The sequence below is a fragment of the Oenanthe melanoleuca genome, chromosome 28, assembly GCF_029582105.1.
Source record: "Oenanthe melanoleuca isolate GR-GAL-2019-014 chromosome 28, OMel1.0, whole genome shotgun sequence".
Classification (NCBI taxonomy): Eukaryota; Metazoa; Chordata; class Aves; order Passeriformes; family Muscicapidae; genus Oenanthe; species Oenanthe melanoleuca.
This window is the reverse complement of record NC_079361.1, coordinates 4,754,737-4,965,687: the sequence shown is the minus strand read 5'-3', so window position 1 is coordinate 4,965,687 and position 210,951 is coordinate 4,754,737. Positions and strand designations below refer to the sequence as shown.

At 54.2% G+C, this 210,951-nt stretch overlaps 12 protein-coding genes, 1 long non-coding RNA gene and 1 other non-coding gene across 18 annotated transcripts; 7 read left to right on the top strand and 7 right to left on the bottom strand.

Moving 5' to 3' along the window:
* Positions 1-12,421: 12,421 nt before the first annotated feature.
* EBI3 (Epstein-Barr virus induced 3) lies at positions 12,422-15,111 on the bottom strand. The gene is made up of 7 exons (XM_056512830.1): positions 15,011-15,111; positions 14,374-14,500; positions 13,823-14,038; positions 13,600-13,717; positions 13,372-13,532; positions 12,782-12,945; positions 12,422-12,692 (listed from the first exon to the last, which is right to left on the bottom strand). The coding sequence occupies exons 1-7, from the start codon at positions 15,068-15,070 to the stop codon at positions 12,540-12,542; spliced, it is 999 nt and encodes a 332-aa protein (XP_056368805.1). The 5' UTR covers positions 15,071-15,111; the 3' UTR covers positions 12,422-12,539.
* Positions 15,112-15,281: 170 nt separating this feature from the next.
* ANKRD24 (ankyrin repeat domain 24) lies at positions 15,282-22,533 on the bottom strand. Its single transcript, XM_056512829.1, has 19 exons — positions 22,393-22,533; positions 21,245-21,375; positions 20,722-20,810; positions 20,364-20,428; positions 19,967-20,024; positions 19,297-19,367; positions 18,902-19,008; positions 18,644-18,831; positions 18,457-18,485; positions 18,266-18,358; positions 17,980-18,084; positions 17,824-17,868; positions 17,624-17,722; positions 17,476-17,548; positions 17,259-17,380; positions 16,142-17,179; positions 15,766-15,903; positions 15,626-15,691; positions 15,282-15,483 (listed from the first exon to the last, which is right to left on the bottom strand). Exons 1-19 carry the CDS (start codon positions 22,462-22,464, stop codon positions 15,406-15,408), a joined length of 2,667 nt encoding a protein of 888 aa, XP_056368804.1. The 5' UTR covers positions 22,465-22,533; the 3' UTR covers positions 15,282-15,405.
* Positions 22,534-24,709: 2,176 nt separating this feature from the next.
* On the top strand, positions 24,710-31,470 carry SIRT6 (sirtuin 6). The gene is made up of 8 exons (XM_056512820.1): positions 24,710-24,858; positions 25,951-26,078; positions 26,300-26,482; positions 28,582-28,641; positions 29,337-29,432; positions 29,642-29,722; positions 29,804-29,927; positions 30,917-31,470. Exons 1-8 carry the CDS (start codon positions 24,793-24,795, stop codon positions 31,361-31,363), a joined length of 1,185 nt encoding a protein of 394 aa, XP_056368795.1. The 5' UTR covers positions 24,710-24,792; the 3' UTR covers positions 31,364-31,470.
* A 467-nt stretch (positions 31,471-31,937) lies between these two features.
* On the bottom strand, positions 31,938-36,645 carry CREB3L3 (cAMP responsive element binding protein 3 like 3). 2 transcript variants are annotated; one of them, XM_056512818.1, is made up of 10 exons: positions 36,429-36,645; positions 35,473-35,597; positions 34,811-35,066; positions 34,331-34,446; positions 33,976-34,107; positions 33,791-33,897; positions 33,601-33,669; positions 33,440-33,524; positions 33,153-33,249; positions 31,938-32,630 (listed from the first exon to the last, which is right to left on the bottom strand). In XM_056512818.1, the coding sequence occupies exons 1-10, from the start codon at positions 36,442-36,444 to the stop codon at positions 32,293-32,295; spliced, it is 1,341 nt and encodes a 446-aa protein (XP_056368793.1). In that variant the 5' UTR covers positions 36,445-36,645; the 3' UTR covers positions 31,938-32,292. The 2 variants fall into 2 exon arrangements, with proteins under 2 accessions (XP_056368793.1, XP_056368794.1); XM_056512819.1 differs by having other exon boundaries at positions 33,976-34,104; positions 36,429-36,612.
* A 1,533-nt stretch (positions 36,646-38,178) lies between these two features.
* MAP2K2 (mitogen-activated protein kinase kinase 2) lies at positions 38,179-49,173 on the top strand. The gene is made up of 11 exons (XM_056512580.1): positions 38,179-38,325; positions 39,356-39,566; positions 40,820-40,966; positions 41,460-41,537; positions 41,898-41,949; positions 42,036-42,160; positions 44,083-44,296; positions 44,950-45,014; positions 45,668-45,729; positions 46,197-46,242; positions 47,099-49,173. Exons 1-11 carry the CDS (start codon positions 38,240-38,242, stop codon positions 47,207-47,209), a joined length of 1,197 nt encoding a protein of 398 aa, XP_056368555.1. The 5' UTR covers positions 38,179-38,239; the 3' UTR covers positions 47,210-49,173.
* Positions 49,174-51,488: 2,315 nt separating this feature from the next.
* Positions 51,489-69,583, top strand: ZBTB7A (zinc finger and BTB domain containing 7A). The gene is made up of 3 exons (XM_056512577.1): positions 51,489-51,634; positions 64,099-65,306; positions 68,770-69,583. The coding sequence occupies exons 2-3, from the start codon at positions 64,114-64,116 to the stop codon at positions 69,230-69,232; spliced, it is 1,656 nt and encodes a 551-aa protein (XP_056368552.1). The 5' UTR covers positions 51,489-51,634; positions 64,099-64,113; the 3' UTR covers positions 69,233-69,583.
* A 13,875-nt stretch (positions 69,584-83,458) lies between these two features.
* Positions 83,459-98,352, bottom strand: PIAS4 (protein inhibitor of activated STAT 4). The gene is made up of 11 exons (XM_056512578.1): positions 98,191-98,352; positions 94,864-95,284; positions 91,611-91,695; positions 90,464-90,505; positions 90,095-90,185; positions 89,690-89,818; positions 89,013-89,118; positions 86,719-86,792; positions 86,056-86,216; positions 84,351-84,481; positions 83,459-83,767 (listed from the first exon to the last, which is right to left on the bottom strand). The coding sequence occupies exons 1-11, from the start codon at positions 98,215-98,217 to the stop codon at positions 83,562-83,564; spliced, it is 1,473 nt and encodes a 490-aa protein (XP_056368553.1). The 5' UTR covers positions 98,218-98,352; the 3' UTR covers positions 83,459-83,561.
* Positions 98,353-99,610: 1,258 nt separating this feature from the next.
* EEF2 (eukaryotic translation elongation factor 2) lies at positions 99,611-109,403 on the top strand. The gene is made up of 15 exons (XM_056512576.1): positions 99,611-100,163; positions 100,733-100,947; positions 101,611-101,792; positions 101,878-102,089; positions 102,696-102,874; positions 103,124-103,229; positions 103,499-103,612; positions 103,731-103,869; positions 104,480-104,675; positions 104,817-105,075; positions 105,958-106,065; positions 106,758-107,111; positions 107,716-107,898; positions 107,973-108,105; positions 108,758-109,403. Exons 1-15 carry the CDS (start codon positions 100,161-100,163, stop codon positions 108,949-108,951), a joined length of 2,577 nt encoding a protein of 858 aa, XP_056368551.1. The 5' UTR covers positions 99,611-100,160; the 3' UTR covers positions 108,952-109,403.
* Positions 103,284-103,352, top strand: LOC130264643 (small nucleolar RNA SNORD37). The gene has a single exon (XR_008842500.1). It is a non-coding gene; the product is annotated as a small nucleolar RNA SNORD37 (small nucleolar RNA).
* Positions 109,404-109,603: 200 nt separating the features above from the next.
* DAPK3 (death associated protein kinase 3) lies at positions 109,604-114,672 on the top strand. The gene is made up of 9 exons (XM_056512579.1): positions 109,604-109,710; positions 110,591-110,703; positions 111,417-111,777; positions 112,664-112,793; positions 112,913-112,961; positions 113,073-113,099; positions 113,186-113,338; positions 113,696-113,741; positions 113,854-114,672. Exons 2-9 carry the CDS (start codon positions 110,642-110,644, stop codon positions 114,394-114,396), a joined length of 1,371 nt encoding a protein of 456 aa, XP_056368554.1. The 5' UTR covers positions 109,604-109,710; positions 110,591-110,641; the 3' UTR covers positions 114,397-114,672.
* Positions 114,673-116,672: 2,000 nt separating this feature from the next.
* NMRK2 (nicotinamide riboside kinase 2) lies at positions 116,673-122,435 on the bottom strand. Its single transcript, XM_056512585.1, has 8 exons — positions 122,235-122,435; positions 120,470-120,560; positions 119,350-119,398; positions 118,977-119,148; positions 118,083-118,154; positions 117,560-117,666; positions 117,100-117,185; positions 116,673-117,016 (listed from the first exon to the last, which is right to left on the bottom strand). The coding sequence occupies exons 1-7, from the start codon at positions 122,258-122,260 to the stop codon at positions 117,100-117,102; spliced, it is 603 nt and encodes a 200-aa protein (XP_056368560.1). The 5' UTR covers positions 122,261-122,435; the 3' UTR covers positions 116,673-117,016.
* On the top strand, positions 120,567-125,287 carry LOC130264422 (uncharacterized). Of its 2 annotated transcripts, XR_008842463.1 has the most exons (4): positions 120,567-121,835; positions 122,401-122,525; positions 124,009-124,177; positions 124,779-125,287. It is a non-coding gene; the product is annotated as an uncharacterized LOC130264422 (long non-coding RNA). The 2 variants fall into 2 exon arrangements; XR_008842462.1 differs by having other exon boundaries at positions 124,009-125,287.
* Positions 125,288-131,568: 6,281 nt separating this feature from the next.
* ATCAY (ATCAY kinesin light chain interacting caytaxin) lies at positions 131,569-146,410 on the bottom strand. 3 transcript variants are annotated; one of them, XM_056512581.1, is made up of 13 exons: positions 145,951-146,410; positions 144,126-144,246; positions 140,169-140,233; positions 139,637-139,858; positions 139,197-139,382; positions 138,638-138,740; positions 137,509-137,640; positions 136,973-137,059; positions 136,465-136,563; positions 136,207-136,242; positions 135,924-135,959; positions 135,511-135,546; positions 131,569-135,290 (listed from the first exon to the last, which is right to left on the bottom strand). In XM_056512581.1, the coding sequence occupies exons 2-13, from the start codon at positions 144,200-144,202 to the stop codon at positions 135,281-135,283; spliced, it is 1,089 nt and encodes a 362-aa protein (XP_056368556.1). In that variant the 5' UTR covers positions 144,203-144,246; positions 145,951-146,410; the 3' UTR covers positions 131,569-135,280. The 3 variants fall into 3 exon arrangements, with proteins under 3 accessions (XP_056368556.1, XP_056368557.1, XP_056368558.1); XM_056512582.1 differs by lacking the exon at positions 145,951-146,410 and adding an exon at positions 145,763-145,814; XM_056512583.1 differs by lacking the exons at positions 144,126-144,246; positions 145,951-146,410 and adding an exon at positions 141,542-141,614.
* A 20,698-nt stretch (positions 146,411-167,108) lies between these two features.
* On the bottom strand, positions 167,109-185,217 carry NRTN (neurturin). The gene is made up of 3 exons (XM_056512823.1): positions 184,934-185,217; positions 169,876-170,161; positions 167,109-167,533 (listed from the first exon to the last, which is right to left on the bottom strand). Exons 2-3 carry the CDS (start codon positions 170,132-170,134, stop codon positions 167,109-167,111), a joined length of 684 nt encoding a protein of 227 aa, XP_056368798.1. The 5' UTR covers positions 170,135-170,161; positions 184,934-185,217.
* Positions 185,218-210,951: the final 25,734 nt, after the last annotated feature.

Sequence of the window (210,951 nt, the reverse complement as noted above, 5' to 3'; positions counted from 1 at the left end):
TCCCTGGAGATTTCTGCTCACAGCCATTCCATGGAGACAACTGCTGCAGGACCTCTGTTCCCCACCCACCCAAGGCTGGTTTTTCTGCTCCTCTTTGATTCCTGTTACAGGGAAGTGACTCTGCTCATGTTTTCCCCATCACTACAAGAAGAGCCTGGAACAAACCCCAAACTCTCAGCCCTGCCTGGGAAAAAGGAGAGAAATCCCACAAGGACCCCTCCTAATGCTGCAGGAGCAGGACTCAGATCCCATCCCAGCTCTGCTGATTCCCTCAGGATTTTCCTGTCCTGCAGCTCCTCTGGCTCCATCCTGGTCCATCCCAGCCCTCCTGGCTCTCCCCCTGCCCTCTCCCCTCCTGTGCTGGACACTGCTGAGTTCATTTTGGTGTTAACTAGAAAATCCCATTTTCTGCCAGCTGCAGGGAGCAGCTTTGGTGGGATGAGAGGGAAGGGGATAAAAGGGAGGGAAGCACTTGGGGGGAAACTGGGGAGCAGAGAAGCTCCAAACCCCAAAAACCACCCGGGCACCGGGGGCTGCTGTGCCACAGCAGCATCCTGAGAGAGCAAAGTGCAGGGAAACGGGGCTGAGGCTCTGCCCACTTCCTAGAACATTCCTGGAACTGAGCAGTGCCGAGGTGCTGCTCCCCAGCCCCGGCACGTTCCATGTGAGAGCTGAGCTCAGGCTCTGCTCCCAGCCCAGGACACATTCCGAGGATTTGGCTGCTTCCCCACCTTGTGCTGGAGCCGGGCTCAGCTCTGCTCCCTCCGTGCTTTTGGGATTCAACACAGGGACCCTGCTGGGCTTCCAGCAGGCAAAGAGGGGTTTGGGATAAAGGATGGAGGGCAGGGATGGGTGGGATTTGGGGATGGAACTCCCAGAGAAGCTGTGGCTGTCCCTGGATCCCTGGAAGGGTCCAAGACCAGGTTTGGAGCAGGGACAGTGGAAAATGTCCCTTCCCTGATGATCCTTCAGGATCCTTCCAACCCAACCCATTCCATGAGAAATCGGGAATGTGAAAAATATGGGAAATACAAAGCCCAGCCTGGCACAGAGATTGTGAAAGGGTCACTGGGATGCCAGGAGAGGAGCTGGGACACCCAAAGTGCTGCAGGGACCGGAGCAGCTCCAGAATTTCAGGTTCACAGGCGACAGAGCAATCAGAATCCAGTTGGGTTCAGCGACTGGCTTGGAAACCTCCCAGGAATCTCTGGTTTCAGGCAAGCTGGAAATAAAACAAACTATTCTGCTGGTATTCAGCCTCCGTGTTCAGACAAAACTCAGCAGCCAGCGAGCTGAACTCGCTGTTTCTGCAGCAGTTTTTCACAGCCCAAGGACGCTGCGTTTCTGGTCAGAGCTGATCCCGGATTTTGGATTTTATTGTGATGCAAATTGTGCTCAGGGTGGGTCATTCCCCGGGGGAGAGGCTGAGGACACAAACACCGAGATCCCTCTGGGGACAGCGGGAAATGGGGGCAGTGGAGCCCGGGAAAAGTCGCGCCCAGTGCCAGGAACATTCCCTGAGCTCCATCCCCACAGCTCCACCTGCCCCTCAGGAGGAAAAAACCTGAATTCAGCATCCCCTGGTGGAAGGGCCAAGCCACCCCTGCAGCTGCTGCCACTGTCCCTGCCTGTCCCCTGCCAGGACTCCCAATCCATCACTGCTTTAATTAACCAGAGCTGGGTTTAATTTAACCAGAGCTGCCCCATCCAACCTCTGGGCTCCTCCTGACATTCCATGGGTCACTCCAGGGACAGGGACAGGGATGGGGACGTGGCCAGGCAGCCCAAACAGACGTGGAAATGGTGCTCCCAAGAGGCTCGGAGGAGACACGCCTTGAGAAAGTGTCTGAGAAGAAAAAAAATAAAGAAAGAAAGAAATTATTTATTTATCATTTATAAATAATAGATAATAGCATTTCTTTATAATTTATAAATTATAAATAATTGATTCCTGGGATAAATCGGGAGTAATTGGGATAAATAGGGAGAAATGGGGAGAAATCAGGATAAATAGGGATAAATCAGAATAAATTAGGATAAATTGGGATAAATCAGAATAAATCAGAATAAATCAGGATAAATTTGGATTAATCTGGATAAATCAAGATAAATCAGGATAAATCAGAATAAATCAGGATAAATCTGGATAAATCAGAATAAATCAGGATAAACTGTGCACCTTAGCAGAAGGATGATGAAGGGAATTCTTGGCTCACACTTCAGGAGTTTTTTCCACAGTTTGTCACTGGCACCATCAACACCTGGAGGGTGGAAAATGTGTCCAATATCTCCAACAAATCATTGTTGTTCCGTGGTTCTGCTTTGGAGGAGCCCTTAAATCACCTCCAGGAGAGAAGTTTTAATTCAGGTTTTTTATCCAACTTCCCTCACTGAGAGCTCTTTGCAGTGGGTCTGGATCCATCAGGAGGGAGAGCTCACACTGGAGGAAGCTGTTTGGAAAAAAACATAAGAGCTAAAACAGTGCTGGAAATTCTGAAATGCAACCACCACCCACACATGCACAGATGGACACACACTGAGAACCTCCAATGCAGAGGGAAATGGAGATATTTTAGAAATAGCACTGACATTTCAAATGCCAGAATGGTTTGGGTGGGAAGGACCCTAAAGATGATCCCATCCTACCTCCTACCATGGGCAGGGGCAAATTCCACTGGCCCAGGTTGTTCCAAGGCCTCAGTGTCTTCAGCAAAAACAGGGTTTTGTTTGAACCTGGTTAAAAATAAAAAAAAAATTAAAAATTTAAAAATTAAAAAAAAAAAATAAAGAAGAAGAAGAAGAAAAGCAATTAAAAGGAGAGATTTGAAAACCTAAGAGTTACAGGTGGACAAAACTGATGAGACTGAAATCCACCAAAATGGGGAACAGAGAAAGTGCAGTCAGAGAAAAGGAAAAGGAAAAGGATTTTTCCTTTCCAGAAAGAGTTAAATCCATCCATGGGTTCTTGGAATGGGTTCCACCATTCCCTCACAAAATGAGACTCAGCCTCATCCCATGTCCCAGTCGTGTTTTCACCTCTAAACCAACTGAAAGATGAATCAAAAACCTCTCCAAGGTTATTTTCCAAGCTCTCAGCTCAGGGATGTTGAGTTTCTCCTCACTAACAATGGAAAGAAACTCCCCAGAAATTCCTGACTGGCACCACTCCAAATTCAGCCAGATCCCAGCTCAGACACTGAAGGTTGTAACCCCAAAAAATCCCATCTCCAGGAGACTCTAAATTAAACAAATTTCAGGATTCCTCCTGCATGTCCCCCCTGCAAGAGAAACATCTGTTTCCTATGGAGTGGGGAGATATCCTCTGATTTAATCAGGTTGGGGAGATTAGAAGGATAATGGGAGACATTTGCAAATTCTGAGTTTCCTAAAACTTCTCATTTTCCTTTCAAAGCCTGAAGGCAAAGGGCTGAGTGTGAGCTGCAGTAAAAGTGGGCTGAGCAAAGCTCGTGAGGGATCCCAGGAAAGCAGGGATCATTTCCATCTCTCTGCAGAATCCAGGCCCTGCAGAACCATCTGAGCTTTGATCCGAGCTCCTGCACAGGAGGGGAGCTCAGGTGAGCCTTGGGTGAGCTCCTGAGGCACCGGGGGAAGGAACAAAGCTGGGAGACTTGTCCCAGATTCGTGCAACTTCCAGCAGGAAACAACCAAAACTTCCAGCAGGAAACAACAAAAATTCCAGCAAGAAATAACCAAAACTTCCAGCAAGAAATAACCAATACTTCCAGCAAGAAATAACCAATACTTCCAGCAAGAAATAACCAAAACTTCCAGTAGGAAATAACCACAAATTCCAGCAGGAAATAACCAAAACTTCCAGATGGAAATAACCACAAATTCCAGCAGGAAATAACCAAAACTACCAGCAGGAAACAACCAAAACTTCCAGATGGAAATAACCAAAACTTCCAGCAGGAAATAACCAAACATTCCAGCAGGAAATAACCAAACATTCCAGCAGGAAACAACCACAAATTCCAGCAGGAAATAACCAAACTTTCAGCAGGAAATAACCACAAATTCCAGCAGGAAATAACCAAACTTCCAGCAGGAAACAACCACAACTTCCATACAGAAATAACCAAAGCTCCCAGCAGGAATTGAGGCTCCATTTGGAATGATCTGCCCAGACTGGAGCTGGGTGCTGTTAACCCTTTCCCTCCCTTCCCAGAGCCTTCCCCACAGCTGGAGTGGCTCCTGAAGAGTTGTTGGCTCTGCTATTTCTCTGGGGGAACGTTCTGTGTCCTTCCCATCCCTATTTTTCCCTCTTTTCCCAAGTCACTGAGGTAATTCTGCATGAGAAGGAGGAGTCTGGGTGGAAACCTGTGGGATGTGGGATATGGGATCATTCCTGCTGCTGCTGGACCCTGGTGGGATCTCCTGGAGCTGTCATGGGTGGGGAAGGCACTGGATGTGTGCTCTAATTCAGCCTAAATATCCAAACCAGCTTAAACCAGACCCATAAACCTCATTGGGAGAGGGATGGGGAGTTCTGGTGCCTCATGTGAGGGGCTCTGGGTGGGACAAACTCCCCAAAAGGAGCCAAATCCCAAAACATCCATCCCCATCGAGCCTGGGGCAAAGTTCCCTGATGGACCAACATGCTGGCTTCGATTCCAAAAGGAAAATATGGCCCCAAAGCCACCCAGCCCTCCTGCTCCTTTTGGGCCTGACCCAAATCTGCACCTCCCCTCCCCCTGCATTTCCCCCTGACACACCTTTCCTTCCACTGGAACATAACCCCAAATAAGATGTTGGCCTGACATGAAAGGAAAATGTATAAATATTTTTAAAAAGAGAAGAATTCCTGCCTCTCCACCAGTTTGCTCCAACTAATAGGTTTCAGATGTCCCACATACTTCATTCATTCAGCCCCATTCAGTCTCCTAGGAGCCCCCGCTGTATTTATTAAACACAGCAATTGTGGAATGTTCAGCACTTACAGAATCAAACACACCATTTTTTTTCCTTTTTTTTCCCCCCAAAAAAGCATAATTAGAAAAGCTTTGTGAGTGACCCAAAACCTGCTTCCAATGCCAGTGCCCACCCCAGCACCCCGCAGCTGTCCCAAACCTCGTGCTGTGGTTTAACCCTCCCAAAAACGCTTTTTTGGGAGATTTCTGCCCAGCAGGATGATTTCCCTGCCGTGCTGCAGCACTCCTGCTCGCTGTGCTGTTCTGGCCGTGTTCTTTTGGCCACTTGGCTCTCACACCCCGCTTGTCTCGGCAGCTCTTCCCAGGCTGGAGGCGCGAGCGGAGGCTGGAACCCTGCAGGATGCCAGAGCTAATTTCAGCAGCACGGAGCTGGAGAACACGAGCTGCTTCCTAGAGGGACTGGGATGGAAGCAGACAGGAGAGCAGAGCCATTTCTCATTCCAGAGCTGGCAGGGAGAGCTGAGGATGTCTGGGCTGCACAGGCAGGACGTGGGGCTGCTGCCAGCGCCGGTGACCTGCCAGGGCTGGGGGACTGCTCCCAAGGGTTGCTGGAGCCTGGCACTGGCCCAGGCCTTTTTTTGGGGAGAGACACATGAAAAGCAGAGCTGAGAGGGGACGTGAGGCCCTGAGCCTGGGCTGGGACCATCTGGCAGGAGCCAGCGGCAGAGGAATGGCCTTTGCTTGAGGCCACAACCAGTTCATGCAGCTGCTGAGTTCTGTCGGGCTGGAGTGCTCCAACAGGAGGTCATGGCCCCCAGCCAGCCTCCCCTGGGCCAGCAGCTCCATCCCTGGGCCAGCAGCTCCATCCCAGCCTCTCTTGGGCCAGCAGCTCCATCCCTTGGGCCAGCAGCTCCATCCCTGGGCCAGCAGCTCCATCCCAGCCTCTCTTGGGCCAGCAGCTCCATCCCCGCCTCTGCTTGGGCCAGCAGCTCCATCCCTTGGGCCAGAAGCTCCATCCCTGGGCCAGCAGCTCCATCCCAGCCTCTCTTGGGCCAGCAGCTCCATCCCTGGGCCAGCAGCTCCATCCCAGCCTCTCTTGGGCCAGCAGCTCCATCCCTGGGCCAGCAGCTCCATCCCAGCCTCTCTTGGGCCAGCAGCTCCATCCCTGGGCCAGCAGCTCCATCCCTGGGCCAGCAGCTCCATCCCAGCCTCTCTTGGGCCAGCAGCTCCATCCCTGGGCCAGCAGCTCCATCCCTTGGGCCAGAAGCTCCATCCCTGGGCCAGCAGCTCCATCCCAGCCTCTCTTGGGCCAGCAGCTCCATCCCTGGGCCAGCAGCTCCATCCCAGCCTCCTTTGGGCCAGCAGCTCCATCCCTGGGCCAGCAGCTCCATCCCTTGGGCCAGCAGCTCCATCCCTGGGCCAGCAGCTCCATCCCTTGGGCCAGCAGCTCCATCTCTTGGGCCAGCAGCTCCATCCCTGGGCCAGCAGCTCCATCCCAGCCTCCCCTGGGCCAGCAGCTCCATTCCTTGGGCGAGCAGCTCCATCTCTTGGGCCAGCAGCTCCATCCCAGCCTCCCCTGGGCCAGCAGCTCCATCCCTTGGGCCAGCAGCTCCATCCCTTGGGCCAGCAGCTCCATCCCAGGAAGGGAGCCCAGCCCAGCCCAGCCCAGCCCAGCCCAGCCCAGCCCTGCACGTCCATCCTGGGCACACTGAGCTCTTCCCAAAGGTGTGGGGGTTCATTTTTCCCCTTTTCTGGCTGCAGAGCCCCTGCCCCCATGGGAGGCCCCTGGTTCATGGGAACTCTGTCACTGTTTCCACACTCCTGCCCACTTCAAAGAGCCTGCAGTGAGTCCTGTCCCAGACATTCCCAGGGGGGCTGCTGGTTTCCAGGCAGGATCCCTGGTTATTGGTCCCCCTGCAGGAGGTTGTACGGGAAGGGATGAATCCTCGTGGCTGTAAAACACCAAATGTGCTGAGAGCCACTCCAGAGCCTCCCAAAGCCTCATTACAGCACTGGCTAATTAAAGCCCAGCTGTCACAGCTCCTTGCTCTGACCATCTCCAGGGTTCCCAGTTCTCCTTTGCTTTTGCCACCTCGTTGTGAAGGTAAAACCCCTCTGGAAAAGCTGGTTCCTGGAATTTGCAAGTGCTCTGGTCAGGGAATGGGCACATCCCCAACATTTGGACACCACTTCAGGCACAGCCTGGGATTGTTGGGGTGTCCTTGTGGGTCCCTCCCAGCTCAGGACATTCCATGGTTCTGTAATTCCACTATTAATTAGCAATCCAGGTTAATTGTCTGATGGGGTCAGACCCTTCTAGAAGGACCATTTCTGCTTGTAAAGTGTCTCCACAGCCCCAGGAGCCCAGCTGGGACTGGGACACCCCAGTATGGGGATACCTGGACCCCCAGGATCCTGCTCTTCCAGCAGCATCCTCACCCCATCAGATCCCATCCCCTCTCTCCAGGGCTTTGCTGACCTGCAGGAGCTCCCAGGTGAAACCCAAGGCAACTCCTGCAGTTCTGTGGGAGTGCAGCCACCTCACATCCAACCCATCCCAGGCTTCAGGAGAGCCCAGGCTGCCTCAGGGATCTGAGAGTCTGGATTCAAGGATCTGGGACAGGAATCCACGGAGCAGCCCAACCTCCCAGCTGCTCTTTCAGAGTTGCTCCATCTCCATTTGTTCCCGGATATTCCAGTGTCACTCAGCTGTGTGCTCATGGCACAATTCCAGATTTCTGCAGAGATGCCCAGGCCACACACCACAAACCAGTGCCCCAGCCCTGCCATCTGACCATGTATTGGAAAAACCCCTAAGGAAGATTCCTGCCCATTCCTGAAACTGGTGCCTGTGGGACAGCAATTCCTCCCCATTCACCCAGGGTTTCCAGCCTTTTTTGTGAGCTTGGCTGAGCATCTGCTGGTGATTAAGGGTTTTGTCATCTGGAAAGAGCTGACAATTACCTCCAATTATTCCAACTAGGTCAGGTTCTTCAGCACAAGTTTATGTGATGACTCTTGGCTGGAATTTAGGATTTCGAACCCCTCTGGAGAGCAGAATCCACCTCTCCTCTCTCACATTCAGGAAAAAATTCTTTCCATAAATAACAGCTCCTCGTCCCACAGGACCTGACCTGTGTGTCCCTGCCCTCCTGTTGTTCCAGGACAACACCCCAGGAACTGCACAACAGGCAGTTCCATTCCTCCAGAGCTGGAAAAGGCAGTGAAGGGAATTTCAGGATGCTCCAGGAATTTCAAGAAGGGTTTTCTTATCGAACTTTCCACGTTGAAATTCCCAACTTGCTTGGAAATCTCCTTTGGGGCCTCAGGTGCCAGGTGAGAGAGTGGGGACTGAGGTTTAAACTCTGGGTGGCAATTTCCTCATTCCTTTTCCTGGGATCTACTGTCCTGGCCAGGCTCTAATTTCCCACTGGGAACTTATTGTGTGAGCAGTAACCATTTAAAGTCCTTTAAAGGTTCCTGCCAATCCAAACTATTCCAGGGCTCTTTGGACAGTTTTGGACAGAGTGGGGCTGTCTGTCCCTCTTCTCCAGGGAAAGGGTTTTTCCAGGTGTCCCTCAAAAGCTCTGAGCTTCTCCACACTCCCAGTTCCCACCCAAGACTCAACGTGCCTGGAAAGCCTCCTCAGGAATCTCCTGCAGAGCAGGAAAGGTGGAGAGAATTGAGAGCCCAAATGCCATTTGTGGATCTGTCCTTGTCCCCCTGCCCAGCACAGGCACCTCGTGTTTCCCAGCAGGTTTCTGGTTCCCCTGGGGACAGGAGCCCAGCTCAGGGCACACCCCCAGGAATGAGATGCTCCAAATGGGACAAACACAACTGGAAAATGTGCTGCACTGCAAGGCCAGGAGATTCCAACTCCTTCTCCCTAATTACATGTGATTGCTTCTTGGCAAGAGCTCAACCTGCCAGAGCAGTGAGGTTTTACAAACATTCACACAGGCATTAGATCATTGTTTGAAGGAGTTATTGGCAGCCCAAATCTGAAGTAAAAACAGAGTTTAAAGCAGACCATATTGACCAGGGTGAAGCTGGCTGCTTTCATGTCTGCTGCTTGTCTCTGGACACCCAGGACCCCAGGATTCATTTCCTGTCACTCCCATCACCCTGGCATTCCTGGGGCTGGCTGTCACCGTTCTGAGGGGTTCTGATTTTGGGGGGTTCTCTCCTTGTTGGGAACACAGGTTTAGAGAACCAAGAATTCCAGGATGGTTTGGGTTGGAAAGACCTTAAATCCCATCTAATGCTGCCCCTGCCATGGCAGGGACACCTTCCTTAATCCCAAGGTGCTCCAAACTCCAACCAGCCTTGGGCACTTCCAGGGATCCAGGGGTAGCCACAGCTTCTCTGGGAATTCCATCCCAGCCCCTCCTCACCCTCCCAGCCAGGAATTCCTTCCCAATATCCATCCCTGCTTGCCCTGTGGCAGTGGGAAGCCATTCCCTGCTCCTGGCACTCCAGACCCTTGTCCAAAGTCTCTCTCCAATATTAATTTTTTTTCTCTATGTGAGAAACACCTTCCCACATCCAAACACCTTCACACATTGGGAGTGAGGCCTTTTCCCTTTGTATTTCAGCAGAATCTTTGTGCTTTGCCCTCCTGAATTTGTCCTGTGCAGAGGTGAGTCTGTCCTGCACCACGTTCAGGGGGGCCAGGAGCTTCTGGCACTTGGACATGGATAAAAACACTCCAGGCTCTGGCAGCCAACAAGGCTCCCACCCCGGAGCCCTGGAGGCACCCTGGCCTTCCATGTGCTCCTAAATTAGATCTCCTGAGACCAGCAGTGGCTGTTAAAGGGGAGGTGAGGTGGTTAGGGCCCAGCATTATCCCTGAAATGGAATCAGTTTTACTGCACTTGGAGGGGCTGGGAAAGGGAAGGAGGGAAGCAGAGCCCCTTTCCTGGCATGGGGAGGACACTCAGGAGCTCTGTAATTGTGAGATTCCCCAGTGCTGAGGTAGAACAAGCCCCAGACTAAACCCAGGAGCCTTGGGAAGGTGTAAGAAGATGCAGAGGAGGGTTTTAGGGGCAGCTCCCTTCTCCTGAGGCCAAAACCCCGGGCTAGAACGGGTGGAAGTGAGGATTGCCAAGCTCTCCACCCATGAAAGTCAGGGTGTGCAGGCTCCTTTCCTCCCAAACCATGGCTCGAGTTACACAGCCCAGGGAAGTCACAGGAGTGAAAAATCTCCTGTGCTGTCAGAGATTCCCTTCCCAGCCTGAAAAAGGCTCTCGTGACACTGCTCCAGGGTTTCCTTGGCACAGAGGATTTGGGGTTCCCACAGAGCTCCCAGAGACACAAATTAATAAGGAAATAAATTAATCAAAAGTGGTGTCTTTTTGTTACAGAGACAGCTCCATAAATGATGGAGAAACTGTGAGATCTGAGAGCTCAGATTAATCCTGTCCTGCCAAGGCCATTTTTGAATCAGAACCCAAAATCAAAAGGACAAAACAAACACAAGACACAAACAGCACAGGAACCACCCTGGAAAAGCTCTCAGGGATCTGCCATCATGTTTTAGAAAGAATGTGGAATTTTTGCTGCTTTAAACTGATTTTACAGCACAAACTGGTGTTGCAGCAGCAGCTTTAGGAAAATCTGAACCAACAAAAAGCTTAGAGACCTTTTTGAATATTAAGCAGTCCCACTTTCTGGGAGGGTTTAGTGATTTTGGTCACCCTAAAATATGGGAATTTTGCAGGAGAGCTGATGTCCTTCCTAAGGTCAGATGCAATGAGATGAAGCCAGGAAGAAAAAATAATTGGTGCTGGTTTTAAGTGTTAAGCAATTCTGCCTCTCTGAAATAAGCAGTATAATTTATTGTTTTTTCTTGCTCACACAGCAAAATCCACAAACTGCCCAGACAACCAGGAGGGGGGATTTGTCCCCTCGTGTAAATCCATTTTTGCTTTGTAAAGCTGCATTCCCGAGCCAAAGGACAGATCCCAGACCCCCCATTTCACTCCAGACACCCCCGAGGCTGTTTGGGTTACAGGATCACCCCAGGACAGCCCAGGTGTGCTCTCTGGGATGGTGGGATGGACGATCAGAGCTGTGTGTCAGCGTGAGGCCGAAGGCAGCCGCCGCTTTCCCAGGGATTTTCCCTTTGCTGTGTATCTGGAAGGTCACGCAGCTGTGAGGCAGGCGCAGGAGGAGCCGGGAGCCTGCAGGGATCATTGCCTCCATCCCACATGTGCCATGAGGGAAGCTCTCCCCTGGAACGACATCCCATTAACTCCTGCTGCTGGGAGCCCATTCCTGCGGCTGGAAACCCTTTGGAGCCTCCAACCGCCGCTGCTCATCCCGCAGATAACTCCGCTCCCATCCCTGACCTGTGACTCCCATTTATTTTCTCGTTTTATAAGAACCAGGTTCTTGCCTGCTCTCGTTCCTGGCCGGGTGTGAGGCTGCTCCGTCTCGAGATGGAAAACTGGGATCTTGTCCAACAGGCTGTCTGGGAAAAATCCTCGGCTCCACACGCTCCCAATCGTGCCATCAGCTGGAGCGAGGTGGAACTTCACAGGATGGGATGAACCAGCTCTTTTTTCCAAAATGACCTGTGAGCACAGAAAGTGCTTCCAGAGCCCAGGAGAGCTCAGGGAGGAAAATCTGGAGGGCATAAAGCCTGGCAAAGTTTGGGAAAGGCCTCGGTGTTCTGTGGAAAGTGGGAGATCGCTGCCTAGGTCCCCATCAGATCCCAGAGATGGGATTTTGGGAAGGAATTCCTCCCTGGGAGGGTGGGCAGGCCCTGGCACAGGTTGCCCAGAGCAGCTGTGGCTGCCCCTGGATCCCTGGCAGTGTCTAAGGCCAGGCTGGACAGGGCTTGGAGCAGCCTGGGATAGCAGAAGGTGTCCCAGCCATGGCAGGGGTGGCCCAGAACGATCTTTAGGCTCCTTTTGCCACCCATTCCCCTCCATATCCGCCCCCGTTTCCCGCCATCGCCTCAGCCCTCACGGACTGCGCCCCGGGGTCTCCCGGCCCCGCGCGCAGGGGCTGCGGGACGCGCCGGGACCAGGCGGGGGCGCCACCGCCCGCGGGCCGCACTGAGCATGCGCACAGCACCCCCGCCGGAGCGCGGGAAGGCAGCGACGGGCGGTACCACCAGGGGGCACGGGGGGAGGGGGGTCTGTAATGGCCGCGGGGCTCCGGTGTGAGGCCTGGAACCCGCTGAGGCTCCGGTGTGAGGTCTGGAACCCGTCGGGGCTCCGGTCCGCGGCCGTCTCAACGCCGGGAACGCCGCGCAGGGAACAGGCGCCTCCCGTTAATCACGGCATTCCCCCCCCCGCCAGCCCACATGGGACATGGCCGCCCGCCCCTCACGCCCGCCGCTGCCGTGGGCGCTGAGGGCTGGGGTGGGGCGGAGGGCGAAGGGGCAGAAAAGGAACCGACCCCAAGGGCAAAAAAAGGTCAAACGGAGGAAAACGTAATGATTGTTCTAAAACAGCAAAGGGACAGCGGGGAGTGAAGGCACCGACCCCAGGGACAGCTCAGCCATCACAAAGATCCCAAAATTAGAACAGACCTCAAGCCCATTTATTGCCCGTTCCTGAGCACTGGTGGCTCTGTGCTGCTGGGCTGGGACAAGGGACAGGAGCCAGCCTGGCATGGGGACAGGGCCCTGCCTGGCTGTCACAGCCCCAGCCAGGGTGTCCCCGAGGCCGGCAGGCTCCAGGCGCTGAACTCCCCGGAATCCGCCAGGTCCTTGGCGGCCACCTGGATGTGGTGGAGGCTGCCGGGCTGCAGGTCGGTCAGGGTGAGGGATGTCACCTCGTACGGCCCCACCTGGGGGGACAGAGGGGTCAGGGACAGGGAGAGGGAGAGGGACAGGGACAGGCACAGCCGTGTCTCAGTTTCCCCAGGGGTGGCAGTACCGTGGTGGGGACGGAGTTGTTGTCCCAGGAATAGCGGATGCGGTACTGGAGCGGGAAATACTCCGGGAATGGCCAGGATGAGGGAGGGCTCCACTCCACCAGCAGCTTCTGGGGCTCCCCCGGGATGGGGGAGACCTGCAGGGCCTCAGGGGGGTCTGGCTTTACTGGAGACAAGGAAAGAGAGAATTCCAGGATCCTCGAGGATCATCTCATCCCATGATGGACACTTTCCACTATCCCCATCCAGCCTGGCCTTGGATACTGCCCGGGATCCAGGGATAGCCACAGCTTCTCTGGGAATTCCACTGCAGGGCCTCACCACCCTCACAGCCAAGAATTCTTCCCAATACCCCATCTAAATCCTCCTTTAGATGAAAACCAACCCCCTTGTCCCATCACTGCGTGGATAAAGTCACTTTCCTTTGTATTTGAATGTCATGGCTGCAGGATCCAGTATGGGATTGTTGGGGACAGGGCCCTCATAGCTGTGCAGGGACAATCTGAGCCTGCACTGATGATCCCACATGCCAAGCAGGGGGGACCCCCAAAGGATGATCCAGGGGGTCCTGCAGGGACCCCTCAGCACTCACCAATGTTCTCCAGCAGGAAGAGCAGGGTTCTGGTGGCAGCTCCCAGGGCATTCCGGGCTGTCACATTGAGCTCGTAGGGAGTCATGGAAAACACCTGCAGGTCCCCGAAGGAGCAGCTCCAGGGGCCCGTGAGGCTGCACTCAGCTGAGTCTGTGCCGTGCCTGGGGACACAGGGACAGCTGCAAGGGCTGTGTGACACGGGGAGAGGCTCTGGGGTGCCCCACTGACCTGTAGGTAGCCACGAAGTCGGTGTCCAGCAGGGGGTCAGGGCTCAGCCGCCAGGAGCAGTTCACAGCCTGGGGGTAGCTGGTGGCCCAGCACTCGATGGCCGGTGGTGAGGGCGGGTCTGGGACAGGGGACAGGGGACAGAGGACAGGGATCACCCCACTGCCAGCACCCCCAGGGACCCCCGGCCAGCAGCGGGGGCACAGCAGGGCTGGGGGGCACTCACAGCCCAGCCGCAGGCAGATGCTGGCCCAGGTCTCGCCGGTGACAGGGTGGTGGCAGCTGTAGTGGCCCTCGTGGGCCAGGCTGGCGTTGGGCAGGGCCAGCCCCGGGGCCGGGGATGTGCCCAGGATGGTGTCACCCCGGCGCCACTCAGCCACACCCCCCGGGCACGGCAGCAGCACCTCGGTGCCCAGGGGGCCGTGCTGAGGGGTGCAGGGACCTGGGGACACATGGGGACATGGCAGGGACACGGCAGGGACAGGGACACTGCATCAGGAGGGGTCTGGGCCCCCCAGTTCCATTCCCAGTGTCCCCAGACCCCCAGGGTCCCTATTCCTCCATCATCAATGCCTCCTCTGTACCCCCATGTCCCCAGTCCCTCCAGTGTCCCCAGAGACCCCGTCACTGTCCCCTGTCCCCTCACTGTCCCAAATCCCCTCCATCTCCCCTCCCTCCATCTCCGTCCCGAGTGCTCCCAGTCTGCCCAGTCCTGCTGTATCCAGGATCCCCAGATCCCCCCAGCCTCCATCCCAGTCCCCCCCGTTGTCCCCATACCTCTGTCCCCGTTGTCCCCATCCCCAGTGCTCCCAGTGCCGTTGTAGGGGACAGTGCAGGCGGGTGCCACCAAAGCCACCACCCAAAGCCACCTCATGCCGGGAGACTCAGCAGGGCTGCCCGGGCACTGTGGGGACAGGCAGGACAGTCAAACCCCAGCACTGGGGACAGCACAGACACCTCAGATCCCCAGGGGGACAGGGACATCACCCTGGGGCCACCACACACTGCTGTGCCTCAGTTTGCCCCCGACCCTGCCACACGCCCTGCACAGGGATGGATTCCAGAGGGCTCAGGAAAGAGGGGGTGAAAATTCCCGTTGTTCCCACAAGGACCTGCAGCCACCGCCGCATGCCCGCACCTGCAATCAGGGGTTTGTCCCCTCGGTGTGTCCCCACCTCCATCCAGGGCACGACTGGCCCTCACAGAGACCCCCAAAGCCGGGCCTGGGGGCCGAGCTGAGCTCCCTGCTGTCCCCATCCCAGCACCACAGGGACAGCTCCTGTCCTTGTCACCTCCCACCACAGCCCCGGAGGGGACAGGCTCTGCTTGCCCTGGCTTTGGGGCTGCTGTGGGGTCACCCCAGACCTCCAACCCCCCGCAATGCCCGTGGGACCCCAGTGCCCGCAGTGCTCACCGCAGCAGGGCCGGCTGGCACCGCAGTGTCCCCGCCGGATCCCGGCGCTCCCCAGCCCATTTCCTCGCAGGAAGCGCCGTTCCCGGGGGGACGGAGCCGCTTCCCCCGCGATCCGCGCCCCCGGGAAAGGGATTCCAGCCCTTCATGGTCACCCCTCCCCTCGGGGGATGGCGGGGCTGGAGATGGTGGCACCGATCCCCTGCTGTCCCCAGGTCCCCACAGCTCCCCGTGCCCACCCCGGTGCCCCCAGAGAGGAGCCACCCCATTAGTGTGACTATAAATAACTTTATTGCTGCTGTGCTGGGGTGGGCTGCGTGCCCGGACAAGCAAAGGGACACACAGGGTGCTGTGACAGACCTGTCCCCACTCCCTGTGCCACCCGTGCTGGCAGGGGCTCATCTGCCCTGCTCCTGCAGCCGCTGCATCCTCAGGATCTGGCACAGGAGTCTCTGCACGTCCTCGTCCATGTGGCCCTGGGGTGGCACATTGGAGTGGGGACATCAGGGAGGCTCCGTGCGTGTCCCTGGCTCAGCCCCTCGGGTGCCTCCTGTGGGTGGCAGTGGCCCAGGCCCCCCCCCAGTGTCCCCAGCTGCCCCAGCCCTGTCCCCAGCTCACCTGCACGGCATAGAGCAGGTGGCTCCGGTACAGCGTCACCACCTTGCTGTGCCTCGTCTCTGTCTCCTGCGGCACAGGGAGGGGGTTTGGCCACAGGGCTGGGGGCTGGGGGAGCCCCAAACCCCCCAGGTGAGACCAACCTCCAGCTTCTCCTCCAGCGCCCGGACCCGGGCCTGGAGCGCGGCCGTGTTGGGCGGGGATTGTGGGGGCGCCCCCGACTCGGGGAGGGCGTTCAGAGCTTCTTTCAGCCTGAAAACCTCCTTGGAGAGCTCCGTGATCTACACAGGGGGTGCAGGTTACCCAGAGCAGCTGTGGCTGCCCCTGGATCCCTGGAATGTCCGAGGCCAGGCTGGACGGGGTTTGGAGCAGCCTGAGACAGCGGGAGGTGTCCCTGCCACGGCAGGGGTGGAATGGGATGGGATTTAAGGTCCCTTCCAGCCCAAATTCAGTGACTCCACGTGTGTGGCTCCAAAGCCACCATTCCCCAGAAGCCCTCCATGGTTCCCCGTCCCCTACCTTCCTGTCCCTGTCCCTGACCAGCCGTGCCGCGTCCTCGGCGTGGCCGTGCAGCTCCCGCAGCCGCCGCGCCTCGTCCTGCGCCTGCTCCAGCTGCTTCTGCGCCGCGCCCAGCCTGTCCTCGGCCGCCTGCCGCTCGCTCTTCATGAACAGCGCCTGTCTCTGCACGCGGAAAACCTCCTCGCACGTCTTCTCGTGCCGCCGCTCCAGCTCCTGCAGCCGCTGCGCCAGCGCCGCCGCCTCCGCCCGCAGCGCGGCCTCGGCCGCCTCGTGCTGCGCCCTGGGCACGGCGGCCGCCAGCTCCGCCCGCAGCCGGGCTGCCTCGCGGGCCTGCCCGTCGGCCGCGGCCTCCAGCTGCGCCAGGCGCTCCCGCAGCGCCCGCGCCTGCTCCTGCAGCGCGGCCGTGGCGCCGGCGTGCTCGTCCCGCGGCACCCAGCCCTCGGCCCGCGCCCGCTGCGGCCACGCCGGCGCCTCCTGCTCGTGCTGCCGCAGCCGCTCCCGCGCGGCGCCCAGCTCGGCCTCGCTGCGCGCCAGCGCTGCCCGCAGCTCCGCCAGCCGCGCCTCGGCCTCCCGCGGCCTCGCCTCCAGCTCCCGCCGCAGCGCCTGGGCCTCGGCCTCGGCGCGCCCGCAGCGCTCCCGCAGCGCTTCCTTCTCCTCCGCGGGATCTCCCCGCGAGCCCGCGGCCTCCGCCGCCTCCAGCCGGGCCTGCAGCTCCCGCAGCCGCCGCTCCCGCTCCTCCAGCTCGCTCTGCGCCCGTTCCAGAGCCGCCCGCGCCTCCGCCAGCTCCGCGCCCGGCTCCCGCTGGCCGCAGGGCGAGGAGGAGGGGGATGTCTGCACGCCCAGCTCGCCCAGCGCGGCCCTGCACTCGCCCCAGGCCCAGGCGGGCTCCCCGGCAGCGCTGGGCTCCGCGGCCCCCCCGGCGCTGCCCTGCGCCCGCAGCCGCTCCAGCTCCCGCTGCAGGGCCTGGTACTGACTGACGGGCACCACGGCCCCCGGCCCGGCGGAGCTGCTCTCGTCCCGCTCGTAGTTCTCCAGCACCTGCCGAGAGACCGCGAGGCCGCCATGGGCCGGGGGACACGGAACAGAGGGACAGACAAACAGACAGAGTGGGACTTGCCTGGATTTTCTCCCTCAGCTCCTTGTTCTGCACGGTCAGGGACTGCACCTGCCCCTGGAGCGTGGCCAGCAGCTCCTCGGCCGAGGGGCTCAGCGTCTTCTTGGAGAGCAGCATCTCTGCTCCTGCAGGGCACAGGGAGCTGGGGCTGTGCCCGGCTGTGCCCTCACTGCCCAGTGCCACCTCCCCAGGGTGTCACTGAGAGGCTGGCAAGACCTACCTGGGAACTCGAGTGGTTCTCCCTCCTCGTCCTGCAGTGTCTCGATGTCGTAGCTCGTGTTCTCCTTCTCATTCTAGGGGTGCAGGGTGGAGGTGACGCCCCCGTCCCCAGCCCCGGGCACTGCCAGCCGTGCCCTGCCCACACCCACCTCCATGGAGGACAGGCGGCTCCGCAGAGTCTCCACCTCCTTGCCCAGCTTCTCCTTCTCCCCGTCCCGTGCCGCCAGCCGCTCCTCCAGCTCCTTGATCTGCAGGGCAGGACACGGGCACAGGGTCCCCTTGGCTCCTGGCAGAGTCCTGGTGGCATTCCCAGCCCCGGGAGCCCCTCCAAGCGCTTCCCTGGCCTCACCTGCTTCTCCAGGGAGCGCAGGGAGGCCTCATCCAGCTCCGCCCGCTGGCAGGACCCAGGGAGGAAACAGGGAGGGATGAGTGCTGTCCCCGTGTCCCCTGTCCCCTCTGCTCCCTGGGGACACGGTGGCATCTCCCCAGGAGCTGCAGCCGGTACCTCCCGTCTCTGCTTCTCCTGCTGCTCCAGGCCCCGGATCTTCTGCAGGAACTGGGCTCTCTCCTGCCGCAGCCGCACGATCTCCTCGTAGGCGTCCCTGTCCTCCTGCAGGGAGCCATGGAAAGCACTGGGTCCAGTTCCTGGCACAGGAAACCCCCAAAATCCCCCGTGTGCCCGAGGGGGCTCCTTGGCACAGACCCCCAGTGAGGGACCCTCTCATGGAGGAGTGTTTTGGGCCGCTCTGCACCTGCCAGGCCAGGTGAGGACCTGGGCACCCATTTCTCACCTGGCTGGAGGTGCCCAGGGGAGGCAGAGGAGCCTTCCTCTTCCTCGGGGTGCTGCTCTTCTCCCTGACCGACGACTGGCTGGGCGAAGACGTCTGCGGACACCGCAGGGCAGAGGGGCGTCACACCCACGGCGCCCTCCCTCCTCCCTGAGCCTCCAGGGGACCCTGCAGGGATGGGCACAGCCCCTGACCTGCGACGTCTGCTCGGTTGACTCCTCTTCTGTGGGGTAGAGCGGGAGGGGAGAGGAATTGGGGAGATTTAGGGGCTCAGAGCTCCGGTGGGTGCAGGGCACAGCACAGGCAGAGGCAGCCCCAAACACCCAGGAAAAGGGGACACATCCCACCAGCCTGTGTCCCCGGGTGGCCCGGCAGCCTCACCGCTGGCCCAGGAGCGGCGCTGGGCCGCCTCCTGCAGGAGGTGCTGGATGAGAGCGTTGCCCGTGGCCAGCCCGTAGTGAGCGGCGTCGTGGCCGGTGGCGTCCACCACGCCCACGCGGGCCCCGGCGCTGACCAGAACCTCCACGGTGTCCACGCTGCCGCTCTCGCAGGCCAGCATCAGCGCTGTCCTGGGCACGGGAGAGCGCGGGTGAGGGAGGGGACAATCGCTGCTCCCGGTGCCCGGCGCTGCAGCCCCACCTGCCCTGCAGGTCCCGGCAATTGACGGCGGCGCCGCGGTGCAGGAGGTACCGGCACAGCTCCGGGTGGCTCATCTTGGCAGCCAGGATCAGCGGCGTGGAGCCGTCCTGGGCAGGCACGGGCGAGGATGAGCTGGCTCAGATCCCCCCACGGGGCACCCTGCTCCCGATATCACCGCAATTCCCATGTCCCACAGCAACTCCCGTGTCCCACTGCAACTCCCATATCCCACCCCAGTTCCCATGTCCCACCGTAATTCCCATGTCTCATCCCAATTCCCTGTCCCACTCCAATTCCCATGTCTCACCCCAATTCCCGTGTCCCACCCCGAGCCGTGCTGCGTTTCAGGACAGCCCCAGCCTGGCACAGCAGCACCAGCAGCAGGGGCACCTCACCTTGTCCTTGCTGTTCAGGGGAGCCTTGAAGTCACAGAGGATCTCGGAGCAGGAGATGCAGCCGCTGGCAGCTGCGGACAGACAGAGCTGAGCGCCGCCCCCGCGGGGACAGGAGCGGAGCGGGGACGGGAGCGGAGCGGGGACAGGAGCGGAGCGGGGACAGGAGCAGAGGGGGGACGGGAGCGGAGCGGGGACAGGAGCGGAGCGGGGACAGGAGCGGAGCGGGGACAGGAGGGAGCGGGGACGGGAGCGGAGCGGGGACAGGAGCGGAGCGGGGACGGGAGGAGAGCGGGGACAAGAGCGGAACGGGGACAGGAGCGGCGAGGGGACAGGAGCAGAGCGGGGACGGGAGCGGAGCGGGGACAGAAGCGGAGCGGGGACAGGAGGAGAGCGGGGACGGGAGCACCGCGGGGACAGGAGCGGAGCGGGGACAGGAGCAGAGCGGGGACAGGAGGAGAGCGGGGACAGGAGGGAGCGGGGACAGGAGCAGAGCGGGGACGGGAGCAGAGCGGGGACAGGAGGAGAGCGGGGACAGGAGCGGCGAGGGGACAGGAGCGGAGCGGGGACGGGAGCGGAGCGGGGACGGGAGCACAGCGGGGACGGGAGCACAGCGGGGACGGGAGCACCGCGGGGACAGGAGCGGAGCGGGGCCGGCGCTGGCCCCACTCACCCGCCAGGTGCAGCGCGGTCCGGCCGCTGCCATCGGCCACGTCCACGGGGCAGGAGGCCTGGGGGGAGAGCCCGGGTCACGGGAGGAGGGGGACAGAGGGACACACTGCTCGAGGGGCTCTGTGGCACCGTGAGGGACAGGGGACTGACAGACTCCGTGGTGTGGGGAAGGAGGGGGACAGACGGACAAACTCCCTCTGGCTGCACGCTGTGTGAAGGACAAGGGACAGAGCCCCGGTGGCTCCCGGTGGCTCCCGGTGCCAGGCAGCAGCACACAGAGCTGGGAACCACCGTGCCAAGGCACTGGGGAGGGAAGGGGGCTCAAGGGCAGGGAGGACACCGAGCTGGCACAGCACCGCCCTCCCTCCCTCCCTGTGTCCCTCCTCCCTCTCCTGTACCTGCAGCAGTTTGCTGACACACTGAGGGTGGCCGTGCTTGGAGGCCAAGTGCAGGGCAGTGTAACCTGGGAAGGGACAAACAGGTCAGAGCACGGCCAGCAGGGCTGTGCCAGAGGGGACAGCTTGGGGGACAGACAGACAGACGGCACACAGCAGGATCTGCTGGAACGGGGCTGAACGGAAAGGGGACAACCCCAGGAGCTCATCAGGCACTGCTTGAGCTCTTTTAGGAAACTGGGACAATTTACCCCAAGTGTAGCCACCACCTCTGTCCCCTCAGCCTCAACGCCTGGGGATAACCAGTGGCCCTGTGTGGCCCATGGCATTAGGCAGGGACACGTGATGGCCATGCCCTCACCTGAGCTGTCCTTGGTCATGGCATCCACACCGTGGGCCAGCATTGCTTCCAGGCAGTCCACATTGCCCCGTGTGGCGGCCAGGTGGAACCTGCAGCAAGACCAGCGGCTGTGGGACTCCTGTCCCTTGTCCCCAGGGGCTGTGGGACTCGTGTCCCTTGTCCCCAAGGGCTGTGGGACTCCTGTCCCTTGTCCCCAGCTGTGTCTCCAGGGGCTGTGGCACTCTTGTCCCTGTCCCCAGGGCCATGGGACTCGTGTCCCTGTCCCCAGCCGTGTCCCCAGGGGCTGTGGGACTCGTTGTTCCTGTCCCCAGGGGCTGTGGGACTCGTGTCTCCATCCCCAGGGGCTGTGAGACTCGTGTCCCCATCCCCAGGGCCATGGGACTCGTGTCCCCTGTCCCCAGGGGCTGTGGGACTCCTGTCCCTTGTCCCCAGTAGTGTCTCCAGGGGCTGTGGCACTCGTGTCCCCATCCCCAGGGCCATGGGACTCGTGTCCCTGTCCCAGCCGTGTCCCCAGGTGACTCACGCAGATTTGCCCTCCGAGTCCAGCTTGGTGGGCACCAGGCCCTTGCGCAGCAGGAGCGACGTGACCCGCCCGGCATCGTTGTAGTCCACGGCCTGCAGCAGCTTCTCGTCGTTCTTGGTCCAGTCCTGGCTCTGCAAAGGAGCCCAGGGGAGGCTGTGACAGTGTCAGCTGTGGCTGTGCTGTCCCCAGGGCGGGCAGGGCTGGCCTGGGCTGGCTGTGCTTGTCCCCATCCCTGCTGTGCCCCATCCAGCCCTGTCCCTGGGGGTGTCTGTGCCCCTCTCCTGGGAGCTCAACCCAGGCACAAGAGTTCAGCTGGGACTGGGATGAAAATCCCCTCCAGCCCCCCCAGTGTGCAGCTCACAGAGGAGGGGATTTACAGACACTGCCCAGTTTAGCTGTGCCAGGCTGGGATTTAGGAATGAGCCCAACTGCCCCGGGGTTTGCCCCTCCACCCCAAAATCCCAGTACTGAACCCAGCCAGCACCCACGGGAGCCCCAACCCTGCCCATTCTCCCTGCTGATCCCATTCCCAGCCCTGCTTTGCTCCCGGAGGAGGAAGGGATCACACCAGGGCGAGCAGAGCCGGCAGCGAGAGCGGATCTCCGGGGATGCTCCAGCCTCCCGGGATAACGGGGCACAGCGCTGTCCGCCCAAAACAGGACCGCGGCTGGATGGGGATCTGCTCTCCCGGTGCTCCCGCACATCCCTGTGCCGAGGAGCGAGCCGGGGACAGGACCAGGACCAGAACAAGGACTGCAAGTCCTGGGTTCACCCCAGTGACGACAGAGCGGCGCTGGCTGCGGTCGCGGCGGCAGGAAATGGATGTCACCTTTGGGAGCCGCTGGCACCTGTCCCAAAGCCGCCTGTGCCCGCCGGCTGCTCCCCGAGCCCCTCCAGCCCAGTGGGACCAGCGACAGCGAACAAACCAGTCCCGCAGGGTTCCTGGGCAAACTGGGAGGGTGGTGCCCGCTCCCCCCACCCCTTGTCAGGCAAGGACAAAGCAGGATGGGGAGGACACGGGGGAGCCCCGGGATGGAGATGGGGATGGGAATGGGAGGTGCAGGTGGGGCAGGGGGGACACGGCTCAGCCCGCAGGACGCGACCGGAGGGGAACCGGGAGGGGAACCGGGAGGGGAACCGGGACGTACCGCGAAGGAGGCGGCGGCACAAAGGCAGATCTGCTTCATGGTGCTGAGCAGGAGGCGGCGGGAGGACGCCATGCGCCCCTCGCCCCCCGCCCCGGCCAGCACGGGCACCCCCGAGCCCGAAGCGCTCCGGCATCGCCGCCCGGGCGGGGGCCGGGGCTGCGGCACTGGGAGCCGGACCCGCCTCCTCCACCCCCGTCCCTCCCTCCTTCCCTCCCTCCTCAGCATCCCTGCATCCCTGCATCCCGCCACGGAGCGGGGAGCAGCTCCCAGGCAGGGACCGGCACCCAAACTGGTTCCAGTTGAAGTAGAAAGGTTGTGAGGGGGCAGCTGTCCCGCCTCGTGCTCAAAAACACCCCAAAAACAGGGCTGAGCATCCTCCTGGCCCCCGAGGAGGGGGACCTGGGACCCCCCGCCCTGCTCTGGGGCCAAGGGAGGGGTAGATTCCCCCGGCTGCCCCTCACGTTCCCCCCAAACACCCCTCAGGGAGGAACCCCAAACCCCAGAGGGTCCCCAGGCGCTGTCCGGGCAGTCCCGGTGGTCGCGGGACATCCGGAGCCTCTCAGGGACGTGCCCAAAGCAGTGTGGGGAAACTGAGGCACAGAGCACCCCGAGCAGGATGGTCCCCCAGACTCCTTCAACCTGTGTCCCCATGTCCCCAGCTGTGTCCTGCCAGGGCACTGGGGACAGCGCTGTCCCCCTGTGCCCTCTGCGGCCCCGTGCCAGAATGCTGCTGAATAATTGAGGAGCATCGACAGGCTGGTTCCACGGGCTGTGACAGCTGGCAGAGCGGCACTTGTCCCCAGGAAGGGGACAGGGAGGGGACCTGGGACCCGCTTCCCTCTCCTTTGCTGTGCCCCACTCCCAGCGATGGCTCTGGGAGCACTGGGGGTGCACTGGGGGCTCGATCCCACCGGCCAGGGTGGCACTGCCAACTCCATGGGGCTGCTGTCCCCGCTGTGAGTGACCACCCCGTGTCCCTGTGACACTGGGGGCATCCTGAGGGAAATCCCCAGGTCCTCGTGTCCCAGTGAACATCCCAGGGCAGGTCCCCGTGTCCCCGTGTCCCCAGGGATGGCACTCACATCTGCCTTCTTGAACTTGGCCTTCAGGCTCTTCATGGTGGCTCAGCCTCAGCCCCGCGGCACCTGCTCGGGGGATGGCCAGGCTGGGGTCCGTCCGTGGCCGGGCCCGGCCCAGCCCGGCCGCCGCCGCTGCTCCCAGCCCGTGCTGGCGCTCCGCAGCCGGGCACCGGAGCCGGGGATTGAGTTACGGCCGCGGCTGCGGTTACAGCCCGGGAGCCGGGGGGGCCGGGCCGGCTTTGGGGAGGGGTCTGCGGGGGTGCCCGGCGCAGGGGACACGGCCCCGATGGTTGGCACGCACCCCTTGCCCACCCCAAACACCCCCCGACATTGGTGGCACCTCTTGTGCTGAGCTGACAACTCCTTCCCCGCCCTGGCAGCGCCGGGTTCTGCCAGCACCTCCTGTTATTGTCGGCACCCCTGCTCCCCCCTGTCCCTCCTTCCTTCCCTGGCACCCCCCGCTCTCACTGGCACCCCTGTCCTTCATTGGCACCCCTGTCCTTCCGTGACACCTCTGTCCTTCATTGGCACCCCTGTCCTTCCCTGGCACCCCTGTCCTTCATTGGCACCCCTGTCCCTCCCTGGCACCCCTGTCCTTCATTGGCACCCCTGTCCCTCCCTGGCACCCCTGTCCTTCATTGGCACCCCTGTCCTTCCCTGGCACCCCTGTCCCTCCCTGGCACCCCTGTCCTTCCCCGGCACCCCTGTCCTTCCGTGACACCCCCTGCCCATCCCTGCTTCCCCCCGGGCCGGGGGTTCAATGCAGGTGGGGCAGTGTCGGGGCAGTGTCGGGGCAGTGTCGGGACACTGTGAGGGCAGTTTCATGGCAGCACAGTGCCGGGGCAGTGCCGGGCGGTGCCGGGACGCGCTGAGGGCAGGCTCAGGGTGAGGGCAGTGTGTGGGCAGTGTCGGGATAATGTGAGGGCAGGCTCAGGGCAGTGTCACGGCAATGTCGCGATATTGTGAGGGCAGTTTCAGGGCCGTGCTCGGGCGGTTCCGGGCGGTACCGGGACGCGCTGAGGGCAGGCTCAGGGTAAGGGCAGTGTGTGGGCAGTGCCGGGACAGTGTGAGGGCAGGCTCAGGACAAACTCAGGGCAGTGTCCCGGCACTGTCGAGACATGTGTAAGGGCAGGCTCAGGGCTCTGTCGCGATACTGTGAGGGCAGTTTCATGGCAGCACAGTGCCGGGCAGTGCCGGGCGGCGCCGGGACGCGCTGAGGGCAGCCCCGCCTTGCCCGGCTCCAAGATGGCGGCGGCGGCCCGGGGCGTGTCGCGCGCTGCCGGCCCCGCCCGGCTCTTCCGGCCGCGCCGCGGCCGCGCCGATGGCGGTGAATTACGCGGCCGGGCTGTCGCCGTACTCGGACAAGGGCAAGTGCGGCCTCCCCGAGGTGAGCGCGGCCCCGCGGGGTCAATCCTGCCCGCCCGGGTCCATCCCCGCCCGCCCGGGCCTCCCGCGCCCCGCGGGCGCTGCCGGGCCCGGCGCGTTCCCATGGCAACCGCGGCCTCGGGCCTGCGGGACACCCGTGGGGAGGGACCGAGCGCTTTGTGTGTCCCCAGCACGTCCGCGGCTCCCTCCTTGTCCCCCTGCCGTGGGTGTCTGTCCCCAGAGTGCTCCCTCGTCCCGCGCACCCTCAGCTCTCTCCCTGTCTCCCCTCCATGGCCCTTTCCATGTCTCCCTTCCATCACCCAAGGGCTCCCTCCTTCTCCCCCCATGGCTCCGTCCGTGTCCCCCTGAGCCCAGCAATTCTTGGGAAGCTTAAAACAGGGTTTGGGGGACACTCGGGACACTGGGGAACCTGTCCTGAGCCGAGGGGATGGTGAGGGGACAGGGACACACAGGGTCATGTTCTTGTCCCTGTCCCCAGGAGATGGGGCTGGAGAAGCATCTCAGGAATTAAATCCCGTGTCCCCACCTCGGTGGCTGCCATGTTCCTCGCTGTCCCTCGGCCCTGCCCTGTCCCCAGAGCCGGTGGCACTGCTGGTGACAGCTGGGGCTCAGCACACGTGGGGTGGCCCCGGGTCCTCCTGGAGCCCAGCCTGGGCCAGCTGCCTGTCAGAGCAACAAACTCCCTGTCGGTGTTGGGTGTTCCCAGCCCTGTCCCTGCACAAAGATGCTCCAGACAACATGGAGTTTCTCCCATTAAATGTTTCTATCGTCAAGGAATGCAAAATCCATCATGGGTAAGGAGGAATTGTGGGTTACTGGGGCTCTAGAATCATGGAATCACAGAATGGTTTGGGTTGAAGGGACCTGAGGGATCATCCAGTGCCACCCTTGCCATGGCAGGGGCACCTCCCACTGTCCCAGGTGCTCCAAGCCCTGTCCAGCCTGGCCTTGGATGTTCCAGGGATCCAGGGGCAGCCACAGCTGCTCTGGGAAACCCATCCCAGGGCCTGCCCACCCTCACAGGGAGGATTCCTTCCCCATGTAATCCACACCCACATCTCTCCATCCCACGCTGGTTTTTGTCTTTTCCCAGATTTTTGACCCTCCGGAGGAGCTGGAGCGGAAGGTGCAGGAGCTGGCAGAGCTGATCCGGAGCTCCTCCAATGTGGTGTTTCACACAGGGGCAGGGATCAGCACGGCCTCGGGGATCCCTGACTTCAGGTAGGGCTGGGAGGGGGTCACTGAGTCCTTGCTGGAAAGCTCTGACTGACCCCACACCTGCTGTCCATCCTGGATCCAGCTGCAAACATCGTTTTCCCTCTCACACAGAATCCCCACGTGTGCTGTGTTTGCATCAGCCCCCAGGATCCTGCTGATCCCTGAGCTCTGCTCCTGTGGATGAGGCACCTGGAGCCTGAGCTCTCCCTTCCTGCTCTTTCCAGGGGCCCCAATGGTGTCTGGACCATGGAAGAGAAAGGGCTGTCCCCAAAATTCGACACCACCTTTGAGAACGCCAGGCCCTCCAAGACTCACATGGCGCTGCTGGGGCTGCAGAGAGTGGGAATCCTGAAATTCCTGGTCAGCCAGAACGTGGACGGGCTGCACGTGCGGTCAGGATTCCCACGGTACTGTCCCAGCCCCACACAGGGGCTCTGATTCCCAAGGAATCTCTGCCCTGTCTGATACAGGGAGGGGAAGCTGGAAGGGGATGGATAAACCAGCTGGAATTTAGAGGAGAGAGGTTCTGGTTCCAGAAGGTTATGGAATGAAATCAGCCTTGGTTGTTGCTCTCTAGAAATGCTTCCAGCTGCTGTTTGTGCATGGGAAAAACAGAATCATGAAATCCCAGAATGGTTTGGGTTGGGAGGGACTTTTAAGCCCATCTGCCAAGGGCAGGGACACCTTCCACTATCTCAGTTGTTTCAAGCCCCATCCAGCACTTGTCCCCACCCAGGTCCTGCTGGTTGTGGCTCTTGGTGCCACCAGGAGCACCTGGGGGTGAGGAGTTGGATCCAAGCAGGGCCTGTGCTCCTGGGAATGACCTGGAGCTCTGCTTTCTGGTCCTTTCCATCCCCATCCCTGTGCATGGAGGGGCAGGAGGGAGCCTGGGAGCCCTGAGCTGCTCCCAGGCTGTCTCACCCCGGTTACAGCACTGCCGGAGCTCTCAGAGCTTCAGTTTGCTCCAGTTGAATCTTTTGAGGGAGCAGAAAATCTGCCTAAAAGACTCTTAAAGAGCCTTTTTTTCCTTGATAATTTTGCCAAGCTGGGGGGAGTCCTGTGGTTGGAGCTGCTCTGACTTACCTGGGCTCTGCTTCCCTCCAGCGAGGCTGGGATCCCACGAGAAATTCCTGAGGATCCAGGGGATTCCCTCTGCAGGGAGCTGTGACAGGAGCTGAGGGTGGGAGAGCTGCACTCCCTGCGTGGAGGGGACCCGAGTGGCCGTGGCAGAGTTGTCCTCAGAGGAACCTGAGGCTGTCCTGAACCTCGTGACAGCCAGAGCTTTGTCCTTCACAGACTCCAGCCCGTTACAAAACCCATTCCCAGCACTTAAGAGCAGCCAGTGATTGTCTGGGGAGGGAAAAGTGCTCGGAGCTGCTGGGAAAGGGGAGGGGAGAGCAGCTGAGTTCAAGGAAGAAAACAAAATGAAGGGAGTCACTGAGGCTTGAAAGATGCTGAGTGTGACGCTGATACCTCTGGTGTTTTATGCTGAGGGAGGGGAGGCACTGGCACAGGTTTCCCAGAGAAAAATGGGATGGCCCATCCCTGGAAACAAGGATAGAAACAGGATAGGAACCTTGGACAGCGCTCTCAGGCACAGGGTGGGATTGTCGGGGTGTCTGTGCAGGGCCAGGGGTTGAACTCAGTGATGCTTGTGGATCCCTTCCAGCTCAGGATATTCTGTGATCCCTGGGAACAGTCAAGGATGGGGCTTGGAGCAGCCTGGGACAGTGGCACAGGGTTGATCTTCTAAGGTCCTTTCAAACCCAGCCCAGCCCATCTGTGACTCCAGAGTCAGGACGTGGCTGAGGAGCATCTCTGTGTCCTTGGAGAAGGTGCCTCTCACAAACACCTTCAGCCAAAGCTGCTCCAGGCTATTTCCTGTCATCACAAGCCCCAAGTCCTGGGTCCTGCTCCCAGCCCGTGTTTGTCTGTTTAAACTAAACAACCCTGGGAAAAGCAGGAGGGAGTGAGGATAGAATTCCATGGTGCTCCCACAGCCTGGAGCCACTGGCTCCTCTTCCAGTTCAGCCCAGCTCTGCTTCCCAAATGAAGCCTGTGCTTGAGTAAGCTGAACTGGGGCCAAACTGGGGGAAATCAAGTCAGTCCTGTCTCACACAGCCTGGAGGAAGTTCCCAGTCAGCGTGGGGCTCTGAGGAGAGCATGGCCATGTTTCCTCTGGCTTCTGCTCTGAGCCTGAGGGGAATTTTAGGAAAAACAGGTGTCAGAGGGCTGGAACAGCACAGGGACAGACAGAAATGTTGGGTGCTGGAAAAGCAAAGATCTGGATGCTCCCAGGAGCACAGATTTGAGTGGGTCAGGAGCTGCAATCAGTGCTGCAGATGGAAACATTAAAATTAAAAGGCCAGGACCTGCTGTCCCTCCCTCAGTCCCTGTTGGGGGATGAACCCATCCCCTGGCAGAGCTGGAATGCAGGGAAGGTTCCTGGGGAGGAGGCAGGGTTCCCCCAGGGGTCCCCACCCTCACCTATGCCTTTCTCCCACAGGGACAAGCTGGCTGAGCTGCACGGGAACATGTTTGTGGAAGAGTGTGTGAAGTGTGGGAAGTACGTGAGGCCTGGGGGCTGGGCTGGGAGTTCCATCCTGGGATGGGGGCTGGGCTGGGATTGCTATGCCAGGGGAGGGCTGGGATTGCCATCCTGGGGAAGCTGGGCTGGGATTGCCATCCTGGGGAAGCTGGGCTGGGATTGCCATGCCAGGGGAGAGCTGGGATTGCCATGCCAGGAGGAAGCTGGGATTGCCATGCCAGGGGGAAGCTGAGCTGGGATTGCCATCCTGGGGAAGCTGGGCTGGGATTGCCATCCTGGGGAAGCTGGGCTGGGATTGCCATGCCAGGGGAGGGCTGGGATTGCCATCCTGGGGAAGCTGAGCTGGGATTGCCATGCCAGGGGGAAGCTGGGCTGGGATTGCCATCCTGGGGAAGCTGGGCTGGGATTGCCATGCCAGGGGAGGGCTGGGATTGCCATCCTGGGGAAGCTGAGCTGGGATTGCCATGCCAGGGGGAAGCTGGGCTGGGATTGCCATCCTGGGGAAGCTGGGCTGGGATTGCCATGCCAGGAGGAAGCTGGGCTGGGATTGCCATGCCAGGGGGAAGCTGAGCTGGGATTGCCATCCTGGGGAAGCTGGGCTGGGATTGCCATCCTGGGGAAGCTGGGCTGGGATTGCCATGCCAGGGGGAGCTGGGATTGCCGTGCCAGGCTGTGTGGGGCACTCAGCCCTCGCTGTGTCCCTGTCCCCACAGGCAGTACGTGCGTGATGCTGTCGTGGGCAGCATGGGGCTCAAGCCCACAGGACGCCTCTGCAGCGTCACCAAGGCCCGGGGGCTGAGGGCCTGCAGGTAGGGACCCTGCTGGGGTGGGGGATTTGGGGGGGTGACCCAACAGCCCCTCAGATTCAGGAGGAGCAGCCCAAGGTGCAGGAATATCTCTCTGGGTGGGGGCAGGGAGGGTGGGACAGGCTCTGGTTGTTGTCCCCTCTGCCAGGGCAGCTCTGCTGCCTGTTCTGCCTTTCCCAGGGAAGTCCATGGTCCCTGTGTGTGTTTTGCAGAGGGAAGTTACGAGACACTATTCTGGACTGGGAGGATTCCCTGCCTGACCGTGACCTGACACTGGCAGATGAAGCCTGCAGGTACTGCCACCCTGCTCAGAGGGGAACAGTCCCTCCCCACCCATCCATGCCCTGGTGCTGGATTTCTCCTCCTCCCTGCAGGAAAGCCGATCTCTCTGTCACCCTGGGGACCTCTCTGCAGATCAAACCCAGCGGGAACCTCCCACTCATCACCAAGAAGAGAGGAGGGAAGTTGGTCATTGTCAACCTCCAAGCAACCAAACACGTGAGTGAGCGTCCTGCAGCTCTGCACTGCTCCTTCCCCCTCCTGTATCCTGTTCCAGGCCCATCCCAAGGTTGTCCCTGCACGTTGTCCCCTCCCAGGTGGCCTCTCTTAGCAGGCAAACAGGCTGGGAGTCCTGGGTTGGAGGGTTTAAACCTGCAACTCCTGCTAAACACGATGAGATGGCAGGTAAATATTAGAATCATGGAAAGGGCTGGGTTGGAAGGGACCTTAAAGTTCATTCTGTTCCTTCTCTCATGGGCAGGGACACCTTCCATCATCCCAGGCTGCTCCAAACCCTGTCCAGCCTTATGCAAGTCTTAGGAGCAGAGTAAGAGCTCAGCCTGGAGCCTGCTGTGTCCTCTCAGGGTTTACAGCCTGATGGAATGGCCACACACACGGAGGGCAGGCTCAGCTCCTTCTCAGCTCCTGCTCAGATGTTGGTGCCCCAATTGTCCAAAGGCTTTAATACCCAGAACTGGGAGTTCTTGAGATGTCATTGAGCTCCCTCATGCCTGTCCTGCTGTGTCCCTGTCCCCAGCTCTGTGCCTGTGTCCCCACCCACATCCCAGCAGAGCCCCGGGCTCAGCTCAGGTCCCACAGGGAATGAACGACACAGTGGGGACATGGCCCTGTCCCTGGGAGGGGCTGTTTGTTCCCTGAGCTGTGTCCTTGTCTGTCCCTGATCCATGTCCCTGCTGTCCCTGATCCATGTCCCTGTCTGTCCCTGATCCATGTCCCTGCTGTCCCTGATCCATGTCCCTGCTGTCCCCTGATCCATGTCCCTGTCTCTCCCTGATCCATGTCCCTGCTGTCCCCTGATCCGTGTCCCTGTCTCTCCCTGATCCATGTCCCTGTCTCTCCCTGATCCGTGTCCCTGCTGTCCCCTGATCCATGTCCCTGTCTCTCCCTGATCCGTGTCCCTGTCTCTCCCTGATCCATGTCCCTGTCTCTCCCTGATCCGTGTCCCTGCTGTCCCCTGATCTCTCCAGGACCGCCAGGCCGACCTGCGCATCCACGGCTACGTCGATGAGGTGATGACCAAGCTGATGAAGCACCTGGGGCTGGAGGTGCCCGAGTGGACGGGGCCGGTGGTGGTGGAGAGGGCTGAGGTGGCCAAGGCTGAGGTGGCCCAGGCCCAGCAGCTGCAGTGTCCCCTGAAGGAGGAGCCCCAGGCCCAGCAGCTGCAGTGCCCCCTGAAGGAGGAGCCCCAGGCCCAGCAGCTGCAGTGCCCCCTGAAGGAGGAGCCCCAGGCCCAGCAGCTGCAGTGCCCCCTGAAGGAGGAGCCCCAGGCCCAGCACAATGGCTCGGTGCTGCCGGTGCCGTGTGCCGGGCAGGCGCCGCGGCAGCGCCGGGACGGGCTCAGGCTGGAGTGTCCCAGCCCCGACACGGGGCCAACACCGGTGAAGAAGATGAAGGTGGAGCCTCTCCTCACCTGACCTGGACTGTCCCTGTCTCACCTGGGCTGCTTTTCCTACCGACTTTTTTTTATACCCTTAAATATTGTCCCTTTTTTTATGTCAGTATTAAATATACTTGAATTGTGGCTCACGGAGCAGCTGCACCCACAGGCCTGGGGAGGGCCTTGCACAGGGAAATTCCTCCCTGGGAGGGTGGTGAGGCCCTGGAATGGAATTCCCAGAGAAGCTGTGGCTGCTCCTGGATCCCTGGAAGTGCCCAAGGCCAGGTTGGATGGAGCTTGGCACACCCTGGGACAGTGGAAGGTGTCCCTGGCCATGGCAGGGGTGGCACTGGATGGGCTTTAAGGTTCCTTCCAACCCAAACCATTCCATGACTGTAATTCCACTTGGTCATGGAAGAGGACTGGTGCTGGCTGGATCCCAGTTGGACTCAGCTGGGAGCTGCAGGAGGTGTCCTGGCCCCAGCTCCAGGTTGGGCATGGCCATGTGTCCCCCCTTTCCTGAGCCCCCCATGGCAGCTGGGCTTGAGGTCCCCCTGGCCCAGGGCTCCTTGAAACCTTGTGGATCACCCCCTCTTAAAGTACAGCAGATGTATTTTTTCCAAAATATCTTCTATTTAGAGATGAAAATAAAATTCAAACATCAAAAACCAAAACAAATCCAAGAACAAAACCAACCAATTGCACCATCAGCAGCCAGCCAGGCCAGGGCCCCTCTTGCTCCTGAGTGACCCCATGTCCCTTCCACAACTCCCACTGTGCCAGGGGGGCAGGAGCAGTCCCTTCCCTCCCAGTAAGGCCAGTGGGAATCTGTCTCCTCTTCCCAGTTCACAGAATCCAAGCAAAGCCAAGCAGGTCCAGCATCTGGGGGCAGATCCTGGAGGGGTCCCCGAGGGTTTGTCCTGGAGGGATGAGGTGCTGTGACCCCATGGCTCCCCCTGCTCCCTGCTACAGCTCCTCTGCTGGTTCCAGGCCGTGCCCAGGCTCGGCCCAGCCCAGGGCTGCCAGTGCTGGCTGTGGCACGGTGCCATCCCCTGGCACAGCCTGGGTGTGCTCCCCGTGCTCAGGGCTCAGCCCCTCGCTGGCCAGTGCTGCCCGTGTGTTGTTCTGGAGGGAGCCTTTGGGCTGCGTGGGGAATGTGCCCTGCAAAGCCTCGTGCAGGGACTCGGGGGTCTCCTCCTCGGGGGGCTCCGACCGCAGCGGCTCCGGGGGCTTCTCCTCCCCAGCCTGGGGCTGCGTGTGAACCACGCGGGAGGCGGCGGCGTTGTGCAGGGACCTGGAGAAAACTGAGCCCCACGGAGAGTCAGGGCCTGGGCCAGGGCCCCAGGGGTCTGGCACAGCTCTGGCTCAGCTCAGCACAGCCCTGGCACAGCCCTGGCACAGCCCAGCACAGCCCTGGCACAGCTCAGCACAGCCTGGCATCGCACAGCTAAAGCACAGCCCAGCACACCTCAGCACAGCCCTGCAAAGTCCTGGCACAGCCCAGCACAGCCCTGGCACAGCTCAGCACAGCTCAGCACAGTCCTGGCACACCTCAGCACAGCCCTGGCACAGCCCAGCACAGCCCTGCAAAGTCCTGGCACAGCCCAGCACAGCCCTGGCACAGCTCAGCACAGCCCTGCAAAGTCCTGGCACAGCCCAGCACAGCCCTGGCACAGCTCAGCACAGCTCAGCACAGCCCTGCAAAGTCCTGGCACAGCCCAGCACAGCCCTGGCACAGCCCAGCCCAACTCAGCACAGCCCAGCCCAGCACAGCTCAGCACAGCCCAGCCCTGACTCAGCACAGCTCAGCCCAGCTCAGGCCTCACCTCGCACGGGCCTGAAGTCCCCGTTTGCCTCAGCCTTGCTGGGGGCGAAGGGGCTGATGGAAGGGAAGACGATGAGGGTGAAGGAGAGCAGCAGGACCTGGGGACAGAGGGGACATCACTGAGCACAGCAGGGGAGAAGGACCAGGAGCTGGCTCACAGCTGCTGGCAGAACCAGGAATGCACCTATTCCTCCATCCCTCCCTTCTGGTTCATGTCCTACCAGTGCACCTTCATCCCTCCCTCCCAGCCCATGTCCCCAGCTCCCAGGCTCTGCAGGCCCCACGCACCGCCAGGCAGGTCCCTGTCTGTGCTGCCTTGTTGCTCGACTGAACCACCATGGCCTGGAGCTTCTTCAGCTGCTCCAGGAGGGACCTGGGAACAGGGAGAGCCTGTGAGCCCCCAGCCCAACACTCCCACCCCACCTTGTCCCCATCCCTGCAACACCTACGAGTTCTGCTTCTCCAGGTGCAGGACTTTCCTCTGCAGCTCCTGGTTCTGGGCTGTGCACGCCGACATCCTGGGACAGGGAGAGCAGGATGGGGTCAGAGGACAGCTGGGGGGCTGGCAATGAGCAGAGTGCCCAGGGTGCCACCCCAGGGCTGTGTCACCATGCCCAGGTGAGGGGCTGGGCTCTGTACCTGCTCTCCAGCCCATCAATGTATTCCTTCTTCTTCTTGCGGCTCTCCTGAGCCGACTGCTTGTTCCGGATCTTCCTCCTGATCTTCTTCAGCACCCGCTCCTCGTACTAGGGACACACGGGGGGGTCAGGGACTCCAGGGTGGGACCCCCACTCCACACCTTCCCCAGGTGTCCTGGCACCCACCTTGGTGAGGGGCAGCTGCGTGGGCAGGGTCAGCCCCTCCTTGGCCAGCAGCTTCTTCTCGTCCTCCGTCAGCACCAGCTCCTGGAAGTGGCCCTGGCTCGGCCGGAGCAGGGAGCCAGGAGCCTGAGGCTGCTGTGGGAACGTGGAATGGGGACACCTCTGGGTGGGGACACCCCCCACCTGGCCCCAGGGACCCTGCTTGGGACCACAGTGAAGGTTCCTTAGGCCAGGAAGGGACAGGGATCGTAGACAAGGAGCAGGAAGGGAAAGGGAACAAATGTGGGGCTGGGAATGTGGGATGATCAGGGTCCAGGAAGGGGCAGGGAGTGTTGGGGACACAGGGACAGGGACTCACATTGTCAGAGCTGCCTGAGAGCAGCAGGTCCTTGACAGTGAGGGCACAGGATGCAGGCGGGGGGACCACGGGCAGGTCCTGGCTCTCCTCCAGGAAGAACCCAGGGTGCCAAATGTCTGGGTGAGGGCAGAGGGGTCTGTCAGCAGGGCTGTGTCCCCACTGTCCCCAGTGTCCCCACTGCAGGACCCTCCCTGTGCCATGGCCCCAGAACCAGGGTGACTTGCTGCCCAGTCCAGTGCCCCTGACTCTGCCCCCCAAACTGTCCCTCTGATCCTGCCCAACACCAGTCTGCCCAGTTCACCCCAGTTCCCAAGCTCTCCACACTCCCCCTATCTTCTCCCTAGCCCACCAGACCTCCCAGTTCTTTCCAGTTCCCCCCAGCTCCTTTAATTTCCTCACAATCCCCCACCTCCCCCCACTGCTCTCAGCTCCCCAGTGCCCCCAGTGTCCCCAGCCTGGTCCCTTCCCAGCGTGGCTCACCCAGGTCGATGGAGACCTCGGGCTGCAGGACCCCAGACCCTGCTGGGAGGGGCTGGGCCTGGCAGGGGTTGGTGTAGGGGTTCAGGATCTCTTGGGGACCCCCCTCACAGCTCCCAGGGGGGCTGTCGTGCTGGTCAGAGGGGGCATCCTCGGACACCCCGCTGTCACTGGTGGCTGGGGACCAGCTGGACGAGTCTGACACCGAGTCCCTGGAGGCCAGGATGGAGCTCAGGAACTCGTCACTGTCCGGGGCGCGCTGTGGGGACACGGCACTGTCACCGGGAGCAGCCATCCCCCGGGGTGTGACCCCCAGGTGTGACCCCCAGGGTGTGACCCCCAGGTGTGACATGCTAGGTGTGACCCCCAGGGTGTGACCCCCAGGTGTGACATCCCAGCTGTGACCCCCAGGTGTGACCCACAGGTGTGACATCCCAGCTGTGACCCCCAGGTGTGACACCCAGGTGTGACCCCCAGGGTGTGACCCCCAGGGTGTGACCCCCAGGTGTGACACCCCAGGTGTGACCCCCAGGTGTGACCCCCAGGTGTGATCCCCAGGTGTGATCCCCAGGTGTGACCCCCAGGTGTGACCCCCAGGTGTGACACCCCAGCTGTGACATCCCAGCTGTGACCCAGCCGAGGTGGGGTCCGGGCCCGGGGCTCACCCTGTCCTGGGGCCAGGCTCCCGGCGCTGTCCCCAGCTCCAGCCCGCGCAGGATCCCGTCCTGGTGGTCGAAGAGGAGATCCAGCAGGTCCAGGCCCTCGAGGCTGCCCACGCTGGAGGCCATGGCTGTGGGGTGGCAGGGTCATTGCCCAGCCCAGGCCCGTGGTAGCCCCCAGAGCCACCCCCACACGAGCTGCAGGGCCCCGGGGACACCCCGAGTCGTGGGGCAGCTGGGAGGGGGCAGGGCCATGTTGGGATTCACCTGGAAAAGCCCTTCAGGTACGGGATGGGATTGGGGGCTCCAGGCATGGAAGTGCCCCCCACTCCTTCCAGCAGCTGCAATTCCCAAATCCTCCAGTTTTCCACCCAGAGCAGCCCAGCCAGGGGGTTCCCTCGTGCTGGAAGGGCTGGTTAATCATTCTGGGTGGCAAGTGGAGGGGAGGGGACTGCGGCCACTGGCCACGCCAGGGGACTCGGCCTCAGGGAAGGGACTCAGTCCTCACTGCTACCCCAGGCCTGAGACCCCAGACCCAGACAGAGCCACTGGGCCAGCTGACCCAGATGGACCATTAGCCCAACTGGCCAATCAGCCAACTGACACCCCATCTACCTGACCAGCTGACCCACTGACCAACTGGTTGACCAGTTGATAAATAAACTGATCAAGAGACTGCCCAAATGGTCAACCTGTTGGCCAAGTGACCAATGGGTGGACTGCCCAAACAACCAGCCCACTGACCCATGGACTGACCACTCAATTCTCTGCCTGACCAACCAACCAACCAACCAACCAACCAACCTCAATGTCCTCCAAGCCCGCTGGGGACAGTTGTCATTACTTGACACTTGTCAAGGTGGACACGGGGCTTTATTGCCCCCTGTCCTTCACCCTCAGACCCCTCAGTGAACCCTGATGCCCCCATGGGACCGTGCTGAGCGGTGGCAGCCAGGACATACCTGAGTGAGATGCCATGGATTGTCCTCTCAGCTCTCTCTGAGCACAGATGAGCCTGGGTAGACAACAAGCCTGGCCTTCACCCTCCTCCTCTTCCTCCTGCGTTGTGATTCCCTGACCCGAGTGGCAAAGTTTAAACTCCAACTGCACAGAAATAATATCCCAGATTGCAAAATGTCCCAGCCCTGATTGGGGCCGTCGGGGTGCGCTGGCAGGGCCGCCCCGGGGCCGGACCCGTAACTCATTAGCCAAATGTTTTTGTGCTCCTCTGCCAAGCGGGGCAGGAGCGGCCGGGGCTGCCGGGCGAAGTCCAGGTGCTATAATTGTCCGTGAACCTTCACCCACTTTTGGGGACAGTTTCCCTTTTTTCAGACGTCTCGGCCTTAATCACATTCGATTAAGTGTGTGAGGGCAATATCCAGGGACGTTTCCTTGGACTCTACCATTTATGGCTGATCCAAAAAAAGCCTTGGTGGCCTGTGGCTGTGCCTGGAGAGAGACCATTGACAAGGGGTGCAAGGACAGGACACAGGGAATGGTTTCCCACTGCCAGGGGCAGGGACGGATGGGATATAGGGAAGGAATTCCTGGCTGGGAAGGTGAGGAGGGGTTGGCATGGAATTCCCAGAGAAGCTGTGGCTGGATCCCTGGAATGTCCAAGGCCAGGTTGGACGGGGTTTGGAGCAGCCTGGGACAGCAGAAGGTGTCCTTGTCTATGGCAGGTGTGGAACGGGATGTGTTTAAAATCCATCCCAACCCAGACCATGCTGGGATTATCCCACGAGTCCCTCACTGTCTCGGGGTGGTCCCTGTGCCAAACCCTCATCCCCCTGCAGCGAGGGGCATCAGCACAACGCCAGCACCGGCGTCCCCTCGGTGACTCCCAGCGCAGCAGACCCTGGGGATGCTCCGGGCACAGGGAGGGGACACGGCTGACTAAGGCTCCGTGTGCCCCAGGCGTGGCGCGGGGACAAGGCCACGGCTCCTTATCGGCCGCCCCACGGCCTCTGCCCGGGCAGGCGGCGGCTGCTCCCCGCTTTATGGCCGCGCCGGCCGCGGGCAAAGGGCGCCCGCCCGGGGCCGCCACCCGCGGCCGCTCCTGAGGAGCCTCGGGGATCCCGGGGCCCGGGCTCGGCCATGGAATGGGCTGCCCGTTGCTGGGCCACTAATTAGTGATTATTTAATTAACGTTCCGTCCACACAGCCGCTGCACCACGGGGCCCCTCAAGCGGCACCTCCGCCACTGCCGCCACTTCCTTGTCCCTTCAGCGAGATCTCGCGAGACTTCGCCTGCCGCGCGCTCTTAGGCCCCGCCCCCGGCGCCGGCACCGGGCCCCGCCCCCCGGGATTTCTGGCCCCGCCTCACGGAGCTCCCGGTCCCGCCTCATGGAGCCCCCGGTCCCGCCTCACGGAGCTCCCGGTCCCGCCTCACGGAGCTCCTGGTCCCGCCCCACGGACCTCCCGGTCCCGCCTCATGGAGCCCCCGGTCCCGCCCCATGGAGCTCCTGGTCCCGCCCCACGGAGCTCCCGGTCCCGCCTCATGGAGCTCCCGATCCCGCCCCACAGAACCCCCGGTCCCGCCTCACGGAGCCCCCGGTCCCGCCTCATGGAGCTCCCGATCCCGCCCCACGGAGCCCCCGGTCCCGCCCCACAGAACCCCCGGTCCCGCCTCACGGAACCCAAGTTCCGCCTCCATAGGCCCCGCCCTTCGGCTCCCGCCCCGATTGGCCGCGCTGGCCCCGCCCCGGCCCCGCCCCGCGCGCCCCCGCGCCCGGCCGCGCCCCCGGCCCCGCAGGCGCGGCCCGGCCCGGCCATGCCGGCCAAGAGGAAGCCGGTGCTGCCCGCCCTCAACATCGCCCCCAGCGCCGCCGAGGGGCCCAGCCCCGACGGCTCCGCAGAGTGAGTCAGGCCCGGCCGGGACCGCCCCGGCAGCGCGGCTGGGCCTGGGGGGGACGCGGGGCCTTGAGTGGGGGAGACACCGGGCCTGGGCTGAGCGGGGAGGCCGGGACAGAGCGGGCACCGGGCCTGGGGGGTCGGGCACGGCGGGCACGGGGCGTGGGGAGCGATAGGAAAGGCCTGGAGGAGCCGGGACAGGTTTGGGGAGGCCTGGGAAGGTCTGAGGGGGAACCTGGGCCAGGCTCGGGGAGTCCTGAGGGAGCTGGGACAGGCCTGGGGCTGGATGGGCCTAGTCCGGGTGTGTGGGGCAGGGAGGCAGAGCCGGGGAGAAGGGTGAAGGTTGGAAGGGATGGCAGGGGGAGGCTGCTCTGCCCCCCGGTTTGCAGGGGACAGCTGAGGCTTGGGGGGTGCAGGGCCCGGGCCTGGAGCGGGAGGGGAACAGGCCTGGAGACCTCGGTTGGAGCTGGGATGGGGACCCGGGGTCTGGGGGGGACTTGTGGCAGCAGTGGGGGCTCGGCAGATGGGACATGTGGGGATGCTGGGTGGAAGGGATGGGGTGAGACCCTCCCGACACGTCCCCCTGGCTGTGGGTGAGGGGGGACAAAGGGGTGGCAGCAGCTGGGACGGAGCAGCTGCAGCTGGCACGGGTGGCAGCAGGTGCTGGGGGAGCACAGACCCCCCCTTTGTGCTGGGGATTTGGGGTGGGGGGTGTGAGGGAGCTGCCAGACCCCATGGAAAGCCCTTCTCGTGTTACACAGCCAGGGCCAGGCTTGGCTCGCTGGGACAGGGAGCAGCGTCTGCTGCTGCCTCTTTAAGGGCTGTAGGATTTTTCCTATTCCTTGGCTCTCCCAAAACACCTGACTGCTCCAAAGCTCTCCAGAGGGGCTGTATGTGTTGGGCAGGCACTTCTCCAGGTGATCCCATTGTCAGGGGCTTGGGACATGCCAGGAGATGCTTTTCCATCATTTCCTTCCACTTCCCCAAAAACCAAGCCCTCCTTTCCCTGGTGCTGACCATCTCCCATCTCCTCCAGGGCTAACCTGGTGGACCTGCAGAAGAAGCTGGAGGAGCTGGAGCTGGATGAGCAGCAGAAGAAGCGCCTGGAAGCTTTCCTGACCCAGAAAGCCAAAGTGGGGGAGCTGAAGGACGATGACTTTGAGAGGATCTCAGAGCTGGGCGCTGGCAATGGCGGGGTGGTCACCAAAGTGCAGCACAAACCCTCAGGGCTCATTATGGCACGGAAGGTAACGAGGCACTGGGAATGCTGGGCAGCATCTGGAGCTCTCCCTGGCTCTGGGAGGGCTGGGTTTGGTTGGATTTCTCTGCATTTGCACCTTCACCACCTCACCTGGGTCAGGAGCTGGGCTGCTCCCACATGGGTTCTGCATGAAGGAGGGGCTGCACTCCCAGTGACAGACCCCTGGGCTCTAGAAAACTGGAGTTTATTTTTTCCCAGTTCTGATGGACAAAGTGTCTGGAATTGGACCTCCTGAGGATTGTAGGTTGTGGTTGAGGAGGGCTGGAAGTGGCAGTGGGAAGGGTGGGTTTGGCACACACATCCCTCAGCCCCATTTAACACATCCCAAGCAGGGACAGAGGTTCCTCTCACACTTGGCCTCTTTGGGAACATCTGTGCTGCCACCAAGTAGAAAATCAGGAGCTGCCTCTTCTGCTGCTGGGAGAGGCTGTGCTTGGCAGGAGCAGCACAAGCACTGCTCTGCCTCCTCCAGAGTCTCTCCTCCCTCCTGCTGGTGGGATCGTGGTTTGGTTGGAAGGGGCCTCACAGCTCATCCAGTTCCATGGGCAGGGCCACTTTTCCCCAGCCCAGGGTGTTTCCCCCCACTCTGCTCTGACCCCACGTGGAGCCCCAAAAGCCGCTGCTCGTTCTCGTGCAGAACCTTCACAGGGGCTTTTGCTTTTCTGTGGTTTCCTTGATCTTGAAGCACCTTCTTACAACACCTCCAGAGCTTGTGAAAATGTTCCTGCCTGCTGACTCAGAGGGGCTGAGATCAAGCTCCTGACTCGTCTTTCCGCCGTGTGCGGTGCAATCCCGGCGCCGTCCGTGGCTCAGGCAGTGCTGAGCTCTCCCTCTGCCTCCAGCATGGAATCCCACCCTGGATGGGGCTGGAGAGACCTCAAATCCCACCCAGAGCCACCCCTGCCATGGCCAGGGACACCTTCCACTGTCCCAGGGTGCTCCAAGCCCTGTCCAGCCTGGCCTTGGGCACTTCCAGGGGCAGCCGTAGCTGCCAGGGTCTCACCACCCTATCAGGGTTTATTCCCAATATCCCACCCATCCCTGCCCCTTGGCAGTGGGAATCCATTCCCTGTGTGCTGCCACTTCATCCTTAATATTAATCTGCAAATGGGAAAAATTCTGCTCCAAAGCAGCACCCCCCTTGAAGTTCTCCTACCTTCCCAGCACTCAGAGCTGCTCCCCATTGATCCTTTCACTCTCCAGGAGTCACACCTCCCCTGTTTTTCTCTCTTTTGGCAGTTGATCCATTTGGAAATCAAGCCAGCCATCAGGAACCAGATCATCCGGGAGCTGCAGGTGCTGCACGAGTGCAACTCCCCGTACATCGTGGGCTTCTATGGAGCCTTCTACAGCGATGGGGAGATCTCCATCTGCATGGAGCACATGGTGAGGGAGAGCCCTGCCCTGCTCCCTCCCAGCCCCCTCTCCCTGCCCTGGGCCTCTGGCACCTCCTTTCTCCTGGTGGGAGCCACACATTCCTGCTCAGGCCTCGGAATGAGGGAGACAGCAGCTTTTGGGAAGCGGAAGCAGAGGTTTGGGGCTTGGCCAAACGGAAGTGTTGCCAAGCCACTGCTCTGCAGAGCCTGCTGGGAGGCTCAGTGAACATCTTCTGTTGTTGCTGGTGGGGAGTGATGTTACTTCTCCTCCAAATCTGCACCATTTTGGCATTTCCACTGATGGAAGGAAGTAAAGAACCAAACAGCAAGAAGCAGAGCTGGTAAAAAACCAGTTTTCAATGATAAATCTGAGCTCAGATCACCAGGTCTCCCTTTTTTTTGGCTGGAAAAGGAGTGTGCTCAGTGCTGTTCACCCACCACCTGCTGCCCTGTTTTCCTGCTGGGAATTGCTGTGTTGGTCACTCCCATGTTCTTTATTTCAGGATGGGGGCTCTTTGGATCAAGTGCTGAAAGAAGCCAAAAGAATTCCTGAGGAAATCCTGGGCAAAGTCAGCATAGCAGTGAGTGCTGGGGCTGCTCAGGCTTCCAGGGGGGATTTGCTGGGCAGGGATTGGGAACAATGCCTGGGCTGCCCTGGGAAGCTTTTTGTGTTCCCCAGCCCTTGGAGACTGCACTTTCCTGGGCCAAGAGGCCAGAGCAGAGGGGAAACATTCCCAACCCTTTTCCCCACCTCCAACCCCTCTGGATAATGTTGGCTTCACCTCGGGGAGGTTTGGGAGAAGCTTTGTGAGAGCAATCTGTGATGGAACTGGGGATAAACTGCAAACCCTGAGGGACAAGGGCAGCACAGGGCAGCTCCCCTCGAGGTGGGGGCAGAGCTGTGCCCTCACTCTGCTCTCAGCAGCCTTTGCATCCCCCAGGTGCTGAGAGGCCTGGCCTATCTGCGGGAGAAGCACCAAATCATGCACAGAGGTGAGAGCAGGGCCCTGGAAAGCCCAGCCTGCAGTGCCAGGTGTCACCAGAGCCACCTTCACCCTCCCCTTTCTCCTTGTTCCCAGATGTGAAACCCTCCAACATCCTGGTGAATTCCCGAGGGGAGATCAAGCTCTGTGATTTCGGGGTCAGCGGGCAGCTCATTGACTCCATGGCCAACTCCTTTGTGGGAACTCGGTCCTACATGTCTGTAAGTTCCTTCCAGCTGGGGTTTTTGGGTAATTTGGGTTCAGCTCAGCTCTGTTTCCATCCCCATCTGGTTCACAGGGACATATCCCACTGTCCCAGGTGCTCCAAGCCCTGCCCAGCCTGGCATTGGACACTTCCAGGGATCCAGGGGCAGCCACAGCTTCCCTGGGGACCTGTGCCAGGGCCTGCCCACCCTCCCAGGGAAGGATCCTGAGGTCTGAGCTGCTCCTGTATTTTGGGAATGGTTATTCAAGTGCAGTTATAGTTAGACAGGGGCTATTTAAAAATCCTGTCCCCTCTGCTCCCAGGCCCTGGCTCCAAGCTGCCTCAGAGCTGCCAGTGAGGATGACTTGCATGGATTGATTTATTTCTGATTTTTTCTTTTATTTGCCATAAGCTCAAAGGGATTTTCTGCTTCTCTGATTCCCCTTGGGTGTTAACAGGAGTGAGCAGGAAAATACATTTTTATGGATAAGTAGAGTTCTTTAGATTTCAGCACACAGGGAAATAAATCCCTGCTGGGTGTTCCAGACTCCAAACACAAGTAGCTGGGAGTGCTGCTGAGTTGGGAGTGTGGATGAGATGCTCCGAGTGCTTTTTTTCTGCACATCACCCTTCTTTTCCATCCCCTTTGCACATGATGACTGTCCTTTCCCTGGAAAGCTGCCATGGAGAGGCCTTTGGGATGTTACAGAATTCCAGAGTGGTTTGGGTGGGAAGGGAGCTTAAATCCCACCCAGTCCACCCCTGCCATGGCAGGGACACTTCCACTGTCCCAGCTGCTCCAACCCCAATGTCCAACCTGGCCTGGGGCACTGCCAGGATCCAGGGGCAGCCACAGCTGTGCCAGGGCTTCCCACCTTCCCAGCCAGGAATTCCTTCCCAATATCCCATCCATCCCTGCCTCTGGCAGTGGGAAGCCGTTCCCAGTGTCCTGTCCCCATTCCCAGTGCCCTGGGATCCACTATCCCCATTCCCAGTGTCCTGGGTACCTTTATCCCCATTCCCAGTGCTGTTATCCCTACTCCCAGTGCCATTATCCCCATTCCCAGTGCCCTGGGTACTATTATCCTCCATTCCCAGTGCCTTTATCCCCATTCCCAGTGCTCTGAGTACTTTTACCTCCACTCCCATTTTCTTTACCCCACTCCCAGTGCCATTATCCCCCCTCCCATTCCCTTTCCCCCACTCCCATTTCTTTACCCCCACTCCCAGTACCATTACCCCTGCTCCCATTTCCTTTATCCCCACTCCCAGTGCCATTACTCCCCATTCCCAGTGCCCTGGGGTCCTTTACCCCATTCCCATTTCCTTTACCCCATTCCCATTTCCTTTACCCCATTCCCATTTCCTTTACCCCATTCCCAGTGCCATTACCCCATTCCCAGTGCCCTCGGGTCCTTTAGCCCCCTCCCAGTGCCGTTACCCCATTTTCATTTCCTTTACCCTATTCCCATTTCCATTACCCCCCTCCCATTTCTTTTACCCTCCCTCCCATTTCCATTACACCCCCTCCCATTTCCATTACCCCCCTCCCATTTCCATTACCCTCTTTCCCATTTCCATTACCCCCACTCCCATTTCTTTACCTCCCTCCCATTTCTATTACCTCCCTCCCATTTCTTTTACCCCCCTCCCATTTCCATTACCCCCCTCCCGTTTCTTTTACCCTCCCTCCCATTTCCATTACACCCCCTCCTAGTGCCATTACCCCATTCCCAGTGCCATTACCCCACTCCCATTCCCTTTTCCCCCCCATTCCCTTTTCCCCCCCATTCCCTTTTCCCCCCCATTCCCTTTTCCCCCCCATTCCCTTTTCCCCCCCATTCCCTTTTCCCCCCCATTCCCTTTTCCCCCCCATTCCCATTCCCCCCCATTCCCATTCCCATCCCTTTCCCATGCCTGACCCGCCGTTCCCCGCAGCCCGAGCGCCTGCAGGGCACGCACTACTCGGTGCAGTCGGACATCTGGAGCATGGGGCTGTCGCTGGTGGAGCTGTCGATCGGAAGGTACCCAATCCCCCCGCCAGACTCCAAGGAACTGGAAGCAATTTTTGGCCGTCCTGTGGTGGACGGGGCGGAGGGAGAGTCCCCCAGCATCTCGCCGCGGGCCAGGCCCCCAGGACGCCCCGTCAGTGGTAGGGGCTGTGGTGTGCATCAACAGCAACGCTTCCAGGGGGATGAGGGGCTGGGCTGAGGCTGGGAGAGGAGCCTGGGCTGGGGATCTGTAGGGAGAGCCAAGGATGGAGGCACAGCCACCTCCCACCCCGCCACAGGTTTGTGGGGTTGGGCTGGGAGCGTGGCAGAGGCCTCTCAGGATGGGTTTGGGGTCTGTTGGAGACTGAGCCCCTCCTGCTGTGGGCACAGCTGGGATGTGGCTCTCTTGTGGCTCCTTGTCACAGCTCCTCGTGCTCCTCAGGCTTTGCAGGTTCCTCTTTTTGGGAAGAGCTTTGCTGGGAGCTCTCACAGAAGCACCAAACAGCACCAGGATTCCAGGGAGGCTCTGCTGGAGCTGTTTCCTTGGGAGCAGAAGGCTCTGCAAGTGCTGCCAGCCAGCCAGAGTACATGGTCTGGTGCTGTCCAAACACTCCAAACTGGGAAATAAATCTGGACCAGAGCTCTGGCGAAAGAAATCCAAATTTTGGGATTTTGATTTCCTTTTAACCATGACTCAATTCCCCTGGGAGTTGCCTCAGCCTCTCCCAGCAGAGCTCCCCCAAAGTTGTGTTTTTCACTCCAACCTGAGCCCTGAGAAGCCTCTCAGCACCTCTTGTGTCATGTCACCCCCCAGGCCACGGGATGGACACCAGGCCTGCCATGGCCATCTTTGAGCTGCTGGATTACATCGTTAATGAGGTGGGTGTTGATGAGGTGGATGTTTGTTTCCCAGGGCTCTGCTGGGATTCCTGGAGGTTCCACAGGGATTTTCCCTGCTGTTTTCCTTGCTCTGCTGAGTCAGGGTGGGATGATTGGTCAGTCCTGGAATCCAGGATGGTTTGGGTTGGAATGATCTTAAATCCCATCCTGGACACCTCCCCCTGTCCCAGGCTGCTCCAGCTTGGCCTTGGGCACTGCCAGGGATCCAGGGGCAGCCACAGCTGCTCTGGGAATTCCATTCCAGTCCCTCCCCATCCTCACAGAGGGAATTTCTTCCCAAAATCCCATCTAAACCTTCCTTTCTTCCTTCAGCTTGAGGCCATCCCCCTTGTCCTACCCAACTGGCAAGGCCAGCTCTCACAAACAGGTGGAAAGGGCAGGGAAATTCTCATTTTGGGATTGTTCCATCAGCCATAGGCATGGCCAGAGCTGGGATTTGTGAGGCTGGATTTAGGACTGGGATGCTTGGTGATTTGGAATGGCAGGGAAGGGTTTTCCTGGCTGGAGAAGCAGTGAGGATGAGGAGGATGGGAGTGGCTGTAGAGCACAGCTCCCTGACCCTGCAGCTGACACTGATTTTTGGCACAGCAACACAAGAGTGGTGCAGAAACCCCTTTTCCTTCTCTCCACAGCCTCCTCCCAAGCTGCCCAGTGGAGTCTTCACACAAGATTTCCAGGAGTTTGTAAATAAATGGTGAGGAATTCATCTGCTGCCTGACAGCTCTGCAGCTCCACCCTCTGTGTTCTGCCTGATCTCCCTCCCTGATCCCACCTTGTGCTGGCAGCTCCTGCCTTGGGAAGGGTTGGAATAAAAGCAGTTTCTTTGTGGGGCTGCTGAGCAGGATCCCAGCTCCCTAAACCTGAGCCTGGCAAGGGGGATGGGGGAGCAGATCCTGGGGCTGAGTCACCCCGTGGGCACAGGGACACCTCAAGGTGCTGCCAGAGATTGGATATTACAAAAATCCCAATTCCTGCCAAGCTTTAGGGCCTTTTCTCCATTTGCAGGGCACAGTTTGTCCCCACAGGCTGCAAGGGGTGGATCCTGCAGCTCCCCCAGGATCCTGAGGGGCTTTGGGTGAAGCTGGAGCTTCTCCAGCCTGATCCCCACATTCCCACAAGGAATCTCACATTGGCTTCACTCTCTTGTTCTTCTCATTTCAGCTTAATTAAAAACCCAGCAGAACGAGCAGATCTGAAGATGCTGATGGTGAGTGGGGAGAGGATTTTGCTGCTGCACTGGGCTGGCACCAGCTCTGCCAGCTGCTGCCCCATCCCTCCTGCTCCAGAGGCTGGGAATTGCCAGGCTGAGGCACAGGGAGGGGCTGAGCCCCTCTGACCCAGGGGCAGTGCTGGATCTGTGCTGGGATCCTGCCCAGACCCTGCTGGGACAAACCTGGCTCCTCACCTGGGCAGGTGGCTGGATCCCAGCTGTGCTCTCACCCCAGGGATCCAGCTGAGGGGGGATTCTGGGCTTCAGGTGAGACCCCACCTGCAGAGCTGCCTCCAGCTCTGGGACCCCAAAATCAGGAGCTGGAGCTGCTGGAGAGAGCCCAGAGGAATCCAGGGAGCTGCTGCAGGGCTGGAGCCCCTCTGGGGACAGGCTGGGAGAGCTGGGGAGAAGGATCTAGAGAGAGCTCAGAGCCCCTCCAGAGCCTAAAGGGGCTCCAGGAGAGCTGGAGAGGGGCTGGGGACAAGGGATGGAGGGACAGGACACAGGGAATGGCTGCCACTGCCAGGGGGCAGGGCTGGATGGGATTTTGGGATGGAATTCCTCCCTGGCAGGGTGGGCAGGCCCTGGCACAGTGTGCCCAGAGCAGCAGTGGCTGCTCCTGGATCCCTGGCAGTGCCCAAGGCTGGACAGGGCAGGGCTGGATGGGATTTTGGGATGGAATTCCTCCCTGTGATGGAGCAAATGTTCTCCCCAAATCCCCTTCCCCTGCCTCAGCCGTGGCACCAGGACCTTCCCCTCTCTCCAGGCCACATCCCTCAGCACAGGGCTGGCATTTTGGGCTCTGGGCTGATTTTCAGTGCTGTTGCTGACCGTGTTTTCCCTGTGCTTGCAGAGCCACACGTTCATCAAGCGCTCCGAGGTGGAGGAGGTGGATTTCGCGGGCTGGCTGTGCCGGACGCTGCGGCTCAACCAGCCCAGCACTCCCACCCGAGCTGCCGTGTGAGCCCTGCCGGCCCCGCCGCCTCCGGCGCCGCTTCCTCCTCCTCCCAGGGCCGAGCCGCCCTCCCTCCTCCCTCCCAGCGCCAAAGCTCCGGCCCCGCAGCGGCTCCACCCCCGGCTAGAGCCCCCAGGCTTGGGGTGTGGGGGGTTCCAGGTCTCTGCTCCAGCTCTGGAGCTCCTGACACTTGGGAATTGTGGTGCTGCTTATCTTGATTGATTTTTGGTTTTTTTTTTTTCTTTTTCTTTATTATTTTGGGTTTGTTTTGGTTTGGTTTGGAAATGTGTTTTCACTCGGGTTACAAGAGAAGGTGATGGAGGGTGTGAGATGCTTCATCTCCTCCCTGGTTTTCTCTCTGGGATGGAGCATCAGTGGGATCAGGAATGGGAAACCCTGCCTAGGGTGGCCCAGAGCAGTGGCACTGTCCTGCCTGGGGCCAGGGCTGGGCTCTGGGCTGGCCCTGGCCTGGGGGCAGAGCTGAGATCAGAGCTGAGATCGCTGTTTGCCTCGTTTGCTTTTTAAAGGGTTCTTTAAAAGCCTGGCCTTGTCCTGCACTGGGTGTTCAGGGGATGGGGATGGGGATGGCTCCCAATTTTCAGTGTCCAGCTGAGGGGAGAGTGTGAAATTCCCTTCCCTGGAGAGGTGGAGCAGAGCCCAGGATTGGGGTCCCTGTCCTGATCCCATGGGGAGCACAGGGAACCCTCCAGTCCTGTCCTCCATTCTGCATTTCCCCCCCTCCATTCTGCATTTCCCCCACTCCATTCTTCATTTCCCCCACTCCATTCTTCATTTCCCCCACTCCATTCTTCATTTCCCCCTCTCCATTCTTCATTTTCCCCCCTCCATTCTGCATTCCCCCCCTCCATTCTTCATTTCCCCCACTCCATTCTTCATTTTCCCCTCTCCATTCTTCATTTCCCCCTCTCCATTCTTCATTTCCCCCCCTCCATTCTTCATTTCCCCCTCTCCATTCTGCATTTCCCCCTCTCCAGTCTGCATTTCCCCCCCTCCATTCTGCATTTCCCCTCTGGCTGCCCCCAGCCCATCCCAGGGTGGCCTCAGCCATTGTGGAGGTGGCCAAGCTCCAGGATTCCCTGCTGGAGCCCCCTGGCCAGGGCTGAACCCACCCTCATCCCAATCCCACCCTGTCCCTGCTTGTCCCTCCCATCCAGGACCTTCTGCAGCCCCCCAGGCCCCAGCCCCTCCCTTCCCACCACGTGGATTTTGGGGTGAATCATCCCCCCCTCCTCCCCTCTCCCACGTGGGTTTGGCAACCCCTGAGTCCCCCGGGAGGATTTGGGAAGTTTGGTGGGAATATTTTGGTGTTTTCCTTTTTATTTTTTTGGTTTTTTGGCTGTTTTTCACCCAGTCAGGCTGGCAGCTCCCATCCCCCTGCCTGCCCTGGGTCCCACCATGCAGCCCCCCCAAAATTAACAACCAGAACTGGGTAACCCCAAATCCCTCACCCCTTTTCCTTTCCTGTTTTCCAGCACAGGACAAAGGCCTGGGGCCAACACCCCAATTTTTTAGGGGGACACCCCAGATTTGAGGGGTCAGCTCATGCCCAGCCTGGAGCCGTGGGGTGCTCCATGTGATGGATTTTGCCTCTTTTTTTATGAGGGAAATTGGGAAGATTCCTCAAATTTTGGGCTATTTTTCATAAGTTTTGGTGCTGGATTTAGGAGGAGGAAGAGGAGGAAAAAAGGAGGATGCAGCAGTTTGGTGGTGCAATTAATTTGGTTTTTTTTTTTTTGGTTTTTTTTTTTAAACTCGATATTTTCATCATGGGTTTGGGGGAGGGGGGAAGAAAATAATAAATAAACGGCACTTTACATTTCCAGGCGGTTTCTCTCCTCGGTTGTGGTTGTGCCCGGGGTGGGTTTAACCCTTTTGGAGCTGGAATTCCAGCCGGGAACGCTGGGATGTGCTGGACAGCGCTGCCTCCAGTGGAAGCCAGAGACTCCAAATTACCCTGACATCCCAAGGAATCCAAAGACCTAAATCCAGCTGGAAATGTTTGGGGCAGGTGAAAAATATTGAGGAGTGTTCAATATTTGGGGTGAGCAGGAGCTGGGTGAAGCTGAAAAAATCTAAATTGAGCCCAAAATGGGAAAATATTTTGCAGTTTCTGTGCTGTGAACGATGCAGGGAGGGGCTCAGGGGGGTGACACAGAACGGGGCCATCCCCAATTCCAGACTTTTTCTGGGACATTTTTGGGGGTTCCATGGTGCCATCCCCAATTCCAGGCTCCTTCTTTTGGGGGTCCTGTGATGCTATCCCCAATTCCAGGCTTTTTCTGGGACATTTTTTGGGGTCCCATGGTGCCATCCCCAATTCCAGGTTCCTTCTAGCCCATTTTTGGGGGTCCCAGGCCGTGGTCCCTGACTCCAGGCTCCTTTGGGGGATCCTGGTTTGTTTTTTTCCTGCTGTTTTGGGGTCCCCCAGGGTTCTGGGGTGCCCGGGTTGGACTCTCTGCACCCCTGGGAGCTGTGCCAGGTTTTGGTGGTGCCAGCTGGGAACTGGGGGGTCCCAGGATGAGGGTGACCAGGACCCCTGTGCCACAGCAGGATTTTGGGGTGCAGGGAGGAAAGGGGATCCCCAACCCCTGTTTGTTTTTTAGGGTGCAATGGGGGGGATTGGGGGGGGGTTTGGGGTCCTCCCCCCACCCAGCCTCACAGTGAGGAGGATTTTACAGCTGATTTTGGGGGGCTCCCAGTGCAGGGGGGACACTCTGGGGGTTCCTATTTTGGGGGGGCACCCTGGGCGTGCCCCGGGCGTGCCGGGGGAAAGCGAAAGCAGCCGGGAGCTGGGGCAGGGCAGGGACGGGCCCCCCCAGCCCAAACCCCACCCCAAAACCCCAATCCCCTCCCCCAGCCCGCCCTGCCTCAGTTTCCCCACCTGCTCAATGGGGTTAATGACCCAAAACCCCCTAAAACCGCCCCAGAAGGGGGGCGGGGGGCGGGCCAGGAGCTGAGCCGGGGTTATTTAAGGCAAAAAAAGGGGAAAAAGGGAAATCCCAGCGTGGAGCGGAACCCCCCGAGCCTGGGGAGTTTTGATCAAAGCTTTGCTTTCCTCGCTTTCTCTTCCTTTAATTAATTAACCCCCCCACCCCTCAGTGATCATTAATTCCAAACCCACCCCAAAATCTCCCCCCGCAGCCGCTTTCCCGTGCGGGTGGGGCCGGGAAAGGCGCTGGAATTGCGGGGCCGGGGGGTGTCACAGCCCCGCCCGCGTGGGGACACCGCGTTTGTGTCCCCGAGTGTCCCCGTGTCCCCCCCCCGCAGGCCCAGCCCGGGCTCGTCCCGTCCTTGCCAGGCTGGCTGCCAGCCCACCGTGACCTTGGGCTCCGTGTCCCCTTCCCGGGGAGCCCGGGCGGGGGGATGGCGGGGACGGGCCGGGGGGACACTGGGGACACGCGAGGTGGCGCGTGGGGACCCGGGGAGGTGACCTGGAAAGGGAGGGAGGCACCTCTGTGGGGTGACACGAGTGGGTCTGGGGGCGTGGGGAGGTGACACCAGGGTGGGGTGACCCGTGGGGGGACAGGGAGGTGTCCTGTGGGGTTTGGGGACACGTGGGGGTGACACAGAGGAGCCCGGAGAGGTGACACGAGTGGGTTTGGGGGTGCAGGGAGTGAGGGACATCAAGGGGATGACCCAGAGTGCCCGAGGGAGGTGACACGAGGGGTGACACGGGTGGGTTTGAGGAGCACGGAGGTGCCCGTGGTGTGACACGTGTGTGGGGTGACACAAAGGAGCTCAAAGAGGCGGCGGGTGGGGACACGAGTGGGTCTGGGGTCCTGTGCCAGGCAGTGGGAGGTGCCCCATGATGTGACATGAGTGGGTCTGGGGTCTCTGTGACATCCGAGTAAGAGGTGACACCGTGTGACACGCGTGGGTCTGGGGTCTCTGTGTGTGTAATATTCCCGGGGGGGCAGGTGACACCGTGTGACACTCGTGGGTCTGGGGTCTGTGTGTGTGTGACACTCCGGGCAGGGGGAGGTGACACCGTGTGACACGCGTGGCTCCGTCTCGCGCTGTCACGCGGGGGCTGTATGTCGGGGGGGGGGGGGGGCGCGGACCGTCCCACTCCGCGCGGGGCCGGGGGGGGTCCGCGGGGTCCCTCCGCGGGGCTGCCCCGCACGCGGCGCCCCCGAACCCCCCCGTCCCCCCCGCGGCCGCTCCGCGCTGCGCCCCCCCCCGGCCGGAGGCGGCTGCGCCCCGCGGGGGGGGCGGCGGGCGGGGGGGGGCGGCGCGCGGCCCCTTTAAGAGCGGGGCGGCCCCGGCCGGAGCAGGAAGGAGCCGCATACGGGCCTCGGCGAGCAGCTCCCGCGGGGCGGCCAGAGCCTGCTCCGCCCGCCCGCACGGCCCGGCCCGCCCGCCTCGGCACGGCGCGGCCCGCTCCGCTCGCCCGGACCGCTCGGCCCCCGCCCGGTACGGAACTGAGGGGTGGGCGCGGAACGGGGGAGGAGGGGGTCGCGCATGGGGGGGGGGGGCGGTTCAGGCCTGACCCTCCCCCCCCCCTCCTCTCCCCGGGGGTAGTGGGGGGGAGTGGGGGGGTGGGGAGGGGTCGGTTGGGTCCGTTGTGGGGGGGGGTGGGGGCTGCCCCCCCCTCCGCCCCCCCCTCCGTATACGTTGTACTTGGCCGGGCCGTGCTGGGGGGGTCGCGGAGGGGGGGGGGGGGAAGGGTTGGGAGCGGGGAGGAGTGGGGGGGAGCGCGGCGCGGGGGTTGCTGGGAGCTGTAGTCCCCCGGCGGTGCCGCGCCGCAGGTGCCGGTGGGCGCGCGGACTACGCTTCCCATCGCCCCCTGCGCGCTCGGCGAGCGGGAGGCGTGTTGATGGGCAGCGGGCGGGGCCAATCGGGGCGCGCCCTCCGCCCCGCGCGCCCGCCCCGCCCGCCGCCGCCCGGCCCAATGGCGGGCGCCGCGCGGGGTGGCCGGGGACGGGCGCGGCGGGGCCTGCGCGCCCCCCTCAGCCCGGCCCCGCGACCCCCGCCCGCTCCGGGCACCGCCGCCACCCCCGCCCGCCCCTCCGCCACCGCGGGGCCGCCACCGACACCTCACCCCCCCTTCCTCCCCCCAGCGCCCCCCGCCCCCGCCTCCCCCCGGCCTCCATTGCGGCGCCCGCCCGGGGGAAGGGGTGGGGTCGTGGCGCCCGGCCAAGGCTCCCTGTGGGCCCCGCGGGGGGGGCGGCCCGGGCCGGCGGCGGGGGGAGGCCGGTCATGGGTGGGGTCCCCCGGGGCCGCCCCGTGCGGGGGCGTCGGGCCGCGCCGTCCCCGCGCACCCCAAGGTCGTTGCGGGCCGGGGGGCGCGGGCCCGGCCCTGCCCGCCCCGCTGCGGCCCTGCGCGGCCCGGCTTGTTTTTACCCCCCTTTGGCCGTCCCTTATCTCCCCCCGGCCGGCTGCGGGCAGGGGGGGCCGCGGTGATAATCCCCCCGCGGGGCTGGGGCGCTGCTGCCCGGAGGAGCCCGGCGGGATAAGCCTCTCCCCCCCGCGGGACTGCGCAGCAGCGAGCTCGGCCTGAGGGGCAGCATCCCTTGGTCCTGCCAAAAACATTCCCTGCGTGCCCAGGGACCCGGCAGAGCCTGCTCGTCATCATCCCCGGCGCGGGGATCGGGTCAGGTGCCCGAAAGTGCCGTGACACAGCCGGAGGTGCCTGCCCCGCTCCCCTTGAGCGGGACAAAGTCACGGACACACCGCGGGCACTGCCAGGGAAAGGGCTCCTCGTTCCAGGAGTGTGGGAAAAGTTGGTTTGTGAAGCTGTGTCGGGAGAGGTTGAGGTTGGATATCAGGAAAAGGTTCTTTTTGAACTGGAGAAATTCCCCAGGGAATGGTCCTGGCCCCAAGGCTGCCAGAGCTCCAGGAGCACCTGGACAAGGCTGCCACGGTGGGATTATTGGGGTTGGGGAGCCGTGCTGGGTGATCCCTGCGGGTCCCTTCCAGCTGAGGTTATTCCATGATTCCATGGAAAGCCCTGAGACTCGGGCAGCACCAGCAGAAAACGTGTGAATCCCAGCGCTGCTGTGTCGAAAGCAACAGTTCCTGTTGTACAACCCCTCGGACGTGACTGCCCGGCCCTGCCTGGCTCTCGGTGTTCCAGCTCCTGCAGACCCTCGGCTGCAGGGCAGGGCGGCTTTGGGCAGCCAAAGTTTCTTTGGCCTCAAGGACTCTTGGTAAGAGTTCGCTGCCGGTCCCAGCTCGAGAGCAGCCGGGGCTGTTCCTTGTCCTGCCTATCGAAACCATAACTTATATAATAACTATTTTATGGACATGGGGAGAGAAAGGTTCTGCCTGGAAGAATTTACAACCTAATGAGGGTTGAAGTTGTGCTCAGCGTAGCAACGGAGCTAAAAGGTCATCCTGGCGCTTTCCAAAAGTGTTTGGGGTGCTTGCTGGTTGTATTTTTCAAGGAATTGTGTGATTTCTCAAGGGTTCTGCCAGTCCTGGTTGGAAATTGCAGCGTGTGGGCTCTTCTGGAGGCTGAGCAGGAAGAGCCGGGCTGGCTTTAATTCTGATGGTTTTGCTGGAGTTGTTGGATTTCAGCTACTTTAAAAAAAAAATAAAAGAGACCGAGAGAAACTGAGGAGTTTATTAGAGAGGAGCCTTTCTTGTTTAATATTCATTCTGGCCCCTGTTTAGGCTTGTTCTGGTGAAAGAGGGAGTGAAGAGGCACAACCCAAACACGGGTGAGATGGTGGGATTTTTCCACCAAGCCTTAATTGCTTCAGTAACTCCAGTGAGGGTTTTGCAAGGCAGGAGCTCTTAATAAATGTGGTGGTGAATGAAAGTTGTTCTTCACTTTGCTGCTCTGCAACTCTTCCTCTGCCTTTTTTTTTTTTTTTTTTTTTTTTTTAATTATTAATCGTTTTTCACTTGTATTTCATCTCGTGGCCGTGGGTCTGGTGGAGATCTTCAGCTGTGGTTTGTGAGGGGCTTTGCTCTGTGGAGGAGCTGGGTGGAATTAATTTGGCACGGTGAGGGTTCCCTTCGTGTTTGGTGACTTTTGGAAGCAGAATTCAAAATTCCAGTTGTTCTCCCAGCGTGGGAATTTGGATGTGGGCACGGGACGCAAATGAGGGGTGAAATTTATGCTGCCATCGAGGCTCTGTGGTGGTTTGGGTGCTCCTGTCTCCCTTCAAAACCTTATTTTGGGATCCAATGCTGGGCTTTGACTGCAGGATCACGTCCCACCTAAAAACTCTGAAATCCCAGGTCTGCGTTTGAGACTGAGTCTAAATGCTTGAGAACTGTGGTTTAATCTCGATTCAAACTGACACTCGAGGGTTTTCTCCCCGTCTGGGGATGCTGAGTTTTTTGGAAGATGAGCTTGTGTGGCGAACAATTAGAACCCGGCTCGTTATCTCCCCTAGCCCAGGCAATAAACAGTTGCTTTAACTCCGCTCTCAACCAGCCTTAACCTCAAATTCGAGCAGACCGGTGCCAGTCTGTAATTAAAAATCTTTTTGACGAGCAGAACTCAGGGAAGGGGAGGAAGATAGGCAGTGTCTGGGCTAAGAGAAGCGTTTATCCCCAACCCAAACTGGTTTTTTGATCCAAACTGGTGCCGGTACCTGTGCCTGCAGCACAGAGGAGCTCTGGCAGGACATCAGCGGGAGTAAACGAGGTCAGGCAGGGCTGGGATCCTGTGCCGGTGGCCGGGGCCGATTGTTCCTCGCCCAGCCCCCTGCCCGTATCGCCTTCCCCGCGCTCAGTTTCAGTTTCCCGTGGCTCCGGTGGCAGAGCCGGGACGCGGCTTCCCCGCCTGGAATCGCTGGGGCTCCTTCCCCCCCGAGCCCCCGAGCGATTCGGGAGATTTGGGATCGTCCCGCAGCAGCTGCAGGTGGAAGGGAACTATAGAGCTCGGCTTAATGCGACAAGGTGCGAGAAACTGGAAACGGGTGCGAGCTGCCCCGGGGCTGCAGGTGGGAGCCAAGGGCACGTTGGTGGGATGAGCCGCAGATCCCCGGCAGTCAGCGGCTGCTCCCAGCCCGGCAGGAATCCACGGCCGGAGCGTCGGCAGCGAGGGCTGGCCCGGCCCCTGGAGCGCTGCTGGCCCTCCCTCCCTGCGGGCCGTGCCCTCCCTGCCAGCCTCGGCATCCTTGTGCCCCTTCTCCCTGCCCCGTGCCCACCTGGAGCTGTGACCGTGTCCTCCTGGGCATCCTTGTGCCCCTTCTCCCTGCCCTGTGCCCACCTGGAGCTGTGACCGTGTCCTCCTGGGCATCCTTGTGCCCCTTCTCCCTGCCCTGTGCCCACCTGGAGCCGTGACCATGCCCACCCTTGGCATCCTGCTGCTCTCTTTCCCAGCCCTGTGCCCACCTGGAGCTGTGACTGTGTCCACCCTTGGCATCCTGCTGCTCTCTTTCCCAGCCCTGTGCCCACCTGGAGCTGTGACCATGCCCACCCTTGGCATCCTGCTGCTCTCTTTCCCAGCCCTGTGCCCTTCAGCTGTGACCCTCTCCTCACCCTGTCCCCATTGCCTGGCGTTTCTCACAACAGAAGATGCTCCCAGCATTAAAACCTCTGAGTTTTAACTCCTTCCTCCCCACCCTTCACTCCTGCACCCATTTCCTTCCTGGTTTGTGCACCTCCTTATTTCCCACTGGGACACCAGCAAGTAAATGTCTTTTTTTTTTTTTTTTTGGTGTTTGCTGGAGCTGGACTTGTAGCTACAGGTTGGTGCTGTGCAGTTGCTCCTGCCCCAACAGGCAGAGCCCAGTGTTCCCTCCCTCCTTTGCATCCCAGTGCTCCCAGCAGGGCACAGGGGAAGGAGCTGGGTGGCAGCAGAGCCTTGCCAGGGCTGGAGCCCCCCTGGCTCCGGGGATTCGCTTTTGCTCGTCATCACCAGAGCTGGGAATGGCAGGAGGAGCTGTCTGTTAATCCACAAACTGGAATTACATAAGGGGCTACCCTGCCCTGCTCTCTCACCAAACTCCACTTCATTTATTTCCCTTTTTTTTTTAAATTTCGTTTTTTATTTTTCCTTCTTTTTTTTTCCCTCCCCTTTCCCCGTGTGGAAAAGAGCAGCAGGTCTGTGAGGTGTCATTTGAGGCCATTAAATTAATGCCAGAGCCTGGGGCAGGGAATGTCAGGAGTGGCAGGGGGGACATGGGGGTGCAGAGGGAATCCTGTGACAGGACTTTGGGGTTCCTGGAGCACAGGAATGGGGGGATTTGGGGTTTGAGCAGCTCTTGGGGCTGTTTGGAGTCAGGAGAGATGTGATGGGAGCAGGAATGTGGGATGAAGGAAAAGGTAAATGCTGTCTGGGACCCGTGGGAATGGGGGATTTGGGATCTGAGCAGTTTCTGTGGGTCTCAGTTCAGGAGGCCACGGGAGCTGTGACAGGAGAGGGAGTGTGGGGTGAAGGGGCAGAGGGGATGGGTTTTCTCAAGGAAACACTGGAGTGGTTTGGGGGATTTTGGCTGGGGTGGGGACAGGCTTTGGTGTCTGAAGGGGAGGGGGTGTCCCAGCATGACCTGCTGGGGGTTAAACCTTCCAGTCCTCAGTTGCTCCCTTGGCTGAGAGGCCCCACGTTGCCTTTTTGGAATAGCAGCTGCTTATTCCTGCCTGGATCCCAGTGCTCCAGGTTGGGAAAAACCCTCCAGGGAGCGAGCTGCTCCTGCAGCACTCACAGCCTCGTCCTTCTGCAGTTTCTCCTTTTCCCCTGTAACTCCTGAGACTTTTTAAAGTATTTTGGAGAACTGTGGCTGGCTCAGGCATGGCCTGGTGTTGTCCAGAATCTCCCAAAATGAGGGAGCTTTCCCCAGGAGCCACGTGGAGGGCCAGGACTGAGCAGTGTGGGCACATTTGGGCTCAGAAAAGGGTTTGAGCAGCAGCACAGGGAGTTCCCATGGGCTGTCCTGGGTGCTGGGCTGAGCTCAGACTCAGCCTGAGGACTGAGGGAAGCTGGAGCAGAGCTGGGTTTGGAGCAGGGACTGAGGGTCTCAGAGCAGCTCTCAGCAGTTTGAGGTTTGTTTTGTCTCAGTGCAGGGAAATTCCTGGGAGCTGTTGGGGACAATCCCAGCACAGAGTTTGTGCCATTGACTCCTGTGGTGAGGCAGAGTGGCAGTGCTGGGGATGGAGGGGGTTCTCACCCCAGAATAACCCCTCACACCCAGAGCTGGGGTGGGAGACTCCCAGGCTCACACCAAGGCACATTCCTGCCAGATTAAATCCGGCCTCTGATGACAAAGGAGAAAATTGGCAAGGAGGGCTGGGTGGAGGAACCAGTTCAGGCTCACCTTGCAACATGAGAGTTTGGTGCTGTCAGGGCTGAGGGTGGCAGCTCAGGGAGGCTCCAGTGCCTCAGCTGCAGATTTGGGACTCTCCAGAGCAGCCCCAGTGACAACTGTCCATGTCCTGCCTTTGGCCACAGCTGGAAACTGGAGTTTCCCTGCTAGGAAATCCCATCCCAGTTCCATCCCAGGGAGCTGTGGGATGGACACTGGGTCATCCCTCAGCCTGGGCAGTGAGTCCCAGTGTCTGTGGGAACACTGTGGGGTTTTCTGGGAGATGCAGAATCCTTCCCAGGCCTTGGGGATGAGTTGGAGTGAGCTCTTCTGTTCCTTGGTGTCACTTGTCCTCCCACTGGGACAATTCCACAGCTGGAATCTCCAGCCTGGTCTGGGCCAGCACGTGGAAACCACTGGAATTCAGGCAGTTTGGGAAAAGCAAGGGGAACAAGCCCCTTTTTCCTGGTGGCTCCACAGCAGCATTCCCAACAATTCCTGTTGGGGATGAGGAATCCCAGACCCCCAGCCCGAGCTGGGTGTTCCCCCCATGGCTCCTCTTTAGTGGATCTTTATTCCATTAAAGTTCCTGGAGTGCTCATGGAGGGTCTGAGGGATGTTCAGATCCCCCCATCCACATTTCAGTGGGAGTTGCTTTTCCTGCCAGAGTTCCCTTGGCAGCAGCTGCAGGATGTGGGATTCTCCTTTCCTGCCTGAGCCTCTGTGCTGTCAAATCCTGGTGTGTCCTGAGGGATCCTGCAGGGCTTCAGGTGCTTCACTAATGGCTCATGGGGAGCTTGGGATCTTCACAAGGGCCTGGAGTGCCAGGGCAAGGGGGAATGGCTTCAAGATGAGGGTGAGATGGGATTTGGGAAGGAATTCCTCTTTGAGAGAGGCTGGGATGGAATTCCCAGAGCAGCTGAGGCTGCCCCTGGATCCCTGGGAGTGTCCAGGGCCAGGCTGGAGCCGCTGGGACAGTGGGAAACGTCCCTGCCCATGGGATGGAAGGTGACAAACTTCAATATCCCTCCCAGCCCACAGCAGCCTGAGATTCTGGGGTGTCAGGGGTGTGGGTCTGTGCCCCAGACCTGCAGGGCTTGGGGCAGATTTCCTTCCCTGGGAGGTGTGCAGGGGCTGTAGGAGGGGGGTGGCTGTGCTGGAGCTCCCTGTGCTGCCCAGGCACATCTTCCCAGAGCAGGGAGAGGGAAAAAAACCTCCCTGGCAGGTGGGGCATGGCCAGCAGAGCCAGGGGGAGCTGCTGGAGCTGCCAGAACATCTCAGGTGTTGTTGCACTTCACCTTGGGTTTGAGACTTTGACTCATCACAGAGTGGGACCTTTCAGCTCAGCCAGTGCCATGGGCAGGGACACCTCCCACTGTTCAAGGCTGCTCCAACCCCATCCAACCTGACCTTGGGTAATTCCACAGCTTCTCTGGGAATTCCATTCTCTCCACCCTCACAGGGAAGAATTCCTTCCCAATATCCCATCTAAACCTCTCAGTTTGAATCCAAAGTCCCTCCCATCTCTCTTGGAGCCCCTTTGGGCTCCAGAGTCCTTGCAGCAGCATTCCAGCATCCTGGACCTGCAGGAGATGGGATGCTCTGACCTTTGGCAGGACCAGAACATCCCTGGAGCAGGGTTTGCTCAGGGGTGGGACCTGGAGCCTCTCTGGGAACCAGCTGAGCCCTCCCTGTGTGCTTCAGTCTCATTCCTCATTCCTCACATCCCAAATCCAGAGCTGTGGTCGCTGCTCCCTGTTGAGGGCTGGGCTGGGGCTGGAGGGGCTGCTGGAGAACAGAGCCAGATTGTCCAGAGCAGCCCACAGATATTTCAGGGAGCTGCTGCTGCTCCTGTCTCTTCCCTTCAAGAGCTGCATGATCTTGGTCATGTTACCCAGATGGGATCAGTCAGGACAGAAGAAAGCTGGAATTCACTCTCTGCCATTGATGGCTTCTCAAGACCAAAGATTTCTTCCCACTGCATCATTGAAAGTGCAGTTTTATTTAAAATAAAAGCATGCTGAGGGTGTTGGGTTTTTTTTGTTTTTTTTTGTTTTTTTAAATCTTGATTTCTCCTTCTGTTGATCTGCAGTCTTCCCCTCAGGAGCACCCAGCAGTTCTTCAGTCCAAATAACTGGGGCAGTTTGGCCCAAAGCACTGGCAGCTCATTCCCTGTGGGGAGCAGTTGGGTTTCCATGGCTCTGTGGGGTGGCTGCAGCTGTGACTTCCCTCCCTGCTGCTGCCAGGTGTGTGTCCCCAGTTTTGGGTGGATCTGGGCAGAGGGGGAGGGATGGGGACCTGCTGGGGCCTGTCCCGTGCTGGTGTCAGCCCAGGCCCTGCTCCTGCTCCCCACGGCCCCAGAGCTGCCCTTCCCCAAAGCTGCTGCTGTGCAGGGGTGTCCCCCTGGAGAAGGATGGGGGGCTGGCATTGAGGATATTTGGGTCTCTCCCTAAATATGAAGAGGTGAGGACTTGTGGGGTTTGAAGTTTTTTTCTCCAGCTGGGATCATGTTTGGGCCTTGGGCAGCCACCACTGGGTGTATAAAAAATTTATACAATTTTTTTTTATAAAAAATTATTATTTTAATAATTCTTCCCTGGTGCTGCTGCTGAGGCTGCCCTGGCTCAGTCATGTGAGTTTGCTCCAAGAAATCCCAGAGAAACTTGGGATCCTTGGACACCTTGAGCAAGAGGCTGAGTATCCCAAATTCTGGAGTGGTTGGGATGGACTTTAAATATTCCTGCCATGGTTGGAGACATCCTCCAGTGTCCCAGGCTGCTCCAGCCTGGCCTTGGACACTTCCAGGGATCCAGGGGCAGCCTCAGCTGCTCTGGGAATTCCTTCCCAATATCCCACTCACCTGTCGGTTTGAATCCATTCCCTCTCACCCTGTCACTCCATCCTGCAGACCCCACATGTTCTGTGCATGCAGAATCCCCTGGTCCCTTCTGTCCATGGCCAGCCTGATGCTGCTTCTCCCTCCCTGCAGGTGCTGCCCAAGTTCTCACCTGTGCTGCAGAGGGTGGCACCTCTGCCTCTGGAGGGAGTTTTGGGATCTTTTCTGGGTTAGAGCACCCAGGGAACATTGGCTGTTCCCATGCCCCAGGTGTGACTGAGCTTTTCCACCTGGTAATTCCTGAGCCCTCCCCCAACTGCTCAGTTCCTCTGAATTTTAAGGCAAAGAAGCAAAGGGAAAAGGAAAAAAAACAAAACAAAAAAAAACCCCAACAAACCAACCCACTGAGGTTCTGTGGAAAACTGGTAATTAAAGAGGTGTTTGTCAGCACTTTTGGTCGTGATCCCATCTTGATGTGGTCGTCTCATTTGAATGTAAATGTCAAATTCCAGAGCTCCTGGAGGAGAGGGATTGGGTGACATCCTGCTGAGGGAAGCACAAGCTCAGGGGTTTCAGTGAGCTCTGGGTGCTGGGGGGGTCTGGGAGGAGGAGAGAGGTAAGAAATTGAATTTAAAACAAATAAATAAATAAAATGGCACAGCTGGTGATCCTGGAGGGCTTTTCCAGCCTCAGGAATTCCATTTCAGCACTGAGGAGCTCAGGACTCAGCTGGATGTGGAACACCAGCTCAGGGAGGTGCAGAGCTTCCCTCACTCCCATTCACCACCCAAAAATAACCTTTTTTTTTTTTTTTTTTTTTTTTTTTCTCCCTGCCTGGGCTCCCTGTGTGTCCCAGGCTGACTTGTGGAGCTGTGTTGGGGTTTTGGGAGCACTGAGAGCAGGGTTGGGCTGCACAGGGCTCTCAGTGATGTTCCTAAATCACCAGAGGGCTCTGCTGCTGCTCCAGCCCCTCTGTCCTTCACCTCAGTGCTTCCCCCTCAGGTGTCTGTGAGAGCCATTCCCAAACTTCTCCCCCACAGCCACTTTTGGGGTGAAATGTGGCACCTCTGAGCCTGAGGCTGGGGCAGGGAGAGCTGGGCAGGCAGGGGGATGGAGCTGCTGGGAAATCCAGGTCAGGAGTCACAGCTCCCCCTTGGTGGCCCATTCAGGGGCTGTGCTTGTGCCAACAACTTCTGTCACTTGTCACCTGGCTTCAGGACATTCCCAAGTGGATTTTGCCTGTTCCTTGAGCCCTGTTACCATGAGCAGGAAGTGGAGTTGGGGTGCTTGGAACTTCTTTTGAGTCACCCAAAACCCTAAACCCGTCCTTGGGAACTCTCCATTTCCCATTGGTGTTTCCTAAGCTGGAAAGGGAATGGGGGTGATGCTTTAAGGACTCAATCTCTGGCTGTGGCTGGACCCTGAACCATTCCTGGGGGAGCCCCTTTGCCCCCCTGCCATCCCTGGTGGCCCTGGGACACAAAGGCCGTGTTGTGTGCGGGGTGGCCGACTTGGAGCAGGCTCCAGGCTGGTCCTTGGCAGCCTCCTGGCCCTGCAGCCATTCCCACGTGCTGGGATGATTATCCCACCCTGCCTGGGACCCCCAGGATCCCTGCCCAGAGCTCCCAAATGCTGCTCACAGCTCAGATTCGCTGCTCTGGGGAGAAGAAGGTTTGAGAGCATCTCTTGTAGAGAGGGAGGAGAGGGGGAAGCTCCAGTGCTGGTTTTGGGGTGGGCAGGGATGTGGGATCCTGTGTGTGGTCAGGAGGTTTTGGGGAGCTCCCAGTGGGAATGGGACAAGTGAGGCAGCAAAGCCTCCCTGGAATCCCAAATCAGGGGATCCCTGGAATCCCAAATCAGGGGATCCCTGGAATCCCAAATCAGGGGATCCCTGGAGTCCCAGCTCAGGGATCCCTGGAATCCCAGCTCAGGGGATCCCTGGAATCCCAGCTCAGGGGATCCCTGGAGTCCCAGCTCAGGGGTCCCTGGAATCCCAGCTCAGGGGATCCCTGGAGTCCCAGCTCAGGGATCCCTGGAATCCCAAATCAGGGGGTCCCTGGAGTCCCAGCTCAGGGGGTCCCTGGAATCCCAGCTCAGGGTCCCTCGAGTCCCAGCTCAGGGTCCCTGGAATCCCAAATCAGGGGATCCCTGGAATCCCAGCTCAGGGTCCCTGGAATCCCAGCTCAGGGGTCCCTGGGGGTGCTGCCATGGGCTGACCTTGCCCAAGGTCACACCTGAAACCAGGGCTGAGTGCAGAGTGGTGCCACCAAACAGCCCTGAGGTAAAAACCCCTGAACTTGGGGCTTCAAGGTCAAAGCCTGGAGCTCAGCAGGCAGCTCTGGAGTCAGTGCCAGGTGTGTCAGGAATCCACCTGGCTTTGGTGTGTGGTGCCTGCCCTGCACCTCCAGCTCCCCTGGATCCTCCCTGCTGCTCACCCCATCCCATTCCTGCTGGGAGCTGCTGTCCTCCTGCTCTTGATTATCCAGGGATTTGCTCCAGATCATTTTTCCACAGCCTCAGACCTGCCTTCCCCTGCCTGTTCTCTGTATGAAACAGGAAGGTGCCAAAGTTAAACTTATTTTCTGGGCTTAACAAAACTTTTCAAAAAGAAGTAAATATGGAAAACTACTGAGGAGGCCAGGGGTGGGTGGGGGAAGCTGGAGTTGTGCAACCTGGGCTCCTGCTCCGTGCTGGGACCCAGGGCTGGGAGTTGTTTCCTGGATAATTATTCCTGTCCTGGATCCATCCTGACTCATCCATCCATCCCCCCACGTCCCTCCGTGCCTCAGTTTCCCCATCTGGAAATCAGGACCTTGGATACTCCAGCCTCATGCCAGGGTGGTTTGTGCACTGATTTGTGTGTGGATTTCTTGGCTCCTGCTGATCCCAGTACTTGGGGTGACAGGAATTATTTGATTTTCCAGTAAAGCTTCAAGGAGTGTGGATTTGCTGCTTGAGATGGACAGGAGGGAAATTTATTCCTAATTTTTGGGATCAGAAGACTGGGATGGTGGGAGGATTAGGGGCTGTTCAGGCTCACAGTGGTACCTCAGAAACCAGGCCTTTCCCACCTGGGGCTGCTGGTTCCTTCTGGGTTTTTCCAGCCTTTGGAGTCAAGTGGATCTGTCAGGAGTGACTTTATTTATTTATCTTGTCCCAAACCACCCCTTAGTGTTGGGAAGAGCTGCTGCTGCTGGAGCCTGTCCAAGATCCAGGCCTGGTGCTGGCACTTGGTGATCCTGGTGTCCTTTCCTCTGGGCTTCCAGGGCTCAGCTCTGCTCTGCCCAACACCTGCAGCAGCAGCTGGGGCTCCCCTCTCTCTCCCTGCCCTTCCCAAGGACATCCCTGCCTGATCCCCCAGGTGTTCTGGCTGATGGGGATGGTGTTCATTCCCTGCCTGATCCCCCAGGTGCTCTGGCTGATGGGGATGGTGTTCATTCCCTGCCTGATCCCCCAGGTGTTCTGGCTGATGGGGATGGTGTTCATCACTGTGCTGCTCCCAGTGAGCTGGGGCCCTTCCCAGTAGGATTGGGAATGGCACTGGGATGCACTGGGGGGCTCAGGCTGCCCCAGCCCCGCCTGGGCACGGCTGTGCCCGCTCCAGGTGCTGCCTGGCTGGGTGCTGCCAGCTCCCTGCCAAGCCTTGCTGCTCTGGCCCAGATCCGTGCTCATTCAGCTGTTCTCACCTGAGAGCACCTGGGCTCTGCTCCTCCTCCTGCTCCTCGCCAGGTAAGGACGGGAGAGGCGCAGGGGCCGCGCCGGGTGCGTCCCTCAGGAATCTGGGGATTCTCCTGATGTCTCCCAGCTGTGACTCACGGCCTCCCCCTCGCTCCCCACAGCCTTTAGCCTGGAAGATGGCGGGTGGCGTGGACGGCCCCATAGGGATCCCGTTCCCGGATCACAGCAGCGACATCCTCAGCAGCCTGAACGAGCAGAGGAACAACGGGCTGCTGTGCGACGTGGTCATCCTGGTGGAAGGCCAGGAGTTCCCCACCCACCGCTCCGTCCTGGCGGCGTGCAGCCAGTACTTCAAGAAGCTCTTCACCTCAGGGTTAGTGGTGGACCAGCAGAACGTGTACGAGATTGACTTTGTGAGTGCGGACGCGCTGTCGGCGCTGCTGGAGTTCGCCTACACCGCCACCCTCACCGTCAGCACTTCCAACGTCAACGACATCCTCAACGCCGCCACGCTGCTGGAGATCCCGGCCGTCAGGGATGTCTGCACGGATCTCCTGGAGAGGAAGATTCTGGCCAAAAATGACCAGATGGATACAGTAGATCAAATTGATCAGAGGAACCATCTCAGAGCTAAAGAGTACCTGGAGTTCTTCCAGAGCAACCCCGTGAACGGCCACCAAGGCAGCTTTCCGTGGACCAACCCAGAGTTGAGAGACCTTCAGAGACTGAACTTCCGAGGCCAGGAGGAGGAGGAGGAGTCCAACTGCAACGGCCTGGACTTCTACTCGCAAGCCACCCCAACAGAAAGACCAAAGGCAAGTGACTGTGACCCCGACAGCAACCCGGCCATGTGGCTGGAGCGCGAGGACGAGGAGCCGGCCAGCGCCGGGATGTTCTCCCCCTCCCAGAACGGACATTACAGCAGCCGCGGCTTGGCCACCCCGGGAGAGGAGGAGGGGGGCACCCCCAGGGGCCCCCTGGAGCCGCAGGAAGCCGGGGACTCGCCCAGCTTCATCCCCACGGGCACGGAGACGGAGGATGACGGCAGGGAGGTGGATGACCTGGCCGCCAGCGCCCTGCTGCAGCAGATGATCAACTCGGTGGGGCGGCAGCAGCTCGGCGACGACGACCGCAAGGACGAGGACGGGGTCATGGATTATTACTTGAAATATTTCGGCAGTTCCAGCGAGGGCGACGTGTACCCGTCCTGGTCCCAGAAGGTGGAGAAGAAGATCAGGGCGAAAGCATTCCAGAAGTGCCCCATCTGCGAGAAGGTGATCCAGGGCGCCGGGAAGCTGCCGCGCCACATCCGCACCCACACTGGGGAGAAGCCCTACGAGTGCAACATCTGCAACGTGCGGTTCACCAGGTACGGGCTGCAGGGAGCCTGGGGCTGCAGAGGAACCCAGGGGCTGTGCACAGACCCAGGGGATGCAGAGAAACCTGGGGCTGCAGAGGAACATGGGGCTGCAGAGGAACCTGGGGATGCAGAGAAACCTGGGGCCTGTGCACAAACCCAGGGGTTGCAGAGAAACCTGGGGATGCAGAGAAACCTGGGGCCTGTGCACAAACCCAGGGGATGCAGAGAAATCTAGGAGCTGCACACAAACCCAGTGGCTGCAGTGGAACCTGGGAGCTGTGCACAAACCGGGGGGCTGCACACAAACTGGGGAGCTGCACAGAAAGCCAGGGCTGTGCACAAACCCAGGGCTGTGCACAAATTGGGGGGCTGCACACAAACCTGGCTTCCCCTCACCCCAGGAGCCAGCACAAGTCTGGTCCTGGGTGATTTTATCTCTCTGCTCCACTCATTTCCATCCTAACAGGCGAGTTGGGGCTGGAGGCCAGAGTTTTCCAGGGAGATGAGTTTGGGGTGTGACACCTGAGCTGTCTCAAGGGGCCTGGCTCCATGGCCAGTGCCACCATCCCTCTGTCCTGCCTTGCTGAGCTCTGCTGGGAACCTCTGGAGGTTTCTGTGGAGGGGAGGCAGAGCTGCAGCTCCTGGTGTGCCCCTGGCACCAAAGCAGGATTTGGGGATGGCTGCAGGCACAGCTGAGGTGCTGCAGCTTGGCTTGGCAGGAGCCTGGAGCCCACTCGTGTCCTTGGCAGCCCTGTGCAGCTCCCGGGGGCGTTTGCCCTGCTCTGATCGGGGCTGCTCCCTGTGCCACGGCAGCACCAAAGAAAGGAGACATTGTTTGGGTTGTTCTGGTTCACTGCAGTGCACAGCAGTGCACTCCTCTGCCCGGGCTGGGCTGGGTGGGGGTCCCAGCCTGGAGCCCCCCGACCCTGCTGAGGGCACTGTGGGGCTGGGGCTGCTCCTCTCCCTTTCCCTGGTCCCTTTCCCTTCTCCTTCTCTTTCCCTGCCTGTTTCTCTGCCTGCTCCCTGCTGAGCCTGGGGCCTGCTTCCTTCCCTGCTCCCTTGTCTTTCCCTATCCCTTCTTGCTCCTTTTCCCTGTTCCCTTCTCTCTTCCCTTTCCCTCCCCTTTCTTTTCCCTTCCCCTTCCCTTCCCTTTCCCTTCCCTTCTCTTTCCCTTTCCCTTCCCTGCCTGCTTTTTCCCCTTTCCCTTCCCATTCCTTTCCCAGCTGTTCTCTCTGTGCCCATTCCCAGCCCGGTTCAGCCCTTCCAGGCCCCTCCTGCTTTGGGGTTTCCATCCCCTGGGGCTGCTCCGGGTGGGATCCTGGGCTGGGGTCGTGTCCTGCCCCTTCCCCCTGCCCCTGCCCCTGCCCCAGCCCGTGTCCTGCCCCTGCCCCGGCCGCGCCCAGCCCACGTTGGGGAGCTGAGGAATGCAGATAATGGCAGGGGCAGGGTGCCAGCGCTCCCTGCCCGCTCCCCCGGCCCTGCCACGCGGCACCTCCCTGCTCGGGGCCGGGGGATCCCACAGAGATCCCGGAGAGATTCCACAGTGATCCCACAGAGATCCTGGAGTGACCCCACAGTGATCTCAGAGATCCCACAGTGATGCCAACAGTGATCCTAGAGTGATCCCACAGTGATCCCACAGCAATCCTGGAGTGATCCCAGAGTGATCCCACAGAGATCCCAACAGCGATCCTAGATTGATCCAGAGGTGATCCCACAGAGGTCCTGGAGTGATCCCACAGAGATCCCAGAGTGATCCCACAGCGATCCCAGCAGCGATCCTACACTGGGAGGGGGAGTAGGTGGGGGCAGTGCCAGCTCAGCCTTTTTCCATCCTGCTCCCATTCCCTGGGATGAGGATCTGCTCCCATTCCCTGGGATTAGGATCTGCTCCCATTCCATGGGATTAGGATTTGCTCCCTCTTGTCTCCCAGGATCCCCTGGCACCTGTAAAAAAGCTGCTTTTCTAACCCACCACATTCCAACCAAAATATTCCTGCTGAAGCCTGGGCAGGGTCAGGGAGCTGTTCCTTGGCATCCTGTTCCAGCCATGCCCTGAGCTCCTTTTCCCCCCGATTTTAGGATTCCTTCGCTCCCATTCCCCGCTCCCCGGGGCTCTGGGGGGATCCGGGCTCCGGGAGGGGTTGGGCTGCTCCAGTCGGGTGTGACCCAGCCCGGCCCCGCTCAGGGATTTTTGCTCCGCGGCGCTTCCTGGTTCCTCTGCGGTCGCAGGGGGAGGAGCAGCAGCAGCTGCGATAAGAGCAGCGAGAGTGGGGGGTGATAAAAGGACACGGTTTAATGGCACAAGCTTCGTTTTCGTGTCCCCCGCAGCTGGGCGTGACCTTGGGGCTCCCTCCCTTCCCTGGAGCTGCAGGATTTTGGGGGTCCTGTGTGCAGAGGGAGGCGGTTCAGGGCTGGGGAGGGCAGGAGGGGCTCCCAGTGCCCGGCCACGTGCTCGGGGCTGGCGTTTGCCCGCAGGAAGGAGCCATGGCTGCGGCTCACATGGCCCTGCTGGCCCCAGAGGAGCCCCGTGTGACCCCATAGCTGTGACCAGCCCTGGGCTGGGCTGGGTGGGACCCCATAACCCCATATGAGTAATGTGTGATCCCATAACCCTGCTCAGACCCCATTTTGGGCAGTGTGTGACCCTATATGTGACAGAGTATGCATCACTGGGTGATGTCCAGCTCCACACCAGGCACTGCCCAGCCCTATTCCAGCTGATACTCAGCCCTGCCCTGATACCCAACCCCAATGCCCATCCCCACACCCCCCATACCACCCCCATTCCCGCACCCCCTTACCCCTTCCTACCCCATTCCCATTCCCTACTCCCCATTCATTCCCCATTCATTCCCATTCCCATCCCCACTCCCTCTTCCCTATTCCCCATCCCCATCCCCACTCCCTATTCCCTATTCCCCATTCATTCCCTATTCCCCATTCCCATCCTCCATTCGCCATTCCCATTCCCCATTCATTCCCCATCCCCATTCCCATTCCCCGTTAATTCCCCATTCATTCCCTGTTAATTCCCCATCCATTCCCCATTCATTCCCCATCCCCATTCCCATTCCCCGTTAATTCCCCATCCATTCCCCGTTAATTCCCCATCCATTCCCCGTTAATTCCCCATTCCCATTCCCTGTTCATTCCCGTTCATTCCCCATCCCCATTCCCCATCCCCGTTAATTCCCCATCCATTCCCCGTTCATTCCCCATCCCCATTCCCATTCCCATTCCCCGTCCATTCCCCATCCCCATTCCCCATCCATTCCCCGTTAATTCCCCATCCCCATTCCCATTCCCCGTTAATTCCCCATCCATCCCCGTTCATTCATTTAATTCCCCATCCATTCCCCGTTAATTCCCCATCCCCATTCCCATTCCCTGTTCATTCCCCGTCCATTCCCCGTTCATCCCCCGCCCATTCCCCATCCCCGCACGCTGACACCCGCTGTGCTCCGTGCAGGCAGGACAAGCTCAAGGTGCACATGAGGAAGCACACGGGGGAGAAGCCCTACCTGTGCCAGCAGTGCGGCGCCGCCTTCGCCCACAACTACGACTTGAAGAACCACATGCGGGTGCACACGGGGCTGCGGCCGTACCAGTGCGACAGCTGCTGCAAGACTTTCGTCCGCTCCGACCACCTGCACAGGCACCTTAAAAAGGATGGATGCAACGGGATCCCGTCGCGGAGGGGCCGCAAGCCGCGGGTCAGGGAGGCGGGGGCGATGCCGCCCACGCCCACGGGCAGCGCCGAGGACGGGGCGGGGCTGGCGGCGGAGAGCCACGAGTGCGAGGACACGGCGCAGGGCGGCGAGCAGGAGCAGCAGCAGCAGCAGCAGCACTTTGAGGAGAATTCCAATAACGAAGCGCCGGGATTGAATGTAGCAGGAGGGTCGGATGAGGGTAACGCGCAAGGACTCTCCTAAACCAAAAAAAAAAAAAAAATTATATATATATATAAAAGATACAAACCAACCCCAACCAACGAAACAGCCACCTGAGAGAAAAAACAACAGTCACAAAATCTAGTTAGTACTTTTCCTCCGATTTTTCTCTTTAAAAGATGTTTCTCTCCCTTTTTTTTAAGGAAAAATGAAACAAAAAACAAACAAACAAAAAAAAAAAAGAGAGATATTATATTAACGTTTTCCAATCTTCCCATCGTAAGCGGGGCTCTCCCCCGAGGATCCCTCATAGCCAAGGACCTTTTTTTGGAAAGGCAAGGACGCTAGGGAAGCACGAGGTGGGGATGGAAAGTGGCTCTGTCACATGGAAAAGAGCTTCCATGTAAATCCAAAGCTTTATTTTGTGTCCAAACACGTGTTTAAAAAAAAGAGAAAAGAAAAAAAAACTTATTTCAGAGAGAGATCTATTTAAGAAAAAAAAAAAAAAGGAAAAAATAGCAAAAAAAAAAAAAAGGAGTGGTAGGAGTTGGAAGGGCTGTGGCAGGGCAGGGTTTGGGGTTTGGGGGCTCCTTGCCAGGAGAGGGGGGTCAGGATTTGGGGTCTGTGCCCCCCCAGCCCCTGCGAGGCTCCGTGGGCAGCGAGGGCTCCGCGGGGGGAGCGGCCGGGAGAAATTGCTGGAAATTGCTGGAAATTGCCTAAAAAACAAAATAACAAAAAATCATGTGAGAGAAGGGCAGCAGGTTCGGCAGGGTTTGTGTCGGGCACTCGGGCTGGGACAGGACAGGGGTGGGGACAGCAGGGATGGCTCAGCCATGCCACGGATCCAGAGCTGGTTGGCCATCCCTGTGTCCATCTGTCCATCCCTGTGTCCATCTGTCCATCCCTGTCCATCCTTGTGTCCATCCCTGTGTCCCTCTGTCCATCCCTGTGTCCATCCCTGTCCATCCCTGTGTCCATCTGTCCATCCCTGTCCATCCCTGTGTCCATCCCTGTCCATCCCTGTGTCCCTCTGTCCATCCCTGTGTCCATCTCTGTGTCCATCCTTATGTCCCTCCCCATCTTCAGCTGTCCATCCCCATGTCCCCATGTCCATTCCTGTGTCTGTGTGTCCATCCCCATGTCCATCCCTGTCCCTCCTAATGTCCGTGTGTCCATCCCTGTGTCCATCTGTCCATCCCTGTCCCTCCCCATGTCTGTCTCTGTGTCCATGTGTCCATCTCTGTCCCTCTGTCCGTCCCCATGTCCATCTGTCCATCCCTGTCCCTTCCAATGTCCCCATGTCCATCCCTGTGTCCGTGTGTCCATCTCTGTCCCTCTGTCCCTCCCCATGTCCCTGTGTCCATCCCCATGTCCGTCTGTCCCTCCCCATGTCCCTGTGTCTGTGTGTCCATCTTTGTCCCTGTGTCCATCCCCATGTCCGTCTGTCCCTCCCCATGTCCCTGTGTCCATCCCTGTGTCCATCCCCATGTCCGTCTGTCCCAGTGTCCCCATGTCCCTGTGTCCATCCCCATGTCCCTGTCTCCCTCCCCATGTCCGTGTGTCCATCCCTGTCCGTCTGTCCCTCCCCATGTCCGTCCCTGTCCGTCTGTCCCTCCCCGTGTCCGTCCCTGTCCGTCTGTCCCTCCCCGTGTCCGTCCCACCCCGCAGTGCCCAGGAAGTGCCTGAGTCAGCCCAGCCCCCGCTGCCGGCAGAATTTGGGGCTGGGGGGTCCCAAATCTCCCCCCAGGGAATTTTTTTTTTCCCTCCCCCAGGGAATTTTTTCTCCCCTTCCCCAGGGAATTTTTCCCCCCAGCGCTGACCCGAAAACGCCTCCAAATTCCTTTGGCAAAAAAGGTTTTTGGGGTGTCCCCCAAAAGGAGCAGGAGGCCTTTGGGGAGGGGGGGAGCAGCCTGGTTCCCCCCAGCCCCTTCCCAAAAAATGAAATTTATATAGAGAAATAAATAAATCTATATTAGAGATGCTCTATGGCTGGAGAGGCGGGTCCCGACCCTCGGGGGGAAAAGGCACCTTTGAGTTGGTCACCTGTTTTCTAAATGCACATTTTTAAATGCTAAAAAAAAGAAAAAGAAAAAAAAAAAAAGTAAAAAAAAGAGAGATTTTAAGCCCTTTTATTTTCAAAGCACTTTTTAGATTTTCTTCCTTTTATTTTAATTTTTTTCGTTGTTGATTTTTTTTTTTTGGGTTTTTTTCCTTTTTTTTTTTTTTTTGCTGTTTTTACTTTCAAAAAAAAAAAAAAAGCAAAGAGCAGGTTTTGGCCGAATGTATTTTGGAGAGGGAGTGAGAGGGGAGTGTGTGCTGGGGGTGGGGTGAGTGGTGGGGCTGGGGGAAGAGATGGATGTTTATTTAATGCAGAAAAACAAAAAAAAGCAATAAAAAAATTCCAAAAAAAAGCTTAAAAAATAATAAAAAAAAAAAAAAAAAGAAAACAAAGAAGTCTTAGCACTTTGCGATGGAACGGGTACTTTGAGCTCACTTTATCTTAATTTAAAAAAAAAAAAGCAAAATTCAAGATGTTTACAAGTCAAAAAAAAAAAAAAAAACTTTAAAAAAAATGACTTCTACGGAGAAAAAAAAAATATTATTAAAAAAAAAAAAAGCCTAAATTTATTTTTGTAAGAAAAAAAAAATGTGTATATATATATATATATTTAACAAAAAAAAAAAAACCTAGAAAAAAATACAAATATAGGCAGAATCCAAGTGAGATTGGAGGATGGGAGGAAGATGCTAATTAGGTTCTGTGACATCCCTGACCCTCGGGAATTTTAACTAGAAAAAAATAAAAATAAAAATCCATGGAAGCTTGAATTTTAGGCAGGAATCCTGGGGGTTGTGGCTCCCCACAGCCTTGAGGTTGTTTGGGGTTTTTTGGGGTTTTTTTTGTAGAAATAATTTTATTTTTTCGCTGTTTTTTAGCCAGTGCCAGCGCAGAGGTGTCGGGTTTGGAGCTTTGTGGATTTGGGGTCTGGGCAGGGAATCCCCCCAGGAAGGGGCTGGAGGGATCCAGGATTGGGATTGGGATTGTTCCCCAAGGATTTGCAGCTTTCCTGGGCTGGGAATTTGGGATTTGGGCAGAGAAATTGGGATTTGTGTTCCTCCAGTTCTGCCTGGGCAGGGAAACTGGGATCTGAGCTGGGAAATTGGGATTTGGGCAGAGAAATTGGGATCTGGGCTGGAAATTTGGGATTTGGGCAGGGAAATAGGAATTTGTGCAGGGAAATTGGGTTTTGGGCCAGGAAACTGGGATTTGGTTTAGGAATTTGGGATTTGGGCTGGAAATTTGGGATTTGTGTTCCTCCAGTTCTGTCCTAGGCAGGGAAATTGGAATTTGTGGAGGGAAATTTAGATCTGGGCTGGGAATTTGTGTTCAGGGCTGGAAATTTGGGATTTGGCTTAGGAATTTGGGATTTGGGCTGGAAATTTGGGATTTGTGCAGGGAATTTGGGATTTGTGTCCCTCCTGTTCACCCTTGGGGCAGGAAAATCAGGATCCCAAATCTCTCCCTGAGCAGGAAATTTGGGATCTGGGCAAATCCCACAGGGAAGGGGCTGATCCCCACTGGGGTTTTTTGGGAATGTGCAAGAAAATTCTCTTTTTTTTTTTTTTATAATTTGGAAATGGAGATTTGAGGAGGTTTTGTTGTGCTCCAGGTTCTGCTGGCTCCTCTTGTCCTGGATTTTCCCCCTGGGATTTTTCCACCCTGGCTCCTGCTTTTCCTTTCCCAATCCTAAAAGATTTTGGGATTTTTGGGGAATCTGGGGAAGCAGCACTAGGAGGGGGTGAATCAGTGGGAGAGAATGGGGAAAAAAGGGGGAAAAATGTGAGGGAAGGAAAAAAAATCAGGGAAAAAATGGGAGAATGATAAAAAAAAAGGGGGGGAAAAGGAAATTGGAGGGGAGAAATAAAAGGGGAAAAATAAGGGAAAGTAAGGGGGGGGAGAAGGAAAAAGGAGAAATGAAAGGAGGAAAAAAAAGGGGTGGAAAAATGAGAAAAAAAAGAATAAATTGGGGGGGATAAAGGGAGAAAAGGAAGGAAAAAAAGGAAAATACAAAGGAAAAAGAGCACAAAGGAGGAGAGAGGAGCAGACTCAGGATTCCCCCAGAGATGTCCCCGTGTCCCCCCCACTGGCAACACTTTAGCACAAGGTGAAGTTTGCACTAAAAACAAATCAAGAGAAAGCAAAAAAAATTAAAAAAAAAAAAAAAAAAAAAAGCTCCAACCCCCCCCCCAAAATTTCCCCAAAATCCCCCCCAGGATTGTCCCTGTCCCGTTGCCTTAACCCCCACCCCAAATTCCCCTCCTGTAGCTCAGCATTGAGATTTTTATTTTTGTCTTTATTCTGATTAATTTTAATTTAATTTGAGGGTTTTTTTTTTTTTCTTTTTTGAATCCAGGTAGGGATGAAAGTGTTGCCAAAGAAAGTGCTGAGTTACGGTGGGAAGAGAGAGGAAGAATAATCAAATTATTGTTATTAATAATAAGAAGAAATTATTAAATAATAACATTTGGATTGAAGCCAAGCAGGGGAAATAGGGAGGAAAAAAAGGATTTTTTTTTTATTTAAAAGAGGAAAAAAAATTTGTGTGTCCCTCCCTCCTTATTCCCATCCCAGCTCCCCCTGAGGGGCTCATCCTGAGTTTGGGGGGGGTTTAATCCAAATTTTGGGGTTTTAATCCAAATTTGGGGGAGTTTGATCCAAATTTGGGGGGTTTAATCCAAATTTGGGGGAGTTTAATCCAAATTTGGGAAGGTTAATCTGAATTTTGGGGGGTAATCTGAATTTGGGGGGGGGTTAATCCAAATTTGGGGGGTTTCATCTGAATTTGGGGGGTTAATCCAAATTTTGGGGGTTTAATCTGAATTTGGGAGGGTTAATCCAAATTTTGGGGTTTAATCTGAATTTGGGGGGCTTAAATCCGAATTTGGGGTGCAGAGCTCAGGTTTGGGGGGCTCAGGCCAGGTTTAAGGGGATTAATCCTGGCTTTGGGGTCTGGGGGCTTCACCCCCTGCTGGGCTGGGTGGGGATAAATTTGGGGATAAATTTGGGATTTTTTTCCCCCCCCAAAATGAGCAGGGGGGGTTTAATTTCTCATTTTCCCACAGGAAAGGGCTGATTCCCCCTCCCCACCCCAAAATTCTCCTTCCCCCCCTTTAGTGCCCCCAACCCCCCCCACCCACAAATTAACAATTCAATAATTAAAACTAAACCAAGACAAAACCCCCACCTTGGGAATTTCTCTCTCTAAATTTTCTAATTTTTTTTTTTTTTTTTAATCCACGACAATAAAAAAAAATTGATTTCAATCAAGAGAAACAATAAAAAAAATAAAGAGCAAAACAGGATGGAAATTTTGGAGTGGGGAGGGGACAAAATGCTGCATTAAATTGTGTTTTATGTAATAAAATGATCTATATCTCTATATATATATATATATATATACACAGCAAGAGCTGAAATGTCCCCAGGGACGGGGGGGACACCGAGCTCGGCCCGGGGACCCCAAAGGATGCTCGAGGTGGGGCCACTTTATTATAAATATTAATTTTATTTTCATTTTTTTTCCCTTTTTTTGGTTTTTTTCCTGCGTCTTTCTATATAATCTATTAAAGAGATTCTTTATCTTCAAGCACTCGCAAAGGTTGCAGCGGTTTTTATGTGTTTTTTCCAATTTTTTTTTGTTTTTTTTTTTGTGGTGAGGATTTTGGTGGGTGGGAGGGGGAGGAAAAGGAGAGAGGTAAGGAAGAGAGAGAGAGAGAAAGAGAGAGAGAGAAAAAAATGACTATAAAGAAATATATTAAAAAATAAATAAAGCACAGAAAAGACATTCCATAGATTGTAACTTTGATAGTTCTTTATAAAGTGGGGGGAGATGAGGAAAAAAAAAATAAATAAAAACGATGACAAAAAACGACAAAAAAAAATTAAAATAATAAAAATTGCACTTTGGGGGGGGGCTTTAAAATAAAAAAAAAACAAAAACAAAAAAAAAAAAAAAAAAAAAAAGAGAGAAATAAACTATATATTAAAAATACACCCGGAGCCCGCTGGATTTCTTGGGGGAGGGCTCGTTTTGGGGGTGTCCCCTGAATTTTTTGGGGGGGGAATTGTGGGGTTTTAATGATTTTGGGATTTTTTTTTATGGTTTTGGGGTTGGGAAGCCCCAGGCAGGGGAAGCAGGGCAGGTTCCCTGGGGTTTTGGGGGGGTTTCCTCATTTTTGGGGTGTCCGGGGCTGCAGGGGGGATTTTCAGGGGGTTCCCCCCTGTTTGGGGGTTTCCAGATTTGGGGGGAAAATTCGGGGAGGGTTTTTCCTATTTTGTGGGTGTTCAGGACTGTAGGGGTTTTTTTTGGGTTTTTTTTTGGGGGGATCCAGAACTTCAAAGAGGATTTTTGGGGGATGCTCCCTGTATTTTAGGGTTCTCCAGAACTGCTCAAGGGGATTTTTGGGGATATTCCTCCAATTTTGGGGTGCCCAGGACTGAACAAAGGGATTTTTGGGGGAGATTTCTTCTATTTTAGGATTCTCTAGGACTGCCTAAAGGGAATTTTTGGAGGGTTCCCTCTACTTTGGGAGTCCAGAACTGCAAAGAGGATTTTTTTGGGGGGGTTCTCTCTATTTTAGGGTCCTCCATGACGGCTCAAAGGGATTTTTGGGGATATTCCTCCAATTTTGGGGTGCTCAGGACTGAACAAAGGGATTTTTGGGGATGTTCTCTCTATTTTAGGGTTTGCCAGAATGGCTTTAAGGGATTTTTGGGGATATTCCTCCAATTTTGGGGTGCTCAGGACTGAACAAAGGGATTTTTGGGGATGTTCTCTCTATTTTAGGGTCCTCCAGAGCGGCTCAAAGGGATTTTTGGGGATACTCCTCCAATTTTAGAGTGCCCAGGACGGCTCAAAGGGATTTTTGGGGGTTTGTCTCTATTTTAGGGTTCTCCACAACGGCTCAAAGGGATTTTTGGGGGGTTCCTTCTATTTTAGGGTTTGTCAGAACGGCTCAAAGGGATTTTTGGGGGGTTCCTTCTATTTTAGGGTTTGCCAGAACGGCTCAAAGGGATTTTTTGGGGGCTTCTCTCTATTTTAGGGTTTGCCAGAACGGCTCAAAGGGATTTTTTGGGGGGTTCCTTCTATTTTAGGGTTTGCCAGAACGGCTCAAAGGGATTTTTGGGGGGTTCCTTCTATTTTAGGGTCCTCCAGAGCAGCTCAAAGGGATTTTTTGGGGGGTTCTCTCTATTTTAGGGTTTGCCAGAACGGCTCAAAAGGATTTTTTGGGGGAGTTCTCCCCATTTTGGGGTGCCCAGGGCTCTGTGGCCGTGCCTCAGTTTCCCGAAATGGAACAAAGCCCCTCCCCCGTTACAGAATAAGAGCAAAGGGGGGGTCCCACCCCCCCCCAGTGCCCCCCCAGTGCCCCCCCAGTGCCCCCGGCCCCATTAAGCCGCCGGGGGGTGGATTAGGGGGTGTCCCCTAATCGCGTTTGGGGACAGATGGTCTCGGTTTAAAAACCCTCCAGGCACAGATTTGGGGTGTCCCCCCTCCCCAAACCCCCCCAAACCCAGAGCGACCACCACAAACACAGCAATACACGGGTAACCCCAAACCTCCAAAAATCCCTAAAAAATCCCTAAAAATCCCCCAAAAATCCCCGAAGATCGGGCGGGGGGGGCTGAGCCCGGCCCCCCAAAGGGCACGGCCGTGGCCGGGGATTAATTAGTGTCATAATCTGCCTTGTGCGGGCCGCGCGCGGGGCTTTGCGGGTTTAGGCCGGGATTTAGGGCCGGCTCGTCTTTCTTAGCGAGACGCCCTAATGCCACTTAACACCTGGAGCCGCGATTTTCATTAGGGGCGTCAGGGACAATTAGTAAGGGAATAATTAGGGCAGCGCTGCAGGGTTTAAGCCCCATATGTGCCTGAGTGTGAGGGAAGGGGGGGGTCGGTGATAATTGGGGCCGTGCCTCAGTTTCCCCCAGTGGGGAGTCCCTGGTTGGGGTGAAGGTGAAGGGTGGGGGGGTCACCAGTGTCCCCTCCCAGTGTGGCCAGTGCTGTTTGTGGGGGGACACTGGGGGGAGTGACAGCACGGGGGAGGATGGGGGGACATGGGGAATGAGGGCTCTGGATGGGGGACAGGGGGGGACATGGAGACCCCGAAAATGAGGACACTGGTGCCAGGGGACACGGGATGGGGACATGGGGACATGGGATGGGGACATAGAGACCCCAGAAATGAGGACACTGGATGGGGGACACAGGAAGGACATGGAGACCCCAAAAATGAGGAAACTGGTGCCAGGGGACACAGGATGGGGACATGGGGACATGGAGACCCCAGAAATGAGGACACAGGATTGGGAGACCTTGGGGGGACATGGAGACCCCAGGAATGAGGGCACTGGTGCCAGGGGACACAGGGCGGACCCCTGAGCAGGTGACACATGCAGAGCTGTCCCCACGGTCCCGGGGGGTCACAGGAAGGGTCCCCGGGGCAGGGCGGGCACAGAGCCCCGGGGCAGCGGGAGCCGCCCCCAGCCCCAGCGGGGGGGACACGGGGGGACCCTGGGCAGGGCCAGGGGGGGCGCGGGGGGGCGCGGGGGGCAGCAGGGGCAGCAGCAGCCCAGCCCGTACAGAGCGTACGGTGGGAGAAAGCCGACGTTCACCCTGCGAGGGGAAACAGAGCAGGGCGTCAGCGCGGGGCACAGAAACAGCCCTGCCTGGGGACACAAACCCTGCCTGGGGACATAAATCCTGCTTGGGGGCACAGAAAGAGCCCTGCCTGGGGACACAAACCCCTTATTGGGGACACAAATCCTGCTTGGGGACACAGAAAGAGCCCTGCCTGGGGACACAAACCCTGCTTGGGGACACAGAACCCTGCTTGGTGACACAAACCCCTTATTGGGGACACAGACCTTGCTTGGGGACACAGAACCCTTATTGGGGGCACAGAACCCTTATTGGGGACACAAACCCTTATTGGGGACACAGAACCCTCCTTGGTGACCCAAACCCCTGCTTGGGGGCACAGAAAGAACCCTGCTTGGGGGCACAAATCCCTTACTGGGGACACAAACCCTCCTTGGTGACCCAAACCCCTCCTTGGTGACCCAAACGCCTTCTTGGTGACACCAACCCCTGCTTGATGACCCAAACCCCTCCATGGTGACCCAAACCCTTCCTTGGTGACACAAACCCTTCCATGGTGACACCAACCCCTCCTTGGTGACCCCAGACCCCCAGAGCCGCTGACCTGCGGACGCGGCGCCGCGCTCGCCGCCGGTGGTAGTCGCCCTTGGCGAAGTCCTCCACGTTGGCCGGGTGGATGGCCCAGAAATGGCCTTTGCCGTTGTCACTGCGGCCGGCCTTGACAAAGCACTCGTTGAGGGACAGGTTGTGGCGGACGCTGTTGCGCCAACTCTTCTCCTGTGTCCAGAGGGGGTGGTCAGGCCCTGAGGGGCACTCAGGCCACAGGGGTCAGTCAAAGTCCTGAGGGGCACTCAGCCCACAGGGGTCAGTCAAAGCCCTGAGGGGTCAGCCAGGCCCTGAGGGGTCACTCAGCCCACAGGGGTCAGTCAAAGCCCTGAGGGGTCAGTTTGGTCTAGAGGGGTCACACAGCCCACAGGGGTCAGTCAAAGCCCTGAGGGGTCAGTTTGGTCTAGAGGGGTCACACAGCCCACAGGGGTCAGTCAAAGCCCTGAGGGGGCACTCAGGCCCACAGGGGTCAGTCAAAGCCCTGAGGGGCACTCAGGCCCACAGGGGTCAGTCAAAGCCCTGAGGGGGTCAGCCAGGCCCTGAGGGGGCACTCAGCCCACAGGGGTCAGTCAAAGCCCTGAGGGGCACTCAGGCCCACAGGGGTCAGTCAAAGCCCTGAGGGGTCAGTTTGGTCTAGAGGGGTCAGTCAGGCCCTGAGGGGCACTCAGGCCCACAGGGATCAATCAGGCCCAGAAGGGTCCTGCCAGGCAGGTCCAGAGGGGTCACTCAGCCCACAGGGGTCAGCCAGGCCCTGAGGGGGCACTCAGGTCTGGAGGGGGTCACTCAGGCCCACAGGGGTCACTCAGGCCCAGAAGGGTGAGCCAAGGCCCTGAGGGGTCAGCCAGTCCCTGAGAGAGGTCAGTTGGGCCCAGAAGGGTCATCCAAGCCCAGGCAGGTCCACAGGGGTCACTCAGCCCCACAGAGGGTCACTCATGCCCACAGGGGTCACTCATGTCCAGAGGGGTCACTCAGCCCCACAGGGGTCACTCCGCCCGATCCCCCGGCCCCACCAATCCCACCCCCCTCCCGGCCGGGCTCCACGGGCGTTTTCCCGATGGATCGGGATCAGCCAACGCCAGCCGGTCCGGAACGAGCCCGGAGACCCCGAGCCCGGCACAGCGAGGTGTGGACACCATTAATGCTTTCCTGAGGGATCGGCCCAGCGGGTTCCCCACCCCACAGCAGCCCCGAACCTCGGAAATCCCCAAGAAATCCCCAAGAAATCCCCACAACCCCCTCACCTTGTTCTTGAAGTAGGGGTAGTTGTCCATGATCCACTGGTAGATGTCGGAGAGCAGCAGCTTCTTCTCGGGCGAGGAGAGGATGGCGGTGGAGATGAGGGCGATGTAGGACTGGGCGGGTTTGTCGCCGGTGTCCGGCGGGGGCCGGGGGGCGGCCGGGGGGCTGCGGCCGGGGGGCTGCGGGCTGGGGGCGGCCCCGCGCCCCGACAGCAGCGACTCGATGGTGAAGGAGGCTCCGGGTGGGCGCCGGGCAGCGGGAGCTGTGTCCCGTCTTGTGTCCTTGTTCGTGTCCCTGCTCGTGTCCCCAGTTCTATCCCTGCTCGTGTCCCCTCTCCTGTCCCCGCTCCTGTCCCTGCTCCTGTCCCCGCTCCTGTCCCTGCTCCTGTCCCCAGTCCTGTCCCCTCTCCCGTCCCCACTCCTGTCTCCGCTCGTGTCCCCTCTCGTGTCCCCAATCCTGTCCCCGCTCGTGTCCCCCGTGTCCCCCATGCTGCAGGTGCTGCCGCCGAGTGCCGGCGCTCATGGCCCGGTAATTAGTGCAGATTACAGCGTTTGCTAATTGTGTTTTCACAAACGAGCTGCCCCCAAAGCGGGCTGTTTATCTGGCAAAGCCCCGGCTTTAACGGGATTTGGGCCCTTAAGCCTCATAAATAAAATGATTAATCCGCTGGAGGTGGAGGAATTCAGAGTGGCACTGAGGAGGTGCCCGGGGGGCCGGGGGGTGCCCGGGGGTCCGGCTGCCCCCCAAAACCCGGGGAGAACCCAGAGGGGCCGGGGTTGGTCACAGAATCCTCCAGGCTTGGGGAGATCCTGGGATGTCCAGGGAAACCCTGGGGTGGCCCCAGGACCCTCCTGCCACGCAGGAAAATCCCCGGGTCTCATTTTGGGGTGAGCTGGGAGTGATCCTGGAGATCTCAGGAACCTGGGGGGGATCCTGGGGAACCCCAGGAAATTCCTGTGGGAAGATTCTCCCTGTTAAGATCCTGGGGATGCTGAGTGAGATCCTTGGGACCCCTGGGAGAAGATCCTGGGGAAATCCTGAAGAGCCCAGGGAGATCCTGGAGTCAGAAATCCCAACAAGCTGACACAGAATTAAATGTAAATCTTTCATTTTATTTAACAAACACTATAATTTGAAGAATGTGTACTGAGGGAAAGAAAAATAATTTTCTTTTTTTTGTTTGTTTTGTTTTTTTTTTCTCTTCTCTTTACAAAACAAAGAAGAAAAAAAAACAGGATATAAGAAAAAAAAAATAAAACCAACATATGTACAGGAAGAGCTGGCCAACTCCAACAGAAAGCACTAAAACAAGCATGGTGTTTCCAAACAGTTGCATGGCCTGGAAAATTTAAAAGCAATTAAATTAGAATAAAAATATTAGGAAAACAACTGGACTCTAAAGCTACTGTGCAGCCAGGGCCGCGAGCACAGAACTTTATACAGTAAAATTAATTTGGGAGCTCTACCCGGGTTTGTTTTTTTTTTCAGTTGTTTTCATCCCCCTTTTCCCACCCCCACCCCTGTTTCAACCTGAAAACATATTGCTTACAGCCAGGAAAGAGAAGGAAAAGCAAAGCCTGGGGCCACCCAGTGCAGGGTCCCTGTGGGAGAGGGAGCAGGAGCTGCTGGGCTGGGCACAAACCCAGGCAGGCACCGGGGAAAGGGAGAATCCCCCTCCCACAGGGACCCCCAGCCCACCTGGGGTTTGGGAGAGGAGCCCCCGAACTGGCAGGAGACCCCTCCTCAAATGAGGATTTGGGGCAGCTCTGGCTGGACCTCGGGGGCTTCTCCCTCCAGGTGGGACTGGCCACGTGTGGAATTTTCTGGAGTGAGGGGTCAGTGCTGGGAAAGGCACCAACACCCCCCTCTGTGCCCCCCTGGCTGCTGGGGTGAGCGAGGGAGGGAGGATGCAGAGTTTGGGGTGCCCAGAGCAGGGGCTGAAGGAAACTGGAGAATTTTGGGACTCTCAAAGGGGAAGGATGAAGGAAGGAAGGAGGGTTTGGGGTACCCTGAGGGAAGGGATGAAGGAATTTGGAGGATTTTTGGGGCACTGAGAGGAGAAGGATGAAGGAAGTTGGAGGATTTTGGGACAGAGGAGAGGGATGAAGGAAGTTGGAGGGTTTTGGGGCACTCAGAGGGGAAGGATGAAGGAAGTTGGAGGATTTTGGGACAGAGGGGAAGGATGAAGGAAGGAAGGAAGGTTTTGGGACAGAAAAGGATGAAGGGTTTGGGGTCTGGCAGTGCCCAGCAACACCAAGACCCTCGGGGGTCTCAGCCCAGCCCCGGGCACAGGGACACCCCCTCTGCTCCTGACCCAGCCCAGGGCCAGACCCAGCTAATCCCAGGTTTATCCAGAGCTCCAGGGGGGAAAAACCAGCGAGGTCCAGAGCAAACCAGAGCCGGGAGGAGCCAGTGGGAACAGCAGAAGCCGGGACAGAAACTCTCCAAGACAAAGTCAAAAAGGTGACGCTTCGCAAACTCAAAAAGCAACAAGGTTTTTGCCACCGAGGAGCACAGGAGGAGCTTTGGCTCGGGGGCCAAAGGCTGGGACAGAGAAGTGGAGGGGCCGGAGCGGCAGCGGCAGCGCCGGGCCCCGCCCTCGCACCGCCCGCCGCGGGCGGGGACCCAGAGAAACCTGAATTGGAGTTACCGAGGTAGTTGGCTAAAAACTGAGATTCCCCCACCCGGCATCTTCTGGAAGGACCCCCTGCCCTGCTCCTGCTCGTGTGCCAGGTGTGGGGGTGTCCTGCAGGGCACTGTCAGTGTCCCCAGAGCTGGGGGTATCCTGCAGGTCACTGTCACTGTCCCCTGCAGGGCACTGTCACTGTCCCCAGCTCTGAGGGTGTCCTGCAGGTCACTGTCAGTGTCCCCAGCTCTGGGGGTGTCCTGCAGGTCACTGTCAGTGTCCCCTGCAGGGCACTGTCACTGTCCCCAGCTCTGGGGGTGTCCTGCAGGTCATTGTCGGTGTCCCCTGCAGGGCACTGTCACTGTCCCCAGCTCTGGGGGTGCCTCCAGAACCAACCTCAACGAAAAGGGAATGCGCAGCCCTTGTCAGTCTTCAAAAACACCAAAGTTATTGCACTTCAAAAATACAACAGATCTGTGGTTCGAGCCCCCCCCCTCCCACCCCCCGCCCCCCCATGGCTTCTGCTCAACTAAAACGAGTCACTACTGCACAAACCTCTACACTTCCCTTGGGATTAGGTTAAAATTCCAAACGTGTCTCTTTACATGAGGTGCAGAGCTGCTGGAGCTCCGAGCTAGAACAGTGCTTCCATCCAGACATGTCCCCTCCCCTGGCACCCCATGCCCCCAGCCCCACCCTACAAACCCCCCCCTCTATCCTGGGTTATACAACCCCCCCAGACCCCTCCCCACACCCCCCTCCCGCCCCACCCCGGACTCACACGTCCAGCAAAACCTTTAGATTAATTAAGGAATGGTTAATTAACAAGAGGATCAAACTGCACACGGCTTTGGAGATGCAGGTGGGTGTCCTGGAGGTGTGCAGGGGAGCTCCCCCGATCCTGGATCCAGGTGAGGGAGGATCCTGCCTGGCTTAAGACACTTTCTTTACTTCAGGCTCCAGTTCAGGGTCAGGCTCTGAGTGGGGTCGTTTTCCAACCAAGAAGCAGCTCAATGGTTTTTGTTTTGTTTTGTTTGTGTCGGTTTTTTTTGTTTTTTGTTTTTTGTTTTTTTTTTTTTCTTTTTTTCTCTCTCGTTTTAATGAGTAATTTGGAATAGGAAAGTCACAGGAGATGAGGGAGGGAGGGAGATGAGGTGGGAGAGGACGTTCTCCCCCTCCTCCAGTTTAATAAGCACCAGAGTATTCAAGTCTGTCCGTTGGGAATTCCGAGCTGTGGCTGCAGTCAGCAGGCAGAGACTAAACCTTTCTCGTAAGAGCAGCGTCGTTTGGGCTGGGGTCCCTCATCATCATCATCCTCCTCCTCATCCTCCTCCTCGTCCTCCTCCGAGGATGAGCTGTCCAGTGTTAAATCCACAACATCTGCCGGGGCTTTGCCGTTCTCGCCGGTGCCGTTGGGGGCGGCCAGGAGCCCGTTCACGTCCGAGGAACCTGGGGGGAGAGGAGCTGCAACCACTCCTGTCCATCCTGTCCACTCAGCCTGGGCAAGGGAGGGCTCCAGGGAGAGCTCAGAGCCACTTCCAGAGTTAAAGGGGCTCCAGGGGAGTGGAGAGGGATTTGGGACAAGGGATGGAGAGACAGGACACAGGGAATGGCTCCCACTGCCAGAGGGCAGGGCTGGATGGGATTTGGGGAATTGTTCCCTGGGAGGATTCAAGGCCAGGCTGGAGAGAGAAGCTCCAGGGAAACCTTGGAGCGACTTCCAGAGCCTGAGGGGCTCCAGGAGAGCTGGAGAGGGATTTGGGACAAGGGATGGAGAGACAGGACACTGGGAATGGCTCCCACTGCCAGAGGGAATACTGGGGAGAAATTCCTCCTTGTGAGGCACACAGGGTGCCCAGAGCAGCCCTGGATGAGTCCAAGGCCAGGCTGGACAGGGCTTGGAGCAGCCTGGGATAGCAGCAATTGTCCCTGCCCATGGCAGAGGGTGGGACTGATGATCCTGCAGGTCCCCTCCAACCCAAACCCTTGTGGAACTCTGTGATTTCCCCCAGGGGTGTGCAGGATGTCTCACCTAGAACCAGGATTGGGCACTGGGGGCTGCAGCTCCGCTCCTTCTCGGCTCGGATGGGGCACCAGGAGCCATCCACCAGGTACTCAATCTCATCTGCATCTTCACATTCTGTCAGGATCTTGGACAGGAGCCTGCAGGGGGGACAGGAGCAGCTGTCACAGCCCTGGCAGTCAGCAGGGTGTGTGCAGTGAGCTGCAGTGACAGGGAATCTGCTGCTGCTCCTGAGCTGAGAGCCCTTGGAGCCAGGGACTTTATTCCCCAGAAAACCAGTGCAGGTTCTGACAGTGCAAATCCATCCCAGCCCTTCCTGTCCATGCACCCAAACCATCAACTACCTCCTTAATTAGCTACAATTAAAGACAGTTTTGCCTCTTCACCCAGTTTCCCAGGCACTGCTTGCAGGCAGGTGCTGCCCCATCCCCTGGGACATTCCCTGGGACATTCCCAGAGAGGCTTTAGCAAAAGGTGAGATATCCTTTGGCATTGAGAACTCAGCAATCCAACCAGCAGCACTTCCTTTCCTTCCTAGTTTTATTTCCCAAATCTCCACAGCAGCCACCAGAACAACATTCCTGCACCAGGAACACCATGAAAGCATGGAAATACCCCTGGAATGAGGCCCTGATTCCACAGGAACTGGTGACTTGCTTTATTCCCTGTGTCCCACTGTCAGTCTGGGATGTTTATTTGGAAATGCTGCTCTGCCAGGCCTCACTCCCTCCTGAGCATTTTCCTACAGGAGGAAGGAGAACTCCTAGTTCTCCAAGGTCAGGAAAACTTTGTGGCAGTGGGAGAGTTTCAGCTTTCCCCAGCTCCTGTAGGATTTGTTCCCACAGCCAATCCCATCACCAGCACAGCAACCACCAAGCTGCAGCTCCCAAAAAGCTGACAAGGCCCTGAGGATCCCAGACCTGACCAACCACCTCCCTCCTGCTCGGGAGCCTCCAGCTCTTTCCTGACTCCCAGCACCCAGCTGAGTGCCAGCTTCCCTCTCTCACTCCAGGCAATCTGGGAAAGACTTCACCCCACAGAACTGGCATCAAACCCAGCCCAGAGCAGGGACAGAAATCTGCTGAGCCTTTCCCAGGGCCATCCTGCTCCTCCTCTTGCAGGACACACAGGCATGGCTGATCCATGGGGGTTCCACAACCCAACCCCTCACAGCTTCCCCTTCATCCCTCCCCTGCCAGAGATCTCCAAGGAACTGGATTTTCCTGTCAGGGTTGGCCAGGGGACAAAGCAAACAGGTTATCTGTGCTGAGGCTGCTGCAGGCTGCCTGGAAAGCCACAGCTCCTGCATCTGCCCAGGCCCCACAGAGGGCTCCAGGAACAGACTGGTCTGCTCACTTCCCTGTGCCAAACACTGCTCCAAACCCTCCCTGCTCTTGGGAACCTGCAAAGGAGGCCAATCACTCTGCCAGGAGGGTGGAGATCATTTCCCAGCAGGCAGGAACCACATGTGTTGTTCCACCAGTCCTTGGCCAGCACCACGAGGATTTGGTGGCCCCAGTTCACAGAAGGCTCCCAGCATTTGGGGGCAATAAAGCTGCTTCCAAACTCACCCCAATAACACACCAAAACACTGAAACCAGAATATTACACACCAGCAGAATAAATTTCCAACAGTTTCAAAGTGAACTTCAGCCAAGAGCTGGATGCTGCACCCAGTGGGGAAGGGGAAAGGGCAGAGAGGTGCAAAACTCACCCATCAATGATGAGCTGGTCGTAGGGGGCAGGTTTGTCACACACAGGGCACATCCATGTGGGCTTTTTCTCATTCATCTGTAGGTAGAAGACGGCATCAAAGCACTGCAGGTGTGCACAGGTCTCGGCCCGGCACGGCACCGACAGGCGCATCTTCACCAGCTGTGGGAGCAGAGAGCAGAGCATCAGCCAGCACACCTGGCAAGCAACCCCCACATCCCCTCAGGAGGAAAAACATTTGTGAGTTTGCAAAGCTGGGCTGGGAGTATGGTTTGGGTTCTTGACAAAACCAGATTAAAACAGAGCTGGAGCTCCTTGGTTCTGGAACAAACTGGGGGTGCCAGGGCCTGAAGGGGCTCCAGGAGACAAAGGATGGAGGAATAGGGCACAGGGAATGGCTTCCCTGCCAGAGGGAATACTGGGAAGGAATTCCTGGCTGTGAGGATGCCCACAGCAGCTGTGGCTGCCCCTGGATCCCTGGAATGTCCAAGGCCAGGCTGGACGGGATTTGGAACACCCTGGGACAGTGGGAGGTGGGACACCTCCATGGCAGGGGCAGCACTGGGTGGTTCCAAGTTCCCTTTTAATGTTTAAATGTTGAATTAAAGCCTGGATGTTCCCTCCCAGCCCAGAGTGAATCCATTTCAGACCTGCAGGGACTCACCGGGCAGATGAGGGACACTCGCACTCCGGTGGTGGCGATTTCGCTGTCGGGGTCCAGGCGCAGCTTCTCCTTCACTGCAGCAGAGCACAGGACACAGATTTAACAAACCTCAGCCCTGGGCAGCACTGGGGGAGCAGCTCAGCCCAGCCCTGGGGTGTGGATGCATGGTTTTCCCTGCCAGGGAGGGAATGAGCAGTTGGATTCATGGTGGGGTTTATTCCCTCCTGAGCTCTGTCTCCCCAGTTCACAACACGTCCCCCCACAAGTGAGCAAAGAGTCAAACTGAGACTTTTTCCATCAGCACTGCTGGGCTGCCACTCCTCCTTTATTCCAGAATATTCCACAGGAACCAGAACAGGCCCAGATGAACCCAGGCAGACAGCTCAGAGCAAGGCAGCCAAGCAAAACCAGGCCCAGCAGCCATCAGCACAGAGCTGGGAAGAATCAGATGCTTTGAGAAGGAGGAATCCTGCCCCTGCTGCTGCAGCCTGAAAGGAAAACCCAGAGGAGCAGCAGGGAAATCAAAGCAAGCAGCAGATGGGCAGGTCCCACGTGTGCAGTCCCACTCCAAGGGGCAAAAATCAACCAGAGGAGCTTTGAACTGCTCCCCAAGTCCTGAGGAGGAGCTGCTGCTCCCACTGCTGCCTGCAACTGCCTCTGACACTTCCATCACTGTTTTTCTTTGGAGCAAGTGAACCATTTCTTTTGACCTTTTCAGATCATAACAAGATGTCTCCAGACAATGAGGCTACATGCAGCTCTGCAACACCCAGCTTTAATTAGAGAGTGACTTCTCAGATGTGAAATTCCCAGGAGATTACAAGATTTGGGCTTGTTTTCCTCACATTAGGAGCCTTTTCATCCAAGCTTAATTTTTTATGAAGTTCTTTGTAAGAGCCTTCTCTGTGCATCAATTACTGGGAGACATGGGAAGGAGAATTTCCTAGGATCTCCTGATCAGGATTTTGGATCCAAAGCCATAATCTGTTCTCAGACAATGTTCCTGTATCAACTTTTACAGAATTCTATGCAAAGGAAGATGAGTCAGCAGTGAGAAGTGACTGAAGCCAAAGGGCAGCAGCTTCAGTGACAGGGAATCATTTGCAGAGCAGAGCTAGAAAAGCAAAGTTTAGGAGATCCTCAGGTTGGCCAGTTCTGGATATCCAAACACAAAAACACAAAGGAGCTGAAATAAGACATTGCTCTTATTTGGTTTTATTTAAAGTCACCAAATACAACTGATCCTGGCCTGAAATCCAGGTGCCTGCAGTTTGGATATTATCACCTCCCTGTGAACTACAATCCATCCCCAGCCTGACAGGCTGAGGAAGTTCAGCCTGGAGAAGAGAAGGGTGAGTGGAGACCTCCCAGCAGCAATCCAGTCCCTGAAGGGGCTCCAGGGATTCTGGAAAGGGGCTCCTCACCAGGAACTGCAGTGACAGGAAAAGGGGAATGGCCTGAAGAGGGGAAATTGAGGTTAAGATGTGCAGGAGAAATTCCTGGTGTAGCGTGGGCAGGCTGTGGCTGCCCCTGGATCCCTGGAATGGCCAAGGCCAGGCTGGGACAGTGGGAGGTGTCTCTGCCATGGCAGGGGTGGCACTGGGTGGGATTTAAGGTCCTTCCAACCCAAACCATCCTGGGATTCCCTGATGGCTTCTTATCCTTGGGAGGAGTTCTCCAGGATCTGGACAGTTTTGAAGAACATCAGGATCCCACACAGAATTGAACAGTGAGAAGGTTTTGTCCAGCAACATGAAAAATTGGGAATCTTCCACACTCATGAGCTCCAAGTCAGATTCCACCTTGGAAACAGAATTTCCACTCTTTTCCAGTCATGTTTTACATGAGCCTCATACCAGGAGGATTTACCTGAGTGGTTTGGGATAAGCATCTCTTCTCTGAAGCTCCCAAGGCATATCAAAGTGCTGCTGGTGACATCCCACTGCCACCCCAAGGACTCCCAGGGCAGCAGCACACTGTCACCAGGATCCCTTGCTCCAGAAATGTCCTTTGGGAAGGCAGAGGATCAATGCTGCTCATACTGACCCAGGTGAAGGCATGAAGCCCCTCCAGCCACGCCACGGGCACGACACCAACCTGGCACAAATCCTAAATCCAACTACAGAGCTGCCACCAGAACCACGGCTTGGGGGGGACCTCCCACGACTCCCACACAGCTCAGCAAGTCTGTTCAGATAAAAAGTGGGGTTGATCCAGCTGCAGGCATGCAGAGGTGTGAGTGGTGGTGGATATTCCCCAGCAGGCTGCAGCCAGCCCCTCCCACAGCCACTCACCCAAGGCTTTGCAGAGCTCCGGGTGCTTGATGCCGATGGTTTTCAACCTCTGCAGCAGCTCTGCTGAGGTCATCTGCCTCACCAGGTACAGCCCCACCGAGTAGCTCTGGGGAGAGAGGGGGGAGAGATCAGGAGGCTGCTCTGCAGGGCTGCCTGGGCAGCTCTGGGCTCTGCCAGGGCAGCTCTGGGCACTCCCAGGGCAGCTCTGAGCTCTCCCTGGGCTCTCCCAGGGCAGCTCTGGGCTCTCCCTGGGCTCTCCCAGGGCACTCCCAGGGCAGCTCTGGGCTCTCCCTGAGTTCTCCCAGGGCAGCTCTGAGCTCTCCCTGGGCTCTCCCAGGGCAGCTCTGAGCTCTTCCTGAGCTCTCCCAGGGCACTCCCAGGGCACTCCCAGGGCAGCTCTGGGCTCTCCCTGGGCTCTCCCAGGGCAGCTCTGGGCTCTCCCTGAGTTCTCCCAGGGCAGCTCTGAGCTCTCCCTGAGTTCTCCCAGGGCAGCTCTGAGCTCTCCCAGGGCACTCCCAGGGCAGCTCTGAGCTCTCCCTGAGTTCTCCCAGGGCAGCTCTGGGCTCTCCCTGAGCTCTCCCAGGGCAGCTCTGGGCTCTCCCAGGGCAGCTCTGGGCTCTCCCTGGGCTCTCCCAGGGCAGCTCTGGGCTCTCCCTGGGCTCTCCCTGGGCTCTCACCTTGCCATAGTTGCCCCAGGTGACCGTGATGCGGTTGGTGGCTGCCGACAGGTACATGAGGTGGGTGAGGTTGATGGGCCTGCAGGGCCTCTTGGGTTCCACCCCGGGTTTGTTTGAGGGGTAGTAGCCCTAGAGCAGGAAGATTAAATAGAGATATTTAGTTTTTAACTCAAGATCAGTTCCATTAAATTCCACTCAGCCCCAGGTCTCAGGGATGGGGGGAAGGAGCTGAACAAAGCTGGAGCACAAAGTGAACAAGATGGAGCTTTTATAAACAACAGCTCATTAACAACATGGCTAATCCATTAAAAAATTAGCTTTGAACTAAGCACTGCACTTCCATATTCTGGAAAGCAATTTCCTTCCCAATGGCACCATTCCCCCCAGATCTCCCCCAGTGCTCACCGGCACGGAGCAGTAGCTGTGGTTCACCTTGACGGCGATGTTGGGGGGGTACTGATCCTCCTGAGGGGAACTGGTGTCTGTGTAGCAGATTCTGGGCAGAAAACAACACATCCCATAATACCCCAGCACTCTGCACATCCCCAATCCCCATCCCAATCCATGCTCCCTCAGCAGAGCCCATCCAGGTGGGGCTCTGCTGTTTCTGTTCAAGGTTAAAAAGAAGAATTTAAGATGCTCCTGTGAACAAAAAGCTCACTGGAAATTCTCTCTGGAGCCATGAAATCCATGTTGGAACCTGCTGGGCTCTCTGGAATGTTCTCTCCTCCCCTGCTCTGCCCCTGATGTGCAGTGAACCCAGCCCAGACCTACCTGAGCACCACCTGAACTGATTTCACACCAGGCTGCAACTCCCTGATAAATGAAAGAACAGAAAAGAAATTAATTATGTAAAAAAAAATTTAAAAATCCCTACCCACAAAAAAACCACCCAAACCAGCTGCCAGACTCAAGGACTTTAGTTGTTCCTAATTTTTTTTAATAGACCTTTAAAAAATTACCTCACAGAACTTTATTTAAATTGTACAATTCCCCCTGCAAATATCAGTGGTCCTGTAATTATTTTCTTTTTTCCTGATGCACCAACCTAAAGCTTTTCTCTGGCTTTTTAAAACTGTTCAGGTGCCTTCTGGTGATGTGTGAGAATTTATAAAAACTGGGTTTTAAGGTCAGGTTTACCTGACAGTGCTCAAGACTCTCTGTGTTTAATTATTCAGCTGAAGCTGTTCATGCAAACCAAGGGACTGAATATTAAGGCCCCAGTGTGAATATTGCAACCTCCATAAGGGCTATTCCTGCCAGGATTTGAACTGGAATCAGGAAAGGAATGGAACACAGAACAAGGAGGCAAAATAACCAAGATATTAATTCTTCAGCTCTTTATTTTTATGATAAACATTTAAAGATTTTATTTAAAGGTTGAATTATTATTTATTAAAGGCTGAATTTTTGGAGGAATTTTTCTGCATGAAGAGAGCAGGTCAGCCAAGAGGAAAGCTCCCTGCCTGCAGTGCCAGCTCTGAGGAGAGTCTTTGTTTGAGTCAAAAGTTGCATTTGACAGAGGTCAGGGGAAATCCTAATCCTGATGTTTCCTGCAGCCTCCTCCCCACCAAGGAAGGTCCTTTCAGATGCAAACAGCCTCACCCTCTGCCTTTAGAAGCTGGCATGCAGAGGGAAGGCTGCAGAGCACAGAATTTAGGTCAGCCATGATTTCCTGCCCCCATGCCCCATTCCAGAGGGGGATTAGAGCAGCACAAGTGACACTTAAGGACCTGCAGGGGTGAATTTGCAGCTCCCACTCCCCCAGAGCTCTCTGCTCTCCATGAGCAGCAGCCTGATGTCCTCACACAAATCCTGTTTCCTTGCAGAGAACAAAAGCTTCCAGAGGCAGGGAACACAGAGAAATTAGGGAATTATGCAGCTGCATTTTCCTGGATTGTTAACACCCAGTGAGGAGTACCTGGAATTTCTGATCAGCTCCACTTGTCTTGGTGTTAATGCAAAAATGCAGGGACTTTCCTGAAGCTTCTCATTATTCTGTGGAACTGAGGAGGGAAGGAGAGAGTGTCCATCAAACTGAGCACGAGGTGATTGTTATGCTCTGTTTATCTCCAAGTCCTGTTTTCTCCCACACCCCAAAATTCCAATTTTCACCTGTTTTGGGAATTCTGCTTTTATCAGAGCTTTGCTCATTTATTTCTCACTGTTCAGTCCAACCAGCACAGGATTGGATTTCATTTATCTCTTTTTTAAAATGATTTTTCCTCCCCTCAAATAATTCAAGAGCCATCAGTTCAGCACATCAGCAGTGTCACAGTGTGACCACATCCTCAAGAAGCCCAAGAGGAGACCTGAGCCTGACACAAAAAACCAAAACCAACCAGGCTGAGCAGGCGGGTTCTGGAAAAGAAAGAAAACAACCCCAGCAACAAAAAAGATTAGCTCAGATAATAAAACAGCAACACAAAAAGCAGCTGGAAGAGACAAAACACAACTTCCAACCCCCTGACCTTGAGGGTGGGACAGCAGCTCACCCTCAGAGAGGCTTAACAAGAACCCAGCATTAACTGTGGCCTTTTGCACACTGATAATTTTAAGATCAAGTGCATTTAATGTGGGGAAAATGAAGCTTGAGACGTGGGAAATTTTTGTTGCAGCCTTTACTTCAACCCAAACATGTTTTATTTTCAGTTTTGTGTCTCTCAGCAAAGTTCAGACCCTGAGCTGCTGAAAGTCACGGGAGGAACACAAAGAGGAAGTGCTAAAACAGCTTTTTAAAAATTATTTAGCAAGAATTGGGTGTTTTGTTTTGCTTTGCCTCACTTCCATTGCATGGTTATTCAAACAGGATTTCAGAAGCAGGAAAGTGCATTTTGGATGAAAAAGAGGTGAGGGAAGGATAAAACCTCAGCAGCTCTTGGATGACCTGGTGACAACTTGGGTCACTCCAGGTGCTTCCCTTTGGCCCCTTTTCTGCTCTGAAAATGCAAATGAAGCTCACAAAAATAACTTTAAAAAGTAAGAATGAAGATATCTTTATGGAACTTTTGTTTAATTCCAGTTTCCATCCACATATCTCCTGACAGAAACAACCAGCAGAAAATGAAGCATTTCATGAGGTATTTTTAGCAAGTGATGATTGACAAGGACAATAACAAAAAGCAATTTTAATGTTCCTGATTAAGAAACTGCCCAGAAACTGAGTCCTGCTGATTGTTCAGCCACACAAAGACAAAACAAACCTGATGATGGTTTATTTTGCATTTATATCAGCTCACTCTTCTTTTATACAACAGTGAAACTGCTGCTGGAATAGAAGCTCAAAAGCTGCAAGCTCAGGTGTGAGCAACATCTGCTTCACAAAAACCTCTCCCAGCAGAGAGAAAATCAGCCAGGAAGGCTCCAGGGAGCAGGTGACACCTGGGGGGTGTCACCTGCCAGGGAGAGGCTGCTTTTAATGAGCAGGGACATTTAATGGCAGCCCAGAAGAAAACCTGCTACTCCCAGTGAGTGGATCCAGGCTCTTCTGGCTCTGGATGCTTCCACCTCTTGGAGATTTGTTTTCCTTCAAAATCCCATCTTGGAATTGCTGACTAACACACATTTAAACACTGAACAAACCATTCCCCACACAATTATAATGTTTGAGCTTGACTTTGTCACCACTCAGCTGTTTTGTCACAGCATTAATGCCTTCAAATGAAGAAGAAATTACAGAAAATCTGACTAATTAGTCATTTTTCTTTTTATTTCTGCACAATCTAATCTTTATCTATTTTTTTTCCTGCAAGCCACAACAAATATCTTTTCAGCAAAGCCAGACAAAAGCTAGTAAAATAATTTTTAGAGAATTCTGACATTACCACATGAATTTATGAGACCCTCAGCAGAACACAACTTCTCTGGACACACTGAATTTGCTACCAGACCATTCTATTTGACATCAGTTAACAATATTCTTTGTTTCTCCAAACTAAAATAATGAAAAAAAAAAAAAAAATCACTCTCCACACCCCAGGGAAATGCTCTTCTTCCAGTTTTATTGGTTACCCCCAAAAACACACAGCACCACACACAAATAACTGTGATAAGCACAAAACAAAATCATCAAAAATCCAGTTTGAGTTGTTGCCAGCCTCTTTTATCCACAGGATGCTTCAGATCAGGGACTTTTAGTGCTGAAAACCAGCATTAGTGTAGAATATGGCCCCATAATCCACAGGAAGCAAACAAGGTGAGCTTCCAAGTTCTATCCCACATTCCAGGTGTGAGGAAAATCCCAGGATTTGGATTGGGAGGGGCCTGAAGGATCATCCCATCCCATCCCATCCCATCCCACAGGCAGGGACACCTTCCACCATCCCAGGCTGCTCCAGCCTGGCCTTGGACACTTCCAGGGCAGCCACAGCTCCTCCTTCCTGTGCCAGGGCCTCCCCACCCTCCCAGGGAAGGATTGCTCCCAATATCCCACCTGAATCTCTCCTCTTTTAGCTGAAAACCTCTACAGTTGAAAACCTCTTTTAGCTGAAGACCTCCATTAGCTGAAAACCTCTTTTAGGTGAAGACTTCTATTAGTTGAAGACCTCCATAGTTGAAGACCTCTACTAGCTGCAAACCTCTTTTAGTTGAAGACCTCTGTTAATTGAAGACCTCCATTAGCTGAAAACCTTTTAGTTAAAAACCTCTACTAGCTGAAGACCTCCATTATTTCAAGACCACTCTCCCTCTCCCAACACTCACTCTCTGAGTGAGAAGCTGCTCTCCCTCTTTCACCCTCCCCCTTCAAGCACTGACAACCCCATAGATAAACATCCCTCTGTAAATTCTGAGCATGAGAGGAGAGACAGGAGTCTCACCACCACATCCACCACATGACTTCAGAAAATCCTTTCACTGTGAAAGTGAAGACACCCCCTATGTCTAAACCAAAAAAAGAACTTTTCTCTCTAGAGTGACCTGAAATATTATTTAAGTGGAAAACTGACTGAAGTGTTCTCTGCATGTTGTTGTTGAGAAATGTAGAAAAAGGAGGGGAAGAGGGAATAATCTGGAAATCTTATTCTGAATGTCTTATTTCTTTTAAAATTAAGAAATTAACAGGTTTCTTCTTATACCCTTTTAATCTTTAGGCCTGCCTTATCTTTGCCCCTAAACCCTACCTCCAGAAGAAATTAAATCCATAAAAATCATCAAACCAAGACGCCAAAACTCACCTAACTCCGTGGGCTTCAACAGCTCATCCAAAGTGGTGTAAAAGGGCAATTTCACCAAGCGAACCTCGGGCTTGGCCACTTTGGGGGGCAACCTGCCCAGTCCGTTCAGGTATTTTCCGTAGAGGGCAGGGTAGTCGATGCTGGCGTTGGGCAGAGTCCGGGGCACGGCGCTGCCGCGCTCGTACGAGGCGTGCAGGGCCAGCGGCTCCGCCCTGGGCGGCGCCCCCGCCACCTCCGAGCCCTTCTTGTTGTAGCGAGTCTCGTAGAGCTCCTTGATCTTCTTGAACACCTCGGGGCTGCAGTCAAACTGGACCAGCTGCAAAGCTCGGGTCACTAGTTCGTGTTTTAGTCCGCTTTTACTCCTGCCAACAAAACCCAGCAACATCTGAAGATCTGAGACTCGGAAACTCATCACCATGTTCTGGGGGATAAAAAATTAAAAGATGTTCTCATAGTTATAAATGGCAAAGGTTTAGTTCTCACTTTATAACTACAAGGCAAGATGTTAAAAATTTCCTCGCAAAAAAAGATCCCAAAGCTGTCCAAAAAAACAGATCCCAAACTAGGCCAAAACAAGACCTCAAAGCTGTCCCAAAAAAAAAGACCCCAAAGCTGTCCAAAAAAAACAGATCCCAAAACTAGTCCAAAACAAGACCCAAATCCTGTCCAAAAAAGATCCCAAAGCTGTCCAAAATAAGACTCAAAACCTGTCCAAAACAAGATCCCAAACTAGTCCAAGAAAAAGGACCCCAAACCTGTCCAAAAAAAAAGACCCCAAACCTGTCCAAAAAAAAGACTCCAAACCTGTCCCAAACAGGACCCCCCAAACCTGTCCCAAACAGGACCCCAAACCTGTCCCAAACAGGACCCCCAAACCTGTCCCAAACAGGACCCCCAAACCTGTCCCTACCCGCTGCTGTCACCTGATTTTGGTTCCCATTTCTTGTTTGAGCAACACAAACACAGATCACCCACTGAAATATCACCTAAATGACAAAACCACTGTCATCAAATGACTCAAAAATCCCTTTGGCAGATGCTGAGCATCCTCAAAGGTCTGAACCAAGAGGCCTCACTTGTGAAAGAGCTCATGAACTCCTTCACCAGCCTGAGGCACCCAAAATTCCCAGAGAAACGTGGAAAACTTCATCCCAAAAGGTGTCAGTGCAAGGCACAGAAGAAAATCAGTATGAGGTGGGTGAGGCTGAAAGGATGGATGGGAAAATCCTTCCAGAATCCTCCCTACAGCCACAGGATCTTTAAAAAAACCACATATTTTAGAGTATGGGAGGATATTCAGATTATTAAAGAGAGCAGTGTGTTCCAGGAGTACAATGCCCAGCACTTCTCTGTGATCCCAGCCAGGAATTATCAATTTCAGTGTCTGATAAGCAGCAAAACCCAGCTCAGTCTTGCAAAATTCCCTCTCTGTGGCAATTCAGGCCTGGAACTGAGCAGAGTCAAGGGCCACAAGGCAACTGCTCATCAGAAACCAGGAATTCTTCCTGCTCAACTCACAGCTCCAGGCTGGCATTTGAGTTCCCTAAACATTAAACAGCCTTAAAATTGAAAAAAGCAGCTCATAAATTACCTGGGTTGGAAAATAAAAGTAGCCCTGGAAATAAACTTGGTAGATATCCACACATAATCATTCCACATCCTGCCTGGTTTGTGGGGAATATTGGAATTCAAGAAGAAACCCCACTAAAAAAAATCCAGCAGATCTTCCCCAACCTCTACCCCACTCTATAATTAATAATTAAAAAGAAAGCATAAAAGATAATCTGACAATCTGATCATTTCCTGGAATAAACCAGCTACAGATTATTATTTTTTTTAATTAAGAAAGCTACAACTGTTTCCAGAAACATTTCACAGCCACTCTCGGATGTGTGGGAATTAGATGAGAGAGAAAATGCCATTTGATTTTCTCCTTTTCCCTTACATATGTCACTGAATGTGAGAACCCAAAAGCTGTTATGTCACTGTCTGTAGTTAGAACTTCTGGGAGTCGTGATGAGTCCCAAAATATCCCTGATGAGGGGAAAAAAAGAATGATGAATAAAGAGGAGAGAAAAGGTGTTTAACTGCCAGAAAGTCAGGATTTCAGAGCTCTGAGTGCTGCTCCAGAAATCCTGGAGAAATCTACTTTGTGCCTCAAGTTTTCTTTAACTAAAAAAAAACAGAATCAGGATCATTAAGGTTGGAAAAGATCTCCAAGATCATCAAGCCTGATCAAATCCCACCAGGATCATTAAACTGTGTTAGGAAATGGGAAGAGTGCTGTTCTCCCCGAGGGATTTGAGGATAAAAGGTGTATTTGGAAAGATAAATTCATCAAGCAGGAGGCACCAGAGCATCCCAGGAGCACTGGAGACAGAATTCCTCCTGTGGGAATTGCTCCTAGAACACCTCACCCAGGATTCTCGGGGTGGAAAGCTGAGCTGGAACCCAAAGTTTCCATTTTGAAGGAATTAAGGCCCAGCAGGATGATGAGATTTGAGCAGCAACACAACAACAAACCCCAAACAAAGCAAAGCGAGGGCTCCCCGTGCAGGGAGAGCACACGGACCGCCAGGAACCCTCGTGTGGGACGGCTCAGACCCCACCAAAAACCTCTGGGAAGGGAATTCCCCCTTCTAGAATTGCAGGAAAGGGCAGAGCCCCCCAAAAAAGCCTCTCCCAATGGGATTCCTGCGGTCAGACACCCCCATCCCTGCCGAGGAGCTGGGGAACGCTTCAGGGAACATTTATTTGGGAACACTGCAGGGTTCGCTCCCCGGCCGCTGCCGTTGCTCCTTAACCGCCCTCAGCAGCGGCTCCAGCGGCTCCCACAGAGCCGGGATCCCGAGGGGAACGGGAAAACCTCCCCGAGGCACAAACCGCCTCGGGAACGCAGCTCCGAGCGCGGAAGCGCTTCACCCCCTGGCACAGGGACGCGGCTCCCCGGCCGTGCCCGCCCCAGCGGCGCCGCGACCCCCGCCCGCCGGACACCCCAACCGAGCCCCCCGCGGCACCGGGGGCAGCACGGCGAGCCGCAATCCCGGCAGAGAGCGGGGAAACCCGGCGTGAGGGCAGCCCCGAGCAGCGCGGGCGGCAGCACCGCTCACCGGCCCGGCCAAACCCGGTTCGGCCCCGGGAGGTCCGGTGGGCGCTGCGGCCCTGAGGCCGGGGCGGGGCAGTCTCTGAGGTAAAAAAGCGAGAGGACGGCCCCGCAGCGCCGCCCCCGCGGTTGGCGGCGCCGCCCCCCGCCGTCCCCCCCGCGTCGGGAGCCGCCCGGTGGCGGCTGGGGCCCCGCGGGCGGGGCGGCGGCGCCGCTTCCCTCACCTTCGCCTCCACCAGCTCCGCCGCCATCTTGGGCCTCCAGCGTCCACCGCGCCGGGCGCCGCCGCCGCCGGGTCACGTGACGCGCCCGCGCCGGGAGGAGGCGGGGCCGCGCAGCGAGCGCCGACCAATCAGCGAGGGCGCTGCTTCACCCAGGCCACGCCTAGCGAGCCACGCCCCGCCAGGCCACGCCTCCCCGGGAGTCTTAAAGGGACCGCGCTCCTCAAACCGGGAGCGCACCGGGGGAACGGGGATGGGGGCGGCCCCGCGGGAACTGCGGGAGGGGGCGCGGGTGGGCAGGCAGCGTGTGGGTGCTGCCCCCACGATGGCGGCAGGTGGGTGCCCCGGGGCGGGGCAGCGCCCGGTGGGCTCAGCCCGAGGCTCTGCTGCCGTCTCGGGGCGCTGCGGGTCGTTCCCGGTGACGAGGGAAGCTCCTGGAGGAGAGGAGGGATGGGGATGGGGAAGTGTCCCAATGCCTCGGCTCCCAGGGAAAGCGGGGCTGAGCCAAATTCTCGCCAAAAATTGCTCTGTGGCAACAACATCCCAGAGACCCCCAGCTCTGGGAAAAAGTGGGATTTTTGGGGTGTCTGTGCAGGCCCAAGGGTTGGACTGGATGATCTTTGGGTAATTCGAGTGTTTGGGGTGAAACGCTGCTCTGGGAGAGGTTTTCCAGCACTTTCCTCTCCTTGCCATCAACCCCACGTACTAATTAAACAAAAAGGCAATTAACAGTTTCTCAGGAAGAGCAGGATGTTAATCAGGTTTCTCAGTTTTCCCTTCTAGGCTGGCAAAAGCCAGGCTTGGTGCTAAAAATCCCCCAGATTGCTATGGAAACCTCAAAGGCCGATAATTCATCCTGTCACGGTGGGAGAGCCGGGCCCAAATCCATCCTGGCTGGGGCTCCACGGCCTGAGCCTGCCTCACACAGGCAGGCTGGGAATGTGCTGGGAATTTGGGAGCTGCCAGCGAGGTGATGTGCGGATTAAGGCTGAGAAAATTGGGATTGTTCAGCCTGGAGAAGAGAAGCTTTGGGGTGACTTCACTGTGGTCATGATCTGAAGGGATCCCAGAAGAAACATGGAGAGACTTACGGACAAGGGATGGAGGGGCAGGACAGGGAATGGCTTCCCACTGCCAGAGGGCAGGGATAGGTGGGATACTGGGATGGAATTCCTCCCTGGGAGGGTGGCACAGCTGTGGCTGCCCCTGGATCCCTGGAAATGTCCAAAACCAGGCTGGACAGGGCTTGGAGCACCTGGGACAGTGCGAGGTGTCCCTCCATGTCCCTCCCCACCCGAATCATCCCATGACCGCGTGGTTTTTGTGAGCACAGGGGCGGCTCGGGGACACCCGGTGACACCGGCGCCGCTCCCGGTGCCCCCGCGCTCCTCCCCGCCACCAGGGGGCGCTGCAGCTCCGCCCTTCCCGGAGCATGCGCACTGCGGGCACCCTGCGGGACCGGGCCGGCCCCAGAGGTGCCCGGCTCCGCTGCCAGCACCGGGCTCGGCCCTACCGCCTTCTCCTAATGGCCGAGCCCCCGAGCTCGCCTGCCGCTCGGTGATACCGCTCGGAGGGCGGCCTCACCGACCCCGCTGCTGCGGGCGGGCTCCCACACCGGCAGCGGGAGGGGCGGGCTTTCCCCTCCGCTGCAGCCCGGGCGGGGCGGGGCTGTCGCTGCCGGTCGTTGTCCCCCCGGTACCGCCTGCCTGCAGTCCCGGTGCAGCCGCGGTGACACCCACGTGGTGCCGGCGAGGCGGAACAGGCTCCGCACCATAGAGTCCGCGGGATAGAGCGGCGCGGCCGCGCACGCGCTGGGCGCAGACCCCGCCTCTCAACGGCGCCGCCATATAAAAAGACGCCGGCTGACGTCAGCGGTCTCTTCCGCCCGCTCTGCGCTCGCCAGCGAGACAGGGCCGAGCCGCCGCCATTACCGCGACCCCCCCGCCCCGCAGCATCCGCCGCCATCCGCCACCATGGTGAGCCCCCGCCGCCCGCCGCCGCTCCCGGGGCGATGAGCGCTGCTCGCGCTCCCCGTATCGCCGGGGATGGCGGTTCCGCCAGCGCCGCGGGGCACACGGCGGCGGCTGCGGCCTGTGCCGCCGGGCTAGGCCGCGGCTGCGGGGAGAGGGTGGGGCGGCCTGAGGGGGCCGGTCTGGGCCGGCATGATATCCCCGGTGCCGGCAGGAGCCGCCGGTGCCCGTGCCGGCGCCGCCGTTGCCCCGCGGGAGCGGCCGCGCTGATGTGGCAGCCGGGGACGGGGCGCTGCGGTGCCGCTCGTGCCTTATGTAACGCTGCGGTCTGGGCTGGCACATCGGGCTCGGTTTTGGGGCGTTTTGCGCGCTGACACCGCGGCTTTAGGGACATTTGGGGCAGGGAGGGGATGGTGCTGCAGCCCCGCTGCGGCGCCTTGCTGCGGGTTGTGTTGTCACCCAGGCAGAGTTGGTGTCACCGCGATTGTGGCCGGTATTTATGGCAGATTCGCATTCTTTGGAATTGCCGAAGCTGTTTCCCTACACTCTGAGTCCCCCTTCTCTCCTCCCTCAAGGTGAACTTCACAGTAGACCAAATACGGGCCATCATGGACAAAAAGGCCAACATCAGGAACATGTCCGTGATCGCCCACGTGGACCACGGCAAATCCACGCTGACGGATTCCCTGGTGTGCAAGGCCGGGATCATCGCCTCGGCGCGGGCCGGCGAGACCCGCTTCACTGACACCCGCAAGGACGAGCAGGAACGGTGCATCACCATCAAATCCACGTGAGTGCCCTCCCCTCCTGCTCCTGCTGCTCCCTGCGCTGGCATCCGGGGGGTTGGGCTCCTCCAGGAGGTGGGAGAAGATGCTGTGGGTCTGGTCTAGTCCAGAAGCTCATTTTGTGCCCCTGAATGATGGAGCAAGGGTTGATTGGCTTCTGCTCAGTCACTGGGTTCTGGGAGAGCAGCGGCTTCACTCTCCCAGTCCATCACCAGGATTTTTGGATGTGATGTGGAGACTTTTGGGAGTATCTCTTGGGATGTGCCTGGTGGCTGTGCTGCCACAGGGACTCTGAGGGGATTGAAAAGGGCTGGAGAACCTGGTTGGGATTGGTAGGAAAAGCCTAAATCCACAATTTGGGAATGGAACCCTTTTTGGGTGCTGGAGAACTGTAGGGGTTTGGAGGAGGTTGGGATTCTGGAGGATGTTATGGTTTAGGAAGGGTAGCCCTGTGCTGTTGTTATTTCCCACACTGGCCTCCCAGGAGCACATTCAGGAAATCCTGGAGCCCAGCATTTAGGTTAGAAAAGATCTCCAAGGTCTTCAACTCCAAACTTGTCAAGCAGAGCACTGTGTGCCACCTCCAATGGTGACAGGGGCAAAATATTCCTGAGCTTTAGGGAGGAATAACACAGATCATAATTTTAATAGTTTTTTCTTTCTTTCAGAGCCATTTCTCTGTTTTATGAGCTCTCTGAGAATGACTTGGCCTTCATCAAGCAGAGCAAGGATGGTTCTGGTTTCTTGATCAACCTCATTGACTCCCCTGGGCACGTGGACTTCTCCTCAGAGGTCACTGCAGCTCTGCGAGTCACTGACGGTGCCCTGGTCGTCGTGGATTGTGTCTCTGGTGAGGTTTTTGTGCAGCTGGAGCTTTTTTTGGGGGGATGTGGAGAGGGAGATAACTCATTGCTGACAAATGCTGTGCTTGGCAGGCGTGTGTGTGCAGACAGAGACCGTGCTGCGTCAGGCCATCGCCGAGAGGATCAAGCCCGTGCTGATGATGAACAAGATGGACCGGGCGCTGCTGGAGCTGCAGCTGGAGCCTGAGGAGCTGTACCAAACCTTCCAGCGCATCGTGGAGAACGTCAACGTCATCATCTCCACCTACGGAGAGGGAGAGAGCGGCCCCATGGGCAACATCATGGTGAGGGCACCCGCTGGCACTGAGGGAGCAGCTCCTGCTCAGTGAGAATTCTGATCCCAAGTGGAGGATCTTGAAGGTGCCTGAACTAGGCTTGAGCTGGCTCTTCTCCCAAATTTCCTGTTCAAGGCCTGAGCAAATAAAGGCTGGGATTGTTGCCCAGAGCAGCTGGGGCTGCCCAATCTCTGAAAGTGTCCAAGGCCAGGCTGGAATCGCTTGGAGCAGTCTGGGATCATGGAAGGTGTTCCTGCTCATGGATGGTCTTTGAGGTCCCTTCCCAGCTGCTTTGCTCCTGCTGGGTTCCTGGGAAGGGAGAAGGGCTGTGGGGCACAGGTTCTGAGGAGAAGCTGGAGGTGTCCATGCCTTTCTGATCCTCCTGGGAAGGATGGGAATCCTCCCTGTGAGCACACACCTGGAAAGACTGGAGGAAAACCAGCCCAGCTGTGTGGTGAAAGCTAAAATGGTGCCTGTCTCAGACCTCAGAGGTGCTCACTGGGACAGAACTACTTCAGAATCTCAGTGTTCTGAAGCTCCCCTGTGTACTGGAGTGTTTTTGGGATGGAGTGGGCTGAGGGCTGCTCCCCTGACCCAGCTCTGCTGTTCCCTCAGATTGACCCGGTGCTCGGGACCGTGGGCTTTGGCTCGGGCCTGCACGGCTGGGCCTTCACCCTGAAGCAGTTTGCTGAGATGTACGTGGCAAAGTTTGCTGCCAAGGGAGATGCCCAGCTCAGCCCGGCCGAGCGTGCCAAGAAAGTCGAGGACATGATGAAGAAGCTGTGGGGAGACAGGTGAGGAGGGAATGGTGCTGCTTGGAATTCCACATCAGCTGCTCATGGCTGCAGCCTGACCCTTCAGAGGGTGGGTGAAGGGAGGGAGGGTGTGGTTGTGCCTGGTTTAGCAGAGTTAATTACATTTGGAAAGCTGGATGAGGGGGAAAGCAGGAAATGGCTCTTCCTCAGCAGCCTTGGCTCTGCCCTGAGCTGTGTGTCTGAGCTGACCTGAGCATGGACATTTCTCTGATTTCCTTCTCTCTGCAGATACTTTGACCCTGCTACTGGTAAATTCAGCAAATCTGCCACCAGCCCTGATGGAAAGAAACTGCCCAGGACCTTCTGCCAGCTCATCCTTGACCCCATCTTCAAGGTGAGTTCCTCAGGGTTCCTCCGTGGCCGGCGCCTCCCTCTCCGCTTCTATTCGTGCATGATGATGGAAAATTTCTTCACTTTGACCTGACTTGTTTGATTGAAGAAATTGAGCTGTCTGACACATCTGGTTGCTCTGGGGGCAGATGTGCTGTGTCTCCTGGAGGGAGGCTGGGTGCTGAGGAGGAGCAGGAATTCTCTGCAGGTGCAGTGGTGCAGCTGCTCCAAACTGGGTCACGGCAGCGCTCCCAACTCCTGCTCTTGTCACAGGTTTTCGATGCAATCATGAACTTCAAGAAAGAAGAGGCAGCAAAACTGATTGAGAAACTGGACATCAAGCTGGACAGTGAGGACAAGGACAAGGAGGGCAAACCCCTGCTGAAGGTGAGGCTGGCCTGAATCCTCTGAGCAGCTGTGCTGCACCAGCTGTGTTAACATCAGGGAGGTGGGGAGGTGCATCCCTGTTGTGAGCACTCTGACTGGGTCCTGCTGCTCTGCCCAGGCTGTGATGAGGAGGTGGCTGCCAGCTGGAGATGCCCTGCTGCAGATGATCACCATCCACCTGCCTTCCCCCGTCACAGCCCAGAAGTATCGCTGCGAGCTGCTCTACGAGGGCCCCCCCGACGATGAGGCTGCCATAGGTAGGAGGAGCTGCTGCTGCTTTCCTGCCAGGCCTCAGCTCCAGCCTGTCTGTAACCAGCTTGTTCTCCACCTGCACGGCTCAGGAGTGTCTGCAATTGAGTCTGTAGCTTTTCTAGCATGGATCAGTTTTAATGGTCACAGCTCTGCTCTTGAGCACTGAGTTGGCTGAGTGACCTCAGAGTAGGCAGAGGGTCTGTCTGAGGTTGAATTTATTGAAAACATTTCTTGGAGATATGATCTTCCATGGAATCACACAATAGATTGGGTTGGAAGGGATCTTGAAAGTAATCCAGCCCCATCCCCTGCCAGGAACACCTTCCACTGTTCCAGGCTGCTCTAAGGCCCAGTGTCCAGCCTGGTCTTGGACACTTCCAGGTATCCAGGAGCAGCCACAGCTCTCTGGGCACTCTGTGCCAGGGCCTGCCCACCCTCACAGGGAACAGTCCCTTCCCAATGTCCCATCCAGCAGTGAGAAGCCATTCTCCATTTCCTCTTGTCCAGACAGAAGCCCTTGGGCTGGGACAGTGGGTGCAGGGCTCGAGTTGGGTTTTGAGGTGGGTGCCAGATACATCAATAACTGGGCTAAGCTGGTCTCTGTCTCTCTGCCAGGCATTAAGAACTGTGACCCCAAAGGCCCCCTGATGATGTACATCTCCAAAATGGTGCCAACCTCTGACAAGGGACGTTTCTACGCTTTTGGCCGTGTCTTCTCTGGTCTCGTCTCAACTGGCTTGAAGGTCAGAATCATGGGACCAAACTACACACCTGGCAAGAAGGAGGATCTGTACCTGAAACCAATTCAAAGGTGTGTCCTGGCTGGGGTGTTGAGAGGTTCTGGTGCTGTCTCATGTCTTTATTCATGTCTGAGGCCTGTCATGGTGCTTGGTTATGGGCTGAGTGGGATCTCCTCCCCTTCCCAACCTCACTAATCAACCTTTCCCTTCAGGACCATTCTCATGATGGGTCGCTACGTGGAGCCCATCGAGGACGTGCCTTGTGGAAACATCGTGGGGCTGGTGGGTGTGGACCAGTTCCTTGTGAAGACTGGAACCATCACCACCTTCGAGCACGCCCACAACATGAGGGTGATGAAGTTCAGTGTCAGCCCCGTGGTGCGCGTGGCCGTGGAGGCCAAGAACCCGGCTGACCTGCCCAAGCTGGTGGAGGGGCTGAAACGCCTGGCCAAGTCTGACCCCATGGTGCAGGTGAGGGGCTGCACTGCGCCCAGAGCTGCTGCTTCCAGTGAGTGTTGGTTCCTGTGACAGCCCTGGATGAGTGGGGAGAACATCTACAAGTAACTGTGGGTCTGTCCTGGTTGGAAGCACAGGTGTCTGTCAATAAAGGCAGAAGCTTCTCTTTGAAATGGAGAATATAAACCCCCTTCCTCCAAATTATTATAATTTTGAAATTAAGGGTCTCTCAGACAAAGATGGGAATCAGGAATAACAGTTCTTTACTAGGAAAATTAGAATAAAAATACAGTATTACAATGAGCAATGTAAACCACTGACAGAGTCAGAATCCAACCCATCAGTCAGGCAGGGTGTTGGCACAGTCCCATTCAATGGTGGCTGCATCCTCCTGCAGTGGCAGATGTGGTTCAGCTGGAGCAGTGCTCCTGGAGAAGGTGCAGTTTCCTCTGAAGCTCCAGGGATGATGTGGAAAGGTCTGGTTTTCCTCTGGAATCCAGTGGAAAGAAGGTTCCTTGGTGTCCCAAATCTCAGTTTTTATCTGGGTAGGAAAGGCTTGGCTCCTCCCCTGGCTGGAGCATCTCCCATGGGATGATGGAATTTTATCAGTCATGCCCTGGGACTCAGTGGCCATGAACAGGAGATATCTCCTGGAGGGAGGATGGGCTGTGGGAAGATAAAGATGATTGCCCAGCTGGTTTAAAGATGGCCCATGAGCAGATAATGTGTGCCAGGAGATCAGGGTCACTGCCCCACCTGGCTTCAACAGATGGGGACAGAATTCACATTTTCTGGCCACATCAACCCAACCCAGGGTCAAACACAAAACCATGGAGAGTTGTTGGTGTGTGTGGGTGTTGTTTCTAAAGCCTCACCTGCTGTTCCTGCTGTTGCCAGTGCATCATTGAGGAGTCTGGGGAGCACATCATCGCTGGTGCTGGGGAGCTGCACCTGGAGATCTGCCTGAAGGACCTGGAGGAGGACCATGCCTGCATCCCCATTAAGGTAAGGGAGAGAGGCTGATTGAGCATGGCTGAGCTCAGAGCAGGGCTTTGCCCAGGTTTGGTGCCTCACACAGTGGGAGCCTGGATGGACGGTGGTCAGGACAAACTCTGGCACTCTGTGTACTCTGGTCTTGAAGTTTATTGCATAGGGTGTGGGTAAAAAGGGCCAGGAGCTGCCAGCTGCAGCTCAGAGCAGTACAGAAAGAGAGTGGAGGGGTAGTAGGAGTTCTAAGAGATAAGAGAGGGGATGAAAGAAGTAAGAGAGCGATTTTCGCATTTACAACACAATAAATCTTTTTCTATGTTGAATATTCTAATTTCCACTAACCAGTCTAATACAAGATATAAATTCTCTGACATTTACATACAACCTATAAGAATCACTATATTACCATGTTTTATTACTTTCTTATCTCTAAACCTTATCTCAGACCCTTCCTGTCATGCCAGGAGGGGATCTCTGCAGCTCTTTAGGACTTGCAGCAACTGGTGTTATCTTAACAAAGGGAGGAGGCCTTCAGGCTTCCATATTGCTGCTCTCAGCCACACAGTCGAAAACTGCTTCCATCTCCATCTCAATCTTTCATTTCATCTCAATCCTATGGTTCCCATATTCTCAAAATTTTGGTAGGCAATCATTTATAAAGCTTTCCTGATTCATCCTTCCCCACACCCCCCGCTCTGTCCCCGCAGAAATCCGACCCCGTGGTGTCGTACCGCGAGACGGTGAGCGAGGAGTCCAACGTGATGTGCCTTTCCAAGTCCCCCAACAAGCACAACCGGCTGTACATGAAGGCCAGGCCCTTCCCCGACGGGCTGGCCGAGGACATCGACAAGGGCGAGGTGTCGGCGCGCCAGGAGCTGAAGCAGCGCGCGCGGTACCTGGCGGAGAAGTACGAGTGGGACGTGACCGAGGCCAGGAAGATCTGGTGCTTCGGGCCCGACGGCACCGGCCCCAACATCCTCACCGACATCACCAAGGGGGTGCAGTACCTCAACGAGATCAAGGACAGCGTGGTGGCCGGCTTCCAGTGGGCCACCAAGGAGGTGAGGGCTGGGGCTGGGTCTGGGTGGTGTCCGTGGCTCTGCACGTCCTTGTTTTTTGTGCTTCTCACAGAGCAAAATGCGACATTGAGCAGTGCAGGTGAATAACACAGCTGGCAGCAGAAGGAAAGGTGCTCTGAGAGACTTGACAGGGATCTGGCCTTAGCTACCAATTATTATCAGGTTTAGACAGGAGAGCACTACAGGGTAAATTGACAGACTGGGAACAGCAACAGGAAGGATTCATTTCCATGTGCTTAATTTGTTTGAAGGAGATTGTGAACCAACTTCTGGGACAACACAAAAACCCATTTGGGGTTGGCCAAATAGTTGAGTTTCACATTCCATGAACGTATGACAGCTCTTGTGGCTTGAATCTCAGAGGTGATACCAAGGGGGAGCTGGTTCTCCACAGATCCCTTAGGCTGGGGAAGATCTCCAAGAACACAAATTTTATTAGGCAGAGGTTGCTGAACAAGGTCAAGCAAGGAGCTTGAGTGGCTCCTTGCTCCTGGGTGGATCTCCCAGGCTCCAGGGGAGCATCACCCCTCCCTGGGCTCACTGAGCACCCCAGGGTGCCATCACTGACCCTGCTGTGCCCTGGCAGGGGGTGCTGTGCGAGGAGAACATGCGCGCCGTGCGCTTCGACGTGCACGACGTCACCCTGCACGCCGACGCCATCCACCGCGGCGGCGGCCAGATCATCCCCACGGCGCGGCGCTGCCTCTACGCCTGCGTGCTCACCGCCCAGCCGCGCCTCATGGAGCCCATCTACCTGGTGGAGATCCAGGTGAGCGCCCCTGCAGGCCCTGGGGAGGGGGGACGCGGCAGGAGGGCGCGGTGCTGACCCCGCTCTCTCTGCAGTGCCCGGAGCAGGTGGTCGGAGGCATTTACGGGGTGCTGAACAGGAAACGTGGCCACGTGTTTGAGGAGACCCAGGTGGCCGGGACCCCCATGTTTGTGGTCAAGGCCTACCTGCCTGTCAACGAGTCCTTCGGTGAGTCCTGGGGCTGTTCTGAGACCCTTGAGCTGAGCTGTTCACCCAGCACTGAGCCCTGTCCCCAAGTGACACATCCATGTGGCTTTGAGATCCCCTCTAGAGATGGGGACTCCAGCACTGCCCCTGGCAGCTGTGCCAGTGCTTGGCCATCCTTCTGGAGACCAAACTTCTAACCTCCAACCCTCCCTGGCACAATTTTGGGGTGTTTCCTCTCATCCTTTCATTTGTTGCCTGGGAGAAGAGACTAAGGTTGCAGGAAGGAACTTTTCAAGGTGTTCCAGTGCCACCCTTGCCATGGGGACACCTTCCAGTGTCCCAGGGTGCCCCAACCTGGCCTTGGACACTTCCATGGATTCAGAGAACAGCCACAGCTGCTCTGGGAATTCCATCCCAAACCCTCCCCACCCTCCCAGCCAGGAATTCCTTCCCAATATCCCATCCATCCCTGCCCTCTGGCAGTGGGAAGCCATTCCCTGTGTTTGTCCAAAATCCCTCTCTAGTTTTAGGCACTGGAAGGGGCTCTAAGTTCTTCCTGGAGCCTTTTTTCCATATTGGTCAGGATCTCAGGAGGCTTTTCAGATCTGCTTTGCATTCCTCTGATCCTACAACCATTCCTGTCCCACCTCACCTTTTCTCTCCTTCCTCGCAGGTTTCACAGCAGATTTGAGGTCCAACACAGGGGGCCAGGCCTTCCCCCAGTGTGTGTTTGACCACTGGCAGATCCTGCCCGGGGACCCGTTCGACAGCGCCAGCCGGCCGTGCCAGGTGGTGGCCGAGACCCGCAAGCGCAAAGGGCTCAAGGAAGGAATCCCTGCCCTCGACAACTTCCTGGACAAACTCTAATCAAACTCATGGAACTCTGGGAGAAAAATTTAATTAATTAGCGTTATCACCCATGCCGCCAGGGGGGTAGACGCCTGTGACCACCATCTTGTTAATTAAATGGGATTCATAGCGATTTTGAGAACTTCAAATGAGGAAAACAAAAAGAAAAAAAAAAAAGCCTTATAGGTTTCTGTGTTGCACATGACTCATCTTTGCCATTGTAACTAAAACATTTCCACTAGATCTGCCCAATTCTGTATTTATTTGACTCAAAAAAAAAAAAAAAAAATACTGCTGCAGAATGGCCTGGAAGGGGGTTGGGGTGTGCTTAAAAAAGGAGGACAAGGAAAACAGGGGGAGAAAGAGAGGGGGTGAGGATGCCTTATCTGCAGCGTGACTGTCCGTCGTGCCCATCGCCGCCTGTATTAGTGCCACTGGAATTAATAAAATTGGATAAATGGTGACGAAAAGCGAAAGTTTGGAATTTTTGGGGGTGTTTGAAGGGTGAGGGTGGCGCCCTCTGCTGGGGGCGGGTGGCAGCGGTCTCGCCGTGGGTGGGCGGGGCCAGAGGTGGGCGGGGATTGTGGTAGCGGGGTGGGCGGGGTTTGTGAGGGAGGGGGCGGGGCCTCATGCGGAGGTGGGCGGGGCTCGATGCACAATTAGTATTATGGGGTGGGCGGGGCCTCATGCGGGAATGGGCGGGGCCTGTGTGGGAGGGGGCGGAGCCTGCTGTGTTGGAATGTGGCGGCGGCGACGCGGGCGGCGGCGGCGGCCCAGGTTGGGAGGGGGCTCGGTCCGAATGAGGGGTCTGTGAGGGGCGATGTGGGGCCGTGCGGGCGGGAGGGGGCGATGGAGGGAGGCGGGCTGCCGTGGGGAGGGAGGGAGGGCGCGGGGAGGGGTGTGGGGGGGTTGAGGCCTGTGGGGTGGGGTGCGGAAGGAAAGGGAGGAATGGGGGGGCTGTGGGTGTGGGGCCTGTGGGGCGGGATTGGGAGGGGCAGTGGGGCTGGAAAAGGAGGGGTAGGGATTAGGATGGGGGATGTGGGTGTGAGAGGGGCTGTGGGGCAGGGAGGGGATGTGCAGGGGTTGGGAGGAAGGTGTGGGGCTGTGGGGGGTTATTGGGTGTGGGGCTGGGGGGTTATTGGGTGTGGGTCTGTGGGGGGTTATTGGGTGTGGGGCTGTGGGGGTTATTGGGTGTGGGGTTCTGGGGGGTTATTGGGTGGGGGATTATTGGTGTATTGGGTGTGGGGTTCTGGGGGTTATTGGGTGTGGGGTTCTGGGGGGTTATTGGGTGTGGGGTTCTGGGGGTTATTGGGTGTGGGTCTGTGGGGGATTATTGGGTGTGGGGTTCTGGGGGTTATTGGGTGTGGGTCTGTGGGGCAGGGAGGGCCAGCAAAGGGATGAGAACTGGGTGGACAGCGGCTGTGGGGCCCGTGGGGCCCGTGGGGCAGGGAGAGGCTTTTCCCCCTTCCCCTCTCTGTCCCCCGGTTTGCGGTGTGTGAGACCGAGGGGCATCCCCAGCATTAACCCCTGAGCTGCCGCACGGCTCCGGGGCTGTGCATCCCCGGGGGTTCGGGGTCCCTGTGCTGGCTGCTGCTCTGAGCTCCTGGCACACAACCCCCGGGTGTTTTTTTTTTTTTTTGTTTTCCCGATGTTGCAGGTGCTGATCCCCGGCTGCTCCCCGCTCCTGACACCAGCGCTGGCAGCAGCCATGTCCACCTTCCGCCAGGAGAGCGTGGAGGATTTCTATGAGATGGGAGAGGAGCTGGGCAGGTGAGGAACATCTCGGGGGGCTGCACCCGCTGCCAGGAGCACCCCTGCATCCCTGCGGTGTCCCCGTGCCCCTCAGGCACCTCTGGCAGATTGAGATTTTGTTAAAAAGCGTTAATTAACATTGCTCCCGGTGGAGCTCCCGCCCGGGGCCGGCGGCTTCCGGCGCTGCTCGGTGGCTGCCGGTGGGAGGGACCCGGGGTGACTCAGAGCCCCAGCTGGGACTGAGCCAGCCGGGATGCAGAGGCGGCACTGGGGGAGCTGCCTCGGCATCCTGGCTCCTCCTCAGGCAGCAAAAGCGCTTTGGGTCACTTGAGTGCTTTGTTTTTTTCCAAAGGAGAGGAACTTTTAGGGGTTTTCATGCCCCTCTGTTGCTGTGGTTTTTGTGAGCCATGGGGAGGGATGTGGTGGCCACGGATGGGCCCCACTCTGCCCCCAGGGATGTGTAAAGGTGTGAAGAGTGTCAGGTCCAGGTGCAGTCACTCTGATTTCAGGTGTTTCCATCAGGGCTTTGGGATTTATTCCCAGGAGGCCGGGAAGGGGGTGCTGATGGGCATCTCCCACTCTGGGTGATCATAGCCTGAAATTCCTGCGGGGAATTTCCTTCCTCCACCCTGGTTCCGGGGCGTGCCAAGCATCCCAAAACCCCAATTCCTGGCACTCCTGCAGACAAACAGCAGGCAGCACAGCCTCTGCTCTGCTCCCTCTCCCCCTAGCGGGCAGTTCGCCATCGTCAGGAAGTGCCGGGAGAGGAAGACGGGGCTGGAATACGCGGCCAAGTTCATCAAGAAGCGGCGGCTGTCGTCCAGCCGCAGGGGCGTGAGCCGCGAGGAGATCGAGCGCGAGGTGAACATCCTGCGCGAGATCCAGCACCCCAACATCATCACCCTGCACGACATCTTCGAGAACAAGACGGACGTGGTGCTGATCCTGGAGCTCGTGTCCGGGGGGGAGCTCTTCGACTTCCTGGCCGAGAAGGAATCGCTGACCGAGGAGGAGGCGACCCAGTTCCTGAAGCAGATCCTGGACGGGGTGCACTACCTGCACTCCAAGCACATCGCCCACTTCGACCTCAAGGTGGGTGCTGGGGGCTTCAGGGACCCTGAGCTCAGCTTTGGGGGCTGCAGGGACCCTGAGCTCAGCTTTGGGGGCTGCAGGGACCCTGAGCTCAGTGCTGGGGGCTGAACACAGCCTGAGCTCAGACCTGGGGGCTGCAGGGACACTGAGCTCAGCTTTGGGGGCTGCAGGGACTCTGAGCTCAGTGCTGGGGGCTGCAGGGACCCTGAGCTCAGCTTTGGGGGCTGCAGGGACCCTGAGCTCAGCTTTGGGGGCTGAACACACCCTGAGCTCAGACCTGGGGGCTGCAGGGACCCTGAGCTCAGCTTTGGGGGCTGAACACACCCTGAGCTCAGACCTGGGGGCTGCAGGGACCCTGAGCTCAGCTTTGGGGGCTGCAGGGACCCTGAGCTCAGCTTTGGGGGCTGCAGGGACCCTGAGCCCAGACCTGGGGGCTGCAGGTAGCCTGAGCTCAGCTCTGGGGGCTGAACACACTCTGAGCTCAGTGCTGGGGGCTGAGCACACCTTGAGCTCAGCTTTGGGGGCTGACACACCCTGAGCTCAGTTCTGGGGGCTGAGCACAGCCTGAGCTCAGCTCTGGGAGCAGGGATGAGCCCCCAGGTGGGATCTGGGAGCTGCAGACACCCCGAGCTCAGCTCTGGGAGCAGGGATGAGCCCCCAGGTGGGATCTGGGAGCTGCAGACACCCTGAGCTCAGCTCTGGGAGCAGGGATGAGCCCCCAGGTGGGATCTGGAAATCAGCACTCAGGAGTGGGGGTCCCAGCTTGAGGCACATCCTCTCCTCTGGTGTTTGGGATCTCTCCCAGCTTGAGCCACTCATCTTCTCCTCTGGAGTGAGGGGCCCAGGGCAGCTCCCACAGGGACAGACCCAGTCCTCTCCCCCACAGCCAGAGAACATCATGCTGCTGGACAAGAACGTGCCAAACCCTCGCATCAAACTCATCGACTTCGGGATCGCCCACAAGATCGAGGCTGGGAACGAGTTCAAGAACATCTTTGGCACCCCAGAGTTTGTGGGTGAGTGTTCCTGGGGGCTCCTCAGGGTGCTGAAAGCTTTGGATTCATTCTGGAGAGACACCCAGTGCTCTGGTTCCTTCCCCTACAATAAACCCATTTTCTCCCCTTTCCTCCTAAAGCCCCAGAAATTGTGAACTACGAGCCCCTGGGGCTGGAGGCCGACATGTGGTGAGTGATTCCCCTGCCAGCCTCCCCTGGCTGCAGCAGCTGCTCCCCTCCTGCTGGGGGATCCCCCAAAAGCTCTGTGTGACCTCAGCCTCCTCTGCCTCTCTCCTGCAGGAGCATCGGGGTCATCACCTACATCCTGTGAGTATCAGGAGGGGCAGGGCTGCAGGTGAGCCCCACCTCGGCCTGGGGCCGTTTTGGGGTGTCCCAACCCTCTCTCCCCTCAGGCTGAGCGGAGCCTCCCCATTCCTGGGGGAGACAAAGCAGGAGACTCTGACCAACATCTCTGCTGTCAACTACGACTTTGATGAGGAGTATTTCAGCAACACCAGCGAGCTGGCCAAGGACTTCATCCGCCGCCTGCTCGTCAAGGACCCCAAGTGAGGGACAGGGAGCAGAGCTGGGGCTGCTCTGGGAGAGGGGACAGGCCCCCCTGCCCCAGGCAGCTCCCTGGGCATTCTGAGATCCCCCTGAGGGTGCAGGAGCTCCACTGCGTTTGGGAGGGTTTGAGCTGGGCCCCCAGGGCTCAGGGTTTGGGAAGGAGCAGCGGGGCTGGGAGGTTTCCATGGGATCCTCTGCCTGTTTCTCTTGGGAGGGAGTTTGAGGAGTTTGGGGCTGAGTGCAGCGAGTTTGTCCAGGCTCAGCCAGATCCAGAGGTGATCACAGCACCCAAGCTGCTTTTCCAGGGAAGGAGCAGCAGAGCCTCTGGCCTGATCCCAGCCTTGCTGTGTTTGCAGGAAGCGAATGACCATCGCCCAGAGCCTGGAGCACCCTTGGATTAAGGTGAGCAGTTACAGAATCATCACTTTCTGGGTGTCTGACCCCCGAGGCCGGGGCTGTGCTGCTGCTTTGGTGTCACTGCCTGAGGGTGGGTGACACCCTGTCCCTGCCACAGGTGATCAAGAGGAGGAATGTCAGGAACGAGGACAGCGGCAAGAAGCCCGAGCGGCGCCGGCTGAAGACCACGCGGCTGAAGGAGTACACCATCAAATCCCACTCCAGCATGCCCCCCAACAACACCTACATCAACTTCGAGCGCTTCTCCAAGGTCATGGAGGAGGTGGCTGCTGCCGAGGAGAGCCTGCGAGAGCTGGAGAGGAACAAGAAATCCTTCCGGGAGGACATCGAGGCGCTGCTGAGCATCTACGAGGAGAAGGAGTCGTGGTACAAGGAGGAGAACGAGAGCATCAGCCAGGACCTGCGGCAGATCCGGCAGGAGCTGCACAAGACGGAGGCGCTCAAGAGGCAGGCGCAGGAGGAGACCCGGGGCGTGGTGCAGGCGGCCAATGGGCTGCGGCGGCGCTACCGCAAGCTGGAGAACCACTACGAGGCGCTGGCCAAGCAGGTGGCGACGGAGATGAAGTTCGTGCAGGAGCTGGTGTGGTCCATCGAGAGGGAGAAGCTGCAGAGCAGCGAGGGCGAGGGCAGCATCCGCTAACGCCGCTCCCCCGGCTCGGGGGGCCGGGGCTGGGCCCGCCCAGGGTTCGGTTCCCGGCTCGTGTCCCTGCGCTCCCTGTCACCGCTGCCACGCTCCGGGCTGTTTGTCCCCTCCCAGCCCCTCGTGGGGGCGTTGGTGGGCACAGCCCCCCCTGGGACCAAGGACTGATCCCGGCGTGGCCTCACACTCCACAGTCCCCCCGGGGGCTGCACTCCTTGTGCCCCTGTCCCAGCCCTGGCTCCCCCTTTTCCCAGAATAAAGGTTTGTGTCGTGGGGTGGCTGCCTCAGCTCTGCCATGGTGGGACAGGGGTTGGGAGAGGGATAAAGATCGTGGTGACAACTCCCCCATTGTGCTCCCATCCTAGAGGGATTTCCTTAATTTGGGGGGCTGGAAATGCCTTTTTTTCCATTATGAGACGCAGTGCTGGTGGGTGAGCTCGCTGTGGTTTTTGGGCTGTTCCCAGGCTGGGGGAGCCCCCAGCCCCTCTCCCCTGAGACCCCTCACTGCTGGGGACAGGGGCAGGAACTCAGGGATGGCTCCTATGGGAGGTCGTGGACACTCCCAGGGATTTCTCAAAGCCTGGACTGTGCAAACAGCTGCTCTGGCCTTGAGAGATTTAATTAAAAAATCAGGAAAAGCAAGATTTTTCCCCTTTAGGTCAACGCATTTGTCTGGAGCGCCACATTCCAGAGAACCCCGGAGCAGTTCCCAGTTTCCCCTGGGAGCACCCAGGGCTTTCCCACTGCCTGCAGCCCCCTGGAGCCAAGATCCAGCAGAGTTTGATCCAGGGAATCACCAGCCCAAGCCCAGGGGATGGCAGCACCCCCCTGGCTGCCCAGGCTGGGTTCAGCTCCATCCTCAGGGGATTTCTCCATTTAGGATTTATTTGTCACTCTGTCCCGGCCCCCGCAGCTCCCTGGGGATCGGAGGGGCCGTGCCCCGTGTCCCTGTCCCTGCTGACGTCCCCAGAGGTGTCGGTTTCACCCCCAGCCGTGGGACACGTGGAGCTGCCGGTAATTGAAGCTGCCCTGGTGTTCCCTGCCAGGGAGGGGGCGTGCCTGGGGCTGTCCCCGTGCTCAGGGGACACCCGAGCCCTGCAGGTCCCCCAGCTCTGCCAGAGGCAGTGGCTGAAAGGATGGATGGAAATCCTATAGCCCAGCTGTCCCCGAACCGGGCAAAGTTCACATAGTGAGAGAGAAACCTTCCCGGATTCCCTGCGTGCCCAGGGCTTGGCTTTCACTCCCAAAAGGCTCCTGGTCATTCACCCCTGGAGCAGCAGGGGGATCTCACCCACGTGGATGCACGAAATGACACCAAAATAGCTCCAAAAAGGCAAAATTTGGGGTGTGATTCATGACTTCCCTGCAGCCTGAAGGGGATGTGACATGGGCAGGACATTCTGCTCCAGTCCCCTTTGCAGCCACCCCCCCTGACATTTCCTTCTCTGTGCACAGACACCAAAATGCCTTTTTTAGGCTGCAATTTCTGCTTCCCCGAGTTTGGCAGCAGGTGGGAGCGAGGGCTTTTCCCTTATAAAGTCTTCCCAAACCCCAAAGGCTTTTGCAGGGTTTAAACTAACCCATGAACACACAGGGAACCCCAAGGGCAGCAGAGATCCCTGGGATCTGCAGGAACCAGGGCACTGCAGTGGGGTGGGTGTCCCCAGGCACGTTCAGCACACCAGGAAATCTCCCTTTTTATAGCCTGGGGGTGCCAGCAGAACTCCTCCTGGCCATGGAATCCCTGCTCAGGACAGCTGGAAAAGCAGCAGAGTAAAACAAGGACATGGATCTGGCTCCCCTCACACTGGGTTTTTGGGTGACTCATTAATCTGCAGCAGCTGCTTTTGCACAGCAGTTTCTAATTCAGGCCCCAAAATTTGGGGAGGGACCCCCCAGCCCAAGAGATTTCAGTGCTGAGAGCTGCCTGTGCTCATCCCCAGGTTCTGTATGGGCACACACTGCCCTCTCCCAGGCTGAAATCTGGATGGTGTTTTAGCTGAACTGATTCCTAGGAAAGCAGAGTTTTCATTTCTCATTCCCTGAGAATTCCCCCCAGTTCACCCCATGGGTTTAAATCCCAACCTGAGCCATCCCCACCTGCCTGGGGGCTGTGAGCACCCAAACCCAACCAGTGACACAGGGAAGAGCTTTGAAGCCACCCAGGGCTGGAATTTTCCCCAGGAAAAAAGGGCTGTTGTTGTGTTTTGGATGAGCTTCACACCCATTTTTATTGCAATAAAGCTGAGTATGAATTAAACCAGGACCTCAGGAGGAGACTGAAGTGGATTTTGATGATGAATTGTTGATGTTACAAACAAGCCTTGCACGAAGCCTTGCTGTCTGCAGGAGCTCTCTCCTTTTCCCAGCACTTGCTCTGCTATAAAAATGCTCTTTCCAACTTCTCTGTGAGCCAGCGGAATATAAAATAATTACAAAAAAAAAAACAAAAAACCCCACCAAGGCAATCCTGTCCATGTGGTGGGAATAAGTTATCCTCAGTTTTCACTTATATACAGAAGGGACTTGCCAGAGGCAGTGGGAGAGGGGTTCACACAAATAACCCCCACTCCCACTCCAAGTATTATTTACATCAGCTGTACACAGATCTTCCCAGACCCTGGAAAGCAGGAAGGGAAAAGGTGAGATCCAAGCAGTTCCCAGCACAGCCCCTCCTGTTCCTGCCCCCTGCAGCTGAGTTACCTATGAGCAATTCAAGAGCTTGTTGTGAATATCTTCAAAGACTTGGTTGTAGAGTTCATCCCTTGACTTCAGGCCATCTAAATAAACTGGGAGAAGAAAGGGGGAGTCAGGCTGAATGAGATTGTGGGAGATTAGTTTTAAAATATTACATTTTTTTAAATTTGTTTTTCTATTGGAAGAACAGAACCATCCTGAAAACACAACAACCTGTGAAATCCTTCTTCCATTATAAATTCCTTCTTTTTCTTTCTAATTTTCTAATCCCCTCTAAGTCCTTAAGAGTACAAAGCAAAGGCAATAAGTTCTGAGCTCTAAAACTGCCTGTATTTATCCAAAGTAGGCCAGGATTACAACTTGGGAGTAAAAATAGCACCCTGCATCATCCCAGTGGAAGTTTGCTGGAATGAAATCAGCCAATTCCTTAAATCCCAGCTGCAAGGCTGAAGGGTTTGTGTCTTACCCACATCCACACCTCCATCCTCCATCTCCTTCCTGTGTTTCAGGTACATGGGCCACACGTGGCCATCAAAGAGCCCTGGGGGGTCAGGCACCGTGTAACTCCTTGTACTGGCAGGAAAAACATGGGAAAGGAAAGTCAGCAGGGCCTGAGGTGAGATTTGGGCATCAGGAAAAAAAAGAAATCATGGGAAGAGTCGTAAAGGATCAGCACAGGGCAGTGGTGGTTGTGGCACTTGGGGATGTGTGTGTGGTCTCCAAGCCCAGCCTGTGATTCCAAATTCACATCCCACTCCCTTCCTCCACCTCTATTCCCATTTCCCAACTCATGACACCAACACCCCCCAGAAACTCTGAATTCCCACCCCTGGAAGTGTCCAAGGCCAGGCTGGAGCAGTGGGAGCTGTCCCTGCCCGTGGCAGGGATGGGATGAGGTGACCTTGAAGGTCCTTCCAAGCCCAACAATTCCATAATTCCATGAGTAGGAGCAGAGGGAAGGGCTGGAGGCACAGCAGGGATGTTCTCACCTCCTCCTCCTCTTGCACTCATCATAGGGCACTGCCAGGTAGTAACGAAGGTCAAACAGCTCCACCAGGGGTCTGGGGAGGGGACAAGCACAGGACAGGGAGATCTCACTTTTAATGACAGCAAAAAGCACAAAATCACCCCCCAGACACCACAAAAACCTCTCTGCCTCTAAGGGATTTGTGTCTGTTAAACACAACTCAAGGGTAAGTGGGTTTGTTAACTCAAAACCACAGAAAACTTTCTGAAGGTCAGAATGGGCCAAGCAGGGACTTTTCCCACCCCAACATCTGCCACTGGTCCTGAGGGGGGTCAGAGGGGATCCTGGGGAGGATCAGCACTGGCCTGGGAACCCTGGCTCTTCCTAGATCATTCCAAAATCACTTTGGAGCCCAATCTGGGACAGGGCAGCTCCTCAGCTCGTGTTCATGGAAGTGTCCAAGGCCAGACAGGGCTTGGAGCTGGATGGGCTTTAAGGTCCCTTCCAAACCATCCTGGGATTCCTCTACAAAAACCCAAAAAAGGGACTTGTCTCTGCACAGCTTGCTCCTCTCACTAAGCTCAGTGGAGTCAGGGTTAAACAAGCACAGGACTGTTCCTAAATTCCAGGGGAGATTCCAGGCAGTGCATGGATTATTGCCCTGTGCAGTGAGGGGAAGCCTGCACCCCTCTGCCAGCAAAAATCCTGCTCTGAAACTCCCCTGGAGTTCAAGGCTGTGCCCTAAATCAGCACCTTAAATTCACCTCAATTTACATTTTACAGCAGAAAACATTCTGGGGTGGGAACTCAGAACAAGGCAGGAAGGGGAAATTAGTAAAAAAGGAGATTTTAGCTGTGCCACGAGGGATTTCAGGACTCTTCCCTGGCAAACCATGAAGAGTTCTCCAAAGCTTACTTGTAGTTATAAAGCAGGAAGCCTTCAATGACCAAGATCTGGATATCTGGGGAGGTTGGCTCTCTAGAGCCAGGTGTGACATTCACCCCGTGGGAACGAGCAAACTTCACAGGGTTCTCACTCCAGGCCTGCACTGTGCTCACCATTGCCTCCATATCCAGGGAATCCAACACTGCTCAGGAGAAAGGGGGTGGGTGGGAAAAAGGGACACCATCAAACACCACCAAACACCACGGGCTCAGAAGGATTAAAATGGATTGAGCTTGGTAAAAAGTTACAATTACAGAAAATTTACTGTTAATAATAAAAAAAAAAAGAAATACTTAGGGAAAGAATATACATTACTGCATCCTATAGGGAACACTGCTCTTACCATCCCATTGCTTAAAGCCGTCTTCCCCGACTTCTATTTGATCTTGTGGCTGAAATATAGTGAGCAATAAAACATTGCTGCAACCTCAGCGGGATCAGTTCCCTCCAATGGCCACTCCTGCAGCACAACCCACCCCTGGGGCTGCAGGAACATTCACAGCCCAGCCTGCCCCACCCCGAGAGCTCTGCAAAGCTCCCCTGGCTCGCTCAGACCACTCTGGATAAAGATTTTGATGCTAATCACTTGTCTGTTAGTTGGTAAAATGCTGCAGGGTGTGTTGTTCTTAAATTTTAAAGTGCGAATTTTTAAAGTGCAAATTTTAAAGTGCAAACTCAGTTAAATAACTGCTACAATGTACATTTAAAAAAAAAAAAAAACAGGTGTTTGAACTCCTCTGTTAAAAACGAAGGTGGGCATAGCAGCACTTCCCTCATGCTGGCATCCACTTAAAATAGAAGTTACAGATTTTTTTAATGGAAAATCAAAGAGAATTCCTCTCCCAAGGGCTCCTGAGTGATCAAATCTGTGCAGGACAGACCGAGCACACCATGCTGGAGCATTTCATGTTTTGGGGATGACCCAGAACTGCTCCAAGTCCATTCCTGCAGCTCTTGGGCTTTGGGGTGCAGGGATATCATCGTTCCCAGGAAATGGTGCAGGCTTCAGGAACTTTCTGCACATTCAGAAGCCCTTCTGCATTAATCTCTGCAATATTTTAATTGGCTTCTGATACAGATCTATCAAAGCTGCCCCATAAAACCCCCTTTTTGGATTTAAAGCAGCATAGAGGTGCTTAAATGCTACAGCATCATTTAACAGTCTCATTAATTTAATATTTCATTCCAATATGAAGAAAATTCACTCAGAGCACATAAATAACCTCTGCCTGAAATCAGTACTAAATTTAAATCTGTTGTTAACACTTAAAGGTGGTTTTGCTGTGACCGCTCTGAGCCGGGTCATGCCAAGTTCCTGTGGCATTTGTAAAGGTCAGGAACTCCCCACCTGTCCAGTCATTTAAAAATTAAATATATATATATAAAAAACCCCATTAAACCAGAAAACTTGTGGATCCTAAGCTGTCAAAACTGACTTGCAAGGAAGAGGGGACTCGACGTACCTTGAAGAAATCGTCCTGATGGACCACGCAGCAGTTGGGGAGCGCCTTGATCAGCCTGTTGGTCAAGGTGGTTTTGCCACCATTGGTGACCCTGCAGGGAGCGGGGAGAGACAGAGGAGGAAGAATCGCATTAGAAGCGGCTCTGGGATCCCCGGCGGGGCAGACACGGCTGAGGGAGCCGAGTCCTGAGGGATCCGAACCCGCCCGGCAGCGGCGGGAGCCCCTGAGGGGAGCGGAGCCCCTGAGGGGAGCCGGGCCCTGACCCTGAGGGACCCCGACCCCCCCGTTTGAATTTCCCGCCCCTCAGCGCCGGCCGCTGATTGGCTGCGACCATCGCAGTCCCGCCCTTTTCCCGGCTGCCGATTGGCTGTGACCGGCCCCGCCCCCGCGCTGCGCCGCGTGTAACGGCCGCGCCGCTTCCCGCGCGCGCGCAACGGCGGCGCTGAGGGGAGCGCGCGGGGCCGCCATGGCCGCGGGTTCATGAGGGGAGCGCGGGGCTGCCATGGCCGGTCCCTCACGGCCGCGGGTTCCACATGAGGGGAAAGCGGAGCCGCCATGGCCGCGGGTTCCACATGAGGGGAACGCGGAGCCGCCATGGCCGCGGGTTCATGAGGGGAAAGCGGAGCCGCCATGGCCGCGGGTTCCACATGAGGGGAACGCGGAGCCGCTATGGCCGCGGGTTCATGAGGGGAACGCGGAGCCGCCATGGCCGTGGGTTCCACATGAGGGGAAAGCGGAGCCGCCATGGCCGCGGGTTCCACATGAGGGGAAAGCGGAGCCGCTATGGCCGCGGGTTCATGAGGGGAACGCGGAGCCGCCATGGCCGTGGGTTCCACATGAGGGGAACGCGGAGCCGCCATGGCCGTGGGTTCCACATGAGGGGAGCGCGGGGCCGCCATGGCCGGTCCCTCACGGCCGCTGCCCTCATACACCCCATAACCCCTTCAATATAAAACCCCTGAATAACTTTCCTCTCCCTTGTCTTATTCCTCCATTTATTTTTTTTTTTTTCATCCCGAGGCTGTATAAATCCCTCGGTCGCATACTATTATTATATTATCATTCTAATGACCCTTATTACCCTTCGCCGTTCCATTTCCCCAACCCTCCCGCTGCACTCACCACACTTTAAATCATGTTTTTTAACTTGAAAATCAATGTGTTTTATACACCACCACCCCATTTTATTAGAAACGGGATTTCACCCTTTTTCTTTCTTTCACAGAAAATTTTAAAATAATTTTTTTGGTCTATCTGGCCTCTAAATTTACTTGAGGAGCGTTTTTGCCATCTCAGCATCCCTCCTGTTAACCCTATAAAAGGATATATAAAGCTATGGATAAAAGTACCTCGTAAAGACAAACCTGTAAGTATTAATTTGTGTATATAAATATGTATATAACACAAATAAGTATATAAGATATATATATAAGTGTATCATAGATAAGTCTTTATGAAAGGATGTGCTGCAAAACTATTGAGGCAGCATTCATCCTTTTAATCCTATAAAATATATTAAAGTATATATAAAATAGAAGTATATCTACAAGTATAAATTAAGATAGAAATTAAAGGGTATATAAAAATGTATATCACCCTGTGGAGCTCTCTGTATTTAAACATCACAAATTAACACTCGTTACATCATCTCTCAAATCCCGTATCCCGAATATTATTTCAGAGCCGGATAAATAATCCCCAACTTTCCTACAAAAATTAAAACAGGAAAAACCACGAATTCCCCCAAATTTTAGCCGGGACTTACCCTCCGATGCCTATAATATATTTCATTTTGCCGAGCGAGCCGGAATGTGACGAGAGGAGGGGGGGAAAAAAAAATTGAGAAAGCTGAAAGCACTTAAAGAACTTTCAGCAGAACAAAAACTCCGCTATCGCTGTTCCTTATTTTGTTTTTTTTTTTAATTCCCTAGCGCTGCTCTGCCTCTCCGAGCCGTTCATTGAGGAAAAGGCGCTTTTGGGGCGGATTTATAGGGGCAGTCCCCGCCCCGGAGGAGCCCTGTGACCATCATGAGCCGCGATGTCACGTTTTGGGCAGGTCCGGCCAAGCCTCAATGTCACATTTTTTGGAGGGATCCAGCCAAACCCTCCCGTGGCACATTTCTGGGGGGGCTCAACCTCTTAATGTCGCATTTTTGGGGGGTTTCAACCCCTCAGTGTCACATTTTGGGGGGTTTCAACCCCTCAGTATCACATTTTGGGGGGGTTCAACCACCTCAATGTCACATTTTGGGGGGGCTTCAACCTGAAAATGTCATCTTTTAAAGGGGCTTAACCCCTTAATGTAAAATTTTTGGGGGGGTTCAACCTGAAAATATAATATTTTAGAGGGTTTAACCCCTCAGTGTAAAACTTTTGGGGGGTTTCATCCCCTCAGTGTCAAAATTTGGGAGGGTTTAACCCTTTAATGTCACATTTTGGGAGGGTTTAACCCTTTAATGTCACATTTTGGGAGGATTTAACCCGTTAATGTCACATTTTGGGGGACTTAAACCTGAAAATGTCATATTTTATATGTAAAAGTTTTGGGGGGGGTTCAACCCCTCAGTGTCATATTTTGGAGAGGTTCAACCTGACAATGTCATATTTTAGGGGGGCTTCAACCCCCAATGTCACATTTCTGGGTAAGGGTCCAACCCCCCAGTATCACATTTTTGGTGAAGGGTCCAAACCCCCAAATGTCCCATTTTTGGGGGAATTTCATCCCCTACATTGTCCCATTTTTTGGGGCTCATCCCACCCCAAAAAGTCCCATTTTTCATTCATCCCACGCCCCCACAAATGTCCCATTCCTGGGCCTCATTCCACCCCATAAATGTCACATTTTTGGAGGAATTTCACCCCTACATTGTCACTTTTGGGGTTCATCCCACCCCCCAAATATCACATTTTTGGTGAAGGGTCCAATCCCCCAGTATTACATTTTTTGGGAAAATTTAATCCCTCCAATGTCCCATTTTGGGGGGAAATTTCATACCTACATTGCCATATTTTTGGGGTTTATCCTACCCCAAAATGTCTCATTTTTGGGGCTCATCCCACCTTCCATATACCACATTTTTGGGGGAATTTCATCCCTACATTGTCCCAATTTTGGGGCTCAACTCCACCCCAAAAAGTCCCATTTTTGGGGGAATTTCATCCCTACATTGTCCCACTTCTGGGGCTCATCCCCTCCACGTCCCCCCAGCCCCTGCACCTGTCCCTCTCCCTCTCTGTCCCGTGCATTGCTGTGGCTGTTGTGGCCAAAAATAACTTTTTTTGGCGAGCTCTTCCTTTTCCTAAATTAGTCATGGGCCAGGTGGAAATGTCAGCCCTGCACGAGCCCCTCGGGAGCCCAGAGGTGCCCAGGGCACAACTAACTCAGGATTTTTTCCTTGCTGTCTCCCCTCCTTTATTCCCTAATTCCCATCTGATTGTTTGAAATTTATCCAGGAGTGGCACAGGAAGGGATTTTTTCTCTAAACTCCTGGAAAAGAAGGAAAAATAAATTTTAATTTTTAATTTTTTTTTTTTTTCAGTCAAGCTGTTCAGAGAAAAGAATGTGGAGTGAATCTTCCTGGAATGTTTCTTTACAAGGAATTTTTGGAACAGTTTATTTTTTGTAAATAGACACAAATTCCTAAACTATTATCTCTGCAGAGCACCTCCTCCTCCCCAGTTAACTCACATAAAATAAAGATTTTTAAGGTAAGTTAACTCTACACCTTGTGAAACCTGTACTTTAATTTGAATTATTCCAGGTATTTCTTAATTGGAGTTCTCTGAGCATTGTCAGGCTTTTCAACAATGTTGTTTTAACTTTATAATCTGCATTTTAAATAATATCTCACCTTCTTCTTCCTTTTTAGAAAACCACACTGCTGCAGAATTAAAAAGTCACTGTTAAAAGTGTTAAAGGTTTCTTGTGCTATGGTGGGTTGTAAAGTGATGGGGAAAAAAAATCAGTAACACCAAATTTAGGGATTTGGGATCTCCTGATTGACATTTTTTGCCTTGGGGTCTTCAGATTTTACAGTATGAAATCCAAATATCCAGGATTCCAAGGGAAGTTTTTGAAGGAATATACATATATATAAAGTTTTTTTAAAATATGTTTTCTGATATTTATTAATAAAATATAAGATTCTCCAGACCATTTGGGTTCTGGAATTTTCTTTGCCTCATTACATCCCACTCCTTATTCATATCCTCATTATTTTCAGGATACTTTCCCTCAAATTGTTTGACATCATTAATTTTATTCAGATCTGCTCCTGTGCTGTGTTTAAATTGAATTTTTCTCTTTCAGGCCTGAAGAAGAGGTTTGTGGCCTCAAACCTCCTTTGTCTCAGCCCAGCTGTGTCAGTTGAGCTAAAATAAAAATAAAAATGTTATTTTTCTCTTCAAAGCTCTTTCTGCTCACCAGGCCAAGGCCAAGTGCTAAAATCAGCTGCTCCTGAATAAACATGAATTGCAAATTAGGGAAATTTTAACTGTCAGAGGCCAAAATTCTGTAAATTTTGCAGAGAAGATATTGAAGGCAAGAAGAGAATTCAGATTTAAGGTAGAACTTTGTGAGTTTAAGTAAGAAATTACAGCAAATGAGCTTTTCCAGTCTTAATTCCAGTGTTATTATTAGTAGGGGAAATATTAATAAATAATTTGGTTTTCCTGGAGGTACCACTTGCACTTCCACCATCAATTCCAGGTAAAATGATAATTCCAGAGAAATCTGGAGCTTGGATTCTCAAGTTTAAATAAACTCAGGGAAATTGAATTTCCAGCCCTGCTTGACATTTGTTATTTTGATATCCCCACATCCCCCCCTCAGCTGATGAGGTAAAAAATTGATTAATTGTCCTCAAATTATCTCCTGCTCAAAATTTTTATGCCCTTTGATTGTTTTGCTCACCCATCCCTGACCTGGGAAGTTGTCTGGGTTAAGAAATCCAACTCCAGGGATTATTTTACTGCATTTGACCTCTTGTGAAGGGAAAAAAAAAAAAAACAAGAGGCTCCAAAATTGTGTCAAAGGTCTGAGGGGACACTGGCCCTGGCCACCTCTGCTCCAGTGCTCTTGGCACTGCAGAGCTGCTAATCCAAATATTTTTGAAAAATTCCATCCCAGTAAGAGAAATTTGTACTCTGACCAGCTGGATTTGCCTGCAGGAAAGAGGTAAAACAACAGAATTTTCACCTTGAGAAAAGGTAAAAAACACTGAATTTTTACCTTGGAAAAGGGGGAAAAAAACCAGAATTTTTACCTTGAGAAAGAGTAAAAAACACTGAATTTTTACCTTGGAAAAGGGGGAAAAAACCCAGAATTTTTACCTTGAGAAAAAGTAAAAAATCCAGAATTTTTACCTTGAGAAAAGTTAAAAAAAAAAAAAAAAAGGAGGATTTGGCCAAAGTTGTATCAAATGTTTAGTGCTGGAATCAGACAATAATTGTGGTGGGAGCAGCAGGGTTGGATTGTTTGGGATGAGTGTCCCAGTATCTCCATGGGGAATGTCAACACTTCTGTTTCTTCTGGAAAAGGGAGGATTGAAGGACACAGGCCCTGGGTGTTGGTGCTGTTGGGTTTTTTTCAGTGTCAAACTCATTTCTTCTCATGGAAAAGCTCATTTAAAAATTCATTTCTCAGCAGTGTAAAAACTCTTTTCTCCTCATTTAAAAGCTCCTTTTCCTCAGTGTAAATCTCATTTCTCCTCATTTATAAGCTCACTTCTCCCCAGTGTAAATCTCATTTCTCCCCAGTATAAAGTTCATTTCTCCTCAGTGTAAATCTCATTTCTCCTCAGTATAAATCTCATTTTTCCTCACTATAAAGCTCATTTCTCCCCACTATAAAGCTCATTTCTCCTCAGTATAAATCTAATTCCTCCCCAGTATAAAGCTCATTTCTCCCCAGTATAAATCTCATTTCTCCCCAGTATAAAGTTCATTTCTCCTCAGTGTAAAGCTCATTTTTCCCCGCTATAAAGCTCATTTCTCCCCACTATAAATCTCATTTCTCCTCAGTATAAATCTCATTTCTCCCCAGTATAAATCTCATTTCTCCCCAGTATAAATCTCATTTCTCCCCAGTATAAAGTTCATTTCTCCTCAGTATAAATCTCATTTTTCCCCACTATAAAGCTCATTTCTCCTCAGTATAAATCTAATTCCTCCCCAGTATAAAGCTCATTTCCAGTATAAACCTAATTTCTCCTCAGTGTAAATTTCATTTCTCTCCAGTATAAATCTCATTTCTCCTCAGTGTAAATCTCATTTCTCCTCAGTGAAAAGATCAGTTCTCCTCAGTGTAAAACCTCCTTTTCCTCAGTATAAAATCTCATTTTTAAGCTTTTTTTGCCCCACCCCTCAGTGCTCCTCTGGCTGTTCCTCTCCCCAGTTGGTTTTTAGCCTCCTCAGGGTTTTTCTCCCTGCCCTGCTCCTGCTCACACACCAGCCATGCTGGGAGCTGCAATTCACCCACATAACTCAAATTCCCAAATTCCTGCCTGTATTTGGACATCCCAATTCCAGCTGTCTCCTTCCTTCCCAGCAAATCCCAAAAACCCCCAGCACTGATGGCACCTCAACACTGCAGCAAACTTCACCCAAACCATCAAAATAACAATTATGCAAACACCAAACGTTCAGAAAGTTTTTTTTTTAGGCCCTTTGGTCATCTGAAACTTCCTTTTTTTGAGGTTTGTTTATGGCTGTGTTATCTGCCTGACACTTCACTCACACAAATGCCATTCAGCAGCAAGCCTGAATCAAAGACAGCCCATGTTCCCTCTCTGAATGTTATTTTTAGAATACTAATGTTTACTAAAAGTTGACATTAATATTCTTTGTTCAAACTCAACTGAATTTAGCAGCAGGCAGTTTAATCTTCCTGGAGCCACGGGGCCATGAATCCCCTGGGTTTGTTTAGTTCCTGGGTGCTCACTGACCTTTGTGCTGCAGAATGTGACTCATTTCTTCTGCAGCTTTAATTCAGGATTTGAATCCTGCACTCATCATAAGACATTGTTTATGGGATGAGCAAGGTCCTGCCAAGGTTCCTCCTGCCCGGAGGGGACGTCACAGCCGAGGAATGGGAGTCATTTTCACTTGGGAATGTTGAATTTTGGGGTTGTTTATTCTTTCCAGAACTCTGGGGGAGTTCTTGGATCCTCCAAGGCTGAGGATCTTCTCAAATCCTCTGTGTTTGGAAGAGAATTAATAAATAAATACCTGAAGATACACATTAAAAAAAAATAAAAAAAAAATATATATATATATGTATATTCCTTCAAAAACTTCCCTTGGAATCCTGGATATTTGGATTTCACACTATAAAATCTGAAGACCCCAAGGCAAAATGTCAAACAGGAGATCCCAAATCACCAAATTTGGTGTTACTGATTTTTTTTCCCATCACTTTACAACCCACCATAGCACAAGGAACCTTTGATACTTTTGACAGTGACCTTTTAACCCTGCCACACTATGGTTTTCTAAAAAGGAAGAAGAAGGTGAGATATTATTTAAAATGCAGGTTATAAAGTTAAAACATTGTTGAAAAGCCTGACAATGCTCAGAGCACCCCAGTTACTCTGGGGGAGTTGGGTGGCTCAGAATCCTCCTCCAGGGCTGAGGATCTTCCCAAATCCTCCGTGTTTGGAGGAGAACAGGGAAACAAATCCAGAGAGGAGAATTTACCCTGAACCCCAGTGAGTGCAGCAGCTCCTGATGAGGAAAATGAGGGTGGTGGAATAGCAGAGCTCTTGGGCTGCAATGCAGGATGTGGCCAGAAATGTGAATTCTGTCCCAGCTGTTAACCCAGCTGGGGCAGTGCCCCTGATCTCCTGGCACACATTATCTGCTCATGGGCCATCTTTAAACCAGCTGGGCAATCATCTTTATCTTCCCACAGCCCATCCTCCCTCCAGGAGATATCTCCTGTTCATGGCCACTGAGTCCCAGGGCATGACTGATAAAATTCCATCATCCCACTGGGAGATGCTCCAGCCAGGGGAGGAGCCAAGCCTTTCCTACCCAGATAAAAACTGAGATTTGGAACAGCAAGTTTCCATCTTTCCACTGGATTCCAGAGGAAAACTGGACCTGACTGACTGACAGGTGTCAGCTTGGATTCTGACTCTGGCAGGGTTTGGGATTGTTCTTTGTAATTCTGCATTTCTATTTTAATTTTCCTAGTACAGAACTGTTATTCCTAATTCCCACATCTTTGCCTGAGAGCCCCTTAATTTCAAAACTATAATTTGGAGGAAAGGAGGTTACATTCTCCATTTCAAAGAGAAACTTGTGCCTTTCTTGGCAGACAGCTGTCCTTCCAGCCAGGACACAGAGTTAATTAATGTGAGTTTTAACTGGCTGGCACCTCCTGGAGCTGCCCAGCAGTGCCAGGGTGACATTCCCTGTGTGACAGGAGGTCCCGAGGGACAGGTCACATGGAGAGCCTGGGCTGGGAGCAGCAGCTGAGCCCACAGGGAAAAGACAGAGGAGCAAAAATAACCGGGGGTGTCACAGCTTTGGGAAGGGGGATCAGCCTGGAGAGGTGTCCTGGGGCTGTGCCAGTGAAAGAGCTTCAAGATGAGGGATGGGAACTTTGGGCTCTTTAAAATGCTGTTCATTGTATTTAAATGATGCAGCAATTAATTTATCATTTAAAATGCTGTTCATTGTATCTAAATGATGCAGCAATTAATTTATCATTTAAAATGCTGTTTATTGTATTTAAATGATGCAGCAATTAATTTATCATTTAAAATGCTGTTTATTGTATTTAAATAATGCAGCAATTAATTTATCATTTAAAATGCAGTTTATTGTATTTAAATGATGCAGCAATTAATTTATCATTTAAAATGCTGTTTATTGTATTTAAATGATGCAGCAATTAATTTATCATTTAAAATGCTGTTTATTTTATCTGAATGATGCAGTAATTAATTTATCATTTAAAATGCTGTTCATTGTATTTAAATAATGCAGCAATTTATTTTTCATTTAAAATCCTGTTTATTTTATCTGAATGATGCAGCAGTTTATGAGTTGTGGGTGACAAGAGCCCTGTTTGTTTGAAAACTTTTTGAGAAGTTTTGGTTATAATGCATTAGATCCTTTTTATTACAGAGTGTCTTAAAACATGACAACTAATTAATACTTTTACTATTATTTATAGCTTATTATACTTATTATCATTATTATATTTGTGTTCTGATATTTTAATTACAAAAGGTGAATGTGTTACAGTTTAAGCTAGAAGTTGTTTTTTGGTTTTTTGCAGTGGAAAATTTTGAGATTTTTTTTTTTACTTGCAGCATGTTTGTCTGTGAAAAGTTTTTACTCAATAAAAACATCTTTTTGTTTGAAGTACAAAAAAAAAAAAAAAATCAACCTGCCAGAGCTCCTGGAGCCTTTGGAAAACTCTGGGATTATTGAGGAGCTTTGGGATTCCATTTTTGGGATTGTTAAATAAAAATCCTCAAACATCCCCAGAGCTCAGCCCAAGTGAGTGGCCCAGGAATGTTCCAGCCCTTTCCCTCCTTTCCTCTCTCATCATCACTTTGTTCTCCCTCCTTGGCTGTGAGTCATTCACTGAATCCTAAAAATGTGAGTGATGTAAAACCACTTCATATTTACTGATATTTCCTGATTTACCCTCAGCACGAGTGACTCAGCCCCAGGCAGGTGAAATCATCCCTCAAAATCATTTCTCATCATTTCCATTTTTTTCCTGTTTTTCTTCCCATTTTTTTCTGTATTTCCCCCCTTTTTTCTGTTTTTCTTCCCATTTTTTCTGTATTTTTCCCATTTTTCCTGTATTTTTCTCCAGTTCCATTGAAGTTGGAAGAGATTTCTCTGGGTTGCAGGCAAACCCAAGCTTTTCATAAAAAAAAAAAATTTAAAAATCATTCATTACTAAAGTTCCATTGAAATTGGAAAAGATTTCTCTGGGTTGGTGGCAAACCCAAGCATTTAATTAAAAAAAAAAAAAAAATTCATTACTAAAGTTCCATTGATTAAAAAAAAAAAAATAAAAAATTAATCCATTGCTAAAATTCCATTGAAAGTGGAAGAGATTTCTCTGGGTTGGAGACAAACCCAAGATTTTCATTAAAAAAAATTTAAAAATCCACTCAGGGAAGAATTCCTTCCCAAATCTCCCCTGTCCCTGGGAATTCCCTCCCTTCCCCAAAATCCTTCTCCAGCTCTCCTGGAGCCCCTTCAGGCCCTGCAAAGCCCCAATTCCATCCCAAATCTCCCTCCTGCTTGTAGGTACCAAAAATTGAATATTTCAGCTACAAAATTGCAACTCCCAAAAAACCTTTTCTGTAGAAATTAAACAAAAAAGCAGAGGATGAACAGAAAAAAAATATTATTGATCCTGGGAGGATTTGGTTCCTTGGGAAAATAAAATAAAATAAAATAAAATAAAATAAAATAAAATAAAATAAAATAAAATAAAATAAAATAAAATAAAAAATATATATTATAAATATAAAATAAAAAATAAAATCAGAGCAAAAAAATCTGCTTCATACAGACTTACAGAACAAGTGTAGCCTCATTTAAAATTAATCTCAATAATAATTCAATAATCATTCAATAATAATTCAATTAGCAATGCCTGTTAGAGGATTAAAATTATCTTCCTATTTCCAATTCATTAATTATATTAATGATTCATCTCAACCCACCCAAATTAGACATCTCACTGTAAATAATTGTTTTTAAAATACTAAATAATATGAACTATTATAACATGAATATTAAAAATAAAAAAGGGATTATTGGGGTTTGGGTATTTTCTGTTTAAGTGGCTTTGGGTTGGTTTTTTGTGAGTTTGGGTTTATAATTCAATTTCCACTCAAGGCATTAATTAGATTATAAAAATAATATGAAATTAAACAATTGAGAGGAGCAGAGTTCTGTACAACTTGATAGAAACCCCAAAAAAGGAATTTATTCCTAAAGCTGAGGGAAACAGGGAAAGAATCCTCCAGAACAGGAGTTTATTTTAGTAAAAATATTTGGAATTTTTACAGTGTCAGAATTTCCAGGGAGGCCTTTGAATGCCTTTCTTTGAGGGAACAACATCCAAACAAAAAATTTCCCTCATATTTTCCACCTGAAGCCAAATCCTGAATAAAATGTGGACAGAAGGAAGGCTGGGCTGAAGGATTAGTCTCATTTTAATTGAATATCCACAGATTTTATGGAATAATACAAAGCAAAACTCAGGGTACAGATGAACCACAAACCAGCGAATTACAACCACTGAAAATGACATTTCATGATTTTGTACAGGTGGAAAGGAACAAAAAAAAACCCCTGGGGATTGTGGATTATTGTGGTGAGTTCTCAACTCTGCTTTACCAAAACCTGCCTGCCAGGAAGGAAGGAAAGAAGGAAATAGAAAAGAGGAAAATGTGCTTTTTTTGTGTGGTTAAAACCAGGTTTTTGTCCCTTTCTCCTGCTCCAGGCCAATCCCAGCTTCTCCTCACTCCTGGGTTTTGAAATCCTCTAAAAAAAGAGAATTTTGTTGCCTTTAAAACTTTTTTTGCACGTCTGTGGAGGGAAAAAAAAATAAAAGAGATGGAAAAGTTACCATGAGGTAACTCTAAATATCCACTCACATTTACACAGCACTGGACAGAAAAAAATGGGATGAATTTTTTTTTTTTTTTATACTCCACTGGAATTTACAGCAGCATCCCAGCTTTGCCTTCCTTGAGAACCACAATAAAAAAAAATCACTGGACAGTCCCAAATCTCTGTGGAAAAACCAGAAAATTTGGAGCTGAGGAGGGGCTGGGATAAATCCTGGGAGAGAGGGGAGAAAATTGGATTTTTTTTTTTTTTGGTGGAGTGAGTTGAGGTCCATCATTAAATACACAACCAGTAAAAATCAGGATTTTGGTGCATGTGGGCAGAAAAGAACTTTTTCTGCAGCTAAAATGTGAATTCCCACAGAATTGCTGCAAACCAAAACCTCAGGAAAAGTCAAATCAGACCAGAAACTGCTCAATAAAATCCAAGGAATTCAAAAATGAAAATCTTGATCCTCCAGGATGAGGCAGGATGCAGTTTGGGGCACTGAGCAGCCCAGTATTGCTAAAGGGATGAAATTTATTCCATTTGATTCTTTAAACATATTTATAGATTTATACACTGCTCCAAGTTCCACTGGAAATGAATTTTTACCAGCAGATTTCTCCCCACCCAGCTGAGATTTGTCACTCCACCTTGGGACAGGGATTTATTTTTTATTTTTTTTTTATGTTTCTGTCCAAGAATTTGCAGCTTTTTGCTTTGCAATCAAAATCCCTGGTTGAAATGAATGATATTGAATTTTTTTTTTTTTGCACTTTTGACACTTCTAATTTCTCCTTGATGGGGCTGCAGGTTCTTCTCTGTGTTGAAAAGACACAAAAACATTATCCATGTATCCATCCATCCATCCATGCTTGTAAAACTCTGTGAAAAATTAAAATTTTGGAGTGCTCCATCACAAAGTGCACTTTTTGAAACAAACAAACAAAAAAAAAATCAGTTCCAAGAAGTTAAAAATCAACTTTTGTATGGAAACAACTGCCCACCTCCATGAAGGGAAATTGGGATCTGTCCTTTTTCCAGCTGGAATTCCCTTGCTCTGAAGGAATTGCTCAGGAAAATGTGAATTTTCATTGTCAGGTCTCATCCTGTATTTTTTATTTTCTGAAAGTGCAGACAGAGTGGTTTTGGAAGGGAATTAAAAACCCAAAAAGCACATTCTGGTGAAAGGAGATTGGGATTCCTCATCTGCCACATCCATGTTTTCCATCCCAGCAGCATTTCTGAAAATTTTTGATTCACAAAATCTTTCTGGTTGCATTTTGAACCCATCATTCAACATTTTATCCACTTTATTCCTTGTAGAATTGCAAACTTCCCCTGCAGTGCCCAGCATGGGTGAAAACTGATGGTTTTTCTCTAAATCCATTAAAAAAAAAAAAAAAAAAAAAAAAGGAAGATCTACTTGAAATGTTCTCAGTGAAGTCACAAACTCTGGGTCCACGAGGAGCTTTGTGACTGTCCAGAGCCAGAACTGAAATGGATTTTTCCTTGTACAATCCCAGCCTTGGCTTGGCAAGGGCCACAAATCCCATCCTGGGACACTTGCTGTGACCCCAGGGTGCTCCAAGCTCCTTCCAACATGGAAAATTCTCTCAATAATTGGTTTATCATGAGCTTGTTTGGTGCTTTTTTTTTTTTTTTTTTTTTTAGATGGAATTTGGACTTTTTTTTTCCATCTTCATTCTCTGGCTTGGTGCTGGGGGTGCAGAGCTCTGCTTTCCATACAAAGGTGTGGCCAGGAAATCCATCTGTGGCTGGAGTGGGTGAGGAGAATTCTCAGATGAGAACTGAGGTTAAAAAGTGCTTTTGGTGCTTCCTTGGAGCATCCAGGGGGAGAAGAAATCTCATCCAGAGTGGTTTTGTTCATTGAAAGGAGGAGAAAAACAACTTCGTGTGTCCAGAGGAGCCATCCCCACCTGCAGGAAAAACCTGGCTTTGAATTCTCCTTGAAGTGCTGAAATGGGCAGGGAATTCTTCACCTGCAGGTGTTTGAGGGGGGTTTTACCTGATCAGGTAAATTAATCAATTCAATCCCATCCAGTCCTGGGCAGGGACACCTCCCACTGTCCCAGGTGCTCCAGCCTGGCCTTGGACACTTCAGGGATCCAGCCTGAGCCATGCAAGCTGCCTCTGAAATCAGGAATTCCCAAAGAATTTTTGCCCAGACTTTTGTTCCTTCATTTCTTTCCCTCCTCTTCACTCCCAGAATCCTCACGAGTCCAAAACCCGAATTCCAAGAGTCGATGTCACCCCTGCAGCTCTGGCTGCAGAACCCAGCCCTGCTCCTGCCCTCCCCACGGGGATATTCCAGGCAGGAATGCTGATGGATGAGACCCCCCGAGGGAAAATTCCAACATTTTAGCAGCTCCTGGGAGGTACCAGCAGCGAGTGATTGTCCAGAGAGGACAAGGCGTGGAAAACTCCCCGTCCTTTGTCCTTAAGGCTCCTTCTGAACCCTTTGGTGCTGCAGGAGAAGGTTCCGTGGGGCAGCCACTCCCTTCAGAGTGCCACGCACACCGGGATGGGACAAACCAGGAAAAAAAACTGGGAAAAAACCCATGAAGACCCCTTGGGATCACAGAGTTATGATGGAAGCTGGCAGTGGGCACTTCAGGAAGGAGCTCACTCTGGCCGTGGGAAGGAGGGAAAAGCTCTTTCCTTCACCTGGAGTCCTCATTCCTGGGGGTTGCAGCTTTTTGGGGTGCAAAAAGCCTCATTTCCTCCTTTGCCTCCTCTCCTGGAGGAACTGGGGGTGCAGCTCAAAGCAGAAGTGCTGGCCAGCAGCGAGTGAAGGGCTCATAACTTAAACCAAAAATAAATTTCTCTTTCTGGGCTGGGGATTCATGGACTGGAGGATGCTCCTGGTTTACTATGAGGATACACAGTGAGTATTTGCACTGTGCCAAAGCTCTCCACAGATCATTCCCAAAACACACAGAACCTGTCCTGTAAAGTGCTGCTCTTCCTTCCTTTCCTGGGGGTTTGTTTGGGTTTTGTTCTTTTTCTTCTTTTTTTAAGGAAAGTGATTCCCAAAAGTTTAAAGGACTTTGCATCTTGGAGGCAGAGGAGGCAGCTCCAGGATTTCCAGGACTTGGAAGAAGGTGGTGGCAAGGTCCTGTCCCCAAAGGTCCTTGAGGTGGGTGACTGCCAGGCTGCTCCTTCTCCTTCTCCATTCCCCCGTGCTGCTCCCACTCAGGACATGCTGGGCAGAAAAAGAGAGACAGGAGGGATTTTCAGGCAGCAAACCCAGGTAAAAATGTTATTATTGCCACCACACCAACAAAAAAATGAGTGAATTTGGGTGAAATCGTTCACAAAAGTGTTTTGGGGACAATGCCTGGGGTGACACCAGGCTGGGGACCCTGGGCCTGAGCCAGGCTGGGCTTTTCACGGGTCACAAATGTCACACAAAGAGCTCAGACCTGGTTTCCTGATCCTCTGCTGGGGGCACGGGCCTGCTGCAAAGAGAGCACAAAGTAAATCAGGGAATCTCCAGCACAAACCACTCCCCCCTCCCTGCTCCTGCTCATTCCTTGGAATAATTCAGCCTCATCCCGTGGATTTTTCCCTGTTCCCCTCAGGAATTAGAATAAGAAGAAAGGCTGATCACTGAGCAGGGCCAAAAGCAGGCCACATTATCCTGGTGAAAGATTTTATCTTTCAAACCCCTCCAGAATTTCCCTTCCCACAATTCCAGCCTTTTCCAGCTCCTGAACTCTCTGGGAATGCCCTGCTGGACCCCAGGGGTGCTTTGGGGTGGTTCTCATCCCCAAAGACTGTTCAGGGGAAGGATAAACCAAAGATAAGGATAAACCAAGGACAAACCAATCCTTACCTTTCCCTCTCAGCCATGTCTTGTTTCTCCTCTGCCCTGTAAACACAAATCCCATTGGGAATCCATCCCCCACTGGGAATCCATCCAGTGGGAAAGGGGGAGACTCCAGGGCTGTTCTGGGGTGATGGATGAGCCTTGGAGAGGAGCCACTCTCCATCCCATCCCATCCCATCCCATCCCATCCCATCCCATCCCATCCCATCCCATCCCATCCCATCCCATCCCATCCCATCCCATCCCATCCCATCCCATCCCATCCCATCCCATCCCAAATCCATCTCACCTTTCTTTTCTGGCCTTGATTCTCTCTTCTTCAAACCTGCAACAAACACAAAACTTTTAAACACTGCTGTTCCCTCTCAGTCACATTCAGTATTTGCTCTGGGGGGACAGAAGCTCCAAGCTGCCCCAGCCTGAGGCTCCTCCTTGGCTCAGAGCAGGTTTGCTGCAGGCTCTGCCTTCCCAGTCCGTGGATTTTGACTCAAGCCCAGGCAGATTCTGTGCTGCCCCTCCCAGAGCCCCAGGTCCCTCTGGCACTCACTGCAGGACACAGTCTGGGATCTGCACGTGCTCCATGGGGATGAGCTGCTCCAGCTCCTCCAGGGTGTGCACATACTGGATCTTATTGATAAACTTCACACTGCAGAGAGAGAGAGAGAGAGAGAGAGCAGTGTCACCCCAGGCACCAAAAACACCCTGGAAGTGTCTGAGAGATGCAGGACAAATGACAGCTTCACCTTGGGCACACTGGCTGAAAATCTGATTTGTGGGATTAAACCCCAGGGAAGGGCTGGGGCTGTGCCAGGGCTGGGATGGAGATCAGGGCAAAGTTCTGCCCCCTGAGGGTGCTGGGCACTGCCCAGGCTCCCCAGAACTGGCACATTCCCAACCCTGCAGAGCTCCAGGAGCCTCTGGACAGCTCTGGGACAGCCTGGGCTTATTGGGGTGTCAGGTGGTCCCTGTGGGTTCCTCCAAACAGGATTTCCCACAAGTCTGTGATTCCAGACTCCCACTGCAGCCCCTGCTGGGTGCAGGGACGTTGTGCTCACCTGATGAAGGGTCTGGAGATGGCCAGAACTGTCCGGATGAACCACGAGGGGTGCACGATGATCAGGGCCTTGAGGTTCTTCCTCAGCCTGGGGACAAGTCAGGGCACAGTGTCACCCCCAGAGTGTCACACCTCAGAGTGTCACACCCCAGAGTGTCACACCCCCACAGTGTCACATCCCCAAAACTGCCCTGGGCTGGGCTGGGCTCTGACAGGTGTTGTGGTGCTGGGTGTGTCCAGGTTAAAATCCCTCGGGAAGCTCATCCAGGCTCAGCAGGATGTGGGAGCACTCTCTGGAAATAGCTTTAGAAAGCAAAATATTGCAAGGCCAGCTTGGACAGGGCTTGGAGCAGCCTGGGACAGTGGAAATGTCCCTGCCCATGGCAGGGGAGGGGCATGAGATGAGATTTGAGCTCCATTCTGGCACCTGGTGGGTGTAAGGAACGTGGCACTGGCTCAGAGCAGCATCTGATTTCCCTCTGAATTCCAGGGTGGGGAGAGGCCTGGGAATGGTGATCCCAGCAGCAGGATCCTCACCTCCTGTCGATCATCTGGTAGCATTTCTTCAGCCAGCCCAGGCCTGGCATCCTCCTGCGGGGCGTGGCCCCGTTCAGGTACACGATCATGTAATCCTCAGCCACCAGCAGCTCCAGGCTGCTGATCACGTACCTGCCAGGGGACACCACAGAGAGCCCAAATGGAACTCCAAAAACATCCTTTGCATCTCTCCAAGTGCCCCTGTGCCACCCTCAAACAGCTCCAGACCTTCTCTGCAGGTCTTGGAGGAGGTTTGTTCTCCTGGGGTGTCCAGTTTGGACACCCCAGCTCCATTTGAAACACTAATCTTAGAAAATTAGGATTTTAGTTACCTTGCTGAAAATAATTAGAAGGGAGTGGTTATCTGAAACTGAAATAATTGATTGTCTGTCATTTCATGTTTGCTCAGCTGAGCTTACAATGGGAAAAGATGAAACCAGTCCAAAGCAGCAGATCCAAAGGAACACAGACAGTGCAACCAGAAACCCATTCTTGGGAAAACTGGACTGTCCCCAGAAATCATTTGTATTGTCAGTGATAGAAAAGGTCAAGAGTTGAGGGTGAGGAAGACTCCCCTCACTTCCTCCTTTTCAGACCCCTCCCCACCAAAACGACCCCAGACTTAATTTAAGAAGTCAATCAATGCTTAACAGCTATTCCAGCTAATTACCACAGGAAAGGGGGATGGGAGGGGCTGTTACTGTGAATATTCGTTTGAATCCTTTGTCAATAAATAGACTCTGTGATCACCTGTGATTTTGCAGTGAGTATTAGAGGATTACCTCACACTGAACAAACATTCACTTTCTAACTTTAAATTGTTAGAAAGTCTTTTGTCCATCACAGCTGAGTACTGGTATTAGACCAATACTCTTATTTTGGTAAATCACATTCCCTGCCCAACTGCAGCATCTCCCAGCTGGGGAATGTCCCAGCCTGGCTCATTACATCCTCATCCTCACATCATTAACTGCAATATTTCAATGGCTGGGCTTGTTGGGAGCTGCTGTCCCACCAGAGCAGCTGCAGCTGGGGGTGCTGGGCTCAGATCCAGCTGCCACTCGTGCTGCCAGCAATGCAGAGAAGCTGTTCTGTTGTTTCCCTCTCCCTCTTTCCCCCAGGCACTCACAGGAAGAGGTTTTCCATGATGTAGTGATAATCTGCCAGGTTGCTGTCCGGGAGGTAGCAGGCAGCAAACACGATGATGGCATTCAGACCTTCTCCATAATATCCTGGCAAAGAAACACAGGGGATGTTTTCCAGGGTGAGATGTGACAGCTGAGGGGAAATCTGCACTGAAGTTTGCTGCTGGGGTGGTTTTTGTGTCTCTGCTCAGCTCCAGGTGAGTGATTCTCTCTTCAGACCTCTTTCCCTGTGAGATTTCCTCCTGGTTTGGGCTATAAGGTGGATTTGGGGTTCAGAGAAGGGGTTTGGGTTGTTCCTTGGCTTTGCTTGGGTTTTGGAAACAGATCTGACTGCACATGTGGAGACCCTGGAGCACCCCAGAGACTGGAATAGTCCCTCCAGGTGTTAACCCCACAACCACTAAATATTCTTAGCACCATCTGAGCATTTTAAGCTTTTTTTTCCACCAAACAAACCCAGATTTCCCCCCTCCAGGCTCCAACCACCCTTGGCGTTCTTGACACAGGGGACAAACCCCCCCGTGGCGGGGTCCCCAGGCTCACCTCCGTGTGTCACCACCCTCATGTAGGGTTTGATCATCTGCAGGTCGATCCTGTGCTCCTGCTCGCCGATGATGACAGTTCTCCAGAGGCGCCCGTTGGTGGCACTGCCGTCCTCGGTGCCCCCGTCCCCAAACAGGTCAGCGCTGTCCCCAGGCATGTTCTTGGCCGTGGCCACCGGGGTGTCATCTGGGAAAGGGGCAAGAGTTCTGCCTTGAGTGTGAGAACAGCTTTGGGGAGCCCAGGGACGATGCTCTGATTGTGTGTCACCTTGATCTGTGCAAATTCATCAATCTTAATCTTGCTCCGTCACCCAAATATTACAGAAATTACCTTAAAATCTCCCTCTGCTTATCAACCCTTAGCTGCTCATTTTAGCCTTTAAAATGAGGTTAAAATCCACCCCAGCCCCTGGAAATGTTCAGCCAGAACCAGTTTTTTACCTTCCCATTCCAGCTCGTTCCCATTCCCCAGGAATTCCAGGGAATCTGTCTCATCAGGAGTTTCAATATCATCCACATTAATGTCCAGATCATCTGGTGTGTCCAGGAAGTCGTCAGAGAGGATGGAGCCCTCGCTCTGGTCCAGGGAAATGTTGATTTCAGGAGCCACCAGTGTCTTCCTCTTCCGATGGGCCCCGTTAAAATTCAACGTGTTGGGGGGAGCTGGAGCCCAAAGGAAAAACAACTGTCAGGGATGCACAGAGCCAGACATCCCCATGGATAATTCCACCATGGAATATGGACCTGGAGCCCCCAGGGATGGGTCAGGACTGGGAGGCACTGGGATGGCAGCACCCACACCCCTGAGATCCCAATTTCCTCCCCCTGCTTCTCAGGAAAGGTGAGCAACTTCAAATCTCTGCTTTTTCCTCTCCCACATGAGGATTATTTTTGTTGTGGGGGATCCAAGGTTTTCTCCCTGCCTGCCAGCTCCCCTTTCCTCGGGGTTCTGGGCAGGGTTGTTGGTACTTACAGGACGTGGTCTCATCTTCTGTGGGGCTTCCCAGGGACTCCATCCCCGTCTCTTCTGGGAGAGGCCTGCAGGACACGGGAACACCCAGGGGATGTTCAGGGGAAAGTCACTCCCAGAGGATGGAGACAGGGAAAAAACAGCCCCTCACCTGTGCTCTGCCCTCTCCCTCTTCTCATCCTGAGGGATTCCCACAGGGAATTTGCCCAGGATCTGTGCAATCCCCACCAAACTCCAAACTATCCCAAAGGGATGAAAAATCCAGCCAGGGAATAAATCCCGACCCCAGATGAGCTCAGCAATGTTCTCCTCCTCTGTACTATCCTCATTTTTTCTCTGTAGGAGCTCTGAGCCCCCACTGGGTGACTCCCAGCCCCTGCTGAGGTTTGGGATCAGTTAATTCCATGCTAAAATCCAGGCATCAGCATTCCAAACCCTATTTTGGAGCCAGGGGCTGACCCCCCACTCCTTTCCTGGCATTTGCAGCCTCTGGTGTTCAGCTCCTGCACCCTCCTGGTTCAAATCACAGCCCCTCCGGTGGATTTAAAAGTTTTCCTGGCTAAAATCAACCCACAGGGCGTGGCTGTCACCCCCTGGGGGCTGCAGGAGCCGATCCTGACCCACACCGGGGTGAGTGAAGTGGGAATGTGGGTCTGGATTGGCGAGGAGCCTTTGCTGTGGCTGAGCCTCGCCCTCCCCTGCCCACCCCGGCCATTCCCGGCTGCTTTTCCCGTTAATTGCAGCTGGGACTTGTTCTGTCCTCTGGAATTATCTGTGTCTGACATTTCTTGACCAAACCCCACCAACTCTACCAGCTCACGTTGTCAAATCTGTGTTTCAGACACCTGGCAGCTCCCCCTGCCCAGGCAGGAGCTGTAAAATCCTGCTCTGTGTTATTCCCGGGATGGAACGGGGAGAAATTCGGGAATTTTAAGGATGAGGATGAGCCTGTGCAGAACTCGCTGTCCAGCCAGGCAGGAAGGGAGGTGACAACGGGGACAGACAGGGTCCAGCCCGCTCTGCCCTGCTCCTCTTCCCGCTGCCATGACACCGGCGCCACCACCAGCCAAATCAAACCCTATAAATATGTAGATTAAGGGATAATCCTCCGCCGCCGGTCATTGTATATTTATGAGAGTCGGGACCCCATCAAAGGCTCCTTTCCCCCGGACCCCGGGGGGAAATCCCTGAGCCCCTCCAGCTGCTCCGTCCCCAGCGGGACCCGCTGCGTGTTTATCCGCCGGGAGCTGGAGCCTGGCACGGTTCGGTGAAACGGGGAGCGGAGGGGGGGCGGCTGCTGCTGAGTACGTGCGGCAGCCCGGGATCCGTCTGGGGACAGCAGCGCGCAGGAGGGGCCAAGAAAATCCCTTCCTTACCTGCCCCGAGGCTGCTGCGATGGCACAAATCCTCCCGAGCCAACCCCGGGTGCCAAATTCGGGGGGCTCAGCGCTTCCCCTGGGGCTCCGCTCTGCTCCGTGCCCGTCCCCGCCGCCCGCGGGCAGCGCCGGCTCGCAGGGAGGGAGCGGGAACGGAGGGATGGAGGGATGGATGCAGGAATGGATACAAGGCTGGATACAGCAACGGATGCAGGGATGGATGCAGTGAAAGATGCAGGAATGGATGCAGAGATAAATGCAGTGATGGATGCAGGGATGGATGCAGGGATGGATGCAGGGATGGATGCAGGGATGGATGCAGCAATAGATGTAGCAATGGATGCAGGGATGGATGCAGAGATAAATACAGGGATGGATACAGTGATGGATGCAGGAATGGATGCAGGAATGGATGCAGCGATGGATGCAGGAATGGATGCAGAGATAAATACAGGGATGGATGCAGCGATGGATGCAGCGATGGATGCAGGAATGGATGCAGCGATGGATGCAGGGATGGATACAGTGATGGATGCAGGAATGGATGCAGGAATGGATGCAGCGATGGATGCAGGAATGGATGCAGAGATAAATACAGGGATGGATACAGTGATGGATGCAGGGATGGATACAGTGATGGATGCAGGAATGGATGCAGGAATGGATGCAGCGATGGATGCAGGAATGGATGCAGGAATGGGTGCAGCAGTGAGCATGCTCCCGCTCCGCGCCGCCCGCGCCTCCGTTACGGCATCCCCGCCCCGGGCCGGCCGAGCGGGGCCGGAGCTGGAATCCCGATCCCGGGCAGGCCCAGCGCGGACCCGCCCGCTCCGCTCCCCCGGCTCCTCCTCGGCCCGGCGGGAGCTGCTCCCGCGGCTCTGCTTCCCAAAAACCCTGGGAATATCGCCCTGTATCCTCAAGGAGCGGCTGGGTTCTGTTTTGCCGGCCCAGATCTCTGTCTAGGCTGTGGCTTTTCCTTTTTTTTTTTTCCCTGCTTTTCGGGGCAAGATTGGCTAATGGCAGGCAGGCAAAAATAGCTCTGCAGCAAATCAGCTGCTGGAGAGCCGCTGTCCCACATGCAGCAGCTTCTGCCCTATTATTCCAACGCTTCCAGCGGGGAAGCGGCTGGAAAAGGACAATTTATTTATTTTTATTGCGAGTAGAACGCAGCTGGCTTTCCCTCGCTCGCCTGGGGGCTGTTTGGGCTGTCTCGCATCGTTCCTGCTCGAATCCCTCTGGAGGAGGCTGGGGAGGCTCCGGGCTCATCCTGACCCCGATCACATCCCTTTGCCTCTTCCCAGATTTCATTTCCAAGGCGTTTTCCCGGGTTTGGGGGTGCTGGGCGTTTTCCAGCAGAGATTTCCCGTGGCTGGGTGGGGTTTGCTGGGACAGAGTCCCAGGTGATGCTCGGGTTGGTGCTGAGATGTCCCAGAGCCAGCCCAGCTTTATCCCGGATTTTCTTGGGAGCTCTGGGACAGTATTTTCCTTTTCTACACCTCCATTTCCTGTCTCTATTCTCCACCTCCATTTCCTGTCTGTATTCTACACCTCCATTTCCTGTCTGTATTCTCTGAGCATCCTGCTCTGGTGGAAGGAACCCCCACCTTTGGATGGGAGATGGGATTTAAGGTCACTTCCACCATTCCCATCCATCCCTTCCTTTTCCTCCCTCCTCTCTCCTTTTACTCCATTAAAAACCAGGGGGAGAAGCCTGAGGCTGGCAGAGATCCCAGGAAACAAAAACTCAGCTGCAGCCTGGGAGGGCAGGGGCAGCGGAAGGACAAGCCCCGGGCTGTGGGTGCAGCACAGAGGGGCTCACACAGAGCTGCAGCTGGAGCTGGGGTGAGCAGAGCCGGGCTCAGCCCGGGGAACAGGAGCCCCTTTCTCCTGGGATACTGGGATGCTCTGTGGGCTGCAGCTGCAGGGGGGTGGGACAGCCCTGGGAGCCCCCCTGGGCACCTGCAGCTGCTCAGAGCCTCACCCCAAAACTGGCAGCGCTGGAAGGGACCCCCCAGTCCCTCCCCAGTGCCCAGCAAGGTCACCTGGAGCAGGAAAGTGCCCAGGTGGGTTTGGAATGTCCCCAGAGAGGGAGGGGGAGAAGCCAAACCCACCCTGGGCAGCCTGGAAGGGCGCAGTGCTGGGAGTGGGGGTGGGGATGGGCTCTGGCAGCTGCTGGAGCAGAGCTGAAGGTGGAAGGTGCCACTTGGGCACCTCCTGTCACCCCCACATGTCACACCCACCACGGCATTCCGGTGGCAAATTGGGAAGATTCTGCTTGATTCAGAGCCTGGGAAAGAGTCCATGAATGCAGAAATCCACTCCATCCATCCTCCATCCCTCTCTCCATCCATCCTCCATCCCTCTCTCCATCCAAACCCAGCTCCTTTCCCTCCTTGGGCTGCCAAAATCCCAAAATTTTGACACGCTCAGAGCAGCTCCAAAAATTCTGAACTCCTCTCAGAGTTCAGCTGCTGTTGCCTCTGAGGGAAGGACCCTCCCACTGCACACCTTGATGGCTTCTCACAGGAATTTAAAAAAATAAATTAAATTCTCCTGGCTTGGTTTTTGTTTTTGGGGAACACACCTGGGGAAATCCTCGTCTTGCCATTCCTCTTTCACATCCACGTTTTCCATCCTCAGCGTGGCCTCGGTGGTTCCCATGGCTGTGAGGAGATGGAGCCAGCAGATCCCTGGGGGGGCTCAGGCTGGAAGGGGAGGCAGAGAGGTTGGCAGGAGCACCAAAACTCGGGATTTGGGGATTTTTTTACTTGGCACATTTTGGAGCAGAAGGAGGAGGTGAGGCTGCCTGGGAGGTTCCTGTCCCTGCTGCCAAGGAGGGGACCAGGAGGCCCCACAGGGGCTGATCCCACAGCCCTGAGCAGTCACATTGCTCCAGGGAGCCCCAAAACCCTGAGCAGCTCAGCTGGGGGTGTGTTCCCAGTCTGGCCTTTCTCCTGTGCTCTGGGAACAAGTTCAGATCCAGCAATCCTGGATTTCACCCACATTGAACCCCAGAGGCCATTAGAACCATAAATAAATATTTATATTATATATAATTTTTTATTTTTTTTTTTTTTTTCAGTGAAAGGTTCCTGCTGCCAGACAGAAATCCAGCCCTTTGTCCCCAATTCCTTGGGGCTGCAGCTCTCAGCAAAGCCCAGCTCAGCATCCAGGACCAATCCTGGCTGCTCAGGGAGAGCAAACACCCCATTCCCAGCTGGATCCTGCCCCGAGGGAAGCAGGTCAGGCTCTGGAACATCCTCAGGTGGAAGCAGCTCCTGTGCTGGGCCCAGCATCAGCCACCCACTGCACATTCCTGGGGATCCAGGATCCTGAAACTGGGGATTGCTCCAGGCACTGGCTGGGTAGGAATATTTAGGAACTTTTTTTTTTTTTTTTTTTTTTTGGGATGAGGGGTCTGGGGTGGTTGCAGGTTGCATGGCAGCTCCTCCCAGAGCTTCTCCTGCTGCCTCTGGAGGCTGGGCATGGTCTGGAGGAGAGAAATCCGGGTATGTTTGTAAAGGGATGAAGCTGTGCAGAGGCCTGAGAGAATCCAGCATCCCTGAGCATTCCAGGAGCTGGGATCAGCAGAGCTGCCTGCCAGCACTGCAGGGCTCCCTCCCTTCCTGCTGGAATTCCTGGGATTTCATCCCCAGGATTGTCATCTCCAGGATTTCATCCCCAGGATTTTCATTCCCAGAATTGCCATTCCCAGAATTGCCATTCCCAGGATTTTCATTCCCAGGATTTTCATTCCCAGGATTTCATCCCCAGGATTTTCATTCCCAGGATTTTCATCCCCAGGATTGCCATTCCCAGGATTTTCATCCCCAGGATTTTCATCCCCAGAATTTTCATTCCCAGGGTTTTCATCCCCAGGACTGCCATTCCCAGGATTTTCATCCCCTGGGTTGCCATTCCCAGGATTTCATCCCCAGGGTTTTCATCCCCAGGGTTGCATACCCAGGATTTTCATTCCCAGAATTGTCATACCCAGGATTTTCATCCCTAGGATTGCCATCCCCAAGATTTTAATTCCCAGGACTGTCATTCCTGGAATTTTCATCCCCAGAATTGTCATTTCCAGAATTTTCATCCCCAGGATTTCATCCCAGGATTGTCATTCCCGGTATTTTCATCCCCAGGATTGTCATTCCCATTATTTTCATTCCAATTATCGCCATTCCCAGAATTGTCATTCCCGGATGGTCCCGGCCCCACCTGGCTCAGCGAGCTCTGCCTCCATCCCTCCCTTCCCTCCACCAGACACCTCAAATCTCTGGAAAATCCCCCTTCGCCCCCTCCCTGCCTCTGGCAGCTGCTCCCTGCCCGCCCCGGCGGCATCATGGAGGGAGAAGGAAACGAGGAGAGAAAAAATCCGGGCTGGAATCTGCCAGAGCCGCACTCACCTCTGCGGGGGCTCAGCGGGGAACAAAGGCGGTCGTGCCTCGATCCCAGCTCGTCATTCCTCCTCTTCCTCCTCCTCCTCTCCTCTCCTCGCGGTGGATGCGGCTCAGCAGGTGCAGCCCCAGCGCCGGGATGCGGGTGCAGGGGCGTGGGGACGCATCCGCGCCCGCCGCCGCCGCAGCTTTGCGGTTTTCTCGGCGAGAGGGATGGATCGAGGTTATTTCTGCTCCTCCATGGCTGCTGCTCCCTCCCTCCCTCCCCTCCCAGCTATTTTATTTATTAATATTATTATTATTATTTTCCGCCCGCAGCTGGCCGAGCCTGCGCTCCCCTAAGCCAGCTAATTCCCCGCTTTTGTGTGCGAGGGCGGCGAGGGGGGTCTGGGGGAGGGAGGAGGGAGAGAGAGGAGCCCGGAGCATCCCCTGCCCGTGCCAGCCCCGCTGCCATTGGCTGCCGGCCCCCAAATCTCTGCCCGGGTGGGCGGGGGCGCTGCCGGGGCCGGGCACCGCTCAGTGGGAGCCGGGGATGCTCGTCAGAGCGGGAGGCTGGCGGGGCTGGGGTGCGTCCTTCCCGGGGAGAGCGGAAAGCGCTGCGGGATTTGGGATTTGGGATTTGGGTGCGTCCTTCCCGGGGAAAGCGGAAAACGCTGCGGGATTTGGGATTTGGGATTTGGGATGAGGGATTTGGGTGCGTCCTTCCCGGGGAGAGCGGAAAGCGCTGCGGGATTTGGGATTTGGGATGAGGGACTTGGGATTTGGGATTTGGGATTTGGGATTTGGGATTTGGGTGCGTCCTTCCCGGGGAGAGCGGAAAACGCTGCGGGATTTGGGATTTGGGATTTGGGATTTGGGATTTGGGTGCGTCCTTCCCGGGGAGAGCGGAAAACGCTGCGGGATTTGGGATTTGGGTGCATCATTCCCTTAGAAAGCAGAAAATGTTGTGGGATTTGGGATTTGGGATTTGGGATTAGGGATTTGGGATTTGGGATGAGGGATGAGGGATTTGGGTGCGTCCTTCCCGTGGAAAGCGGAAAATGCTCTGGGATTAGAGATGTGGGATTTGGGTGCATCATTCCCTGAGAATGTTAAAGATGCTGTGGGATTTGGGATTTGGGATTTGGGATTTGGGTGCAACCTTCCCTGGGAAAGCAGAAAATGCTGTGGGATGAGAGATTTGGGATGAGGGATGAGGGATTTGGGTGCGTCCTTCCCGGGGAAAGCGGAAAACGCTGTGGGATTTGGGATTTGGGTGCATCATTCCCTTAGAAAGCAGAAAATGTTGTGGGATGAATGATTTGGGATTTGGGTGCGTCCTTCCCGGGGAAAGCGGAAAATGCTGTGGGATTTGGGATTTGGGATTTGGGATTTGGGATGAGGGATTTGGGTGCATCATTCCTTGAGAAAGCAGAAAATGCTGTGGGATGAGGATTTTGAGTGCATCATTCCCTTAGAAAGAAGAAAATGCTGTGGGATTTGGGATTTGGGATTTGAGTGCAACCTTCCCTGGGAAAGCAGAGATGGTGAGGGATGAGGGATTTGGGATTTGGGATTTGGGTGCATCCTTTCCTTGGAAGGCAGAAAATGCTGTGGAATTTGGGATGTGGGATTTGGATGCAGTCCTCCCTGGAAAGCAGAAAAAGTTGTGGGATTTGGGTGGATCATTCCTTGAGAAGGCAGAGGTGGTGTGGAATGAGGGATTTGGGATTTGGGTGCATCATTCCCTGAGAATGTAAAAGATGCTGTGGGATTGGGGATTTGAATTCCAGCCCCAGAATCCTGGGAATTTCAGCCCCCAAATGCTTGGAGCTTAAAGACCCAAAGCCTGGGAATTCCTGCCCCAAAACTCCAGGAATTCTGGCCCCAAAAACCTGGAAATTTTGGCCTCAAAATCCTGGAATACTCAGCCCTGAACCCTGGGAAATCCAGCCACAAAAAGTCGGGAATTACAGCCCTGAAAATCTGGGAATTCCAGCCCTAAAATCTGGGAATTCCAGCCCTAAAATCTGGGAATTGCAGCCCCAAAATCCTGGGAATATTGTGATTCAAACCCCAGGAATTCTGCCCCCCAAAACCTGGGGATTCCAAGGTTAGAACTCTCAGAATTTCAACCTGAAAATCTTGGGAATTTTAGCTTCAAAACTCTGGGAATTTCAGCCACAAAATTCTGGGAATATCAGACACAAAATCGGGGAATTCCTGCCCTCAAACCCTGGGAACTCTCAGAATTTCAACCCTAAAACTCTGGGAATTTCAGCCCCAAAATCCTTGGAATTTTAAGACCCTAACCCTGGGAATTCCTGCCCCAAAACCTCGGGAATTCTGGCCCCAAAATCCTGGAAATTTTGTTCTCAAAGCCTCCATCCCTCCCGGCCGGGGCGATTCTCGGCTCGGGCTGCAGAGGTCCCCGCGCACCAGGAGATGGATGCAGGAAAAAAAAAAAATTCCCGCGGGATTTCTCCGAGGGAAAAAAAGCAGGAATTGTGAATTTACCCCCAACCTAAACCTGCTGCTCCTTAAAGAAAGATTCCTGCTGGTTCTCCCAGCAGCCCATATCGCAGAATTCCATGGGTGGGGTGGGAAGGGATTTAAGGATCATCCAGTGCCCTGGATGCTCCAAACCCCATCCTTGGACATTCCAGGGAATCTCTGGGAATTCCTTCCCAAATTCCCCTTTCCCAATTTGGAGCCATTCCCTCCATCATTTATCCCAAAATCCCTCCCCAGTTCTCCTGCAGCCCCTTCAGGCTCTGCAAGGTTCTTGTCGACCCTCAGGACATTTTCATACTCCAGCATTTGGCCACCCTTAATTAAAAAATTACCTAAAATACAAAATTTCTCCTCCATTTAAAGTGAATTTCTGTGTCCCCACTCATGCCCTGGCCCCTTGTCCCCTCACTGGGAATCTCTGGGAAGAGTCTGGCTCCAATCACTGGATTTTCACGGGCTGAAATTCAGATGAAACGTTTGTTGTAGGGGGAAAATAAAAGTTATTTTGGGTGCTTTGAAATTATTTACAGCTTGAACCGAAACCAAAAGGAGTGTTTTGGGGATGAAAAGCTGCAGCTTGGTTCGAGATATGCTGGAAATTAAACGCTTTGCCTTTTATTTGAGCTGTGGCATTTCCCAGCTGAAATCTGCCTGCCTTTAATTAAAAAAAGCAGGGGACCACAAGAACCTTCAAAGATGCATTTGCAAGCCCAGAAATGTTTTATTTTTGGGGAGAACAAGATGTTTTCATTGACTCCACTTCAGGGAAAAAAAAAAAAAAAAATCCTGTTTTGCTGGGACAAATGGGAAGGTTTCATTCTGGGTTGACTTAAAGGGGAAAAAAATCTTACTTTTCTTAATTTTTTTAATTGAATCTCTCAAGGCCAGAGCAGCTGTTTGCACAGTCCAGGCTTTGAGAAATCCCAGGAATTCTGGCCCCAAAAACCTGGAAATTTTGGCCTCAAAATCATGGAATACTCAGCCCTGAACCCTGGGAATTCCAGCCCCAAAACGTCGGGAATTTCAGCCCTGAAAATCTGGGAATTTCAGCCCTGAAAATCTGGGAATTCCAGCCCCAAAATCCTGGGAATATTAACTCAAACCCCAGGAATCCTGCCCCCAAAAACCTGGAAATTCCAAGGTTAGAACTCTCAGAATTTCAGCCTGAAAATTCTGGGAATTTCAGCCCCAAAATCCATGGAATTTTAAGACCCTAACCCTGGAAATTCCTGCCCCAAAACCTCAGGAATTCTGGCCCCAAACCCTGGAAATTTTGGCCTTAAAATCCTGGAATACTCAGCCCTGAACCCTGGGAATTCCAGCCCCAAAATCTGGGAATTTCAGCCCCAAAATCCTGGGAATTTCAGCCCCAAAATCCTGGGAATATTGACTCAAACCCCAGGAATTCTGCCCCCAAAAACCTGGAAATTTTGGCCTCAAAATCCTGGAATACTCAGCCCTGAACCCTGGGAATTCCAGCCCCAAAATCTGGGAATTTCAGCCCCAAAATCCTGGGAATTTCAGCCCCAAAATCCTGGGAATATTGACTCAAACCCCAGGAATTCTGCCCCCAAAAACCTGGAAATTTTGGCCTCAAAATCCTGGAATACTCAGCCCTGAACCCTGGGAATTTCAGCCCTGAAAATCTGGGAATTTCAGCCCCAAAATCCTGAGAATTTCAGCCCCAAAATCCTGGGAATATTGACTCAAACCCCAGGAATTCTGCCCCCAAAAACCTGGAAATTTTGGCCTTAAAATCCTGGAATACTCAGCCCTGAACCCTGGGAATTCCAGCCCTGAAAATCTGTGAATTTTAGCCCTGAAAATCTGTGAATTTCAGCCCCAAAATCCTGGGAATATTAACTCAAACCCCAGGAATTCTGCCTCCAAAAACCTGGAAATTTTGGCCTCAAAATCCTGGAATACTCAGCCCTGAACCCTGGGAATTTCAGCCCTGAAAATCTGGGAATTTCAGCCCCAAAATCCTGGGAATATTAACTCAAACCCCAGGAATTCTGCCCCCAAAAACCTGGAAATTTTGGCCTCAGAATCCTGGAATACTCAGCCCTGAACCCTGGGAATTCCAGCCCTAAAATCTTGGGAATATTGACTCAAACCCCAGGAATTCTGCCCCCAAAAACCTGGAAATTTTGGCCTTAAAATCCTGGAATACTCAGCCCTGAACCCTGGGAATTCCAGCCCTGAAAATCTGGGAATTCCAGCCCCAAAATCCTGGGAATTTCAGCCCCAAAATCCTGGGAATATTGACTCAAACCCCAGGAATCCTGCCCCCAAAAACCTCGAAATTTTTGCCTTAAAATCCTGGAATACTCAGCCCTGAACCCTGGGAATTCCAGCCCCAAAATCTGGGAATTTCAGCCCCAAAATCCTGGGAATTTCAGCCTCAAAATCCTGGGAATATTGACTCAAACCCCAGGAATTCTGCCCCCAAAAACCTGGGGATTCCAAGCTTAGAACTCTCAGAATTTCAGCCTTAAAACTCTGGGAATTTCAGCCCCAAAATCCATGGAATTTTAAGACCCTAACCCTGGAAATTCCTGCCCCAAAACCTCAGGAATTCTGGCCCCAAAAACCTGGAAATTTTGGCCTCAAAATTCTGGAATACTCAGCCCTGAACCCTGGGAATTCCAGCCCCAAAATCTGGGAATTTCAGCCCCAAAATCCTGGGAATTTCAGCCCCAAAATCCTGGGAATATTGACTCAAACCCCAGGAATTCTGCCCCCAAAAACCTGGAAATTCCAAACTTAGAACTCTCAGAATTTCAGCCTGAAAATCCCAAGTGACCTTGGCACTGATGTGGGAGGGTTAATTAGGGAGGGTTAATTAGGGAGGGTTAATTAGGGAGGGTTAATTAGGGCTCTGCAGTTCTGATTAATTCCAGCCAGGTGTTCAGAGTTCAGATTTTAAAATTTTTTCAGGTTCTGGGAGCTCCCAGCCAGGCCTCCCACTGCAATCCCAGGAATGGATAAATATTTGCCTGGGAGACACCTTGGAGATTGGGAAAAGATGAATTTCCTGGGGGGGCAGAGCTGCTCCTGGGTGGTCCTGGGGAAGATCCCAAAATTTTGGGGGCTGGGGATGAAATCCCAGAGAATCCAAACACTGATGTCCTCCAGAAAATTTATATGATTAATATGCAGAATTACTTTTCAGCTTTAATTATACATTTAAATGTAATTTAATTATATTAAAAATTAAATTTAAATTAAATTACATTAAAAGCATTTTAAGGCTGCTGTCCATGTGATTATGCAATTTTTTGATTGGTGTTTTTGTGCTGTTCATGAGTTTTCAGGTACCATGATTGGTGGATATTTAAAACATTACCATCCACCTTTATCTTGGGTTTTTAAATTTTGGTATTTTGGTTTTTAGCTTTTTTTTTTTTTTTTTTTTCTTGATTTAGCACAATTTATGTTTGAGTGGCTTTGAATGGTTTTAGAAAAACACTTAAAAATGGCTCATTTTGTGCACTTGTAAACTAAGAAATGCACAGAAAAACAGTGAAGGAACAGCAAAATATGCAGAAAAAAACCTTTAAGATCACCCAACCCAACAATCCAACAGCCCTGCTGGTGCTCCCTTGATAATTTTTAAATTTTTTTTTTTTTTTTTGCCTTTTTTTTCCCTGTGTTTGGGTTTGAAAAATCTCATGGGGACCTGCAGACCCTCATCCCACTCAAACCCACCCAGGGCTGTGTTTGATTTAGTTCAGGGATGTTTGGGCTGCACAATCCCGATTTTTTTGGGCAAATAAAGAATCCCAGGAGAGGATTTTTCCCTCCAGAGTGTGCAGGAGCTGTTCTGCCCCTCTGGGGAGTCTGTGCTGCATTAAAACTCTCATAACAACTTCACCTTCAAGTGATCATAATAATGCTCATAAAACACACTCCAGAGTGAAGTATTTATGAATTACTTGACTTCAAGTCGGGGGGAAATAAAAAAAAAATAATTAAAAAACAAAAAAGAAGAGGAAGAAAAGAGCTGGGCTGAATTAATAGCTCTGGGAGAGCCATAAATTGAGAGGAATCATATTGCAGAGGGAAATTCTGTGTGTGCAATAAAAACAACGTTTATGGCCCTGCTGCCTAAATTTGCTTTGGATGTTTTTGAAGCTTGGGAAGAATTTATAATTTTTTTTTTTTTCTCCTTTCATTTTTATGTTGCCTGGAAGAGAAACACCAGGCCCGGGAGGGAGGGAGCAGGAGGGAGCTCCGGGAGCAGGGGAGACTCTGAGCCCAGCCCGGGGCTCGGTGGCCACGGGGCTGCTGCTCCATGGGGGCAACAAACGGGACCCCAAATTTAGTAAATGGGATCCCAAATCAAATAAATGGGATCCCAAATCCTTAGTGAGAGATGGTGTCAATAAATGGGACCCCAAATATAATAAATGGGATCCCAAATATAATAAATGGGATCCCAAATTTAGTAAATGGGATCCCAAATATAATAAACGGGATCCCAAATCAAATAAATGGGATCCCAAATCCTTAGTGAGAGATGGTGTCAATAAATGGGATCCCAAATCAAATAAATGGGATCCCAAATAAATATAATAAACGGGACCCCAAATATAATAAATGGGATCCCAAATTTAGTAAATGGGATCCCAAATCCATAGTGAGAGATGGGGTCAATAAATGGGATCCCAAATCCAGTAAATGGGATCCCAAATCCATATAATAAATGGGATCCCAAATATAATAAATGGGATCCCAAATCCCTGTTGAGGGATGGGGGCAATAAATGGGATCCCAAATCCAATAAATGGGATCTCAAATCCCTTGTGAGGGAATCAGGACAATAAATGGGTTCCCAGATCCACTAAATTGGATCCCAAATCCAATAAATGGGATCCCAAATCCCTGGTGAGGAGGGATCAGCCTGTCCAAAGGATCCCAGAACTGCTCAGAGTGATGGGGAAGGATCCCAGAACTGCTCACAAATAATGGGGAGGAATCCCAAAACTGTTCATAAATGATGGGGAAGGATCCCAGAACCGCTCAGAGTGATGGGGAAGGATCCAAGGACTGCTCACAAATGATGGGGAAGGATCCCAGAACCGCTCAGAGCGACGGGGAAGGATCCCAGAACTGCTCACAAATGATGGGGAAGGATCCCAGAACCGCTCCGAGCGATGGGGAGGAGCCCCCAGCCCTGATTCAGGCGGGGCTGGTTTTGGGGCGCGGCTCGGGAGGGCCCGGACCCGCCGGGGTTCGCTGGCTCAGGCAGCAGGAATGCGGACACCGTCCCTCCTTCTTTTGGGGTTTGGTCTTTTGGTGTTTTTTTGTTTTTTTGGATTTTTTTTGCTCCTTCCCTACATACCAGGATCAGGCAGAACAACCCGAAGCGAAGCCCCAGCCCGTAAATCCCTGCCGGGACCCGCGGGGATTTCTTCTCTCTGTCCAACCCAGCCGTGAAATCCATCCCAACATTTTAATGGGGGAACTGGAGGCTCTGGCTGCCGTTCCCGGGATTCTCCTGCCTGGAAGAGCTCGGGGTGGTGGCACCCGGGTGGAGCTCTGGGGTTTGGGATGTTCCCAGGGAAGGGATGAGGAGAAACCGTTTGGGGTTTTCTGGGAATAAATCAGCTGGGGGTGAAATTTTCAGGTTATAAATTCAGCATTTAATGGGGGTGATTTCCTCAAGGGCTGTGGGATTCCCAGAAATATCAGAAGGACACGAGGACAAGAGCATCATCACCATCATCATCAACATCATCATCATCATCACCATGGAATCTCCTGGGCTGGGCGGGATCCAGAGGGATCCACGGGGAATTTCACCTTGAGTGGGACTGGGGACGCTCAGTCCCAGGCTGGGTTTGATCTTGCAGGTCTTTTCCAACCTTAAGGATCCCGTGATTCTGTGATTTTCAATCCTCACCAGGCTCTGGTTTTAGAAAAGATTAAACACGAAACCAGATAAAACACAAAAACCAGATTAAACACAAAAAACCAGATTAAACACAAAAAACATATTAAACACAAAACCAGATTAAACCTTGCACTGAAGGTGTGAAGTTGGGATAACACAAAGCTGGGACCCCCCGAACTGGGATCCTCCACGGCTTCATTAATGAGAAAACCAAAAATTAACACCGAGCAAGTTGATTTCTCTGCTGCTGCTGCTTGGGAGACTTTTTAACCTTCAACCAGACATTTCAGGTCTGGCTTAAATTACTCTCCACAGGCTGTCATTAGAGAATAAAAGGAGCAGGTAATTTTAACATTTTTGAACAATTGCCCAGATTAATTTTTTTTTTTTTTTTTTTTAAAGAAGAAACCTCTGTGAGCTTTCAGGGATGCAGAGAGGAAAGCAGGGCTGGAATGTTTTGATTTATGAGCGGGGCTGGGGATGCCCGGGGAGGAGCAAATCCTTGGACAGCGAGGGAGGCTTGAAAGCCCCGACAAAATCTTTGTGGTCAGGGATCTCTGATTATCCAGCAGAGCCCAAATTCCTTCCCGATGACACGGAGGAGGGAGAGCAGGCGCAGCTGATGGATTCAGGCTGAGGGTGCTTTGGTTTTTGGGGGAGGAATTCGGCGCTGAGGTGACTCACGCAGGTTCCCGCAGAGCTCGGGATGGTTTTTTTTTATTCGTGGAAATTGAACCACAGAATCCCAGAATCGAGGGGGATCTGAAATTTCATCTCATTCCACAGGCAGGGACATCTCCCACTGCCCCAAGCTCCATCCAGCCTGGACTTAAAGGAATTTTTTAAGGGCTAAAACAACTTTTTTGCCCACGACACGTTTTGCAAACTGGAAGAGAAGACCCCAAAGAGCAGCACAGCCTGAAGCCAGGGCTGCTTGGACCTTTTTCCATTTTCCAGGAGGGGGAATAAAGTGGGAAATGAGAGACATCAACTCTGCTCAGAGCTCCCCAAACCTGGGGGAGGCAGCAGGAGAAGCAGCAATTTCCCCCTCCAAGGAAATTTTTGTTCTCTCAGCTCTGCCCCTCTGCAGATCCCAAACACAGGAATGGGCTGGGGAGGGTCTGGGACTGGCAGCTCCTCCAGGAATGGTTCAGAGCAGCTCCAGGGAGGGATTGAGAGCCAGAATCACAAAATCGTGGCATGGTTTGGGTGTGTCCTGATTTGCAGGACAGGTGTCAGTAAAGGCAGAAACTTCTCTTTGAAATGGAGAATGTAAACCCCCTCCCTCCAAATTATTGTAATTTTGAAATTAAGGGGATCTCAGGCAAAGATATGGGAATTAGGAATAACAGTTCTTTACTAGGAAAATTAAAATAGAAATGCAGTATTACACAGAACAATCCCAACCCTGCCAGAGTCAGAATCCAAGCTGACACCCGTCAGTCAGTCAGGGTGTTGGCACAGTCCCATTCAATGGTGGCTGCATCCTCCTGCAGGGGCAGATGTGGTTCAGCTGGAGCAGTGCTCCTGGAGAAGGTGCAGTTTCCTCTGAAGCTCCAGGGATGATGTGGAAAGGTCTGGTTTTCCTCTGGAATCCACTTGCTGTCCCAAATCTCAGTTTTTATCTGGGTAGGAAAGGCTTGGCTCCTCCCCTGGCTGGAGCATCTCCCAGTGGGATGATGGAATTTTATCAGTCATGCCCTGGGACTCACTGGCCATGAACAGGAGATATCTCCTGGAGGGAGGATGGGCTGTGACAAGATAAAGATGATTGCCCAGCTGGTTTAAAGATGGCCCATGAGCAGATAATGTGTGCCAGGAGATCAGGCTCCAACAGATGGGGACAGAATCCACATTTCTGGCCCTAAACAAAGTGAAAAGACCTGAAATCTCCCCCAGTCCCCCCAGGGACACCTTGCAGCCCCCCAGGCTCTCCCTGCTGCTCTCCCTGCTGCTGGATCCTCCCAGGCTGAGCAGAGTTTGGGGCTGTGCCAGCCCCTGCAAGGAGCTGCCCTCAATCAAACCTCAGTGCAGACAGACTCTGGTGGGGCCTGTGAAACACTGAGCACCTTCTTGGCAGAGCTGCAGTAAATAAGAGTGAGTAAAAAAAAAAAAAAAAAAAAAAAAATTGGCCTGGTCTCCTGGGAAGGGAGAGCTCCTGGCTCAGCTCATTTCCAGCCCTGTGGAAAAGGGTTTATGGATGAACTGGAGGAAAAAAAATCCTGAATTTGATGAAAAAAGGGGGAAATGGCCCAGAGGGTGTCTCTGTGCACTGGGAGGTGACCTGGACGTGCCACTGGCACAGGGCAGGGCCTGTCCCAGGCCTTGGGCATTCCAGGGATCCAGGAGCAGCCAGAGCTGAGGAATTCCCTCCCTCCCAGGCAGGAATTCCATCCCAAAATCCCACCCAGCCCTGTGGGAAACCATTCCCTGCCTCCTGTCCCTCCATCCCTTGTCAAACTGGCAAAATTTGGCAAAGTTTTGGCCAAGTTTTGCCTGGCCCAGCCCAGCCCAGCCCAGGGCTGCCTTTGATGCTGCCTCTGGAGCAGCCAGATGTTCCCACAGCTCAGACCCAACACAGGCACCGAAAATCAGATAAAGCAGAAACAATTCCCAATAAAACTCACCTCCTGAAGGCAGAAAATAACCCAGAGCAGCTGCTGGCTGCTCTCAGCAGGGCTGGGAGGGAAGCACCAGCCCCACTGGAAACTGGAACCAGTTTCTCCCAGTTTACCCCAAATCCAGGAGCAGAAAATCGACCCAAGGGCCTCAGGGCTCTGCTGGAAACGGGAATTTTATTGATACCCAGCAGCAGGGCCTGGGGGAGCTGTGGGGGTGGGATGTGTCCTGCCCCAGGATGGATTTTGGGGTGCAGTGAGTGATGTCCTGCTCCAGGATGGATTTTGGGGTGCTCAGTGAGTGATGTCCTGCTCCAGGATGGATTTTGGGGTGCCCAGTGAGTGATGTCCAGCTCCAGGATGGATTTTGGGGTGCTGTGAGTGATGTCCTGCTCCAGGATGGATTTTGGGGTGCCCAGTGAGTGATGTCCTTCTCCAGGATGGATTTTGGGGTGCTCAGTGAGTGATGTCCTGCTCCAGGATGGATTTTGGGGTGCTCAGAGTGATGTCCTGCTCCAAAATGGATTTTGGGGTTCTCAGTGAGTGATGTCCAGCTCCAGGATGGATTTGGGGGTGCTGTGAGTGATGTCCTGCTCCAGGATGGATTTTGGGGTGCTCAGAGTGATGTCCTGCTCCAAAATGGATTTTGGGGTTCTCAGTGAGTGATGTCCAGCTCCAGGATGGATTTGGGGGTGCTCAGTGAGTGATGTCCAGCTCCAGGATGGATTTTGGGGTGCTCAGTGATGTGTCCTGCCCCAGGATGGATTTTGGGGTGCTCAGTGATGTGTCCTGCCCCAGGATGGATTTTGGGGTGCTCAGTGATGTAATGATGTCCTGCTCCAGGATGGATATTTGGGTGCTGTGGGTGATGTCCTGCCCCAGGATGGATTTTGGGGTGCTCAGTGATGTGTCCTGCTCCAGGATGGATTTTGGGGTGCTCTGTGAGTGATGTCCTGCCCCAGGATGGATTTTGGGGTGCTCAGTGATGTGTCCTGCCCCAGGATGGATTTTGGGGTGCTGTGGGTGATGTCCTGATGTCTCATCCCAGCCTCCCTGCTGCCATCAATGATCTCTGGCTCAATCTGATCAATTTTTTCTTAATTTATTTTTTTTTTTTTTTATTTTTGTCTGCTTCCCATGAGCCTGGAAAACCAAAAATTCATTTCTGGGTGCAAGCAGGGCTTGGGAGCTGCTGATTTTTTGGGTTGAGCCCCTTCCCTTCTGCCTGATCCCTTTCCCCAAAGCTGGAAATTCAGCAGGGTGAGAGCTGCTATTAAATGTCAATAAATAAATGTTAATAAATGTCAATAAATGTCAATAAATGTTAATAAATGTCAATAAATGTTAATAAATTTCAATAAATGAACATTTCTGCCTGCTGAGGGTGATGGGGAACATTCTGTTGATTTATTGTATCCTGGATATTGATTTATTGTATCCTGAGTTATTGATTTATTGTGTCCTGGATATTGATTTATTGTATCCTGGAATATTGATTTATTGTATCCTGGATATTGATTTATTGTGTCCTGAGTTATTGATTTATGGGCTCCTGGACCATGGATTTTCTGTAGCCCTGGGTTATGGATTTTTTTTTTTAATTATTATTTTTTATTTTTATTTTTTGGGTTTTTTTTTGTTCGTTTGTTTTTTAGTTTGTTTGTTTGTTTTGGTTTTTTGTTTTGTTTTTTTTTCTAGCCCTAGGCTCTGGATTTATTGTAACCTGGGCCACAAATTTTCTTCTCATGCTCCACATGAACAAAACAGAACCAAAACAAAACTTTAAAACCTCCCCATCCTTCAAACACCAGGGAGGGCTCAGGGCAGAGTTTTTTACCCTAAAAAACAAAAAAGAAAAAAAAAAAAACAACCCACAACCAAAAAACCAAACCAAAATAAAAAATAAAAAAAAAAAAAAAAAAAAAAAAAAAAAAAAAAAAAAAAAAAAAAAAAAAGCAAAAAAACTGGATGGAGCAGGAGATGGGACCAGGAACCCACAACCCCCAAAATTCCCATTTTTCAGTACAGATTTTTCTCATTTGAAATAATTTTCAGAACTCCAAGTGATTTTTCTCACTTGAAATAATTTTGGGAGCTCCAGCCCTGGGGTTCATCCCATTTCCTGCCCCCTTTTCCTTTTTCCATTGCAAAATAATTCACATTTTTCCCTGTGATTGCTGTTTCATCCTAATTTTTTTTTTCAGCTTTTGAAGGAATCAGATTTTCCCAGCCATGTTGGATCGTTACACTTTAATTTGTATCATTTTTATATTAATTTATTTCATTCTGGACAGGCTGGCAGCAGGATTTGGGTTTCCCTTGGTTTGAGATTTATGGCTCTCCAAAGATTCTTCCTAAAATATTTACAGAGTGGGGATGTTGGACTCAGCCACGGCTGTCAGGCCTCTGGGTGGCACGAGGGGGGAATATAAACAGATTTTTTTTTTCCATCCCCAAAAAAAAGAAAAAATCCTATAAACTTTTTTTTTTTTTTTTTTTTTTTTTTTCCCTCCCATTATTCTCCATTTTCCAGTGCCAGGTTTGAAATTATTTTGTAACGAAAATCAAAATAAATTCTGGTTTTCTGGACAAACTGGACTGGGATTGGTGGTGTTGAAGGACAGAGATTATTCCCATTCCCATTCTCTTTCCTTTTTTTTTCCTTTTCCCTTTTTTCCTTTCCATTTCCCCTTTTTTACTTTCCCTTTCCCATTCTCATTCCCATTCCCTTTTCCTTTTCCTTTTTTTTTTTCTTTTTTTCCTTTTCCTTTCCATTTCTTCCTTTCCCTTTCCCATTCTTATTCCCATTCCCTTTATATTTTCATTCCCATTCCCCATTCCCTTTTCCTTTTCCTTTTTTTTTCCCTTTTCCCTTTTCCCATTCCCATTTTCTTTCCCATTCCCATTCCTTTTTTCTTTTTCTTTCCCTTTTTCCTTTTCCTTTTCCCATTCCCTTTCCCATTCCCATTCTCTTTCCCTTTTCCTTTTTTCCTTTTCCCTTTTCCTTTCCATTTTCCCTTTTTGCCTTTCCCATTCCCTTTCCCTTTTCCTTTTTTTTTGTTTTTCTTTTTTTCCTTTTCCTTTCCCTTTCTTCCTTTCCCTTTCCCATTCTCTTTCCCATTCCCATTCCCTTTATCTTTTCATTCCCATTCCCTATTCCCTTTTCCTTTTTTCCCCTTTTCCCTTTTCCATTTTCCCTTTTCCCATTCCCATTTCCCATTCCCATTCTCTTTCCCTTTTCCTTTTCCTTTTTTTCCTTTCCCTTTCTTCCTTTCCCATTCTTATTCCCATTCCCTTTTTTTCCCCTTTTCCCTTTTCTATTTTCCCTTTTCCCTTTTCTATTTTCCCTTTTCCCATTCCCATTCCCTTTTTCTTTTTTCTTTCCATTTTCCCTTTTCCCATCCCCATCCCATTCCCTGATTTCCTCACAATTTTCACATTTTTGAGCCAACCCCTGGAAGCTCCTTTCCCATGTCCCAAGCTGATTATTTCTGTGTCTTTCCCCCAAAAAAACCCCAAATCCCCTTTTCCTTGGCTCTGTCACTCAACCAGAGGAAAATTCCTGAAAATCTTTTTTTTCATTCCCACTTTCCCACGAGGATGGAACAGATCACACCCGAGTTCCGGTTTATTAAAAAAAAAAATAATATCAAACATCATTTTATTCGATTTTATTTGACTCCCCCCACCCCAAGTCCAGGATAAATGGTACAAATGTAATAAATGTAAACTGCACTTGGCACCGTGGGGTCAATAAATAACATCAAAAAGGGAGGGGGAGGCTCTAAATAAATAACATTTATTTATTAACTTACTCCAATAAATAGAATATCCAAAATACAGATGCATTGCATCCACTTCTGCAGCCAGGCCTGGGCCCAGAGAGTCTGAGGGAAAATCCAGATGGAACAGCAATTTTCCCCTTTTCCCCTTGATTTTTTTTCCTTCCCCCCTTTATTTTTTTTCTTTTCCCCCCTTATTTTTTTCCCTTTTCACCCTTTTTTCCTTTTTCTCCCATTATTTCCTTTCCCCCTTCTTTTCTTTTTTCCCTTTTTTCTTTCCCTCTTTTCCCCTTTTCCTTTTAGTTCCTTTTTTCTTTTTTCATTTTTTTCTCCTTTCTCCCCTCTTTCCCCTTTTCTTTTATTCCTTTTTTCCCTCTTCCTCTTTTTTTTTTTTATTATTTTCCCTTTTTCTCTTTTTCCCTTTCCCTTTTTACCTGCTCTTCTTTCCCCTATTTCCACTTTCTAATTTTAATTCCTTTTCCCCTTTCCCCATTTTTTTTTCTTTTTCCCCTTTTCTCTCCTTTATCTTTCCCCCCTTTTTTTCTTTTTTTCTCCCCCTTTTTCCTTTTTTCCTTTTTATTTTCTTTTTTCTCCCCCACTTTCTCCTTTCTACCTTTTTCCTTTTTAATTTTTCCTTTTTTCCTCCCCCCATTTCCCCTCCTTTTTCTTTTTTTCCTTTTTAATTTTTCCTTTTTCTTTCCCCTTTTTTCTCCCCCCATTTTCTCTCCTTTTTCTCTTATCCTTTTTAATTTTTCCTTTTTTTTTTCCTTTTTCCTCCCCCCATTTCCCCTCCTTTTCCTTTTACTTCCTTTCTCCCTTTTTCTTTGTAATTTTTCCTTTTTTTTCCTTTTTTTCCTCCCCCCATTTTCCCTCCTTTTTCTTTTTATTCCTTTTTAATTTTTCCTTTTTTCCCCCTTTTTTCCTCCCCCCATTTTCCCTCCTTTTTCCTTTTTTTCCCCTCCTCCCTTTTTCCTTTTTAATTTTTCCTTCCCCCATTTCCTCTCCTTTTCCTTTTATTTCCTTTTTTCCCTTTTTCCTTTTTAATTTTTCCTTTTTTCCTCCTCCCATTTTCCCTCCTTTTTTTTTTACCTTTTAAATTTTTCCCTTTTTTTCTCCCCCCATTTCCCCTCCTTTTCCTTTTATTTCCTTTTTTCCCTTTTTACTTTTTCCTTTTTTCCTCCTCCCATTTTCCTTCCTTTTTTTTTTACCTTTTTAATTTTTCCTTTTTTTTCTCCCCCCATTTCCCCTCCTTTCCTTTTATTTCCTTTTTTCCCTTTTTAATTTTTCCTTTTTTCCTCCCCCATTTTCCCTCCTTTTTTTTTTTACCTTTTTAATTTTTCCTTTTATTTTTCCCCCCATTTTCCCTCCTTTTTCCTTTTTTTCCCTTCCTCCCTTTTTCCTTTTTAATTTTTCCTTCCCCCATTTCCTCTCCTTTTCCTTTTATTTCCTTTTTTCCCTTTTTCCTTTTTAATTTTTCCTTTTTTCCTCCTCCCATTTTCCCTCCTTTTTTTTTTTACCTTTTTAATTTTTCCTTTTATTTTTCCCCCCATTTCCCCTCCTTTTCCTTTTATTTCCTTTTTTCCCTTTTTAATTTTTCCTTTTTTCCTCCCCCATTTTTCCTCCTTTTCCTTTTTTCCCTTTTTAATTTTTCCTTTTTTCCTCCCCCGTTTTCCCTCCTTTTCCTTTTATTTCCTTTTTTCCCTTTTTCCTTTTTAATTTTTCCTTTTTTCCTCCCCCATTTCCCCTCCTTTTCCTTTTATTTCCCTTTTTAATTTTTCCTTTTTTCCTCCCCCCATTTTCCCTCCTTTTCCTTTTTTCCCCTTTTTAATTTTTCCTTTTTTCCTCCCCCATTTTCCCTCCTTTTTCCTTTTTTTCCCCTCCTCCCTTTTTCCTTTTTAATTTTTCCTTCCCCCATTTCCTCTCCTTTTCCTTTTATTTCCTTTTTTCCCTTTTTCCTTTTTAATTTTTCCTTTTTTCCTCCCCCATTTTCCCTCCTTTTCCTTTTTTCCCTTTTTAATTTTTCCTTTTTTTTCTCCCCCCATTTCCCCTCCTTTTCCTTTTATTTCCTTTTTCCCTTTTTAATTTTTCCTTTTTTCCTCCCCCATTTTCCCTCCTTTTCCTTTTTTCCCTTTTTAATTTTTCCTTTTTTCCTCCCCCCATTTTCTCTCCTTTTCCTTTTATTTCCTTTTTTCCCTTTTTCCTTTTTAATTTTTCCTTTTTTCCTCCTCCCATTTTCCCTCCTTTTTTTTTTACCTTTTTAATTTTTCCTTTTTTTTTCTCCTTTCTCCCCCATTTTCCCTCCTTTTCCTTTTTTCCCTTTTTAATTTTCCTTTTTTTCTCCCCCCATTTCCCCTCCTTTTCCTTTTATTTCCTTTTTTCCCTTTTTAATTTTTCCTTTTTTCCTCCCCCATTTTCCCTCCTTTTCCTTTTTTCCCTTTTTAATTTTTCCTTTTTTCCTCCCCCATTTTCCCTCCTTTTCCTTTTTTTAATTTTTCCTTTTTTCCTCCTCCCATTTTCCCTCCTTTTCCTTTTTCCTTTTTAATTTTTCCTTTTTTCCTCCCCCCATTTCCCCTCCTTTTCCTTTTATTTCCTTTTTTCCCTTTTTAATTTTTCCTTTTTTCCTCCCCCATTTTCCCTCCTTTTCCTTTTTCCTTTCTAATTTTTCCTTTTTTCCTCCCCCCATTTCCCCTCCTTTTCCTTTTATTTCCTTTTCCCTTTTTAATTTTTCCTTTTTTCCTCCCCCATTTTCCCCTCCTTTTCCTTTTTTCCCTTTTTAATTTTTCCTTTTTTCCTCCCCCATTTTCCCTCCTTTTCCTTTTTCCTTTTTAATTTTTCCTTTTTTCCTCCCCCCATTTCCCCTCCTTTTCCTTTTATTTCCTTTTTTCCCTTTTTAATTTTTCCTTTTTTCCTCCCCCATTTTCCCTCCTTTTCCTTTTTCCTTTTTAATTTTTCCTTTTTTCCTCCCCCATTTTCCCTCCTTTTTCTTTTTTCCCTTTTTAATTTTTCCTTTTTTCCTCCCCCCATTTTCCCTCCTTTTCCTTTTTCCTTTTTAATTTTTCCTTTTTTCCTCCCCCATTTTCCCTCCTTTTCCTATTTTTTCCTTTCCCCTTTTCTCCCCCCTCCTTTTGGGCCACGTTTTCTTTAGCCCAGAAGGAAAACACGTGGGAGCCCCATTCCCAATTCCCATCAAGCTGAGGCTCTGGATCCCACCAAAACATTCATTTATCTTGATAAATGGGGCAAATCCATCTTCCCCAGCAGGATCCTGCAGCTCTCAAACAACGCTGGACCCAAATTTCCCCCAAATTTGGAGCAGCCAATGGGATCCCAAAGGATTTGGGGGATCCTGGAAATCCCAAAATTCACCAGGGCAGTGCTGGGAGAACACAACCCTGCGATTTTTCTTTTTTTTTTTTTTTTTTTTTTTTTTGTCACAACCACTGGGATAATTTTAAACATTTCCTCGTGTTTCCAAACCTCCTGCTGCTCCAAACCCTCCTCTCCCAGCCCCAGACAAGCAAAAACCCAACCCCAAAATCCCCTCAGCAGCTGTTGCACACTGGTCATTATTAATATTATTATTAATATTAATTCTAACCAGCACACGGGATGCTGAGCAAGGAGCCAGATGAGATTCTGCTCTGGCTTTGAGGAGGGAATTTTCCACTTTTTTTTTTTTTTTTTTTTTTTTGCATTGTAGACATTCTTCTGGACAGCTCCAGCTCCTATTACAGCAGAGGGGGCTGGAGAAATGGAAAGAATTAGGGAAAGCTCAGCCTTGGGATTGGAACCACATTTCCAGGGCTGGTGGCACTGGGATGGCACTGGGAGTGCTGGAGGAGCTCCATGAGGAGGAGGAAAAGATTCTGGTCCTGTTTGCCACACCATGATGTCCCAGCTCAACCCCTCAGTTTTGTGGCTGAAATTCCCAGCTGTTCCCAAAAAAATAAAAAAAAAAACCCAGCAGGAGCAGATGGGGAACATCCCCTCCACACGGGCTGGAGTTCCACTGCCAGCAGGGGGAAATTTAAATTAAAAAAAAAAAACAAAAAAAAAAACCAAAAAGTGATGGATTGGAGCTATTCCTGCTGGTTTTAATGCACTGAGTCAGGTTTTAATCCCAGTTTGGGGCTGGATTTGCACTGGGAATTGGGGTTCAGCAGCTGGGAGATGCCCCAGCCCTGCTGCTCCCCTCGTCCAGGAGGGTCCCTTGGGCCTGGTGCCACCATCAAGGCACCCTAAATCCCTGGATTCTGCCCAAAAACCATCCCAAGGCAGGAACAAACACTCCTGTGGGCAGAGCAGCTCCTCCCCCAAATCCTCCCCAGCTCCAGGTGCTGCTCCCAGCACCTCCCCTGCCCTGCTGCCATTTCTGCTCTTTTACTGCAACAAAATTTTAGTTTTATGGCAGCCAGACCTGGAAGGCACCCAAGCCCTTGAGAGGACAGTTATTATTATTATTATTATCATTATTATTATTATTAGATTTTTTGGGTGCTTTTTTTTTTTTTTTAGCTCAACTCGAGTGAGTCTCTTACCCACCCCGAGCTCTCACTGCCCATCTGCCATTCCCTTTTTTTGGGGCCACTTTTCCCATTTCCAGCCAAAAATCCAGGGCTGCAAACTCACACCTTGGCTGGGGGAGCTGCACCTGCAGCCTGGAGTTTTTCCATTCTCAGCTCTCATTTCCTGGGTGCAGCTTTCACACCCCTGGCTGGAAATTTTCCCCCAAAATCCAGGGAAAACTCGTTGTTACAGAGTCCAGGCTGCCTTCCTGGGCTGCCAGCCCTGCTGAAGGATGGTGTTTATATTCCTCCACTACACCCTGGCTCCGCTCAGCCAAGAGCTGCCTTTGGATAAAAAAAAAAAAAAAAGAAAAAGAAAAATCCCCACCAGGCTGGCTCTGTGTGGAATGTGGCTGGTCCATCCCAAACCCATCCTGCTCCCCCAAATTCTGTGCTGGCATCACCACCCAGCCCTCCTCCTCCTCAGGATGAAGCACAAGGGTTTTTTTTTTCCCCTTTTTCACCAGGGAGAGGAGCCAGGACACGGGTGGGGGTGGCACAAAGAGTGTTTTCCCTCACGTTGGTTAATGCCCAGGACATGACACCAATATTCTCCTTCTGTTTATGATTTGCTTTCTCTGGGAAAGGAGCCAAGGGGAGAAAACCCATCAATCCCAGGCAACAAATGGAGCCTGCCCAGGGAACGTGAAATGTGCAGGCTCATTTATCTCCCCCCAGAGTAAACAGCAGTGACAGTGCTGTAAATGTGAGCTGAGCACTGAGCCCCCTCTCCTGCAGGATCCCAGGGCATGGGGGAACCTCCTGGCACTGGGATTTTTGGGAGACACCAGAGCAGGGACGCTCCTGCCCGTGCCACCCACGCTGGTGGCCCTGGGGAGGTTGTGTCACCTCCCTGCTGGTGGCCCAGCTGCCCGTGGCAGGGGCACGGGAGGTTAATCCAGTTATTTCAGATTATCCCGAGTTTTAAGAAGAAAAGCCCCAGGGGCTGCAGGAACGAGACCGTGGCAAAAGGGGCACGAGCCAGAGGGAGTCAGAGCCAGGCTCAAACCGCCCTGGGTGTCTCTGTGACCCCAAAAAACGGGATCTGGGGTGCTTGAGCCTCCCCCAGCAGCTCAGGGGGGTCACAAGACCCCAAAGCTACAGAGAGAAGGACTCAGCTCCCACCCTGGGGCAGCACAGGGCGCCTGACACACCCCGAACCTGTAATGCACCCCAAAACACACCCTGGGTGTGCAGGAGACACCAAAACACACCTGGAGTGTCCAGGAAACACCAAAACATACCCCAAGTGTGCAGGAGGCACCAAAACACACCCTGGGTGTGCAGGGGACACCAAGACACACCCTGAGTGTGCAGCACACCCTGTCCAGCACCGGCACTGCTCACAACACCCCCTGCCTGTGCCACACCCTGTGCCACACCCCGTGCCACACCCTCTGCCACGCCTCTGTGTCACACCCTGTGCCACACCCCTGTGTCACACCCTGTGCCACACCCCTGTGCCACACCCTGTGCCACACCCTGTGCCACACCCTGACACAGAACCCCTGGCACGAGCAGGTCCCCACTCCCTGTGTGGGTCAGGTAGCCTGTGACAGGAGTGACAGGAGCGACATGAGTGACATGTGTGACACAAGTGACACAAGTGACACGTGTGACACAAGCGACACGTGTGACACGAGTGACACACGGCGCACACCCCGACTCGGACACGCCCAGCAGGGACCGCCGGGCCACCCGCCCAGGTGACAACACCCTCACCCACCCCCACGGCAGCACCGGCCGCTCTCCGGCCCCGCGGGGACGGTGACACCGAGGCGCCACCAACACCTCCATCCTCCCACCCCCCTCACACACAGCCGCACTCCTTGGCCGACAGCTGGCTGACGGTGTAGTAGCGGTTGTAGGCGTCCAGGAAGGACACGGCGTCGTCGTAGGCCAGGGGCCGGCAGCAGGGCCGGGCGCGCACCTTGTCGCCGCGGATCCGGCGGCGGCCGCGCATGCTGCGCAGGGACAGGTCGTAGCTGCGCGCCGCCGCCTCGCAGGAGCCGCTGCAGTAGCGGAACAGAACCGTCTCGTCCGACTGGTAGCCCAGCCCCAGCTCGCTGACGCTGACCTGCAGCTGGCGCAGCTCGCAGGGTTTGTGGCGGCCGCGGGCGCGTTTGCTGCGCGGGGATGTTGGTGGGTGGGTCATGGCCCGGCGGTACCGCGCCAGCAGCGCCGACAGCAGCTGCCGCAGCTCGCCCTCCGTGTAGCTCTCCAGCAAGGCGCTGTCTGCAACGGGAGCGGGGCTGGGTTAGACACCGTGTGCAGGGGGATGGGGTGGGGGGGTCTGCGGGGGTTGTTCGGGGTGGAGGTGGGTGTCCCTGGGGTGGAGATTGTCTGGGGTGGGTAAACATCCCCCCGGGATGGAGATTCCTTGGGGTGGGATTGTCCAGGATGGAGATTCCTTGGGGTGGGTAAACATCCCCCCAGGATGGAGATTCCTTGGGGTGGGATTGTCCAGGATGGAGATTCCCTGGGGTGGGTAAACATCCCCCCAGGATGGAGATTCCTTGGGGTGGGATCCCCCAGGATGGAGATTCCCTGGGGTGGGTAAACATCCCCCCAGGATGGAGATTCCTTGGGGTGGGATCCTCCAGGATGGAGATTCCTTGGGCTGGGATCCCTCAATATGGAGATTCCTTGGGGTGGGATCCCCCAGCATGGAGATTCCCTGGATTAGGGAACATCCCCCAGGATGGAGATTCCCTGGACTGGGGAATGTCCCTCAGGATGGAGATTCCTTGGGGTGGGATTGCCCAGGATGGAGATTCCTTGGATTGGGGAATGTTCTCTAGAATGGAGATTCCCTGGGGTGGGATCGCCCAGGATGGAGATTCCTTGGGGTGGGATCCCCCAGGATGGAGATTCCTTGGGGTGGGATTGCCCAGGATGGAGATTCTCTGGATTGGGGAATGTCCTCCAGAATGGAGATTCCCAAGGGTGGGTAAACATCCTCCAGGATGGAGATTCTCTGGACTGGGGAATGTTTTCCAGGATGGAGATTCCCTGGGGTGGGTAAACATCCCCCAGGATGGAGATTCCCTGGAATGGGATCCCCCAGGATGGAGATTCCCAGGAATGGGATCCCCCAGGATGGAGATTCCCAAAGGTGGGTAAACATCCCCGAAGATGGAGATTCCCTGGGATGAGGTGGGATCCTTCAGGATGGAGATTCCCTGGAGTGGGATCCCCCACGATGGAGATTCCCTGGGATGGGGTGGGATCCTTCAGGATGGAGATTCCCTGGATTGGGGAACGTCCCTCAGGATGGAGATTCCCTGGGATGGGTGGATAATCTAAGGGTGGAGATTCCCTGGCGTGGGATCCCCCAGCATGGAGATTCTCTGGATTGGGGATTGTCCTCCAGGAAAAAGGTCCCTTAGGGTGGGTAAATATCCTCCAGGATGGAGATTCCCTGGGGTGGGTAAATATCTCCCAGGATGGAGATTCCCTGGATTGGGGAATGTCCTCCAGTATGGAGATTCCCTGGGGTGAGTGGATAACCTCACTCAGGGTGGAGATTCCCTGGGGTGAGATCCCCAGGATGGAGATTCCCTGGGGTGAGGATAACCTCAGGATGGAGATTCCCTGGATTGGGGAATGTCCTCCAGGAAAAAAGGTTTTTTAGGGTGGGTAAATATCTCCCAGGATGGAGATTCCCTGGATTGGGGAACATCCCCCAGGATGGAGATTCTTTGGGGTGGGTAAACATCCTCCAGGATGGAGATTCCCTGGGATGGGTGGATCCCCCAGGATGGAGATTCCCTGGGGTGGATAAACATCCTCCAGGATGGAGATTCCCTGGATTGGGGAATGTCCTCCAGGATGGAGATTCCCTGGGGTGAGATCCCCCAGGATGGAGATTCCCAAGGGTGGGTACATCTCCCAGGATGGAGATTCCCTGGAGTAGGTGAACGTCCCTTAGGACGGAGGTCCCTTGGGGCAGGTGGATTTGGGGAGAGGCACCAATAAATGTCATAATTTATGTTCCATAATTTATGTAATTTCACTGTTTCCTATGGTCTGGGTCCCTGGGGCCAGCAGCAGCACACAAACTGTGCCAGCCCCTGCTGCCAACCCCCCATCCCTTTGTCCCAGCCCTCAACCCAGAGCTGTTCCAGCTCAGCTCTGCAGGAGGCACAGGAACGACAGAGGAAATCATGGTTTGACAGCTTGTCATCCATTTCCAAATTTCCACCCAAAAAAAGCAGTTCCTCTGGTTTGGAATCAAAACAAACACGTGGGGATTTCCAGCCCTGAGGGAGCGCTGAGGGGTGAGAGGAGGGAACTGCTCCAGCTCCTGTTTGACATTTTTTTATCTGTAAAAAAATAGCACAGAACTAAAAAAATTTACCAAAAAAAAAAGCTGTTTGAAGGGGGGGGGAAAAAAAAATCAGCTTTGCAATAAACGAGCTGTTTGAATTTCTGCTGTGCTCACACCAAGGTCTGGCGCCTCCTGCTTGCTCCAAGTTTTTGTTTAAACCATCCTAAAGGGGATGTTGGGGTTCAGGGGAGGGCAGGGGGTGACCCCACGGGGATTTGGGGTGGGGGGATGAGGAAGAGGAGCTTACACTGGGCCAGCAGGGAGCTGGGGCGTGGCAGGGCCCGAGGGGATCTCCGGGGAGCCGCCGGCAGCGAGGAGGAGGAGGAGGAGGAGGAGGAGGAGGAGGAGAAGGAGGAGGAGGAGGAGGAGGAATCCCCTGAGGAGGACGGCGAGGAAGGCAAGGGGATGAGCTCCAGGCTTCGGCTGAACATGTCTCTACAAACTAAAATGGACAAGATGGAGCTGAGGAGCATCGATGCAATGGCTGCAAACTTCCATATCTTCATCTTAGAGCAAGTCAGAACATTGAGACTCTGCAAAACAGGCAAAAGAAAGATCCTTAATGTGTGCCCCAAGCCCCCAGAACCCCAAAATCCCCAAAATCCCCAAAACCCCCAAAATCCCCTCCCGTGGGATGGGGGATCCTGACACCAGCTGTGAGGGGGAAACTGAGGCACGAGGGGCAGCCAGGGATGGGCTGGGGTGGGGGCAGGGCCATGGGGGTGAGGTGGCAGCGGTGGCATCAAAGTGGCACCAACGGGGACGAGGCAGCAGCAGTGGGACAGGGTGGCAGCAATGGGGACAGGGTGGCAGCAATGGGGATGAGGTGACAGCAATGGGGATGAAGTGACATCAGTGGGAATGAGGTGACACAGACGGGGCAAGGTGACACCAGTGGGGATGAGGTGACAGCAATGGGGACAGGGTGGCAGCAGTGGGGACAGGGTGACACCAGTGGGAATGAGATGACACCAGTGGGGATGAAATGGCACCAATGGGGACAAGGTTACAGTAGTGGGGATGAGGTGACATCAACGGGGACAAGGTGGCACCAATGGGCCTGAGGTGACATCAACGGGGACAAGGTGGCACCAATGGGCCTGAGGTGACACAGATAGGGGCAAGGTGACACCAGTGGGGATGAGGTGACACCAGTGGGGATGAAATGACACCAATGGGGACAAGGTTACAGTAGTGGGGAGGAGGTGACAGCAGTGGGAATGAAGTGGCACCAATAGGGACAAGCTGACACCACTGGGGACAAGGTGACACCAGTGGGGATGAAATGACACCAATGGGGATGAAGTGGCACCAACAGGGATGAGGTGGCACCAATGGGGACAAGGTGACACCAGTGGGAATGAGGTGACACCAATGGGGGTGAAGTGACAAATGGGGACGAGGTGACACCAACAGGGACAAGGTGGCAGCAATGGGGACAAGCCCATCCTGTCACCCCAGCCTGGGACACCTCGGCCCTGGTGCTCCCCTGTCCTTCAACCTCCTGGCTCCAATTTTTTATTTCAGCTCTTTGCAAACTCCTAATATTTTTCCTTTTAAAATAAATTTTCTAAGGATGGGTATTTAAAAAAAAAAAAAAAAGTAAAAAAGAAAAATTAAAAAAAAACCAAACCAATTCCAGTTTTATATTTACCAGATAGAATTTACCAGGGGAAAAAATGTTTATTTGAAATTGGAATGTGACAGGTTTATTTTGATTGTGACCACCCCTCGTCTCCACATCCCTGGGTTTATGGGATGCAGAGAATTCCCTGATCTGGGAATGGGACACCCTGGGGGATCCAGGATCCTTGCAGGACCCTGCCAGAGTCTAAATATTGTCAAGGGGGCTGTAAACAATGCCAGGGGAGAAAAGGAATCGTTTGGCCTTAAAAGGAGGGAGGAGGATGGAACCCAGCAGGGCACTGGGACATGGGGGGAGCTGGGAGAGGCTGCTGGGAGCACTGGGAGCACTGGGGGTACTGGGAGTACTGGGGGTACTGGGAGCACTGGTAGCACTGGGAGAGGCTTCTGGGAGCACTGGGAGCACTGAGGGCACTGGGAGTACTGGGAGCACTGGGAGAATTGGGGGCACTGGGAGCACTGGGAGAATTGGGGGCACTGGGAGCACTGGGGGCATTGAGAGGCACTGGGGGCACTGGGATAACTGGGAGCACTGGGGGCACTGGGAGCACTGGGAATACTGGGAGCACTGGGGGCACTGGGAGCACTGGGGGCACTGGGAGCACTGGGAATACTGGGAGCACTGGGAATACTGGGAGCACTGGTGTCACTGGGAGCACTGGGGGCACTGGGAGCACTGGGGGCACTGGGTGCACTGGGGGCACTGGGGGCACTGGGGGTACTGGGGGCACTGGGAATACTGGGGGCACTGGGAACATTGGGAGCATTGGGAACACTGGGAGTACTGGGAATACTGGGAACACTGGGGGCACTGGGAGTACTGGGGGCACTGGGGCACTGGGAATACTGGGGGCACTGGGGGCACTGGGAGTACTGGGAGAATTGGGGGCACTGGGAGCACTGGGAGGAGGGTGAGACCAGCCCCGTCTGCTACTGGGTCTCAAGGGAGAGTCGAACTCCTCATTCCACAGGAGAGGGATGGAGGAGGATGGAGGAGGATGAAGGATGGATGAAGGATGGATGGAGGATGAAGGATGGATGAAGGATGGATGGAGGATGAAGAATGGATGAAGGATGGATGAAGGATGGATGAAGGATGGATGGAGGATGAAGGATGGATGAAGGATGGATGGAGGATGAAGAATGGATGAAGGATGGATGAAGGATGGATGGAGGATGAAGGATGGATGGAGGATGAAGGATGGATGGAGGATGAAGGATGGATGGAGGATGAAGGATGATGGAGGGTGGAGGATGCTGGGGGATGCTCTAGGATGCATTGAGGATGATGGAGGAGGATGAAGGAGGATGAGGGAGGATGGAGGAGGATGAAGGATGAGAAGGATGGAGGATGATGGAGGACAATGAGGATGCTCTAGGATGGATTGAGGATGCTGGAGGATGGAGGACAATGGAGGATGATGGAGAAGGATGGAGGATGGAGGAAGATGGAGATTGATGGAGAAGGATGAAGGATGCTGGAGTATGCTCTGGAATGGATGGAGGATGATGGAGAAGGATGGATTGAGGATGGATTGAGGATGGATTGAGAAGGATGAAGGAAGATGGAGGATGCTCTAGGATGGATTGAGGATGCTGGAGGACTTTGGAGGACAATGGAGGATGATGGAGATGGATGGAGGAGGATGAAGGAGGATGGAGGATGATGAAGGATGATGAAGGAGGATGGAGGAGGGTGGAGGAGGATGAAGGAGGATGGAGGATGATGAAGGAGGATGGAGGATGATGGAGGATGATGAAGGAGGATGAAGGAGGATGGAGGATGATGAAGGAGGGTGGAGGAGGATGAAGGAGGGTGGAGGATGATGAAGGAGGATGGAGGAGGATGGAGGATGATGAAGGAGGATGAAGGAGGATGAAGGAGGGTGGAGGAGGATGAAGGAGGGTGGAGGATGATGAAGGAGGATGGAGGAGGATGGAGGATGATGAAGGAGGGTGGAGGATGATGAAGGAGGGTGGAGGAGGATGAAGGAGGAAGGAGGAGGATGAAGGAGGATGGAGGATGATGAAGGAGGATGGAGGAGGATGAAGGATGATGAAGGAGGATGAAGGAGGAAGGAGGAGGATGAAGGAGGAAGGAGGATGATGAAGGAGGAGGATGATGAAGGAGGATGGAGGATGATGAAGGAGGGTGGAGGATGATGAAGGATGATGAAGGAGGAAGGAGGATGATGAAGGAGGGTGGAGGGTGATGAAGGAGGAAGGAGGAGGATGAAGGAGGATGGAGGATGATGAAGGAGGATGGAGGATGATGAAGGAGGAAGGAGGATGATGAAGGAGGGTGGAGGATGATGAAGGAGGATGGAGGAGGATGAAGGAGGATGGAGGAGGATGAAGGAGGGTGGAGGGTGATGAAGGAGGAAGAAGGATGATGAAGGAGGGTGGAGGATGATGAAGGAGGAAGGAGGAGGATGAAGGAGGATGGAGGAGGATGAAGGAGGGTGGAGGATGATGAAGGAGGATGGAGGAGGATGAAGGAGGATGGAGGAGGATGAAGGAGGATGGAGGATGATGAAGGAGGATGGAGGAGGATGAAGGAGGATGGAGGAGGATGAAGGAGGATGGAGGATGATGAAGGAGGGTGGAGGATGATGAAGGAGGATGGAGGAGGATGAAGGAGGATGGAGGAGGATGAAGGAGGATGGAGGATGATGAAGGAGGAAGGAGGAGGATGAAGGAGGAAGGAGGGTGATGAAGGAGGATGGAGGGTGCCAGGTGTCTTCACTTCCACACTCACCATCCTCACACGACACAGTGGAATGGTGATGGGACAAGGAGGAACGGGACACTGGGATGGAATTCCTGGCTGGGAGGGAGGGCAGGGACTGGGATGGAATTCCCAGAGCAGCTGTGGCTGCCCCTGGATCCCTGGAAGTGCCCAAGGATGAGTTTGGAGCACCCTGGGACAGTGGGAGGTGTCCCTGCCCATGGGTGGCACTGGATATTTAAATTCCCAGCCTGGAATTCCATGATAATCAGGTGCCTCCAGTTCAGATTTCACCCTGGAGATGAGGGCAGGAGCAGGGAACAGCATCCTGTGTATCCATACCCTCCAGCAAGGCAGGACCAAGAAAATCCCAAATTTTTCCCCGACAAAACCGGTGGAAATGAAAAATTAGTGAAGAACCAGCAGCCCCAGGGGAGGGTTTGGGGGTGGAAGAACACTTTGTTCTGCTGTCCAGGAGGACACACAGCTTTCAACAGCTGATGTTGGGAATTTTGGGAGACGAACAACCAGCAGTGGGACCACCCAAACCCCTGAGCTGAGCCTGCATCCCCCCGGGGGGCTCAGCCCCCTCTGTCCTGCCCTGGGGAGGAAAAGGCTGGGCTGGGGCTCAGCCACTCCATCCCACCACCTGAGAAAGGGCCTCTGCCTTCTTCCAGGCCCATAAAATTTTAGGAGAGCGGTTCCAGCCTCGCTGCACGTCCCATAAAAAAACCTCCCGTGAGCAGCCAGAAATCCTGGCCCCCACCCACTCGCCTGTGACCTTTTCAAAGACTCAAATCCCAGCTCCAAAGTGCAAAACAATAACAACAAAGTTATTCCAGCCTTTGCTGTTGGTTTCTTTTGCTTTAAAAAGGAGACCAGCCCAACCTGGCCTTGGACACTTCCAGGGATGTCGGTGTTTCCATCTGTTTTTCCTGATAAATCAAAATCCAGCCACTCCAACCCCGCGGATGTTTTTTTGCCCACAAAAAAAAAAAAAAAAAAAAAAAAAAAAAAAAAAAAAAAAAAAAAGGAGCATTTGGGGTTCTCCAATTTCCCTCACTTTTCACTCTCACTTTTTTTCCCATCTCTCTTGCTTTTCAACCCCACAGTTTTTCCAGCAGACTCTTGGGATTTGTTTCCGATATCCGCCGACCCCTTAAAGCTCCAGGAGTCATGAGATGAGGCAAAAAAACGATTTTTTTTTTTTTTTTCCCCTTAAATCCTCCTTGCTGAAGGAATCAAAAGAAGGAGAAGCCAAAAAATTCAGCGCTGATGCTTCAAAGCAGAGGACCCAAAAAGACATTATATTCTAAGTGTGCCATAAATTTTCCGTCGATTCATGTTTCCGGGCATTGATTCATTATTTTCCAGAGCTCAAGAATGGATGAAGCCACGGTGTGGCCGAAGGATTTTTGGCAACACAAAGCACTTGGAAAGACAGAGGAGGCCTTGACAGGACATCAGAGAGAGCTTCCACCTGCCACACGCTGTTTATTTGAGTGCCTTACATGGGAGCCAAGCTGCTTTGAAATCCCGGCTGCTCATGACTCATCCCGCAGGAATTAAACAATTTCCATGGGCAGCAGCTCCAGGGCTGCTCCTCCAGCAGCAGCTCGGGCTCACAGGATGGGGCTGGGTTGTCCTGGAGAGGAGGGGGGTGGTGGAGAGACAGACTGGTCCCAAAACTGCCCCAGATCTTCTCAAAAATTCTCTCAGATCTTCTCAAAAACTGCCCCAGAGCTTCTCCAAAACTGCCTCAGATCTTCACCAAAACTGCCTCAGATCTTCTCCAAAACTCTCTCAGATCTTCTCCAAAACTGCCCCAGAGCTTCTCCAAAACTGCCTCAGATGTTCACCAAAATTGCCCCAGATCTTCTCAAAAATTCTCTCAGATCTTCTCCAAAACTGCCTCAGATCTTCACCAAAATTGCCCCAGATCTTCTCAAAAATTCTCTCAGATCTTCCCCAAAACTGCCCCAGAGCTTCACCAAAACTCTCTCAGATCTTCTCCAAAACTGCCCCAGTTTCTCCAAAACTGCCTCAGATCTTCACCAAAATTGCCCCAGATGTTCTCAAAAATTCTCTCAGATCTTCTCAAAAACTGCCTCAGATCTTCTCCAAAACTGCCTCAGATCTTCACCAAAACTCTCTCAGATCTTCACCAAAACTGCCTCAGAGCTTCTCCAAAACTGCCTCAGATCTTCACCAAAACTCTCTCAGATCTTCTCCAAAACTCTCTCAATCCATAAGAAAAACTCCCTTGGATTTTCCCCCAAACTTCCTCACATTTTCCTCAAAACTCCTTCAGATTTTCACTCAAAACTTCTCCAGATTTTCCTCAAAACTTGTTTAGATTTTTCCCAGAATTTCTTCAGATTTTCCCCAAAACTTCTTCATATTTTCCCCAAAACTCCCTCAGATTTTCCCCCAAAACCTCCTCAGACTGTCCTCAAAAGGATTTGCCTTTCCAAGGAGAGGGAGATGGATGGGATGGGATGGGATGGGATGGGATGGGATGGGATGGGATGGGATGGGATGGGATGGGATGGGATGGGATGGGATGGGATGGGATGGGATGGGATGGGATGGGATGGGATGGGATGGGATGGGATGGGATGGGCAGAGGGAGGAGCTGCAGCTCTCCCGGAGCCCCCGGCGCTGATCACGCCCCCGTTCCCTCCCTGCCCTGACATTTACATTCGGGTTGAATTATGGCTGGCTGGGTTTACATCTCACCAAACAGCTGGAGAGCAAAAAACCCACCCCCAACCCCCTCAACATTATGGAAATAATAAGGAAAATCCTCCCCCACCGAGCCTGGGGATGGGGAGGGGCCACGGGCACCCCGTGTGCCGGGGGCGGTGCTGGGGGTGGCGGCCGCACCGGGATGTGGTTGGGGAATGAAATTTGGGGAGTTTCCATCCAAAGGAGCAGTCCTTATTCCCACCATTCCATGGAATCACAGGATCCCAGACTGGTTTGGGTTGCAAGGGACCTCACAGCCCGTCCAGTGTCACCCCTGCCATGGGCAGGGACACCTCCACACCTTCCACTACCCCAGGCTGCTCCCAGTCCTGCCCAACCCGGCTGAAATTTTCCCTCGTTTTGGATTTGGCAGAGCCAAACCAGCTCTGAGGGCTGAGGAACCAGGACAAGGCAGGAATTGTGGGACACTGAGCCGTTCATCCTCTCCATGTCCACATCCTGGACACTGAGGGGCATCACCTTTGGGGCATCACCGTTGGGAATGAGCGGGCACAGGAGCTCCAGAGCATCCCAGGAAGGTCAGACCCGCACTGAGAGGAGATGCCCTGTCCCATATTCCCAGAGTCCCATAGTCCCATATTCCCATAGTCCCATACCGCCACATTCCCACATTCCCATATTCCTATATTCCCATATTTCCATACTGCCACATTCTTATATTCCCATATTCCTATATTCCCATATTCCTATATTCCCATATTCTCATATTCCCATATTCCCATATTCCCATATTTCCATACTCACACATTCCCACATTCCCCTATTCCCATAGTCCCATATTCCCATATTTCCATATTGCCACATTCCTATATTCCTATATTCCCATATTCCCATATTCCCATATTCCCATATTCCCACATTCCTATGTTCCCACATTCCAACACTCCCACATTCCCACATTCCCACATTCCCACATTCCCACATTCCCATATTCCTATAGTCCCACATTCCCATAGTCCCACATTCCCACATTCCCATATTCCTATAGTCCCATATTCCCATAGTCCCACATTCCCATATTCCCACATTCCCACATTCCCATAGTCCCACATTCCCATATTCCCACATTCCCACATTCCCACATTCCCATATTCCCACATTCCCACATTCCCATATTCCCACATTCCCACATTCCCACAGCCCACGGCGCCGACAGGAACAGAACAAATCCTTCCCGAGAGGGGTCGGGAGCTCCTCAGGAGGGAAAGGAGCACTGAGGAGGAAAATCCCAAATTGTGCCGGGGCCAAGGGGCACCTTGAGCCGCCCCTGTGCCCGAGCCGAGCACAAACCCAAATCCCGCGGGGTGAAACCCCGGCACGGAGACCCCACAGAGACCCTCCCGTCCCTCCCCACCCCCAGCCCCTCCCAGACCCGTTTTTGGGCTGGATTTCCTCACGGGACCCTCGGGGCGGTGCTGACCCTTCTCCCCGCGCCCCGGCTCGGCGATGGGATGCGGGGCAGCTGCTGCCCCCGAGGGACGAATCCCCGCCCTGGGAAGCGGCGGCGGAGCCTTTGATTCCTTCCCCGGAGGTCTCGCTTGGGCTTTCATGTCATTAATTAACGGGATCCGCAGCGGGAGGAATCCCGCTGGATGCGGAGCCGAGCGCGGGGATTTCCGCTGGGACCAGTCCGGGACCAGTTCAGCCCCAGTTCGTCTCTTCAAGGACAAACAATGATGCTGTTTGCCCTGCAGCCGCGGCTTCCCTCGGTTTTCCCCCATCCCCGTCCCCGGCGCTCGCCGGGACACGCCGGAGGTTGGGAATGCAGCTGCAATATCAATCAGCAGGAAAGAAAAGCGTGGCTTGGTGCAGCAGAGCTCCCTGCAGTGCCACCCAGGCTGGGGACACCTCGGGGACACCCGGGGGTGTCTGTGCAGAGCCTGGGGACACCCCCCCGACACCCCCAGCCCCGAAAAACGTCATTAACCCCGCTCAGTTCGGGGGTAATTATTCCCTTTCCAGCTAAAAAACTGGCAAAGCGTTTAAAAGTCAATGGGGGGAGCGTGGGTGGTGTGGTCTGAGCTTGTGGTGCCAGTTTGGGATCCCAGTTTATGATCCCAGTTTACGATCCCAGTTTGCGATCCCAGTTTGCGGTGCCAGCCCAGTGTCCCCACCGACCCGGGCGAGGTGTGGCAGCCCCGCCAAGGTCACCAGGGCCGCAGCAACCCGAAAACCTCCCTAAGCCGATTCCGTCAGAGCTAAGCTGCAGCAAGAGCCGCCCTTCGCGGGAAGAGGTGAGTAATTAGAGATTAATTAGCCGTGAAATCTCCCCGGGCACGGCCCAGGGCCGCGGCAGGAGCGGAGCGTGGCTCAGGTGAGGTAACACCGAAACTGGGATGTCTGCGGGAAAACTCCCTGCAGGCGGATCGCAGAGAAAATCAAATTATATCGCTTGAAATCGCACCAAACGCGGGATGGTTTCTGCGGCCACGGAGGAAATCGGGGGTGACAGCAGCCAGGGACCCCCCAGCGCTGCCAGGCGCCTTTGGGTGCTGCTCTGCCAACCTCCTGCGCGCCTGCTGCTGCTTTTCCAGCCCAAATTTCCCCTCTCGTGCCAAAACCCGGGCTCTGAATGTCAATTATTTCTGGATCCGGAACGACGTTCCCGCCCCCCCCCGGAATTAATAAACCTCCCGATGCCAAAAAGGGGCGGTTTGTCAGAGGAAAATAATTACTGTGGCTTGTTTGAACAATCCCAGCGCCTCGGGAAAGAGGGTTAAAAGCTTAAATTTTGGCAGCGAGACGGAGCCCAGGCCCCAGATGTGCTTTGCTCTGGGCCCGTTTCGACACCGCTGGTATCTGAGCTGCCACGGCTGCGCTGGGGGCAAAATCTTCTTTTTTTTCCAAGAAAGGAAAAGCCTTCGGTGGGATCAAGGAGGGAGAAATACGCCCGAGGCAGGAGGGATGTCACGGCAGCGTCACCTCCCGCAGCACGGCTTGGCCACCTTCCCCTTCTCTGTTTTGTGGGGTTTCCTCCGTTGTGGATTCCCCAAATCCCTCGGGGGGGGTCACTGTGCCTCAGTTTCCCCTTGTAAAAACACCCTGGAGCACTCCAGCTATTAATTCCTGATTTCCCCAGGGTTCCACCTCTGCCTTTTCCACCTGTCTCAGGTGTGCTGCCGCCATCCCTTCAGCTCCCACCTGAATAATTCCCATTCTCAGCCCTGGGGAAGCACATCCTGCGCTGACCCAGCATTCCTGCAGGATTCAGGGTGGATGGGGCGAGCCAGGGAGGAGCGGTGGGATGGAGGAGCCGCATCCCTGCGGGATGAGCATCCCCTGCATCCCTCCCTCAGCTGGGAATCCCTCGGTTCTTCCCTCTCTCCTCCCCACCCATCCCGAATTCCCGGCTGCACAGAAGGAGCCGCCTCGTCCCGGCGCCCGCCGGGGATTAGGGCGCTTTGCTGAGGGCACCGAGGTTTGCAAATCCAATTTGCGCTAAACCCCCGCAGTGGGTTTTGGCCGGAGCACGGGCTGGGATCCCGTCAGGATTTACTGTCCGACTCCAGCGGCAACTGCCAACACATTGAAGCACTTAGCGCTGCTGCAGAGCGGAGCAGGAATTCCGCCCGGGACACACCAGCAGCGCGCTGGGAAGGGCGAGTGCAGCCAGAGGGGTTCAGAACTGGGAGATGTTGGGAGAAATGGGCTGGAGGTGATGGGAGGAGCTGGAGGCGATGGGAGGAGCTGGAGCGGCTCCGAAGGGCAGCAGGTCAGCTCAGCCGGACTTTTGCCGTGGAGGTGGACACGTCCCTGAGCTCTCCTGTCACTGCTGGATCCCTCAGGGGTGAGAGGTTTAGCACTGGGAAGAGCAGATGGTTTCCAAAAAAGCGAAGTTTCCCTCTGCTCCCAGCCGGGACACCGGGGTGAGGGGGGAGCTGTGGCCACTCTGCCCTTCCCACCCCGCTGGCCTCGCCCATGGCTCCAGCTGGGGGTGAAAGATCGGGATCGTTTCTCCTTCTGCCATAAAAACACCGATTGCAATTGGAGCACGGCCACCCAAATCCTGCCCCACTCCTGCAGAGGAGCTGCCACCACAGACAGGGACAATCTCTGTGTGCCCATTTCCCCTTTCCCAGCAACGAGAAATTCAGGAAAGTGCGGTGGAAGATAATGGCATGGCCAAGAGCTCTGGTAAAACACGGACTGGGACATTTCTCTGTCACTGCCCCTGGGAATGGGGCTGGTCAGGGATGGAAAACACCAGCCAAGCTCAGATTCACTGCCCAGAGCAGCTGGAGCTGCCCCTGCATCCCTGGAAGTGCCCAAGGCCAAGTCAGAGCAATCCAGGCTTGGAACCACTTGGGATAATGGGAGCTGTCCCTGCCCAGGGTTCTTTCCAACCCAAACCATTCCATGAGCTGCTCCTGGACACAGCATCCTTCCAACTCTCCTTTTCCCTCCCTAAATTTCTCTTGGGGTGTTTTTTTCCCCCAGTTCAGGGTGATGCTCTCAGTGCCCAGCCTGGCTCAGCAGAGCTCTGCTCCTCCCCAGCGCTGGCACCGTCCCTCCCAGACGGCTCTGAGGAGCTGCTAAGCCTCAAAAATGTGTTTTTAATAAGCCAACACCACTTAACAAAGACAGCAGCTGCCCCATTAAATCAGAGGAGAGCTCTTCCTCCGGGGAGGACGGGATGGGAGTTCCTGGCTGGGACCTTCAGTGGTGAATGTCCCAAAACCCGAGGTTTGGGCTGGCTTTGGTGTCCCTCAAAGGGGGCACAAGGTTGGGAAGGCAGCAGAGAGGGAAAAAAACCCCAAAAAGCCACTCCAGACCTTGCTGGGATCATTCCCTGCCTGTCCCTCTCAGCTCAGGGAACACAACCACTGGAACCTGCAAGGATTTGGGATTTGGGTTTGCAGACCCTGCTGGGGGCTCTGCCCTGTGTCACCCTGGCATCGACCACCAGATGCCATCAGCAAATCCCACAGCCCTGCTGGGAGTGACAGCAGAGCAATAAACACACCCCGAGCTCCCAGGCAGCTCCTTCAGCCAAAATCAACATTATTAAAGTCAAAAAGGCCCCACGAGCCACGAGGTTTGGTCAGTTCTGCATCGCTGCCTTCACCAGCAAGACCCAGACACGGCAGTGATGGAACAAAGTCGGTTTTCCCACTGGGAAGGACCAGGGCTGGGTTTACAACCACGTCTAAACCAGGCCAGGATTTAATTGAGGGATTCTCCAAAGCCAGGACCCTGCTGCTGAGTTATCTCCATCCTTGGAGAGCTCCGGGATGGGATCTTCACCCTGCCCGAGCATCACGGGTCCCTGTGCTGCAAAAAAAAAGCTGCTGAAACAGAGAAAAACGCGACTCCTGCTTTGGATTATTGCAGCCTGGGAGCGATGCTGGAGGAGGAACTTCCCGTCCTGGGGTGTCTCCTGCGGCGGGGCCACCGAGCCCTCGGCAGCCACCAGCCACGCCAGCTCAAAGGGAACCTTTGCTGCGGGAAAACAAATTAAATGCGGTTCCACCCAAATGGAAACAGCCCAGAAAGAGGCGCTGATGCGGTGGCATCGCCTGCGAGGGGCTGAAACGCTTCTTGGAGAACCAGGCGGTGGCAAAGAGATGGTTTCAATTCAGCCCCGGGGTGATGTGCTACAAAATGAGGCCGGTTCGGGTTTCCTGAGGGAGAGGGGATGGGAGCGGAGCTGCCCGTGGCATTTCCCGTCCCCGATCCCCGTCACGCCTGGCACGGCCGGGAGGGAGCTCCTCTTCCTCTCTTCCAAGTTCCACCGGGAAAATCTACTCCAGACTGGCCAAATCCCAGAAAAATCTGAGTTGGGCGCGATTTCTCCAGTCCAAGTGGTTAAGGGTGGTGTTGGAGCAGATGGCTCACCTTGAGCAGGGGGCTGGAGAACCCCACGGCTGCGCTCCTGGGATGCCGGGTGATCCCAGTGAAACAAACCTACACCAGTAAAACAAACCCAGTCCTCTAAACCTTCACCAGTCCTCTAAACCTTCACCAGTTCCCACCTCCATTTCTGATGGGAACTCACACAGAGCCTCCTCCCCTCCCCGCAGCATCTCCCTCCGGCCGAGGCTCAGCCCTGCCGGGTACCAGGAGCTGCTCCACGGACACGGGTGACATCGAGAGGCAGCTGCGACCTCTTTGTGCCCCCCAAACGCACCCCAGGATGGGGGCAAGACGGGGCTCCCAGTGACACCCCACTGAGCTGCGCTGGGGACAGCCAAGGTGACACCTGCTCCGGCCGCACCGCGGGCTGGGCGAGAGAAATCCCGACCTCAAAAAGGGGATATTGCAAATCTTCCATCCATCCCTGCAGACCCCCAAAGTGCAAATCACACCCAAAGGTGCAAATCACCCCCAAAGGTTCAAATCACCCCCAAAGGTGCAAATCACTCCCAAAAGTGCAAATCACCCCCAAAGGTTCAAATCACCCCCAAAGGTGCAAATCAATCCCAAAGGTGCAAATCACTCCCAAAAGTGCAAATCACCCCCAAAGGTGCAAATCGCCCCCAAAAGTGCAAATCACCCCCAAAGGCACAAATCAATCCCAAAGGTTCAAATCACCCCCAAAGGTGCAAATCACTCCCAAAAGTGCAAATCACCCCCAAAGGTTCAAATCACCCCCAAAGGCACAAATCACCCCCAAAGGTGCAAATCACCCCCAAAGGTTCAAATCACCTCCAAAGGTGCAAATCGCCCCCAAAAGTGCAAATCACCCCTAAAGGTGCAAATCACCCCCAAAGCGCATCCCGGACGCCCTGCACGGCCCCGGGGGGATCCAGCAGGGAGGTGGCCGAGCACGATGTGATTCATGGCAGTGCCACCCAGTGCCACCCAGTGCCACCACAGCCGGGCCCGGCACCCCCCGCCCTTGGCACGGATGCCTGCGTGTCCCCCCCGGCTGTGCCACAGCAAATCGGACCCGATCCTTTTATTTCCATTTTATTTTCCGTGAGGTCCGGAAGGCGCTGAAGAGCCCGGGGGAGCCCGGCCCTGGTGCTGTGAAGTCGCCGCAGCCACTCACGGGCCGCTGGCAGTAGCGCGAGGGCGAGCTGGGCATTCCCGGGATGTGCCACACCTCCGACACCCAGGCGCTACTGAAAAATTCGGGATGTAGGAGCAGGAAAGCCCAATCCTTCCCCCCTCCCCAGCCCCGGAGCTGCTGGGGATGGAGGCGCAGGACGAGCCCGGAGCCGGGCGGGGACACCGAGGGCGTTCACACCGGGCGCTGCCACAGCACGGAGCAAATCCGAGGTGCAGCATCTGCAGCGGCCGCAGCGGGCAGATTTGGGTCGGAACCAAAGGGTAAAACCCAAACCCAAGCGCTCACACCTCCTAAAATTGGGCACAGAGACGCCCCTTCCCCGCTGTGCCAGGCAGAGTCTCGGCTGCTTCTGCCGCTAAAGCAGCACCCACGAGCACGAGAGGATGGATTCGGGATCCACTGGGATCCTGCCTTTAGATCCGGGGTCCCAGCGCGCTCGCAGGACTCACACGGCACCAGCGGGTGATAAACAGCGCCCTTCACCCAGCGGCGAGCGCGGAGCGGCTCCCGCAGCACGGATGGGATTTAAACCAGTGCTGGCTACAAGCTACCATATATGTGCAATAAAGACACCCGAGGTCTGCCTTGTTTTGTTAAAGCCTTGCTAGAGACGGCGGCGAGAGGGGGAAATTCCCTCCCTCGGGATGGGGAGAAATTCACCCCCCAGCCCCGGCTGAGTCTGGACATGGTCACCAGCGCGGCGCGGCCGGAGCTGGGAGAAGGTGACGGGGCTGGAGATGCCGGCTGGAGATCCTTCCGTTCCTAAAACTAATATTTAGACAGGAGCCATCTCCTCCCCGCCCGGAGCCGTCCCGCGCCGTGTTTGTGTTCCTGCGTGGCGGGACGCGCTCCAAGAATGAAGCAAAGTCCTGCGGCGGCCGCACAGGCCCGGGGACGCTGCTGGGTCCCCTCGCTCCCCAAATCCCCAAAGGCTCCGGTTCTGCCCCGTTCGGCGGTGGCAGCATCCGAACCGGCGGGGAATAAAAAGCGGCGAAGCCCCGGGGCTGAGAGCAGGGCACGGCGCGATGGGGAGAGGATTTACCGGGAGCTCCCGGTGCTGCCCCCGGTGCTGCCCCCGGTGCTGCCCCCGGTGCTGCCCCCGGTGCGGGGCAGGAGCGTCCCGGGCCGGGCAGGTGCCGCCGCGGCGCTTACCTGGACTCCGGGCCGGTGCCGGTGCCGGTGCGCGGCGCTCAGCGGCGGCTCCGTGGCGGGCCCGGGGCACGCGTGGGGCCGGGGGTCGCCATGGGCGAGCGGCGCGGGGCTGGCGCAGGGTCTGGCTGGGCTGGAGCGCGGCGGGGGGGCTCGGCCAGCGCCTCCTCCCGCGCCGGGGGACGGCTTTGGAGCCGGCCGGTTCCCCCGCCCCGCCCGCTCCCGAGCCGGGCTGCGCTCCGGTGCCGGTGCCGCCGCTGCCGGTGCCCGTCTCGCCCCGGTGCCGCTGCCGCTGCCGCCCGCGCCCCGCAGCCTGACGAGTCCGCGGCTCCCCCGGAGGAGGCACCGGCTGCTTCTCGCAGCGGAGCCGACGGGGCGGCCCGGCCCCGCCCCGGTCCCTCCCGGTGCCGCCCCGGTCCCTCCCGGTGCCGGTCCCGCCCCGCCCGGGCTGTGCCAGAGGCGCCGGCACTGCCCCGGTGCTGCCTCCCGAGCCCCGGTTGTGCCCACGGCATCGCCTCATTCCCCCCGTTTGCCACCCGGTGCCCACCGCGGGCAAGGACCAGCCCGGGCGCGGTGCCCAAACCTCCCCTGGCGGCGGTACCCAACGCCCCCGGCCATGGGCGCATCCCTTCCCTGCTAATTGGGGCATTTTTAAGCTGGGCAGGGCACGCCGGGGCCGGCAGCAGCTTTCGGGTACAGTCACCTCTGCCTTTCCAGCGGGGCTTTTCCCCACGCGGGTTTGGCAGGGTGAGGACGCCGGGAGCGCGGCTGGGTCACAATTTGGGACAGGGACAGGGACAGGGACAGGGACAGGGACAGGCTGAGAGCGATGCCAGCCAGGACAGGCTGAGGGGTGAGTGGGAGAGTGATCTGGAGATGAGCAGTGAAAACCAAACTGCTTGGCGGGATTCATGAAATCACTGAGTTGTTGGAAAAGCCCTCTCAGATCATCGGGTTCAGCCGTTCCTCCACCCATGAGCCCAAGGGCCTCTTCTGCGCATCCTTTGCATCCCTCCGCGGTGACTCCACCTCTGCCCGGGGCTGGACAACCCTTCCAGTGTAGAAATGGCCTTTAGGGCCCCTTCCAGCCCAACCTTCCAAGTGAAACCGTTCCAGCGCTCCATGAGAAGTGCTGAGGAGAGGCAGGAGAGCAGGAGTTCATCGATCCCGCAGCATCTCCCGTGGCCATGCCACATCTCCCTCGGTTTGGGCTCCTCTCCAAGCAGAGCTTCCCCCTCTCGGAAATCAGGGTGGTGCTTTGCAATGTGCGTGCTGGACATGCCGAAGAGACCCCCCAGAAATGCAAATCCAGCTTCGAGAGGGGTGTAGGTGCCCGTCGGAACGAAGCCAGGCTGGGACAGACCCGCTGGGGGACATTTCCAGCGGCTGCTCCCGGCACAGAGGGAGCCAATGGCTGTGGCAAACAGGGATCAGAGTTTAGAGAGGAGAGACTTAGCGCTCCCTAAATGACTGGCTCCTTCCTTCTCCCATCTCCCCGCTGTTTGTTTTTGCAAGTATTAATATGCTGGGACTGTTTCCTTTAGCACATGTCGGGGCTGGAGGGGCTCAGCGCGGGCTCTGGGATCCGGGTGACCTCGGCCCATCAGGACACCTTCCCAGGAACGCTCCAGGAGCCTGACCCAGCCCCGGCAGGAGCCAAAACCCCCCTGGCCCTGCAGGGTGCTGCTGGTGGGGTGGGAGCAGCGCTGGGCTCCGTGGCTCTTCTCTCTGGGTTCACCTGAACGTGTCCAGCTGCTCTGGGACAGCGCTGCAGGACCCCCTCCTGCTCCACAACCCTCAGGAGGCAGCGGCTGTCCTGCCAAAAAACCCCAGTAGCTGCTAAACAAACAATTTAATGCAAAGCAGCCTCGGTGGAGAAGGAGTGAACGTGCCCAAGGAAGCTCCGAAGCCATTACGGAGCCGCAGCAAAGGCAGAACAGCCTGGTACAATTTGCATCTTTTGTTTTAATTAACGTTTTGCTAATGACGTGTGGAACACGGCTGGTGGTCGGCAGCTTCCATCTCTCCCCTGGTGTTTGCTCAGAGCCCGGAATGTCAGCCTGCCTGTGGGATTGTCGGGATTGTCGTGGCTCCATGACCCCTCTGGGATTGGCGGAATATTCCAAATATTCCCTGATCACCCTGGGATGGGATCAGCACCGAAATCGCGACACCCAGAGTGTAACTGGGAGCTCCTGTTTGGCTTGTCTGCCTCTCCTCGACCAGCCCAGCCACCCTCCATCCATTTGGATTTAAGGCATCTCCACTCTGGATGTCTGAGCCTGGAGATTCCCCTTTGCTCTCCCAACACGGTGCAGTGACATCTCAGACACATCCCGTGCTGAAAAAGCCCCAAAACCCCCAAATTCCTGCGGTGCTGGCACAGGGAGGGACGTGCTGCAGGCTGCTGGGACCCAGTGAGAGGGGATCGGACACGGGATCCAGAGGGGAGGTTGGGAACCGCTGGAATGGAGGGAGAAATTGGAACCAGGTGGAAAATCCATGGTGTGGAATGTCACCCACGAAACCCACGAGGAACAAGTGTCCATAAACACCGAGGGGGGAAATCTAAGCAATTAAGTCATTTGAAATGTCAAATAGCCCGTGGACCCCACATTTGGACATGACAGATGAACGAAAACATAGACATTAAAAATTCCTGAAAACTAACAAAGGAACTATGATTAATTTCCCTCTGTTCCAGGGCAATCGCATTATATACACACAAAGGAGTCATAAAAATTCCAGGATGACGGAACAAAATCCTTCCAGAGCTCCACAGATAAAATACAACCATACTGGAGGGAGCTGGAATGGTCCAGGGAAGGAGAAGGTCTGGATCCCTTGGGATAAAAGACCTTTCCCAAAGGATGCAGCTACGAGGTGACACCTGCTGAAAATGTGAAAATGTCGTGTCCCAGCTGGGCAAAATCCTCCTTGGTGACAGAGCAGGTCCCTGCAAAGAGCCACCAAGAGAGGGATGAGCTGGGCTTTGTGAAACGCTGAGGAATTTGGGATGTGGATGCATCAGCAGTGGCACAAACGAGGACGGTGCAAGAACGGGAAGGAAAAAAAAAAAAGGTCAAAATCTTTCTGTGCCACGGCCAATTTCAAACCCCTGTTGAGTCCCAAGAGCCGGAACTGAGCGTTTAGGAGCGAGAGAAAAGGAAGGGATCAAGTCAAATGGTTGCAGTCCTTCGGCTCAGAGGAAGATATTCCAAACCAAAACCACAAAGAAAATATCGTTAGAAGAGCCGCAGTGTTGCTGGGTGACTTGTTCATGGGTTTTTTGTGGGATGTTTTTCATCAAATCCGGCTGTGGAGTCTGCAAAATTAATTAAGGAGGGGGCTGAGCGGTGCCAGGGGCTGAGGGGGGTTTAGGGGCTGAGAAAAATCCCCTGGGAGCAGCAAACCCCAAGACTGGGCAGGGATGGTGCCCTGGGACAGGCAGCGAGCAGGGATGGGGGTCCCAGCGTCCCAACATCCCAGAATCTCCAGGAATTCTGCATCCCCAGCAATCCCACCCTCGCTGGAAGCTGCTCATCATTCATTGCCCTCGGCAGCCCCGAGAGTGACCCGGCCACGGGAACGTCATTCCCACATCCTAATGGGCCGTGGAACTCCAGCGCGCTCGGGAAAAGACGGGAATTAAAAAAAAATAAATAAATAAAAAATGTGGGGATTGTGGCAAAATGGTGAGAAATACCGAAACAGGAGTGGGGCCGGCACTGGCCGCTGTCCCCGGGCTGTCCCCGGCTGTCCCCGTGTCCCCGTGTCCCCGCCCGGCCCTGGCAGGTGACACCGCGGCCCTGCCTCGCTCTTTCCCCATCCCCAAGCCCGATTTTCCAGCCAGGAGAGATGTGCCGGGCCAGAGCCATGGCAACTCTTACACAGAGCGTCAACAAAAATCAGCGAAATAATGATTTTCTCCTTGAAATCCCCCCGGGGATGAGGGAGGATCCGGGCCATAAAAAAAAAAAAAAGCTTTAAATTTTTTTTGGTGGATGCTGAAGAGGAGCTAAGGGGAGACCGCGGGAGCAGGAGCAGGGCACGGATATCCGGGATAACACAAATCCATGGATGTTCCATTCCCTGCCCTTGAGCTGCCTCACCCCCTCCACACCAGCTGAAAACCAGAATCCCGCCTGGATAGGTGGGAGAGCAATACCTTGGATTAATCCTATTTTTTTGTTTGGCGCACAAATGAAAAAAAAAAAAAAAAATTCTTTTCTACACAAATCCAGTAATTTCCAAAAAATTAAAAAAAAAAATTATTTTTTTTTTTTAAAGGCTTTGATAATGGAAAAATTCAGCTCGGAGGCAAAATTCTGAGCTGGATGAGAAATCCTCCTGTGGGGAACAATCCTCCACCTTCCTCCCAGCAAAGACAACCCTCCCGCCTCGCCACTCAGCAGGGACTCAATTACACATATGAGGCTGACCCAGCGAAAAGAAGAGTTTGACACAAAATTGGGAACCTGCCAAAAAAAAAAATTCCTAATTGAAAGTGGTTCCTGCCGTGGGGTCTGCGCCCGGCGACCCCTCCTCTGTCACCGTGAGTTACGAGCGCTGTCTCTGAATGGAGGAAGAGGAAATCTCATCTTGTTTTGATGGTTCCCTTCTCCTCCTGCCTGGATGAGCCCTGGGCGCGCTCTGGGATGCAGATCTGCCTCTGCCTTTCCCAGATCCCGCGGAAAATTCCCTCGGAGCTGGTTATGAACAGATTCAAAGTTCAAGCTCTAATAAACCGAGTCCCCAAAAGCAAAGTTTAGGCAGAGGAACAGATGGGATTTCCAGAACCACGGACGTGTCCTGCACCTTGTGCCCGTGTCCTCTCCTGATGGATGTTTGGGCGGAGATTTTGGGGGGACAGGAGCCACGGGGGGGCTGAGGCGGGCGCAGAGCTGCTGCCACATCGCACCTGCCTTCCTCCCACCTCCACCCGAGCTTGGCCATGGGGCAGCCCCAAAATCGCGGCGATTTTGCCCAGGGCTGTCCCAGCCACTGTTCAGCCTCCTGCCCGCTGCCGGGATCTCTCGGCGGGCTCGTTTCACACCTCCCCGGGCGCCGAGGTCACGCACCAGATGTTCCCCGTCAGCGGCAGATCCAAGGACGTTTCACACCGGATTTCAGCAGCCAAACGTCATTTTCTCGGATGCTTGTTCTTGGGGCAGCGCCTGGCTGCGGAACGGGCGAACGCTGATGCACAAGGAGGGGGATCCGTGGGATCCAGAGCAGAGCCTGCCCCGCTGAGCTCTTCTCCAAAATAACTGCGGGCAGCCAGAGGCGTCTGACCGGGAAGATACTGACCCCAGGACACTGCCCCGACCCCCAGGACACTGCCCTGACCCCCAGGACACTGTGCTGACCCCCAGGACACTGCCCTGACCCCCAGGACACTGCCCCGACCCCCAGGAGATTGCTCTGACCCCCAGGACACTGCACTGACCCCCAGGACACTGCCCTGACCCCCAGGACACTGTGCTGACCCCCAGGACACTGTGCTGACCCCCAGGACATTGCACTGACCCCCAGGACACTGTGCTGACCCCCAGGACACTGCCCCGACCCCCAGGACACTGCTCTGACCCCCAGGACACTGTGCTGACCCCCAGGACATTGCACTGACCCCCAGGATACTGCTCTGACCCCCAGGACACTGCACTGACCCCCAGAACACCGTGCTGACCCCCAGGACACTGATCTGATCCCCAGGACACTGTGCTGACCCCCAGGACACTGCCCCGACCCCCAGGACACTGTGCTGACCCCCAGGACATTGCACTGACCCCCAGGATACTGCTCTGACCCCCAGGACACCGTGCTGACCCCCAGGACATTGTACTGACCCCCAGGACATTGCACTGACCCCCAGGATACTGCTCTGACCCCCAGGACACTGCACTGACCCCCAGGACACTGTGCTGACCCCCAGGACACTGCTCTGACCCCCAGGACACTGCTCTGACCCCCAGGACACTGCTCTGACCCCCAGGACACTGTGCTGACCCCCAGGACACTGCTCTGACCCCCAGGACACCGTGCTGACCCCCAGGACACTGTGCTGACCCCCAGGACATTGCACTGACCCCCAGGACACTGTGCTGACCCCCAGGACACTCCCTGACCCCCAGTTACCCAAATTCTTTCCAGTGCCCATCCTGGCAGAGCAGGGATGCTCATCTGAGCTCTCTCAATTCCACAATAAATGTCCCACGGCTCCTTTTGGACGGTTCCCACCAGGAACAATCCTTGTTCTGTCACCCCCAGCCTTGGGGACCCCCAGGGTTCTGCTCCTCCAGCTCCATCCCTGTGCTGCAGCCACGGCAAACCAGAGGCCAGGATGGGTCTGTGACCCACGGGCACATCCAGGGGGAAGAACCTGAGGGAACATCCTTGGGAATTGTTGGCATTCCTCCTGGCAAAGCAGGATGGGATTCACCCGCCCCTGGGGGCTCAGCCCAGGAGCTCTGCTCATTCCTCCCTCTCCATCACATTCCAGCCAGGTAAAATCCTTCCAAAAGTGGGGCCATCCCACCTCATGGAGCCGTCCTGAGATTCCAGCTGGAGGTTTGCAGCTGGAGCTGCCGGCACAGTCTGGCTCCTGGCTGCTGCCAGCGCTGGGGCTTCACTTCAAAGCTTTCATAAAAAAAAACCTCTGCCACGGAAATGGGGATGCCTGGAACTTCCAGATGCCTGGCAGGGCTGCAGATAAAACATTTGGATCGCTTGGCTGGCTGGGGGTGTGAGGGAAATGTGGATATTATGGCAACAGATGGAAGCATCAGCCCAGAGCAGAGCCTTGCACGGGGGCAGAGGGATGGGAAGGAGCTGGAGCATCAGGACGGAGGAATCAGGGATCCTCCATTATCCCAGGCTGCTCCAAGCCCCATCCAACCCTTGGGCACATCCAGGATGAAGCTGCTCTGGGCACCCTGTGCCTCCTCATCCTCACCGTGAAAATCTTCCTCAAACCCAAACTCAAACCCTCCTCTGGATGCTGCTGCCCTCGGCGGCACAGGGCTGCTCCCAGCCAGCAGAAATGCAAAACACAATGGATCGTCTCAAACCCGCACAGGAGCGGAGCCGGAGCCGCTGCCCGGGGCAGGAGCCGAAACCCCGCACAGGAGCCCCAAACCCCGCACAGGAGCCTCAAACCCGCACAGGAGCCTCAGATCCCGCACAGGAGCCCCAAACCCGCACAGGAGCCCCAAACCCCGCACAGGAGCTCAGACCCCGCACAGGAGCCCCAAACCCGCACAGGAGCCTCAAACCCGCACAGGAGCCTCAGATCCCGCACAGGAGCCTCAGATCCCGCACAGGAGCCTCAAATCCCGCACAGGAGCTCAAATCCCGCACAGGAGCCCCAAACCCCGCACAGGAGCTCAGATCCCGCACAGGAGCCTCAAATCCCGCACAGGAGCTCAAATCCCGCACAGGAGCCCCAAACCCCGCACAGGAGCCCCAAACCCCGCACAGGAGCTCAAACCCCGCACAGGAGCCCCAAACCCCGCACAGGAGCTCAAATCCCGCACAGGAGCCCCAAACCCCGCACAGGAGCTCAGATCCCGCACAGGAGCCCCAAACCCCGCACAGGAGCTCAAATCCCGCACAGGAGCCTCAGATCCCGCACAGGAGCCTCAGATCCCGCACAGGAGCCTCAGATCCCGCACAGGAGCTCAGATCCCGCACAGGAGCCCCAAACCCCGCACAGGAGCTCAGATCCCGCACAGGAGCCCCAAACCCCGCACAGGAGCTCAAATCCCGCACAGGAGCCTCAGATCCCGCACAGGAGCCCCAAACCCCGCACAGGAGCTCAAACCCCGCACAGGAGCCCCAAACCCCGCACAGGAGCCCCAAACCCCGCACAGGAGCCCCAAACCCCGCACAGGAGCGCAGCCAGAGCCGCTGCCCCCGGGCAGGAGCTGTTCTCTCCTCCTGAACGCGCCTCTGTTCCCTGCCCTGCCGCCCCGGGGCCCCGCACGGCGCGGCACGGACAGGGCAGCAGGACACTGGGAGCACTGGAAGCACTGGGAAAGCTGGTGAAGCGCACTGGGAACACTGGTGCAGTGAATTGGGAACGCTGGGAACACTGGTTCAGCACACTGGGAACGCTGGGAATGGTGGTGCAGCACACTGGGAACGCTGGTGCAGTGCACTGGGAACACTGGGAAGAGTGGTGCAGGCCACTAGGAACACTGGGAATACTGGGAACACTGGTACAGCACACTGGGAATACTGGGAACACTGGTACAGCACATTGGGAATACTGGGAACACTGGGAACAGTGCACTGGGAATACTGGGAGCACTGGTACAGCACACTGGGAATACTGGGAACACTGGGAACACTGGGAATACTGGGAACACTGGGAATACTGGGAACACTGGGAGGGAACACTGGGAATACTGGGAACACTGGTACAGCACATTGGGAATACTGGGAACACAAGGAACAGTGCACTGGGAATACTGGGAACACTGGTATAGCACACTGGGAATACTGGGAACACTGGGAACAGTGCACTGGGAATACTGGGAAGAGTGGTGCAGGCCACTAGGAACACTGGGAACACAAGGAACAGTGCACTGGGAATACTGGGAACACTGGTGCAGTGCACTGGGAATACTGGGAACACAAGGAACAGTGCACTGGGAATACTGGGAACACTGGTACAGCACACTGGGAATACTGGGAACACTGGTGCAGGACACTGGGAGCGCTGGTTCCAGGTGAGCATCCCAAGGGTCACCTTTGGAGGGGATTTTCCCTCATAATTCACCCTCTGGACACATTTAAATCTGGATATTTGCATCAAAAATGATCCACCCAGAAATTCAACTGAACCAGCAGCGACAGTGGTTTGGGATTGTTGGGGTTTTTTTCATATTTATACTTAAAAACAAACAAAAAAAAAACAAAAAACAAAAAACAAAAAAAAAAAAAACAAAAAAAAAAAAAACAAAAAAAAACCAAAAAAAAACCAAAAAAAAACCAAAAAAAAAAACCCAAAAAACAAAACAAAACAAAACAAAAAAACCAAAAAAAAAAAAAAAACCACCAAAAAAAAAAGGGGAATTTGAGATCCAGCCTTTTCTGCCCCGCTGGGCCGGCATCCACCTCCCTCTCCTGCCAGGCAGCCCCGCACACAAACTCCCCAGCCAATAAATCCTCTTCCTCATTAAACATTGCAGGTCTCAATTAATTAAATGAGCACAACAACCACAGTCCCTTCAGCAATTTGAGAAGTGGCTGAGTAATTAGATGGAATGTTAATTCAATTTCCAGGGGGGGGCGGTGGGGGGGAGAGCGAAAGAAAGGAAAAGGAGAAGGAGCAAATGAGATTACGTTTGATGAGAGGGAAATCAAAAGTCACTTAATCACGGGGCAATTAAAGTTGCCCAAATTATGCGGCTGGAAAATAAACCCTGGAAGGACAGGAGCAGGGAATGACCCTCAGCCAGGTAAAATTCCAGCTGAATTGGCGCGGGGATGGATTTGTGCAGCGCCCAGCCTGACCTGGCCTTGCCTTTCCCCTTCAGCAGGGAACGAGGGGAAGGATTTTGCCTCCATCCTGCTCGTGCCTGCGGATAATTCCCTTATCAGCCTCCCTCAGGCGAGGCAGATCAGCGCTGCCGTGCCAGGAGCGGCAGCGAGGGGCTCAGACACTCAGCAGCGCCCGTGCCAACCCGCCTGGAGCCTTGTCTCCTCTCTAAAGGGGTTTTTAAACACCCTTTTCTGCTTTAAATGTGACTTTCCAGGTGTCCGGAGCATCAACAGGTTTCACCCAGGTCTGTCCCGTGAATGGGATGCCCAGAGCTCACCCGAGGTTTTGCTGCTGAGATCACAGAAAATCCCTTTTTGGGGATAAAACACGAGCAAAGGGGGAATTTCCACTTCCACACCGGGGGGATATCCAGCACCAAATCTTCCTGAGAGCTTCCACCCCCCCAGAATCTGGTGTCATCAGTGGGGTTGGAGCCCCCCCAACCCCTTTCCCTTCCCAAACCAGTTTTCAGAGGGGGCACCCCCATCCCCAGACCCTGGGGTGGGTGCCGGGCTCTGGGCGCGATGAGCTCAGCTGGCGGCGGCCCCATCCCAGCCCGCGGCGGGGCTCTGCAGATAAAGGTCGGTTTTGTTGGGTTTAATTAGCGCTGGCGTGGCAGAGCTGCCGCCTGCCAAGGGCTGACAAGCAGCTTAATTAATCCGCTCACCGCTGTCACTCGGAGACGGCTCCAGGAGAGGAGCAGGAGCCTCAGCAAAGCGGAAAAGCCGCTGGGGAGAGGGGATGGAGGGAGATATTCGCTCCCCGATGATGTTTTTTTTTCCCCCCTTTTTTTCTTCCCCCCTCCCTGGCATCAAATCTCCTCCTTGCTCCGGAGCTACGCCGATCTTCAAATGTGAGAATTCCTGGCGCTCCGGAGCTGCAGGACACAATCCTTCCACCGTGGAAACCTCTGGGACCGTGGCAGGGTTTTTGGGAGGGTGAAACAGGGAGTCAGAAGCTTCGGCAGCACCACAAGTCTGATTTTATTCCAGCCGAGGCGTGTGAAAAAAAGCAGAGCAGGAGCCTGGTGCGAGAAAAAAAATAAAAAAAAAATTCCACTCCCCACAACTCATTGGCTTTTAATTAGGATTAATTAAAATCCAGGAGGGGAAAAAATCCTGATTTCCCGCAAAACAGCCGGGTTGGAATATCCTGAGGCTGGGGGAGCACTGGGCTGTCACCTGGGGACAGTGGGACGTTCCCAGGTGTTCCCAGGTGTTCCCAGATGTTTGCAGCCGCGGGCAGCTCCCGGTGCCAGCGGGGCAGGTGTGCAGGGAGGGTTGCTGGCTGTGGCAGGTACGGGCTTGCTCAGGGAGGAAAGAGAGTTGGGAGAGGTGGGACTGAGCCTCGGGGAGCCGGGGGAGCAGCAGAGGTCAGAAAAAATGAGGGATGGATGGATGGATGGATGGATGGATGGATGGATGGATGGATGGATGGATGGACAGAGAGAAAATGGGGATCAAAAGGAGAACAGGCTGGATTTTTAGCCTGGAAAGCAGCGCGGAGTGAGGATGTCATGGAGCCATTCCCATTCCCTGCCTGACTCCACGAATCGCAGCCAGACCCTGTCCCTGCCCCTCCACAGCCAGGTGCAAAAATCCCACCTGGATTTGGCGGATTGCATCATGGCCGTCTCTGGAAAAGGGAGTTCCAGTCACTCCCAAAAGCTTTTGGGCTTTGCCGGGTGCTGCCCGAATTTAAAACACACCAATAAAATCGGGGATGAGCCGACACAAACGTCAGGGATGAGGTGGCTTAATTAAAATTAAGTGTATAAAGTGTGGATCTCCTCCGGAGCGAGGTTTGGGTCCCTGGATCCCTCCCACGCCCTGCCCAGCCCTGGGATCATCCCAGAACCTCGCAGGGAAGGGATGAACCACCGGGACAGTGAAAAGCGTCGGGGATGTTCCTTAAAGTCCCTTCCAACCCAAACCGCTCCATGATCCCACAAAATTCACTCAGACATCCTCCCAAACTCGCATCCAAACACCCCAAAAAAAGGAGCAAAGTGGATTTTTTTTCCCTCCTGCAAAGATATCCAAGATACCCACAGAGATCCCAAATCTCTTTGGGCTGCAAATTTATAATTTTTATAATTTTTATTATTTTCTCCAGCTCCAGGAGCCCGGGGGGACGCCCGGGATTCGCTCCCGGGGGTTCTGCCGAGGTTTCATAATCCCTGCGTGCCCCGGGGACGCTGCTGCCCTTCATTGTTTATTTGCTTAGCAGCAATTAGAGCAGCGTAATTACAATCAGCGCCGGTTTACACAAAGAATTCACCGCGTTTGGCTTCTGGGCGCCCCGGCTCCGGCAGCCACGTGCCAAAAAAAACCTCGGGAAGAGAAGGAAAAACCTTGGGAGAGCAAAAAAAAAAAAAAAGAAAAAAAAAAATCAGAACGTGACACGGTGGGGGATGGAAAATAGGAGAGAAAACGAGCCCGGAAAGGGAATGAAATCCTGAAATCAAAGTTTAATAAACCCCCTGGAACGGAGATATGATGAAATAAAATGCGATGAAAAAAAAATTTGGAAATGCAGCGACTACGATGAAATGGACTGAGATAAGAAGTGGATAAGAAATGGATCAAAACTTGCTAAAATTGCTTGAAATAAAATCCTGAAATCATAGAAAAAAAGAAAAAAAAAAGGTTGTTGAGAAGATGCTAAAGAAATTAAATGGTTGGAAAAATAAAGGGAAAATTCCGAAACCAAGTGAAAACACGGAAGTGAATGGGGTGACAAGAAAGGAATCCTGTGGATGAGTCACAGGATGGGGATTTGGGAATGTTGGTTTGGGAATGTTGGTTTGGGAATGTTGGATTTGGGAATTCTGGATTTGGGAATGCTGGATTTGGGAACGTTGGTTTGGAAATGTTGGTTTGGAAATGTTGGTTTGGGAATTCTGGATTTGGGAATGTTGGTTTTGGGGATGTTGAATTTGGGAATTCTGGGTTTGGGAATGTTGGTTTGGGAATGCCGGGTTTGGGAATGTTGGATTTGGGAATTCTGAATTTGGGAATGTTGGATTTGTGAATGCTGATTTGGGAATGCTGGATTATTCGGGAATGCTGCATTTGGGAATTTCTGGATTATTTGGGAATGCTGCATTTCGGAATGCTGGGATTGGGAATACTGGATTATTTGGGAACACGGATTTGGGAACGCTGAATTTGGGAACGCTGGATTATTTGGGAATGCTGGATTTGGGAATGCTGATTTGGGAATGTTGGATTTGGGAATTCCGAATTCGGGAGCGCTGGATTATTTGGGAATTCCGGATTCGGGAGCGCTGCCCCGTTTCCAGCCGCTGCCAAGGGCGCGGGAAGGTCACTCTGCACCTTTTAACCCACAATTAAGGCCCCGGCAGCCCCATCCCGGCAATTAACGGGTTTTATTTTTGGGAATCTCGTGATTCCCCGTCCTGCCCTCCGGACCCAAACGCGTTTGTGCGGGACCAGGTCGAACTTCACCTTTCCGAGGCTGTTGCACATCCGGAGGTTGAGGAGAGGATAAAAACCAGCCCGAGCATCCCCAATTTCCCTCCCCCTGCAGCAGCCTGGCTTGGCTTTACTCCGAGGAATCAAAGGAAAGGCTGTAAGTATCAGGTTGGATTTCTAAACAATTCCCCTCTGAGCTTTTAAATAAAACCCAGGTTTTCGAGTGCAGGGCAGCTGAAGGCAGCAGCAACTGAAAAAAAAAAAAAAAAATCGGCTTTTCATGCACAAAATAACCGGGATGAAAATATTTACATTTTCTTCCTCTGTGTTTTTAAGGCTTGGTTAAAAAAAAGAAGTTTTTCATTTGGGAAAGCAGCTTCTCTGCAATTTTAGGGGGAAAAAAAAACCAAAACAAAAGTTCCAAAATTCAGTAGGAAATGAGGCCAGGAACTTTTTTAAAAAAAGTTTTGTTTTTAAAATCAGGTGCTTTGAGAAGATTTGGGGAGAAAAGCAGCTGCTCCTGGAGGATTTTCACTGCACTCATCCCTGTCAGGATTTGTCCTTCAGGTAAAAAACTAATCTATTTTTTTTTTTTTTTTTTTTTTTTTTTTCTGGCAGGTTTGGATGGATGGATGATGGATGGATGGATGGATGGATGGATGGATGGATGGATGGATGATGGATGATGGATGGATGGATAGATGATGGATGATGGATGGATGGATGGATGGATGGATGGATGGATGGATGATGGATGGATGGATGATGGATGGATGGATGAAGGGATGGATGATGGATGGATGATGGATGGATGATGGATGGATGATGGATGATGGATGATGGATGGATGGATGAAGGGATGGATGGATGGATGGATGATGGATGGATGATGGATGATGGATGGATGGATGGATGATGGATGATGGATGGATGATGGATGATGGATGATGGATGGATGGATGATGGATGGATGATGGATGATGGATGATGGATGGATGGATGATGGATGGATGGATGAAGGGATGGATGGATGGATGGATGATGGATGGATGATGGATGATGGATGGATGGATGATGGATGGATGATGGATGGATGGATGGATGATGGATGATGGATGGATGGATGATGGATGATTGATGGATGGATGGATGATGGATGGATGATGGATGGATGGATGGATGATGGATGATGGATGGATGGATGATGGATGATGGATGGATGGATGATGGATGATGGATGGATGATGGATGATGGATGGATGGATGATGGATGATGGATGGATGATGGATGATGGATGGATGGATGATGGATGGATGGATGATGGATGGATGGATGATGGATGGATGGATGGATGATGGATGGATGGATGATGGATGGATGGATGATGGATGGATGGATGGATGATGGATGGATGGATGATGGATGGATGGATGGATGATGGATGGATGGATGATGGATGGATGGATGGATGATGAAGGGATGGATGGATGATGGATGATGGATGGATGGATGGATGATGGATGGATGGATGGATGATGGATGATGGATGGATGATGGATGGATGATGGATGGATGGATGGACAGCAGGGATTTGAGGAGGTGTTTTCATCCCAGGAATTGCATCCATCACCCCCTGACAGTGTGTGAGTGAGGCTGGAGGAGTAGGAGGTGAGGGGCCCCTCCAAGGTTTGGGTTTCCTTGGTTGTGCATCAGCCCAAAGACAACAAACGCAGGGAAATAAATCAGAACAACTCATCCTACCTGGAATTCTGAGCCAGCAGAACAATCAGGAGCCACCAGTGGTGACAATCAGGGTGTGGGAAAGGGCAAGGAGGAAAAGTTCGGGCTCTGTGAGGGTGGTGAGGCCCTGGCACACACCATGGAAACCGTGGGTGCCCCATCCCTGGAAACATCCAAGGGATCCAGGTTGGATGGAGCAGCCTGGGACAGTGGCAGGATGAGCTTTAAGGTCCCTTCCAACCAAAATCATCCTGGGATTCTGGGATTCCGGGATTCTGAGATTCCATGACTCCTGCCCCAAAAGCCCAGGACTCCCCAGACACGCTGGGGGAGCAGCAGGGTGTCCTTTCTTTCCTGTCAATTTTATTCCCTCCCTGAATCCCTGGGGCAATCAGCCACAGCCACTCAGGGTTAAAATGAATTAAAATCCCTTCATCCCAGCTCAGAGGCAGCAGCAGCTCCATCCCGAGGTGAGGAGACACCCGGGGTCTCACCTTGGGGTGTCCCAGGATGCTCCCACCGTGTCCCTTCCTCCCTGTCCCTTTCCCGATCCTTCCCTCGGGCTGCCAGCCAAGCCCATCTCCGGAGGATACATTTTTAGACAGTTTACAGAATCTGCCTTCCTGCTTTTAAATATCTGCGGTCCTTTTGTTTCCCGTCACCTGGAGGCGTGACAGGAGTCGATGTCCCCGCGTGACTCTGGGGGGGGGACCCACGAGCCGCCAAATCCACGGAGACAAAGAACCCAAACACCCCGAAAACATCTTAATTTTGTGTTGGGACACGGCAGGGGAGGAGCAGAGACACAAGAAAAGGAACAACAAAGAGTGGAAGGACCCGGCGGTGTCACCGCGAGGCTGTTGTGACATCCCGGGATGTCCCCAGGTGGTGTCAGATGGCAGAGGACACAAAGCCAGCTCTGTCTCGCACATCCTGCCCAGGCGGGCACCTGGGGGGACCCTGCCGGGGGAACTCGGCTCCCTCAGGGCAGGGAAGGGATTTGGATTCTCTTCCAAAGAGAAATCTGGGGGTGACACCGTGCCTGGGCTGTCCCCTGTTCGCTCCTCTCGTCAGAACTGCAGGGAGAGATTTTTCCTGATGGTGATTTTATAGCAACTGGTGTTTACTGGAGCAGAAAAAAAACCAACCCCAAAACAAAAACAAAGTATTATTTTCACGCTACCAAACCCTCTGGAAACGTGTCTGTTCTATTTGGTGCCAGCAGCTTGGCACTGGGATTTTCGAGCAGGAGCTCAGAACCAAGCCCAGGCTGGCAAACAGCCCCTGGGCAAGCCCAGCCCAGCCAAGGGCTCAGTCCCTAAATCCTGGGGTGCCCCAGGCCCCTCCCAGCCCCTGGCACAGTGGGAATTAGAAAAGGGGGACAGCAGAGGTGGCACAGAGGGGACAACGATGGTGGCACATCTCTCCTCAAAGCCCAGCCCAGCAGCAGCTCCCACAGCTCCAAGGGTTAAGCAGGGACTAAAGCCAAGGACAGAGCTCTGGGACAGAAGTTGTTCAGGATTTTGGACGGCAGGGATTTGTGCCTGAGCATCTCTGCGGGTTGGGGCTCTGTAGGGGAGGAAGAAACAGGAATGCCCTGTAGATGTGATTGTCCAAGAGATGCTAAGGATATAGAAACTGTGGTGAGATTGAAATGAAAGCAGTGTTGGACTGAGTGCTGAGAGCAGCAACGTGGACGCCTGAAGGTCTCCCTTTGTTAGGATAGCACCACTTGCTGCAAATCCCAAAGAGCAGCACAGACCCTCTCCTGGCATGGCAGGAAGGGTCCAAGATAAGGTTTAGAGATAAGAAAGCTGTAAAACATGGTAATGGAGCAATTCCTATAGGTTGTATGTAAATGTTAGAGAATTTGTATCTTGTACTAGATTGGTCTATGAAAGAGTAGAATATTCAACATAGAAGGAGATTTAAGGCTTTGTAAAAGGAGACCACTCTCTCTTGCTCTCACACCCTCTGACACCCTCTGGCTCCCTTGCTCTTGTCCCTGCACCCCTCACCCTTGCTTTACCCCTTTGTTACCTTACAGCATCTGGCAGCTCCCAGCTGAGCCCTTTTCACCCACTGTAATAAACTGCAAACTGCAAGACCAGAATTCAGAGAGCACCTGAGTTTGTCCTGACCCCCATCCACCACCAGCTCTACAGGGGTCCCCTGGCCAGGACCCCAGCACACCCCGGGGCTGCATCCCTGCCCTTTGTTGTAAGTTTGGGGTTGGAGGGGATTTTCAGGCTGGTAAAGAGTTCAGTCGTGGGGAAACACTGAGTCCAACTCATCTGGAGAAGAGGACACTGTGAGTTCTCTCACAGTATTCAAGTTCCCCATGATGGGGAGTGGAGAGGCAGCTCCGGTTTCTGCTCGTTGTGAGCAGGGACAGGACCCAGGGAATGGCTGGAGCTGGTCTGGGAGGGCCAGGGTGGATCTCAGGAAGGATTCTTGGAGCTGATCTGGGAGAGTGAAGTTGGATTTCAGGGAAAGTTCTCAGAGCTGTGTCTGGGAAGGTCAGGTTGGATCTCAGGAAGGATTTTGGAGCTGTGTCTGGGAGGGTAAACTTGGATCTCAGGAAGGTTCTCAGAGCTGTGTCTGGGAAAGTCAGGCTGGATCTCAGGAAAAGTTCTCAGAGCTGAGTCTGGGAGGGTAAACTTGGATCTCAGGAAGGTTTTTGGAGCTGGTCTGGGAGGGCCAGGGTGGATTTCAGGGAAGGTTCTTGGAGCCATTTCTGGGAGGGTTAAGTTGGATCTAAGGAAGGTTTTTGGAGCTGTGTCTAGGAGGATTAATTTGGATTTCAGGGAAGGTTCTCAGAGCTGTAGCTGTGTCTGGGAGGGTTAAGCTGGATCTCAGGAAGGTTTTTGGAGCTGGTCTGGAAGGGTCAGGTTGGATCTCAGGAAGGTTTTTGGAGCTGGTCTGGAAGGGTCAGGCTGGATTTCAGAAAAGATTCTCAGAGCTGTGTCTGGGAAGGTCAGGTTGGATCTCAGGAAGGTTCTCAGAGCTGTGTCTGGGAGGGTTAACTTGGATTTCAGGGAAGGTTCTTCCCCAGAGGGGGCTGGGCACTGGTTCCACAAGGAATGGGCACATTCCCAACCCTGCCAGAGCTCCAGCACAGTGCTCTGGACAGGCTGGGATTGCTGGGGTGTCTGTGCAGGGCTGGGATCAGCGATCTCTGTGCCAGTTTGGGATATTCCACAACCCTGTGCCTTCCTTGATCCCACCCTGGAGTGATGCTGGTGCCTCCCAGAGCCTGGAGTGCTGCCCCAGCCCGGGCTCTGTGTCTGAGCTGCAGCTTCTGAGGGACACAAGAGGTTAAAACAAACCTCCCCCCAGCGCCTTGAGCGCTGTTAATGCCTCTGCAGAACGGAGCAGCCCTGCCAAGAGCTTATCTGAGGCTCTTTGTGAACAAAGTGAACCCTGGAAGGTGGCAGGCTCAGTGACAGGGAGCAGGGATGCCAGCCAAGATCCCTGCCTCTGGCCAGGGGAGAAATTTCCATCTCAGAGAGGAGCCACCCCCCTGTGATAACCCTGCTGTTCCCAAGGGCCTGGGGGAAACAGGGATTTAATTCCCTGGGAGCTGCCAGTGGCATCCCACAGCTCTGGCTGCACAGATGGAAACCTTGGCTAAAAAATCATCCTGAGGCAGGTGTCCATCCTTAGCTCTGCCTTTCTGCACCTTCTAAAGTGGACAGGAAAAAAAAAAAAAATCACTTTTCCCCAGTCTTTAACCCTGCAGGGACACAGTGTCTACTTCCTGCAAAAACCAGGAATCACCAGACAGACACAATGAGCTTTTCAGCCCTTAAAACCTCTGGAAAAAAAAAAAAAAATACTCAGATGAGCTGTAGGTCTAATGAAAATGTGGGAAAATCTCATAGTGGCCAGAATTTCACAGAGGCCCCTGCTCGAACTTTCTGCTTCCCAAATCCTCCTGAGATTGGGAATCCAGAGTGACTCCAGCCCAGCACTCTTCCCATCCCAAGGCAGATAAAAATCAGCTGGGGCTGAGCAGGGCCCATCTACAGCTCCGTGTTTATTTTTAATCAGGTGGCTCAAAACTGAGTCGGGCCCCACCAGTTCCTGGAAATTGAATCCACAGATCCCTTCCTTCTCTGGAGCCACCGTGCAGCAGCTCCCTGACCCTCCCTGTCCCTGCAGCTGGGACACAGCCTCGGGATTTGCTGCCTCTGCAGCTGGAAAAGCTGCAAAAACCCAAAGGGAAACCAGGGATGGGCACAGAGAACCTCACAAACAGGGTGGAGAGACTGGGAAAGGATACTGGGAACAGAGAATCTCACACACAGGGTGAGGAGACTGGGAAAGGATACTGGGAACAGAGAGAGAACCTCACACACAGGGTGGGGAGACTGGGAAAGGATACTGGGAACAGAGAGAACCACACACACAGAGTGGGGAGACTGGGAAAGGATACTGGGAACAGAGAGAGAACCTCACACACAGGGTGGGGAGACTGGGAAAGGATACTGGGAACAGAGAGAACCTCACACACAGGGTGGAGAGACTGGGAAAGGATACTGGGCACAGAGAGAACCTCACACACAGGGTGGGGAGACTGGGAAAGGATACTGGGAACAGAGAGAACCTCACAAACAGGGTGGAGAGACTGGGAAAGGATACTGGGCTGGGCTGGGGGGTGAGAGCTGCTCCCCCTGCTCCAGGGGAGGGCACAGCCCCTCTGTGAGGTCCAGGTGAGCACTGAGGTGCTCCCAGGGACTCCTCCTCTCCATGGGAACTGGGATTTGCTGCCCCAGGTTGGCTTTTCCCTCTGAAATCAGCGTGGGAGGCTCGTGACTGGTGTTTGGTGCTCCCTGGGGCACGAGGGGAGGAACAGGTCGCTGTGTTCCTGGAGAGGCTCCAACAGAGGGGAGCTGGAGGGACAGGATCCCAGTTATTCCTGGCAGGCAGCACGAGCAAAACTTCCTCTCCTCTTCATGCCCTGGCATGGGCAGAGCTCTGCTGCTGATCCTTTGGGTTAATCCCCGTGGATTAAAACCTGTCCATGATCCATCCAGGTGCTGCCTTGGCTACTTCTTACCCCCGCTCTCCACCTTTTTTTGGCCCCCACCTGGGATGCCAGGAGGTGCCAGGGTGTCCAGTCAGGGAGTTTGAGTGCTCTCAAAACCTGTGGGGATAAGAGGGGGAAAAAAAAAACAAAGTCCTGGGCAGGTGGGGGTAAAGCAGAGGTCAGGATTTGTCCAGCCTGGAGATGCCACAACTCCTCCTGAGCTGGGAGATGCTCCCCAAATTCCAGCAGCTCCTGGAGAAGGGCTTGGCTTTCTCCAAGGATTCGCCATTAGGGATGGATTTATCCTGGATTTTCCTTCCCTTCCTTTGCAAAAATCCTGTTTGGACGAGGCACAGACAGGGATTACAGCAGCAGATGCTTCTCTGCCTGCACTGGCCAGGAAAATGAACCCAAAAACCTCCAGCAGACCCCTGCGAATTCCCATTGCCCCCGGGAGAGGGGACAAGGCAGGGATTTGCCATTCCCAGCCAGGGATTTGCCATTCCCAGCCACAGCTGGTTCCAGGTGTGATTTACGATATCATGAAATTCGTAAAGTTGTACAGTAATGAAGAATAAGCAATGTTTGTATGAATAAAATAATAAAATAAAAAGAAGACTCAGAAACAAATCAAAACAAAACAAAAAAGGATCACGGAGGAAAAGGACACAGATTGCTTCATCACATCCTTGTAACATCCAACCAAAGCAGGGCAGCCCAGATTAACAATTAAATCGACCCAGCCAGGAGATGGCTCAGTGCAGGGAACACCCAAACTGTGAGAGCCCGATAAGCACCCAGGACTAAAATAACCAGAGCCATCAGGAAAAATACATCTGAATGCTCATCCGAATGTTTCCCGTAAACTAAGACCTGCAAAAAACCAGAACCTGCCCTCATCATCTCCCAGAATATGGTTTGTCCGCCCTACGAAGTGAAAGAAAACCACATGAAAATGCGGAACGACGAAAGAAGACAAAGATCTCAGCTCCGGGCAAGAAAAGTTGTATAAAAATTGGGCTGAGCAAAGCGGTTTTGTGAAGATTTGGGGATCCGGAGCGGGAGAATTCGGATCGTGGTGTGTTCCCCCGGCGCCGACGGTATCCCGGTCATGAAATAAATTATTTGATTATACTTAATTCGGTTTAATCTCTATTTTCTATGACAAAGGGCACAGCCTGTGGCCGTGCCAGTGCCAGGCCAAACCTCTCAGTGCCCACCCTGCTGTGGCTGAACCTCCCCAGCAGCGCTGATGGGATAATGGTCGCAAATTATCCACTGCACTCTCTGCTTTCCTGCAGCCCCAGCCAGACCCCGGGAATATTTATCCTATTTATCTTGGCTGTGGATCTCCAGCCCCTCTCGGAGCAGCAGGAGCTGGAAACCGCAGAGGTTCCTTAATAGGAACCAAAGCGGGGGAAGCTCGGGGGGATGGAGGCACCGGGATCGCGGGACCTGCTGCTCCCAGGGCTCGGGGTCCTTGTCCCCTCCACCCCAGGGGGTGTTTTCCTGCTCCTGCCTTGCAGAAATGGGGTTGGAGCCAGCCCAGCACCCCGAGATCTCCTCTGTGCCCGCTCCTGCCCAGCTCTGAGCTCATTTCACAGGATGGCAGAGCTGAAACCAGCAGGACACAACCCCCTCACCATGGGGATTCCACCCCTAAAAGTTACCCCAGGCTGATTTCAAGCAGTTCAGGCGCTGATGTTCCCTTCCTCCCTTGAGGAAACGCTCAGGCCACGTCTCCAGGACAGATTTTGCGCAGCTTTTCCTCATCCTCTTGGACCTCGACCCAGCTGAGACCATCTGGTGTCGATGGCTGCTGCGCTGAGGTTCCTGTTTGGGCTGAAACAAGATCTGAGCTTCGCCAGCCCCCACCGAACATCCCGGCTGCAGCACACGCAGCAACAAACCGAGGGCAGGGTGGGGGTTCAGCCACCAGAGCCCCTGCTGCTCATGGGCAGGGGGCAAATCTGGGGTGGGCTGGGTTTTGTCACCCTGCCGAAATCTGGAATCCCGGGTTGGGTTGGAAAGGACCTGAAATTTATCCAGTTCCAGCTCAGTTACGGGCAGGGAGAACTTCCACTGTCCCAGGTGGCTCCAACCTGGCCTTGGACACTCCCAGGGATCCCGGGGCAGCCACAGCTGCTCTGGGAATTCCATCCCAGTGAGGAATTTTATCCCATTATCCCTCCTTGCCCTCTGGCACTCTGAAGCCATTTCCCCTCTCCTGAGCTCTGCACTCCCTCACCAGCTCTTCTCCCTTCTCCAAGCCCGCGGATCCAGCGGGTTCCTGTCACCTGAGCAGCCAGGTGAGCTGCAGCCAGACCTTCCTGCAGGACTCTGATTTCCCAGCAGGGCGAGGATCCCACACTCATCCCCCACCAGCAGGAGATCTGCCTTGAATTTAAACGCAATCATCTCAGCCCGAGCCCATAAACCACAATTGGAACTTTGCAGTGAAAGCCAGCGTGGTTTGAATAATGAATCCCCGAAGGTTTCCCAAGCCAGAACATTCCCCTTCATGCAGAGGGATCCTTCAGAGGGAAGCGCTGGGGCTGTTTCCCATTCAGAGGCAGGGCTGGAATCCCGGCAGAGCAGGGCTGGAAGGGGCTCCAGCAATTTTATCCCTTCCCAGGACAGCAGCTGGGACCCTCAGCAGGTGGAGCCCAGTTGGAATCACAGAATCAGGGCTGGAAAAGCCCTGGGACACCATCAAACCCAACTGCCAAGGCCACCATTAACTCCTTCCCTAAGTGCCAAATTCACACTTTTTTTTTTTTTTTTCTTTTTTTAACACTTCCAGGGATGGTGACTCCAAAATTCCCTGAAGGAATTTTCCTAATATCCAACCCCACCCTGCAGGGAAATCCTTGTTGGTTCCTGTCCCCCAGGTCAGTGATTTTCCCATTTCTGCCCATCAATCTTTCATCAAACCTCACATCCTGAAACCTCATGGTGGAGAGAAATGGAGGAATTGTTCTGGAAAAAGCAATGGGAATGCACGAGGGGAAGCAGAGAGCTCTGCACAGAGACCTGCAATGGTCAAACAGCCCAGCACCCAAAACACACCTGTGGGTGTTCTGAAAAAAACAAGCTCTGTTGGCTTTGTTACCCTCTGAATTACATTTTGGATTATATAAAAAATATAATAATTTAAAAAAAATCCTCCTGCTGTGCTGGGGCTCTGTAGAAAATGTTTTTCTGCCACAAACTGAAACACCAGAACGAGGTGAAAGTCTCTGAGTGTGCTGGAGGTGTCCCTGAGGTGCTCAGGACTGTGATCCCTGCTCAAAAGTGGCATCCAGGAATTTTGGAGCTTCCCAGCAGGGGTGGGACCTGGTGCCTGTCACCCTGCAGCTCTCACAAGTGATGTCATTTTATTTCCTGAGCCAGAGAGTGGCCAAAGCCACCCCCACCCTGCAGCAGCTCACAAACACCAATTTAATTAAATTTTTTTTTGTAAAAAAATTCAAAATGTAAGTCCAAGCTCATATCTGGCATGAAATACTCCAAAGAGAACGTGCAGATCCCAGCCCTGAGCAATGGAATAGGAGTTAATTTCCTTTTAGTCTCTGCACACATGCTCACTTACACACAAAATGTAAATATACAGATGTAGTCACACATATTCTTATACACAGAGAGCACAAGAGATTCCACAAACCTGCTCAGACTCCTTAGACAGCAGGAATTCGTGGGGAAAAATTAAATCAAAATCTCACTTCAGCATTTTTTTAGAAGCTCCAAAGGGCAGCCCCTGGTGTTTGCCAGCCCCTCTGGAGAAAAGGGGTGAGGACATCAATCCTCATCCCAATTAGTGGTGGAAAAAATGTCCTGAGTGCATTTCTGGTGGGGAGCAGCATCTCACAGGTTCTGGGTTGTTTCCTGGGCCATAAATCCGTCAGCACTGCCCATATCTGGGATGTTCAATTTTCCTGAGCTGTGCTTAGCAGAGATTTTGGTAAGGCCAGACTTGGTTAATCCAAACAGAGAGGTTTTGCTGCAGACAGGGCTGGGAGCAGATTTCAGCCTCCTAAAGGGGAGTAGGAAAGGAGAAAATCCAGGGGTTTGCTGAGCCCTTTTCCTTCAGGGAGGGAGGGATGGCAGAGCCAGGGCTGGGAACACCTGGGGGGGACAGGCTGGTGGCAGGGGCACCCTGCCCACCCCAAAAATCCTCCCCCAGGCTGTTCCACACCGTGCAGGGAGCTGGGACAGCTTCACTCCCAAACCCAGGGCGAGCTCTGAGCACGCTCTGCCCCTCAGCTCATTAAGCACATGACATTTCTGGCTGAAAAAAAACACTAAAAAAAAAAATTAAAAATAATAATTCAGGGCTTGTTGCTAACCCTGGGTGGCTTCACTTTCTGCTTTTGCCATTCTCCTCTTAATGACTCCCAGAGCTGGGATGGCAGCAGAAGGATTGATATCCAGACTGGTTCCTTCAGGGATATTGGGCTGATTTTTTTTATTGCAGCCAGGAGTAAAGATTTCTATTTTTCCAACACTGGGGAAAGATGTTCAGGTTGATAAATACCTGTCAGCAAAAGCCATTAGCTGATGGAGTGAAGGGGAAAATAAAAGACAACAAAGCCCTGCCATTCCCAGTGGAACAGCTCAATGGCCTTTTCTTCCCTGCAGGATTTTTAATGGATTTCTTGGAGTGTTTGCTGCATGTGGTCTGGTAAATTATGGACCAACAGAACTTCATTTTAATGAACTTCATCCTCAGGAATCATAATTAAGGAGCTTCCCAGCAACAGCTTCTCCTTTCAGTTCTTCCTAGCACGAGGAGCTGTCAGCATCCTGAACAGCACAGGGCAGGGAGATGTGGGCCAAACACCCCAGAAATCCCAGAAATCCCAGAAACCCCAGAAATTCCAGAAATCCCAGAAATCCCAGAAATCCAGAAATCCAGAAATCCTCACCTCCAGCAGCAAGGAACACACTTTATCCTCTGTAAAATAAAAACCATGACAACTCAAGCATCACCTGAGTGGTGGGAGTTCTCTTCAGCTGCTCCCATAAATTTTCGGGCCAATCTCAAAACCCCCACTCCAAAGTGATCACACACCTCCTGGGGTCAGAGAAAAACCTTCTAAACATCACCCCAAAAGGGCAAGAATTTGGAAAACAAGCCAGTGGGAAAGGCTGTTTGTTATTTCCTCCCCAGGCTGGTTGGTTTTGCAGGCAGTGGAGCAGTTTATGGCAGACCAGGGACAGGTGGTGGTTTTATCACCCCGAAATAATTGGGGTCAGCAGCGCTGGCTCCACCAGCTCTGCTCCCTGCCTGGCTGGCAGCAGTGAAAAATGTGATTTACTGCAGCAGCAGAGGTTTAGATCTAATCCTTGCTGTAATCCCTCACTCCAGGAGAGCTCAGGCTGGGAAGTTGGCTGGGCCTGAAGCTCGGGAATCGCTCGGGAGCAGCAGGTTCCAGCGGGATGGATCCTCCCGGGGTGTGGGGCAGGCTCCTGCAGGGTCACAGCTGCTCCGGGATTCTCTGAAGAATAAGAAGAATAAGAATATGAAGAATAAGAATAAAAAGAAGAAGAAGAAGAAGAAGAAGAAGAAGAAGAAGAAGAAGAAGAAGAAGAAGAAGAAGAAGAAGAAGAAGAAGAAAAGAAGAATAAGAGTAAGAATAAGAATAAGAATAAGAATAAGAATAAGAATAAGAATAAGAATAAGAATAAGAATAAGAATAAGAATAAGAATAAGAATAAGAATAAGAATAATAAGGATAAGGATAAGAATAAGAATAAAGAATAAGAATAAGAATAAGAATAAAAAGAAGAATAAGAATAAGAATAAAAAGAATAAAAAGAATAATAATAATAATAATAATAAGAAGAAGAAGAAGAAGAAGAAGAAGAAGAAGAAGAAGAAGAAGAAGAAGAAGAAGAAGAAGAAGAAGAAGAAGAAGAAGAAGAATGATAATGATAATAATAATAATAATAAGAAGAAGAAGAAGAAGAAGAAGAAGAAGTAGAAGAAGAAGAAGAAGAAGAAGAAGAAGAAGAAGAAGAAGAAGAAGAAGAAGAAGAAGAAGGATGGATGCAAAGCTGGGCTCCTCCCTCCCTCCTCCCTGCAGAGCCAGCACAGCCCAGCCGTGCCACGTTCCATGAGAAAAGCCAGGATGTCGTAAAAGCGAGAACTAATTGTCCCCAGATGGCTCATTAAGGCCACAAGAAAATTCTTGCAGGGTCAGGAAAGCACTTGTGGAAAGCACCAGGAGGTCGCTGCTGCCGAGCCTGCCCTGGGGGCTGCAG

What these genes read in the sequence shown, in the direction of transcription:
- EBI3 (XM_056512830.1), bottom strand. Translation starts at nt 15,070, where the DNA reads ATGGGCTGGGGAGCGCCGGGATCCGGCGGGGACACTGCGGTGCCAGCC. An exon ending in TGCCAGCCGGCCCTGCTGCG is followed by an intron (nt 14,501 to 15,010) that starts GTGAGCACTGCG and finishes CTGTCCCCACAG; the next exon opens with TGCCCGGGCAGCCCTGCTGA. An exon ending in TGGGGACAACGGGGACAGAG is followed by an intron (nt 14,039 to 14,373) that starts GTATGGGGACAA and finishes ATGTGTCCCCAG; the next exon opens with GTCCCTGCACCCCTCAGCAC.
- ANKRD24 (XM_056512829.1), bottom strand. Translation starts at nt 22,464, where the DNA reads ATGGCGTCCTCCCGCCGCCTCCTGCTCAGCACCATGAAGCAGATCTGC. An exon ending in GACCGCGCTGCACCTGGCGG is followed by an intron (nt 19,368 to 19,966) that starts GTGAGTGGGGCC and finishes GTCTGTCCGCAG; the next exon opens with CTGCCAGCGGCTGCATCTCC. An exon ending in AGGAGAAGCAGAGACGGGAG is followed by an intron (nt 17,869 to 17,979) that starts GTACCGGCTGCA and finishes GGGTCCTGCCAG; the next exon opens with CGGGCGGAGCTGGATGAGGC.
- SIRT6 (XM_056512820.1), top strand. Translation starts at nt 24,793, where the DNA reads ATGGCGGTGAATTACGCGGCCGGGCTGTCGCCGTACTCGGACAAGGGC. An exon ending in GCAAGTGCGGCCTCCCCGAG is followed by an intron (nt 24,859 to 25,950) that starts GTGAGCGCGGCC and finishes GTCTTTTCCCAG; the next exon opens with ATTTTTGACCCTCCGGAGGA. An exon ending in CTGGCAGATGAAGCCTGCAG is followed by an intron (nt 29,723 to 29,803) that starts GTACTGCCACCC and finishes TCCTCCCTGCAG; the next exon opens with GAAAGCCGATCTCTCTGTCA.
- CREB3L3 (XM_056512818.1), bottom strand. An exon ending in CACCTGGAGAAGCAGAACTC is followed by an intron (nt 33,525 to 33,600) that starts GTAGGTGTTGCA and finishes CCCTGTTCCCAG; the next exon opens with GTCCCTCCTGGAGCAGCTGA. An exon ending in GGACTTCAGGCCCGTGCGAG is followed by an intron (nt 32,631 to 33,152) that starts GTGAGGCCTGAG and finishes CGTGGGGCTCAG; the next exon opens with TTTTCTCCAGGTCCCTGCAC.
- MAP2K2 (XM_056512580.1), top strand. Translation starts at nt 38,240, where the DNA reads ATGCCGGCCAAGAGGAAGCCGGTGCTGCCCGCCCTCAACATCGCCCCC. An exon ending in CCATCTGCATGGAGCACATG is followed by an intron (nt 40,967 to 41,459) that starts GTGAGGGAGAGC and finishes TCTTTATTTCAG; the next exon opens with GATGGGGGCTCTTTGGATCA. An exon ending in GCACCAAATCATGCACAGAG is followed by an intron (nt 41,950 to 42,035) that starts GTGAGAGCAGGG and finishes CCTTGTTCCCAG; the next exon opens with ATGTGAAACCCTCCAACATC.
- ZBTB7A (XM_056512577.1), top strand. Translation starts at nt 64,114, where the DNA reads ATGGCGGGTGGCGTGGACGGCCCCATAGGGATCCCGTTCCCGGATCAC. An exon ending in TGCAACGTGCGGTTCACCAG is followed by an intron (nt 65,307 to 68,769) that starts GTACGGGCTGCA and finishes TGCTCCGTGCAG; the next exon opens with GCAGGACAAGCTCAAGGTGC.
- PIAS4 (XM_056512578.1), bottom strand. Translation starts at nt 98,217, where the DNA reads ATGGCGGCGGAGCTGGTGGAGGCGAAG. An exon ending in TCAGTTCAGGTGGTGCTCAG is followed by an intron (nt 90,186 to 90,463) that starts GTAGGTCTGGGC and finishes TTTTCTGCCCAG; the next exon opens with AATCTGCTACACAGACACCA. An exon ending in GACCAGCTCATCATTGATGG is followed by an intron (nt 84,482 to 86,055) that starts GTGAGTTTTGCA and finishes TCCCCCCTGCAG; the next exon opens with GCTCCTGTCCAAGATCCTGA.
- EEF2 (XM_056512576.1), top strand. An exon ending in TCCTTGACCCCATCTTCAAG is followed by an intron (nt 103,230 to 103,498) that starts GTGAGTTCCTCA and finishes CTCTTGTCACAG; the next exon opens with GTTTTCGATGCAATCATGAA. An exon ending in TCCAGTGGGCCACCAAGGAG is followed by an intron (nt 107,112 to 107,715) that starts GTGAGGGCTGGG and finishes GTGCCCTGGCAG; the next exon opens with GGGGTGCTGTGCGAGGAGAA.
- DAPK3 (XM_056512579.1), top strand. Translation starts at nt 110,642, where the DNA reads ATGTCCACCTTCCGCCAGGAGAGCGTGGAGGATTTCTATGAGATGGGA. An exon ending in ATGGGAGAGGAGCTGGGCAG is followed by an intron (nt 110,704 to 111,416) that starts GTGAGGAACATC and finishes CTCTCCCCCTAG; the next exon opens with CGGGCAGTTCGCCATCGTCA. An exon ending in GGGCTGGAGGCCGACATGTG is followed by an intron (nt 112,962 to 113,072) that starts GTGAGTGATTCC and finishes TCTCTCCTGCAG; the next exon opens with GAGCATCGGGGTCATCACCT.
- NMRK2 (XM_056512585.1), bottom strand. Translation starts at nt 122,260, where the DNA reads ATGAAATATATTATAGGCATCGGAGG. An exon ending in TTCCTGCTTTATAACTACAA is followed by an intron (nt 118,155 to 118,976) that starts GTAAGCTTTGGA and finishes TCCCCTCCCCAG; the next exon opens with ACCCCTGGTGGAGCTGTTTG. An exon ending in GGATGGAGGTGTGGATGTGG is followed by an intron (nt 117,186 to 117,559) that starts GTAAGACACAAA and finishes TTCTTCTCCCAG; the next exon opens with TTTATTTAGATGGCCTGAAG.
- ATCAY (XM_056512581.1), bottom strand. Translation starts at nt 144,202, where the DNA reads ATGGGAACCACCGAGGCCACGCTGAGGATGGAAAACGTGGATGTGAAA. An exon ending in GAACGAGCTGGAATGGGAAG is followed by an intron (nt 139,383 to 139,636) that starts GTAAAAAACTGG and finishes CCCCTTTCCCAG; the next exon opens with ATGACACCCCGGTGGCCACG. An exon ending in ATCAAGGCCAGAAAAGAAAG is followed by an intron (nt 135,960 to 136,206) that starts GTGAGATGGATT and finishes TTGTGTTTACAG; the next exon opens with GGCAGAGGAGAAACAAGACA.
- NRTN (XM_056512823.1), bottom strand. Translation starts at nt 170,134, where the DNA reads ATGAAGATATGGAAGTTTGCAGCCATTGCATCGATGCTCCTCAGCTCC. An exon ending in CAGCTCCCTGCTGGCCCAGT is followed by an intron (nt 167,534 to 169,875) that starts GTAAGCTCCTCT and finishes CTCCCGTTGCAG; the next exon opens with ACAGCGCCTTGCTGGAGAGC.